General features: G+C 50.2%; 8 protein-coding genes, 4 long non-coding RNA genes and 1 pseudogene across 12 annotated transcripts; 7 read left to right on the plus strand and 6 right to left on the minus strand.

The window, feature by feature from the left end:
• Positions 1-9,250: 9,250 nt before the first annotated feature.
• LOC128136617 (adenylate cyclase type 10-like) lies at positions 9,251-27,623 on the minus strand (the record flags this gene model as incomplete). Its single annotated transcript, XM_052776540.1, has 23 exons — positions 9,251-9,460; positions 10,142-10,320; positions 10,478-10,585; positions 10,972-11,186; positions 11,982-12,320; positions 13,018-13,272; positions 14,892-15,017; positions 15,889-16,025; positions 16,649-16,932; positions 17,381-17,467; positions 17,997-18,189; positions 18,898-19,051; positions 20,480-20,532; positions 21,444-21,633; positions 21,937-22,013; positions 22,651-22,772; positions 22,887-23,078; positions 23,665-23,753; positions 24,071-24,164; positions 24,602-24,807; positions 25,530-25,673; positions 26,321-26,359; positions 27,497-27,623. Coding segments are annotated over 23 exons (3,588 nt in total), but the record flags the coding sequence as incomplete, so codon positions are not given.
• Positions 27,624-30,200: 2,577 nt separating this feature from the next.
• LOC128137681 (uncharacterized) lies at positions 30,201-31,606 on the minus strand. The gene is made up of 3 exons (XR_008233789.1): positions 31,499-31,606; positions 30,849-30,979; positions 30,201-30,281 (listed from the first exon to the last, which is right to left on the minus strand). It is a non-coding gene; the product is annotated as an uncharacterized LOC128137681 (long non-coding RNA).
• A 21,842-nt stretch (positions 31,607-53,448) lies between these two features.
• Positions 53,449-54,370, minus strand: LOC128136618 (olfactory receptor 2A2-like). The gene is given in 1 exon segment (XM_052776542.1): positions 53,449-54,370. A coding segment is annotated over 1 exon segment (654 nt). The 5' UTR covers positions 54,103-54,370.
• Positions 54,371-64,111: 9,741 nt separating this feature from the next.
• On the minus strand, positions 64,112-65,425 carry LOC128137678 (uncharacterized). The gene is made up of 3 exons (XR_008233786.1): positions 65,336-65,425; positions 64,711-64,815; positions 64,112-64,440 (listed from the first exon to the last, which is right to left on the minus strand). It is a non-coding gene; the product is annotated as an uncharacterized LOC128137678 (long non-coding RNA).
• A 449-nt stretch (positions 65,426-65,874) lies between these two features.
• On the minus strand, positions 65,875-114,940 carry LOC128136619 (electroneutral sodium bicarbonate exchanger 1-like). The gene is made up of 9 exons (XM_052776543.1): positions 114,811-114,940; positions 80,561-81,129; positions 69,934-70,095; positions 69,108-69,221; positions 68,608-68,769; positions 67,753-68,004; positions 66,876-66,944; positions 66,160-66,333; positions 65,875-66,060 (listed from the first exon to the last, which is right to left on the minus strand). The coding sequence occupies exons 1-9, from the start codon at positions 114,938-114,940 to the stop codon at positions 65,875-65,877; spliced, it is 1,818 nt and encodes a 605-aa protein (XP_052632503.1).
• A 2,839-nt stretch (positions 114,941-117,779) lies between these two features.
• On the plus strand, positions 117,780-121,168 carry LOC128136620 (T-cell activation Rho GTPase-activating protein-like). The gene is made up of 6 exons (XM_052776544.1): positions 117,780-117,929; positions 118,162-118,323; positions 118,408-118,517; positions 118,864-119,059; positions 119,287-119,404; positions 121,155-121,168. The coding sequence occupies exons 1-6, from the start codon at positions 117,780-117,782 to the stop codon at positions 121,166-121,168; spliced, it is 750 nt and encodes a 249-aa protein (XP_052632504.1).
• A 666-nt stretch (positions 121,169-121,834) lies between these two features.
• Positions 121,835-128,296, plus strand: LOC128136621 (electroneutral sodium bicarbonate exchanger 1-like). The gene is made up of 11 exons (XM_052776545.1): positions 121,835-121,891; positions 122,360-122,692; positions 123,404-123,517; positions 123,856-124,017; positions 124,628-124,879; positions 125,674-125,742; positions 126,285-126,458; positions 126,558-126,695; positions 127,176-127,276; positions 127,797-127,901; positions 128,172-128,296. The coding sequence occupies exons 1-10, from the start codon at positions 121,835-121,837 to the stop codon at positions 127,882-127,884; spliced, it is 1,488 nt and encodes a 495-aa protein (XP_052632505.1). The 3' UTR covers positions 127,885-127,901; positions 128,172-128,296.
• Positions 128,297-132,062: 3,766 nt separating this feature from the next.
• On the plus strand, positions 132,063-132,984 carry LOC128136622 (olfactory receptor 2A2-like; annotated as a pseudogene).
• A 16,335-nt stretch (positions 132,985-149,319) lies between these two features.
• LOC128136623 (uncharacterized) lies at positions 149,320-159,894 on the minus strand. Its single transcript, XM_052776546.1, is given in 8 exon segments — positions 149,320-149,364; positions 149,367-149,526; positions 149,705-149,849; positions 150,250-150,322; positions 154,331-154,388; positions 156,766-156,872; positions 158,862-158,893; positions 159,837-159,894. Coding segments are annotated over 8 exon segments (678 nt in total).
• A 15,594-nt stretch (positions 159,895-175,488) lies between these two features.
• LOC128137682 (uncharacterized) lies at positions 175,489-176,894 on the plus strand. The gene is made up of 3 exons (XR_008233790.1): positions 175,489-175,596; positions 176,116-176,246; positions 176,814-176,894. It is a non-coding gene; the product is annotated as an uncharacterized LOC128137682 (long non-coding RNA).
• A 2,576-nt stretch (positions 176,895-179,470) lies between these two features.
• On the plus strand, positions 179,471-197,256 carry LOC128136624 (adenylate cyclase type 10-like; the record flags this gene model as incomplete). The annotated part of the gene is made up of 23 exons (XM_052776547.1): positions 179,471-179,597; positions 180,735-180,773; positions 181,421-181,564; positions 182,287-182,492; positions 182,930-183,023; positions 183,341-183,429; positions 184,016-184,207; positions 184,322-184,443; positions 185,081-185,157; positions 185,461-185,650; positions 186,562-186,614; positions 188,043-188,196; positions 188,905-189,097; positions 189,627-189,713; positions 190,160-190,443; positions 191,067-191,203; positions 192,075-192,200; positions 193,236-193,490; positions 194,188-194,526; positions 195,321-195,535; positions 195,922-196,029; positions 196,187-196,365; positions 197,047-197,256. Coding segments are annotated over 23 exons (3,588 nt in total), but the record flags the coding sequence as incomplete, so codon positions are not given.
• Positions 197,257-236,804: 39,548 nt separating this feature from the next.
• Positions 236,805-237,371, plus strand: LOC128137683 (uncharacterized). The gene is made up of 3 exons (XR_008233791.1): positions 236,805-236,904; positions 237,166-237,225; positions 237,313-237,371. It is a non-coding gene; the product is annotated as an uncharacterized LOC128137683 (long non-coding RNA).
• A 17,766-nt stretch (positions 237,372-255,137) lies between these two features.
• LOC128137675 (uncharacterized) lies at positions 255,138-256,507 on the plus strand (the record flags this gene model as incomplete). Its single annotated transcript, XM_052778805.1, has 1 exon — positions 255,138-256,507. A coding segment is annotated over one exon (1,308 nt), but the record flags the coding sequence as incomplete, so codon positions are not given.
• Positions 256,508-283,053: the final 26,546 nt, after the last annotated feature.

Consider the following 283,053-nt stretch of genomic DNA (forward strand, 5'->3'; position numbering starts at 1 on the left):
AGCAGCTGCAAAAATAAACCAAGCGCAATTGCGAGGGGGTCCTCTTACCCCATAAACTAAGCGCAATTGCGAGGGGGTGCGCCTGCCCTTCTCCTGCCTCTTATATACCAGTCATCGACAGGTCCGTCCTGGCTCCCGACACTGGATGCAGCGGTCACCCCGGATTTGCTCGATCTACCCCCAAGATCGCTAGCGGCCGCTCTATCGGTCAGCAAATCCCCCCTTGTTACCGTCCAGGGTACCCTCCTCCCATACGGGGACTACGCTGCACACCAGACGTCTCTGCGCGATTTACCAGCTGCCCCGGCCCGTACAATTTACAGGCTCCCTCTGAGACACATACCGTTTGGTCCGCAGCTTCAGGAGGTTGTTGTCTGCTCCCGCGGTGAGCGGCTGGCAGCGGAGGCTCCTCCGAGGAAAGCGCTCGGGGCGCGCCGAGGGGCGTCCGCTCCGCAGTCGGTCCCGCAGCCGAGCAGAGAGTCTCCTGGCTGGCTCGCCAAACTGACGTGCGGAAAACAGACTCCACAGTCGGTGAGATTGTAAAGTAGGTATGTTCATTCAGCGCTGGGCAGCGCGGGGGGTAGTCCCACCAAAGTCGTGCGCGCCTGACTCGGCAACTTACTTCAAATTTAAACAGTCAAGTGTTACATATACATAGAGTTTTGCAATGCGCCTATACATAGGCATGATCTATCCCCGCTTCCTATTAAAATTAGTTCCAAGAAGTCACAAGGCCGGTCTTGGCTGCTTCTTGGGGTCGACTGCTGCTTCTTATCAGGGCCTATCTCCTGCCCCAGCCAGCCTCAACAATGCAAACGTTAAGCATCACTTCTCATCCCCTTGGGCCATGTCTACCTCTATTGAAATTTCTTTAACTTCATTATAAGCTAGATAATTATTAAACAGTTCTTATCTACATCCATATATCTACTGTTGAAAATATTTTGATAAAGAAATTAAAATCTAATTATATAAGAGAGTTTGGTTTGATTAAGAATTAGAAAATTGTGAAGCATAGGTAGGGGAGTGTTAAGTTTGAAATGTAGTCATAGGAACTTAGGAACTTTAGAAAATGTACTATGTGTGACTATAAGAATTCAAGTATTGTCTAAAATCAGTTAACCACAGAAACTTTGGCAAAGATTTGTTGGTTTGTAGTGTTTTGTTTTAGGAAACTAGGGAAACCGTTATGGACGCCAGTTTGCTGCCTGGAAACCCCTTACCCTTCCCACCTCGATCTAATTATCGAGGATTCCAATCAGTAGAGTTAAGTGAGATTAACCAACGATTGTTTTAACATAAGACTATTAATAAGATGGTGTGACTGAAGGACCAATTATTAGAAAGGTTAAATTTAAGAATAGACATAGTATGCATTTTTATGTAAACTAATATAGATGATGGTGAGAATCGTACTGCGCAGAATCACCGAAGAGAGGTCAAGAAGCGGACAAGTGAGGAAGACTATGGAAGACCACCAGAGACCAGAGACCTTCACTGCGCTTGCGTAAAGGACATTTACATATGTTAATAGTTTCCCGGAAAACTAATGATTATGTATAACATTTCTCAGAAATCTAGTGAATATGTATAACAGGTGTGCATTTAACCTGCATAGTTAAACCAGACAGATGCACACGATAGGTGGAGCGATCCCCCGTGTGCCCAGCGCTGCAAGAAAGGAGTGCCTGCTTCTTAACTTCTCATTGCTGTTAAGGAGTTTTATTCCGGATTTCGGCAACAGTTTTGGCGACCCAGATGGGACCTTGCGAGTGAGACTGGACGAGATCGAGTGGTGATCGAACTCCAGCCGGCACCGAGGGATTCTCGGGGGGGAACCATCGCTCTCGACTCACAAAGCTCCTCGCAACATTCCCTGGAGAAAGGGTAAGGCACTTCTTCTTTGAAATTTGTTTGGATAGCCTGCCCGTAAGGCGCGGCAAAAGCTTCGCAGGGTTGGGGCTCAGAGGGTACCCGTTTGTGTAGAAGCCTAGGCGTCTGCCCGTAAGTCATAAGCGAAAGCTATTGCTGGGTTGGACATTTGTGTATTTGGGACAATTGTCATTTGCATTTGTTTGGTGTTTGGTGTTTGGTATTTGATACTTGATACTTGATATTTGGCATTTGATATTTGGTTATTAATATTTGGAACTTTGATATTTGATATTTGGTGCATTTGGTATTTGATATATAAGTATAATGGCATTAGCCAAATTATTTAAGAGTAAGAGTATGGGAAATATAACCACTGATGAAAAGATACCAAAAACATCACCATTGGGATGTTTATTGGCACACTGGAGTGAATTACATGATGATTTACGTAAAAGTCAAATGGTTGAATATTGTAATCATTGGTGGCCTTTGTATGTTTTGGAAGATCAGGAAAAATGACCAACAAGTGGAACTTTAAGTTATAATCCTATATTATAGTTAATGTTATTTTGTAGGAGAGAGGGTAAATGGAGTGAATTGCCATATGTGGATCTGTTCTTTTATTTGAGGCAGAGAACGGATTGGCAAAAAGAATGCAAGTTAATTAGTCGAGACAATTTGGTGATGACATTAACTTCAGAAAATAAGAAAGCTAAGAGTTGTTGTTCAGCTTGTGATATTGGAAGGAGGTGCATTAGATGTACGGTACCAAAAGAAGATGAAATGGAACTAGAATTAGAAATAGCCCCACCAAGGGAGGAGCAGGATCTCTCTCCCTCACATTCACGGGAGAGGAGTATTGAGTCAGGGAGAATAATTTATTGGATAGTACTGAAAAACAGATGGTAATAAAAACTGGAAAAGCACAAGCAGAGGCAGCACTTATGAATGAAAGGCTCTCTGGAACTTTGGAACAGAGTTTTCCTTCGGGAGATCCCCAGTGGGATCCAAATGACCCTGTACACAGGAGAAGGTTAACTCGATATCAAAAATAGGTATTGTATGGAGTAAAGCATGCAATGCCGAAAGCTTTGAATTGGTCTAAATTATATGAGATAAAGCAAGATAAAAATGAATCTCCCTCTGTGTTTTTGGAAAAATTGAAGGAAACTGCTAGAAAATATACTGATTTGAAATTGGAAACAGAGGCAGAACAACAACAATTGGCTTCGATTTTTTATGGGGCAGTCAGCACCTGATATAAGGCAAAACCTCCAAAAATTGGAGGGAGAGGATTCAAGAAATTTAAATAAAATGTTAGAAACAGCATGGAAAGTCTATAATAATCGAGAGAAGGAAGAAAAGCAAAGCGAAGAAAAGAAAAAAAAAGATCAGAGACAGTAGATTAATAGCTGTCTTAACAGGGAATGCAGCAAGAGGAAGAGGATGAGCTCGGGGAAGAGGAGGTTTTAGAAACTTTGGTAACCGGGAACCTAATGCACCTCTAGGAATGAATCAGTGTGCATATTGTAAGGAGGATGGCCATTGGAAAAAGGATTGCCCTAAATTGCAAACAAGTCAGCAAGAGGCTGCAAAAATGATGACTTTAAATGAATGAAGGGGGCCGGAGGGGAACCCAGCTGAACCTCTGGTTACAATTAAGCTGGGAAATGATAAAGTTGAATTTTTAGTTGATACGGGAGCAGTATATTCTGTTTTGAATACTTATAAAGGGAAATTGGGAAATAAAATAGCTTAACATAATTGGAGCGACTGGGAAACAGGAAAATAGACCATTCTTTCAACCCCTTGATTTAAAATTTGGAAATAAGGCAATTATTACACATGAACTTTTGTATGTGCCAGGATGTCCAATACCCTTGTTGGGTCGAGATTTGTTACCCAAATTAAATGCACAGATAGCTTTTGCGGGAGGAGAAATTCTTTTAAAAATACTAGAATCAAAGACAGGAGAAATATTGATGATACAGGAGAAGGTTAAGATTCAGGAGATGCCACAAGAAGTTGATGATGCTGTGAACCCTACAGTTTGGAACACAGAGATACTTGGAGAATCTAAAATGACACAGCCTGTAAAGGTAGAACTGAAGAAAAATTGTGAAGCCAGTGAGATTAAAGCAGTATCCAGTTAAACCTGAGGCTAGATTGGGAATCAAGAAATTAATTGATAAATTTTGGGAATATGGAATTTGAGAGGAGTGTGAATCTGAATATAATACTCCAATTTTACCAGTGAAAAAGCCATCAGGAGAATATAGATTAGTACAGGATCTGAGGGCGATAAATCAGATAGTGAAAGATATACATCCTGTAGTGGCCAATCCATATACACTTTTAACAGCTCTAGGGGAGAATCACCAGTGGTTTACAGTGCTTGCTTTGAAGGATGCTTTCTTTTGTATACCCGTGGAAGAAGGAAGTTGAAAATTATTTGCTTTCGAGTGAGAAAAGCCAAAAAGAGGATGAAAAACACAATTGACATGGACAAGATTGCCGCAAGGATTCAAGAACAGTCCAACAATTTTTGGGAGCCAATTAGCAAAAGAACTTGAGATGTGGAAACGAGATGGTCCCAAACCTGGACATTTGCTCCTACAGTATGTAGACGATATATTGATAGTGACAGAAGAGAGATCAGCGTGTATAAAGGTAACAATTGATCTTTTAAACTTTTGGGGGCTAAGCGGATACAAAGTCTCTAGAACTAAGACCCAGCTAGCAAAACAGACTGTGATATATCTGGGTTTTGAAATCTCACAAGGGCAAAGACAGTTGGGAACAGACCGCAAAGAAGCAATTTGTAGTATCCCGGAGCCGAGAAATACCCACGAATTGAGAACCTTTTTAGGAATGACTGGGTGGTGTCGGCTATGGATAATGAACTATGGTCTGTTGGCTAAACCATTATATGAAGCTCTTAAAGGTCCACCATTTGAATGAGGTCCAGATCAGCAGAGAGCTTTCAAGAATCTAAAACAGGCCCTGATGACAGCACCAGCCCTGGGACTTCCGCATCTGACTAAAGACTTCCCGTTATTTGTACATGAGAAACAACACATTGCACTGGGAGTGCTGACTCAGAAGATGGGAAGTTGGAAGCGACCGGTTGGATATTTTTCCAAACAATTGGACTTTGTAAGGGCTGGCCTGCTTGTTTGAGAGCAGTAGCAGCCACTGTGATGATAATACAGGAGGCTCGAAAATTGACTTTGAGAAGAATGATGGTGGTATATGTGCCACATATGGTGATATCAGTGCTGGAGCAAAAGGGGGCCATTGCCTATCCCCGAGCAGAATGATGAAATATCAGGTAATTTTAATGGAACAAGATAATGTGATTTTGAAAACCACTAACTTAACTAATCCTGTAGTTTTTCTGAGTTCTATACAGGAAGAAGGACAACTGGAACATGATTGCCCGACTACCATTGAGTATGTATATTCCAGTCGAGAGGATCTGAAGGATGTACCTATGGACAATCCGGACTGGGAATTGTACACAGATGGTAGCAGTTTCGTCGAAAATGGAATCCGCTATGCAGGCTACGCGGTGACAACTGAAAAATCAGTTATAGAAGCCAATGCTTTGCCAAGCACAACTTCAGCTCAGAAGGCGGAATTAGTGGCTTTGACAAGGGCTCTAGAATTGAGTGAAGAAAAGAAAGTGAATATCTGGACTGATTCGAAATATGCATTTGGTGTGGTCCATGTCCATGGGATTTTATGGAAGGAGAGAGGATTATTATCCTCTCAGGGGTCCAACATTAAATATAAAGAGGAGATTTTGCATTTATTACAAGCAGTTCGGAAACCAACTGCAGTAGCAATCATGCACTGTAAAGCACATCAATCAGGGAATACAAAAGAGATTGTAGGGAACAGATTAGCAGATAAATCAGCTAGGGAAGCAGCCAAAAGGAATGCCTTACAAATGGCATTAATTCCTACAAAAATTATTGCATTACCAAAGGAAAAACCTAAGTATTCAGAGGAGGGTGAGAAATTGGGGAGATTATTAAATGCAAGGAAGATCTGAAAGGATGGTGGGTGACATCAAAGGTCAAGTAGTAATCCCACCATTTGTAATGAGGGAAACAGTACAGACAAAACATAAGGAATGTCATTGGGGGGCAGAAGCATTAGTAACTCTTTTGAAAAGGCAAGTGGTATCAATAAAAATGCTAGAAATAGCTAAAATGACAACTGCGAAATGTGAGATATGTTTAAAAAAAAAAAAACAAAAAAACAACAAACCAATGCAGTTGTAAAGAAGAAGGTTCAAATGGGAATATTGAAATCAGGAATGGAACCAGGGGATTATTGGCAAATAGATTTTTCAGAGTTACCTCGACAAAATGGGTATCGATACATTCTGGTGGGGGTTGATACTTTTACAGGATGGCCAGAAGCCTTTCCCTGTCGGACCAATCAAGCAAAGGAGGTCATTAAATGGTTATTACAAGAAATTATCCCGACATTTGGAGTACCAATTGGAATCTCTTCTGATAGAGGTTCCCATTTTGTTGCAGAAGTGGTCCAGGGTGTTAGTAGAATTTTGAGAATTACATGGGACTTACATACACCTTGGAGACCACAATCTAGTGGGAAGGTGGAAAGAATGAATCAAACATTAAAAAGACAAATTAGTAAAATATGTCAGGAAACTAATTTGAAATGGCCTCAGGCACTCCCACTGGCCCTTAATACTAGTTAAAATGAATATGGAGTATATGGTCATCTGTTTGGCTGGAGTAACTTCTAGGAAGGCCATGTTGGGGAGATAATAGTAACGATAGAAACAACACCACCAACAATAATAATACATTTTAATTATTATTCATGTAATACATAAAAATTACAAGAAGATTTACAAATACTTCTCTTTCTTTTGCTATCTTCATGGGTTATTTTGGAGGGAGTTGTCCTATATTGCCGGCATAAGCAAACTGAATATTAAGGGCCTCTGAATACTTAGGTTTTTCCTTTGGTAATGCAATCAGCTGAAGCATGATTTTCCTGAGGCTGTGGACATCCTGAGGTGTGCCTGTGTCTTCCTAATGAGCACTTCTGGTGCCAGCTTTAGGACCTGCAGGTGACACCTGCAAGTCCTTGTCTTAGGTACTTAAGTGTTGATTTTGTGGGCATGGGGCCCTGAAAATCAGGTTCGGACCCTCAAAATTTGAGTTTAGAGACAAGGTTGTGGACCCTGAAATGAGGCTCTGGAGCTTCTAAATAAAGCTTTGGACCACCAAAATGAGGATTTCTTAACAAAAATAAGAGTTGGGACCCTAAAATGAGTATTTGGACACTCAAAATGAGGCTTTGGGACTGAAAAATGTGTGTTCGGGCCTTATAAACGAAGCTTTGAACTCTACAAAGTGGCTGTCAGTCCTAAAAATGAAGGTTTGAAACCTAAAAATGAGGCATACTACCCTAAAAGAGAGATTAAAACCCTAAAAATGAGTCCCTGGGCCCAAAAAGCGAGGCTTTGGACCATAAGAAGGAGGTTTTCAACCCTGGAATCGAAGTTTTGGACTCTAAAACTGAGGCTTTGGGCCCTAAAAGAGGGGTTTGGAGCCTAAAAATGAGGGCTTGGAAACTCAGGATGCAGCTTGGACCCTCAAAGCAACGGGCTGGATCATACAAATGAGCTTGAAGCCTTGGAGCTTGAAAAGGCGGCTTTGGAAACTAAGAAGGAGACTTTGCCAACTGCAGCAGAGCCTTCAGACCACCAAAATGAGGCTTTGGAAGCCAAATCTAAGACTTCCGTGGATCCTTAACGTGGTGACCCCCAAGCCTGGGACCTCCCAAACCCGGGCCTTCCAAACCCCAGCGACCCCCAACCAAGGAACCCCCAAAACCAGGATGCCCAAACATGGGAGCCCCCAAATCTGGCAACCCCCCCAACCCTGCAACTCCCCCAACCCAGCATCCCCAAACACTGGGGACCCCCAAACCCCAGGCACTCCCCCAAGCTTGAGACCCCCAAACCTGGGACCCCCAGACCCCTGGAGCCCCCAGATCCCAGAGCCCCCAAGCCCTGGGGATCCCTCAACCCTGGAAACCCCCAAATCTGGGACCCTCAAACCCTGGGGACCCCAAACCTGGGACCCCTGTGAGGGACTGAAAAAGTTAACGTCTCAAACATTGTGGTGGGGCAAGTTCTGCGGGGACATAACAAGGAACTCTGCCCAGCAAGGAACCACAGGTGAAAAGCAGCCCATCAGCACCCCAACAGGAGGGGGAGGAGAGGGCATGCTGGAGGGTGCACAGCTCCCTGTTCTGCTACGCTGCTCTTGATGTGCTGAGCAGGGCAGCTCACCATGCATGGCAAAAGGTCACATCTGCAGGCAAGGGGAAGTTACTCCCCAAACAACCCCCAAGCCCACAGACCTGTTTCCCAAAGGCTACCTAATTAGTGTAAGGAGTTTGAGTGCCCGCCCAAAGGAGGGGCAAGGATGACAAAAGGACACACAAACTGAAGCCCCAGGTGTGCAAGCCCACTGCAACGGGACCCCTCAGCTGCCTGGACCCCTCGGCTGACTGAACCAATGCTGGACCCAGGACTGGTGAAATCTTCTTCTCTCTCCCTCTCCCGCCCCCTCTCCTTTTCCATAATGCCTACATCTTATCCCTTTAGGCATAAACGGTTGACCAGGTCTGGGACTAAGAGTGCATCCAGCCGCCCCTAGGCTCCTCTCTGAGAAGGAGCCTAGAAAGCAAGGGGGTCTGCTCTGAACCTCGTGACTCAACGGGAGGGCTCTCCTCATTGTCTTCCCCGAACTGATTCCCAAATGAGCAAGGCCTGTAGTGTATGTTTGGTGATGTACGGTTATCACATGTTAGTTTACCAACATAGTTTCATGCCAATTTTTGTTGGGAGCATGCGAATTCTTGCGGTGAGCATGCCAATTCTTGTTGTGAGCGAATAAAAGTTGAGTTTTGTGAGTTAAAGGATTCCTGGTGTTGTTTCACCTTAATCCTGACCTGGGAATCGGCAAACCTGAGTCATTGTCCTGAGAAATTGGGATGCGACACCCCCAAACCCTGGGAAGCCCTCCCCTTTAGCGGGGGAAAGACAGGGAGCAGCAGTAGCCAGCTGACCGTACGTAGGTGGTGAGGAGCAAGAACAACAGAGAGGGCTAGGGTTTGAGAGGTCTCTGGTTTTAATGTGACCTCAAATCAGAAGCGTCTTCCATCAGGAGTCTGCACCAGGGCCTGCGAGAGAGCTGTAGCCATCGCTGATGGAGCCGCAGTAGCCATCAACAGAAATGATAAGACAGTGTATCACTCCGTGCCTCAGAAAGAAAGAAAGGCCCGCCAGCAAAGGTCATAATAACGGAGCTGCTAATGAGGTAACTTCATTGCCACCCTTCTGTTGTAAGTCTATCTGTGGCAGGAGTCTGCTGCTTGGTAGGAGTCCACTGCCCTGTCCGTGTTGGCCTTCATGCGCGCTGCCAGGAGGGAGAACGTCTGTCCGCTGGAAGTGCCCTCCAGGCTGAAGAGGTGCTCCAGTAAGGAAAGACAGCAGCTCTGCCGCAGCAGCCAGGCTAGCCTCTTCCTCCTGCCACACGAGAGAAACTGCTTGGCCCGGAGGCTCTAGCTGTGCAGTGCTAAATGGGACAGGGCCGGGGGAAAGCAGGGCGGCGGACAAGCCAGGTGCACCTCCTCGGAGGAAAGGGAGCTGACGGAGGGGCGGCTGCTGGAGCGGAAGGGGGCAAACAACGAAGCGGTGTCAGGGGAAGCTGACCGCCTGAGAGGGCGTGTTGGCACTGCAGTGCCAGGGGGGCCAAGCAAAGCTGGGAACCGGCAGGAAAAGGGGTATCACCCTCTGAGCTTCCTCATCCTCACACCTCACCTCCACCTACTGCTCCTTCCCCACGTCCTGGTCCTGCCTCCAGACCCCCTGCCCCTCTTCAGCCTCTACTCCCCGTTTACAGCTCTCTGTTGCCAGCCACCACCAACCCCCTGCCACAGCCGCCACGTGCCGGCAGACGCACCCCCAGCTGCAAGCTGCTTTTGACCCAAGGGCATGCTTTGTTCCCGTGACTGCGCAAGGAGGGAGGGAGTGTGGGGCTCTGGCGTCCCCCGGTCTACCCGCACGTGGCTCCTTACTGCCTCGGTCCTGCTAAGGCCTATGTGTCAGCTTCAGGGTGGCCTCAAGCCTAGGCAGGTTGGGCCGGGATGCCTGGGACCAGGTGGGAAATGGCTCTTCCTCCCCTGGCTTCTCAGTTCTGCTTCTTACCGGGCCTCCTGCGGAAGGGAGGATGCTCTTCTGGCAACACAAGTGGCACACGGCAACTTTTCCACCTGAGACCTGACAAAGGTTCCAGTGGAGGTCTGGGGGAATTGTCTTCCGAGCAGGCTCAAAGCCTTCCTGAGCAGTTTCTCTGCCAGCTTCATGTGCCCCATATGCCAGCAGACCTGCAGAGGAAAAGGGAAACATCCCGATATGGACTAGTTGCCCAGGAGACTGCAGGAACCTCCAAGTGGCTGGAGATGCCAGGGATATCCCCTGCAACCGGGGAAGGCATCCAGCTCCGTCCCCCAGGAGATCCCTCCAGACCTGCCCGTCTCTTACCTCCCCTTTGAGGCTGAAGAAGGTGGCCTCTTCAAAGCAGGCGATCACATTTGCTTTCTTCTCCAGCGAGTTCCTCAGGACCTCCGCTTCGTTCAGCTTCATGAGGGCCTTTGCGCAAGCACACAGAGAGCAGGTGAGCGTGGGTGCAGAGCCCATGGCCAGCCTTGTCCTCCCTCATCATTGCCTCTGGCATCTGTCTTAGGAGGGCCTGTTTCTCCCCCTGGTGATGCCCGCCCAAACACAGTCACACTGTCTCAGAGCACAGACAGGCACCAGTGATCCTTCAGACTGCCTCCCTGCTAATGCCCCTTGTGCTATGGGCACAGTGCCTTGTGTCTCTTGCCACAGAAGAGGCAAACCAGAGGAAAAAGTCAGGGTCTGACCCCAGCATTTCCTTTCCGAGGTCCCGCGAAGGCACGCCCTAGTGCAACGGCCAGGCAGGCAGGCAGGCAGGACTCTGTGCACAGTGGGTGCTGGCAAGCAGGGCAACTCACCATGTAGCTGTTGGAGACATGCAGGTAGGCAGCCGCAGACTCCAGAAGGTAGTAGAAGGCTCTGGCAGCATCGCCCATCGCCACGTAGTGGCGAGCCAAAGGCACAAGCACCGATTCCACGATGGCTTTGCATTCACAGGAGCATGTACCGCTGTGCTTCCTGTTGGTCTTGCTGGGCAGCTCAGCTGTCTGTTCGCTCTTTGCCAGAAACCATCCTGCCACACTAGTCAGAGGACGGTTCCCAGGAGAAGAAGAGAGCAAAGAATACACGGGCATCACCTGTACTGCTCTTTCTCCCCACAGAGACGGCATCAGAAGCCCTTTGTTCAAAGCAGAGCACGAGGCCATGGGCACGTATGACCCGTACAGGTGCTTTGTAGGTAGGGAGAAAGAGACAAGCTTGGGCTTTCTGTCACCTCTTCCCACAGGCAAACCACTCGAGTCCCCGGGGCAGGTTTTCCCCTGCAGATTTTGCAGTGCTACTCTGTAGGAACCGGAAAGCAAGGGCTGCTCCAGTGTAGTGTGATGATGGCTCTGAGCCCACGGGCTTCCTCAAGCACTCCCTCATCTCCATGGCCATCTCCTCCCAGCTCCCACCCCACAGAAAGCCTCTTCCCTAAGCTGCAGTCACAACCGGCAGCCAAATGGCGGCGCTTCCTTTGTCTCCTCTGGACACCCTGAGCTCACTGCCTTCCAAAATCATCAAAACCGTGTCTGCTCACCCAAAATCCTCCTCCAGGAAAGCCTGCTGCTGCTGCAGAGCACCTGCAGCATCAGGAAAGAAAACGGGGTTAGACACCTCCTCACATACCACAGGGGAAGAGCTACTCTCCCTCTCCCAGCAGGCTCGCAAGGATCCTTGCAAGGGTCCCGACACACTGCCGAAAGTCTGCAGTGGCCATCCTCACCTCCTGGGCTCGTCCCTAGCAGATGTCCTCCCACCCCATCCCCAGCACAGCCCCCCTGGGGTCCTGGAGGGCCCAGGCTGCGGAGCATGGTGCACAGCATACCCTCAGGGCCGTGGGTCCTATCCCTCTTCAGCTGTTCTCCTGCCAGCACCAAGGCCTCCCAGCTGTGAGGGTCGCCCTGCTCAGCAGGGCCCTGACTGCTCCCTCCCTCCCGGGTGCTGGTGACGGTGAAGCGGTGGAAGGCAACAAAGTCCCCTTGGCCGCAGCTCTTGCATTTGTGCGCGTGCCGCTCCAGGAAGGCGGCGCACTTGCGGTGCAAGGCGACCCGCTGTCTCTCGGGCCACAGCTCGTAGGCAGCCTCCCGCAGCAGTGGGACACGGAAGACCAGCACGCCAGACTGCCGCTCCGTGGTCTTCTTGCTCGGAGAGGGTCTCTCCACACCTGCAGGGCAAAGGGCCTTTGCATCAGCCTGAGCTGGGGCCAGGCCTCAGGGCCGTCCCAGCCGGGGCATGAAAGTCGTGCCTTGGTGAGCATCCTTAGCAGCAAACCGGCGCTGCTGCACACCGAGCCTTGCAGGACGAGGCGAAAGGGCCCGCCTTGCCTTGCTGATGCTAGCACAGCCCTGGGGACACAGCGCTCAGCTGTGCTCCAGACAGGAGCTGGGGATGTTGCCGCCAGCCGAAGCAAGCCCCGGCCAGTGCTTTCTCTCCGCTCTTGGCAAGGCAGTCCCCAGCCTCCTGAGCTTCCCCTGCTGCACCACAGGGGAATCAAAGCTGAACAAAAGCCTCTCAAAGGCCCTGGGGCACTTTGGAGGGCATCTTTGATCTGGATGCCGCAGGCAACTGGGAGAGGATATCGGTGATTCCAGATGCCCTCCCGTGCCTGCGCTACGAGCAGCACTTGAAGGCAGAGGAGCAGAGGCACTTGGGACGGCTGGTGGGAACTTCCCTCCAGCGCAAAGCTAGTCTTCTTTGAGATTGACTTGTAAGATCTTTGAACAAGCCATCCCGAACCCCCATGCCTGCCTGAGCTCCACCCAGCCATTACTGGGGCAGAGGGGGGAAGTGCACCATGCCCTGGGGAGCCCCACCAGGACACAGCTGGGAGCTCCCTTGGCCTCTTTACTGCTACCACTTACCACTCCCTGCCTGCCGAGAGGTGCCTGGCCCCTTGGTAGGATCTCGGACATCTTCTGGCACCTCTGTGGTTTTCAGCCACTTAAGGATGCTGTCGCTCACCAGCATGTCCAACAAGCAATTCGTCTTGTGCCTCATGCCGTCAGGAAGGATGTGCGACAGCAGCTGGGTGGTAAACACTGGCCCGATGACAGCTGCAAACTTCAAAACCATCTGCTTCAGTGGCTTTATCCGGTCCAGCTGGGCCAGCACAATCTCTGTCAAAAAGAAGCAACACCTCTTTCTCTCTTGCCTGTTTCCCATGCTGAGGCTGGAGAGGCTGGAAAGTCTCAACACATGAAACGGGGTCGACTTTGGCCTCTTCTCCTCGGCACCGCACCTGCTGGGCAATTGCAACCCAGGGCAGGCGTCTTCAAAATGGCTCCGCACCTGTTGGAATCGCAGGCCACAAGGCCTGGGGAAGAGCGAGACGCTCCAACAAACACTCGCCCACCTGGGGTGAGGAGGGCAGGATCCAGCAGGTACATGCATCCATGATGCGCCCTACCGCAGCTGGAGTAGGCTTTTGCCCAACAGCGCACACAGAAAACAGAGAACCTTCCCCAGCGCAGAGGTGGACGCATGTCCTGGTTTCAGCTGGGATAGAGTTAACTGTCTTCCTAGTAGCTGGTACAGTGCTATGTTTTGAGTTCAGAGCGAAGAATGTTGATAACACTGATGTTTTCAGTTGTTGCTCAGTAGTGTTTAGACTAATGTCAAGGATTTTTCAGCTTCTCATGCCCAGCCAGTGAGAAAGCTGGAGGGGCACAAGAAGTTGGCACAGGACACAGCCAGGGCACCTGACCCAAACTGGCCAACGGTGTATTCCATACCATGTGACGTCCCATCCAGTACAGAAACGGGGAAGGGGGGGGGCAGGGATTCGCCGCTCGGGGGACTGGCTGGGTGTCGGTCGGCGGGTGGTGAGCAATTGCACTGCGTATCATTTGTACATTCCAATCCTTTCATTATTGCTGTTGTCATTTTATTAGTGTTATCATTATCATTATTAGTTTCTTCTTTTCTGTTCTATTAAACCGTTCTTATCTCAACCCACGGGTTTTGCTTCTTCTCCCGATTTTCTCCCCCATCCCACTGGGTGGGGGGGAGTGAGTGAGCGGCTGCGTGGTGTTTAGTTGCTGGCTGGGGTTAAACCACGACAACGCAGAACTCCCCACAGTGGCTCTCTTAACTTGGCCAGACAATACTATGCCTTTCGTTTGGTTTTCATTGTTTTGGGGGACAGGACGGGACGGGACAAAACAACTTAACAGCAGGAACGCTTTAGCATGACGTTTCTTCAAGGGTCATACAAATGGCTACGGCTAGAGAGGAGGGACAGTCGTTGACGGCTCCCCCATCCAGCTCCCCTGGCTATGGGGGGATTTCCGTGCCAATCCACAGAAAAAAACCAATGGATTTGGTTTGGATTAAGTGCCTCGAGAGCACCGTTAGCTGGGGAGCTTAAGAAGAAAATAGCGAGGGCAAAGCCGCGATCACAGCTGAGTCAGCGGCAAGTCAAAGACTTTTCCCAGCAAAGCATTTGTTTCTGTGAGAAAAGGGAGCCATCCTAGTGTTGCACCAATAGCCTTTTCTCTCCTACCTGCTGCTGGAAAGCAGCCAGCAGGCTCACAGCTGGTCCACGCCCAGGAGGGGAAAATGGCTGCCCGCAACCCCAGGCCTGTTTCTGGTTGCACTGGAGCCACCTTCCCAGCAGAGCCCCCAAGCTGAGAGGGTGACTCTGCAGCACACAAACGCCCAGCCTCCCTCTAGCCAATGCCCCGCCAAGGGGCCCCAGCACAGCCGCGAGCCGGCAGAGCGGCTCTCGGTCCCTCACCTTTCAAGGTGGTGGGCAGCACCGTGTTCTCCGGGTTCACGTCTGGTCTGATGATGCAGACCCTGCCATCATTCCCCGCGCTGGAGCTCGAGGTTGCTGCGAGGGGTGAAGCCTCAACTGCAGAAGCTGGGTGGAGCAAGAGAACACGAATAAGGCAATGTGCAAAGTAACTTGCGGCTTGCAAATGTTTCAAAATTCGCCTGAGAGGGGACAAGTCCCACTTGACGTGGCCCAGTGCAAGCGCAGGGACCTGCATGTGCTGAACGTGGTCATTAAGCACAGCAAAACAGTTCCCACTGCAAGCATTTCTTTGCATAGCCCTCCCAGGACAGACAGGTGTTCTGCCTTCAGACCAGCTTTCCCAAACAGCCCCTCAGTCAAAGCTTCTGGAGTGCCTAGGGGGCAACTGAATGCCCCGCGACAGAAAGCAGCAGCATTGCTGCCTTCGACAGGGCTACCTCCACAGCCAGGGAAATTGCCAGGGATCATGCAAAATGCAGCATCAGCCCTGGCTGTTCCCAAGGCCACAGCACTCCGGCTGGCATGGCGTGCTCGGTGGCATTGCCACCGTTTTCTTCCGTTACCAGTACCCTTGTGGGGATTTATGGTTTTGAATTCAAGTTTCCCAGGCCCGTCCCTCGCCTCAAGCTGGGGTTTGTTCTCAAGTGAGCTGGCGTTGGGCCAGGGTAAATTCCGTGCCCATTAGAACGCCTAAGAAACACTAGAAACACGTGTGCTCTGGAACCATTTCCCCTGTTGTTTTAGCCCCCCAGCCCCCGCCCCAAGAATTTAGGCCCCTCCAAGCCACCAGAACTCGCTAGCCCCTGCTTTGGCTGTCCCAACAGCAAGGCACGCAGGAGCCCACGCCTCCGCCAGACCACGTTCTGCACCGCTGCAAGATCTGACTCTGCCCAGACCCGCGGGGGAATGATGGGGCAAGACTGTGCTGCGGAGAATGCGCCACAGCAACTCGCTAGTCAGCAGCAAAGGTGCTTACTGATCAGGCTCTCCCAGTTGTCCTCTGCTTTTTCAGCCCGCCTCCGGGTGCGGAGCAAGAGCATGTCGTTGCAAAGAAGGCAGCCCAGCAGCTCCTTGCAGTAATACGGGATCCCCGAGCTTCTTTGGATCAGGAACCTGGACAGGAGCAGACGCGGCAGTGACCACCACAAGGGGAGTAAGGTGAAACACGGTTCAGGTGGGCGGCGAGTCACTTGGGCAATACAGGGTAGCCAGCATCTTTGTCACAGCTGCACCTCGCCTTTGAATGGGACAGTCCTCTGCTGGCTTAGGCTTTTGGGCCCCCCTGAAGCTCCAGCCTTCGCTCAAGTCCATGGGAAAAGAATCGTGGACAACGGCCAAAGCGCAGAGCAGCGAGCCCTGCCTTTCCTCTCCTCAGGAGCCTAGATCCTCTCTGGCAGCAGGGCAGGCCTCTGCCCCAGGGCATCTCCCCCACAGCCCGGCCACCTAGACCAAGGCCTTTTCACAGCCCAGCCACGCCTGGGCTCAGGACTCTTCCTCCCTTCCTCTCTGTGCAGCCGCGAAGGGCTGACACCTCCCACGCTCTGTGTCTCGGCAGTGGCCCACTCTCAGCTCGCGCCTGCCAGGACAAGGCATAACAAGCAACCCAGCTCCTAGAGTACTCCCTAGAGTCGGTGATGCTTCTAGTGGCCCTGCGCTCCCTTTCCTGGGGGCTGATTCCCGTCCGTGGTCTGCATAGGTTCAAGCCCTCAGGAAGAGCTCCCCCGCCTCGAACTTACCTCGCTAGATCCCTGGAGATGCTGTCCACTCTAAGGTTCTGGCAGACTGTCTGCACCACAGCTGAAGGTTTCAGCTCATCCAGACGAAGATAGGTGATTTTCTGGGACGTTGTGTTGTCTGCTGCAGCTTTGCAAAAGCCCTCTGTTCTTGCGTAGCCCGGCGCTAAGCTCATGACCATGAAGTAGGAGACATTTCGGAGCACGGGTGACATGATACTCCAGGAGGCAGGGTCGATGAAATGGGCATTGTCGATGACGAATATGCCAAATTCTCCTCCAATGGTCTGAAAAAAAGCAGGATGTTCTGAGGGCAATCCAGTGGAATCCCAAGTATCTTGCAGGGGAGGAGATTGAGCCTCTGTCTCTTGAGAGGATGCTCGGAAGTCTCTCCCCAGCCACTTCCCTGCTCAGAAGCTTACTGACTCTTAATTTCTTTGAGATTTTAAGGTCACACCTAACACCACCTGACCTGCAGAAGGAGGCAGCTTGGGCAAGGGAATGCAGAAGCCATTGCTCCTTGTCCAGGGTACACTTGACAAGAGGAAAGTTATGGGGTGTGTTTGTGGGGCTGCGGGGGGGGGGGGGGGGGGGGCGTTCCTCAGGCCCTGAAGGGCGATGGCCCGGGCGTGTGGTCCTCCCACCCGCTCACACTGCTGTGGTGCAGAGCCCGCAGCCAGCAGGCTTGTTTTCCTTCTCTGACCCAGGAGGAAGAAAGGAAGGAGAAATGCTCACCTTCTCTAGCACTTTTGCCCAAGTCGAGTGCAACTCCTTTTTTCTTTCAATTCCACGCATCTCGCGAACCTTGTCCGAAACGGGAAACTGGCCAGAAAAGCAGAGTCAGGGAGGAGCATCGCTCTGGGGCTAGGCACACGAACCCACCAAGCAAGACCGCAGAGCAAACTGCCTCTGCTGGCCTCAGCACCTTACCTCTCCCCAGCACAGGTGCAAGGAGCCACAGTGGGGACTTCACCTGGAGCCTAAAGCAGAGGCCCTCTGCTGAGGGTCGCTGGCAGAGCTGGGGCTTGGGGGTGGGCTGAAGAGCTGGTTCTCTGGCTGTAGGACACTTGGGCTGGCTGGAGCAGACCACTCGCCCAGCACCAGCCTCTCTCCAGTGCCACTTCCAAGGTGCTGAACAAGGCACCGGGCACCACCAGACGCAGCGTGGGACATGAACTCACCCCAGAAAGGGAGCCCCCCAGGGCCCAGGAATGGGAAACCTGTGCTATGACCCCCACGATTCCCAACCCTGAGCTAAGGCACTCCCAGCAGCGCGCCCACACAACATCAGACCCAGAAAAGCTCACGAGAAGGCCTTCTCCAGGGGGCCAGAGAGGCCTCTTGCTCTCACCTCGACAAGGAAAATGTCATTGAGGAGGCAAAAGCTGCTCTCTTCAATTGTCCCGCGGAGCACTGTCTGCAGCGTGCGCTGCCTGGCACCGCAGTGTTCACAGTCCTGGAGGCCCAGGGCCCTGGCCATCAGCGTACGGATGGCACAGAAGGACTGCCTCACGTTGACCTCTAGCAGTTCCATGGCAACTACCCTGCCGTGCAAAAGCAAAGGGGACTGAGATCCCCAACAGCCCAAGCCTTCTAAGACAAAAGGGGTGCAGATGCCCTTGCGGGGGGGGGCTCGTCAGCCACTCGTCTCAAAGTGCTTCCCAGAGGAGGCCAAGCTTTTCGCTCCTCATACGAGAAAGGGCACAGAGGGGCAGTTGCTGCCAAGCCACCGGGAGAGCCGGGTCCAGACTCTTGCGTCTCCCCAGCGCCGGCCCAGGTCTCGCTACGTCCCCCTGCAGAGGAACTCATGGGGCTAAGGGGCAAGGATGGAGCAAGTGGCGGGTTTGCCTTTGGGCTCCAGACCTTAGCAGCCTGCTTCCCAGACCACAGGAAGGCTTTTCTGCCCCAGTGCTCCTTCTGGGAAACAGGCAGAGGGCAAGCAGGGCTTCCGAGACAGGCCACCCTGCTGTCTGTTGGGTCTGGAGGCAGATGAAAAGCATTGGGCTTGGGCTCTTTCTTTCTATCTGTGCCTGGCCCAGAAGTGAAGGAGGAAAGGGCATGGCTCAAGAAGCCACCTCCAACTCCCCAGAGATGTAGAGGCGGGAGCAGAGCATGCAGGTGCTCCTAGGGAGGCTTTCTCGAGAGGCTGCAGTCCAAGGGCCAGGCGCACCGGCAGAGGGGACGGAATGTTCTATGCCTGCCAGGTGATGGGCAGGGGCAGCGTCCCAAAGCTAGAGGTCAAAAACCTGTACCTGTGGCCAGCAGCCTGGCCTAAATAGGCCAGTTCGGTAAGTAAGTGGCTCTTTCCGGAGCCCATCGTGCCCTCAAATGCCAGGATGTGCCTTTGTCCTAAGTCCTCATAGGCTTTCAAGCAGCTGCCAAAGAGGTCAATCTCCTTCTCCCGACCTGTGAAGACAAACAAGAAAACCAGCTGCTGGGTGTGCTGAAAAGCAGAGAGATGTCACTTTGGCTGGCACCCTCCACCGCAGTTCCCTGTCCCGCCACCACTTCCACCAGCCTGCCTACAGCCAGGCCTCCTTCCTGCCCTCTCATCCCAGCTTTTTTACCTCTGCCTTCCTCAGAGCGGGAGGGGGCCCGCCTGCCCCACAGCGCAGCTCCTATGCCTTCTTCCCCGTCCCACCACCCTCTGCCCTCCCACAGGCACAGAGGTTCAGCTGGCCCCATGCAACTCCCCGCAGTGATCCAGCACAAGACTGGAAGAGATGATGCGAGTCGCTGCAGCATCTCCTTGCTGTAGCATGAGCCACAGGGCACTTCCTGGTAGCCGAGGCAGCATCTTCAGTGTCTTTTGGCTGGGCTAGAGTGAATTTTCTTCAGTGATAGCTCCTACGGTGCTCTGGTTTGGATTTGTGACCAGACACGGCTGTTGCTAACACAACGCTGTTTCGGTTATTGCTGAAGAGTGCTTGCACAGCGTCAAGGCCTTTACCATTTCTGACGCCGCCCCGCCAGCGAGCAGGCTGGGGGCGCACAAGAAGCTGGGAGGGGGCACAGCCACGACAGCTGACCCCAACTGCCCAAAGGCCTATTCCATACCATATGATGCGGTGCTTGGCAAGAAGAGCTGGGGGAAAGAGGGAGGAAGGGGGGACGTTTGGAGTTAAGGCGTTTGTCTTCCCAAGTCACCGTTACGCATGATGCAGCCCCGCTTTCCTGGAAATGGCTAGACACCTGCCTGCCGATGGGAAGCAGGGAACGAATGCCTGATTCGGCCTTGCATGCTTGCACAGCTTTTGCTTTACCTATTAAGCTGTGTGTGTCTCAGCCCAGCACTGTTCTCACTTTTACCCTTCCGATTCTCTTCCCCATCCCACTGGGGGGAGCGAGTGGCTCTGTGGGGCTGAGCTGCCTCCCGGGGTTAACCTGTAACAGGGCCCAAAACCTCCAGCAAGACACCGAGTGATTAAAGGCACCCCGTGTGTCCTGACGTTTCCATGTCTACGCCCAGATGATGCCAAGAAAGGATCTCTGAGGAGTACAAGGGGGAGAACCCACCACCGGAACTCTCCGTCAGTCTGGCAGAAGGCAATCTCTTTCCTGATCCCAAAGACATAGCCCCCAGGTGTGAGCAGCTCCGTAGCTGAAAGGTACCTTCGTACCAGGTCTGGAGCACGGCAAGGCAGCACCAGGCGCCTCACCCTGCTTTCCACCCCAAAGAGATCAACCAAGTAGGGGCCAAGAGAGGCCGCACTTCCTTAGGGCCGCTGCAGGCAACACCATCCCCGGCAAAAGCTTCTCCCTTCCCAGCATGGCACTAAAAGTTACCGAGGGGAAGAAACTGGGCTTCAGAAGAGCAAGGCATTCTCCACCTACCCAGTAAGGGGGCGTACTCTGACCTCTTCTTGGCAAGACCCATGCCAAATATGCTAGAAGCAGGGGAAAAGAAAACACAGGTCAATTAGCTGGTGAGAAGCCAGGGGACACAGAGAAGCAGCCTGGCGTAGAGGGGCAGGATGTGCTCCTCGTGCACCTGCTTTTCTTCCGAGCAGCATGTTTTCCCCTGTATGCACCCCCACCCATAGTTCAAGCTGCACGCTAGGACAGCTTCAAGCATAAAGAAGCCCAACGGCCATGGCAGGACAGGAGAACGTATCAAGAGTCCACCACCAGAGGCCAAACCAAGAGACATCGGAGACATGTGAAAGGAGCCAGGGCGTGCTGTTGGCTAGCACACGCTGGCAAAGAGAAACAAGTGTCTTGCAAAGGAGGACTTGTGTCACTCAACGGGTTGGGATGCCAAGCACCTTAGCACCTTTGGCTCAAGTCCTCCTGTAGTTTCCAAGAGATGGCAATGTTAACATTCAAACCGTCATCCAAAGAGAAGGTCAAATCCTGGCCCAGAGGAAGAGCTGACATTTCAGCAGGAAGACATGAGGAAGAGTGTCCCCATGGTCCACATTTCCCCATGGGAAACAGGCTGGCCCAAAGCTTCCTGCTCGGAAGCAGCCGGGACAAAAACCTCCTTGGGTCAGCGTTACCAGGGCACGTGGTGGAGCAAGCACAGTTGAAAGCCATTTGGACAGAGCCTGCAAGGCCAGGTTGTGTCTGCCAAGACAGGCAAACCTTCCCCATCCCTGTGGCTTCGCTCCTGCTCTCTTAGCAGCAGGAGACAGCAGGGGAGAGAGGCAAAAAGCCTCCCGCGCCAGGGCTTCTCACCGTCTCAGCCACAGGCAAGGGAGACCAGCTTGGTCTCTCTCTGCCTAATTCCTCTTTGCTGGCCAAGGCTGCACCCTTGATGCCACAATCCCCTCATCCAGCCCTCTCAGAGGTCACTCACCTCTTCTTGGTGATCCCCACATATTGATAGACAGTGCCAGGACGACTGAGGCCTTTCATCTTTCTCTCCGGCAGCTCCTTGAAGTAGTAAGGGGGCAGCCGAGAGGAGGCGTAGGTCACTGCATCACAGGACACCAGCCCAGGGTAGTGCACCATCATCCGGGCTGCCAAATTCACCTTGTGGCCAAGGACTGCCAGAGAGAGAGAGAGCGCGCGTGCGTTGACATCTCCGTGCGACCTGCCCCGTGGCGCCCTTCCAGGCCAATGGCTGCCTCACCTCCAGCACAGGCCAACCCCACAGCGGGATCAGCAGAACCCAGGGGAACAAACGGCCACAGAGCCCATTCTCCTGCCACGGGCCAGGACCCGCACTGCCTGGGCCGCTCCTGACCGGCTGCTGGGAAAGCCCTCTCCCAGCCCGCCTTCCTCTTCCAGAGTGCTATGCTTAAGCAGGCCCACGCCAGCCTCCCGCGCCTCAGACGCACGCCTCCTACCTGTGTATTCATGCCTCAGAGGGTGGCCGGTGACTCCGCAGAACACCGTCCCACTGGTAACTGCAACAGACACCGCCCTGGCACACAGGGAAACAGCGCAGCTTCAGCAGCGCCCCAGGCGCAGTCCTGCCCGCCCAGATTCATCCCTTCCCGCACCTCCCCTCGGCGCTAGCCTGGGTCACCCGCCATCCTGTCCGGCCAGCGTGGGTCTTGGGGACGTGGAGAGCTCAGGGGCGCAACATACCCACGTTGCAAGGGACAAAGGACAGGGGTAGAGCGCACGTGGGATGTTTTGGACGCTTCCCCTGAGGCCACATTCCCTGAGCTGCAACCTGCAGAAGGCCACAGCCCTCTCGTGAGCAAAGAGGGAGGGAAGAAGGCACCCATGATGTCACTGCCTGCGATGGCAGCAACCTGAGATCAGGTGGCTGGACCCCATCCCGTTCGTGGGCCAGTCGCCCAGAAGGGCCTGCCTCTGGCACCAAGGAGCCTCTCGCCCTTGCAAGGGCTCGTTCCAGCACGGTGGCTAGCAGGGTGTGCTTGGAGGGACTCCGCCTGGCTGCCGAGGGCTAAGCCCGGGGCTCGCCTGCCACCTCTCAGGGCACTGGCCTCCTTCCTCCCAGGGACGAGGCAGAGCAAGCTAGAAGACGCGTCTCTTTCTGGGAAGCCCCCTTGCACCATCCCAGGCAGCATGCACCCCCACCACACGCTCACTTTGTTTCCATGAGCATGGTGGAGCAGGAATTGAAGATCTGAATAGCACTCTGCAAGGCATGAATGCTCTCGTAGGGCAGCTTTTCTCCGCCGAGGCCAAACACACAGAGGAACGTGCAGCCCTGCCAAGGACAGATGCAGCACATCTTGCTACAGTGCCTAAGAGGGAGCCTCTCCCTCTTGCTCACCGCCCACCCTCTCAGGGTGGGGGGAAGCGATTGCTCCCACACACTCACTTTATCAAACAGGACGATTTTGTTGATTTCGCCTTTGTGAGGACAGAGGATTTCCAGCATCATCCTGCTGGCATCGTGGACGACGGTGTGGACGGCCGCTGCGTTGATACCTGCAGTCAACTGCAGTTGGACGAAGAGGCTGGTGACTGGCCGTAGCTCAGAGAAGAGGTCCAGCGGCACTCTGTCATCAAGCTGGAAGACAAGAGCACGATGGCTTCACCAGCCTGCTCTCCCGGGGGCTTACTCCCCATACCAGATACCGAGGGAGAGCAGGCATACTGGCAATAGCAGGTACTACCCGAGGAAGGGCTAAATCCTCCTCTCGGTGCAAATGGCGGGCAGGCTGCCCAGCCTGTGGCAGGCGGATACCGAATCGTTAACGCAAATGACAAAGGAGAGAAAGTCGCTCCGGTAACACCCCATCCTGGGACAGGTATGGACATGAGGGGCGACCCGCAGGGATGCTCTGGGGACTTCCTTTATCCCACTGTCACTGTCAACCTCCCCTTTATCCCACTGTCACGACCGCAGCACATCCAGAACCGTACCCACAGAAAAGACAGACAGACAGAAGTCTGCCTCCCACCACCCGTATCTCTCTGAGAACAACACACGCAATGGTGCAGCACCAGTGCCCCCTGGCTCAGTTTCCCCGCGTTGTCGTCTCAGGGTGCGTTTTCTTCTGTTTGTCTGTTCTCGTGAGAACTCCATCTCTGCAATGCACCACTTCTTCTGCCCTCCAAAAATGCAGCCCCCAGCAGTGGTGGCCTGGACGTACCTTCCTGAGAGCAGCTTCTGATATGTACTTGCTAAGCATGTCGTGCGCATTAGGGCCGCTGGGCAGGGGAAGAGCGGGCCTCATGGCACCTGAGGAGAGAAAAAGCAGGTGGTTGCTGGGAGGATGGGACTACGAGGTGTCGGAAAGCAGGGGCTGGCACTGGAAATGGGGGAGAAAGAGTCTTCTGCGTTTGCTCATGTTGCCACCTCCAGATGCTCACGGCAGTGCTGTCCCCTGGAGGGAGAAGGCAGCAGCAGCCACTGCCCCAGCTGATGCACAGGAGGGCCAAAAGCATGAGTGCTAACCGAAAGGAGGAAGAGGGCGGGGGTGGTTCCTCTCTGGCCCCTGAAGCAGCCAGGCCCCACCTTTCCAGGCAATCCGCGAACTAGGTGAAGTTGGCACTCACCTTCCCCTTCCAAGCGGCGGCTCCTTGGGTGTTGCACAAGCTCGCGTAAAGCGTCTTGGCATTCTGACCAAGACATCCGATCCATGCCTGTAACCTGAAGACACACGGCGTGAAGGCACTGCCACTGGCCTCCCCAGGAGTCCCAGGGGACAAAGCCCGCCCTCCACCGTCACTGCCCAGAAAAGGGGAGAACAAGCCCACCTGGCTGGATGGGACAGCAGTGCTTCCTCAGAAGCACCGGAGCTGGGCAGGCATCATCCAAGCATCCCCCAGCTGTCAACCACAGCGCCATGACCCACAGAGGACATTGCTGGTGGGGCCAAAACCCTCCCAGTGCCTCCCGATCCCTCAAACCAAGCAAGCCCAGCCCACCGTTACCCCTGAGATGGAAGGACAAGAGCTTCAGCTGCCTACCCACTTCCACAGCCCCAACTCTCTCCACATCCAGCTCCTCAGCCTTCTGACACCTCCCTCCTTCATGTCCAGGTCTGGGTCCTCAAAATGGCTCTACAGGCCATCCCATCCACCTACCTTCACAGCTCTTTTGCCTGCAAGGCGCCTGGTCCTGAGCCGGTGCTGCTCACAGAGCTCCCAGGAGGTGGCCGAGAGGATTACTTCACCTGCATTCGCAAGCTCTTCGGCCTCACGAACTTCATCCAGGGCCTGGCCACAGATCAAGAAGTACTGCCGCCTCCTGTCTCCGACTAGCAGGAAGTCCATGGGCCCTGCAGAGATCCCTGGTGAGAGAGAGAGGGAGAAGCAGCACTGACACAGGGAAGATTTGGAGCTCTACAGCCCCCAGCATCTCAGCTGTTCAGAACCTAATCTGAAGCCCAGTGGGGAGGGCATTATGGAAGGGGAGGGCATCCTCCATCCTCCTCAGGGGCATACTGACACAGGTCCCTGAAACGGGTGTCTAGAAAGAGGCAGTGTGTTGAGAGTGCCGGCTGTCTTAGCCAGCTGCCTGCCCAGAAGCCCAGCAGCCTGCCCAGAAGCCCAGCAAACCAGGCGGGCTTGGTCACTGCCTGCTCCACCAACATGCAGGCAGGTTGTAGCTGTCTGCTTGAGAACACACGACAGCCTGCCAAAGCCCTTCCCAGAGCCATGTGCAAAGCAGCTCCCCTTTGCTCTTTGTGAGAGGCAGGGGAGAATCCAGCAGGGCAAAGGATGCAGAGCTGCCCCCACCTGAAAAAATGGAAAGATAACTACCTCCCACAGACATCTGTGCTAAATCAGACATTCAAGGACCCTCATACTTGATCTGACGCCCGCTTTGCCTTTAAGCTTCCTCTGCAGCTGCAAACGCACGCAAACCCAGCAGGCCTGGTCTCCCATCCCCGCCCAGACTACGGCTGGCCCCTTAAATGCTCGCAGGAGATGCTTTCCTTTGGCACTAGCCCCAGTACGGATCCCCCCATTCCCTGCCAGCGAGAAGCACCCCGTGCCACAGCGCCCGTACCTATCTTCAGTCGGACCTTCTGACCCACGTGCGTGTCACGATTCCCATACTTCCTCTGGATCTGCCGGCTACATTGCAGCACCAGGCTGATGGTCTTAGCCAGCTCCTGGGATGGTGCTCTCCACAGCACCAGCACAGCATCCCCTGGGGAAAGTGAGGGAAAGGTAAAGGCTCTGCTGAGACCTGACTCTCCCCGACCTACACTCAGCAGCAGGGACAGCAGAAACCGGCCGACGTGCTGAGGAAGATGGGCCCGTGGGAGGGCATCGTCCTGGAGGGCCAAACCCTGGGCACCGGCACACCGCTCCTCTCCCGGGCCAGCCACGGCGGCCGACAGCCGGCAGCGGTGGCACCCCCTGCCCCGAGCGCTCCTCTGCAGCTGCAGCACACCAGGGCCGCCTCCTCCCCTCGCAGCCTGGCAGCCCGAGCTCCGCCACCACCAGGGCCTCCCTGCCCCTCACCACCCCCCCGACACACACCTTTGGCTGTGCTTTCTAGGGGGTCTCCTCCTCTCAGTGCTTCCTTGCCCCCACCCCCAGCCCAGGGTCCTACCAGCAGGGGCAGAATGAGGGAGGCCACAGCCCTTGCCAAAGCCAAACCGGAGGCAGGCAGGCCCAGGGAGAAAGAGAAGCCTGGAGAAAGGGCACTGCACGGGGGGGGCGTGAGTGGCCAGGAAGCTGGCTCAAGGTGCTGCACAGAGCCTCTTGAGAAGGAGAGCACAGCAAACGGCCGCCACAGCGCTTAAATGCCGCAGGTCAGCACACGTGGGCATCCTCGTCCTGCGTACATACCAGCAAACTTAAAGATGTCTCCTCCAAAAATCAGCATCTCTGCGGACAGAGAGAAGGAAAGGAAGAGTCACGTGGGCACCTTCTTCCAGAAGCCACAGAGCAAGCCCCTCTACCCCGAGAGGAGCACCCAGGTGAGGGTGCACCGTGGGGCACAGCTCAGGAAAGCACCGCTCTGGCCTGCCTCCCAGGCTCACAGGGGCCACAGCCCTGGTACGTGCACAGCAGGCAGGGAGGCAGGGCTGCGAGCTGCCACCAGATCTCAGAAAGGTGGAGGCTGGAAGGGACCTCTGGGGTCCATCTGGTCCAACCCTGCTGCTCAAGCAGGGCTGCACAGAGCCAGCTGCCCAGGACGGTGGCTAGATCATTTTTTCAGAGCTCTAACGAGGGAGACTCCACAAGCTGCCTGGGCAACCTGTGCCAGCGCTCAGTCACCCTCACACTCTAAAAGTCTTTCCTGACGTACAGAGGGAACGGCCTGTGTTTCAGTGCATGCCTGGGGCGTGGCCTCTGCTCCTCACACTGGGCAGCACTGGAAAGAGCCTGGCTCTGTCCTCATTGCACCCTCCCTTCAGGTTTTAGACACATTACTAAGATCACCCCCCAAGCCTTCTCTTCTCTAGGCTAAACAGTCCCAGCTCTCTCAGCCTTTCCTCGTAGGAGAGATGCTCCAGACCCTTCATCATCTTTGAGGACTCTCTTGCTTTGCTCTACAGGTGCTGCCAAAGAGGTGGCCACAATGTGCTCACGGTCAGCTTAGAAGGGTCAAGATGTCCCCCGTGAAAAGGGGCTCGTGAGGGTGTCACAGACACACACACACACACACACACACAGACACACACACGTATATCAGCGCCAGCATCCTCAGGTCACTCGCGTGCTGGCGCTTGCTGGATGCCCCCAGCCTGCTCTGGGCACTAATGCATCACCGAGCCGGGTGTTCATGCCAGAAGCACAGAGGAAGCTGCTGAGAAAGCGGGTGCCTCCTCGGCCACAGTGGGGAGCAGAAAGGACCTGTGCCGGTCTTGATTCACCAGGACACCCTGGCTGTTCCTGCAGGCCACAGAAAGCCCCAGCCCTTGCAAGGAGGCAGGACCAGGCTGCCCAGCATGTCCACCTCCACCCTCCATGAGCAGCCTCACGGCCCGCTGCCAGACAGTCCCGCGGCACGGCTCTTACCCTCCAAAATGTCACACAGGTAGTCATTGAGGGTTTGCGCCAGCTCATCAGTGCCTCTGTCTGGGCCGCTCCTCTGGATGAATTTCTCTGACAAAGCAGTGAAACCTGTAACAGGGACACCCAGAAGTCAGGAAATGCCCACGTGGGCCAAAGGACCCGGCAGCCAGTTCCATGCTGCCCGGCCCGAGAACCTGTAGGTCACACCTTCCCACGCGCTGGCTCAGTGCTGGCGGGTGGCAGCGGTTGACTGCCCAACATAACCCGTCCCCCTCTCTTTGGGCATCCCAGCAGAAGACCTCAGCAGTGACAAGACGGCCACTCTGTCTGAGGAGCCGGGGCAGGGCTCCAAAGGGCCTAGTGTGGCCCAAAAAGGCTCCTGTCCGTGGTTGCTCCTCCCTGCTCCCCCCACCTGAAATATCCACAAAGAGCAGCACTCCGTGGACAGTCTGAATGGGATTGTCACTCCTGAGACAGTCCTCAACAATGAGACTGGGGAGGAAAGCTGCTGCTTTCTCCAGCTGTGAGTGGTAATGGTTCCTCTCCCAGGCAGAAGCCATCATCAGCGCCCTGTGGCACACGGGGTACCTCAGGAGAAGATGGCCGTGCCCAGCTGGGAGGACGAGGACCTCACCACACAGTGCGACTTGCACACTGAGCCCAGGGCCTCTGTGCGCGACAACTGGCCCTCCGCCCTCACGGCGGTGGTCACAATCACCCGGCAGTGACCTCCTCCGTAGGTCATCACTTACTTACCCATCCTCTGTCCTCAAGCAACACAATCAGCTAGCAGCGACATCCTCTGTATGTCATCGCCTGCTGAGCAGCTGCCGCCGTGGCCCAGTCTCCCTCCTTGACGCTGAGCCGCTGACTCGGAGGCAGCCAGCGCCACCCCACTTCTTGGAGGACAGTGCCGAAGGGAGGCTTGCGCAGCGACCCGTTGCTGAATTTGCAGCGACCTAACTAAGGCCTTGCACCCTAAGAATGGGTCTTTGGAGGCTCCAAATGAGGCTTCGTACCCTAAAGGAGGAGTTTGGCCCCTAAAATGAGGCTTCGGGCCCTCCGGATGAGCATTTGGACCCTCCAAATTGCAGACTGGATCCCAAAAAGGAGGCTTTGGAAGCTACAAAATGAGGCTTGGGGCTCTAAAAGTGGGGGTTGTACTGTAAAAGGGGGGGGTGGACCTTAAAAATGGGTATTTGGACCCTTGAAATGTGGCTTCAGGACCCTAAAGATAAAGGGCTGGATTGTAAAAATGATTCTTTGGACCTTGAAAATGAGGCATTGGGCCCTGAAAATCAGGTTCGGACCCTCAAAATTTGAGTTTAGAGGCAAGGTTGTGGATCCCGAAATGAGGCTCTGGAGCTTCTAAATAAAGCTTTGGACCACCAAAATGAGGATTTCTTAACAAAAATAAGAGTTGGGACCCTAAAATGAGTATTTGGACACTCAAAATGAGGCTTTGGGACTGAAAAATGTGTATTCGGGCCTTATAAACGAAGCTTTGAACTCTACAAAGTGGCTGTCAGTCCTAAAAATGAAGGTTTGAAACCTAAAAATGAGGCATACTACCCTAAAAGAGAGATTAAAACCCTAAAAATGAGTCCCTGGGCCCAAAAAGCGAGGCTTTGAACCATAAGAAGGAGGTTTTCAACCCTGGAATCGAAGTTTTGGACTCTAAAACTGAGGCTTTGGGCCCTAAAAGAGGGGTTTGGAGCCTAAACATGAGGGCTTGGAAACTCAGGATGCAGCTTGGACCCTCAAAGCAACCGGCTGGATCCTAAAAGTAATGCTGCTCTATAAAAATGAGATACCTGCTCCTGTGCATGTGGCACCCCTGGTCCTGGTCCTGGCCCTGCTCCCTCCCTTGCCCCAGCTGCCCCTGGCCCACCTCTCACCTGTTTCTCCTGAGGCCGCTCAGCCTCTGCCCTCTCCGGCAGAGGAATTTGGCCACAGGTGACATCACAAGCATCTGCACAAGCCAGGTTCCTGGGCCTGCCCTGTCGGCAGTGACATAAACACCACCACAAGATCCTAAAAATGAAACTGTGGCTTCTTAAAAAAAGGCCATGGGTAATGAAAGACAGGTTTGGACCCTCCAAAGGAGGATTTCAGCCCTCAAAAGCAGGCTTTGTCACTGCAAAGAATGGGGGAGATGCTACAAATACGCTTTGGACCCTGACAACAAGGTGAACCTATTGGTTCCTCTGTGGCCCCCCGAAATGAAGCTTTGATGCCAAATACAGGGCTTTGAGCACTACATTTGAGGCTCAGAGCTGTGAAAGACGGGTTTGGACTCTCTGAATGAGGGTCAAGGCCTTAAGAATGGGACTTTGGTCCCTAGAAATGGTGCTTTAGAAATGAAAATGAGGCTTTGAACCCTGAAATTAGGTTTGGGGCCCTCCAAGGATGCTTTGGTACCAAAACCTAAGGCTTTGCACCCTAAAAATGGGTCTTTGGATGCTCAAAATGAGGCTTTGGGCCCTTAAAATTGCAGACCAAATCCTAAAAATGAGCCTATGGTCCATGAAAAGGAGGATTTCGTCCCTAAAAAAGAGGCTTTGGAAGCTAAAAATGAGGCTTTGGGCCTGAAATGAAGCCTTTGGACTCTCCAAACAGGGCTTGGCACCTTCATAATCAGACTTGAAGAAATCGTTACTCACAGCATTTAGTCCTCATCACGACCATCACTCTTCTGAGCAACAGAGGGGAAAGCTCTGGATGACAAAGGATATCAGGATGCGCTCCAGAAAGAAAAGATCAGTGCAAGAAGATCCCCATCACCTAACTGCAAAGGAATAATTCTAGCTCAGTGAAATGGGGACCCAAAATGAAACACACGGAACAGCATCCATCATTGAAACTCTTTCAGTGTCAGTTTTAACTGCTGCAGATCTGCAGGCAGACAAACTTACTGTCACAGGGCCCCAAAAGGAGTACTAATTAGCAAACAGAAACTCTACCCATAGCCCATATCTATCTAGCCTTTAAAGGTAAAACAGCTCAGCCTACAGCTCTGAAGGTATAGACCAGTCCACACTTACATCCTGGGTCTACCTGCTCCACGATCTGTCTAGAAACTGAAATCACAATCACCTTTGAAAGAGGAGGGAACCTGGGGGGAAGGGGGTTGAAAGGAAGACATTGGTGGAAAAAAGGAAAAGCGTAGGCACGCAATTCAAAATGGAAGGAGCCAAGTTATCCCAAAGACCAGCTCAGGCCGACTCGCTTTTGCTGGCAAAAAGCTGTGCAGCTTGGAGGAAAAAAAGCAGACTTTGGTGCTGGGATGCACACAGAGTTCAGATCTGAAACAGCAGAAAAACCTTGTCAGGGCTCCTTTCCACCGTCCTCCTACCTGGGTGCATGCTGCAACCTCCTTGTTTCCCTGAAGTCCTCCCAGACTAACAGGGACGTGGCATCTGTCCAGTCCACGTGCCACGACGAAGAAGCAGTTCTGATCGTGGAGCGGGTAGCAGATAACTGCATCTGCAGAAGCAAAGGGGCAGCCACGCCTCAGCTTCCGAGATGCCCAAAGCTGCCCCAGGAGCCCTCGGTGCCCCAGCATTTGCTTGGCCCTGAAGCCCCAGGCACAGAAGGGAAGGACAGTGGTCAGCCCCTGTGGGGAGAGGGACGGGGCTCCGTCCTTCCTTCTGGCCGCAGGAGGATGCCCTGGGCCACGCCAGGACAGGGTGTCTCTCCTCCTCAGCCCCAGGGGAAGGCGAGGCCTGAGGAAGGCCCCGGGTGCTGGGCTCAGCACGGGCGGTGTGACCGGGGCCAGAGCCCTGTCTCCTGCCGGGTGCCGGCCTGGCCGAGGCCAGCGGCTCCCGTCACGCAGCTCCTCCCGCCCGGGGCTGTGGCTGGAGCCCAGACAGAGCCGCCTTTTGGGAAAGACTTGCCGATCCAGAGCGAATCCAGAGCAGATCCCCTCCTGTCCTCTCACGTCCCCTCCCTGAGGGGGCCCAGACCCCACGAGCAGACCGAGGGAGGGCAGACCTGCGCACACACCTTGCGCTGCTGAGAGAACAGCTCCAGGTGAAATGGCCCCTCTTGCAGGCCGTCTCTCCGCAGGCCCAGTGTCCCGGCTGGCTGAGGAGCAGCTGCCCTGGCGGGGGGCAGCTGGCGCAGGGCAGCTCTGTGAGGAGAGGCCCGGGCTGCCCCTGCCCGCCCGGCAACAGCTGCGCCATTGGCCACGGCTGAGCCAATCAGCGGAGCCGGTGTTGGCCTGTCAGTCACTGCCGACCTGGGGCGGGGCCGGAGGGGGCAGAGGCGGAGTGGCCTGAGGAGAAATGGGGGAGAGACGGGGTGGGGCAGCCGGGGCGAGGGGGGGACCAGGGCCAAGGCCAAGGCCAGGCCCAGGGCAGGGGCAGGGGCAGGGGCAGGTGGTCTCGCCGTGTGGACGGGCCCGGGGGAGACCTGGAGACCTCATCACCCGTGGGCCCTGCCGTGGCCCAGCTCACCAGCCCTGGGCCCGAGTGCTCAGCCCCAGGAACAACCCCAGCACCAGGGTCAGAGCAGCTCCTGCTGCTGCCCCGAGGGTCGCCAGCCCCGAGCCAGCGTGCAGGTATCTGAGCTGGGATGAGGTGGAAGTGGCGCGCGCAACAAACTTTACAACTCGGAGAGTGAGTTCTAAAGCAGGCGTGTTTCTTTCAGCGCTGGGTACACGGGGGATCGCTCCACCTATCGTGCACGCCGTAAAGCTCGTTAGTGAAGTTTAAAGACATGTGTGATATAAATATTCATCATATTTCCAGGAAACCTTATTCATTACATTTCCGAGAAATAATTAACGTATGCAAATGCCCTTCGCGCAGTCGCAGTTGTTGCCTTGGGTGGTCGTCGGGTGTTCTTCGGGGGTCTTATCATCCTCTTCCTTGCTTAAGCGTTCTTTACCCTTTTCAATATTTCCATATTAAACTTCTGTTTTTCCTTTGTTCTTCTTGTATCTTTCATGCCAAGTAATCTTTGACCTCCAAAAGTGCTGTTCTCATGCCAACAAACCACCCCTTATCTTCTTACTTGCATGCTTAGTTTCCCTCGTCCTTGAGTCCATATGTCTGTTTTCCTGCGTTCTCACAAATCTATCTACACATCCTTTAATTACTTTTGAGTTACAGGATGTCTTATCTCGTTAAAGGAAACCATACATTCTGCTTATACCTACTTATTGCTTACAAACTACAAAATATAATTGACATCTGGAATATCTCTCAACTACCATCTATCAGAAGAGACTGGAAAACAATTCATGGAGAGGAGGCGATGGAAGAAGGTACAGTGTATGTGGCACCTGGGATTAACTGGCACCCTCTGTTTCCTATCTGGGTCAGTACTGTACTTGCAGATGTGTTGTCCCACAAGCGGGGGTCGGTACCCGGTGTGCAGTAAGCCAATCTTACAGGCAGAGCCGAGAAATTTGTTTCTTTCATGTCTGCGCAGAGATGGGTGCTGGGGGGTAAATCCACAAAGCTGGCACACCACACCAAAGAAGAACAATGTATTTATTCTGTTACAGGATTAGTAAAAAAACACCTAAATTTACATTCATTGGTTAGTAGTCGCCATCTCATCTACTGTTGGCCAGTTATATTTAAATTAGCCTCACTTGCTATGTAAACTAGCACGCATCCTCCTTGCAAGTGGCGGGGGGGCAAGTTCTTCCAGCCTTGAATTGAGTCGGTGGTTGTGATCTCCCCCTGCTGCCTTTACTTTTCCCCTAGCTCATGGTTCTTTGGCGATCATCCCGTGCCTTCTGGAGCAGGATGTTTCCTTTTTGTCAGTGTTTAGTTCCTTCTTCAAGGGTACAGTCCTTAGCAAAGCATGCGTAATTTATACAAAATAATCAGGCTTGCATAGTGAAGCTATGGAGTAATTGTCCTCCTTAAAGGCCAATGTATCATGTTTAACCCTGAACTGAGCAGTATCACCATGGCTAGGCCGTAACTCAAACGCATGACCGCACATGGACTGAGCCCCAGTTGCGAGCAGAAATTGGTGTTACTAATCCTGAGTGACAGAGGGCTGTTGCTGCTCTCTCTTCCCTGGTGTGAGCCGAGTGCGTGACTGCCCTGCCTGCTCCTGCCTCGGTGCTTTGGGAACTGGGGTGAAAAGGAAAGAGAGACTGGTGTAGTTACGGGATCTCTTGAGGTGTGCTGGGTTTGCTTTGCTAATCACTTGTGTAACGTTTCCTGGGCTATTCGCTAGATATGTGCATAGAGAGGCAAATTAAGCCATGAACTGGCTTTCCAATTAAAGGTTTCCTCTTACAATAAAACATGCTTCCATTTTCTCATGGGTAACAGCCTGAAAGATAGAAGCTGAAGCAGCATGTGCCTCTTGTGCAAATAGGTGACAACAGATGGTTGTATTCAGTTGATCCTTAGTTCCTGTGTAGGAAAATTGGCCATTAATTTAATCTTTGTGTATAGGCAGGGCCTTGCTAATGTCACTAGGTAGGCGGCAAGTAGGTGGATGTCCGGTTTTCCGCATCTTTGTGACTGATCTTTGTTGCTTCTTTTGATGAGGAAAGTCTTGCTGTGTATTCCCAAGGAATGAAAGAATTTCAAAGAACTGATGAAGAAAGAGCTGCCAATCAAGATGGGAGTGTTAGGTTTCAAATTTTCTCAACTGTGTTCTACCCAAAAGCCTGGTCTTAAACAATCAAAATGAGCTGGACCACTGGGTATTTGTCATCCCTGTGCAATTCTGTATCGCTACGGACTTTACCAGCCATGGTGGTGGACTCCGGACCTGTCCTGTAGTGAGGTCAAAGAGGGTATTCAGAAAAAAAAAGGGTACTTTTCCAAAAGGCTTACAAGACAGAAGGCAACAGCTGCTGTAGACAGGTGGGAATACACAGGAACGGGCAGTCTCACTCAGAATGAGGAACAGTGATGTGGGTACAGCTGTAGTGTAACAGTTTTCATGGCCTTGAGCAGCACAGCAGGAGTTTTCAGGCAGCATGGCCAGGGTAGGGGTGTGTGAACAGCTCCTCCCAAGCGTGGAGATGGGCAGGGGAGAGGACAGTGCTGTTCGTGTTGGCGCGCAGCAGGGGACAGTTGGTGGAGGCTGCTCTCAGGACATATAATTAAGAGCTGTCATCTTGGTACTCAGTGGGAAATAACACGTTCCCAAAATAACAAGACATGACTTTCTGAAGTAGCCATTTTTCTAGGAGCTGCATCAGAGCTAAGGCAGATGAGAGAGTCTTGCCTGCTATTAGTCACTGAAGCTGATGACAAGTCACCCAGCAGTTTTGGCAAGGACAGAACAAGATCGATACGTATGTGGCTGTGTGCTAATTGCCTTCAGGTTTTGCAGGTTGTAGGTTTGGCAGGACCAATTGTGTCGTTAACGTGATGGTAACAGCAAAACCTGTAGGCATCTGTGTGGGGTATTTTGGATTTTATACGATTTGCAAGAGTACTTGAACAGTTTAATGTTATGCTGAGGTACGGTAGCTATAGTGCGATCAGAAGAAAGTGGAGGGAAGGAAGATGAGGATGGCAAAGATGCTCAAAAGCGTTAGAATCTTTGACAGCGGAAACGTGTCGTTAACAGTTTATATGAACAGTTTTCCTTCAATGTACTGTTCTTTTCCAAGATTTACAGAGGACGTTTTGCTATTCCCATATCAGAACTCAGTGATTTTCCATTAAAGCTCTCCACTGAGATATAAAAAAATAATAAAAAAAAAGACCAATGTGTCCTGGAAAGAAGAGTAATTACCCAGACTCGATAGTCTTACTCTTGTGGTTTTCCATTCTCCTTAAGCAGCAGGTGTGTGCTTTTTTGCTTGTGCTGGGGTATGATTAAAAAAAAAAAAAAAAAGAAAACCCCTTGAAACTTCCTCTGAAATTAGAGGTGGGTGCGACACATCACCTCCTCTGCCTTTTCCGCGATCCTGCATCATCTTAAAATTGTTTGTATCATTATTCTAAATACTTTGCTTTCACTAGAGCCAAGACGACCTAAGATTTTTGTTTTCTGGCCGGTCATCTCCTGTCAGGCAGAGATATCCATGTAGACATGCTTGGTCACAGAGGCCTTGCTGCAAAAGGACTAAAGGGTAGGTGCATGGTTAGTGATGGTTCTCCCTTATCAACAGTGAACGATGCTTTAGAGGGGTTTCAGATTGGTGGTAATTGCAGAATAATTGTATGATTATTACTGCGCTAGTCTGAGGGTATAAGAGAAGGAAAGATTTGGGAGGGAGCGGATACTTTTTATTAGCCATTAGATTTTTTCCAGCATGGTGTTTGTTGGTCACTGACAAGATGATCAAGGAGGTGGTGGCTGAGATTCTGTAGTGGAAATTCTTTTGTTCTGGAATTGAAGCCAAAATCGCCCTCTGACAGTCTTTGACTACTTAATCTGGAAGTATATGCTTTCTTTTCTCAAAGCTGAAGAGAATTGAGTTAGAGGGAGAGCCTGTGTGGAAGTCTGAATAGTTTGGGGTCAGAGGCCAGCTGGGCCCTCGAAGGTGGGGGCTGTTTCTGCCCCCGGCTTGGCACTCACAGCTGGGAAGAGGATTTCCTAAATCCTGCTGGAAGGAGCCAGATGTGGCCAGCCCTGGCACAGCCTCAGGGTCTGCTGCCAGCCTGCCTTGAAATCTGCTCTTCCCAGCAGGACGCTGCCCAGGAGGAACTTTGAGTGTTGCTGTTCTCCTTCAGGAGGCATGGTACGCACCAAGCACACCCAGAGTTGCGCCAGTGCCAGGAGAACACTTGGAGCACAGCTGGGGGTTTCCTGGGTAGCAGCTGCAGACTCCTCCTTGGTAGTGGCCTGAAACCAAGAAATGTAACTTAACAGCACTTTGATGATACTGTTAAGCAGGTATTCTTTATTAGCAGCGCTGGGCAGCGCTGGGGATTGGTCCACCACAAGTGCTCCAACGAAACGATGGTTTCAAACAAGTTATATGTACAAAGTTGTTACATAGCCACGTTATCTTCCTGGCAATCTTTTACATAAACCCGCCTAGTCTAAAAAAATGATGTCATCATGTTACAGTCTTTCATTTCGTGGACTTTGCTGCCATCTAGTGTCCCCTTTAAAAATCGCAGCCTCTCTGGTGGTCCTTGACTTCATCTAGTGGTCGTATCATCTTCTTCATCATTTGTCCTTTAGTTGAAGTTTTCTTGTTGGCAGCTCCCAATGCATGCATTAGTCATTATTGCTTACATGAAGGTTTTACTTCTCTTTGTTCTGCTTATGGTTGACTTATCTGTTTGCACATCTGTGGGTTTTGGTTCCCCATATCATGAGAACATAATTATTCATTGTATAACTTCTACACAGTTTTTTGATCAATTACAAAACCTAATTACTTTTTTCATTAAAGTATAATCTAAACAATCTACTTTTAGATTAACTAAAACAACACTTCCCTGTCAGTTGCCTGAAACCAGGTTTCTTCATGCAGGCATTCTTGTGTACGCACTTAAAATCTGGCAGGTGAGCATGTTGAAGCTACAGCGTGCCGTTTGGTGACTGCAGGTAACAGTGAGTTCATAGGAGACCCTAAATTCAGACGGTGTGGGCTGCTCTTTTCCTGCCTTCTTTCACCGAGCGTGAAAGCGGTCACTTCCGAGTGGCTACTGCCCTTGGACAGGCTGAGCATCGGCCTGAGAGAGTAACGGGAGCTGTAAAAAGTGCTCCTGTTTCACTGCCGTGTGTGGATTTCGTGCTTCAGGGGGAAAAGAGGCTGGCTTTACTGATGGTATTTTGAAACTTTGTTTAAAGCGTTCAACTGAGAAGCTCTAGAGCCTTTGTAGTGGTTTAACCCCAGCAGGCAGCTAAGCCCCGCACGGCCGCTCGCTCGCTGCCCCGCAGTGGGAGGAGGGAGAGAATCGGAAGGGTGAATCAACTCGCAGGTTGGGATAAAGGCGGTTTAATCAGTCAAGCAAAAGCTGTGCATGCAAGCAAAGCAAAATCAGGACTTCATTCACTGCTTCTCGTTGTCTGGCAGGTGTTTTATTTGCAGGAAAGCAGGGCTCCATCACACCTAACAGTTACTTGGGCATGTCCCCCCTTCCTTCTTCTTCCCCCAGTTATATTGCTGAGCGTGACATCCTATGGTCTGGAATATCCCTTGGGTCAGTTGGGGTCAGCTGTCCCAGCCTCGTGCCCCCCCAGGTTCTTGTGCCCCCCCAGCCAACTCCCTGGTGGGGTGGTGTGAGGAGCAGAAAAGGCCTTGACGCTGTGTAAGCGCTGCTTTCAGCACAAATCCAAAACGTAGCCCTGTGCAAGCTACTGTGGGGAAAATTAACTCTCTCCCAGTCAAAACCAGCATAGCCATGAAGCTCTGTACTCAAAGTATGTACTTACTTCTTGGGCTGTCTGCTGTTAGCAGTGTGCCTTTCGCTGGCCTGGCAATCTGGCGCTCGAGTGTGAATGTGGAAAGAGTCTTTGGAAACTCTCACTGGCAGTAGTTGTTTGTTGTGCTCTTGGGATTTTTTCTTTCACAAGGTTCCCCTTGCGCTGCCACTCCTCTTTCAGATGTGTTTGTGACAAACCTGTCCTGTTGTTTTGAAACAAGAGCGTGCCTCTGCTGCAGGCAGAGGGGCTGAGCAGGACTTTTAGGATAACTGCTGTTCTCAGTTTCTAGAAGGCACTGTAGTGGCAAGCCTGAGAAACAAGAGTGAAGGGAGAGTGTTTTAGTTTGTGGTACTGCTGGCATGCAAGGCAGAGAAAGGAAAGCAGCCTTTGGGTGTGCAGGGGACAATGAATAGGAGGGTTGTGGGAGGTACCAGTTGTGTGGTAAGCCTCAAATGGGAAGTTTGAGTTAGCAGCCAGCAAAGTAACTAAAGCACAGGGTGCTGAGCAGTCTGGTCAGCTGGGGAAGATGTAAAACAAGTGAAGAGGATGGTCCTTTAGAAGTGAAACAGAGACTTTCCCTGAGGGTATTGCCCTGGAGGAATCTGCTTGTGTCTGCTAGTCAGGCACACAGAGATGATGGGCAAGTGCTTTTGTGAGTGGGCAAAACCTTGACCAGCTCACTCGAGGAGCTCTGGAGCTTTTAGTTTGAGAGGGGACTTGGAATCCCGGAGGCTGCGATCTGATCTGTAACAATTCCAGAAGTTTGAGCTGCTCTGAAAAAGGAGCTGGAGCTGCTTAGGTTTAAGGGTTGTATTTTTAAGCAGGTGCTTATAGATTGGGTGCTGCTGAAGGAGTGTTCTGTAGGGCTCAAACTTGGTCTGAAACTTTATGAGTTGTTGCTGTCTTAGCCTCTGATAAAAAATTAATAATGATAGTATTCATAAGTATTAATAAAAACCCCCAAAGCAGTGGCTCAGCATAATCTGGCTCCCTGTGTACATCGTTCAAGGCTGTGATCGTCATCAGACTGCAGTTCAAGGTTGATGCCCTCAGAGGCTTTTGGAAAGTGTTCTAAACTGTTGAGGTTAAGTCTCTTTTCAGGTGGTGGCACCCATGCAGAAACTAGGACTGAGATCTTTTTGAGCCAGGAAGTATCCCTGCGTCAGAGAAACAGAACAGCGTCGTGGCATCCCGAAACCCCTGTTTTCATGCCAGTGAGGTTGCAGCAGGGCTAAAATGCCACAGGCAACGACTCAAGCCTCTGCCTAGAGAGTGGTTTTAGGAGTGTGAGTGAATTTGCTTTTGCAATGAGATGTGCACAGGCACTGCCAAGGCCTGGGTTTACTCTGGAAGTGACTGTTGTTAGCTGCAGAAGAATTGCAGAGGCTGTGCTAGGAACACCACGCCAATTAGGCTGTCTCCAGACCTGAAGCTGCATTAAATCTCGTGCCACACTAGTCTCCTTTTTCCTTTGGAGAAGTAGGCTGAGTCTTTGAAATTCTGCCGCATGACTTTATTTTGGGATGAATTGAAACGCAGTTGTTTCTTTAGCTTTGCTTATTAGCATTCTGCTGGAATAGTGTCAAATCCAGGAGGATTAACCTTCCTCCTTGTTTTGTTCTCTGTGTTGACTTTGGAGAGGAAGGTGTGTTGTCTGTCTTGTGGTGTCATGTGGTGTTCAGAAGATGCTTGAAATGTTGCTCTTGTCTGTGACCAAGCTCTTTCCCTCAGTGTAATCCCTTTGGTCGGCACTGCCAGTAGTGTGCGTACATTTCTGAACAGCCTGCAGGTGTTTGATCTCCTGATGGTAGAGAGCGCACTGCATTTGTTTGAGTTTGGCAGCCTGTCATCGCCCCTTGCTTTCTTCCATTCTTTCCACCCTCTTCAGCGCAGCGCAGCGGAGCGGAGCGGCAGGTCTCGGCCCAGGGGCCGCGCCACCCCCAGCCCTTTCCGAAGCGAAGGAAAAAGGAAAGGAAAGGGGAAAGGGAAAGGGAAAGGGAAAGGGAAAGGGAAAGGGAAAGGGAAGGAAAAGGAAAGGAAAGGGAAAGGGAAAGGGAAGGAAAAGGAAAGGGAAAGGGAGAGGGAAAGGGAAAGGGAAAGGGAAAGGGAAAGGGAAAGTAAAGGAAAAGGAAAGGACAGGGAAAAGGAAAGGAAAGGAAAAAGGAAAGAAAAAGGACAGGGAAAAGGAAAGGAAAAGGAAAGGACAGGAAAAGGAAAAGGAAAGGACAGGGAAAAGGAAAGGAAAGCAAAGGAAAGGAAAGGAAAGGAAAGGAAAGGAAAGGAAAGGAAAGGAAAGGAAAGGGGAAAGGAAAGGAAAGGGGAAAGGAAAGGAAAAAGGAAAGGAGGCGAGGCCAGGCTGGGGGCGGCAGGTGAACCCCCTCCTCGCCTTCCCAGGTGCCTGAGGCTCCGGAGGTGGAAGGCCAGTCCAGGAAGGCTGTGGAGCTCGGACCAGCTACGCCAGAGGTGTTGCCACGGTCAGAAAGGCCTACCCCCTACCCTACGACCGCCTCCCCGAGGAAGCAAAGACGGCTTAGGGGTGTGGGTGACTCCCTTCCGAGGGGAACAGAGGGTCCGAGATGCCGGACAGAGCCTCCTCTTAGGGAAGCCTGCTGCCTCCCCGGGGCCCGGGTTCAGGGCAGCACTGGGAAACTTCCTAGCCTGGGACGGCCCACGGGCTATTGCCCACTACTGCTCTTCCGCCTGGGTGGCGACGAAGCTGCAACGCGTGGTCCGAGGGCGATCGAAAGAGACTTTGGGGCCTTGGGATGGTTGGGAGGGGAATCTGGAACACGGGTTATTTTTCCCTCTCTCCTTCCAGTTGCGGGCAGCGACACTGGAAGAAAGAGACGGACCCGGTCTGTTAATACGTGGGTCGTGGCTGGTGTCCCCGCCAGACTTTTGGGTTTTTCGATAATGGGGTGGCCGGCACGGCCCCAGGCCTGCTGGTGTCAGATGGGATTCGCCTTTCTCAAAGGGAGAAGGGGGTCTTGGCTCACGAGCTAGCGGGCCTCCTTGGCAGAGCTTTAACCTACACTCGAAGGGATGTTACAGAGGCACGCACAATCAAATCCCACAGGTGTTAAAGCTCAGCTTTATTCTTTAGTAAAAAGTTAGTTAGAACTCCGGTAACATTTTGTAAACCACAGGCTCAATGATGTAAGGGGAATTAATACCACACAGCCGACTTCTTAAGAATTCTTAAGATTTAAAATGATGACTCAAAATGCGCGTATCACTCACCTAAAAGATGAGGGCTCTCTACCTCGAGGAGTTACCTCGGGCGGCGTCCCGACCCAAGGGGGAGTCCCTGACTGCAGATCCGCTGCTTTCGGGAGGACTGATTCCAAAATGTCCTCTGGCGGGACCCTCTTTATACCCTTGTCGAATCTGATCTGCGGTCATTTTACTCCCCATTGGCCAAAAGGTCACTTCAGTATACCTGGCGCTTCTCGATTGGTAAGTTCAATTTTCAGCCTGCGGCCTCTAGGGTTTGGGGTTTTTTCTCTCTTCTCCCTGTTTGGAGTTTTGTTTCCTGGAGGGGGTGTGTGTTTGTGTGTGTACTGCCACAAGGGGGAGAGGGATACTATCAGGCTCGCCCTTGACAAGCTGTGGGGCGACATGCCAAGGTTAGGGGGACGGGGGTGCTAGCGAGGACCCTCGGCCTGTTGCTCCAAGACGTGAGGGGTACACTGGAACACACTTGTGAAGTCTTAAGAGAGATGAGCCAGGGGCTCCTGAGGTAATGGGAGCCAAGAGGGAAACAACAGAGAAATCATAGAATGGTTTGGGTTGGAAGGGACCTTTAAAGGTCATCTCGTCCAACCCCCCCCTGCAATGAGCAGGGACATCTTCAACTAGATCAGGTTGCTCAGAGCCCCGTCCAACCTGGCCTTGAATGTTTCCAGGGATAGGGCATCTAGCTACCACCTCTCTGGGCAGCCTGTGCCAGTGTCTCACCACCGTCACTGTAAAAAAATGTCTGCCTTAGAGCTAGCCTAAATCTACCCTCTTTTAGTGTAAAAGCATTCCCTCTTGTCCTGTCGCTACAGGTGCTGCTGCAAAGTCTGTCCCCATCTTTCAAAGAAGCCCCCTTTCAAGTACTGAAGGGCTGCAGTAAGGTCTCCCTGGAGCCTTCTCTTCTCCAGGATAAACAACCCCAGCTCTCTCAGCCTTTCCTCACAGGAGAGGTGCTCCTCCCTCTGATCATTTTTTGTAGCCCTCCTCTGGACCCACTCCACCAGGACCATGTCTTTCTTTTGCCGGGGACTCCAAAGCTGGATGCAGTATGCCAGGTGGGGGTCTCACCAGAGCAGAGGAGAGGGGCTGGATCCCCTCCCTCGACCTGCCAGCCATGCTTCTTTTGATGTGGCCCAGGATACGGTTGGCGTTCTGGATTGCAATGGCACATTGTCAGCTCATGTCCAGCTCTTCATCCACCAAGTCGTGCATGGGGCTGCTCTCAATCACTTCAAACCCCAGCCTGTACTGATACCGGAGATTGCACCAAACTGGGTGCAGTACCATGCCCCTGGCCTTGTTGAACTTGATAAGATACACATAGGCCCACTTCTGCAGCCTGTCCGGAGAGGTGGGTGGATCCTGGAGGGCAGAGCTTCCTCAAAAGGACAAAAGTCCTGTTGGGTAGCTGCTTGGAGGAGTCTGTCTGTGACCCGAGATCTTCGGTACTTAAAGCAGATGCCAAAAGACTCTGAGAGATACCTGGGAGGAGTCTTGGGTGGATCCCAGAGAAGAGAGCTTCCTCCAAAGGACAAAAAACATCTTGGGTAGCTGCCTTGGAGAAGTCTGGGGCTGATACCTGGGATCTCAGGACCCTAAAAGAGATGTCAAAAGACTCTGGGAGTTACTGGGAGGAGTCACAGGGGGATCCTGGATGGGACAGCTTCCTCCAAAAAAGAAAAAAACCTCAAGGGTGGCTTCCTTGGAGGAGTCTGGGGCTGAGACCTGAGATCTTAGGTACATAAAGCAGAGGTCAAAAAACTCTGGGAAGTACCTGGGAAGAGTCTTGGGTCAATCCCAGAGAAAAGAGCTTCCTGCAAAGGAGAAAAATCATCTTGCGTAGCTTCCTTCGAGGAGCCTGGGGCTGCTACCTGGGATCAGAGGTCCCTGTCAGAAAAGGACAAAAGACTCTGGGAGTTACTGGCAGGAGTCACAGGTGGATCATGTAGGGAAGAGCTTCCTCCAAAAAAGGAAAAAACTCAAGGGTAGCTTCCTTGGAGGAGTCTGGGACTGAGACCTGAGATCTTAGGTACGTAAAGCAGATGTCAAAAGACACTGGGAGATGCCTGGGAGGAGTCTCGGGTGGATCCTGGAGGAAAGAGCTTCCTCCAAAGGAGAAAAATCATCTTGCGTAGCTTCCTTGGAGTCTGGGGCTGCTACCCGGGATCTCAGGTCCCTAAAAGGGAGGTCAAATGCCTCTGGGAGTTACTGGGAGGAGTCACAGGGGGATCCTGGAGGGCAGGATCTTCCTCCAAAAATTTAAAAATCTAAAGGGTAGGTTCCTTGGAGGAGTCTGGGGCTGCTACCTGAGATCTTAGGTATGTAAAGCAGAGGTTAAAAGACTCTGGGAGACGCCTGGGAGGAGTCTTGGGTTAATCCCGGAGGAGAAAGCTTCCTGCAAATGAGAAAAACCATCTTGGGTAGATTCCTTGGAAGAGTCTGGGGCTGCCACCTGGGACTGGAAGTCGCTATAAGAAAAGGCCAAAAGACTCTGGGAGTTACTGGCAGGAGTCACAGGTGAATCACGCGGGGAGAGCTTCCTCCAAAAAAGAAAAACTTTAAGGTTAGCTTCCTTGGAGGAGTCTGGGGCTGCTACCTGAGAGCTGCGATATGTAAAGCAGAGGTCAAAAGACTCTGGGAGATGCCTGGGAGGAGTCTTGGGTTGATCCCGGAGAAGAGAGCTTCCTGCAAAGGAGAAAAATCATCTTGCGCAGTTTCCTTGGAGAATTCTGGGGCTGCTATCCGGGACCTCAGTTTCCCTAAAAGGGAGGTCAAAAAGCTCTTGGGAATTCCTGGGGGGAGTCACAGGTGGATCCTGGAGGGCAGAGCTTCCTCCAAAAAACAAACAACCTCAAGGGTAGCTTCCTTGGAGGAGTCTGGGGCTGAGACCTGAGATCTTAGGTACATAAAGCAGAGGTCAAAAAACTCTGGGAAGTACCTGGGAAGAGTCTTGGGTCAATCCCAGAGAAAAGAGCTTCCTGCAAAGGAGAAAAATCATCTTGGGTACCTTCCTCGGAGGAGTCTGGGGCTGATACCTGAGATCTTACATTCGTAAACTAGAGGTCAAAACACTCTGGGAGACGCCTGGGAGGAAACCTGGATCGATCCCGGAGGAGAGAGCTTCCTGCAAAAGAGAAAAATCATCTTGGGTGGCTTCCCTGGAGGAGTCTGGGGCTGCTACCTGAGATGTTAGGTACGTAAAGCAGAGGCCAAAAGACTCTGGGAGATGCCTGGGAGGAGTCTCAGGTGGTTGTCGGAGTTGAGAGATTTCTCTAAAGGAAAAAAAAATGTCTCGAGCTACTTACTTGGAGGAGTCTGGGGCAGGTAGCTGGGATCTCCGGTCCTGAACGCAGAGGTCAAAACACTCTGGGAGACACCTGGGAGGAGCCTTGGGTCGATCCTGGAGGAGAGAGCTTCCTGCAAAGGAGAAAAATCATCTTGGGTAGCGGCCTTGACAAAATCTGGGGCTGGGCATCCCCTGGGAGGCATGACCAGCCTGTGGGACCAGGAGGCAGGTGTTGCTCACGTGCTCAGGGAATAGCCGATCGCCAGCTCTGGGGTCAGGAAGGAATTTTCCCCCAGGGCAGATTGGCACTGGGCCCCGGGGCTTTTTTGCCTTCCTCTGCAGCACTGAGCACGGCCCCTCGCCAGGGCTCCTTTGGGCCGTTGTGGCTAGGTGCCCGCTGCTCGTGCTCCACGAAGGTGGCCCTCGTGCCCCGCATCCGGGGGGAGGAAGCTTTCTGACTCCCACGGCGGGCTCCAAGGGATGCTCCCGGGGGGTTGCTTCTTGTCCTCTGTAGCACTGAGCACAGCCCCTTGTCAGGGCTCCTCTGGGCCCTTTCGCCTAGGTCCTTGCCTGCTGCTCTTGCACCCCCGAGGCACCGCTCGTGCCCTGGCTCTCTCGGGCTCTCTTGCCCAGCGCAAGTCTGGAGCGGGAGCGAGCTCTGCTCTTCCCTTAGCTCCATTTCCCCAGGGGTTCTGGCTTGGGCAAAACAGCCTGTGCTTGGAAGGGCTCCAGGCTTGCTGCCCCATCAGGAGCTGCCACTTTTCACCTCTCCCTGCATGCAAATCAAGCGCAGGGCCGGCACGAGAGCGCCTTTCATGCATCGTTGGCCAAGAAGCACAGCGGCGGAGCAAGTAGCCGAACGCAAAAATACGCTTTTCACCTCTACCTGTCGTACTTTGGAAAATACCCCACGGTACCACACACCTCCTCCTCCTGCTCCTCCTGCTCCTCCTGCTCCTCCTGCTCCTCCTCCTCCTCCTTCTTCTTCTTCTTCTTCTTCTTCTTCTTTGGCGTGTGGTCGGTCCTGATCCTCATTCTTCACGGTCTCACTCTTCAGGATACAGGGACTGCTTGGCCTGTATTCCTGCTGCTACTTTCTGTAGCTCTCTGACTTGCCTTTGCCAGGCTGCAAAGAATGTCTTCTCAAGCTCAACTGAAGAATGCATCAGCCTGCTCTTGGCTACACGGGCACACCGTGTTAATGCTTGTGAGCATCGGCTCCGAAGCAGACTCAGAAAAATAAAAGTAATACCCTGTTTCCACTTGTAACCTTTGTGTCATGTGTCCTTCAAAGTGTTCCGGGAGCTGAAAGGCCCCTGGCGTTTCAGGCAAATAACACTCTCATCGGTATTTGACTCATGGTGAGCACAGGGAACAGAGTAGAGTAGAATGGAATAGAACAGAACAGAGCAGAATAGAATAGAATAGAATAGTTCAGCTGGAAGGAACCTACAACGACCACCTAGTCCAACTACCCCACCATTTCAGGGCTGACCAAAAGTTCCAAGCATGGTATTAAGGGCATTGACCAAATGCCTCTTCAACACTGACAGGCATGGGGCATCCACCACCTCTCCAGGAAGCCTGTTTCAGGGTGTGACCACCCTCTTGGCAAAGAAATGTCTCCTCACGTCAAGTCCAAACCTCCCCTGACAGTGCAGCAGCAAATGTCCCTTGGTGCGCTGGTAAGGGAATGGTGAGGAAACCATGCGTGCTCTCTGCATCTCTGCAGAGTTCCTGCAGAGGGAACCAAACCCCCGTCTTTCACCTCTGGCATCACCACAACCAAAGGAATGTCTGTGGCATAAATGCCCTTATTTACATAGTCTGAAAGTACAGATCAATTTTGGCACTGAGACAAGGGGAGTCAAAAGAATCTCAGTAGACATCATAAAGGGGGATGAGAGATGATGTTTAGCACTTAGGAGACAAGGGGAGTCAAAAGAATCTCAGTAGACTATTTAATAAAGGGGGATGAGAGATGATGTTTAGCGCTTACGTTGTTGAAATTAGCTGAGGCAGAGACAGTCTTTGATAAGAAGAGCTGGTCCCAAGGACCAGCCAATGAGGTAGAGACAGTTCCTCATAAGAAGCAGGAGCAGGCCCCAAGAGCCAGCTAAGACTGGTCTTGCGGCTTGGGTGAATACCAAGAAACCACTGAGCCTGCGCAAGAAAAAAGGTTACCAGCGGTGACGAAGAGGAGTCATCTATCTTCATCTCTGCGACCACCAGACGACCACCATAAAGAGGCACTGCGCGAGCGCAGTTGAGAGGAGACTATGGAAATGACCTCTCGGAGCTGATTTTAATATGAAGTGGGGATAGGTCATGCACATGTATAGGTGTATTGTGAATATGTAACACTTGACTGTATAAACTTGAGACAAACTGCCGAGTCGGGTGCGCACGACTTTGGTGGGACTACCCCCCGTGCTGCCCAGCGCTGAATGAACATACCTACTTTACAATCTCACTCACTGTGGACTCTGTTTCCGCACGTCAGCACCAACGTACAAAATGGCAAGGAGAATACCTCTCTTAATCTCTCAGTACTCAAAATACTAAAGCCTAAAGGAAAAGGAGACTTGCCAGGGTTTGAGGCAAGATCCGAACATCTTCCCACAAACCGAGGTAGGCAAAGAACTCTCGGAAAGCTTCGAGTCACAAAGGAGCTCTGAAGCTTTTACCCCGTGGCTGAAGCGCGTTTTGTATCCCATATAAACACAGCCAACGGGTGCGTTTAATAGAGAGGCTGCGCAGCTTGGTTTCAGTGGGACAAGGGGATGTGACGGCGACAGCAGCAATGGGCTATTTTGACAGTTTGGAAGAGCTGCCGTTTGCCTGGCTGGGCTTTGGTCACGGATCCAAATGGTCCAGGTCTGAATACCACCGACCTTTCCTTCCACCACACTGGGCTCACCACCGCGCACTTGTTTCTCAAAGCCTGGCTTACTTCCATGGCGGGCTGTTGGCACCCACCATCCCGGCCTAGGGCTCTCATTACACTTTGGCTTGCCTCCAGGCTGCAGCTGCCAAAATCACCCCTCCTTTCTCCCCAGGAAAAGGGCTTGTGTCCAGCCACATCAAGTCCCCGCTCCTCCTGGCTGCAGGGCCGCATAGGCTTTAGCTCTGGCGCAGAGAGGGGACGGCTAATAGGGGCGGTCTCTGCGCTGCACGCTTGGTTTCTGCCATGGCCCGAGAGAAGAGGAACAGCACCAGGCTTGGCCTTGGGAGCCGAGTGGCAGAGCAGGCGTCAGGGACACCCAGCAGCTGGGCCCAGGGCATGGCCACCAAGGGCAGGGAGAGACCCCCGGGCCTCCTGGGCACAGCCACAGCCTGTGGAATGATTGCTGGAGGTGACTTGTCGGTATGACACACGCCCCCCGCCGCCCCTCACGGGAAGGTGAACCTCCAGGGTGCAACGCAGTGGACACGGAAAGGATCGGTTCCACGGTAGCTCCCTAAGCAGCATAGCCTAAGCAAATCAACTGACATAGTTTCATCTTCTCTACCTTTCAGAAAATATATTTTACCATCTCAAAGAGGAAATGAGTTGAGAAGAGCCTGCACTACTTTCAAATGTCTGCACATTGCTGTGAAACTGTGCAAAAGTATAGCACTGAATACATAGTCTTTATCGATATTATTATTATCGACATATGGTGAAGAGGCAAGCAAATTCAGCTTTCGCTTCCAGTGTTACCAGTGCGACTATAAACTCAGAGAACCCCCTGGTAGTTCTGCAGTATCTTCTTCTCCTTTAGTCCCAACGATGCAAACCCAGTTTTGTCTTCAGGAAGAAGTTCATGAAGATCCAAAGTCAATTCACTCAAACAGTAATTGTCCTGAGTGATTCATTAAATAACTTGACTCAAGAAAAATTATCCAGGTCTTTATAACATAGGTAACCTAAAACTGTACCCAAGAAAAGAAGAAATAATGCAATCTGAGGAAAAAGGAAGGAGGTTATATCTTTATAATCTATCAGCTATATCAAGCTGACAGAGGCAGGCACGCCCTTGAGTTAATCTCCTCCCGAGAGTCACAGTTGCACCGGGCTAAGTATTCACAAGCACAGTCATAGCAGAACATTTTCCAATAAAGATTACTTGCTGTTGACGCGGAAGTCACGGACACTGCGCACAATCAATATGATCAAGCAGCTGCCACTTTATTGCCAAGATAGCTCGGTTTATATGTTCGTTCTAGTTACTGTTCACGCATAAGCAAATTAGAGATTGGTTAGCATGAGCTGTCCACGCGCCTAGTTACACCTAATGATTGCTTATATCAACACTGTACACGCGCATAAACATAAGGCATAATTGGTTGTATTAACTAAAACATGCGAAACTTGTCTCAGTCTAATTGGTCAAGATAAGCTGCCGAATTGAGGTTCTTTGTGCCAAGTTCCCTTTATCGTGGAATGCGCACCTGTGTTCTTCTAACTGGCATCTTTCTTTTTTTGTCTTCTGGTTTATTCTGTTCAAGGCCTTCTAAAGGTGTCTGGAATGCTCTTACTACCATTAGCTAAATATGTGTCCACAAGCCTGCTGCCTACAAAGGCGTCCTTGAAGCCTGCTGCCTACAAAACATCCTTGGCTCACAAATTGATCAATTCTATCGAGTCTGGATTGTTCACCATGTGCCCATTACTTTCCAAGTATCCCACAAATCCCTCTTTTTGTTTTTGAACAATCCAGACTTTAGCCATTGCATTCTGTACCATCCTTCCTAAACAACTGAGTATACAAGGGATAATTAATAACAAGACTACCAATACTAACAAAACAATTCCCAACATTTTTAACAGATCTCTTATCCATCCCATAATTCCCCAGTGGGTAAACAGCCTGTCTAACCATCCCAAACCATCACTAACCTGCAGTTTTTGAACTTGGTCCTTCATCATTTGTATAGCTTTATGGATCCATTCAGAGTGATCAGATAAATTCATACAACACATTCCATCTAAATCTTCACAACCGTGACCATGTGCTAGCAACAGAAAATCAATAGCAGCTCGATTCTGCAACATTGCATGCCGTCTTGCACCGCAAACTCAGCCCAGCAATCGGTAGGTGCCAGCTTTACATGGGCGTCCCCATAGAGGCAACGATGGCCTTGCCGTACACCAGCCCGATGCTCTTCGGAAAATCCCGGTATTTATACATTTGCAGAGGAACGTATTTCAGCACACGTGGCCAGCGGGTGCCAAAATCCGCCTTGGTTGCAACATGGGGAGCCTATGACGCATGCGCTCGCTGGCCAGGCGCGCTGCACGAGTCATAGCCATCCTGTCTACTGGTTCATGGGTTTTGTGATGCGGTTGCAATGCACCGAGAATCTTGACCTGTCATGTTGGCCAAGGTGACCTACAAGATCTATGAACACAATTAATTAAACACAGTAAAAGCAACATTATACCTAATAAAATATGCAAGAATAAAAGAAACCCCGATTTTTAACAAAGATACAAACCAACTCCTAAGTCCCCATCCTGCAGCTAAATGCTCTAAGCCAAAATGACAGCTTTCTTAATTGCGTTAAAGCTCTTGCAGCTCCTTCTTGCCTCTGCAGTTCTGTTATCTTGTTTATTAATTGCTCCACTGTCCAAGTTCCTCGTGTCCATTGTTTTTCTGGTGGTTCAAAGTCCTTTCATACTGCAGCTGTCACGTACTCCGGCCCACTCATGCTAACTGCGGCCTACTTATGCTAACTCCAAATAATCAGGCTCAAAGAAATGTCCCCCATTTTCCATGAAATCTCCCACAATTCCCCCTTTTTGTTTTTGTGCAAGCCAAGTTACATGAAATGCTTTTGCAATCATACGTTCAACTATTTTTATAATATATGGTACAATCATTACAACTGCTAATACTACAATTAGAATAATTAAGCCATGCATAAGCAAATCTTTCAACCATCTCGTAATTCTTAAACTTGTTAGTCATCTACTTAACCCTGTGTTAGTTATCGTGAGTCTTTTACTGGGAATCATATTGATATCGGGTGTCAGTAACGTAAGTTGTCCGAGGCTACATGGCCTCCCGTTAAGTTTCGATGGAATTCTCCCTCACGCTCTATCCCCACAAATTAAAAACATCTCCGTAGGTAAAGCAGCTGGAATAGAAAAAAAGCGTGATATTCTGGAATAGATATAGTTACACCAAGCTGTAGCATTTCTATATACAGGCAAAATAGCATTTACATTCTGACCCTTTCGAGTGGTGTTATAGGTGTAATTAAACATCACACAGGCATTCACGATGACTGATCCTAACAACTCTAACTCTTGAGGTTCTTGCATTACTTGAGGCAGGTGTGCATACACCCCATCCCAATTATCGACACAGGATTGTGGGTTAGTACAAAGGGAAAATTCAGGCATTGGATCTGGCCAGGTATCTAGAGGTAACCCCACCAAAGAGGTAGAAAAAGGGTTTTCAGGGGTAGTGACAGAAAGACATATAGCTTCTTGATGCATTATGTTTGCCAAAGTTACCCATATGTTCTGTTTTGGTTGTTGGATCATCCATTCTTCACTTATGTGTGTCACCCATAACAGGCCAAATGCAGTGAGGAGGAGGAAAGTGGGGGGGGAGGGGGGAAGGGGGTGCATCAAAGGATACGGTTGGCGGGTTTTCTCGCTTCACAGCAGCCTCCTGCTTCTGTAGGGTTTCCTTTAAGCATATGGTTAGGGAGGCTTGGGAACTGTCAGATAGCTGATTAATATCGGCAGTCCCAGGGAGTGGAGCAGAAGTCAAGGGCACAGGAGCAGGCGGACAAGCTCCAAAAGTCTCTCTCGCTGCATTATGTTTTTCTCTCCGCGTTTTTCCTTCGCTTGCGGTGGGAGAGAGAGCAGCAAAAGCAGCCGCAGCCGCTTTACGATCTGCTTTCATTAATTCCCATAAAGTTGTAAGACCTTTAACTTTAGACCCGTCACTAATTTCATGCCATAGGGAGGTTCCGATAGCTTCCCAGGTACTAAGCTCAAAAGCTGTACCCACACTAATTAAAAGGTTTCTGTTCAACGTTTTAAAAGCTAACTCTTGACTGAGTTGTAGAACTTCTATGGCAAATTGTGCCTGCCATCCTGAACTGGCATAAGGACCTGCCCCCAACAACATTTGAGCTTGCACTCCAAACAAAGGATCCCCGTTCTGTCGTGGGATAGCGGCTGCATTTTCACAGGTTGCTTGCCAGTTTTGATAAAATTGAATCTGCTGGGATGGAAGCAGTAACATTTGCACAATCATTTTAGCATCATATGGTGTCAATAAATGTGCAGACAATACATGTTGAATAACAGATTGACTGTATGGTGATTTTAACCCATATTGAGTGACTGCTGCCTTAGCTTCCTTTAAAACTTTCCAGTCTAACGTTTCCCAAACAGAACCCCCATGCGCCCCTGCCACAACTGGAAACGCAGATGGAATAATTTCACCTTCAATTAAAGCATCTCTGATTACCCCCTTCCATCTTTTTGCCGGATCTCCCACCCCACCCCCTGTTAATAAGGTCGCCGGAGGTGGCTGTGGCAAAGGAGCCACGGCACCGATCTCACCCGATATGTCCTGGGAAACACAAGGATTCATTGGAGGTGGTTGCGGGAACGACGAAAATCCTGCGTTGAAGGGTGGTGGAGGTGCAGGAAAAGTTGAAGATGCCGGCTCGGACTTCACCGATGGCTCCAGGCGGGCTTCAAGAGCCTCCAGCCTTTGTAACAGTTCCTTTAGTTGTGGATCCCCCGAACCTATTGCCCGTTCCTCCTTTCCCTCGAGCGGGGATGGGGGAGTGGATGGTGGCAGTGGTGGATACAGGGATGAGGCAACTGGTTTAGGTGATGAAGGACGAGAATTAGAGACTAAGTTGTTTTCCGTCTCTTCTGCTGGTGGCGGTGGAAATTCTGCCAGGCTGTCGGCTTTTTCCAAGGGCTGATCTCTGGGCTCTGGATCTGCTACCGCAGATTTCCTGACTGCACTAGCCCCTGCGCCGGATACACGGGTTGGAACAACGGCTGGAATTTGTGGTGGCACAAAGGTGAAGCTCGCCGGGGATGGCATCCCTTGTGGCCCTTCGGGCTGCAGTGCGGCAAAAGCGGAAGCTGCTGCCAAACGTTCAGCTTTCATATCTTTTAAAGTTTCTATAATTAACTTCCACACGGTGGAATATCTGCTCGCCTCTTTTGAACCCGAACTTATGTTATGCCATAATTCTTGCCCTATCTTTTCCCAAGTAGGAATGGCAAAAGCATCTCCAAAAGTAGGGAGTAAGCTTTTTTCTCTCGCCCATAGTAGCAGGGCTTTCAGGGTAGACGAGTCATAACTTAATCCTCTCGTAGAGAGCATATGTTGGAGGAGCTTAACCACTACTGCCTCTTCCTTGGACATAGTGGACCCCATCTCCTCCCCGGCCGCTCGCCTGATCAGGACGAGATTCCCACGACGGTACCGTTTTTTGTTTTTTTTTTTTCCCCGAGTGCCGGGGCAGCACTCGCCTACAGCCGGCTTCCGCACCCTCTCTCCGTCGGTTCCTGTCATAGAATTCAACACCGATCCGAGGGTCCCTGTTCGGGCGCCACTTGTTGACGCGGAAGTCACGGACACTGCACACAATCAATATGATCAAGCAGCTGCCACTTTATTGCCAAGATAGCTCGGTTTATATGTTCATTCTAGTTACTGTTCACGCATAAGCAAATTAGAGATTGGTTAGCATGAGCTGTCCACGCGCCTAGTTACACCTAATGATTGCTTATATCAACACTGTACACGCGCATAAACATAAGGCATAATTGGCTGTATTAACTAAAACATGTGAAACTTGTCTCAGTCTAATTGGTCAAGATAAGCTGCCGAATTGAGGTTCTTTGTGCCAAGTTCCCTTTATCGTGGAATGCGCACCTCTGTTCTTCTAATTGGCATCTTTCTTTTTTTGTCTTCTGGTTTATTCTGTTCAAGGCCTTCTAAAGGCGTCTGGAATGCTCTTACTACCGTTAGCTAAATAAGTGTCCACAAGCAAAGCGTCCTTGAAGCCTGCTGCCTACAAAACATCCTTGGCGCACAAATTGATCAATTCTATCGAGTCTGGATTGTTCACTATGTGCCCATTACTTTCCAAGTATCCCACAGACACCCACCACGGTCGGGTGGGAGCCACAGGTGGAGAAGGTTCTGTGCCATCCTGGCGCAGAGCGGATGCGCAGAATGGTGGCCAGGATGTCCAGGGAGGAAATCAGGGTTAAGGCTAAAGGGCAGAGGAAGAAGCACACACAAACAGCAAAGATCAGGACTTTATCGGCAGTAGTGGCAGTGCAGGCCAGCTTTAAGACAGCAAGAATTTCACAGGAGAAGTGGACAACCTCGCAGGGGCCACAGAAAGGCAGGTGTAAAGCCAGAGAGGCTTGCAGTGTACCAAATACGAACGCCAAAGCCCACAAAACTGTGGCAAGGGTGAGGCACAGCCTCCAGATCGTGATGAGGGCATAGCGGAGGGGACGGCAGATTGCCACGTAGCGAACAGAAGACATCACGGCCAGCAGCACGCACTCTGTAAGTGCAAAGATTAAATAAAGATGGATCTGCGCCCCACACCCAGCAAAGGAGATGGTTCTGCCTTGTCCAAGGAGGCTCCTTAGCATATGGGGGATATTGCTGGAGGCCTAGCAGATGTCCACGATGGAGAGGTGGCAGAGGAAGAAGTACATGGGGCTGTGGAGGCAGTAGTCCAGGCAGATAAGCAGAAAGACAAGTGCGTTTCCCATCAGAGTGGCAGAGCAGAGGGCAGAGAAAAGGCCAAAGAGGCAGCGCTGCAGGGCTGGGGTGCTGCAGAACCCCAGGAGGATGAATTCTGTGACAGTCGTTTCATTCTGCACGCTGTGCTGGAGGTGAGGCAGCACAAACTGCCACCGCGGAGATCTGGAAGGGAAGGAGCAAGGAAAAGGAAAGAAAAAGGAGAGTTTTCCTAAGAATGCTGTGTCCTTTACTCTTTACGCTGCAGCTCCCTTCTCCCTGTTTTTCCCTCTGACTCCAGTGAAAGGTGCGTACTACCCTCACCATGCCGAGCGACGTTGTGTTGGGTCTGGCTGAGATGGAGTTAATACTCCCCATAGCAGCCCTCATAGCACTGTGCTCTGCATCAGTAGCTAGAAAGGTGTTGATAACACACCAGTGTTTTGGCTACTGCTGAGCAGTGCTGGCACAGCATCAAGGCTGTCTCTCCAACATTTTTGCCCCCCCCTCAACGGCAGGCTGGGGCAGGGCGAGATCTCGGGAGGGGACATAACCAGGACAGCTGACCTAAACTAACCAAACAGATATTCCATACCATATGACGTCAGCTCAGATATAAAAGCTAAGTAAAGGGAGACGGAAGGGGGGCATTTTTTGTCTTCAGGAGCAACCACTACGCGTACTGAAGCCCTGCTTCCCAGGAAGTGGCTAGACATCGCCTGCTGATGGGAAGTAGAGAATAATATCATTTGTTTTTCTTTGCTTTCGCGCGCGACCTTGGCTTTCAGTTTATTAAACTGTCCTTATCTTGACCCACGAGCCTTCGGTTATATTTTCTTCCCCCTGTCCAGTTAAGAAGGGGGAGGGATAGAGCGGCTTTGGTGGGCACCTGGCATCCAGCCAGGGTCAATCCACTACAGTCCTTTTTGGCGCCCAACGTGGGGCAAGACAACGGCAGTTTTGCATTAAACGTGCCATAGCTAGTTATTAAGTGGCAAGCTCCTGTGCAGGTCACGGAGCTTGTTGCCTGCTTGCTTATCTCTACCTTGCTGAGTTTGGGAACGTGGTAACGCAAATAATGGCTGTGTGCTTTGCCCTGGCGCTGATGGCTTTGTTGTGCTGCGGGAGCTATCTTGTGGGGAGAATGAAGGAACTCGGGAACATGCTAATACAAATAATATCTATGTGCTTTGTCCTGGCACTGATGGCTTTGCTGTGTTGTGGGAGCTATCTTGTGGAGGAGATGAGGGAACACATCTCCCTCTCCCTACCGGGCATTGATGTGAATGGTTTTATTATGCAGGCTCCTGAGGTCCTTGTTCACCCTTATGTGAGTTGTTCAGTACTAATAATTAATACTGGTGGTATATTATGGGTATTGTGGAATCTGGTCTCGTCCTGGTATAAGAGAAGACAAGTTTTGGGTGAGGCAATACTGAAATGTGCCCTCAAGCGACCGGTCCCTGGGTGGCAGGGTATATGGAAGGATTTGGGCAGATTCCTAGGACGGTTATCACCTCCCATAATCTGGGACTTTACACCTGAACAGGCAAGTAACCCTGGCAAACTGACGCGCCACCTGATAGAAGGGTGCCTTGCCTATCCCAATGAAAACCAGCAGCTTCTCGCACTGTACTGGGGCCTGGCCTATGCCTACCGAGCCATAGTTCAACACTCTCAGAGGACCACGGTTGAGGCAGGGACCCAGACTGCATCTGAGGACACCATGCTCGAGGCAGGGACCCAAACAACAACAACAACAACTACAGTAATTGCCCCAATAGTGAAAAAGAAACAGTGGACGAGGAGATCAACAGGTCCATACCATCGATTAGTGAGGGAAGAAGAAGAAGAAGAGGAAAGGCTTAATCTAGAAGCTGGTCCTTCGATAAAGAAATTGGAGGAAGGAGTGAGGGAACTTAGACAGGGAGCGGAAACTACCCGGTCCCCGACGTCCTCAGAACTTCGGGACTTGCGGAAAGACTACAGCCGCCAGCCAGGTGAGCGGATTGCTGCCTGGCTGCTCCGATGCTGGGATAACGGGGCCGACAGTCAGCAACTGGAAGGCAAGGAAGCCCAACAGCTGGGATCCCTCGCTAGAAACCGGGGAATTGAAAGAGGAATTGGAAAAGAGGCAGCAATTTGCAGTCTCTGGAGCCGGCTCCTCTCAAGTGTGAGGGCAAGATATCCATTCAAGGAAGATCTTGTGAATTCCTCAGAAAAGTGGACTACCGCAGATGAAGGCATCCAGTACCTGAGAGAGTTAGCAGTGGTGGAAGTCATCTACAGTGATCTAGATGATGAGGAAGTCTCAAAAGATCCAGAGGGTGTCCTGTGCACACGGGCCATGTGGAGAAAGGTGATTCAAGGTGCCCCAGCGTCATATTCTAACAGCTTGGCAGCAATGTATTGCCCAGATATGGAAACACCAACTGTGGAGAAAGTGTCGTCTTGGCTCCAAAACTTTGAAGAAAATCTCTGTGTCTCCTCATCCCTACAGGACAGTGCCTTGGCTCTTAGGGACGCTCCAAGAAATCAGTCCTCTCCTGCCCCGGTCAGAGGGAAAGGGAGCCCAAGGCGTATGCCACGTGGTACACTCTGGTTCTTCCTGCGTGACCAAGGGGAGGACATGAGGAAGTGGGACGGTGAACCCACCTTTAAGCTGGAAGCCCGCGTACGTGAACAGAGAGGGAAGACAGCTGTTAAGAAGGGGTCACCCAAGAAGAAGGCTGTCAGTGTCGTTGCTGTAGAGGCCCAAGAAAGCAATCAGCGATCCTCCAGGCATAGAAGAACTGAAACGACCTCCCTTGACTCTGGTGAGGGGACTTCTGGTCTGGCACCGCAAGGGTCAGACAGTGAATACTCTGATGAGGAACAGCAATAGAGGGTCCCTGCCTTCGGCCAGGAGGAGGAAAGGGATGACCGGATATACTGGACTGTGTGGATTCGATGGCCTGGCACATCAGACCCACAGAAGTATAAGGCTTTGGTAGACACTGGTGCACAGTGTACGCTGGTACCATCAGTGTATAGGGGCACAGAACCCATCTGGATCTCTGGAGTGACAGGGGGATGCCAGGAATTGACTGTATTGGAGGCTGAAGTGAGCTTGACAGGGGACAAGTGGGAAAAGCACCCCATTGTGACTGGCCCAGAGGCTCCTTGTATCCTTGGCATAGACTACCTCAAGAGAGGGTACTTCAAGGACCCAAAGGGGTACCGATGGGCTTTTGGTGTAGCCACTGTAAACGCAGAGAAGATCAAACAGCTATCTACCCTGCCTGGCCTCTCGGAAGATCCCTTCATTGTGGGACTGTTGCAAGTTGAAGAACAGCAGGTGCCAATCGCTACCAGGACGGTGCACCGCCGGCAATATCGGACAAACAGAGACTCCCTGGCTCCCATCCATGAGCTGATCCATCAACTAGAGAGACAAGGAGTCATCAGCAAGACTCATTCACCTTTTAATAGTCCTATATGGCCAGTGCGAAAGTCTGATGGAGGGTGGAGGTTAACAGTAGATTATCGCGGCCTGAATGAAGTGACACCGCCACTGAGTGCTGCTGTACCAGACATGTTAGAGCTCCAGTATGAACTGCCATCAAAGGCAGCCACGTGGTATGCTACAATTGATATTGCCAATGCGTTTTTCTCCATTCCTTTGGCAGCAGAGTGCAGGCCACAGTTTGCTTTCACATGGAGAGGTGTCCAATACACCTGGAATCGACTGCCCCAGGGGTGGAAGCACAGCCCTACCATTTGTCACGGACTAATCCAAACAGCACTGGAACAAGGCGATGCCCCTGAACATTTACAATACATAGATGACATCATCGTGTGGGGCAACGAGGCAGAAGAAGTGTTTGAGAAGGGAAAAAGAATAATTCAGATTCTTCTGAAAGCTGGTTTTGCCATAAAGAAAAGCAAGGTCAAGGGACCTGCACAGGAGATTCAGTTCTTGGGAATAAAATGGCAGGATGGACGCCGTCATGTCCCTATGGATGTGGTTAACAAGATAGCAACTATGTCTCCACCAGCTAACAAGAAAGAAACACAAGCTTTCCTAGGCCTTGTGGGGTTCTGGAGAATGCATATTCCAGGTTATAGTCAGCTTGTGAGCCCTCTCTATCGAGTAACGCGGAAAAAGAACTATTTTGAATGGGGCCCTGAACAACAACAAGCCTTTGAGCATATCAGACAGGAAATAGCTCGTGCGGTAGCTCTTGGGCCTGTCCGGACAGGACCAGATGTACAAAATGTGCTCTACAGTGCAGCTGGGGAGCATGGTCTCACCTGGAGCCTCTGGCAGAAAACACCAGGAGAAACCCAAGGTCGACCATTAGGGTTTTGGAGCCGGGGGTACCGAGGATCAGAAGCCCACTACACCCCGACTGAAAAAGAGATACTAGCAGCATATGAGGGGGTTCGAGCCGCTTCAGAAGTTGTTGGTACAGAAGCATATCTTCTCTTGGCACCACGATTGCCCGTGCTACACTGGATGTTCAAAGGAAACATCCCCTCTACACATCATGCAACCAGTGCTACATGGAGTAAGTGGATAGCATTGATCACGCAACGGGCTCGACTGGGGAAATCTAACCGCCCAGGAATTCTGGAAGAGATCATGGACTGGCCAGAAGGCAGAGATTTTGGAGCATCGCCTGAGGAGGTGGCTCGTGCCCAAGAGGCACCACCATATAATGAGTTTTCAGAAGATGAAAGGTGTTATGCTTTGTTTACTGATGGATCCTGTCGTGTGGTAGGGAACCATCGGAAGTGGAAAGCTGCTGTGTGGAGTCCCACACGACAAGTCGTTGAGGCCACTGAAGGAGAAGGTGAGTCAAGTCAGTTTGCAGAAGTGAAAGCCATCCAACTAGCCCTAGACATTGCTGAACGAGAAAAGTGGCCAGTACTCTACCTCTATACTGACTCCTGGATGGTGGCTAATGCCCTGTGGGGGTGGCTACAGCAGTGGAAGAAGACCAATTGGCAACGCAGGGGTAAACCCATCTGGGCAGCAGCATTGTGGCAGGACACTGCTGCCCGTGTAGAACACATGACTTTAAAGGTACGTCAGGTAGACGCTCACATGCCCAAAAGCCGTGCCACTGAAGAACATCGAAATAATGAACAGGTAGACAAGGCTGCCAAAATAGAAGTAGCTCAGGTGGACCTGGACTGGGAGCGTAAGGGTGAGCTATTTGTAGCTCGCTGGGCCCATGAGACATCGGGACGTCTAGGGAGAGATGCAACATATAGGTGGGCTCGTGATCGAGGGGTGGACCTGACCATGGAGGCCATCACACAGGTCACTCATGAATGTGAAACATGTGCTGCAATCAAACGAGCCACCAGAGTAAAGTCTCCCTGGAACAGAGGGCGGTGGCTGGGCTTTCGATATGGCGAGGCCTGGCAAATTGACTACATTGGACCACTGCCACGAACACGCCAAGGCAAGCGCTACATACTCACGATGGTGGAAGCAACTACTGGTTGGCTAGAAACATATCCTGTAAACCATGCCACTGCCCGAAACACCGTCTTAGGCCTCGAAAGGCAAATTTTATGGCGACATGGTACCCCGGAAAGAATTGAATCAGACAATGGGACTCATTTCCAAAATAACCTCATAAGCTCCTGGGCAAAGAAACACGGCATCGAGTGGGTGTACCACATACCCTATCACCCACAAGCATCTGGAAAAATTGAGAGATATAATGGACTGTTGAAGACTATGTTGAGAGCGCTAGGCAATGGGACATGGAAGCATTGGGATACAAATTTAGCAGAAGCCACTTGGCTAGTTAACACCAGAGGGTCTGCTAACCGTCCTGGTCCTGCCCAAACAAAACCCTTACATACTGTGGGAGGAGATAAGGTCCCCGTAGTGCACATGGGGAAGTGGCTGGGGAAGGCAGTGTGGATTTCTCCTCCCATGGGAAAAGGCAAACCCATTCGTGGGATTGTCTTTGCTCAGGGACCTGGGTGTACTTGGTGGGCAATGCGGAAGGATGGGGAGACCCAGTGTGTGCCTCAAGGACATTTAACCTTGAGGGAAAAATAATCTGTGATGTGAGTTGTATGTTGTAGGAAGTAATGTAGCAGGAATGACCTGAACTGCAGAGGAGTGAACTTCGTAAGGAACCAGACAAGTGCATCGGTGACCCAAACCAAGCCGGTGTTGGTGCCCAACGATCGAACATACTGCTTTTCCTGTCCTGACCACTCATCTTGATGGATGGGGCCCAAGTCATAACCTGTGTGTGAACATCTGGAGGAGTGGAAGAAGCCCATGGAATATCTATCTGTTAAAGGACAGGGGATAGTAATTAATAAGAATGTATAAATCTGTATGTTGGGTATAAAAGTGGTTTAAGTATGTAGTTTCAGTTGTAAGTGTTGGTAAGAAGGGATTTCAGTAATGAGAATTAAATACAACGGCATGGTTAGAAGATATCTGTATTAAATTATGTGGGACCTGAGCATGATGCAAATGGTATGGAATAAGGGGTGGAGATTGTATTGGGTCTGGCTGAGATGGAGTTAATACTCCCCATAGCAGCCCTCATAGCACTGTGCTCTGCATCAGTAGCTAGAAAGGTGTTGATAACACACCAGTGTTTTGGCTACTGCTGAGCAGTGCTGGCACAGCATCAAGGCTGTCTCTCCAACATTTTTGCCCCCCCCTCAACGGCAGGCTGGGGCAGGGCGAGATCTCGGGAGGGGACATAACCAGGACAGCTGACCTAAACTAACCAAACAGATATTCCATACCATATGACGTCAGCTCAGATATAAAAGCTAAGTAAAGGGAGACGGAAGGGGGGCATCTTTTGTCTTCAGGAGCAACCACTACGCGTACTGAAGCCCTGCTTCCCAGGAAGTGGCTAGACATCGCCTGCTGATGGGAAGTAGAGAATAATATCATTTGTTTTTCTTTGCTTTCGCGCGCGACCTTGGCTTTCAGTTTATTAAACTGTCCTTATCTTGACCCACGAGCCTTTGGTTATATTTTCTTCCCCCTGTCCAGTTAAGAAGGGGGAGGGATAGAGCGGCTTTGGTGGGCACCTGGCATCCAGCCAGGGTCAACCCACTACAGACGTACATCTGAATTGCAAGCTCCAAGCTCTCTGCAAACTTTGAGCAGTTTGACCAATCTCGCACAACTTTGCTGCCTAGCTTGCCCTCGAAGTCTTTTTTTTCCTGGCTTGGTTTTGGGGTTTTTTTGCAGGGGGTGGGGAGGGGCAGGGGGTGGTTTTGCTGTTGGAGAAAATAAGATGATGAAGATTGCAGGTGTCGATTAAGGTGAAGTCAGAACAACTTCAAAGCAGCTATTTTAAATTAAGTCCATATTAAAAGGAATGCACAGTTCACAGAATAATTCCAGTTTTACCATTAAACCAACCAGCATTTCCAATCCACTGCTGTGTCCTCTTTACCTTAGTGAAATGCATTCCTACTGAATCCTGCAGTTGCTTGATCCAACTCCCCTTCCCAGCAGGGAGGCTACTGCAGGTCCGGGAAGGTCAGGCAGAACGTCCCCTCGGTTCCTGCTGCGCGGCCGCTCGCCGTTACCAGTTTTGCAGGGTGCTGGTCAAGGTCCCTGGGCATCCCCTGGCACTTGTCTCCACGCGGCTCTCTGGTCTCCAAGATCTTCCGCCACTTCCAGGATATTTCCTCCAGCCAGGATCTTCACCTTTTCCTTCCTGGGTCCCCTTCTTCTTTTCGAGATCCCTTCTTCTTTCTGGGAACCCTTCTTTTTGCCACCACCTCTTCTTTCTGGAACCCCACGTCCCCAGTTTTCCCAATCTAAGTTGTCTATGTGAGCAGTACAATGCCTGATCAGCCTCCTAATTAAGGGTTCTGTCTCCTAGCTCTTTATTAACTGTAGGATTCGGGACATGCCACTTTTGCTTATTCCAGGTGTTACCCAAATGTACAACCAGCCCACGCTGGTTGCGTGTAGCAAGAAGCAGGCTTCTGCTTGACGGCTCAGAATTCAGTTTCAGACATTCACACGCACAGACCTTGCCACACACGTGCACCCAGTCACGTGTTGCCTGGGAACATTCACAGTTTCAGCCAGTTTTTTGTCTACGGCCGGGCTTCAGAGGCAGGGCATGGCCACAGAAGCGCATTCCCCCCGTCAGCCTGTGAGGTGAGCAAGGGAGAGTCAATACTTGTCTGGTGAGCCTCATACCCAGACAACGTGGTCCATCCCTGTCCTGGGACAGCCCTGGGAAAAGCCACAGCAGGGTGCTCCCTTGCCTCTGCCTAGGTCACTGGGGTTCCCCTGCCTGCCATTGCTCCTTGGTCCTCCTCTGTGTTTGTGGAGATGAGCCTTGAACCACACAACCTAACACCTACAACACCGGGAAAAAGAGAGGCAGCAGAGGGTCCAACGGGGAAGGTCGCTGATGTAAAATGCTCTTTGTGAGAGGCAGCACACCTAGCTCACCTCCTTGCTCCTGAGCTGCTCTATCGGAAGCACTGCGTGCAGGACGCTCTGTTCAACAGGCTGTGTCTGTATCTGACTGCCTTGTCCTTGCTACAGCACCGTGTGCTGGGGGAACGCCACGGAGAGCAAGGAGGACGCTTTTTCCCCAGGAGCAACGGAGGGTGCTCAGCTGAGTGCTGCTGCAGGGGCCAAAGTGGGGCGGGCAGGCAGGCAGGGAGGGGAACGCAGGAACGAGGGAGCTGGCAGTAACCGGGCAGTCTGGGAGATGCCCGAGAGGCTCAAGAACCCTGTAAGCACAGGACGAGCTTAGAGGAGGTTCAACGTGAGGCCCTGTAACCACAGGTTAACCATCCCCTCCAGATCTGGACCTTCTCTGGTTCCCGAGTTACCCTGCAGTTTAACAGCCTGGCGCAGAGATCCTGACTGGGAGATCACTGTACCTCCCGCAGTTAGGGATCCACCTAACAGTTAACCTGAGCGGGTGCAGGTCTGTGCTGCGCTGTACGCACAGCATGGCCTTCAGGCTGCGTCCCTACACGTGTCCCTTGGCCGCAGGATAAACGGAGCTGGTTGACTGTAACAGAGGAGCCTCCAGGCAGCTCCTGCTTGGTACCAGCGATTACGCCGCCTGCGCGGCCCTGCCGTTATCTGAAGCGCAGCAAGAAGTCCGCGTGTGAACATCCTTCATGAATAGAGTTGTTTTCTTCTAAGAAAAGTTGTATAACACCGTGAATGACCAAAAAGGAGGAACTTCTCCACAGGCAGGATCTGTACAGTGTGCCAAGGGAAAATCCACCTGGGGTCTGCCCAATGCTGCATGAACGCAGGGTTCCCAGCATCTGAAGGGACCTCAGATTTACTTGCTACCTATATGCCTCTTCTTGCTGCCTGTATGCCTTCTTCCTGGCTACGCCGCCTCCCAAGATCTTGCCCACCCCCAGCCTACTGGGGAGGGGGGGAATGTTAGAGAGACGGCCTTGATGCTGTGCCAGCACTGCTCAGCCATGGCCAAAACACTGCTGGGTTATCAACAGCTTTCTAGCTACCAGTACAGAGCACAGCACTACGAGGGCTGCTAGGGGGTAAAGGAACTCCAACTCAGCCAGACCCAATACAGAAGGAAAGTGGAGGAACGACAGAGGGGGCAGCCCAGGGACACAGAGCCCCAGGTCTCATCTGGCCGCTCCTGTGACCCTACGGTGTATTCAAAATCAAATACCTGAAGTGCTCCCTTAGATGCAGTTTACAGCCAGGGGACAAGAAGGTGGCAGTTCTGCATTTTGCAGCTCCCAGGCTGATGGCAGAGCCAAAGCGAAAAAAAAAAAATCCAAACCAACCAAGAGAGGTAAAACTGGAGCGCAGGGAGCAAATGCTTTTCTTTCACCTTAGGCCAGCTGCTCGGACGCTCTCTATGCTGCCCTGCCACAGAGGGCATCCCTCTCGTACCAGTAAGAGACATAAGAGCGAATTAAAGCCAGGACCCCAAACCAGACCAAAAACCTGGTCGTGATGAAGAAGAAAGTGGAGAAGGCATCAAATATAACAGAAGATGATTTTGGACATTCCCAGTTTACATTTGGAAAAAAGAAAAAAAAAGAAGAGGAGGAATTAGGTATTAAAAGAAGAGCACTGAAGGATAAAGCGGTAGCAGTCCCTCTACCACTGCAAACCCACACCCCCACACGCACGTACGCACACAGACTTAGCACCACCGAACTCCCATTGACTGTGACGTTCACCTCAGCTTGCTGGTTTAGGGATACTGAATGCCTGAAGCACACCAAGGATAACTGAAAACATCTGCATGGCTTTAATGGGAATCCTCCAACTGAAACAAAGCGCCTTCTCCCTCTGTCTGCGTTGGCACATCCCCGAGTCACGCTCTCACTCCTCTCCTTCAAAGTCAAGATTCCTAAATGTGAAAAGCGGGAGTGGGGAAGGGCGAAGGGAAGAGAAAAAGAGGCAGAGCATCATCAGTGGAAGACCTGCCAGCTGCTGCTGATTCCGCCCTGTTCGGGGGACCACCCCAGCAGAGAGGAGCTGGTTTGCATGCCACGGTCCTCACTGCCTGTTCCCAGGGACAGGCCGTTTGCTCAGCCTTGCCGGCCAAAGCACGGGAAAAGCGTAGGCGTGCGCCGTCGCTTGCAGAGGAGCACGGTCACGTTCATGTGCAATCCTTTACCTTTTTCCTCCCTGGATTCAAAGGGTTTCTGTCTTCAAAGTGAGAGCCTTCCATACGGGCGTTTGTGACATTTCATCCAGGATAATAATCTCAGAAGGATCAGTCCTGCAATAAATATTTTACATAGCAATCCGTGATTATGGGAACTGATGCCACCAAGGGCATTAGCATCAGCAAGAGGAACAGCGGGGCCCCGAGAGTCAAAGCTCCGCATAAGCGTGGGAGGTTTTGCTGGATGAGGAGTTTTGGGAGGCAAGCCGGGGAGCTGCAGAGCAACAGCTCTGTGCAAAGGCTCTTGCTGGGGTTTAGCCCCGGTCTGGGTTCCTAAGCCACTGCTGCTACAGATCACGCCTGCAATTCCTCATGTTTAAGTACGAGGATCTCCAGCTACCGTAAAGGCACTGATGATGCAAGGTTTGGGGGTCAAACGCGAGCGCTGCAGCCACTCTGCTTGGGGTCAGAGCCCTGCGATCACCTCCTGCAGCCCTGCCCCCAAATTTGGTTTTCCCACCAAGCTGCCTGCTGGTTTCTGTGGGATGCCCCACAAAGAGGCAAGTGGAGAAAACTGTGCCAAACCCCTTCAAGCTAATCTTGCCGGGGGTCCTGGCGCTCCGTGGGGCTTTACCTGTCACTGCGTTGCTTTGCGATATCCAAGTCACTGGTCTTCCCCACGCTCAGCTGAACTGAACTTGCAGCAGCAGCAGCTTCCAGCGCCTTCTGGGACTCCTGACATAAAAAGGGACAAATCATGTTCTCTGTCTTTGGTCAAAGTGGAGATAAGCTGAAGGCCCAGCACAAACTTAGCAGTCTGCCCTCCCCTTCTGCCCCTTGGCAGCTATAGGTATTAGTGCAGCAGGGTAAAAACCGTTCACTCCAAAGATTTCGGGGCAGGGGGATTGTGTGTTCAAAACACCATTATGAGCAAATCTTGCCAGCAGCAGCAGCAGCAGCATCACCATCTAATAATAATAATAATAATAACGATAATGACCTTTGTGAAAAACGACTCGTTTTAAAAATTACACCTGTATTCAAGTGTTCAGCTCACTGCTAATGGAGGAAACAAAGGTTACAACGTGGGATCCAGGCTATTGGGATCTATTTCGATCGAGTGCTGATCTTCCCCCAACGTTTCCAGACAAGCTGTAACAGAAACAGGCAGTCTCACAGCCCGAGGGAGATGTCCAGCCCCGAGGACCCAGCAAGCCTTACCTCTCCTTCTTCTCCGGCTTCATTTCTGCCATCGTTCAACTTCTTCTTCCTTTCTGGCATAAGGTCATCCAGAAAGCTGAGCTCTCGCTTTGAGAAGCAGAAATCCATCGCTTTCCGGACAAAGACGAGAGCCAAAACCTTCACGAATCAGAGGGAAGGTGCGGTGAGCTCAGAGACGATGCTACCTCTCACTCCAACGCTGCAAACACCCCGCTGCCGAGCGGCAGCAGCTCTTACCATCAGGGGAAAGATGATGGCGGCACGGGACACCTTGATGGTCCAGAGCAGGACGAGGCAGATCAGCTGGATCGCCGTGAAGAAATGCACCTTTCGCAAGGGCACGTGCCGCAGGTAGATGAAATCCGGCTGGTGTTTCGCCGGCATCCAAAACAGCTTCAAGCGATCAAAGAACTGCAAAATAAAAGGGAAAGCTTGCCACCTTGGGACTGCGGCAAGTTTCTGGCCCCCTCGAGACGGGGAGGCAGTTTGCAGCATCTCGCTTGCCGTCAGAAATCCTGGATCCCACCACGTTCCTCCTGGGAGCAGCACCCATTTTCCCTTCGCTCCATCTATCAACCGGCTTGCCCCTGAGAGCTGCCCACCAAACGGCAACTATTCCACCTCATTCCATTATTAGCATTTCTTGGCCCACTGAATCCCCCAGCGAGGATTTCCACCAGTGGCAGAAACTGCCTTCCCTTTGCACTGAATTCCCCCGCTTTCACGTAACCAAACACTGACCTGCCCTAAACCCTGAAACAGAGCGCGCTGAACTTGCCTGGTCCTCCCAGCCCTATATACCTCCTGTGCCTCCACCGATCTTTTTCTTACACAAAAGAGTTTCATTGCTTGCTCTGGGAGAAGTTTCTCCCATGCCACTGCTTACTTCCCTGCTGCTACGGAGACAAAATACCAGGGAGCCGACATGCTGCACGCTGTAAAAGAGTCCATACCTGAATTCCTCTGAGCGACGACACACCCATGTAGAGAAAGACGCCATAAAGCACAGGCATTGGTATAAACTGGGGGAAAAAGAAAAAAAAAAAAAGAAAAAAGAATGCAATCGTTTCTTTTTCTGTGTTGCATTTTCAGTATTACCACCCTCTTCCAAAGGCACTGCCTAAAATTGCTTGAAGCTTTCCAGTTTCCATTCAGGGTTAGAGATGGGTCAGATTTTAACCATTAAAGATTTTGTGCGCACGAGTGAGCTAAGGCTCTGCTTTAGGCTGAACTTTGGAGTTACCTCTCATCAGAATAATCCTATTTTCCAGAAAGGTTGGAGGAAAATAGGCCATTTCACCCGTGCTACCCTATGCCGCATTCTGTGGTGGTAGAAAACCACTTCTGCCTGTTCTTGGGGCAACAGGCAAAGGCCACATGCCTCCTTTTAGCCTAGAGATGAGATTACTTTGTGGGAGAAACATGCAAGGAAGCCCACGGGGATGACTTGAGTGTGTTTAGCTCCTGGGAACGGCTGTTGCGGGGCATTTGGGGAGCAAATTGCAACCAGTAAAGGGCTGCCTGTTTGAAAGAGAGCAGATGTGCTGGTCTGAATACGCTCAACTGTAACCCATAAACATGGGTGGGCCTGAAAGACACCCCAAAATTAAAGCAGTTGCGTTGCTCGCTCGCCTCGAGCACACCAAACGGGGGCCTGAAGGGCTGCAAAGTGTAACCGAGGCTGGTTCCCACCGTGGGTCAAGCCCCAAGGGTTGGGATCACCTCCTCCTCCGCTCCACAACTAACTCCTCAGGCCTGCAGAGAGGGGACTGTTTTTCTGTAACCTCCAACAAGCTCGCGGTTGTTGGGTGGGTTGCATTTTCCTCTCACCTTTAACACGGAAGTGAAGAAGACGGAGCAGCCCATGAGCACAAAGATCAGCAAGCCGGTGACTCTCTGCTCTCGTATCCCCAGAAACTTGGGTTGTTCTCCTGGAGCTGAGCAGTCAGACTCTACTTTGAGGCTATTCACGTGGGTGATGGACAGCACGGTCGCAGCCACAAACCAGGGCAGCCCCATCACAGAGCACACCCCGAGCATCACGGCCACCACGAAAAGGTCCAGGTGGTACCCGCATCCTTTCTGCAGGCAGGAAAACAAGAAACAGAGCATCCCATAGCACAAGAGCAAGGACAACGTCGCAAGTCAGACTCAAACCCTGCTCGAGCACAAGGCAACTTCTTCAGAATTTAAAACAAGAAATGGAAACAACTAAGGGTGTATGCAGGCTTTGCACAAGCACCTGGCATGACAATCTGGCAGGAGTTCAGACACAATGGATATGGGGAGCTTGTGCGATACATACTTCTCCAAAAAAAAACAAACCACCCAACCCAAAACCACCAAACCATTTTTTTTCACTCACAAAGAAAATTCTACCACTTGCAAGGAAGGTGTGACTCTGAGTTATCCCTGGCAGCGCATCAAAACAATTCATTCCCCGCAGCTGCTGCTGCCCACAAAAGCGCGCTTCTATATTGCTCCAAGATTAATTTGCTCCTCCAAAAGGTTGCTCATCTGAACTGCCCTGTCACTTGCTCCCTGCATCATCATTAAGCCAGGAAAGCATCCTGCCACGCAATGTCCCAGACCAATGCCTTCAGAAAGCATTGGGATTAAGAGCTTCTCCCCAGACCTGCAGCCCAGAAGGGGCTGGGGCTGGGGTCATCTCTTGCAGCCCCTTACCTTCAGCTTGTGCTCCTTCCTGTTCACAATAACGGCACTGATCTGCTGGTCCATGAATATCAAGATGGTGCAGAGCAGAGCTGGGACGAGCGCAGCCAACACCATCCACCAAGGGTTGGGTCCTATGGGGTTGATGAACCACCCACGGTCGTCTCTGGTAGGCTGCAACAAAGCCCACACATCAGCATCGTCTCCCAGCCCAGGCACTCCGCTGGCTTTCATTTTCCCCTACGTCCCTGTGTCAGAGCACCTCCCAGCCCTGCCTTCATGTCACCCTCTCCCGTGGGCTTCAGCAGTGCCAGTGTCCTCTTTGCAAGCACCTCTAGATACTTCTCCTCTAGGTATCTAGTTTGGGGGCCATCTTCTCGTTTCCAGAAGGAAGCAAGGCACTTGGAGGTGGAAGAGGAGATGGTCACACCACCAGCATCTCCTCCAGACTCAGCCTTGCCCTGCCCCGGCATCACCTTGTGGCACCCCCACGTGCCGAAACACCCCATTACCTTGAACGCGTGGGGGACGTGGAGCTTCGGCGATGGGATCCCAACCACGAAGTCAAGCAGCACCATGATGACGATGGTGAGGAAAACAGCAAAGTCGCTCACTGTGGACCGTACCTGGGGCAAGAAACCAGAGGTGAGAGGGGCATGGCAAACAGGGCCGTAACTGGAGATGCAAGAGTTGCAGACATCCACAACGTTACGGCTGGTTAACCAAATCCCACCACCCCTCTGAGCACATGCAGCCTAATCCCTTGCTTAGATACTGTTGCTGTGTTTGTCCCTGTGAGATCTGGTGTCAGACAATAAAAAAAGGTTAATTAGGCGGACAAGGGTTGGTTTAAGTCAAAACCTAAAAATAATAATAACATTAAAAATAAGAAAACAGATGTCTGCCACTACAACTACACTCACAGCTACAGTGGCAACAAGGCACTGAGGCATCCTTCATTCCTCAAAAGGAAGCTGCTCATTTGAATCTACTTTCCGCTCGAGCGCATAATGCACAGAAGGTAGGGGAAAAAAAAATAAACCACAACCCCAAACCCCCAAACTTTGGGAAACCTGACTTCCTACTACCTGAGGGGAAAAAAAAAATTAAACCCAAAAACCATCAGTCTGGGGCAGGTCGCGAGGCAGGTGGGAAATGCTACGATGATCTTGCACTCATGGAAATGAGTGCGGGACATCCAAGCTCTTGGAGAGCTTGGCCTGCAAGGCCAACGTTTCCCAGCTTGACCAAGGCGTGGCAAATACTGCTTAGTGCTCCAGGAAAGCCATTTTGGGAAACGAGTGTGGAGATGGACGCTGGCCACCATCTTCTACCTACTCTGGTTGGAAAGTAGCGGCTGGTTTTAAACTTCTTCAAGAAGCTTGACAGGGCAAAAGTGGCGAAGAAGAGGATGCAGCACCAGAAGAACACGTCAGGCGTGTAGGGGCCGTCGCGTCCACAGGCAGGTCCTTGAAACTCCCCATGCAAATACCGACATTCCTGGAGAAACAGAGCGTCAGGACACAAAGGCAGTGCACGGGCGGCAGGGAAACCTCGCACAGCTAAGGGGTTTGGAGGATCTTGGTCCAAGATCCACGACCCTGTAACTGCTCCTGCCAATGGAGATTTGTATTTAATGAGCAGCAGCAGCTGAACAAGTGACACCTCGAACTACACAGCGGAGAAATGAGATGTGAGGGGACACCATACCACACACCCTCGGCACATCCTCTGCCTGCCGTTCGAGCAATCGTGGCTAAAGAAGACACCAGAGGGGAGGGAAACACTGGAAACTCTTGGGGATAGAGAGAGAGGGAACAGGGAAGGAGGGCTAAAGACAACCATGGTAGGAAAGGAGGAGAAGAGACAGATCGTCCCTTCCCAGGGGAGGGCTCGCAGAACCTGGCCAAGAGGGGATGAAGGCCACCATAAGAGCCTGCCGTCCTAGGCCTGGGCTCTGCTTCCAGCAACAACAGCCTGAGAGGCTGCTCAGACATGCAAATTTATGCATGTACCTACAGACAGCACTGAATGAGAAAGCAAGGCCTGGGGGGGGCATTTCCCCTCTGCTCAGGGCTGCTGAGGCCAGCCTGTGTGCTCCATCCAGACCGGACTCCCCAGGACAAGACTGGGACTCACTGGGGTGAGCCCAGCCAAGGGCCACAAAGATGATGAAGGGACTGGAACACTCTTCATATGCGGAAAGGCTGGGAGAGCTGGGACCGTTCAGCCTGGAGAAGGCTCAGGGGGCTCTTACCAATGTACACCTGATGGGAGGGAATGAAGAAGAGGGAGCCGGGCTCTCCTCAGCAGCGCCTTCCGGCAGGACAAGAGGCAAAGGGCACAAACCGCAAAACATGAAATTAAAGCTGAACACAAGAAAAAACTTTCTGACTGCAACTGTGGTCAAGCACTGCAACCGGTTGCCCACAGAAGTTGTGGTGTCTCCACCCTTGGAGCCCACTCAAAACCTGAGGGGACACGTCCTGGGCAACCTGCTCTGGGTGACCCTGCTTGAGCAGGAGGCGTTGGACTCGATGATATCAAAGGTCCCCAAAACCTCAATGCTTCTGTGAAAGCCACAGACAGAGATCTCTGCCTCAAGCCGAGAGGCAGCAGTCATCAGCCGACTCAGAGGAACAGGCTGGGAGGCAGCTAGAAAACTGTTCCCAGTTCCTCCCTTGTCATCCCTGCCTCAGCTGTGCAAGCCAGTGCACCGCTTTGTCGAGCTGCCCAGTTCTCATCCCGCTGTGATTCTGCAGGTAACGTTAACACAAAGGAGTTAGACGGGAAGAGCTCTAGTTAACGGCATGGGAACCTGAAAGCACAGGAGAACTTTTCTCCAAACGTGGGCAATGCTGCTTAGATTCTGTCACCTAGGGAAGAGAAGGAAGAAGACAAATGGGCCAAAGGGCTACACAGGAATGAAATATGAGGAAGGTGCAAGAGACATCAAAAACATTGATATGTGCCCCGGAAGGCTATTTTGTAGTCAACTGACCTGCCCATACCCGACTGTGGGCATGAGGCCTCCGCTCTGACTTCCACTCTTCTCCTCTTCACCGTTTCTTCCACTGCAGCACTTTCTGACACTTCTTTTCTTCTCTTGACCTTCAAAACATTGCAAACTTGGTATTGATAAAATTTGATTTTGACTTTTCTATTTTAGAACAAAAGTCAGACTTAATATACATCCGTATTTCGCAACATTGTCCAGGCTTATACAACAAAAAAAACAAAAAATGACTCAGGAATAAAAGATTAGCTGCCTTATTCAAACAGAAGGTAAGCACTGAGAGGCCATCCAGAGAATTATGCTCAACAGTTTTAAACAAGAACTACTGCTTCCCACGACATCCTATTTGCTCCAGTTTTTGAGGAGGGCCTAGGAACGTAATGCTAGCAGAGAGAGCGGGATTTTCTCTGGGGGAATTTGGACAGGACACCTTCACTAATTCACTCCGTCTTCAGACACTTACCTGTATTGAAAACAAACCCACCCTGAGATCTCACTAAACAACAACTTCCCAAAGAAGCTTAACTTTGTTGTTTTCGACACATACGGCACTTAGGAAACTACATAATTATTCAGCAATATTGACCTCATACAGACTCTCACAGTGAAGAAACCATTTGACAGCTCAGCTCAGACTTGCCAAAAACACATTTAACTGAAGCCAGCACGGCTCTCACGTCCTCAGGCAGGACTTCATTCAAAGTCCGCTGGAATTGACAGGAAGGTTTCCCTCAACTTGGATGGTTTGAGGTGAGAATTCACTCCCACCTTACACTGCCTGCCTGACACCCTGAAACAGGACAACTATAGCATTGCCTAGATATATATTCTGCTTCTCCAGACTACTTGGAATATCACTTTTCAAAAAAAAAAACCCAACACACAAAACAAAACCACACACGCAACTTACAAGCTCATCCCTGCCCTTGTTTACTTCTTTACCTGTAACAGAGGTATTATAAAATCTGGTGAATATTTGGTGACTGGACTTTCTTTAACCAACTTTAAAGTACAGTTTTGCATTGCACCTTACTTCCTGAGAACAAGATAAACGACTTAGAAACAATGCTGGACTTGCATATGATATCTTGAAACTGAAGAACTGCAAATACAGCTCTTTCAGAATTCCTGGCTGTGAATAACACATGCCAGGGGGATGGGGACAATTGCTTTGGACTACTTGTCCATTTGATAAAGGAGACCAGAATATCTACTAAGCGCTCACAAGAAAGACCAGCAGCAGCCTTTCCCAGGGACCAATAATCAAAACAGGAAACAGTAAGAAAAAACACTCAGTTTTCACAACAGAGCAGGTTCAATGCAGAGTCCCACAGAGGTCGCAGCTGGGGCCTGAGGCTGGTCAGGGAATTCATAGAAAACCTGCAAAATGAGACACTAGGGAGGTGACAACAGTTGCTAATTATACAAAAGACATTAGCACCATTATTACTATCATTATTTAGAAAAACAAATGCATTCTTTCTTTAGGAAAATAGAAACAAAGAGTGTGAAGTTCAACATCAACAAATATAGTCGAGCACAAGGAAGAAAAACACGTGTTCCATATATATATGTGCTGGCTCCAGCCTAGCTACTGACATTCAAGAATGAAGGTTGGGAGGCACTGGGCATTGCTTCATAAAAATACTAGCTGAAGAGTCAGCAGTGGGTGAAAAGGCAAAGACAAATTCCAGACATTTTCAAAAAGCAATATAGGACGAAAGAGAACACACTGCTATGCTCTATTTCAAATCCATGGTACAGCCATACCGCACGCAGTTTTGCTCCCTCTAATTCAAAAACACAGTAGAGGAAGGGAAAGGGAAAAGCAAGACATAGATCGTAGATGTTTCCAGACATTATCCAAACATAACCATAGTGACTTACCACAAGATATGTTTTGCTGAAAAGAGCTGAGTTCTAGATACATAGTGCAAATGTAGGGATAAGGAACAAAGTAGACATTCTCATGTTTGAATCTCATCTTCGATACTCTCTCCCATTTACTCAAATCCGAGAACAACGATAAGACTTAAGAACATAGCACCAACATTTCAAAGGAGCAGGAGTCCTCTTGTAAAGCTTCAAACGTCATACCACACTGAACGTATATGCAGAAGGGAGCACCTACAATCTGTCCGTATGAACTTTCTGAAAAAACACTAGCAACACATTACAAGAAACACTCATCCAGGTGACACTCTCCCATCAGTCGCTTGTATTAATAGCATTGTGTTTCCTTAACTGTATCTGGCTTCAGTCCTGACATCTTCCCGCAAGAAACAACATGCCAGGCTCTCCCAACCCTGGGAATAAAACCTCATCAGCTTTCCTAACTAAAAAGTAATTCTTTTAAAAATTATTTTTAAAACTGAGATAGGACTAGGATTCACAGGAGTAGCGTCATTACATTCACTTCACAGTTCAAAATGGGAGGGCAACAGATAATTGACATGACAAACGCCACAGTTACAGACGTTCCTTCCTGGGGGGGCAGTTCGCACACCTAGGAGCTCATGCATGCAAGAATGGGTGACACCAGGCAGCAGTCTCTTTACACGCCTCTGATCTCGGGAAGAAACAGGTAACATGAATACTTTTACTCCATTTGCTAGCAGAAACTAACATCCTGAGGACTGGAGATGGAGCTCAAGATTTGCCTAGATGAAACGCTGACACAATCAGTTCCTTTAAGGGATGAAATTGTTCGTTTGAGTTTGGCTTCAAGGACTCCCACAGCTGGTGATTAACTAAGAGGTATGCTACAGCGAGGAGCCCGACACACAGATTGCAGGACAACTCATCACGCCAGGCCTCTGAGCTTGCAGTTCTCCTCAGGGCCCGGTGCTGGCTGAGCAGCTGGATGGACTTCCCAGTTCCAGAAATACAAGCTCGTGAATCAAACCCTCCTCAAGCACGCAGGCAAAACTGGCTGCGCTTTAGTGAAGCAAACCAACAACGAGGCTTCGTTTGTTTGGGTGCCTCCTGTCTGACGATGCTCTGGGCTACTTTCTCTTCCTGGCACTAACAGGAATAAGTTGCTCTCATACATACCAGCTTCTGACAGAGAAAGAGGATGATCTCGTTCTTGCCTGCTAGTACCAGGGGTGGCAATAACGCAGTCTGCCGAGACTGGAAGGGAATGCCTTGGAGGCGGAAACACGTGGGTGTTCATTACTCCTGGGCACTCGGAATCACGGGAGGCGATGCCAAAGGGCCTGATCTGATTCACAAACTGACACACCTTAGGACTGAAAAGGCTTCTCCTTCAACTAACTTACTTTTCTCTTCGACAACAGCCTCAGGAGAGTAACTTCTTCTTAACCCTTTACGCTACAGCAACTACAATATTTAATCCTAATGTACCTTACAAGAAAACTACTGCGGTCTTCTCTACTAGTGGGCCAACGCTGCTGCGCCTGTAAGGGGTGCTTTACGTTTTATTAACCTTTTGAAACAACGCACTAGCTTTCCTTGCAATCGCATTACGTGGGCTTCCTGGGACTTTATATATACACATTCGTTTTCTCTGGCTAAATCAGATTTGGAACGCAGGGGCGTTCATCTGAAAACACTGCAAAACGTTCTTTTTACATACATCGGTTCTCTGGTGAAGGTAACAACTGAGGAGGATCTTCAGCTAATGTAAAACTGCAAAGCTCAAAGGAGTCGTACTCCAGCTAAACATCTGCGCACTACTAGGCAGGAATGTCGAATTAAGCAATGCCCAACAGATACAAGTCATTGGATCTTTTCTTTTACAAGTAGGAAAGAAAGCATACACAGAAAGATAGTGAAGTCATCTGTAGAAAATGGATGTAAATCATCAAGATTTCCAAGGATTACTCGAATCGCTTCTTGGAGAGGCCAAAACAAGAAAGGAAGGAAGAATATTAACAAGATAGCCACAATTCCACTGTCAAGTACAGTTCTCAGGCTTGGGAAAAAATTAACATTACAGTTTGCAGGAATCGTGGAAGAGCGGGTTCCAGATATTTTGCTTTTCCTCCTCCCCTTCTTGCCGCCGCTCCCTCCCATCACCTTAGAGCACACTGCCCTAACAGATTCACAGAAATTGAAGTGAATCAATGTCTTAACCCTCAATTAACACACAAGCATTACTATGGAAACTGGAGGTGTGCTTTTAAATTTAAGAAGCCTCCTCCTTGCCAGCACAACACATGCGGTATTGACCTGTTTCAAAAATAAACTTATTCCCCTTTTTCTGAATATTGACCCAATTCAGTTACAAAGGAACTGTAATTCAGCCCCAACAAACTCCTGCTTTATAAATGGGAAACTTTTTCTAGTAATACCTTTCAGTATTTTCAAAATTGAAAAAGAAAAAAAAATTAACCAATAATTTTCTCTATCAGTTAAAATCAGCACATTTTCTTCAATAATATTTACAATGCTACTACTGTACTCTGAAGATTTATTTAAACTTAAGTAACAGGAGCATTTTTAAGCAGGCAGTATATCGGTCTCATTTCCTCGGGAATGGCAGGGGCTTTCTACTGTCTCAGGAAGAAGACGACAACAACAGAACTCATCAGCTGTCACCAAGCTTGGCCACAAAGTAATGGCATCATTAAAAGAACATCCACTGGCTCCCGCAGCTCCACAGCTATGAGGAAAGCATGTGAAATTGAGCATTAGATTAGCCGCTGTCAAGCTAGCTCACCAGTACTGCCACAGCTCCTGAAAAACTAGGAGGGTCTGACAGCTAGTCAAGCCTGAGAAGTTCAAAGCAGCGGTCAGGTCTGGGGCTGAGAGCGAAACCACGGGAAAGTGCTACTGCAGAACGAATCTGAACAGGAAACAGAAAGGCACGGCGTGCAACTAGCTCAACAAATAGGAGTTTTCATTTGTCCAATTTCAACAGTCAGTAGCTTCTTTGAAGTATTTCTGATAAAAGCATTACTCGCTTACGCTAATGCTGCCTGTTGATGACATTTTTTGTTTACGCCATTTTTTTCACCCTTGTACTCTCCAGAGAAGTTCCCCATTACTCCCACTTGAAATACTGCATTTGACAAAGCATCCTCCGTCCCATAACAAACAAAAGATTTGCTCAGCCTAACATTCAGCTAAGGTCCCGTGGACCTGCTTCATCTCCTACCTCTAACTCCTTGACAGCACTTTCAGTGGTGTCGAGATCCGGAGCGCTGTGAAACAAACAGAGAGAGTTAGTCCCACCCCAACCAAAAAGCAACGGAACTACATTCCTTGTAAGAGTTTAAACAACAACAAAACATCATTCCCATTGCACTGAGAAAATACTTAGCAGGCAGATGAATTCCCAATTTATTGTTCTTAAAAAGCATCCATTATTCCACAAGGACTGTTTCTTTTCAATTTTCTGCCCATTTGTATTTTGTGCGTCTGAGGATACAAAGGATGAGAGATCAGATCTTTTCAGTCGATCCTCAGTAACCTTTAGGACTGGGGTTTTTGACAAGGTGCCCTCAAACCAGCACCTCTCTCTTCCAGCCTATCCCAATGCCATTCTGCTCAAGGGACTAAAAGAAGGAACCGGCAGGACGTGTCTCTTAATCCCCTCCACAGTGCAAACCTGCAGAGGAACGGGCCTTCACAGCATTGGAGCTAGGCCCTGTGATGCTGGGAGCTGTGTACTGCCTGCATCAAACTGCGTTCCCAACTATTAACTACATGTTTTGTAAGTCAGCTTCTCAAAAGTTGTTTGCTGCTAGGTATTGGCCAACAATAAAATGCACAGGGAGAGAGAAGGTCTCAAAGGAAATCTGAACCCATGAAGAAGTAAACAAATGTTGCACAAATGTCACTTGGAAATAAGGAAATACGGTGGAGTGTAAGGAATTACGGCATGCAAGTATTCTCTGGTATATGGTCTGGCAGGCAGCCATTCTCATATCCTCCACATTCAGGGGCCCCAGCCAGAACTCGGTCAGAGATGAGAACTTTCCTTCCTCTTCAGAAAGGCCCTCTCCTTGCTTAATATGGCACAAGTTAATGAAAGGAATTGCACAGCGCACCACAGCAGAAGGACAGATATCACCCACCCAAGACATATGCTGTAGTCATGAAGTCTTCATGAATCAGCAGGGACACAAAAGTACGATTCAGGAAGGGACGCTGAAGCGGCGATGAGGAGAAGAGGGTGGAAAGAATGGAAGAAAGCAAGGGGCGATGACAGGCTGCCAAACTCAAACAAATGCAGTGCGCTCTCTACCATCAGGAGATCAAACACCTGCAGGCTGTTCAGAAACGTACGCACACTACTGGCAGTGCCGTCCAAAGGGATTACGCTGAGGGAAAGAGCTTGGTCGCAGACAAGAGCAACATTTCAAGCATCTTCTGAACACCACACGACACCACAAGACAGACAACACACCTTCCTCTCCAAAATCAACACAGAGAACAAAACAAGGAGGAAGGTGAACCCTCCTGGATCTCACACTATTCCAGCAGAATGCTAATAAACAAAGCTAAAGAAACAACTGCGTTTCAATTCATCCCAAAATAAAGTCATGCGGCAGAATTTCAAAGACCCAGCCCACTCTTCCAAAGGAAAAAGGAGACTAGTGTGGCACGAGATTTAATGTAGCTTCAGGTCTGGAGACAGCCTAATTCGCGTGGTGTTCCTAGCACAGTCTCTTCAATTCTTCTGCAGCTAACAACAGTCACTTCCAGAGTAAACCCAGGCCCTGGCAATGCCTGTGCACATCTCATTGCAAAAGCAAATTCACTCACACTCCTAAAACCACTCTCTAGGCAGAGGCTTGAGTCATTGCCTATGGCATTTTAGCACTGCTGCAACCTCACTGGCATGAAAACAGGGGTTTCGGGATGCCACGACGCTGTTCTGTTTCTCTGACGCAGGGATACTTCCTGGCTCAAAAGGATCTCAGTCCTAGTTTCTGCATGGGTGCCACCACCTGAAAAGAGACTTAACCTCAACAGTTTAGAACACTTTCCAAAAGCCTCTGAGGGCATCAACCTTGAACTGCTGTCTGATGACGATCACAGCCTTGGAACAATGTACACAGGGAGCCAGATTATGCTGAGCCACTGCTTTTTTATTAATACTTATGAATACTATCATTATTAACTTTTTATCAGAAGCTGAGATAGCAACAACTCATAAAGTTTCAGACCAAGTTTGAGCCCTACAGAACACTCCTTCAGCAGGACCCAATCTATAAGCAACTCCTTAAATATACAACCCTTAAACCTAAGCAGCTCCAGCTCCTTTTTCAGAGCAGCTCAAACTTCTGGAATTGTTACAGATCAGATCGCAGCCTCCGGGATTCCAAGTCCCCTCTCAAACTAAAAGCTCCAGAGCTCCTCCAGTGAGCTGGTCAAGGTTTTGCCCACTCACAAAAGCACTTGCCCATCATCTCTGTCTGCCTGACTAGCAGACACAAGCAGATTCCTCCAGGGCAATACCCTCAGGGAAAGTCTCTTTTTCACTTCTAAAGGACCATCCTCTTCACTTGTTTTACATCTTTCCCAGCTGACCAGACTGCTCAGCACCCTGTGCTTTAGTTACTTTGCTGGCTGCTAACTCAAACTTCCCATTTGAGGCTTACCACACAACTGGTACCTCCCACAAACCTCCTTTTCACTGTCCCCTGCACACCCAAAGGCCGCTTTCCTTTCTCTGCCTTGCATGCCAGCAGTACCACAGACTAAAACACTCTCCCTTCACTCTCGTTTCTCAGGCTTGCCACTACAGTGCCTTCTAGAAACTGAGAGCAGCAGTTATCCTAAAAGTCCTGCTCAGCCCCTCTGCCTGCAGCAGAGCCACGCTCTTGTTTCAAAGCAACAGGACAGGTTTGTCACAAACACATCGAAAGAGGAGTGGCAGCGCAAGGGGAACCTTGAGAGAGAAAAAATCCCAAGAGCACAACAAACAACTACTGCCAGGGAGAGTTTCCAAAGACTCTTTCCACATCCACACTTGAGCGCCAGATTGCCAGGCCAGCGAAAGGCACACTGCTAACAGCAGACAGCCCAAGAAATAAGTACATACTTTGAGTACAGAGCTCCATGGCTGTGCTGGTTTTGACTGGGAGAGAGTTAATTTTCCCCACAGTAGCTTGCATGGGGCTACGTTTTGGATTTGTGCTGAAAGCAGTGCTTACACAGCATCAAGGCCTTTTCTGCTCCTCACACCGCCCCACCAGGGAGTCGGCTGGGGGTGCACAAGAACCTGGGGGGGCACGAGGCTGGGACGGCTGACCCCAACTGACCCAAGGGATATTCCAGACCATAGGATGTCACGCTCAGCAATATAACTGGGGGAAGAAGAAGGAAGGGGGGACATGCCCAAGTAACTGTTAGGCGTGATGGAGCCCTGCTTTCCTGCAAATAAAACACCTGCCAGACAACGGGAAGCAGTGAATGAATTCCTGATTTTGCTTTGCTCGCGTGCACAGCTTTTGCTTGACTGATTAAACCGCCTTTATCCCAACCTGCGAGTTGATTCACCCTTCCGATTCTCTCCCTCCTCCCACTGCGGGGCAGCGAGCGAGCGGCCGTGCGGGGCTTAGCTGCCGGCTGGGCTTAAACCACTACAAAGGCTCTAGAGCTTCTCAGGTGAACGCTTTAAACAAAATTTCAAAATACCATCAGTAAAGCCAGCCTCTTTTCCCACTGAAGCACGAAATCCACCCACGGCAGTGAAACAGGAGCACTTTTTACAGCTCCTGTTACTCTCTCAGGCCGATGCTCAGCCTGTCCAAGGGCAGCAGCCACTCGGAAGGGACCGCTTTCACGCTCGGTGAAAGAAGGCAGGAAAAGAGCAGCCCCCACCGTCTGAATTCAGGGTCTCCTATGAACTCACTGCTACCTGCAGTCACCAAACTGCAGGCTGTAGCTTCAACGTGCTCACCTGCCAGATTTTAAGTGCGTACACAGGCCTGCCTGCAGGAAGAAACCCGGTTTCAGGCAACCGACAGGGACCTGCTTTCGAGGACGTCCTCCTTTCTCCCAGCCCGGGGAAGGAAGCAGGAGAGCCAACGGGACGGGACTGCTCTGGAAATGCCGCTGCCGACCTCCCTGAAGCCTGACAGGCCTCTTGCCCCGGGGGCTGCCAAGAACGCCCGGGCAGGACTGTGTCGCAGCCCGCCACCGACGCCGGGCTGTGAGGGACACCCCCGGCGGCTGCGGCTCCCTGCGGGGACAGCCGGCAGAAACTCCTTTCTCTCCACAGCCGCACGTCTCCGCGGTGCCCGCCGGCCTCCGCCAGACAGCCACCAGCGGCAGGCAGTCCCCTGCTGCCCCCGCAGCCCCGGGGGCGGCAGGGAGGGGCCGGGGCTGGCCGGGCCTGCGGGGGGAAGGCCGGGACCCGGCGCCCCGGCCTGCCGCGAGGGGAGATGCCGCCACCGCCGCCGCCGCCGCCTCAGCCCCGCTGCCGGCCTGCGAGGCCCCCGGGCAGCCCCGGCGCTGGCGACCGCCGGGCAGCCCACCGCTCCACGGACGGGGAGGAGCCCCCGCCACGGCCACCGGCCCCGCCGCGCCCGCCGCCCACCCTTGCCTCAGGCGGGGCCGGGCCGCGGCTGCGGCTGGAGCGGAGCCGAGCCCAGCCGAGCCCAAACGAGATGAGCCGAACCGAGCCGAGGGGAGGCGAGCGCAGCCGAAACGACATGAGCCGAGGGGAGCCGAGCCCAAACGAGACGAGCCGAACCGAGCCGAGCGGAGCCGAGCCCAGCCGAAACGAGCGGAGCCGAACGGAGCCGAGCCGAGCCCAGCCGAAGGGAGCCGAGCCGAGATGAGCCGAGCCCGGCCCGGGCGCCCCCTCCCTCTGCTCCAGCTCCCCGCGCTGCTCTGCACTGGCTGCTGCTGCTGCTGCTGCGCTGCAGAGGCAGCTGCATTTTGGGGCTTGGAGCGCTTTGGGTTCCAGCGTGAGCCCGAAGCATCAGAGGAGTTGGCCTGTACCTCGTGGCAGGTCTTGCAGCTGCTTTCAGGGGGGTCTGGGCTCTGCCCAGGCCTCTCGAGTCAACGTTAACTCTGGTGCCTAATGACAGTATGCTGGCAGTGCCCCTGGTAGCTCAGCCCTTTCTCTCCCAAATTGTGATGATGTCAGCAGGTTTGCCTTTTCTTGGTCTAGGCACCCTTCACGCAAAGATTCCCAGAGATTTTTTCATCCCTCCCCTACACACACAGTGGGATACCTGGAGGGCCACAGAAATGCAACAGCAGCAGCGTTAGGCTCTTCTGGGGTTTGGGGGAGGAAACACCCTCATAGATAGCTGTCGGGAGCCTGTCTGGCAGCCACCTTTTACATCTCAGACACAACCGAAAAGCTCCGATGGTCAGTGACCTAGCCGAGCGATGATCAAAACAGAAGGCACTTTTTCTCCCACGAAAGCCTAACAGCGACGTTTGTAAGAAAAACAATGTCCCCGTTCGTTCTCTTGTGCCAAACACAAAAATGGATTTTGGTGTAAAAGAAGAGGCTCCTAAGGAACTAAATAAAAACCTAAACACAGAACGTGGGGGGCAGGACAGTCAGCATTTCCCTTTGCCCTGTAAAGTACATCCTTTCCATTAAAATGAGGAGTTCCTCTTTGTTGAACCAGGAGGCAGTCAGTGCTCACCGGCTTCTGACAGCAGCCCTGCCTGGGGAACCCGGCTCAGACAAGCGCTTGCACCGCTTTGGTGCTGCTCGGGAGCATCTGGACTCCTCCTGCCTCTCAGGAAATGCCTGGATCAGAAATGAGCTCAGCCCTTCTACTCTGCCTGGGGAGCTGCCCGCTGGAAACTGGAGCGGCATTTTTCCAGGAGGAATCCTCTTTTCTGATTGCTTTTCCTCGCAGCTCGCGTACCTGGGCATCTAGGGTCGAGGTAGGTTTTCCATCCCACTTCCTCATGTCCTCTTCACGGTCACGCAGGTAAAACCACAGGGTACACCATGGCATGTACCTTCTATCTCCTCTCTCGTGAGCAGAGGAACGCTTACTCCTCATAGCTGCGACGCGGGCCCATACAGGCGGGGAGAAGGACATAGCCTCTTTGAATTGCTGGAACTCCCGGGACAGTTCCTCTACAGCCGAGACCCGGGCCCATCGGGAGGAAGAGAGACTTCCTTGGTATTGCCAGAGTTAACCAGCCACTTCATCCACTGTTTGTCCCTCGCCTTCTTTCCGGGACATCACTGCCAATGAGTTGGCATATGACGCTGGTGCACGTCGTAGAAACTTCCACCACATGGGTTGTGTGCATTGCACTGCATCTGGATCTGTGGGTGACTGCTTGTTATCCGGATCATTATAAATCACCTCCAGCACGGCTAATTCCCTCACGTACTGGATACCTTTCTCCGTGGTGGTCCACTTGCCCGGGTGACACGTAACATCTTCCTTGAAGGGGTATTTTTCCTTCACGCCTGACGGAAGTTCCCTCCAGAGGCTGAGGGCTCGTGTCTTTTTCCCAATCGCCTTGTCAATGGCCCCTTCCCTAGACAGGGATCCCACCTGCTTGCCTTCCCTACCCTCTAATTCCAAGCAACAACACCACTAATTTCTTCAGAACTTAATTCCCCCTTTAAGGTGTTTAAAACTGAAAAGGTGGCTCCAGTGTCAACTAAAAATTCAATTTTCTGTTCTCCCAGGTTAGCTGTAACCAGACGTTCTGCTGGGAGACTCCCCTCTGGTCCCCGTCAGATACTTTCACTCAACTTTCCCAAGAAAGGGGGAACTTGCTGAGACTGTGCAGTCAAAATTGGGATCACTTGTGACCTCGTAGGTCTCAGGGGACATTCCTCTTTCCAGTGTCCTTCTTGTTTACAGTATGCACACTGATTCAGTCCCAGGGACTGCTTGAATCCCACTGGTGACCCCAATCCAGTTCTTCTCCCTCGTCCCGTTCTTCAACCACATCCCCTTCCTCGAGGAATAACTCCTCTGCCTCGTCCCATACCAGCTCCTACTTCCAGAGCAGCTACTAACCTTGCATTCATTTCACTCTGTAATTCATCTCTATTGCCATATGCCACCCAAGCAACTTCTAATAATTTTCCCCAATCTCGAGAATCTGCTCCTTGTAATTTTCTGTAATTTCCTTCTGAGATCATCAGAGGATTGTCCTATAAATAAAGGAGCCAATTGAGCTTTTCCTTCTTCAGACTCAGGATCCATACTAGTATATTTCCTAGCAGCATCTTTTAATCTGCTTAGAAATTCAGTGGGAGACTCTACATTAATTGCTATAGAGGCAGCAGTAATTCTTGTAACCTTGTACCTTTCAACAGCCTGTAAAAAGGGAATAAAATGTCCATATTTCAGTGCTAACTGCTATCATCTGCAGCCACAAACAGAAAGAAACAGCACATGCTAAAAATAAAAGAAGAAAAGTTAAATAATCCTGCAAAAGAAAATACCCTGTTCCTCATACCATGATCCAGGGATTTTGTAACTTAGTGAGAATCCACGGGACTGTTTCACATTTACAACCAGTACTTTTATATTTACAACTTTACGACTCAAAGGATCCATTTGAGTCGAAGGGCTGCTTTTGCGACCACTGACCCATTGAAGTTCTTGCTGGCTGTCCTTGAAGTCTTTATTCTTGTCCTTGTTCTTTGATCTTGAAGCTTAAGGCAGTTTCAATCACATGTGGTCAGTTTCAGCATTGTTCTCATCTAGTGTACAGGAACACCTAGTCATAAGAGCAAAGAACTGCAAAACTTATGAATAATTACTAGTTAATCACTTGACTACACTTTTGTCATTATCTCCCCAGTTACCCTTTGTCTATTGTTTCAACCATAATGTTAATGTATGATCATTTACCAAATCTCCCTTATACAGTCATCTAGCAGCAAACCAGTTTTCATAGAAGGTACAAAATATTAAAACCATAAAAGTTTGAAGAAACCACATGAAACGTATGGACATATGCTATCAAGTTCAGTTATACATATTCGATTTCCAAAGTTCTTCCCCCAAACTATTACTGGGAGTCGCTTATCTCGCGGTTTCTATTGGGTTAAAGTTTCCCCGCTTCGAATTAAAGGTACAGTGTTCTTTTGTTCTACAAGGGGGGGGTGAGTAAGTCTTTTGGTGTGGGATTGAGTCGGTGGTCTGATCTCCCCCTGCCGCCTTTACCTTTCCTCCAGTTGTCGAAGATTTTGGCTGACTTCATGCCTATTAGCAATTTTTCAACTTTTCTGCGCCTCCTGGGGTAGGATGTTCCCTTCTTATCATTATCAGTCTTTTCGTTCTCCTTCAGGGGCCCAGTCGTTAGCAAGGCATGCCTTGTATATACAAAGGATATCTGATTTCACAAGACCTCTGGGGTCTTCTTAAGGAAATCACTCCTTAAGTACCTCGCTTCTCAAGTACATCTTTTCTCAAGTACGCCGTTACTACTTTGGAATCCAGTGAGATTAATGCTTGCTGCACCTCTGTCGAGAGAAGCCCCTTGACTGAAATACCCCCATTTCAGTCCTTGGCTGCTCTTCTTGGGTCTGCTAACTCACTGTTTCGGGTTTGTGTGGCGGGGTTTGTGTGTTGCGGGGGAGGGTCCGCAGGGCCGGCTCCTGGGAGAAGCTGCTCGAAGCTCCCCCGGCTGGGAGCCGGACCCGCCGCTGGCCCAGGCCGAGCCCCTCCGCGACGGCGGTAGCGCCTGTGGGAGAACAGCTTTCAGAAGGGGAACGCCCAGTGAGTCGGGGGAGTGGGCTGTGAGAGGAACCCCTCTGCGGGTACCGAGGTCAGGGAAGGAGGAGGAGCGGGGGAGGACGCGGTGAGGCGGCAGGCTGTCCCCCCCAGCCCATGGAGGGGAGCGGGGGAGCGGAGGGCGCCCAAGATGGCCGCGCCTCCGTGGCTGAGGCAGTCTGTGACTGAAGGACTGCGCCCTGTCTGTGGAAGGGACCCGCGCTGGAGCAGTGGGTGAAGGGCTGCCTCCCGCGGGAAGGACCCACGCTGGAGCAGTGGGTGAAGGGCTGCCTCCCGCGGGAAGGACCCACGCTGGAGCAGTGGGTGAAGGGCTGCCTCCCGCGGGAGGGACGGACCCCACGGCGGAGCAGGGGCCGAGCGCGGAGTCCTCCTCCCCCTGAGGAGGAAGGAGCGGCAGAGACCAGGGGTGAGGAACCGACCCCAGCCCCCGTCCCCTGCTCCCCTGGGGAGAGAGAACCGGGAGTGGGGCTGAGGCGGGAGGGCGGGGGGGAAGCTGCTCTCGGGTTGGGGTTTACTTCCCAATAGCCTTGGTTTGGTTTGAGTGGTAGCAAATTAAATTGATTTTGTTCCTTCCCCAAGTTGAGCCCGTCTTTCGCCCGTGACCATAAGTGGGGAGTGACCCCTCCCTGTCCTTGTCTCGACCCACGAGCCTGCCTTTATATTTTCTCCCCCTCCCACGGGGGGCGGGGGGTGGGTGAGGAGTGAGCGAGAGCGGCTGCGTGGTGCTTTGTTAGGGGCTGGGCTGAGAGCACGACCCTCACCCCTGCATGCTCTGTAATACTTGAAAGTTAGAATGTGACACAGGTGTTCAGTGTGGTAGGATCACTGGGATTTTTGGAAGTGCCTAATTTATTCAGAAGCCATCCGGAAATTTTGGAATCTGTGAAACAGAGACAGTTCATCAAATTTAAGTAAGGCACGTATTCTGTTCTTCAAAGGTGGGGAGGAGATCTGACTGAAGGATGCTAATTGTACTTTGTCAGTGGAGCTAGACTTACAGATGAGGATGGGTTCTCTGAATGACATGCAAGAGGCACCTGGTGACACTTGTAAATAAATGTAAAAAGATCATCCATAGAAGTATTTTGGCATTTGAATGTCTGCTGGGAAAAGTTGAAATTTCAACAGGAAAGAAGTATGTTTTTTTGATACTAGTCCTTCAGTGGTATCTCAAATCTGTAATTTAAGCACTAAAAAACTCAACGATTAACATTGTATTGATTTGGTGCTTTGTTTTTTAGTTAGTTCTTTGTCTTAAAATACAGCCCCATCAATACATGCTAAGCTCTAAGTTAATGTGGAGAGGATGGTTTTTATGGAGATGTGAAACTCCCTGTTCTGTAACCAAATCTTTTTATGGGAAGCATTGTGGTCTTGGACTTGGAATGACCTGAAAGTTAGTGCTTATTTCCACTTGGAGCTTTATTTCGGGTTTTCAGGCTTAATCCCAAACTGGTGGTGATGCAAAGGTAAAAAGATCACAGGGCATCTTTGTTTTGCAGACTGCTGAGAGGCTGGACAGTAGGCCTATGAATGTATTTTGCTGACTGTCTGGTTTTGCAGGGTCTAAATGACAAAACTGCTTGTGGAACACCATTCTCGGTGGGCTGAGCGGCAACCTCAAGGAAAGGCCAAAGCCAACCATTGTCAGTGACCCTAGACCTCCTGAAGAAATCTTAGTGGATGAACTACCACCAGTGGACAGTCCTGAGGCATTGGTGAAAACATCTTTCAGGTCTGACAGATACGAGTTTACTTTGTTTATCCTTGAGAGGATATCTTTTTAAGACTAAGTCTGCAGTGTGGGTTTGGTGGGAGAAATCAGTCCCGAAGGATTCCGCAATGCTGCGTATCCGTACTGAGCAACAGTGAAAAAAGAGGTCCATAGATAATCCTGGCTGGACTTGTCCTTTACTTCTCCAACCTCATGAGCCTTCCTAAAAGATGATGAACTAGACAGATATAAAGTCTGTAACTAGTCAAAATGGTCGGCAAAGACAGCTCATTATAGGAAGATGTCTTTGAAGGTTGGCACTGTTTCTTCTGAAAGTGGTTTGGTGATGAAGACTTGCACTTGAGGTCAGATGATGTGCTTTATTGATGCCAGAGAGAGCTAACCCTTTTTCTGTTGCTGTGATGTCTTGAGAACTGTCTAGCATGAATTTATTTTACCAAGGAGAAGGATTCTGGCCAGGGGCTTGCAAGCAAGCGATGGCTGCTGTTGTAAAGTGTGTGATAGATCTCTTGCTGGGTTTTTCTACCTCTTATTGAATCATGTGGACGTACAGTTGTCCGATGTTTCTTGGAGGCATGTTTTCTGAAAATGATTTTTCTCAAAGTGAGGTGAACTAGAGAAGCTGTGTGATCTTTGACCAAAATGTGAAAATGGGCGTGCCCAGCAAAAGCGGAGTGAGTGGCAGAATTTATTTTTTCCAAGTGTTCTTCGAGCCTTTTTTCGGTTGTTCTTGAAAACCTATGCTCTACTTTTCTTTTATAGTAAACCCACATGTGTGCAAGCATAAAATGGTTTTTGCTTTGGATAAATTTCTCTTGACTACAGTGATTTTGATTATACCTCAGTCTGTCAAACTTATGTCGGTCTTCATATAATCGTTATTTTGAAGGCACTGAAGTTTAAGTCATGATATTAGGTGGTAATTTCAGATACCTTGTTTATCCTGCTTGACATTTAAAACCACGTTACCATAAAGTGAGTTTGTCAGTCTATATAAATGAATCCTGTAATTCCACGGGGCATTTTCATTCTTTAATATTTCCATTGAAATGATTCAGGACAAGTGTTTCAGAACCTGGATCCTCCTTTTATGGTGAGCCGTGGTATTTAATGGCTTTTAAACACTTTGTGTCTCTGCTATTTAAAATGTATAATTTCAAGAGGTCTAACTCTTTTTCAGCTTTCACTTCTCATACCAAATTCTGGGTATCTGCAATCCTTAGGGTGCCGTCGTCAAGATAATGTCAACCTTTTTATATGCCAAAATAATGTCACCGCATTTCAAATGGCATGATTTGATCACGTGAGTAGGGGTGACTCTTGGAAGAAGTGAGCTTGTATATAGCGTGAAGGGTTGGAAAATGTAATTAAGCAAAATAGTTTTGCTAATGCAGTTTAAATGGCTTTATAAACATTACAGAACCTTTGTTTTTCACCAGTAGAGCAATTACTGTATAATGTGGCATTTTTGGAGGCTTCTATAGATGGGAATCCAAAGAAATTGCTGTTACAAAGTAAATGTTAATTGCCTAGTTTCATAAAGAAAGGAAGCCCCGTGTGCGCTTGAGCTGTGCAGGGGAGTGGAAGAGAAGAGAGTACATTGCAATTACTGTCTAAAGACACGAGAAGATAAAAACACTGCGGTGTTTTTATTGAGTTGGGGACCTTGTTGATATTATGGTGCAAAGTGGGGCTTAGGAGGCAGTAGCATCTTTTGTATGATGGGCTGCATGTTTGATTCATCAAGGTCTTCTGTGGGTCGTGATCTTCAAGTGCTTCTGTGACAGAGTTTGCCTGGTGTGTCTGAGGGTAAGTGATTGCCTGGCAAGCATGGGCTTTCCTTGTTTCTTGTTGACTAGACGCTAGTGGAAGATCTTGCTACCCTGTTGCCGTTTGGGGACTGAAATGTGCTTTCCGAGTTGTCCAGTTCAGCCTGTCTTAATTGGGAATCTGGTGGCTGAATCTCAGGGGGTGCGTGGGGCCATGTTGGGCTTGAGGAACTGATTTTAGAGAGAGAAAAACCAGGCCTTGCTTTTGAACGTGACTGCTACAGACTGTAAAATGCAGCGACTCCCTTACTAGTTCTGATTCGCTGCTGTTGGAGCAGTGTATGGCGCAACTATCCCTTTCATGCCCAGCTAGAAAGAGAATGCCTCTCCAGTGTCAATGAGTCACGCTTGCTTGTGATTGCATATCTTTTTATGTGAATACATATAAGCAGCATGAAATCCCAGCTGCCACCTCTTTTATTAGATCTTGTTTTCTACTGTGCAGTACTTATTGTTCTGTAGCTTAGAAAATTAGGAAGAGATCTATGTTTGATTTTGTTCCGCTTCTAGATACGAGCCTGAAACGCATTTAAACATGGAAGGAGGAATGTGACTATTTCAATCATTTTGGTTGTACTTTTCCTGCGGTAATAATCCATCTTTAAGATATAAAGCAAAACCCAAATGAAACCAACCCCCTCTCTATACCCCGCATAAGTCTGGTGCGTGATCCCTCCCTAATGAAAAAGTGTTCTGATGGATCTTGTTTGTCTTACACAATTATTTTACTATCTCTTTTCTGAAGATACCAAGAACCAGCACCAGATTGGTCTAAACAAGGCTGATTACCTTTCTAAAGAGAGAATTGAAGGAGTTTGTAGTATCATCTTGTTTGGAATATTGCAGTGAGCGAGCAGTTGTAAGTAATTCTGTGTCTTGACTAGTTATACTACTCCAGTGCTTAAAATATAGATTTAAAATCCATTCTCACTGGCATTTAGCCTATTTGTCTAGTAAAGGCAGGGGAGGCCCCAATTTGAATTACATTTGAAAATACAGTGGAATATGGAGAATGGTGGATTATCCCCTTTTGACAAGGAAAAAAAGTATAATGAGACACATAGAAGTGATTAGCTTCTTGGCCCACACTTTATGCAACAAACCCGATATATCCACTGTCTTTCTTTGCATAACTATGCAAGTTCATGATTACAGGATCTGTGATCCCTTTCTTTTTGAATAGCTGTGCGTGGATCAGCATCCATGTATGTACAGTCGTTGGCAGTGGCTGTGGACTGATGCCACTGTGGAATATTAGGTGGTGGGCGTACGGCCTTGCCAGGGCTGGGTGATCTGGCTATTGGCTGGAGATGTCAGCGGTTGCTGACACTGAAGCCTGTAACTCAGAAACTCTCTTCCCAGACCTGCTTTTTGGTCTGCTTGGTCCCTGTAAAGAGTAGTGGTGCTATTGGTAAGAATTAACAGTGGTAATTACTGAGCTCTTCGGGAGACTGTGTGGTAACTTTACAGCCTGCTTTAGCTTCCGTGTGCTGCTCCCTGGCAGCGCTACCCAAGCAGGCATTTTGATAATGCTGGGCTGGCAGCCAGCAGGGGGAGCAGAGAAACCAGAGACAGTTTGGGTGCTGTTCTCCCAATACCACCTAGAAGTTTGTGGAAGTGCTTTATATTGGAGGATAGGAGAGAAACTGCTGCATTTGTCCCCAGACTGCTGCCTGGAGTGAAGCAAGTCACCAGGGTGGCAGTGCTCCAGCTGAAAACTTGATGTGTCCAAGATGTCATCATTTCTGCTAGACTTGTTTGGTTTTGATGTACGGGAGAGACGGGCTGTTATTTTGAGCCCGGAGAGCTGGGACACTGGATTGGGGTATATGACTGTGGTGGTGCTTATGGGATGTAATGGCTGTGCTGGATCTTGTGGCAGGAGAGATCCCATGGTACAAGGTGACGGTGACATCCAGGGAGGAGTGGAGATGCTCATCTGAGACAAAATGTTCAGTGCAACCTGCCATCCTGGTCCAGGGCCTGTGTGACAGTTGAAGTTGGTCTGGAATCGTGGAGTAGTCCAGCTGGCTCTGTCTAGCACGCGGGGGCCTGGGGCAGCAGTGCTTCCAAAGTGATCAGTCAGGGTAGCAGGCAGCTGAACAGTCAGCAGGTGAGGCAAAGACCCTCTGTCCTGTACCAGACAAGCCTTACTGGATACCTATGTAGCTATACTGAACTAGGAAGTGATATATGTCATCTGTTACTGAGGCCATATGCCCTGGGAACCAGAAAGGCAGATTCAGTTCCTTCAAGGTCAGAGTGTTTTTAAGCTCAAGGCTTGCATGGGTTCTTAATTGCTGTCACCTTTCAAAATACTTTTAGCTTGAGACTGGTAACACCCCTGCTTACCTTAATAGCTGCTTTCTCTGTGTCAGCTGCAAAGTTTCTTTATCTTTCCAAGGACGGTTTGCTTTGCTTTCCTTATCTGCTTCTGTTCTGCTTTGGGAGTCTTAAATCGCACCGACAGCTAACCTTCCTGTATTTCGGGTTCAGTTGTGAGTGATGTAAACTGTTGCTCGTGCCAGCTACTGGCCATTTGATCGACAGGATAGAGGTGATACTGCAGCGCTCCAAATGCAAAAACTTCAGTCCCAGCACTGTGTGCTGGGAGTCAGCCCACGAGCCTCAGTTGTGTGGGTCAAGGTGGCATCGGTGGGAATAAGGGGTATGAGCCAGCCTTCCCCCTACCTTGCCTGAGTCCTAGCAAGAGCCCATCTCCAGTCACCCGGTGGAGAGGGACCTACAGGACTCCTTTAGCACCTCTCACGTTTTGACACTCTCTGGGCAGCCCCAAAGCTTGGCTGTAGCGACCTAAGCTAGTATGTGAGGTCTGAAAATCAGAGAGGGAGGCGATGCTATGTGGGAGAGCTGTGACCATGACCGCAGAAGAACAGGAGTTGAGGGCTAGTCGTGGGGTAGAATAAAGCCCGCCTTCCCTCCTGGCTCTCAGTATTTGTTTATTGCCTTTTTTATTTGGATTTTCTTCTTGTTTTTTTAAAGAACACACAAAAATGAGAGATGAATCTCACTTGCCCTAACTTGTTAAAAAAAAAAAACCACAAGACATTTTCTCATTGTTTTTTGTACCCATCTACTGCAGATTCAGGTCTCGCTAAACATTAAAATGTAAGCAGTCTCTCTGAAAACCACCCTTCTCAACATCTTTTTCAATCCAGACTTGTTATAAGGCACTTTACTTGCATTAAACTTAAATTCATCGACGTTGTATTCAAACCTGTTGCTTCTTCCTGTTATTTATTGGTAGTCATTGTGACGAATAAGAAGGGAAAAGTGTTCTGTTCGTTAAGGAACTGGCTCCCATATCATTTGTCTCTCTTGTCTCTTCTTTTAATTGTGCCTCCCTTCTAGGTGCATGTCATGCTTTGTGAGAGCTATGCACTATTTTCTTGGTAGATGGAGATTTATGAGTCAGAGGGGGAATGATCAGAGGAGAAAGATTTCTCCCAGTTCCTGTTCAAAGGCTGCATTCTCTCTCTCTTTGCATATATCCACAGGGGTCCAGGAGGAAGGTGTTTTTTCAGGCAGTTGCAAGAGAAATGGACTTCTCTGTCTTTTGGTTTGGGGTTTTTTTTGGTGTCACAGTTGTCTTGTTTGTCATAGGATAGATGTCTTATTGATGACAAGCAAAGCCAGAGATTCTGTCCCTGTCAATATCAGACACGTGAAAAGACCCAAGTTGAGAAATTCAGATGGATTGTGGGTGTCCTAGCAGAGCTGTGCCTCTGAAAGGCAGGGAAGAAATCCGCTTCCAAAATGGCAATGAGAGTTTGAGCTGAAGCTCCATGGCTAAACAAAGTCGTGGTAGTAAAGAAGTCCTGCTTTGAGGACTGCCCAATGCCTGTCCTTGACCACCCTTCTCTGCCTGACGTATGTCATGTGAATCTTGTACCATTATAAACTCTGAGCATTTGTTTTGCAGCTGTGCAAGGCTTCCAGTTCCATCTTTGTAAGCATGCAGATCACCCCCAGTCCTTGACATGGACTAGAGTACCCCCACCACACACAGAGGGCGAATGTATTTTTAGATCCAGATGTGGTATAGCTCTACAACCATGTGAGTCTCAAATGTCCGTGTGGCACTCCTGTGGGTATACAAGGCTGTTCCAGGGGCTGTGCTTAGTTGCTTGGCTTACTGAAGTTGCTAGCCCAGTCTTCCTTGCAGGTTTTCAGAAGAAACTGTATATGGGCAGGGAGTTGTATATAGGAAAAGACACTAATTTAAGGATAGCCTTTATTCTGATAAGGAAGTGTTTCATAATGCGCTATTTAGTTGTCTCCACCATGATTGATTAAAAGCCTCTACATACTAATATCAAACTGGGATGCCTTGCAATTCCTGTTGACATAATTTTTAGCCTGGTTTCCTAAGGAAAACTGGCTATCCTTTTCCGAAGGAAATTGCTGTATATCTCTCAGTCAGCCTTCCCGTTAAGTTCTTTAGCATAGCTGAACTTGATCAGTAGCTTAACAGAATGGTAGACATCTCAAAGGTATTGTTGTGGTTTAACCCCAGCCAGCAACTAAGCACCACGCAGCCGCTCACTCACTGCCCCCCCCCCCCCAGTGGGATGGGGGAGAAAATTGGGAAAAGAAGTAAAACTCGTGGGTTGAGATAAGAACGGTTTAGTAGAACAGAAAGGAAGAAACTAATAATGACAATGATAACACTAATAAAATGACAATGATAACACTAATAAAATGACAACAGCAATAATAAAAGGATTGGAGTGTACAAATGATGCGCAGTGCAATTGCTCACCACCCGCCGACCGACACCCAGCTAGTCCCCGAGCAGCGATCCCCCGCCCCCACTCCCCAGTTCCTCTACTAGATGGGACGTCCCATGGTATGGAATACCCCGTTGGCCAGTTTGGGTCAGGTGCCCTGGCTGTGTCCTGTGCCAACTTCTTGTGCCCCTCCAGCTTTCTCGCTGGCTGGGCATGAGAAGCTGAAAAATCCTTGACTTGAGTCTAAACACTACTTTGCAACAACTGAAAACATCAGTGTTGTCAACATTCTTTGCATACTGAACTCAAAACATAGCACTGTACCAGCTACTAGGAAGACAGTTAACTCTATCCCGGCTGAAACCAGGACAGGTCTTTAGTTCCTCTCTGCTTTGTGAAAACTGACGGTAGGATAAGAAAGGGTGCCAGGGAAGGAATGGATAGGAGAGAGAGAAGCTGACTTCCCAGAGTTGCTGTCTGGCTGACCAGTGCTGACATACTCTCTATCTAATCAGCACATCTGTAGCTGTGAACGAGGCGCCATACGTGACCACACAAGCAGGCAGGGCGATATTTGGAGGAAAAGCCCAAGGAGAGCAGAGCAGCAGGAGACACAGCAGGTCACAGAATGTGTTGCTGTGGGGAAGGTAGGAAAGATGTAAAGCACAAGTGCCTAAGAAACCAGTCACAGCTTGTGCTGCAGCTTTGAGTACTCTAAGTGATGCTAATGAAAGGTATTCTTGTCACTACTGTTATGCTATAAATCGTGTCTAATCACCCTGGTGGAGTGGACCACATATCTTTTTCGGGTAGATTAAGTGAATTCTGTGCCATGATGGCATGACCCCCTGGCCTCTTGGCATGTGGTGGCACCCAGCGTGGTCTTTCTGTGCACATGCAGAGGTCGAGGGTTTCCTGATGTGAACTGACTGTCATGGCGTGTCACCTAATGGGGAGGAGCAGCTGGGTTTTCAGGCAAAATAGCATTGGAAAGGGGCTGGTGGCCACCTGGCCTACTCCTCCAGCCTGCAGCTTGCCCTTGAAGGGCATTTGGGAGGAGGGGAATGCGGGCTCTGGAAGAGATTTATTGTCCTTGGCAGTCTGTGCATGTCCATGTCCTGTGGTCCCTAAGTTGCTCATCCTGTTATTGAATTAAGGCTGTCGTGGTGTCTATTTGATTCCCAATGAGGAAATGGGATAGTGGCTTTCTTACTCTTGGCAGTCAGAGAGAGTGTGATGAGCTGAGCTAAGTGTCTTTGATGAATTGCTGAAGCTTTGAGTTCTTTAATTTGCATAAGCAAGAAGCATTAAAAAGGCACTCAAAAGGAAATTCCTATACAGTTTCATCTGCTTTTAAATGGCTGGCTGATGGCAATGAAGTTAAGTGGTACGTTGTACTGTGATGCTTTCCTAAAGGATGTGGTAAAACATTCTCCAGATCCAACCCAATCAGGGACGGATTTGGTTTGGTTTTGAGACCACAAAACCTGCAAGTAAGAGTTGAGGAATATTTTTAAGTGAATAACAACAATAGCAATCATGCAGTTACCCCAAATAATCTTAAGGCTGATGGATAAGAGCTTAATCTTTGCTAACGTCCTGCATTTCTTAATGTGAAGAGCTTTGAAGGAGGAGGAAAAAGGGATACTTAGCTCCAGTTAATTGAGTATGACGATCAGATCTGGAGAGAAAACTGTGTTCCGGCTTGGGAAAACACTAGCCATTTATGCATTGAAATATCAATTTGAGATTTGTTTTTTTCATGAAACCCAAGAGAGAATCTATGCTAAACATTTACCTGGGACACATTGGAAATCCCCAAACCTGTTGCAGGTGTCATGCGTCCAATGGATTGAATTGTTGATTCCCACAAGAATGCTATGACTACCAGGCTATGGGTTGCTTGGAGTCCCCTGTTTGCACCCCCTGCTCTGTGTATCTCTCTTTTGACCCTGTGCTTTCTGATGAAGGTTTTGTCTGGTTTGCCTCCCCATGCAGAATGATTTTTGGTAACTGCTGTATTTTGCTGGAAATTCTTTTGCCAGAAATTCTAAAGCCCAGCCTACCAGTGCCTTTGCAGATAGATAGCAAGGTCTAGGTAAGCTGCTGTGAACTGTCAACACCCCTTACCCACCTAACTTGCTAATGGCTGTTCTTCATCTGGTTTTTGCATGTTAGGCTGCCAGCTGGCAATTTCTAGAAACTGTTTTATGTAATAGAAAGGTCTTATTTGGAAATTATCACACTATCCATCTGAGTACTCAGCACATGCTGATGTCAGAGCCGCTGTGTCTGTAGTTTGCAGATTGGGACATTTCTTTTTAGTTGTAATAATTTTTGGATCTGAATCTACTGAAGTGTTCACAGCAAGACTGCTAAAGCTATCATGTGTTACTTGGTTTCCATGTGAACGTTAGAAATTGATCTAAACTTTATAAATTGACTCCGGTGGTTTTGAAAGCAGGCCTATAGTTTAAATTTGCTGTCAGTGCTGCTCTTACTCTGGCAAAGAGCAATCTTGTATCTTCTTTTGGTGGAAAGGCCTTCATTCTGAGGTGTGGCAATTGACGCTGGAATGTGGGCTTTGGGTCCCCCTTTGTGCCCAGGGCTTCCTTCTGTTATGTCTGTACCTTTGATCTGTCTCTTCTTTCATGTGAGCACTTGCAGTTCCTTGTCAGAGGAAATTTTCTCTCAGCTCAGCTGGGAAAGGGCTAGACCTGAAGTTGTGTTTCTTTTAAATGAGAGCTACTGAAGAGCATTTATTGTGAAAAGGAAAACTGTCAGAAGCTTCTTTTCCTTCCTCTTGAATGATGTGCGCAAGCAGCATTTAGATCAGCATGAGCATCTGTAGTTGGAGTTTCTAAGATGAAGGTAACATTTCTCTTTCCAGTACTTGGAACCTCAAGACTGATTTTTGTCATGTAATTGTCACCAATAGTATCTGCTCCTGAATCAAAAAGATGCTTGTTATCCTACCGGCTGCTTGTAGTAGTTACAATTAAGTCTGCCCTAATTCCAAACAGTATTACTCATAATAAAGTAATACTCAGATTCATTCTGAAGATGTTGAGAAAATTGGATTCCTCATGTGGCACTGTACCTCCTTGTGAGAGTTTCTTCACTTCCTTAATACAGTTGCTTATAATATAATTACCTGCAATGTCTGCAGTACTTGAGTAAAAGAATTAGAGAGTGTAGTAGTGTAAATGGAGTGGGCCAAAATTGGTGTAAATTGGCATAAAACTCAGTTGACTTCTGTGGAGTTATACTGATTTACTGCAGGTGAGTGTGTGGCTTGGTATTTCAGAACAGTGCTCGTGCACTGAAGTGTGCCTCTTTGTTGATTAATGTTACAAATCTGATAAACTTGGCAGAGTGGTTTTGCTGAATCATGAGCGATGCTGCTGAACAATGTGTTAATCCAAGTGGCCTGGGCTAGATACAGCAAATTCCCATCTGCGGAATGCACACTGGCTTTCACAAAAACTCCATGAAGCTTGCAGACTTGGAATCAGTATGGCCTTTAACTGTTGACCTTTTTTCTCCACTGCTTTAATGCTGATTCTAATGTAGCCAAGGCACTTTGTGAGCGCCTGAGGATGGTGTTGGCAAGCCATGAGCTGACATGTAGGTTCTCTTTGTGTTGCTTGGGCTTTGCATGTTTGCTCATTGCATTAGTTCTCAGAAAAAAAAAAATGTGCTTAGTGCTTTTCTGCTTTATAATTAATTATATAATATAAATAATTGTGTTATCCTGATATATCAGCTCTTCTGCTAGCAAAACTGTCTAAATTTCTTACAAAAATTGCTGGTTGGTGTCAACAGAATACAGGCTCCTTAGTTTTGTGCTGCAGCAGAATATCAGCCGTATTGGTCTCTTTTTTCCAAACTCATTTCATTTTTTTCTGAATTGAAGTGAGGTTGAACTCAGATTTGTCATCTTCTATATGTCATTCTTTTTGAAGCAGTTGTACAGTAATGAATGAAAATTTTATATTAGCAGAAATTGATTCAATGTATTTTACACAGATTGATTTCTGCCCCGGTCGCCCGTGTCCCAGCATGGCTGTGTTATGGCCTATACAACTGTGGTTTGTGCTGTTCAACATTAATGACCTGGATGATGGGGCACAGTGCACCCTCAGCAAGTTTGTAGATGAACCCCCGCCCCCCCCCCCCAAAAGAGGGGGTGTGGTTGGTAGACCTGGTGGGTGTGTTGCCATCCAGAGGGACCTCCGCAGGCTGGAGAACTGGGCTGACAGGAACCTCATGCAGTTCAGCAAGGGGAAGCACAAAGTCCTGCTCCGCGGCAGGGAAAAACCCCATGCCCCAGTATGTGCTGGGGGCTGACTGACTGGAAAGCAGCTTTGCTGAGAAGAAGGTTGGGGTCCTGGTGGACAACAACTTAGACCATGAGCCAGCAATGTGACCTTGGAGCAAAGGCGGCGGCCAACAGCATCCTGGGTGGCATTAGGAAGAGCGTCACCGGCAGGTCCATCTTCCGCTCTGCTCAGCACTGGTGAGGCCACATGTGTAGTGCTGGGTCCAGTTCTGGATTCCGCAGTGCAAGAGAGACAGGGGCATGCTGGAAAGAGTCCAGCAAAGGACCATGAAGAAGATGAAGAGACTGGAGCATCTGACATAGAAGGGGAGGCCAGGAGAGCTGGGACTGTTCAGCCTGGAGGCGAGAAGGTTTGGGGGAAGCTTATCAATATAAATACCTGACGGAAGGAAGCACACAAGATGGGGCCAGGCTCTTCTCAGTAGTGCCCAGTGACAGGACAAGAGGCAGAGGGCAAACATGGAAATTCAGGAAATACCATTCAAACATAAGAAAAAGCTTTTTTTGTGTTAAATGGTTTTTGGGTTGGATTTTTTTTTTTTGTTTTGGGTTTTTTTTTTACTGTGAGGGGTAGTCAGACACCGGCAGAGGTTGTCCAGAGAAGTTGTGGAATCTCCATCCTTGGAGATATTCAGAACATGATGGGACAGAGTCCTGGGCAACCTGCTGTAGCTGACGCTGCTTTGAGCAAGGGGGTTGGACTAGATGATCTCCAGAGGCCCCCTCCAGCCTCAGCATTTCTGTGATTCTGTAGTGGGAACAGCAAAGCTGAATTATCACCCTGTGAGTAAAATCCTAGCATCTGATCTGCATTGCGGATCTGTTGTCTGCATTGCAGATTTTTGTTGCATTGTCTGCACACGTCTGCTGGGTGGAACTCCCTCTAACATCAGTACGAAGTAGAGGTCTGCAGTGCAGATTGACAGCTGGGATTTTTCTCTGGAGCGTTTCCCCATCTGTGTTTGAGACAAACCAGGATAACATATTTTAACTTTTTTCCTCTGTAAACCGAGTGTTTGGTGAGTTGAGTGTTCCATAGAGAAGTTCATTAAAAGGCAAGCTTCATCTCCCAGTCCTCGAAAGAAAGTGGCACTGAGTTCACAGCTCAGATGATAGGAAAGAAGAAACTCATGTGACAAGATACTAATACAGGTCTGCAAATGTAATTTAAATTTGTCTGAAGAAGTTTCCTCTAAGAAGGGAGGGGAAGTGCAAATGACAGAGACAACTTCCATAGAGAAGTAGTGAAAACTTTTTTATCAGTTCCTTGTGAGTTGGGTAATGGTCTTAGTGAGATTATCTGTAGCCTTCGAAAGCATTAGTTCATTTCCAGGGTCAGCCAAATGCTTTGATCTATTTTGAATCGAAGCCTGGTAACAGAGGTTGCTGCTTGTTGCTTCTGCAGAAGCATTTCTGGGGGTCCTGCTGAGCTTTCTCTAGGTCTTAAAAAATACTGCTTAAATATTGATCTTGGCAGAGATACTAGGCTAAGGTGTCATCTATTTTTAACCAGTACTCTCTACTAACGTTGATGTCAACAGAGAACTTCTAGTGTATTTCCTCCAGCCCTGAGATAAGAGGAAGCGATAGGGAAAGCAAATAAGCCCGTTCTCTCATTAATCTTTCAATTGCTGAATTTGTGTGTCTATTGATGTGCAAAATGTGATTATACTTTTCCTTTGTCTTGTCAAAGGTAAAGTCATCTTAATGACACTCCTCTGTCCACAGACACTTTATGGGGAACTCCCTGTTAAATACTTTCAGTAGCTGGCTTCTAAAATTCTCTATTTTTGTTTGGTTTTGTTGGCCCAGGCATGGCCTCAGACGTGAGACCAGATTCTCTGCCAGTTTTATCCGTGCAGTTTTATCAGAGTACCTGCCTTTAGCAGGGCTGTACCAGTATATGCCTAAGGCAACTAAGATGTCACAAGCTGAATGGCATTAGCTAATTGGGTGCAATTCAGATGGAGAGCAAGGTAATCAATCAACCAGTTCTCTGTTCTCCTCTGAGTGCCTTCATACTTCTGTGGGAATTTCAAGGAATCTGGTGATAGAAACAAAGCACCAAAAGCTAACTTGACTCAGAATTTCAGATGGGTAGCATGAACAGCGACCATCTGTGTCTTTTTTTTTTTTGAACAGGAGGTATTTTCTGGAGAGGAGGTGAAAGAAACAGGCTTGCTATGTGACCACATTGAGATAAACACTGGCTTTGTTGAACTCTGAGACAAAATGCTGGCTTTTGAGGGCCAAGTATGTGCAATTTTCAGAGTAAGTCTCCACGGCTGTAGCTGTGGCTAGACAACTGCATCCATGTTCATGCTGTTTGACATCACTGGTGCAGAAAGGCTGAGTGCTGCGAGGGATACTTGCTATTCCATAGCACCTGACTACGGTCTGCCTAGTCTTGGCGAGCATTTGTGCCATACTTGACTTCTCTGTAACCATGCGGACCCCAGGGCCACCTCACTGTTACCTTTGTAAGTGGCTCTGCCCCATGTCCTCCTTGGCTGTTCTCCAGTGACCACGGAGGGATTCTTTTTCAGTGGGATGTTACTAGGAAGACAGGAAAGGCAGGAGGGGTTCAGCTGTTTTGTGAGGGACTTAGGACAGCCAGAGCTGCAGCTAGAGAGCTGAGGTGACCTGCGGTGACCTCCTCGTGGTCGTGGATAAGCAGCTGGTTCACATGCAGGGGTCTAGCTCCTGTGCCAGTTTTATGTTGTGTGTGGGATTTTGTGTGATTTTTTTGTTGTTGTTGTTTTTGGGTTTGGTTTTTTTTGTGATTCTTATTGAACCAAGGCCTGTCACCTCAGGCTGTATCTGGCAGAGTGACACCAGCATCCCTGGGTAGGACTGGATTTGCAGGACTGGGCTGTGGGCTAAATGAGCTGGCAGAAAGTCTGGAGTAGTGCCAGGTCTGGGATGAGCTGCCCAGTCCAGGAGGAGAGGGTGGTGGTCATCATCCTCTGTCTGCACTGAACTCGCATTACCTTGTGGCTTTCCTCGCTTGGCACCAGCCTGTTCAATGTCAGCATTGGAGCGTGCAGGTGTGTGAAACTACAGCCATCTGGCTTGCCCTCAACTTGGCAATGAAACTAACAGTCGCTTTCTGACAGAAGGCCATCCTTGGCTGGGCTGGGCATGTCCAGGGGTTCCCTGTTGCGTAGCATCTACTGGAGGATATTGTCCATTTGTGCCATAAGCATTCCATTTATGCTAGTGTCACTGATCAAGTCTACGATTTCTGTGTGTTTTAGGGCTTTTGCGTGGCCCAAACTTGTAAGCAGTCGAGTCCCAGGTGTTAGTTTAGTCTTGTGAAGCCCAGTGGCAGTTACCTGATCAGAAACCTCCTTGCTTGGTGCCAGTGTTGAGATGACATCATGACTGGTTACGGTGTGGCATCATTGCATCTAGTTTTCTGGGTCACACTGGCTATGGCATCGTGCTGACCTGGCCATGTAACTACTTTGGGCTATGTTTTGGGCTATGCCTCTTCTCCAGGTGTACATTGACTAGGGATGCTTCAGGTGGCTTGCGTCCAGAAGATGCACCCAAACTACATAGGAGTGCCGACTGGAAAGTGCATCAAAAGCTCACTATTTTCAAAGCGTTACTGCTTGTTGAACAAAGGCTGGTGCCTTGCTGTAGCCTAGGCAGTGTGGACATATGGCCAACTTAGCCTGCAAAGTGTCTTTGAGAAGATAGTCTCAATAGCACCAATGGAGAGTTTAGAGAGGATCGCTGAGTTCATTTTATACCTATTTCCTGAAATTTCTTCTCAGCTTTATTCTTCTTGGTCATATATTCTTAAAATGAAACTCTTCTTTACGGGAAAAAAAAAAAAAAAAAAAAAATCTGGCTCTGTAGTTTCCAGGCAGCATGGATTATAAAATGAAATAACCCAACTGTATATTTAGAAGCATGCAAGTAAATGTCTCGTAGCTAAACTTAATATAAAGGTACAGCTAATTGGAAGTAGTATGTTAACACAGAGAATAATGGTGTACTTATTTCCCATTTCACAAGGTAGAAAATAGACTTCAGTTAAATGAAATTGCAATGAAAATCATAATGATTTTGTTGTATTTCTGAGGAAGAAAGTAAACCTTGGAAATTTCTCAGGTGATTTTGGAACTTTCTTCTATTGTGGGTGTTCTTTCAACTTTAAAACATTTTCCTCAGAATTTTTTGATGCCTGTAAAAATAGTACTAATGTAGGAGACTAGCAATATTAGATAAACAATTGCCAATTAAATCAATCTCACTGTTAAAACACAATATGAGAATGTACACTGCAAAGCAGCATGAAAAAAATGCGTAGAAAAATGGTAATGCATGATTTTCAGAATAATGCGCTTTGTGGTTTTTACATCCCTGTTTAGTGGTTTGTCATAGTCCTTTACCAAACAGTCATGTAAGGAACCAGCTTTGCAAAGGACCTTCCTTGCAACACTCTCCTTGGGATACCTAGTTTGTGACAGCAAAAATGGGAATGCCATGGAAAGAAGAACGAGGAATGAGAGTAGATGGATGGTTTTCCGTGTGTGTGCATGTGTAGGTAGGGAGAGCCCTGGACCATTTCATGAATGTCAGACCAGGATCCTGCTGGGAGATGCTGGTGGTCCTGCAGGATAACTCAGCCCCGGGTTGTCTTCCTTCTTCAAGTGCTCTGTCTGTGAGAAGCCTGAAAAAGGCGGCATATGTTGGAAAAGCAGGGTGTGTGGTACCAAGTGCCTGCTTTTTTTTACCCTGATAGGAGAGGAGGAATTGTGGCCTGTCACAGGCTGCAAGCCTGCTTTCCTCTGTAGTGTCAGCAAGTGGGAATTTTGCTCCTTCCAGGGCAACATGGTAGGTTGAGACCTCTGAACACACTGCAACAACTCAGCCAGGTGGGAAGCCTGAAACCATAGTGAGGGACAAAACTTAGCTGCTAGAAGAAGCATTAGAAACTGGCAGTGAAATTTGTCATGAACAGGTCCAGTGAGGAACCCGCTATGTTGTGCCCATCTCTGAGGAGATGCAAAATCCACAGCTGAATACTAAGCAAAAAGGGGGAAAAAAGTAGGAAGAAGAAAAAACCAAGCAGCATCGTTTGGAGGAAAGCACGAATTTTTCACTCTCATGTAGAATACAGGAAGTTGATTTCAAAAGTTTTGTTGTTGTCATTACCTTTTTGATACGAGTAGTTCATGCTGCTACAGGAGAATCACAATTAAAACTGATGACGGTGTGAGGGTAGCGTCCATGGTAGGAGGCAGTGCATTCCCCTCTGTCTGTGTTGGCTTGCAGAGCCTCGCTCCTCACTGAGGGAGGTGGGCTGCCACACTGCTCTGAGCAGGAGGCGGGTGATTTTGATGCTGAAGGTCATGCCCAGCTCCTCTTTCATGTGCCACAGGTCTGTGACTAGCTGATGAGTGTAGCTGCCCGTTATGTATATGCAACAGGAGATAAGAGGGCTGTTTTTCTGTGGCTCTACAAAAGCTGTGGACAAGAGGACCCAATGACAGAGGGGTGATAGCTCTGATAAGCCAGACCTCTACGCAGTGTCAAATGTTAGTGTTTATCTGACCAGTGGGTAACTGGAAGCGTTGTCAAATGGCAGATAAAACCCTAAAAACGTGCACTGTGACCATCCTTTTATCATTCGTCGCAAGTAACCGTGGGGCTAGGGATCCAAGAAGTCGGTTTTTGTTTTGCCGTTGTTCAGTTCAAGAGTGAAATCAGGAATAACTTTAAGTGAGAGTTAAATGGACTCCAAGCCTGTAGATGAAACTAAATACAGGGGCGGAGACTCTGACCTTGTCTATCCACAAAAATAGCAGTGATTTAGAGATCAGTTTATGAACTTATTACTTGCATCTATTTAATTTAATTCAGTAACTGATGTGTGCAGCATTCCCTTCCGAGCACACCTGGGTAGAGGAAGATGTTACCATGCCAGTTCAGGCACTCATGCAGCAGCAGGAAATCATGAATAGAATAGCTGTTGTTTTCTTCCTTCACTTCCTCTGGATGAACATCTGAAGTAAGGCAGAGGGGCATCTTTCCACACTGTCATTCTCTGTATTTCTTTTTCTTCAGCCTGTTTCCATTGTACTTTAATTTTGTGCAGAAGTGATGGCTTGCCCATGACACCTGACTGATGGTTGTTCTCTCATTTGGCCCTCGTCATGGCAGAAGCAGGCATACTGTGATTGCTTTACTCACCACGTTAGGCTATCAACCAGCATTTGTTGATCACTTATGCGCTTGCAGATTTGAAGTTGTCATTCTTTCCATTTGCCACAGTTCTCTTTTCTGTTTTCGTTTTTTTTTTTTTTTTTTTTTTTTAAAGCTTCTGGCACAGGACACAGCCCTCGCTATACTTTAAGTAATCCTCTCTGCACCCTTCCCCAAATTCATCATGGCTATTATTCAAGAAAGCAAAGAAGGGTTCAACGAACAACACTGAAACAGGAAGAATTAAGTCCTGTCAGTTTATATTTCATGGATGGCATTTTTTTAAATTCCTAATTAAATACCACAACCTTTTCTCATTTCAATTGTTGGCAATAGTTTTGCTGTAGCCCAGTGTAAATTTACTGTTCTCAGGCAAGAGAGGAGCCCTGTTGGTGGGAGAATTGTGCGGGTGGTCTAACACATGGAGCTTCCAGCTCGCCTTCCTGTTATTCAGATGCCAGAGTCTGTGATCAGTTGTATACAGCAAGTTGCCTATATTTGTGTTTCACATTTTGGTGGCACTTGCAAGATACCTACTGCTATGTATGAGTCTTGTATTTTGCCACTAGTATGAGATTGCTGCTGAGCTGATTCATCCTTGTGGAGAGTGAAGTCATATATGTAAAAAGTAAATTATTTGGCATGTGCTTGACTTACTACCCTGACTTTTTAGGATGTTGTGAGTCAAATTCAGAGTGTTTGTCCTCATCTTCAGTGATCTGGATTGGCTGTAGTTCAAGCTGCAAAGGAAGGCTGTGGTCAGCAGCCTTCTGGACAGTGGAGCTTTTTCTACAAGCGTACCAGTCTGTATAGAAAATGGAAATAACTTTAGCTTTCAAGATTTTTCTGCATTTCAATGGAAACTTACAATTCTGAACAAATCCTGCGTGCAAAGGTGGCTGGGTTAAAATCAAAGAGTGACTCCTAGGCAAACAAGAACAAGGGGAAGTTTGACAGAAAGTGGTCCAAATTCATGCAAGCATTTGGACGAGTTAGCACAATTTTTTTTTTATAAACTTGAGGAGATCTTCTTGGCCTCGTTAAGGTATCTTTCAAGGTTGTTAGTTCCTGCAACAGAGAGGTTTCCGTAGTCATCCTGAGACCTTTCAAGCATGGGATGTTTGGCTGAGCAATATTAATTGAGGAGTGAGGAGTTTTTGGAGTCTGTTATTAATAGATGAGCGATCCAGGAGAATTTAATATTTTATGAGGTTTGGGGGGAAAAAAAAGATATAAAAGAGGTACAGGAGGGGAAAATATTCCTCAGGTGAATCATTCTGTTTTACATCAATGGTTCTCATTCCACCTCCCAAAATGTGAGTTAAATATTCAGAACAAGTAATTGTGAAGTAATGGACAAAACCTGACATACACCTGCTGCATCCTTTCTACCTCTTAAATGAACAGTAAATGATGCAGCTGCTTTGCCTCACTGGGTGTATTTAGCTACAGAAATGGGGAGATGGCAATAGAGAGCTGTGATGAGGCTGTGGTAGGTTTCTGTTTTTAACAAAGGCTGCCAAATGTCAATGTGTAATTTATGATCATTTCAATAAAGACTGCTTTTAGATTGAATACAGAGGGGAAACAGGCATGTTGTGAGTGGCAGATTTATGCCCAAAGTCCTCTACTCTTAAGAATATAAGTGAAATTCGAGAACAAGTAATTCTTAAACCATATTTTACTCTGTCCACTGTAAGTTAGGAGTAAGTCGGTGCATATCAGACTGATAAAGGAGAAGTCAGATGCTGTTATCTGATTTTACTGAATGAACCTAGTCTATAGCGTCTCTCTTGGTTCTTCTCCTAGAGACAATATAGTGCTCTCTTTTTCTCATCTGCATGGAGATGCTGTTGCATTTTTTTTTTTTTCCTTGATGGCAATTTTGTTGGCCAGTTGACAGCTTAAGAAAATTTCTTCTCTAAGCAAATTACCTGCAGTTTGCCAAGGGCAGGACTGAGGTTTGTGTGGGAAACCATCTTAGTTGTTGTTCATTGCTGATTTTGTTTGGTGTCAGAGGTCTTTGCTGTGCTGGCGGTTTCAATTTCAGGACAGAGTGACAATTAGAGCATTCAAAAATTTCCTCCTCCTTTTGAGGTTCTTTGCATGTTGATGCAGCTCCCCAAACGTTTTCCAGAGGCAGCCAGCCATATAATTTGCTGGAAAAGCAGTAAGGTAACCTTCCAGGTGCTTTCTACATTGCTTGTCTTGTACTTTATCATGCATGAACACAGCTAATGTTGATGAATGATAAAACCGTGTAGCATGGAGGCAGCAGTGTTTTGGGATTCCCATATTCCCCAGTGGATATCTGCAAGTGCTGCAAAAGAAAGAAACAACATGAAGAAAATGTAGGATGTGACTGATGCGCAGTTATCCCATGTGGTGCCGAGCAGAGACAGTCTGTGGCTTCTGTGTCCAGAGGGACTGTTTATTAAGGAGAAAATGTACAAATTTTTTGTGTATCCTTCAAGTGGCTTGGATTACACAGCTTTGCATGCTCACAGCAGCATAATTCTTCTGGGAATGTCCACCCAAGGAGAACCGATGTGGATGTGCAGAGCTCTGAGGTGTCCTGGGAGTTGTGGAGTGGCAGGACTGCAAGGCAGCAGGAGCATTTCTTTGCTCCGACATGATGCAGAGGCTGCATGCAGAAATATAATAGCAAATTATAGATCTTTGTGAGTCCCAAGCAGTCCTTTTAGGCAATAGTGGGGTGGAGGAAGAGATCTCCATAGCCATACCTGGTCTATGGATTTTCCATGTGGGCAATGAAAGGATGTGCCTTGGCATTTTTTAAATCAGCATTTTCTACTTGTGTGTTTCTCCATTCAGCCTGAATTTGCCTGAATTAAAGCATCTTTTTAACTTCCCTGGTAATGGAAAAGAGTCTACACTGGCACATACTGCATCGTAACCACCTGAGGAACATTGTGCTTGGTGAAAGACCTGTGATGTAAATGAGCATCAGACTGGTGGATTTACAGGCGAGGGATGTTTTGGAGTTGCACTTACAACTGGACTGCTGTAAAAGTTAGAGATGTTTTAAAACTAAAAAAGTGTTTTTAAAACCTGAAATCAGTTGTTTGTTTTGAGTGGGCCCATGTTTAGAGATGGAAATATTGAGTACAGTGTAAAACAGTTGGCATTACAGAAATGAAGGATCTCGCCCAACTGGCTTACAAGTGGTGGAGATGTAAGGATAAAAAGGAAACAAATTGCAAATTAACCTATTAACACTTTGTTGTACATGTGACATAGACAAATCGCTGATCTACCTGTGCTGATTCCCATTTCTCTATTATTCATGTACAAAACCTCGCACTCTCCAGAATGTGTGAAAGATGGTCAGCCTTTCAAGCCATATCACTGTGTAATCTTTGTATTAATCACAGAGCAATAACTTGAAATAACACTCAGGGTAGGTGAAAACAGCATTGGACTCTAGTCTTTCTGTTGTCATCTTCACCTCTGGAAAGAAACTAAAACTATAAGGTGTGTTGCAGTGAAGCTTACAACTTGCAGTTGAGTGAGTAGGTGTATACTTGTTTTCTCATGTTGAGATATGTTTCTTCAGCTATGAAATAAATAACTGATCATTTGAAATGAATGCATGCATATGTATTTTATAATCTGAGATATGTAGTTACAGGACAGTAAGTTCCATGCTGGTGGATAGCAGTATAACAATAATATACAGCAGGTTTTTCCAATAGCTCAGGTAACTTTATGACTAGAAAACTTGCTTCCAACAATTACAAACTGAGATTCAGAAGAAAAAAAGCCATCAGTACAGTGTGAAGTATTTTCAATGCTAAACTGTGTGCATGTGTTTTTCCTTTGGAGGCAGGGCTACAAACCATACAAGAACACACAAGCATACTTGAAGAGCTGTTGACATTTACTACTTTCTGGTAATTTCTTCTGGAAAAACAACCACCCACCCCATCAAGCCAAAACACACCCTAAGGGTGTGACAAATACACTTGTATTTGTCAAGTATGTACAATTGGACTGTTAAGTACTCAGCTCAAAGGAGTCCTCTTAGCTGCAGATGTTTTGAAAACAGTTAATAAAAGTGGCAGTTCTTGCTCTGGAGAAGAGTACTGTCCGGTTTCAGAAGGCAAATCCTGTTCCGCTTTCTCCCTTCTCACCCAGTAAATTCACTGTATCACGTGAATCTTACTCCTGTGTTTGTCTACGCTGTGGATAGAGGATGCAGCATCCATGCTGGATGCACCAAAGGAGACTGTTTTAGCCACCTCGTTAGCCTTTGCACAGGCATTGTCTCACAAATGCCAGATTCTGTATGTGCGGGTACCTGTGGGAATCATATGTATACCTAAGGGTTGACCAGCTGATGTTGCCAATGAGATGATATTCAAAGCAAGCTGTGATGAAAATAGCCCTACTAAGATAAGTTGCTTTAAATGAGTATGCGTATATGAACGAATGAATACTGATAAGCAATGCAGGTAATTAAGAAAGTGTATAAGACAGGTCTCTGCGTATATAGAATGTCTGGCACAGGATGCACGTTAGGCACCTATACATCAGGTAATTTTAGCAGAGCTTGAACTAAAGCAGACTATTTTTATTTTCTTTGAAACACTGAGCTTTATTTTTGTTAATATATCTGCCAAGGTTTTGATTAATTTTAGAAGTTCTGATCTCTAACTTGCCTAGTTTTTCAAGCTAAAGAGAACAAGCTTAATCTATGAATATTTACCTTCTGCAACCTGGTAATACTTTCTACATCAGCTTTTATGGTATGCAATTTAATTATGGAACAGCTGCATAACATCTAAGTGTACTAAGGCGAGGTGTGTGGTACTGTGGGGTATTTTCCAAAGCATGACAGGTAGAGGTGAAAAGCGTATTTTTGCGTTCGGAAACTTGCTCCGCCGCTGTGCTTCTTGGCCAACGATGCATGAAAGGCGCTCTCGTGCCGGCCCTGCGCTTGATTTGCATGCAGGGAGAGGTGAAAAGTGGCAGCTCCTGATGGGGCAGCAAGCCTGGAGCCCTTCCAAGCACAGGCTGTTTTGCCCAAGCCAGAACCCCTGGGGAAATGGAGCTAAGGGAAGAGCAGAGCTCGCTCCCGCTCCAGACTTGCGCTGGGCAAGAGAGCCCGAGAGAGCCAGGGCACGAGCGGTGCCTCGGAGGTGCAAGAGCAGCAGGCAAGGACCTAGGCGAAAGGGCCCAGAGGAGCCCTGACAAGGGGCTGTGCTCAGTGCTACAGAGGACAAGAAGCAACCCCCCGGGAGCATCCCTTGGAGCGCGCCGTGGGAGTCAGAAAGCTTCCTCCCCCCGGATGCGGGGCACGAGGGCCACCTTCGTGGAGCACGAGCAGCGGGCACCTAGCCACAACGGCCCAAAGGAGCCCTGGCGAGGGGCCGTGCTCAGTGCTGCAGAGGAAGGCAAAAAACCCCCGGGGACACTTGCTAGCCCACCGTGGGGGAAAAAAAAGCCTTCCTCCCCCCAGCTGCAGGGCACGAGAGGCCATCTTCGTGGTGCACGAGCAGCAGGCAGCAACCTAGCCGCAACGGACCGGAGGAGCCCTGACAAGTGGTCCTGCTCAGTGCTGCAGAGGAAGGCAAAAAACCCCCGGGGCCCAGTGCCAATCTGCCCCGGGGGAAAATTCCTTCCTGACCCCAGAGCTGGCGATCGGCTATTCCCTGAGCACGTGAGCAAGACCTGCCTCCTGGTCCCACAGGCTGGTCACGCCTCCCAGAAGATGCCCGAGCCCTGTTCTCCCTCAACCTGGAGCCATCTCAGGGGCTTCCGAGAGTGGCCAAATGCCCGCGGCCTGATGGACCTTGGGGGCAAGAATCCTTCCCGCGCCTTCGGGCCGCCAGCGGGTGCTCCAAGGCACTGGGACCCCGGCAACATCTCTGCATCCCACTTCTTACGGCTGCTGCCACTGGTTCCGCGGGGAGTGAGGACGGCGAGCTCTGCAGTGCTCCTCAAGAAGGCATTCCCTTGGTCTTGCCACAGCTATCCATCCAAAAAAGCCTGATGGCCTCAGGCACCTCCAGGGCTTGGTGGTTCTTCTCGTCTCCAGCAGCCTGGTGCAGCCGCCAGTCGTCCTCCCTCAGCCCCCGGCAAGTAATTCCAGCGGCTCCTCGCGGACTTCGTCTGGGCTGTCTCTGGGCCGCCTGCCAGGCAGACTGGCAGTGGGACAGGGGAGGCTGCCCCTTTTATACTGCCCCGGGGCATTGTGACTGCTGCGTTGCCGGGTGGTGGCACTGCGGCACGGGGGTGAGGGGGCCCCCGTGCGCAGCCCTGCCCGCCGCCCCTCGGCCCAGCATCCTTCGGAGGAAGGCCTTTGGGGCGCCGGCCCCGGGGGCTGTGTTGCGTTACCGAGTCAAGAAGTTTGGCAGAAAATAACCCCCCTTGCGTTCCAGCTTGTCCTTAGATGTCAGAGGGGCTGGGGACGGCTAGGTTTAATTTCTTTCTGAGTGATGTCCAATTTGACGCTCTAAGTGCGGTCGCGTTCAATGTGCTGAACTATCACGATGACGGATGCACTTAACAGCCTACTGCACTCTCGGCTTAGCCGCGTTCAACGCACGAGAATGACCAGACTTGGGGAGTTTGGTTGCGCTAACGAACTATCACGACTAGATGAATGAGCAGCGCAGCTTATTAAAGCAACAGTACAGGTTCTTTTGGATTGCCCGTGATAAACAGACTGTCTGCAAAGCACGTGCAGGTGGCAATACAGTCGACTACAAGCGCATTAAATGAGGAAAGAAAAGAGCTCTGAAGAATTCTAAGTTTCCCGGGGAAGCACTCGCTACAGCCAAGTGTTCGAATCTCACGCAAGAGGCGTCCCTGTGGCGGGGGGAGAGAGGCTCAGCCCGTCGAGTGATCCCAGAAGTCAGCGGTGTCCTCCTGACTTGTCTATGATGGTGTCTTCCCTAACATTTCTCCTCTCTTAAGCCCTTTTATATTTTCTGATTTTTTCGGTGGAGCTTGAGTGACTCTAGTCATACGTACCTTTCCTTTGATTGGTATAAAGTTCTCCTGCTTTGCTTTTAAAGGTGTACGCTAGAGAAAATTCAGAGCGCGTGCTCAGTGGGGGGGTGGTGGCACCTTGGAGGTGGGTACCTTTGGGGATGGAGGTGTGTTTTGGTGTTGTAATGAGCAAAGTTCACCCAAAGGGCTTGCTGTTGCCTGTCAGTACCCCAGAAGTGGGCACGTGTGATATAAACCAGAAGCGTAGGGCATTAGCTCGACAGAACCCCCGTTCTTTTACCTCCTTGCTCCAGTGGATTCAATGCAGGGACCAACCGTTCTCGTTCCTATCGTTCCGGTTGCCTACCCCTGCGATCACAGAGCCTGGCCGCGGCGCCTCGGCTCCGCTCCGCCCTCCGTGTTACTTTTCAGAGTCAGCACACCAAGCTCCCCTGGTGTTGCTGACATCTAAAGTTGCAGGTTATGTCGCTTAGGGAACTACCGTGGAACCGATTCTTTACGTGTCCACTGCGTTGCACCCTGGAGGTTCACCTTCCCGTGAGGGGTGGCGGGGGGCGTGTGTCATACTGACAAGTCACCTGCAGCAATCATTCCACAGGCTGTGGCTGTGCCCAGGAGGCCCGGGGGTCTCTCCCTGCCCTTGGTGGCCATGCCCTGGGCCCAGCTGCTGGGTGTCCCTGACGCCTGCTCTGCCACTCGGCTCCCAAGGCCAAGCCTGGTGCTGTTCCTCTTCTCTCGGGCCATGGCAGAAACCAAGCGTGCAGCGCAGAGACCGCCCCTATTAGCCGTCCCCTCTCTGCGCCAGAGCTAAAGCCTATGCGGCCCCGCAGCCAGGAGGAGCGGGGACTTGATGTGGCTGGACACAAGCCCTTTTCCTGGGGAGAAAGGGGGGGTGATTTTGGCAGCTGCAGCCTGGAGGCAAGCCAAAGTGTAGCCAGAGCCCTAGGCTGGGATGGTGGGTGCCAACAGCCCGCCACGGAAGTAAGCCAGGCTTTGAGAAACAAGTGCGCGGCGGTGAGCCTGGTGTGGTGGAAGGAAAGGTTGGTGGTATTCAGACCTGGACCATTTGGATCCGTGACCAAAGCCCAGCCAGGCAAACGGCAGCTCTTCCAAACTGTCAAAATAGCCCATTGCTGCTGTCGCCGTCACATCCCCTTGTCCCACTGAAACCAAGCTGCGCAGCCTCTCTATTAAACGCACCCATTGGCCGTGTTTATATGGGATGCAAAACGCGCTTCAGCCACGGGGTAAAAGCTTCAGAGCTCCTTTGTGACTTGAAGCTTTCCGAGAGTTCTTTGCCTACCTCGGTTTGTGGGAAGATGTTCGGATCTTGCCTCAAGCCCTGGCAAGTCTCCTTTTCCTTTAGGATTTAGTATTTTGAGTACTGAGAGATTGAGAGGGGTACTCTCCTTGCCATTTTGTGCGTTGGTGCCAAAATTGATCTGTACCTTCAGACTATGTAAATAAGGGCATTTATGCCACAGACATTCCTTTGGTTGTGGTGATGCCAGAGGTGAAAGACGGGGGTTTGGTTCCCTCTGCAGGAACTCTGCAGAAATGCAGAGAGCACGCATGGTTTCCTCACCATTCCTTACCAGCGCACCAAGGGACATTTGCTGCTGCACTGTCAGGGGAGGTTTGGACTTGACGTGAGGAGACATTTCTTTGCCAAGAGGGTGGTCACACCCTGAAACAGGCTTCCTGGAGAGGTGGTGGATGCCCCATGCCTGTCAGTGTTGAAGAGGCATTTGGACAATGCCCTTAATACCATGCTTGAACTTTTGGTCAGCCATGAAGCGGTCAGGCAGGAAGAGTAGTAGGGACTTGTAGGTCCCTTCCAGCTGAACTATGCTACTCTCATTCAGAATGTGAACAGAGAAAAAGAAACAGTTTCTCCCGCTTTGTTGGAATTTGACAGAAGGTAATTTAAAGGTGCCTTGTCCAAAGTTGCACGGCAGTTTAGCAATTGCATTTCAAAATGGTGTTTTGGCAGTTGAAGAAATTACACTGCCAATAGAGCTGTTCAGGAAAAAAAAGGAGGACTTTTACGGTGGATGTGTGAAGGGCTCTACAAAAACATCTTTAAAGAGTCTATGGATGTTTCCCATGGAAAGCACTGATTTTGTTTGAAAGCTAAGGCTCTTTCAGCTTGGGCATCTTCTAGTTTTACAGCAAAACCTTATTATTTCTCAGAGGAAACAGGGACTTGTACAAATTGAGTTGAATCCTCAGCTTCCTATTTAAAAATGTCTTTAAGGGAAATGTACCATCAGGCCACAACTGTGCAATGGCATTAGTCCCGAAGTTAATCCCAATGGCATTAGTCCCTAAATTAATCCCAGATGCATACCAGTTCACAAGGAAGCCATCTACTTGGTTGTCTGATTTATGAAATCTCACCTGGCATGTAAGGCTCACATTGAAGCCCATCCTACCATCACCTTTAACACACTTGTTTTACCCATGCTTTTAGGCTTCATAAAATGAGCTTCCGTAAGTGTTAGCAACTCCAAGTCAGCACCAATTCTTTTGATAAAAATAACCTGCTACGATTGTCTGAGCAATCATAGTTAAATTATACCACCACTTCCATACAGTTCTGTAACAATATTCGTCTAGTGGTTCTGATACAACAGAGCTTCTTTATCTAATAGTTAATGTTAACACACTTCGATAAGTAAGAAACTCATAGATCGATATACTTTTCCAGGGGAAAATATTTTAAAGACTGTACATTAGTATAAATAAAAAGGCAAAACCCCTCAAAGTCTGGAGGAAGATGCAAAAGTGCTTCTTTACAAGAGGGTTTTCGTCCACTCTTAAGTCAACTCAAGGGAAGATCTGAATAAAGCCATGGTGCCTTCTCCCACCCTACTCTGACCGTTCACCGAGATCCAGTGCTTAGCGCTGTTCCCAAACAGTTTCCACTGAGACTGGATGAACCGTCAGATGCTACCATTATTTACAAAGTTAAGCTCCCAGTCTCTCCTGCCATTTCCACATCCACTTCTTCCCTTTCTGATAAGGCATGAATCATCATCAGAAATCACTCTCCAGTCCATTAACAAACTAAACATTGCACAGACTCATAGAAGTACGCGGGTGACTATTGTTACATCTGCCTCCATATTAGAGGGATCAGCACTGCAAAAATACCTGCAGTTAGCAAATATTCATGTTGCATTTATGAGCATTTTCATTGCCTACAAAAACAGGCATTGTAGCAGTCAAGATGGAATACGCCTTTCTCGCGTACCTTTTCTTTTTTGAACGTGGTGAATTCAATCTGCTGATCAATAGCCCACTGAGTTCAATAGACACCTTGGATTTTTATCCTTCGGCTCAAGAGCTAGACGCAACCTTCTGTCGTTGGTGTTAGCACAATTAATGCAGATAATCTGCTATCTTCTACCTCATAATCTAGGCTACGTACTGTCTAACGATCCGTGTGAGAGTACAGCCGGATCCAATGTTACACACAACATCAGCACTGTGAAGAGCTGTGACATTCCAATGAAAAGCGAGACATTTTGAACACCTTTTAATAGCTTGCAGGAATACCAAGGGGAAGCACTGTTTAAATAATACCAAAACCAATATGGATTTTCCCCCTAAATTTCTAAACCTACTGTGACAAGCGATGGCCTATCAAAGTGCATATCTGCACCCCCTGCGCTGTACCACGCGGGACCTGTTCACATTCCCTGGTCTGGGAGATGGGGCAGAGTGGACCCTCAGGCAGCTTGCAGGTGGCACACAACCGGGAGGAGAGGCTCACGCGCCGGAGGGTCCTGCTGTCAATGAGGGGCATCTCGACAGGCTGGAGAAAGGGGCTGACAGGAACCTCGTGTAGTTCAACAAGGGGAAGAGCAGAGTCCTGGAGACCTGGGGACGAACAAGCCCTTGCACCAGTAACTGCTGGGGGACACCCAGCTGGAAAGCAGCTGTGCAGACACCTGGGGTCATGGTGGACGCCAAGCCGAGCGATTTAGAGCCAGAAAAGTGCCCTTGGGGCGAAGGCGGCTAACTGCATCCTGGGCATCCCTGCAGCAGGGAAAGCATTGGCAACAGGCGGAGGTAGGTGGTCCTTCCCCTCTGCTGTGTCCATCCAGCCCTGGGCTCCCCAGTGCCAGGCAGAGCCGGCCATACTGGAGAGAACTCTCGCCCCAGTGCCCCTCCCACTTTCCGTTGGGCTCGGAATGTTGGTCAGTTGGAGCCCACAGCCACCAGAGACAGCAGCACGGAGCTGTGCTGGCACGGGGGAGCGCTGGGAGGAGGCAGGATCTGACCGAGCCGGCACCGGCACCTCGCTTCCCATCCCCGCTGTCGCCGACTGGCCCGTGTCCTCGGTCCACAGCGAGGGTCCTCCTCTCCCGGGCAGGATGGGCCAGGCCAACTGCTGCTGCGGCTCCAGGTGGGCTCTCCCTGTGCCTCGGGGACACGCGGGCACGGCCGGGACCCACAGCGGCGGCCTTTCTCATGCCCGCCACTCTCTGCTCTGCAGGGAGGCTCTCACCGACGCCGAGCCGGTGCTGAGCGTGGACGTGCAGCTGACCCGGGGCCGCAAGAGGAGCGAGAGACGCCTTCTCCTCCTCCAGGAGGAAGTGGTGATTGCCAAGTTGCAGTAAGACCCTCAGAGCCCAGCTGCCTTTCCCCCATCCCTGGCCCTGGCACCAGGGCAGGGACACCCCGGCACCAGCCCCCGGCCCCGGGACCTTGGTGCTGGATGCACCCATCGATGTCCGTCCCAAGGGCAGGTGGGGGACGGGGCTCTGCCCGGGGGGACCCCCAGGAGGCCACCTCCAGCTCACCGGTGGCCTGCCTCTCCTCTCTGCAGACGTGGCACCACCCTGCGCCCACAGCTCCGCCTGGCCCTGGACCAGCTGTGGGTGCTGAGCGGCGGAAAGGAGGCAGCGGGGGAGGAAAAAGAGGAGGAGGAAGGCAGCGCTGAGGACAGGACCTCCATCATCCTCATCTGGCCCACCGGCTCCTGCGTTGCCGCTTTCGGGTGAGTCATGGTGCCACGTCCCGTGGCCGGGCAGGAGAGGTTCCCAACCATGCCCACGCCATCCTGTGAACGGCCTCTGCCCTGCGTGCAGGGAGCGGGAAGCACGCCGGCAGGGAGGGATGGGGGCATTGCCAGGTCCTGCATCCCCTGGTGCCCTTTGGGTCCCCAGAAGAGAAGGGCAAAAGCAGCTGCTCTGGCAGGACACGGGGAGCCAGGGCTTGGGCAGCGTCTCTGTCCTGCCCCGCGGGGCTTCGTCCTGCCCCTGTGTCCTTCCCCACAGGGCAGGGCTGCGCAGGCGCCCGCCTCTGCCCACGGGCTGGGGGGCAGCGGGGCCTGACGCTGGTTCTCCTCTCTTTCTGCAGCTCCCAGGCACTGAAGGAGCTGTGGGTGGGCACACTGCTGGGGTAAGCTGGGGGGGATGCTCCAAGCGCAGCCAGACGGGGGGAACACGGCTCCCCAGCTGGGGAGAGGTGCCCTCGCGGCTGCGGGCAGCTCTCGGGCAGAGCTGCGTCACAGGAGAGAAGGGGCAGCTTGGGACTCAGCCAGCTCTCTCCCTGTCCCTTCCCGGTGCACAGGACACCAGGAGGAGCAAAGAGAGCCCGCGTGACCCGTCTCCCCTCCCTCAGACCCCTGGAGAAGGAGCTGAGCCGCCGCCACGCTGTGAGTGTCTCTCCGGTCTGGGCTCTGTCCCCGAGCCCTGGTCCTCCAGCCGAGTGGCAAAGGCATCGCTGCTCACCTTCCTCCGCTCCTTCTCTCTTGCCCAGGGGAGGACGTTCAGCGCCAGGAGCCTGGAGAGGCTGGTGGAGGGCCAGGCAGAGGTGAGAATGGCTGCCTTTCACCCGCCTCTGGCTGTGCCAGCGTCTGCAGCCAGCGGGGTGAGCTTGTGCGGCAGGGATGGAGGGAAGAGTGGTGCCACGGTGCCACTCGGGGAGCGTAGAGGGTTGGGGAGCCACCGGGAATGCCGGCACATCCTCGCTGGCGGCACTGGAGGGAAGCCTGCCGTGTGGGGCAGAGAGCCCGGGAGGGCAGAGGGTCCCAGCTCTGCCGCGCTCAGGCTGCTGGTGCTGGGCGGCAGCTCGCCGGTGGCCCTTTCTGCTGCGGGGCTGCTCTCTAAGCGCAGCCTGCTTCTTGCAGGATCATCCCAAGCAAGGGCCACCGACAGCCCCATCTATCAAAGCGGGGGGACTTTGCCGCTCACCAGGTGAGTTCTGGAAAGAAACGCATTGTCCTGCAAACGGTTGAGCTGTGCTCACTTGTCCCTTGAGTGTCACCACGCAGGTGCGGCACCCCAAGGGAGGACGTCACCTGGACGAGCAAGGACCCCCGCTGGGCAGCAGCCGCTGGACGTGGTTCTGTGGGGATCCAGAGCCTCTCCTGCTGCCCACAGCTTGGAGGAGGGCAGGGCGAGGGCTGGAACAGGTTGTCGCGGTGGCACGCCGGCTCTCAGGAGCCTCCGAGCTGGAGCCGCTGAGCTGGAGCTGTGGTTCCAGCTGCTGGCTCCCTGCCCATCCTGCCGCACCGCTCAGCACCGTGCTGCAGGCAGGGCAGGCTGCGGGAGTGCTGGCCCGGCTGTCTCCGTTGACGCGCTCTTGCTCCGTTTTCCTTTTCAGAAGGAGGGAACAGCAGCAGCAGCAGGAGGAGGATGGGGCTGCCCTGGCCCTTTGCTCTGCGGAGGACCCCGGCCGCTGCCCAGGCGCCAGGGCAGGCGGGCTCCGGCTGCGGCAGGGTGCTCTTTGGACGGCCCCTGGCAGCCCTCTGCGGGGAGGATGGCTCCCTGCCCCAGCCCATCCAGGTAAGCCAGCCTGGGCAGGGGGTCCCCAGCCCTCCCTCCAGCTGCTCCAGAGGGGAGGTGGGTGTCCCCAGGAGCTCCGGGGATGGGGGATTGGGCCCTTCACCCCCAGAAGACGCTTCTGGTGCCAGCCCCTTTGGGGGGGGCAAGGAGCAGGGTCTGGGGCAGTGCTTTGGTCACTGCTGTTGGAAGGCAGCTTCTCAGCCAAGCAACTGTCCTCCTGCCCCTCCTGCAGGAGATGCTGGCTGCCCTGCACAAGGAAGGACCGTCGACGGAAGGGGTATTCCGAAGAGCTGCCAGCGGGACAGAGTTTTGTGAGCTGCGGGAGGCCCTGGACCACGGTGCGCATGTCGACCTGGGCAGCCAGCCTGCGCTGCTGCTGGCCGTCATCTTGAAGGTGAGCGCTTCTGACCTGCAGCTGGAAGAGCTCCTGCCTGGCCTGGAGTGTTCAGAGGCTCACCTGGAGCCCCTGGCATTGCAGGACTTCCTCCGAAGCATCCCCGCCAAGCTCCTGGTGACAGACCTCTACGAGGACTGGATGGCAGCGATGCAGAAGAGCAGCAAGGAGGAGAAGGTTGAAGAGCTGAAAGCGTAAGCGTGGGCAGCAGCCTGCCTGTTGAGGAGGGACTGGTAGAGGCCTGGGACTTGCCTGAAAAGGGACGGTCTCCTTAAAAAGCTGGGTCTTCTGACAGCTTGCTTTTGCTGGGGTGGGCTTAGATTGCGGGGGAAAGGGCATGGACAGGGAGCCTGCCCTTGCCTGGGCTCGGGTGAAATGAGGAGCTGGGAAGCAACGCCGTGCTTCCTTCCTGAAGCGCAGGAGCACTGACCGCTGGCTCAGAGCACCTGGAAAGCTGCGCAACCCACCTGCGTTGGGCAAGCTTCGGGGACGGCTGTGGGCAACATCGGCTCCGTTAACGTTGAGTTCCTGTTCCCTCAGGGTGGCCGAGAAGTTGCCTGGAGCCAATCTCCTCCTCCTCAAGCGGCTGCTGGCCCTCCTCCAGCACATCGGCCACAACGCCTCCAGCAGCAGAATGACCGCCAGCAACCTGGCCATCTGCCTTGGGCCAAATCTGCTGAGCCCACCTAACGAGGACCTGCTCCCCCTCGAGGCCATGCTGGCCGTGACCGAGAAGGTGCGCTGGACTGAGCGGCCGGCTGCAGCCTTGCCGGCCCATGCGAGCTTGGCTGCTCAGAGGTCCCTGGCTGCCTCCTCTCTTGAGCAAATGCTGGTGGGGTGGCTGCCTGCAAGAGCAGCCCCACAACCACAGCCACCTGTGCAGAGGCAAGGGTCGGGAGCAGGAAAGGCTGCGTGATACATTTTCAGGCACCTGGGTTGAGACCGAGGGTTTGATGTGTGCAGGTGAACGTGCTGGTGGCGTTTCTCATTGAAAACTGCGGTGACATCTTTGTGGAGGAGATGGCTGGCCGCTCCTGTCCATCAGCCGGGGAGTTGCCAGCACCCATGGACGGAGCCACAGGTACGAGGAGGAACTGAGGGCTGTCACAGCCTGGGGCTTGGGGTACCAGAAACCTCAACGTTGAGAAGACAGCTGGTGTAGGGCTTTGGGTGGGTTTTGCTTTAGGTGTGCTTTACTTCCAAGGAGTCCCGCTGCATTTGTTTTTCTAAATAATGATAGTAATAATGGTACTAATGTCTTTTGTATAATTCGCAACTGTTGTCACCTCCCTAGTGTCTCATTTTCCAGGTTTTCTATGAATTCCCTGACCAGCCTCAGGCCCCAGCTGTGACCTCTGTGGGACTCTGCATTGAACCTGCTCTGTTGTGAAAACTGAGTGTTTTTTCTTACTGTTTCCTGTTCTGATTATTGGTCCCTGGGAAAGGCTGCTGCTGGTCTTTCTTGTGAGCGTTTAGTAGATATTCTGGTCTCCTTTATCAAATGGACAAGTAGTCCAAAGCAATTGTCCCCATCCCCCTGGCATGTGTTATTCACAGCCAGGAATTCTGAAAGAGCTGTATTTGCAGTTCTTCAGTTTCAAGATATCATATGCAAGTCCAGCATTGTTTCTAAGTCGTTTATCTTGTTCTCAGGAAGTGAGGTGCAATGCAAAACTGTACTTTAAAGTTGGTTAAAGAAAGTCCAGTCACCAAATATTCACCAGATTTTATAATACCTCTGTTACAGGTAAAGAAGTAAACAAGGGCAGTGATGAGCTTGTAAGTTGCGTGTGTGGTTTTGTTTTGTGTGTTGGGTTTTTTTTTTTGAAAAGTGATATTCCAAGTAGTCTGGAGAAGCAGAATATATATCTAGGCAATGCTATAGTTGTCCTGTTTCAGGGTGTCAGGCAGGCAGTGTCAGGTGGGAGTGAATTCTCACCTAGAACCCTCCAAGTTGAGGGAAACCTTCCTGTCAATTCCAGTGGACTTTGAATGAAGTCCTGCCTGAGGACGCGAGAGCCGTGCTGGCTTCAGTTAAATGTGTTTTTGGCAAGTCTGAGCTGAGGTGTCAAATGGTTTCTTCACTGTGAGAGTCTGTATGAGGTCAATATTGCCGAATAATTAAGTAGTTTCCTAAGTGCCGTATGTGTCGAAAACAACAAAGTTAAGCTTCTTTGGGAAGTTGTTGTTTAGTGAGATCTCAGGGTGGGTTTGTTTTCAATACAGGTAAGTGTCTGAAGATGGAGTGAATTAGTGAAGGTGTCCTGTCCAAATTCCCCCAGAGAAAATCCCGCTCTCTCTGCTAGCATTACGTTCCTAGGCCCTCCTCAAAAACTGGAGCAAATAGGATGTCCTGGGAAGCAGTAGTTCTTGTTTAAAACTGTTGAGCATAATTCTCTGGATGGCCTCTCAGTGCTTACCTTCTGTTTGAATAAGGCAGCTAATCTTTTATTCCTGAGTCATTTTTTGTTTTTTTTTTGTTGTATAAGCCTGGACAATGTTGCGAAATACGGATGTATATTAAGTCTGACTTTTGTTCTAAAATAGAAAAGTCAAAATCAAATTTTATCAATACCAAGTTTGCAATGTTTTGAAGGTCAAGAGAAGAAAAGAAGTGTCAGAAAGTGCTGCAGTGGAAGAAACGCTGAAGAGGAGAAGAGTGGAAGTCAGAGCGGAGGCCTCATGCCCACAGTCGGGTATGGGCAGGTCAGTTGACTACAGAATAGTCTTCCGGGGCACATATCAATGTTTTTGATGTCTCTTGCACCTTCCTCATATTTCATTCCTGTGTAGCCCTTTGGCCCATTTGTCTTCTTCCTTCTCTTCCATAGGTGACAGAATCTAAGCAGCATTGCCCACGTTTGGAGAAAAGTTCTCCTGTGCTTTCAGGTTCCCATGCCGTTAACTAGAGCTCTTCCCGTCTAACTCCTTTGTGTTAACGTTACCTGCAGAATCACAGCGGGATGAGAACTGGGCAGCTCGACAAAGCGGTGCACTGGCTTGCACAGCTGAGGCAGGGATGACAAGGGAGGAACTGGGAACAGTTTTCTAGCTGCCTCCCAGCCTGTTCCTCTGAGTCGGCTGATGACTGCTGCCTCTCGGCTTGAGGCAGAGATCTCTGTCTGTGGCTTTCACAGAAGCATTGAGGTTTTGGGGACCTTTGATATCATCGAGTCCAACGCCTCCTGCTCAAGCAGGGTCACCCAGAGCAGGTTGCCCAGGACGTGTCCCCTCAGGTTTTGAGTGGGCTCCAAGGGTGGAGACACCACAACTTCTGTGGGCAACCGGTTGCAGTGCTTGACCACAGTTGCAGTCAGAAAGTTTTTTCTTGTGTTCAGCTTTAATTTCATGTTTTGCGGTTTGTGCCCTTTGCCTCTTGTCCTGCCAGAAGGCGCTGCTGAGGAGAGCCCGGCTCCCTCTTCTTCCTTCCCTCCCATCAGGTGTACATTGGTAAGAGCCCCCTGAGCCTTCTCCAGGCTGAACGGTCCCAGCTCTCCCAGCCTTTCCACATATGAAGAGTGTTCCAGTCCCTTCATCATCTTTGTGGCCCTTTGCTGGGCTCACCCCAGTGAGTCCCAGTCTTGTCCTGGGCAGTCCGGTCTGGACGGAGCACACAGGCTGGCCTCAGCAGCCCTGAGCAGAGGGGAAATGCCCCCCCCAGGCCTTGCTTTCTCATTCAGTGCTGTCTGTAGGTACATGCATAAATTTGCATGTCTGAGCAGCCTCTCAGGCTGTTGTTGCTGGAAGCAGAGCCCGGGCCTAGGACGGCAGGCTCTTATGGTGGCCTTCATCCCCTCTTGGCCAGGTTCTGCGAGCCCTCCCCTGGGAAGGGACGATCTGTCTCTTCTCCTCCTTTCCTACCATGGTTGTCTTTAGCCCTCCTTCCCTGTTCCCTCTCTCTCTATCCCCAAGAGTTTCCAGTGTTTCCCTCCCCTCTGGTGTCTTCTTTAGCCACGATTGCTCGAACGGCAGGCAGAGGATGTGCCGAGGGTGTGTGGTATGGTGTCCCCTCACATCTCATTTCTCCGCTGTGTAGTTCGAGGTGTCACTTGTTCAGCTGCTGCTGCTCATTAAATACAAATCTCCATTGGCAGGAGCAGTTACAGGGTCGTGGATCTTGGACCAAGATCCTCAAAACCCCCTAGCTGTGCGAGGTTTCCGTGCCGCCCGTGCACTGCCTTTGTGTCCTGACGCTCTGTTTCTCCAGGAATGTCGGTATTTGCATGGGGAGTTTCAAGGACCTGCCTGTGGACGCGACGGCCCCTACACGCCTGACGTGTTCTTCTGGTGCTGCATCCTCTTCTTCGCCACCTTTGCCCTGTCAAGCTTCTTGAAGAAGTTTAAAACCAGCCGCTACTTTCCAACCAGAGTAGGTAGAAGATGGTGGCCAGCGTCCATCTCCACACTCGTTTCCCAAAATGGCTTTCCTGGAGTACTAAGCAGTATTTGCCACCCCTTGGTCAAGCTGGGAAACGTTGGCCTTGCAGGCCAAGCTCTCCAAGAGCTTGGATGTCCCGCACTCATTTCCATGAGTGCAAGATCATCGTAGCATTTCCCACCTGCCTCGCGACCTGCCCGAGACTGATGGTTTTTGGGTTTAATTTTTTTTTTCCCCTCAGGTAGTAGGAAGTCAGGTTTCCCAAAGTTTTGGGGTTTGGGGTTGTGGGGTTTTTTTTTTTCCCTACCTTCTGTGCATTATGCGCTCGAGCGGAAAGTAGATTCAAATGAGCAGCTTCCTTTTGAGGAATGAAGGATGCCTCAGTGCCTTGTTGCCACTGTAGCTGTGAGTGTAGTTGTAGTGGCAGACATCTGTTTTCTTATTTTTAATATTATTATTATTTTTAGGTTTTGACTTAAACCAACCCTTGTCCGCCTAATTAACCTTTTTTTATTGTCTGACACCAGATCTCACAGGGACAAACACAGCAACAGTATCTAAGCAAGGGATTAGGCTGCATGTGCTCAGAGGGGTGGTGGGATTTGGTTAACCAGCCGTAACGTTGTGGATGTCTGCAACTCTTGCATCTCCAGTTACGGCCCTGTTTGCCATGCCCCTCTCACCTCTGGTTTCTTGCCCCAGGTACGGTCCACAGTGAGCGACTTTGCTGTTTTCCTCACCATCGTCATCATGGTGCTGCTTGACTTCGTGGTTGGGATCCCATCGCCGAAGCTCCACGTCCCCCACGCGTTCAAGGTAATGGGGTGTTTCGGCACGTGGGGGTGCCACAAGGTGATGCCGGGGCAGGGCAAGGCTGAGTCTGGAGGAGATGCTGGTGGTGTGACCATCTCCTCTTCCACCTCCAAGTGCCTTGCTTCCTTCTGGAAACGAGAAGATGGCCCCCAAACTAGATACCTAGAGGAGAAGTATCTAGAGGTGCTTGCAAAGAGGACACTGGCACTGCTGAAGCCCACGGGAGAGGGTGACATGAAGGCAGGGCTGGGAGGTGCTCTGACACAGGGACGTAGGGGAAAATGAAAGCCAGCGGAGTGCCTGGGCTGGGAGACGATGCTGATGTGTGGGCTTTGTTGCAGCCTACCAGAGACGACCGTGGGTGGTTCATCAACCCCATAGGACCCAACCCTTGGTGGACGGTGTTGGCTGCGCTCGTCCCAGCTCTGCTCTGCACCATCTTGATATTCATGGACCAGCAGATCAGTGCCGTTATTGTGAACAGGAAGGAGCACAAGCTGAAGGTAAGGGGCTGCAAGAGATGACCCCAGCCCCAGCCCCTTCTGGGCTGCAGGTCTGGGGAGAAGCTCTTAATCCCAATGCTTTCTGAAGGCATTGGTCTGGGACATTGCGTGGCAGGATGCTCTCCTGGCTTAATGATGATGCAGGGAGCAAGTGACAGGGCAGTTCAGATGAGCAACCTTTTGGAGGAGCAAATTAATCTTGGAGCAATATAGAAGCGCGCTTTTGTTTTAAAATGGCAGCAGCAGCTGCGGGGAATGAATTGTTTTGATGCGCTGCCAGGGATAACTCAGAGTCACACCTTCCTTGCAAGTGGTAGAATTTTCTTTGTGAGTGAAAAAAAATGGTTTGGTGGTTTTGGGTTGGGTGTTTTTTTTTTTTTTGGAGAAGTATGTATCGCACAAGCTCCCCATATCCATTGTGTCTGAACTCCTGCCAGATTGTCATGCCAGGTGCTTGTGCAAAGCCTGCATACACCCTTAGTTGTTTCCATTTCTTGTTTTAAATTCTGAAGAAGTTGCCTTGTGCTCGAGCAGGGTTTGAGTCTGACTTGCGACGTTGTCCTTGCTCTTGTGCTATGGGATGCTCTGTTTCTTGTTTTCCTGCCTGCAGAAAGGATGCGGGTACCACCTGGACCTTTTCATGGTGGCCGTGATGCTCGGGGTGTGCTCTGTGATGGGGCTGCCCTGGTTTGTGGCTGCGACCGTGCTGTCCATCACCCACGTGAATAGCCTCAAAGTAGAGTCTGACTGCTCAGCTCCAGGAGAACAACCCAAGTTTCTGGGGATACGAGAGCAGAGAGTCACCGGCTTGCTGATCTTTGTGCTCATGGGCTGCTCCGTCTTCTTCACTTCCGTGTTAAAGGTGAGAGGAAAATGCAACCCACCCAACAACCATGAGCTTGTTGGAGGTTACAGAAAAACAGTCCCCTCTCTGCAGGCCTGAGGAGTTAGTTGTGGAGCGGAGGAGGAGGTGATCCCAACCCTTGGGGCTTGACCCACGGTGGGAACCAGCCTCGGTTACGCTTTGCAGCCCTTCAGGCCCCCGTTTGGTGTGCTCGAGGCGAGCGAGCAATGCAACTGCTTTAATTTTGGGGTGTCTTTCAGGCCCACCCATGTTTATGGGTTACAGTTGAGCGTATTCAGACCAGCACATCTGCTCTCTTTCAAACAGGCAGCCCTTTACTGGTTGCAATTTGCTCCCCAAATGCCCCGCAACAGCCGTTCCCAGGAGCTAAACACACTCAAGTCATCCCCGTGGGCTTCCTTGCATGTTTCTCCCACAAAGTAATCTCGTCTCTAGGCTAAAAGGAGGCATGTGGCCTTTGCCTGTTGCCCCAAGAACAGGCAGAAGTGGTTTTCTACCACCACAGAATGCGGCATAGGGTAGCACGGGTGAAATGGCCTATTTTCCTCCAACCTTTCTGGAAAATAGGATTATTCTGATGAGAGGTAACTCCAAAGTTCAGCCTAAAGCAGAGCCTTAGCTCACTCGTGCGCACAAAATCTTTAATGGTTAAAATCTGACCCATCTCTAACCCTGAATGGAAACTGGAAAGCTTCAAGCAATTTTAGGCAGTGCCTTTGGAAGAGGGTGGTAATACTGAAAATGCAACACAGAAAAAGAAACGATTGCATTCTTTTTTCTTTTTCCCCCAGTTTATACCAATGCCTGTGCTTTATGGCGTCTTTCTCTACATGGGTGTGTCGTCGCTCAGAGGAATTCAGGTATGGACTCTTTTACAGCGTGCAGCATGTCGGCTCCCTGGTATTTTGTCTCCGTAGCAGCAGGGAAAAAAGCAGTGGCATGGGAGAAACTTCTCCCAGAGCAAGCAATGAAACTCTTTTGTGTAAGAAAAAGATCGGTGGAGGCACAGGAGGTATATAGGGCTGGGAGGACCAGGCAAGTTCAGCGCGCTCTGTTTCAGGGTTTAGGGCAGGTCAGTGTTTGGTTACGTGAAAGCGGGGGAATTCAGTGCAAAGGGAAGGCAGTTTCTACCACTGGTGGAAATCCTCGCTGGGGGATTCAGTGGGCCAAGAAATGCTAATAATGGAATGAGGTGGAATAGTTGCCATTTGGTGGGCAGCTCTCAGGGGCAAGCCGGTTGATAGATGGAGCGAAGGGAAAATGGGTGCTGCTCCCAGGAGGAACGTGGTGGGATCCAGGATTTCTGACGGCAAGCGAGATGCTGCAAACTGCCTCCACGTCTCGAGGGGGCCAGAAACTTTCTGCAGTCCCAAGGTGGCAAGCTTTCCCTTTTATTTTGCAGTTCTTTGATCGCTTGAAGCTGTTTTGGATGCCGGCGAAACACCAGCCGGATTTCATCTACCTGCGGCACGTGCCCTTGCGAAAGGTGCATTTCTTCACGGCGATCCAGCTGATCTGCCTCGTCCTGCTCTGGACCATCAAGGTGTCCCGTGCCGCCATCATCTTTCCCCTGATGGTAAGAGCTGCTGCCGCTCGGCAGCGGGGTGTTTGCAGCGTTGGAGTGAGAGGTAGCATCGTCTCTGAGCTCACCGCGTCTTCCCTCTGATTCGTGAAGGTTTTGGCTCTCGTCTTTGTCCGGAAAGCGATGGATTTCTGCTTCTCAAAGCGAGAGCTCGGCTTTCTGGATGACCTTATGCCAGAAAGGAAGAAGAAGTTGGACGATGGCAGAAATGAAGCCGGAGAAGAAGGAGAGGTAAGGCTTGCTGGGTCCTCGGGGCTGGACATCTCCCTCGGGCTGTGAGACTGCCTGTTTCTGTTACAGCTTGTCTGGAAACGTTGGGGGAAGATCAGCACTCGATCGAAATAGATCCCAATAGCCTGGATCCCGCGTTGTAACCTTTGTTTCCTCCATTAGCAGTGAGCTGAACACTTGAATACAGGTGTAATTTTTAAAACGAGTCATTTTCCCCAAAGGTCATTATCGTTATTATTATTATTATTAGATGGTGATGCTGCTGCTGCTGCTGGCAAGATTTGCTCATAATGGTGTTTTGAACACACAATCCCCCTGCCCCGAAATCTTTGGAGTGAACGGTTTTTACCCTGCTGCACTAATACCTATAGCTGCCAAGGGGCAGAAGGGGAGGGCAGACTGCTAAGTTTGTGCTGGGCCTTCAGCTTATCTCCACTTTGACCAAAGACAGAGAACATGATTTGTCCCTTTTTATGTCAGGAGTCCCAGAAGGCGCTGGAAGCTGCTGCTGCTGCAAGTTCAGTTCAGCTGAGCGTGGGGAAGACCAGTGACGTGGATATCGCAAAGCAACGCAGTGACAAGTAAAGCCCCACGGAGCGCCAGGACCCCCAGCAAGATGAGGTTGAAGGTGTTTGGCACAGTTTTCTCCACTTGCCTCTTTGTGGGGCATCCCACAGAAACCAGCAGGCAGCTTGGTGGGAAAACCAAATTTGGGGGCAGGGCTGCAGGAGGTGATCGCAGGGCTCTGACCCCAAGCAGAGTGGCTGCAGCGCTCGCATTTGACCCCCAAACCTTGCATCATCAGTGCCTTTACGGTAGCTGGAGATCCTCGTACTTAAACATGAGGAGTTGCAGGCGTGATCTGTAGCAGCAGTGGCTTAGGAACCCAGACCGGGGCTAAACCCCAGCAAGAGCCTTTGCACAGAGCTGTTGCTCTGCAGCTCCCCGGCTTGCCTCCCAAAACTCCTCATCCAGCAAAACCTCCCACGCTTATGCGGAGCTTTGACTCTCGGGGCCCCGCTGTTCCTCTTGCTGATGCTAATGCCCTTGGTGGCATCAGTTCCCATAATCACGGATTGCTATGTAAAATATTTATTGCAGGACTGATCCTTCTGAGATGATTATCCTGGATGAAATGTCACAAACGCCCGTATGGAAGGCTCTCACTTTGAAGACAGAAACCCTTTGAATCCAGGGAGGAAAAAGGTAAAGGATTGCACATGAACGTGACCGTGCTCCTCTGCAAGCGACGGCGCACGCCTACGCTTTTCCCGTGCTTTGGCCGGCAAGGCTGAGCAAACGGCCTGTCCCTGGGAACAGGCAGTGAGGACCGTGGCATGCAAACCAGCTCCTCTCTGCTGGGGTGGTCCCCCGAACAGGGCGGAATCAGCAGCAGCTGGCAGGTCTTCCACTGATGATGCTCTGCCTCTTTTTCTCTTCCCTTCGCCCTTCCCCACTCCCGCTTTTCACATTTAGGAATCTTGACTTTGAAGGAGAGGAGTGAGAGCGTGACTCGGGGATGTGCCAACGCAGACAGAGGGAGAAAGCGCTTTGTTTCAGTTGGAGGATTCCCATTAAAGCCATGCAGATGTTTTCAGTTATCCTTGGTGTGCTTCAGGCATTCAGTATCCCTAAACCAGCAAGCTGAGGTGAACGTCACAGTCAATGGGAGTTCGGTGGTGCTAAGTCTGTGTGCGTACGTGCGTGTGGGGGTGTGGGTTTGCAGTGGTAGAGGGACTGCTACCGCTTTATCCTTCAGTGCTCTTCTTTTAATACCTAATTCCTCCTCTTTTTTTTTTTTCTTTTTTCCAAATGTAAACTGGGAATGTCCAAAATCATCTTCTGTTATATTTGATGCCTTCTCCACTTTCTTCTTCATCACGACCAGGTTTTTGGTCTGGTTTGGGGTCCTGGCTTTAATTCGCTCTTATGTCTCTTACTGGTACGAGAGGGATGCCCTCTGTGGCAGGGCAGCATAGAGAGCGTCCGAGCAGCTGGCCTAAGGTGAAAGAAAAGCATTTGCTCCCTGCGCTCCAGTTTTACCTCTCTTGGTTGGTTTGGATTTTTTTTTTTTCGCTTTGGCTCTGCCATCAGCCTGGGAGCTGCAAAATGCAGAACTGCCACCTTCTTGTCCCCTGGCTGTAAACTGCATCTAAGGGAGCACTTCAGGTATTTGATTTTGAATACACCGTAGGGTCACAGGAGCGGCCAGATGAGACCTGGGGCTCTGTGTCCCTGGGCTGCCCCCTCTGTCGTTCCTCCACTTTCCTTCTGTATTGGGTCTGGCTGAGTTGGAGTTCCTTTACCCCCTAGCAGCCCTCGTAGTGCTGTGCTCTGTACTGGTAGCTAGAAAGCTGTTGATAACCCAGCAGTGTTTTGGCCATGGCTGAGCAGTGCTGGCACAGCATCAAGGCCGTCTCTCTAACATTCCCCCCCTCCCCAGTAGGCTGGGGGTGGGCAAGATCTTGGGAGGCGGCGTAGCCAGGAAGAAGGCATACAGGCAGCAAGAAGAGGCATATAGGTAGCAAGTAAATCTGAGGTCCCTTCAGATGCTGGGAACCCTGCCTTCATGCAGCATTGGGCAGACCCCAGGTGGATTTTCCCTTGGCACACTGTACAGATCCTGCCTGTGGAGAAGTTCCTCCTTTTTGGTCATTCACGGTGTTATACAACTTTTCTTAGAAGAAAACAACTCTATTCATGAAGGATGTTCACACGCGGACTTCTTGCTGCGCTTCAGATAACGGCAGGGCCGCGCAGGTGGCGTAAGCGCTGGTACCAAGCAGGAGCTGCCTGGAGGCTCCTCTGTTACAGTCAACCAGCTCCGTTTATCCTGCAGCCAAGGGACACGTGTAGGGACACAGCCTGAAGGCCATGCTGTGCGTACAGCGCAGCACAGACCTGCACCCGCTCAGGTTAACTGTTAGGTGGATCCCTAACTGCGGGAGGTACAGTGATCTCCCAGTCAGGATCTCTGCGCCAGGCTGTTAAACTGCAGGGTAACTCGGGAACCAGAGAAGGTCCAGATCTGGAGGGGATGGTTAACCTGTGGTTACAGGGCCTCACGTTGAACCTCCTCTAAGCTCGTCCTGTGCTTACAGGGTTCTTGAGCCTCTCGGGCATCTCCCAGACTGCCCGGTTACTCCCAGCTCCCTCGTTCCTGCGTTCCCCTCCCTGCCTGCCTGCCCGCCCCACTTTGGCCCCTGCAGCAGCACTCAGCTGAGCACCCTCCGTTGCTCCTGGGGAAAAAGCGTCCTCCTTGCTCTCCGTGGCGTTCCCCCAGCACACGGTGCTGTAGCAAGGACAAGGCAGTCAGATACAGACACAGCCTGTTGAACAGAGCGTCCTGCACGCAGTGCTTCCGATAGAGCAGCTCAGGAGCAAGGAGGTGAGCTAGGTGTGCTGCCTCTCACAAAGAGCATTTTACATCAGCGACCTTCCCCGTTGGACCCTCTGCTGCCTCTCTTTTTCCCGGTGTTGTAGGTGTTAGGTTGTGTGGTTCAAGGCTCGTCTCCACAAACACAGAGGAGGACCAAGGAGCAATGGCAGGCAGGGGAACCCCAGTGACCTAGGCAGAGGCAAGGGAGCACCCTGCTGTGGCTTTTCCCAGGGCTGTCCCAGGACAGGGATGGACCACGTTGTCTGGGTATGAGGCTCACCAGACAAGTATTGACTCTCCCTTGCTCACCTCACAGGCTGACGGGGGGAATGCGCTTCTGTGGCCATGCCCTGCCTCTGAAGCCCGGCCGTAGACAAAAAACTGGCTGAAACTGTGAATGTTCCCAGGCAACACGTGACTGGGTGCACGTGTGTGGCAAGGTCTGTGCGTGTGAATGTCTGAAACTGAATTCTGAGCCATCAAGCAGAAGCCTGCTTCTTGCTACACGCAACCAGCGTGGGCTGGTTGTACATTTGGGTAACACCTGGAATAAGCAAAAGTGGCATGTCCCGAATCCTACAGTTAATAAAGAGCTAGGAGACAGAACCCTTAATTAGGAGGCTGATCAGGCATTGTACTGCTCACATAGACAACTTAGATTGGGAAAACTGGGGACGTGGGGTTCCAGAAAGAAGAGGTGGTGGCAAAAAGAAGGGTTCCCAGAAAGAAGAAGGGATCTCGAAAAGAAGAAGGGGACCCAGGAAGGAAAAGGTGAAGATCCTGGCTGGAGGAAATATCCTGGAAGTGGCGGAAGATCTTGGAGACCAGAGAGCCGCGTGGAGACAAGTGCCAGGGGATGCCCAGGGACCTTGACCAGCACCCTGCAAAACTGGTAACGGCGAGCGGCCGCGCAGCAGGAACCGAGGGGACGTTCTGCCTGACCTTCCCGGACCTGCAGTAGCCTCCCTGCTGGGAAGGGGAGTTGGATCAAGCAACTGCAGGATTCAGTAGGAATGCATTTCACTAAGGTAAAGAGGACACAGCAGTGGATTGGAAATGCTGGTTGGTTTAATGGTAAAACTGGAATTATTCTGTGAACTGTGCATTCCTTTTAATATGGACTTAATTTAAAATAGCTGCTTTGAAGTTGTTCTGACTTCACCTTAATCGACACCTGCAATCTTCATCATCTTATTTTCTCCAACAGCAAAACCACCCCCTGCCCCTCCCCACCCCCTGCAAAAAAACCCCAAAACCAAGCCAGGAAAAAAAAGACTTCGAGGGCAAGCTAGGCAGCAAAGTTGTGCGAGATTGGTCAAACTGCTCAAAGTTTGCAGAGAGCTTGGAGCTTGCAATTCAGATGTACGTCTGTAGTGGGTTGACCCTGGCTGGATGCCAGGTGCCCACCAAAGCCGCTCTATCCCTCCCCCTTCTTAACTGGACAGGGGGAAGAAAATATAACCAAAGGCTCGTGGGTCAAGATAAGGACAGTTTAATAAACTGAAAGCCAAGGTCGCGCGCGAAAGCAAAGAAAAACAAATGATATTATTCTCTACTTCCCATCAGCAGGCGATGTCTAGCCACTTCCTGGGAAGCAGGGCTTCAGTACGCGTAGTGGTTGCTCCTGAAGACAAAAAATGCCCCCCTTCCGTCTCCCTTTACTTAGCTTTTATGTCTGAGCTGACGTCATATGGTATGGAATATCTGTTTGGTTAGTTTAGGTCAGCTGTCCTGGTTATGTCCCCTCCCGAGATCTCGCCCTGCCCCAGCCTGCCGTTGAGGGGGGGGCAAAAATGTTGGAGAGACAGCCTTGATGCTGTGCCAGCACTGCTCAGCAGTAGCCAAAACACTGGTGTGTTATCAACACCTTTCTAGCTACTGATGCAGAGCACAGTGCTATGAGGGCTGCTATGGGGAGTATTAACTCCATCTCAGCCAGACCCAACACAACGTCGCTCGGCATGGTGAGGGTAGTACGCACCTTTCACTGGAGTCAGAGGGAAAAACAGGGAGAAGGGAGCTGCAGCGTAAAGAGTAAAGGACACAGCATTCTTAGGAAAACTCTCCTTTTTCTTTCCTTTTCCTTGCTCCTTCCCTTCCAGATCTCCGCGGTGGCAGTTTGTGCTGCCTCACCTCCAGCACAGCGTGCAGAATGAAACGACTGTCACAGAATTCATCCTCCTGGGGTTCTGCAGCACCCCAGCCCTGCAGCGCTGCCTCTTTGGCCTTTTCTCTGCCCTCTGCTCTGCCACTCTGATGGGAAACGCACTTGTCTTTCTGCTTATCTGCCTGGACTACTGCCTCCACAGCCCCATGTACTTCTTCCTCTGCCACCTCTCCATCGTGGACATCTGCTAGGCCTCCAGCAATATCCCCCATATGCTAAGGAGCCTCCTTGGACAAGGCAGAACCATCTCCTTTGCTGGGTGTGGGGCGCAGATCCATCTTTATTTAATCTTTGCACTTACAGAGTGCGTGCTGCTGGCCGTGATGTCTTCTGTTCGCTACGTGGCAATCTGCCGTCCCCTCCGCTATGCCCTCATCACGATCTGGAGGCTGTGCCTCACCCTTGCCACAGTTTTGTGGGCTTTGGCGTTCGTATTTGGTACACTGCAAGCCTCTCTGGCTTTACACCTGCCTTTCTGTGGCCCCTGCGAGGTTGTCCACTTCTCCTGTGAAATTCTTGCTGTCTTAAAGCTGGCCTGCACTGCCGCTAGTGCCGATAAAGTCCTGATCTTTGCTGTTTGTGTGTGCTTCTTCCTCTGCCCTTTAGCCTTAACCCTGATTTCCTCCCTGGACATCCTGGCCACCGTTCTGCGCATCCGCTCTGCGCCAGGATGGCACAGAACCTTCTCCACCTGTGGCTCCCACCCGACCGTGGTGGGTGTCTGTGGGATACTTGGAAAGTAATGGGCACATAGTGAACAATCCAGACTCGATAGAATTGATCAATTTGTGAGCCAAGGATGTTTTGTAGGCAGCAGGCTTCAAGGACGCTTTGCTTGTGGACACTTATTTAGCTAACGGTAGTAAGAGCATTCCAGACGCCTTTAGAAGGCCTTGAACAGAATAAACCAGAAGACAAAAAAAGAAAGATGCCAATTAGAAGAACAGAGGTGCGCATTCCACGATAAAGGGAACTTGGCACAAAGAACCTCAATTCGGCAGCTTATCTTGACCAATTAGACTGAGACAAGTTTCACATGTTTTAGTTAATACAACCAATTATGCCTTATGTTTATGCGCGTGTACAGTGTTGATATAAGCAATCATTAGGTGTAACTAGGCGCGTGGACAGCTCATGCTAACCAATCTCTAATTTGCTTATGCGTGAACAGTAACTAGAATGAACATATAAACCGAGCTATCTTGGCAATAAAGTGGCAGCTGCTTGATCATATTGATTGTGTGCAGTGTCCGTGACTTCCGCGTCAACAAGTGGCGCCCGAACAGGGACCCTCGGATCGGTGTTGAATTCTATGACAGGAACCGACGGAGAGAGGGTGCGGAAGCCGGCTGTAGGCGAGTGCTGCCCCGGCACTCGGGAAAAAAAAAAAACAAAAAACGGTACCGTCGTGGGAATCTCGTCCTGATCAGGCGAGCGGCCGGGGAGGAGATGGGGTCCACTATGTCCAAGGAAGAGGCAGTAGTGGTTAAGCTCCTCCAACATATGCTCTCTACGAGAGGATTAAGTTATGACTCGTCTACCCTGAAAGCCCTGCTACTATGGGCGAGAGAAAAAAGCTTACTCCCTACTTTTGGAGATGCTTTTGCCATTCCTACTTGGGAAAAGATAGGGCAAGAATTATGGCATAACATAAGTTCGGGTTCAAAAGAGGCGAGCAGATATTCCACCGTGTGGAAGTTAATTATAGAAACTTTAAAAGATATGAAAGCTGAACGTTCGGCAGCAGCTTCCGCTTTTGCCGCACTGCAGCCCGAAGGGCCACAAGGGATGCCATCCCCGGCGAGCTTCACCTTTGTGCCACCACAAATTCCAGCCGTTGTTCCAACCCGTGTATCCGGCGCAGGGGCTAGTGCAGTCAGGAAATCTGCGGTAGCAGATCCAGAGCCCAGAGATCAGCCCTTGGAAAAAGCCGACAGCCTGGCAGAATTTCCACCGCCACCAGCAGAAGAGACGGAAAACAACTTAGTCTCTAATTCTCGTCCTTCATCACCTAAACCAGTTGCCTCATCCCTGTATCCACCACTGCCACCATCCACTCCCCCATCCCCGCTCGAGGGAAAGGAGGAACGGGCAATAGGTTCGGGGGATCCACAACTAAAGGAACTGTTACAAAGGCTGGAGGCTCTCGAAGCCCGCCTGGAGCCATCGGTGAAGTCCGAGCCGGCATCTTCAACTTTTCCTGCACCTCCACCACCCTTCAACGCAGGATTTTCGTCGTTCCCGCAACCACCTCCAATGAATCCTTGTGTTTCCCAGGACATATCGGGTGAGATCGGTGCCGTGGCTCCTTTGCCACAGCCACCTCCGGCGACCTTATTAACAGGGGGTGGGGTGGGAGATCCGGCAAAAAGATGGAAGGGGGTAATCAGAGATGCTTTAATTGAAGGTGAAATTATTCCATCTGCGTTTCCAGTTGTGGCAGGGGCGCATGGGGGTTCTGTTTGGGAAACGTTAGACTGGAAAGTTTTAAAGGAAGCTAAGGCAGCAGTCACTCAATATGGGTTAAAATCACCATACAGTCAATCTGTTATTCAACATGTATTGTCTGCACATTTATTGACACCATATGATGCTAAAATGATTGTGCAAATGTTACTGCTTCCATCCCAGCAGATTCAATTTTATCAAAACTGGCAAGCAACCTGTGAAAATGCAGCCGCTATCCCACGACAGAACGGGGATCCTTTGTTTGGAGTGCAAGCTCAAATGTTGTTGGGGGCAGGTCCTTATGCCAGTTCAGGATGGCAGGCACAATTTGCCATAGAAGTTCTACAACTCAGTCAAGAGTTAGCTTTTAAAACGTTGAACAGAAACCTTTTAATTAGTGTGGGTACAGCTTTTGAGCTTAGTACCTGGGAAGCTATCGGAACCTCCCTATGGCATGAAATTAGTGACGGGTCTAAAGTTAAAGGTCTTACAACTTTATGGGAATTAATGAAAGCAGATCGTAAAGCGGCTGCGGCTGCTTTTGCTGCTCTCTCTCCCACCGCAAGCGAAGGAAAAACGCGGAGAGAAAAACATAATGCAGCGAGAGAGACTTTTGGAGCTTGTCCGCCTGCTCCTGTGCCCTTGACTTCTGCTCCACTCCCTGGGACTGCCGATATTAATCAGCTATCTGACAGTTCCCAAGCCTCCCTAACCATATGCTTAAAGGAAACCCTACAGAAGCAGGAGGCTGCTGTGAAGCGAGAAAACCCGCCAACCGTATCCTTTGATGCACCCCCTTCCCCCCTCCCCCCCCACTTTCCTCCTCCTCACTGCATTTGGCCTGTTATGGGTGACACACATAAGTGAAGCATGGATGATCCAACAACCAAAACAGAACGTATGGGTAACTTTGGCAAACATAATGCATCAAGAAGCTATATGTCTTTCTGTCACTACCCCTGAAAACCCTTTTTCTACCTCTTTGGTGGGGTTACCTCTAGATACCTGGCCAGATCCAATGCCTGAATTTTCCCTTTGTACTAACCCACAATCCTGTGTCGATAATTGGGATGGGGTGTATGCACACCTGCCTCAAGTAATGCAAGAACCTCAAGAGTTAGAGTTGTTAGGATCAGTCATCGTGAATGCCTGTGTGATGTTTAATTACACCTATAACACCACTCGAAAGGGTCAGAATGTAAATGCTATTTTGCCTGTATATAGAAATGCTACAGCTTGGTGTAACTATATCTATTCCAGAATATCACGCTTTTTTTCTATTCCAGCTGCTTTACCTACGGAGATGTTTTTAATTTGTGGGGATAGAGCGTGAGGGAGAATTCCATCGAAACTTAACGGGAGGCCATGTAGCCTCGGACAACTTACGTTACTGACACCCGATATCAATATGATTCCCAGTAAAAGACTCACGATAACTAACACAGGGTTAAGTAGATGACTAACAAGTTTAAGAATTACGAGATGGTTGAAAGATTTGCTTATGCATGGCTTAATTATTCTAATTGTAGTATTAGCAGTTGTAATGATTGTACCATATATTATAAAAATAGTTGAACGTATGATTGCAAAAGCATTTCATGTAACTTGGCTTGCACAAAAACAAAAAGGGGGAATTGTGGGAGATTTCATGGAAAATGGGGGACATTTCTTTGAGCCTGATTATTTGGAGTTAGCATAAGTAGGCCGCAGTTAGCATGAGTGGGCCGGAGTACGTGACAGCTGCAGTATGAAAGGACTTTGAACCACCAGAAAAACAATGGACACGAGGAACTTGGACAGTGGAGCAATTAATAAACAAGATAACAGAACTGCAGAGGCAAGAAGGAGCTGCAAGAGCTTTAACGCAATTAAGAAAGCTGTCATTTTGGCTTAGAGCATTTAGCTGCAGGATGGGGACTTAGGAGTTGGTTTGTATCTTTGTTAAAAATCGGGGTTTCTTTTATTCTTGCATATTTTATTAGGTATAATGTTGCTTTTACTGTGTTTAATTAATTGTGTTCATAGATCTTGTAGGTCACCTTGGCCAACATGACAGGTCAAGATTCTCGGTGCATTGCAACCGCATCACAAAACCCATGAACCAGTAGACAGGATGGCTATGACTCGTGCAGCGCGCCTGGCCAGCGAGCGCATGCGTCATAGGCTCCCCATGTTGCAACCAAGGCGGATTTTGGCACCCGCTGGCCACGTGTGCTGAAATACGTTCCTCTGCAAATGTATAAATACCGGGATTTTCCGAAGAGCATCGGGCTGGTGTACGGCAAGGCCATCGTTGCCTCTATGGGGACGCCCATGTAAAGCTGGCACCTACCGATTGCTGGGCTGAGTTTGCGGTGCAAGACGGCATGCAATGTTGCAGAATCGAGCTGCTATTGATTTTCTGTTGCTAGCACATGGTCACGGTTGTGAAGATTTAGATGGAATGTGTTGTATGAATTTATCTGATCACTCTGAATGGATCCATAAAGCTATACAAATGATGAAGGACCAAGTTCAAAAACTGCAGGTTAGTGATGGTTTGGGATGGTTAGACAGGCTGTTTACCCACTGGGGAATTATGGGATGGATAAGAGATCTGTTAAAAATGTTGGGAATTGTTTTGTTAGTATTGGTAGTCTTGTTATTAATTATCCCTTGTATACTCAGTTGTTTAGGAAGGATGGTACAGAATGCAATGGCTAAAGTCTGGATTGTTCAAAAACAAAAAGAGGGATTTGTGGGATACTTGGAAAGTAATGGGCACATGGTGAACAATCCAGACTCGATAGAATTGATCAATTTGTGAGCCAAGGATGTTTTGTAGGCAGCAGGCTTCAAGGACGCCTTTGTAGGCAGCAGGCTTGTGGACACATATTTAGCTAATGGTAGTAAGAGCATTCCAGACACCTTTAGAAGGCCTTGAACAGAATAAACCAGAAGACAAAAAAAGAAAGATGCCAGTTAGAAGAACACAGGTGCGCATTCCACGATAAAGGGAACTTGGCACAAAGAACCTCAATTCGGCAGCTTATCTTGACCAATTAGACTGAGACAAGTTTCGCATGTTTTAGTTAATACAACCAATTATGCCTTATGTTTATGCGCGTGTACAGTGTTGATATAACCAATCATTAGGTGTAACTAGGCGCGTGGACAGCTCATGCTAACCAATCTCTAATTTGCTTATGCGTGAACAGTAACTAGAACGAACATATAAACCGAGCTATCTTGGCAATAAAGTGGCAGCTGCTTGATCATATTGATTGTGCGCAGTGTCCGTGACTTCCGCGTCAACAGCAAGTAATCTTTATTGGAAAATGTTCTGCTATGACTGTGCTTGTGAATACTTAGCCCGGTGCAACTGTGACTCTCGGGAGGAGATTAACTCAAGGGCGTGCCTGCCTCTGTCAGCTTGATATAGCTGATAGATTATAAAGATATAACCTCCTTCCTTTTTCCTCAGATTGCATTATTTCTTCTTTTCTTGGGTACAGTTTTAGGTTACCTATGTTATAAAGACCTGGATAATTTTTCTTGAGTCAAGTTATTTAATGAATCACTCAGGACAATTACTGTTTGAGTGAATTGACTTTGGATCTTCATGAACTTCTTCCTGAAGACAAAACTGGGTTTGCATCGTTGGGACTAAAGGAGAAGAAGATACTGCAGAACTACCAGGGGGTTCTCTGAGTTTATAGTCGCACTGGTAACACTGGAAGCGAAAGCTGAATTTGCTTGCCTCTTCACCATATGTCGATAATAATAATATCGATAAAGACTATGTATTCAGTGCTATACTTTTGCACAGTTTCACAGCAATGTGCAGACATTTGAAAGTAGTGCAGGCTCTTCTCAACTCATTTCCTCTTTGAGATGGTAAAATATATTTTCTGAAAGGTAGAGAAGATGAAACTATGTCAGTTGATTTGCTTAGGCTATGCTGCTTAGGGAGCTACCGTGGAACCGATCCTTTCCGTGTCCACTGCGTTGCACCCTGGAGGTTCACCTTCCCGTGAGGGGCGGCGGGGGGCGTGTGTCATACCGACAAGTCACCTCCAGCAATCATTCCACAGGCTGTGGCTGTGCCCAGGAGGCCCGGGGGTCTCTCCCTGCCCTTGGTGGCCATGCCCTGGGCCCAGCTGCTGGGTGTCCCTGACGCCTGCTCTGCCACTCGGCTCCCAAGGCCAAGCCTGGTGCTGTTCCTCTTCTCTCGGGCCATGGCAGAAACCAAGCGTGCAGCGCAGAGACCGCCCCTATTAGCCGTCCCCTCTCTGCGCCAGAGCTAAAGCCTATGCGGCCCCGCAGCCAGGAGGAGCGGGGACTTGATGTGGCTGGACACAACCCCTTTTCCTGGGGAGAAAGGGGGGGTGATTTTGGCAGCTGCAGCCTGGAGGCAAGCCAAAGTGTACCCAGAGCCCTAGGCTGGGATGGTGGGTGCCAACAGCCCGCCACGGAAGTAAGCCAGGCTTTGAGAAACAAGTGCGTGGCGGTGAGCCTGGTGTGGTGGAAGGAAAGGTTGGTAGTATTCAGACCTGGACCATTTGGATCCGTGACCAAAGCCCAGCCAGGCAAACGGCAGCTCTTCCAAACTGTCAAAATAGCCCATTGCTGCTGTCGCCGTCACATCCCCTTGTCCCACTGAAACCAAGCTGCGCAGCCTCTCTATTAAACGCACCCGTTGGCCGTGTTTATACGGGATACAAAACGCGCTTCAGCCACGGGGTAAAAGCTTCAGAGCTCCTTTGTGACTTGAAGCTTTCCGAGAGTTCTTTGCCTACCTCGGTTTGTGGGAAGATGTTCGGATCTTACCTCAAACCCTGGCAAGTCTCCTTTTCCTTTAGGATTTAGTATTTTGAGTACTGAGAGACTGAGAGGGGTACTCTCCTTGCCATTTTGTGCGTTGGTGCCAAAATTGATCTGTACCTTCAGACTATGTAAATAAGGGCATTTATGCCACAGACATTCCTTTGGTTGTGGTGATGCCAGAGGTGAAAGACAGGGGTTTGGTTCCCTCTGCAGGAACTCTGCAGAGATGCAGAGAGCACGCATGGTTTCCTCACCATTCCCTTACCAGCGCACCAAGGGACATTTGCTGCTGCACTGTCAGGGGAGGTTTGGACTTGACGTGAGGAGACATTTCTTTCCCAAGAGGGTGGTCACACCCTGAAACAGGCTTCCTGGAGAGGTGGTGGATGCCCCATGCCTGTCAGTGTTGAAGAGGCATTTGGTCAATGCCCTTAATACCATGCTTGGAACTTTTGGTCAGCCCTGAAATGGTGGGGTAGTTGGACTAGGTGATCGTTGTAGGTTCCTTCCAGCTGAACTATTCTATTCTATTCTGCTCTGTTCTGTTCTATTCCATTCTACTCTACTCTGTTCCCTGTGCTCACCATGAGTCAAATACCGATGAGAGTGTTACTGGCCTGAAACGCCAGGGGCCTTTCAGCTCCCAGAACACTTTGAAGGACACATGACACAAAGGTTACGAGTGGAAACAGGGTATTACTTTTATTTTTCTGAGTCTGCTTCGGAGCCGATGCTCACAAGCATTAACACGGTGTGCCCGTGTAGCCAGGAGCAGGCTGATGCATTCTTCAGTTGAGCTTGAGAAGACATTCTTTGCAGCCTGGCAAAGGCAAGTCAGAGAGCTACAGAAAGTAGCAGCAGGAATACAGGCCAAGCAGTCCCTGTATCCTGAAGAGTGAGACCGTGAAGAATGAGGATCAGGACCGACCACACGCCAAAGAAGAAGAAGAAGAAGAAGAAGAAGAAGAAGGAGGAGGAGGAGCAGGAGGAGCAGGAGGAGCAGGAGGAGGAGGTGTGTGGTACCGTGGGGTATTTTCCAAAGTATGACAGGTAGAGGTGAAAAGCGTATTTTTGCGTTCGGCTACTTGCTCCGCCGCTGTGCTTCTTGGCCAACGATGCATGAAAGGCGCTCTCGTGCCGGCCCTGCGCTTGATTTGCATGCAGGGAGAGGTGAAAAGTGGCAGCTCCTGATGGGGCAGCAAGCCTGGAGCCCTTCCAAGCACAGGCTGTTTTGCCCAAGCCAGAACCCCTGGGGAAATGGAGCTAAGGGAAGAGCAGAGCTCGCTCCCGCTCCAGACTTGCGCTGGGCAAGAGAGCCCGAGAGAGCCAGGGCACGAGCGGTGCCTCGGGGGTGCAAGAGCAGCAGGCAAGGACCTAGGCGAAAGGGCCCAGAGGAGCCCTGACAAGGGGCTGTGCTCAGTGCTACAGAGGACAAGAAGCAACCCCCCGGGAGCATCCCTTGGAGCGCGCCGTGGGAGTCAGAAAGCTTCCTCCCCCCGGATGCGGGGCACGAGGGCCACCTTCGTGGAGCACGAGCAGCAGGCACCTAGCCACAACGGCCCAAAGGAGCCCTGGCGAGGGGCCGTGCTCAGTGCTGCAGAGGAAGGCAAAAAACCCCCGGGGACACTTGCTAGCCCACCGTGGGGGAAAAAAAGCCTTCCTCCCCCCAGCTGCAGGGCACGAGAGGCCATCTTCGTGGTGTACGAGCAGCAGGCAGCAACCTAGCCGCAACGGACCGGAGGAGCCCTGACAAGTGGTCCTGCTCAGTGCTGCAGAGGAAGGCAAAAAACCCCCGGGGCCCAGTGCCAATCTGCCCCGGGGGAAAATTCCTTCCTGACCCCAGAGCTGGCGATCGGCTATTCCCTGAGCACGTGAGCAAGACCTGCCTCCTGGTCCCACAGGCTGGTCATGCCTCCCAGGGGATGCCCAGCCCCAGATTTCGTCAAGGCCGCTACCCAAGACGATTTTTCTCCTTTGCAGGAAGCTCTCTCCTCCGGGATCGACCCAAGGCTCCTCCCAGGTGTCTCCCAGAGTGTTTTGACCTCTGCGTTCAGGACCGGAGATCCCAGCTACCTGCCCCAGACTCCTCCAAGTAAGTAGCTCGATACATTTTTTTTTCCTTTAGAGAAATCTCTACTCCGACAGCCACCTGAGACTCTTCCCAGGCATCTCCCAGAGTCTTTTGGCCTCTGCTTTCCGTACCTAACATCTCAGGTAGCAGCCCCAGACTCCTCCAGGGAAGCCACCCAAGATGATTTTTCTCTTTTGCAGGAAGCTCTCTCCTCCGGGATCGATCCAGGTTTCCTCCCAGGCGTCTCCCAGAGTGTTTTGACCTCTAGTTTACGAACGTAAGATCTCAGGTATCAGCCCCAGACTCCTCCAAGGAAGGTACCCGGGAGGTTTTTTTCTTTTTTGGAGGATGGTCTCCCCTCCAGCATTCCCCTGTGACTAATCCCAGTAACTCCCAGAGTCTTTTGACCCTTTCTTATAGGGACCTCAGATCCCATGTAGCAGCCCCAGACTCCTCCAAGACAGCTACCCAAGATGATTTTTCTATTTTTGCGGAAGCTCTCCCCTCCAGGATCCCCCTGTGACTCCTTCCAGGCATCTCCCAGAGTCTTTTGGCCTTTTCTTGTAGGGACCTGAGATTCCAGGTAGCAGCCCCAGACTCCTCCAAGGAAGCTACCCTTCAGGTTTTTTCCTTTGGGGAGGAAGCTCTCCCCTACGGGATCCGCCTGTAACTCCTCCCAGTAGCTCCCAGAGGCATTTGACCTCCCTTTTAGGGACCTGAGATCCTGGGTAGCAGCCCCAGACTCCAAGGAAGCTACGCAAGATGATTTTTCTCCTTTGGAGGAAGCTCTTTCCTCCAGGATCCACCCGAGACTCCTCCCAGGCATCTCCCAGTGTCTTTTGACATCTGCTTTACGTACCTAAGATCTCAGGTCTCAGTCCCAGACTCCTCCAAGGAAGCTACCCTTGAGTTTTTTCCTTTTTTGGAGGAAGCTCTTCCCTACATGATCCACCTGTGACTCCTGCCAGTAACTCCCAGAGGCTTTTGGCCTTTTCTTACAGGGACCTCCGATCCCAGGTAGCAGCCCCAGACTCCTCGAAGGAGGCTATGCAAGATGATTTTTCTCCTTTGCAGGAAGCTCTTTTCTCTGGGATTGACCCAAGACTCTTCCCAGGTACTTCCCAGAGTTTTTTGACCTCTGCTTTATGTACCTAAGATCTCAGGTCTCAGTCCCAGACTCCTCCAAGGAAGCCACCCTTGAGGTTTTTTTCTTTTTTGGAAGAAGCTGTCCCATCCAGGATCCCCCTGTGACTCCTCCCAGTAACTCCCAGAGTCTTTTGACATCTCTTTTAGGGTCCTGAGATCCCAGGTATCAGCCCCAGACTTCTCCAAGGCAGCTACCCAAGATGTTTTTTGTCCTTTGGAGGAAGCTCTCTTCTCCGGGATCGACCCAAGACTCCTCCCAGGTGTCTCTCAGAGTCTTTTGGCATCTGCTTTAAGTACCGAAGATCTCGGGTCACAGCCAGACTCCTCCAAGGCAGCTACCCAACATGATTTTTGTCCTTTTGAGGAAGCTCTGACCTCCAGGATCCACCCACCTCTCCGGACAGGCTGCAGAAGTGGGCCTATGTGTATCTTATCAAGTTCAACAAGGCCAGGGGCATGGTACTGCACCCAGTTTGGTGCAATCTCCGGTATCAGTACAGGCTGGGGTTTGAAGTGATTGAGAGCAGCCCCATGCACGACTTGGTGGATGAAGAGCTGGACATGAGCTGACAATGTGCCATTGCAATCCAGAACACCAACCGTATCCTGGGCCACATCAAAAGAAGCATGGCTGGCAGGTCGAGGGAGGGGATCCAGCCCCTCTCCTCTGCTCTGGTGAGACCCCCACCTGGCATACTGCATCCAGCTTCGGAGTCCCCGGCAAAAGAAAGACATGGTCCTGGTGGAGTGGGTCCAGAGGAGGGCCACAAAAATGATCAGAGGGAGGAGCACCTCTCCTGTGAGGAAAGGCTGAGAGAGCTGGGGTTGTTTATCCTGGAGAAGAGAAGGCTCCAGGGAGACCTTACTGCAGCCCTTCAGTACTTGAAAGGGGGCTTCTTTGAAAGATGGGGACAGACTTTGCAGCAGCACCTGTAGCGACAGGACAAGAGGGAATGCTTTTACACTAAAAGAGGGTAGATTTAGGCTAGCTCTAAGGGAGACATTTTTTACAGTGACGGTGGTGAGACACTGGCACAGGCTGCCCAGAGAGGTGGTAGCTAGATGCCCTATCCCTGGAAACATTCAAGGCCAGGTTGGACGGGGCTCTGAGCAACCTGATCTAGTTGAAGATGTCCCTGCTCATTGCAGGGGGGGGGTTGGACGAGATGACCTTTAAAGGTCCCTTCCAACCCAAACCATTCTATGATTTCTCTGTTGTTTCCCTCTTGGCTCCCATTACCTCAGGAGCCCCTGGCTCATCTCTCTTAAGACTTCACAAGTGTGTTCCAGTGTACCCCTCACGTCTTGGAGCAACAGGCCGAGGGTCCTCGCTAGCACCCCGTCCTCCTAACCTTGGCATGTCGCCCCACAGCTTGTCAAGGGCGAGCCTGATAGTATCCCTCTCCCCCTTGTGGCAGTACACACACAAACACACACCCCCTCCAGGAAACAAAACTCCAAACAGGGAGAAGAGAGAAAAAACCCCAAACCCTAGAGGCCGCAGGTTGAAAATTGAACTTACCAATCGAGAAGCGCCAGGTATACTGAAGTGACCTTTTGGCCAATGGGGAGTAAAATGACCGCAGATCAGATTCGACAAGGGTATAAAGAGGGTCCCGCCAGAGGACATTTTGGAATCAGTCCTCCCGAGAGCAGCGGATCTGCAGTCAGGGACTCCCCCTTGGGTCGGGACGCCGCCCGAGGTAACTCCTCGAGGTAGAGAGCCCTCATCTTTTAGGTGAGTGATACGCGCATTTTGAGTCATCATTTTAAATCTTAAGAATTCTTAAGAAGTCGGTTGTGTAGTATTAATTCCCCTTACATCATTGAGCCTGTGGTTTACAAAATGTTACCGGAGTTCTAACTAACTTTTTACTAAAGAATAAAGCTGAGCTTTAACACCTGTGGGATTTGATTGTGCGTGCCTCTGTAACATCCCTTCGAGTGTAGGTTAAAGCTCTGCCAAGGAGGCCCGCTAGCTCGTGAGCCAAGACCCCCTTCTCCCTTTGAGAAAGGCGAATCCCATCTGACACCAGCAGGCCTGGGGCCATGCCGGCCACCCCATTATCGAAAAACCCAAAAGTCTGGCGGGGACACCAGCCACGACCCACGTATTAACGGACCAGGTCCGTCTCTTTCTTCCAGTGTCGCTGCCCGCAACTGGAAGGAGAGAGGGAAAAATAACCCGTGTTCCAGATTCCCCTCCCAACCATCCCAAGGCCCCAAAGTCTCTTTCGATCGCCCTCGGACCACGCGTTGCAGCTTCGTCGCCACCCAGGCGGAAGAGCAGTAGTGGGCAATAGCCCGTGGGCCGTCCCAGGCTAGGAAGTTTCCCAGTGCTGCCCTGAACCCGGGCCCCGGGGAGGCAGCAGGCTTCCCTAAGAGGAGGCTCTGTCCGGCATCTCGGACCCTCTGTTCCCCTCAGAAGGGAGTCACCCACACCCCTAAGCCGTCTTTGCTTCCTCGGGGAGGCGGTCGTAGGGTAGGGGGTAGGCCTTTCTGACCGTGGCAACACCTCTGGCGTAGCTAGTCCGAGCTCCACAGCCTTCCTGGACTGGCCTTCCACCTCCGGAGCCTCAGGCACCTGGGAAGGTGAGGAGGGGGTTCACCTGCCGCCCCCAGCCTGGCCTCGCCTCCTTTCCTTTTTCCTTTCCTTTCCCCTTTCCTTTCCTTTCCTTTCCTTTTCCCTGTCCTTTCCTTTCCTTTCCTTTTCCTTTCCTTTTCCTTTCCTTTTCCCTGTCCTTTTTCTTTCCTTTTTCCTTTCCTTTCCCTTTCCCTTTCCCTTTCCTTTCCTTTTCCTTCCCTTTCCCTTTCCCTTTCCCTTTCCCTTTCCCTTTCCCTTTCCTTTTCCTTTCCTTTCCCCTTTCCTTTCCTTTTTCCTTCGCTTCGGAAAGGGCTGGGGGTGGCGCGGCCCCTGGGCCGAGACCTGCCGCTCCGCTCCGCTGCGGGCCGGGCCGGCTCCGGGGCAGCTCGCCTCGGCGACCGACTGCCGGTTGCAGTGACAGCCGGGCAGCGGCCCCAGGCTGCTCCAAGGAAGCTCCCGGAGACGAGGGTTCTCCTCTGGAGGAAGCTCTCTCCGCCGGGAGCCACCCGCCACTCCGTCCGTCCTCGGGTCCCCCTTGTCCCGGCAGGCTGCGCTGGGGCCCGGGAAGGGCCTCGGGAGAGCCCCGGGGCTGCGCTGGGGCCGGGGCCGGGGCCGGGGCCGGGGCCGGCTCTGTCCTGGCGGCGACCCCCCCTGCGGCGGGGGCACGGGAGGACCCCCTTTGGTCCGCCCCGGGACCCGGGACGGACTGACAGCGCTGCCCTCACAGCGGGGGGGGGACGGACTGACTGACAGCGGCGGGGCGGGGGTGTCGCCCCCCCTCCAGGCGCTGGGGGACGGCATCGCATCCCCCTCGGCCGCCCCTTCCTTCCCCAGGCAGAAGAAACGGCGGGGGGGGCAGGGCGGCAGACAAAAGGGGGTCCCTCGCCTCCCCTGCGACACACGGCCATGGGGGCTTCCTCCCCTGAACCGCTCCGCTCTGCCACAGATTGCCGCCAGGTCCCCGCTAGCAAGTGGGCCCGGGGTTCAAAAAGCAAGTGTCCGTGTGTGTGTGTGCAGGGGGGGGCGTGGGGGCTGTGTATCTAGCTCGCTAGCTCTCTCTCTCTCGAGCTAGTGCAACTGTAATTGCCAACAAGCGGTAACAGCAACTATCGATCCCAGGAGCACCTGGTGTCTATACAGTATTTTGATACAAACTTATCATCTCCAAGAAAGTAAATCGCAAAAAAAGCAAAGCCAGCAGCAGGACAAGCAGCGCCGGGGCAGAGGAGATTCCCCCTTTTGGGGAGGGAGTGGGTAAGTAGCACAAAAACGCCCGGCGGGAGGAGGAAAAACGGAGAAGCCTTTTCCAGTTCCGACTTCCCTCACCCACGAGCTCTCCGGCCTGATCACGCTGACTTCAGCAGCTAGGAGCATCAAGGTCCACAGTCACCAGTGCCGACAACACGGCACCGGTGCCACGAGCCCAGGTACCGCTGGAAGTGATGTCAGATGCAGAAAACCCTGTGGTAGATTAGAAAGTCCTGTTCTAAATTTAGTCAGTTAGCCAAGATCAGCCTGATCTTTTCCAGTCTTCCTGTTTAATGATGCCTCACCTGGAGCACCAATGCTGATCCTTTCTGTCCTTCCTCATGGATGGTGCGTCCCTCTTGGCAGGAAAATGAACCACTGACCCGATACAGAGCGACTGAGCGGTCAAAGCGAGGAGGGGATACCTCCTCAAAGGACCACCGAAGACCAGCCGAGACCCACGCACGTGCGGAGAAGGCACCTGATGCGTCAGGGTTACGTCCTGCTACGCGTATGCATCAGATAGTTTGAATATGTATTAGGTAGGAGTAGTTTGATAAATTAGATGCAACTGTTACTGTATAAAAGGGACACAGCTGATGAATCTGGCGTGCTTGATTTGTGCAAAGTCCACGGAGCACCCTGCGCAGAACAAAACATTATCTCTCCCGCCTGTGTGAGATTGTTCTCTTGCACACCGTGTACCGAATCCGCTTTTAGGACAACAGAAGCAAGCGTGCGGCTTTTTCCAGCCTTTATGGGATGCCAAGGGGAAGAGAGGGAAGAGCTTGCTTGTTTCTGCTTGTTCTTTTTTAAGTACCTTTCCCTTTCCTTTAAGAAAGCGGCCACTGCTTTAAAGAACAAGGTGCTTTCTCCAAGTTAAAAGAATGCCTATCATCCCAGTTAAAATAAAAACCATTTTTGTTTAGATTTCATTAACCCATGTTCTTTATCATCTAAAACGATTTTTCCAAAATGGATGCACATTTTGCCCATAATTCTGTAATGGCATTTTCCGGACTGAGACATCAAAATGTCTTTGTGTGTAGGTTGTAGCCTCAGCCAGCCCAGCTCTTGCAGGGTAAAGGCCCTTTCTTATGCAGCTGCATCTAAGATCAGGGAAGTGGGACATCCTCCTCCTGACAGAACCAGTGCTAAAGAAGACCAACTCACGGATAGCTTCCCTTATTTATGGCTTGTTCTCCGTCTGGTCAACTCTCTATCCATTCCCTGGTCCTCACCGCTGTTCGTCTCATTGTACAGCCCCCCAGCAGAAGGGACCGAACCCTGGTGCACTCAGCCTGTACCACGGTTTGTGGGACAGGCCTAAGGAGAACGGCATAAATGGAACCAGTTTCTCAACCCCATTTCTTCTTGGAGGGAAAGCATTCTTTCACTGCTGACGGGAGTCCGGGAATGAATACAGAGGCGTATAGGGTGGATAATCCATGCACCACGGTGGCAACAAGCCAAACAGACCCCGTGTTGCCTTATCTGACTCATTTAGAGCATCGCCTCATTCTGCCAGACACATTACCCCGTCAGACGGCCACACGTCGCTACTGCTGCAGTAACCACCAGTAACACAGTGTTATGCGTTAGACCAGCATTGTGCATGTACGTGCTGACGGTGCCTCAGCTCAGGAGAGGGCTGAAGAATGACGGTTTATTGCAAATGCGCTAGCGTGATGGCAAAAAGCTGCCTGAGCATGCCCTAGGCACATCTGAAATCTTAACTCCCAGCCTCATCCCACTACGTATCAAAGGCATAAATAATGACACACCTTGTAGCAGAGTGGTAAAATCTAATCCAAAACATTTTCACCAATTTTGACCTTTTTAATGCTGTGAAGCATAGGGCAGCAGTCCATCCAATACTAGAAACCTCTACTTCTTCTTCTTGGAGGGAAGGAGTGTTTTCTGCCAGGGTAAGACTGATTAAAATAACACACAGTTCCAAGCTTGTTTTATTAGAGTCTCATACAATGATTTTCAAATGTAAAATTCCCGATTTATGACACTCAAGGACCAACACCTTAAAGCTTGTTGCTCTTTTTCCAAAACCTCTAGGTTGTGAAGAAAAAGACATTCGAACCCAACATCTTCAGTACGTTAATTTGAAAACGTACACAAAGTCGAATTTCATTTTAAAGCATTTAATAGCGGAGACAAGCAATGCGTAAAGCTGAATTACAAAAGAAACAATACAACCTGACATTCATGCTACAAGTTTACCTTTCCACAACCATGAGTACTTCCAGGTCAGTTCTTTCCAACAAAGAGATGCTGTAGTGGCGAGAAGATTATGCTGGGGAAACAACAACAACAAAAAACCCCCACGTTGTACCTAAAATACTTCTCTGAGAATTGTAACAACAAGGTAATTTCTGTCCACCAGAAAGACACAACCCCAGCACAAAATAATACAGAGGAAGACCAAAAAAGTAGAGGAAACATAAAGAACAACCTGTGCCGTAACGGTCTAGTCTCAATAGTTAAGGGGACTGGCATACATTATGATTAACAAGGCGTTTTATTCCTTCCAAAACTAACCCACCTATCAAACAGTTACTGCCGACGTTCAACACGTGCTGTGCAGTGAACAGACCACTCTTGCGGCACACAGCTTCGACAGCTTTAGAGCACTCCTTCAGTCAGCAATGCCCAGCAACTGTTGGCGGGGCTCCTTTCATGTCGGTTTGAAATGGTGTCTTTGGGACACCAAAGTTACAAAGGCCACAGTTGCTAAGCGGCCAAATAAAGGCCATACTTGCCTTAAGGGGACTGAAGGTCCCTCCCAGGAAGGCCTCGCGAGAAGGGGCAGTGTGTAAAAGTCCTTTAGAAACTGGGCTGGAGATGGCACTCCTCAGCTGATAAAAGCCACAGCCTATGAGGGCTGTGACTGAGGTCAGCAACCCTCCCCTGAGGAGTTTTTTCCCCAAAGACAGCTCAGAAGAGGACCATTTCCTGGGAATGTTGCACCTTACCACAAGACAAAAGGACATCCCTGAATGCTCCTTTGCCTTGGCAGACTTTGGTTTAACCACAGAAAAGAGGTACCCATTCTTCAAGAGAACGGAGAATCACCTGAACTGCCAGAATCAGGCACAGGCTCGGACAGAGCCAGGACTGCACCTGCTCGTAGCTGCAGTAGTCGTACCTTCTCCAGAACCTGGAGAGACCTCTTCCTTCTGACTCCACGTTTCCTTTGTTCACCATTTGGTCCAGTTGCTGCAGTAGCTGCACCGCACCCTCAGCCTGACCGGTTCCTGTTCTTTGTTCAAGGTTAGATCCCACAGGTGCCCCTGTAAGAAACAGCAGCAAGAACAAAAACACAAGCTCGCTCTCTCCACACTCCCTGCAGACCCAACGGCAGACCCTGAAACCGAGAGGTGGGTCCAGGCTCTGACTGACGTCACGCCTGGGAGCTTTCAAAGCAATCACAGTGCAGACTGGTTTGGAGGTAGGCTCCCATCTCACAGCCCAGCTCTGAAAGAGCTACGGAGCCTGGCTCTATGGGTGGGAATTGCTTACAGCCAAAATCATTGCTGACCTACTGCTCTTCGGTGGTTCTAATTCCTAGTCTCACGTGCCGGAAAATACCAAACACCACTTTTAAAGGAAAACTAATGCCAATGTCATCCTTGCAGCTTTTGATATTGTATGACCAATTCGAATGAAACAAGCCAGGAATTCCTTACTTACACAAACTCACTCGGTTACAGCCCACAGTAAGGGATGCTGGACTAAACTCACGCTCATCTTCTTTGGAGGAATTCTGAAAGGAAAAGGAACCCAAGAACTTTCACACCATTGTTGAAAATATTTTGATAAAGAAATTAAAATCTAATTATATAAAAGAGTTTGGTTTAATTAAGAAGTAAAAAATTGTGAAGCATAGGTATGGGAGTGTTAAGTTTGAAATGTAGTCATAGGAACTTAGGAAGTTTAGAAAATGTACTATGTGTGACTGTAAGAATTCAAGTATTGTCTAAAATCAGTTAACCACAGAAACTTTGGCAAAGATTTGTTGGTTTGTAGTGTTTTGTTTTAGGAAACTAGGGAAACCGTTATGGACGCCAGTTTGCTGCCTGGAAACCCCTTACCCTTCCCACCTCGATCTAATTATCGAGGATTCCAATCAGTAGAGTTAAGTGAGATTAACCAATGATTGTTTTAACATAAGACTATTAATAAGATGGTGTGACTGAAGGACCAATTATTAGAAAGGTTAAATTTAAGAATAGACATAGTATGCATTTTTATGTAAACTAATATAGATGATGGTGAGAATCGTACTGCGCAGAATCACCGAAGAGAGGTCAAGAAGCGGACAAGTGAGGAAGACTATGGAAGACCACCAGAGGGCTTCTGAAGACCACCAGAGACCTTCACTGCGCTTGCGTAAAGGACATTTACATATGTTAATAGTTTCCCGGAAAACTAATGATTATGTATAACATTTCTCGGAAATGTAGTGAATATGTATAACAGGTGTGCATTTAACCTGCATAGTTAAACCAGACAGATGCACACGATAGGTGGAGCGATCCCCCGTGTGCCCAACGCTGCAATAAAGGAGTGCCTGCTTCTTAACTTCTCATTGCTGTTAAGGAGTTTTATTCCGGATTTCGGCAACACCATGTAAAATTCTGTTCTACAGATCTTTGTTTCTTTGCTTGCTTGCTTGAAGAACTAAAAGGCAAGGTCTACTCTCTTGTTCTGTGACTTTATTTTCTTTCCTGCTACTATGAGGACTTTCTTCACCAATATCTTTCTACCCCTCCCTCCTCAGGACATTCCCAGGCCTAACATAAAGCTGGAATTCATGGACTAGACTTTAATAGAGCAGATAGACAGTAAAAGAGGAACAGCAGCTATGGCACAGACAGAGATTTTAAAAAACATCGACAGAGGTGCTGTGGGGAATAACAGCTGCTGGACAATACAGGCCCCTAGACATCAGCCCTGCTAAGACACACTCATAGGAAGCAGAGTAACAGGGCAGGGACAAAAGTGAAAAGTGCCAGAAGCAAGAGGTGAGCCAGGAATACCCATTCGCAAGGCTATCAGCAATACAAAGGACCACAAACAACAAAACCACCAGGTAAGCTTCTTTAGGAGAAAGTAGAACAACTTTGTCACAGAGATAAGAGAAGAGAAGAATAGATCCCTCCCTGATGGTGCTTCTCTTGCACTAAGCTCAGGTTCATGTGAAATTCCAAACTTCAGATGGCCAGAGATCTTTGCAGTTTAGTCTCGGAGCATTAACTAAGGTAGCAAAATTATCTGCAGTGACAGGCTGAGCGTCTCCCCGTTCTTTCTTCCTTGGACTTCTACTGGTGCTCCTGCTAAGCAGAAAGATGCACAGGCTCAACTCCAATCATCCTGACCAGACAGCCTCCTGTCAAAATCGCAGGCCTGGAAGGCATTTGGGTGAGAGCTGAAAATGCAATCTATTCAACAGCCATGTGACTGCGGCACTTCCATGCTCCTCCTTCTGAATCGACTGCCGATGCTGTAAAGTCAGTCCTACGTGTACTAAGCAGACAGATTTCCTTCATGTTTTAACGAGACCCTTCCCTTTTCGAGATGCACTCTAGAACACCAGCTGGATTTGGATCCAAAGTCATACACTGCTCATAAACTGAACAAGAGCCCTGGAGGAATGACCAGAAGAATCCTGAGAAAGTACAGGCACTACTGAGATGGCTTTTTCTAAACCCGATCTTTCTTCTCATCCTGAATACCAGAAGAAAACAAATGGAAAGCAAACCAAATGGAAGGCATGTCACAGAAGCACCTGGCTCTGATCTCCTAAAAAAGCACACGAGGGAGAGGTCATCTGCTCAGGATTCCATGCGGTGCTCCTGACATCTGGTCTGGTATTCATAAAGACACCAGTTTGTGTCTGGAGCTCCCTCCCAGCGTAACAGTGCCCTGACTAGTGCAAATTGCAGGTACGAGTCATGGTGGCACAAGCATCTCTTCTGGAGAAGGTTCTTCTCACCTGAACTGGTATTTACCAAGTTGATGATTCACTCATCCTAGTTCCAGTTTACCTGGAAAGAGCTCAGGACATGTCCTCCCACATCAGTTAACACAGTAGGAGGTTACGGTGACGTCTGCCACCTACCACATCATTTCTCAGGGTCCAACATGCTAACCTGGAGCTCCAGCTTCCGAGGACCCTAATGTTTGGGAAATTCAGCCACTGTACAAGGAGCGGAGGCATTCTGGGGACAGCGATTATAGCAAAGCGGGGAATAAAAAAAAGCATCTTTCAGAGGATGACCTTATCCCACCAACAGAGTGTTTGGAGCACCTGAGGAAAGAAGCCAGAAAGGGCACGTGTAGAGAGACCTGTCACTAATCCTGCAAAGGTGAGCCGAGGGGAATAAAAAGGGATACAGGGTTTAGAGACAAATCAGCCTGCTTGTTTTAGAGAAGTTCTTCTGTACTGAAGGCTCCTGAGGAGTTACCAGGCAGTCTCCTTCCTATCTTGAAAATCCAAGAAACCTGCCAAAAACCCCTCTTCTGAAAGAAAGTTTTGGGCTTACAACAAGGTGAGGGCTGTTTCAATACAGGAGTTTACCTGTGCAGGCTGAAGGTAACCATGCAACTAGCAGCACCTGAAATTGCAGGCCACTGTATATGCAGGGGATCCCTGCAGGGCAATTACGCTGAGATTGGCCCTCTGAAACCAGTCCTACAGCAGCAAGCAGGCAGTATGCCCCGGCCAGCAGGCAGCAAGCCCACAGACGATATTTGCGTAAAGGCTCAGCCAGTTGTGGAGAGGTCCAAAAGGTTTCTGAAATGGGGGCAGCACATCATCCTGCAGAAACACGCAGAAATCTGGGCATCTGATGCAACTGTTCACCTCCCAAGGAATGGTGGGAGAAGCAGCTGTTCCTTTTATACCACCAGGCAACTTCCTTTCCGGACAACCCCAAGAGGAATAAGTTTGCCTCCTCGGAAAAGACTCTCTCCAAAGAGCTGGAGAGGGAAGGCGGCCAGGAAGGCAATAGCATGGCAGGGGTTTGAACTAAATGCAGAACGGCTATCAGGATCCAGAAAATGGATGTAATGCACTGGGAGGATGGGCAACAGCCAGGAGGAGGAGAACAGGGGGGGTGAGGGAAGACCCTCCTACCTAAAGGGTGTGCCTAACAGCAGCTCTGTCAGAGCAGCCTTTTAGCTTGTGGGCTAAAAGAAAAAGAATCTCACCCTCCTGACAAGGTCTCTGGAGAACAGTGGGTTTAGAAAGCAACTGCCAATCCCTCTGGAACAATCCTGTCGTAAATCTGCCTTCTGATGACATAGCAAGAAAAGGCATGACACCGTTTCAAGAAGAGGGAGATGCCTGCAAAGCCATCTGCACAGAGAAAAGAAACTGGTGAGGAGTGGCAAGTACTCGCACTGAAGCCAGTGTCAAGGTGTCAGCACCCACTCTTGGCCCTTCATGGAGTTCTGCACAAAGGAGCATGTGAGGTAAAAGAGGACTGGAGTCTCTTGAAGACAAGGCAGGGCATCCTTCAGGTTCAGCTCCGAGAGGCTAAGCTCACCCCTAGAGTTTGTAGCTTCACAGTCAGAAAAGCCTGTGTTGGCTCCCGGTCAAACTCATCCCGTGGCTAAGTTTGATGAGCAGGAATCACAAATGCCTCCATGCAGGTGATGCAGGTGAAAAGGGAAAAAAAGTTACCTGAAGGCATTTTTATGCTTGCCACTTTAAGAATCTAGGACTAAACAGATGCTATTGTCTCTTTCTGAATATTCTGTAGCTTACCGTTTCAAATCCATGCTTTGCTTTACTCGTATGGCAAACACGCCCGGCTCCAGTTCGAAAAATAAGTCAAACAGGTAAGAACTGAGTTTACCAGAAGTCACAAAAAGGAAGCAATCTTGTAAATGGCTGCTCAAGTATTGTATTTCATTAGAAAGCAGGGGTTTAGCACCTCCCTCTAAGCCAACAAGATAGATACCCTTAATCTGTATTTGTACTCATGTTTCAAAGTCTCATTTAAAAAATGAAAATCGGCACTCACTCCAGTATTAGGCTTTCTGCTTTTCTAGTAAGCCCAACAAGCAGTTAAAGAGAAAAACAGCGTGACGTGACAGGGAAAGGGGGATGAGCAGCGAGGTGACAAAATTGCAAATCCTACAAGATTACTAACACAAAGAGAAGGGCAGGTAGCAAAGAACCGTAGAAAGATCTTACAAGACTCGGTCGTGGAGCAATAAAAAGGCAGAGAGGTACAAAGTGATACACGTGGGGAAAACCGGTCCTGGCTTCACACACAAAATAGTGCTCTTGGAGCTGATCAGCATCACCTGGAGATTCCGATAGCTCAACACTCAATAGCACTCCAAGAAAACCCAAATCCAAATGCCCCAGGAGGACTTACGAGCAAAAGAGCTTCCCAAAAAGAAAAAAAAGATCAAGAAGTGGTCTGACTACAGCAGGCAAACTCCTTCCCAGGGTGGGGGAATGCTCAGACTGAATGCTCAGCTCTTCAGTCTAACAGAGTAACCAGAAAAAAATGACAGAAGGCTTGAAGTTGATGCCTGACCGGTTTAATCTTGAAATCAAGAATACACTGTAGAATTATTAACTGTTTTAATCTTTTCTGGAATAGCCTAACTGCTGGGGCAAGACACAGGACTAAGAGAGAACTGCCAGACTGGACCATGAAATAGCCCTTTCTGGCCTTGTATTTTATGCATCTACAACTCACGCCTTGGCTAAAAGAGATTAGAAAGCATTCTGGATCCTGGTCTCATTCTTCACTCATGTCCAGCAGTTTTATTGTGACTAGAAACTGATGGAGGGGGTGGGGTGGGGAATGAAAGGACTACATCTGTATGAGCAGGAAAAGAACTGGCTTCAGACTTCTCCCATTATAACCTCTGCATGAAATACATTTGGGAATTGGGTAGAATAGAAGGCAACAAGGGAGATGATTTGACATGGTCTGTACGTCGCCATGGAAGGGGAAAGGTGAGCATAAACACTTCCGACCACAACGCTGGATCTGGGACTCTCTGCCACATACTTGTGAATGTTAAGTACAGACACGAATCGTCTGTTTTTAAAAGCTACACTCCATGAAAGAAAGAAGCCTGCCAGACTATAACTAACAATGGGCCTGCCTCTGAAAGGTAATCAAGAACTAAGCTTGAAGTTAGCTACCACAAGCCAGCATTGCACCCTCGCACTGAAGGCGGCCAACAACACCCTGAGCTGCGTTAGGAAGAGTTTTGCCAGCAGCTCGAGGGAGGTGATCCTTCCCCTCTGCTCAGGGCTGCTGAGGCCAGTCTGTGTGCTCTGTCCACACTGGGCTCCCCAGGACGAGACTGGGACTCACTGGGGTGAGCCCAGCAAAGGGCCACAAAGATGATGAAGGGACTGGAGCACTCTTCATATGCGGAGAGGCTGGGACTCTTCAGCCTGGAGAAGGCTCAGGGGGCTCTTACCAATGTACACCTGATGGGAAGGAATGAAGAAGAGGGAGCCGGGCTCTCCTCAGCAGCGCCTTCTGGCAGGACAAGAGGCAAAGGGCACAAACTGCAAAACATGAAATTAAAGCTGAACACAAGAAAAAACTTTCTGACTGCAACTGTGGTCGAGCACTGCAATCGGTTGCCCACAGAAGTTGTGGCGTCTCCACCCTTGGAGCCCACTCAAAACCTGAGGGGACACGTCCTGGGCAACCTGCTCTGGGTGACCCTGCTTGAGCAGGAGGCGTTGGACTCGATGATATCAAAGGTCCCGAAAACCACAATGCTTCTGCGCAAGCCACAGACAGAGATCTCTGCCTCAAGCCGAGAGGCAGCAGTCATCAGCCGACGCAGAGGAACAGGCTGGGAGGCAGCTAGAAAACTGTTCCCAGTTCCTCCCTTGTCATCCCTGCCTCAGCTGTGCAAGCCAGTGCACTGCTTTGTCGAGCTGCCCAGTTCTCATCCCGCTGTGATTCTACAGGTAACGTTAACACAAAGGAGTTAAACGGGAAGAGCTCTAGTTAACGGCATGGGAACCTGAAAGCACGGGAGAACTTTTCTCCAAACATGGGCAAAGCTGCTTAGATTCTGTCACCTAGGGAAGAGAAGGAAGAAGACAAATGGGCCAAAGGGTTACACAGGAATGAAATACGAGGAAGGCGCAAGAGACATCAAAAACATTGATATGTGCCCTGGAAGGCTACTTTGTAGTCAACTGACCTGCCCATACCCGACTGTGGGCGTGAGGCCTCTGCTCTGACTTCCACTCTTCTCCTCTTCACCATTTCTTCCACTGCAGCACTTCCTGACACTTCTTTTCTTCTCTTGACCTTCAAAACATTGCAAACGTGGTATTGATAAAATTTGATTTTGACTTTTTCTGGCAGGTTGACCCTGGCTGAATGCCAGGTGCCCACCAAAGCCGTTCTATCACTCCCCCCCGCCCCTCAGCTGGACAGGGGAGAGAAAATACAACAAAAGGGCTCGTGGGTTGAGATAAGGACAGGAGAGATCACTCACCAATTACCATCACGGGCAAAACAGACTCAGTTTGGGGAAAATTAACTGAATTTATTACCAATCAACCAGAGTAGGGTAATAAGAAATAAAACCAAATCTCAAAACACCTTCCCTGCACCCCTCCCTTCTTCCCGGGCACAACTTCACTCCCGGATTCTCTACCTAACCCCCCCAGCGGCGCAGGGGGACTTTGGAATGGGGTTTACGGTCAGTTCATCACACGTCATTTCTGCCGCTTCATCCTCTTCAGCGGCAGGACTCATCACACTCTTCCCCTGCTCCAGCGTGGGGTCCCTCCCACGGGAGACAGTCCTCCATGAACTTTTCCAACGTGGGTCCTTCCCACGGGCCGCAGTTCTTCACGAACTGCTCCAGCATGGGTCCCTTCCACAGCATGCAGTCCTTCAGGAGCACACTGATCCAGCGTGGGCCCCCCACGGGGTCACAAGTCCTGCCAGAAAACCTGCTCCGTGGGCTCCTCTCTCCACAGATCCGCAGGTACTGCCAGGAGCCTGCTCCAGCGCGGGGTTCCCACGGGGTCACAGCCTCCTTCGGGAACCCACCTGCTCCGGCGTGGGGTCCTCCACAGGCTGCAGGTGGAGATCTGCTCCACCGTGGACCTCCATGGGCTGCAGGGGGACAGCCTGCCTCACCATGGTCTTCACCACGGGCTGCAGGGGAATCTCTGCTCCGGCGCCTGGAGCATCTCCTCCCCCTCCTTCTGCACTGACCTGGGGGTCTGCAGGGTTGTTTCTCTTACGTGTTCTCACTCCTCTCTCCAGCTGCCATTTCTGTATGTCCCAGCAACTTTTTTTTTCCTTCTTAAATATGTTATCACAGAGGTGTTACCACTGTCGCTGATTGGCTCGGCCTTGGCCGGCGGCGGGTCCGTCTTAGAGCCGGCTGGTATGGGCTCTGTCGGACATAGGGGAAGCTTCCAGCAGCTTCTCACAGAAGCCACCCCTGTAACTCCCCCCCCCGCTGCTACCAAAACCTTGCCACACAAAGCCAATACAATTTTCTATTCTAGAACAAAAGTCAGACTTAATATACATCCGTATTTCGCAACATTGTCCAGGCTTACACAACAAAACCCAAAAAATTATTCAGGAATAAAAGATTAGCTGCCTTATTCAAACAGAAGGTAAGCACTGAGAGGCCATCCAGAGAATTATGCTCAACAGTTTTAAACAAGAACTACTGCTTCCCAGGACATCCTATTTGCTCCATTTTTAGAGGAGGGCCTAGGAACGTAATTAGCAGGAACGTAATGCTAGCAGAGAGAGCGGGATTTTCTCTGGGGGAATTTGGACAGGACACCTTCACTAATTCACTCCATCTTCAGACACTTACCTGTATTGAAAACAAACCCACCCTGAGCTCTCACTAAACAACAACTTTCCAAAGAAGCTTAACTTTGTTGTTTTCGACACGTACAGCACTTAGGAAACTACTTAATTATTCAGCAATATTGACCTCATACAGACTCTCACAGTGAAGAAACCTTTTGACAGCTCAGCTCAGACTTGCCAAAAACACATTTAACTGAAGCCAGCACGGCTCTCACGTCCTCAGGCAGGACTTCATTCAAAGTCCGCTGGAATTGACAGGAAGGTTTCCCTCAACTTGGATGGTTCTAGGTGAGAATTCACTCCCACCTGACACTGCCTGACTGACACCCTGAAACAGGAGAACTATAGCATTGCCTAGATATATATTCTGCTTCTCCAGACTACTTGGAATATCACTTTTTAAAAAAAAAAAACAACACACAAAACAAAACCACACACGCAACTTACAAGCTCATCACTGCCCTTGTTTACTTCTTTACCTGTAACAGAGGTATTATAAAATCTGGTGAATATTTGGTGACTGGACTTTCTTTAACCAACTTTAAAGGACATTTTTGCATTGTACCTCACTTCCTGAGAACAAGATAAACGACTTAGAAACAATGCTGGACTTCCATATGATATCTTGAAACTGAAGAACTGCAAATACAGCTCTTTCAGAATTCCTGGCTGTGAATAACACATGCCAATGGGATGGGGACAATTGCTTTGGACTACTTGTCCATTTGAGAAAGGAGATCTGAATATCTACTAAGCGCTCACAAGAAAGACCAGCAGCAGCTTCTCCCAGGGACCAATAATCAGAACAGGAAACAGTAAGAAAAAACACTCAGTTTTCACAACAGAGGAGGTTCAACGCAGAGTCCCACAGAGGTCTCAGCTGGGGCCTGAGGCTGGTCAGGGAATTCATAGAAAACCTGGAAAATGAGACACTAGGGAGGTGACAACAGTTGCTAATTATACAAAAGACATTAGTACCGTTATTACTATCATTATTTAGAAAAACAAATGCATTCTTTCTTTAGGAAAATAGAAACAAAGAGTGTGAAGTTCAACGTCAACAAATGTAGTCAAGCACAAGGAAGAAAAACACGTGTTCCATATGTATGTACTGGCTCCAGCCTAGCTACTGACATTCAAGAATGAAGGCTGGGAGCCACTGGGCATTGCTTCATAAAAATACTAGCTGAAGAGTCAGCAGTGGGTGAAAAGGCAAAGAGAAATTCTAGACATTTTCAAAAAGCAATACAGGACAAAAGAGAACACATTGCTATGCTCTATTTCAAATCCATGGTACAGCCATACTGCACGCAGTTTTGCTCCCTCTAATTCAAAGACACAGTGGAGGAAGGGAAAGGGAAAAGCAAGACATAGATCGTAGATGTTTCCAGACATTATCCAAACATAACCATAGTGACTCACCACAAGATAGGTTTTGCTGAAAAGAGCTGAGTTCTAGATACATAGTGCAAGGTCCCATGGACCTGCTTCATCTCCTACCTCTAACTCCTTGACAGCACTTTCAGTGGTGTCGAGATCCGGAGCGCTGTGAAACAAACAGAGAGAGTTAGTCCCACCCCAACCAAAAAGCAACGGAGCTACATTCCTTGTAAGAGTTTAAACAACAACAAAACATCATTCCCATTGCACAGAGAAAATACTTAGCAGGCAAATGAATTCCCAGTTTATTGTTCTTAAAAAACATCCATTCTTCCACAAGGACTGTTCCTTTGCAATTTTCTGCCCGTTTGTATTTTGTGCGTCTGAGGAAACAAAGGATCAGAGATCAGATCTTTTCAGTCGATCCTCAGTAACCTTTAGGATTGGGGTTTTTGACAAGGTGCCCTCAAACCAGCACCTTTCTCTTCCAGTCTATTGCAATGCCATTCTGCTCAAGGGACTAAAAGAAGGAACCGGCAGGACGTGTCTCTTAATCCCCTCCACAGCGCAAACCTGCAGAGGAACGGGCCTTCACGGCATTGGGGCTAGGCCCTGTGATGCTGGGAGCTGTGTACTGCCTGCATCAAACTGTGTTCCCAACTAGTAACTACATCTTTTGTAAGCCAGCTTCTCAAAAGTTGTTTGCTGCTAGGTATCAGCCAACAATAAAATGCACAGGGAGAGAGAACGTCTCAAAGAAAAGCTGAACCCATGAAGAAGTAAACAAATGTCGCACAAATGTCACTTGGAAATAAGGAAATACGGTGGAGTGTAAGGAATTACGGCATGCAAGTATTCTCTGGTATATGGTCTGGCAGGCAGCCATTCTCATATCCTCCACATTCAGGGGCCCCAGCCAGAACTCGGTCAGAGATGAGAACTTTCCTTCCTCTTCAGAAAGGCCCTCTCCTTGCTTAACATGGAACAAGTTAATGAAAGGAATTACACAGCGCGCCACAGCAGAAGGACAGATATCACCCACCCAAGACTTACGCTGTGGTCATGAAGTCTTCATGAATCAGCAGGGACACAAAAGTACGATTCAGGAAGGGATGCTGAAGCGGCAATGAGGAGAAGAGGGTGGAAAGAATGGAAGAAAGCAAGGGGCGATGACAGGCTGCCAAACTCAAACAAATGCAGTGCTCGCTCTACCATCAGGAGATCAAACACCTGCAGGCTGTTCAGAAACGTATGCACACTACTGGCAGTGCTGTCCAAAGGGATTACACTGTGGGAAAGAGCTTGGTCACAGACAAGAGCAACATTTCAAGCATCTTCTGAACACCACACGACACCACAAGACAGACAACACACCTTCCTCTCCAAAATCAACACAGAGAACAAAACAAGGAGGAAGGTTAATCCTCCTGGATCTGACACTATTCCAGCAGAATGCTAATAAGCAAAGCTAAAGAAACAACTGCGTTTCAATTCATCCCAAAATAAACTCATGCGGCAGAATTTCAAAGACCCAGCCCACTTCTCCAAAGGAAAAAGGAGACTAGTGTGGCACGAGATTTAATGTAGCTTCAGGTCTGGAGACAGCCTAATTGGCGTGGTGTCCATAGCACAGTCTCTTCAATTCTTCTGCAGCTAACAACAGTCACTTCCAGAGTAAACCCAGGCCTTGGCAGTGCCTGTACACATCTGATTGCAAAAGCAAATTCACTCACACTCCTAAAACCACTCTCTAGGCAGAGGCTTGAGTCGTTGCCTATGGCATTTTAGCCCTGCTGCAACCTCACTGGCATGAAAACAGGGGTTTCGGGATGCCACGACACAGTTCTGTTTCTCTGATGCAGGGATACTTCCTGGCTCAAAAAGATCTCAGTCCTAGTTTCTGCATGGGTGCCACCACCTGAAAAGAGACTTAACCTCAATAGTTTAGAACACTTTCCAAAAGCCTCTGAGGGCATCAACCTTGAACTGCTGTCTGATGACGATCACAGCCTTGGAACAATGTACACAGGGAGCCAGATTATGCTGAGCCACTGCTTTTTTATTAATACTTATGAATACTATCATTATTAATTTTTTATCAGAGGCTAAGGCAGCAACAACTCATAAAGTTTCAGACCAAGTTTGAGCCCTACAGAACACTCCTTCAGCAGGACCCAATCTATAAGCACCTGCTTAAAAATACAACCCTTAAACCTAAGCAGCTCCAGCTCCTTTTTCAGAGCAGCTCAAACTTCTGGAATTGTTACAGATCGCAGCCTCCGGGATTCCAAGTCCCCTCTCAAACTAAAAGCTCCAGAGCTCCTCCAGTGAGCTGGTCAAGGTTTTGCCCACTCACAAAAGCACTTGCCCATCATCTCTGTCTGCCTGACTAGCAGACACAAGCAGATTCGTCCAGGGCAATACCCTCAGGGAAAGTCTCTGTTTCACTTCTAAAGGACCATCCTCTTCACTTGTTTTACATCTTCCCCAGCTGACCAGACTGCTCAGCAACCTGTGCTTTAGTTACTTTGCTGGCTGCTAACTCAAACTTCCCATTTGAGGCTTACCACACAACTGTTACCTCCCACAACCCTCCTATTCACTGTCCCCTGCACACCCAAAGGCCGCTTTCCTTTCTCTGCCTTGCATGCCAGCAGTACCACAGACTAAAACACTCTCCCTTCACTCTCGTTTCTCAGGCTTGCCACTACAGTGCCTTCTAGAAACTGAGAGCAGCAGTTATCCTAAAATTCCTGCTCAGCCCCTCTGCCTGCGGCAGAGGCACGCTCTTGTTTCAAAACAACAGGACAGGTTTGTCACAAACACATCTGAAAGAGGAGTGGCAGCGCAAGGGGAACCTTGTGAAAGAAATAAATCCCAAGAGCACAACAAACAACTACTGCCAGGGAGAGTTTCCAAAGACTCTTTCCACATCCACACTTGAGAGCCAGATTGCCAGGCCAGCGAAAGGCACACTGCTAACAGCAGACAGCCCAAGAAATAAGTACATACTTTGAGTACAGAGCTCCACGGCTGTGCTGGTTTTGACTGGGAGAGTTAATTTTCCCCACAGTAGCTTGCACGGCGCTACGTCTTGGATTTGTGCTGAAAGCAGCGCTTACACAGCGTCAAGGCCTTTTCTGCTCCTCACCCCACCCCACCAGGGAGTCGGCTGGGGGTGCACAAGAACCTGGGGGGGCACGAGGCTGGGACAGCTGACCCCAACTGACCCAAGGGATATTCCAGACCATAGGATGTCACGCTCAGCAATATAACTGGGGGAAGAAGAAGGAAGGGGGGACATGCCCAAGTAACTGTTAGGTGTGATGGAGCCCTGCTTTCCTGCAAATAAAACACCTGCCAGACAACGAGAAGCAGTGAATGAAGTCCTGATTTTGCTTTGCTTGCGTGCACAGCTTTTGCTTGACTGATTAAACCGCCTTTATCCCAACCTGCGAGTTGATTCACCCTTCCGATTCTCTCCCTCCTCCTGTTGCCGAAATCCGGAATAAAACTCCTTAACAGCAATGAGAAGTTAAGAAGCAGGCACTCCTTTATTGCAGCGCTGGGCACACGGGGGATCGCTCCACCTATCGTGTGCACCTGTCTTGTCTAACGATACAGTTAAATACACACCTGTTATACATATTCATTAAGTTTCTGGGAAATGTTATACATAATCATCAACTTTCCAGTAAATCATTAGCATATGTATATGTCTCTTCACGCAGGTGCAGCAAAGGTCTCTGGTGGTCTTCAGAAGCCCTCTGGTGGTCTTTCATAGTCTTCCTCACTTGTCCGCTTCTTGACCTCCTTTAGCTGATTCTGCGCAGTATGATTCTCATCACTATCTATATTAGTTTGCATAAAAATGTATACTATGTTCTCTTTTGAAATCCAACCTTTTCAATGATTGGTCTTTCAGTTTGTTATCAAAATGGGAAAGGTAGGGAGTTTTCAAGAAGCGAATCTTCTTGGCTTCTTGAAAGAAAATACAAGCCAACAATAATCAGCTAAAAGTACAGTACTGCACATTCTTTAAGTTCTTTATCTACTATGGTTACACCCCACAACTCTATATTCCTAATATTTCAGTTGTAATCAGATTTGACTTCTTTTAAAATGTAACATTTCCCCCCTTTGAAAGTTTTGAAAATCACTTCAATACTTTCACTATAATTCTACTGATCAGTTACTATATATTGGAGGAGGTTCTGGGTTTCTTTGTTCATTTTGTTGTTTTGCAACAGCTTGGACGATCATGTGATTAAAAGAAGTTTCACGAGTCAAACGTGTTAGCCGATTCATCATTCTCCAAGTTAGGATATATAATATTGCTGACAGAGTCAAACTGATCAAAACCAATATCAAAAAAACCACGATGGGGTGACACAACTTGTTCAGGATGCCTGTAGCAGTAGGTGACCATCCGAAAAGTGTGTCCCACCATTTATGTTCTACATCTTTTTGCACTCTTTCAAAAATTCGGTGTATTTCTTTCACATTGTTATGAACAGTTATTAAGGGGGTTTTTTTTGTCCATTTTCCCTAATTTTTTCTAAAATCTCAACTAGATCCTTGTGTTGTAGTAACTGTTTTACCAAAGCGAGATTCATTCCGATGGGTATAGGTAGTAATTCATGAATCAACATGTAGTTAGATTGCAAAAGTTGGTGAGACGTGACCGGGGCCGAATAGGAAAAGTCACATCTTACAATCTTAGTAAAATTGTATGTCACTGACCATTCTTTCAAATTTTTCCTTGCATTTAATAATCTTCCCAATTTCTCATCCTCTTCTGAATATTTAGGTTTTTTCCTTTGGTATTACAATAGTTTTTGTAAGAATTAATGCCATTTGTAAGGTATTCCTTTTGGCTGTTTCCTTAGCTGATTTATCTGTTAATCTGTTCCCTACAATCTCTTTTATATTCCCTGATTGATGTGTTTTACAGTGCATGATTGTTACTGCAGTTGGTTTCCGAACTGCTTGTAGTAAATGTAAAATCTCCTCTTTATATTTAATGTTGGACCCCTGAGAGGATAATAGTCCTCTTTCCTTCCATAAAATCCCATGGACATGGACCACGCCAAATGCATATTTCGAATCAGTCCAAATATTCACTTTCTTTTCTTCACTCAATTCTAGAGCCCTTGTCAAAGCCACTAGTTCAGCCTTCTGAGCTGAAGCTGTGTTTGGTAAAGCATTGGCTTCTATAACTGATTTTTCAGTTGTTACCGTATATCCTGCATAGCGGATTCCATTTTCAACAAAGCTGCTACCATCTGTGTACAATTCCCAGTCTGGATTGTCCATAGGTACATCCTTCAGATCCTCTTGACTGGAATATACATACTCAATGGTAGTCAGGCAATCATGTTCCAGTTGTCCTTCTTCCTGTATAGAACTTAAAAAGACTGCAGGATTAGTCAAATTAGTGGTTTTCAAAAGTACATCATCTTGCTCCATCAAAATTACCTGATATTTCATCATTCTGCTTGGGGAGAGCCAATGGCCCCCCTTTTGCTCTAACACTGATATCACCATATGTGGTACATATACCACCATCGTCCTTCCCAAAGTCAATTTTCGAGCCTCCTGTATTATCATCACAGTGGCTGCTACTGCTCTCAAACAAGCAGGTCAGCCTTTACTTACAAAGTCTAATTGTTTGGAAAAGTATCCAACCGGTCACTTCCAACTTCCCATCTTCTGAGTCAGCACTCCCAGTGCAAGGTGTTGTTTCTCATGTACAAATAACTGGAAGTCTTTAGTCAGATCCGGAAGTCCCAGGGCTGGTGCTGTCATCAGGGCCTGTTTGAGATTCTTGAAAGCTCTCTGCTGATCTGGACCCCATTCAAATGGTGGACCTTTAAGAGCTTCATATAAAGGTTTAGCCAACAGACCATAGTTCATTATCCATAGCCGACACCACCCAGCCATTCCTAAGAAGGTTCTCAATTCGTGGGTATTCCTCGGCTCCGGGATACTGCAAATTGCTTCTTTGCGGTCTGTTCCCAACTGTCTTTGCCCTTGTGAGATTTCAAAACCCAGATATATCACAGTCTGTTTTGCTATCTGGGCCTTAGTTCTAGAGACTTTGTATCCGCTTAACCCCAAAAAGTTTAAAAGATCAATTGTTACCTTTATACACGCTGGTCTCTCCTCTGTTGCTATCAATATGTCGTCTACATACTGTAGGAGCAAATGTCCAGGTTTGGGACCATCTCGTTTCCACATCTCAAGTTCTTTTGCTAATTGGCTCCCAAATATTGTTGGACTGTTCTTGAATCCTTGCGGCAATCTTGTCCATGTCAATTGTGTTTTTCGTCCTGTTTTTGGATTTTCCCACTCGAAAGCAAATAATTTTCGACTTCCTTCTTCCAGGGGTATACAAAAGAAAGCATCTTTTAAATCAAGCACTGTAAACCACTGGTGATTCTCCCCTAGAGCTGTTAAAAGTGTATATGGATTGGCCACTACAGGATATATGTCTTTCACTATCTGATTTATCGCCCTCAGATCCTGTACTAATCTATATTCTCCTGATGGCTTTTTCACTGGTAAAATTGGAGTATTATATTCAGATTCACACTCCTCTAAGATTCCATATTCCAAAAATTTATCAATTAATTTCTTGATTCCCAATCTAGCTTCAGGTTTAACTGGATACTGTTTTAATCTCACTGGTTTCACATTTTCCTTCAGTTCTACTTTTACAGGCTGTGCCATTTTAGATTTTCCAGGTATCTCTGTGTTCCAAACTGTAGGGATCACAGCATCATCAACTTCTTGTGGCATCTCCTGAATCTTAACCTTCTCCTGTATCATCAGTATTTCCCCTGTCTTTGATTCTGGTATTTTTAAAAGAATTTCTCCTCCCTCAAAAGCTATCTGTGCATTCAATTTGGATAACAAATCTCGACCCAACAGGGGTATCGGACATTCTGGTACATACAAAAATTCATGTGTAATTGCTTTATTTCCAAATTTTAAATCAAGGGGTTGAAAGAATGGTCTATTTTCCTGTTTCCCAGTCGCTCCAATTATGTTCGCTGTTTTGTTTCCCAATTTTCCTTTATAAGTATTCAAAACAGAATATACTGCTCCCGTATCAACTAAAAATTCAACTTTATCATTTCCCAGCTTAATTGTAACCAGAGGTTCAGCTGGGTTCCCCTCCGGTCCCCTTCATTCATTTAAAGTCATCATTTTTGCAGCCTCTTGCTGACTTATTTGCCTTTTAGGGCAATCCCTTTTCCAATGTCCATCCTCCTTACAATATGCACACTGATTTATTCCTAGAGGTGCATTAGGTTCCCGGTTACCAAAGTTTCTAAAACCTCCTCTTCCCCGAGCTCGTCCTCTTCCTCTTGCTGCATTCCCTGTTAAGACAGCTATTAATCTACTGTCTCTAATCTTTTCTTTCTTTTCTTTTCTTTGCTCTTCTTCTTTCTCTCGATTATTATAGACTTTCCATGCTGCCTCTAACATTTTATTTAAATTTCTTGAATCCTCTCCCTCCAATTTTTGGAGTTTCCGCCTTATATCAGGCGCCGACTGTCCCATAAAAATCGAAGCCAATTGTTGTTGTTCTGCTTCTGTTTCCAATTTCAAATCAGTATATTTTCTAGCGGTTTCCTTCAATCTTTCTAAAAACACAGAGGGAGATTCATTTTTATCTTGCTTTATCTCATATAATTTAGACCAATTCAAAGCTTTCGGCATTGCATGTTTTACTCCATACAATACCCATTTTTGATATCGAGTTAACCTTCTCCTGTGTACAGTGTCATTTGGATCCCACTGGGGATCCCCTGAAGGAAAACTCTGTTCCAAAGTCCCAGAAAGCGTTTCATTCAGAAGTGCTGCCTCTGCTTGTGCTTTTCCAGTTTTTAATACCATCTGTTTCTCAGTACTATCCAATAAATTATCCAATATTACTTGTAAATCATTCCAATCGGGATCCTGAGTTCTAATAATTGTTTCTACAACCCTTCCTACTCTCTCCGGATCTTCTCTATAAACTCCTGCTGCCTGTTTCCATGCCATCAAATCCATAATAGAAAACGGCACCTTGACATATACTGGCCCATGCTGTCCCACTCCCTGTCTCAAGGGAGCCAACAATTGAGTTTGCTGACGAGTTCTCCGAGACACTGGGGTATGAACTACTACTTCTGGTGTCTCATCAGCTTCTTCCCTCATTCTAGTACTGTCCGGTTCTATTATTCTCTCTGACTCAATACTCCTCTCTCGTGGATGTGAGGGAGAGAGATCCTGTTCCTCCCTTGGTGGGGCTATTTCTAATTCTAGTCCCATTTCATCCTCCTTTGGCACCGTACATCTAATGCACTTCCTTCCAACATCACAAGCTGAACAACAGCTCTTAACTTTCTTATTTTCTGAAGTCAATGTCATCACCAAATTGTCTCGACTTATTAACTTGCATTCTTTTTGCCAATCCGTTCTCTGCCTCAAATAAAAGAACAGATCCACATATGGCACTTCACTCCATTTACCCTCTCTCCGACAAAATAACATTAACTGTAATATAGTATTATAACTTAAAGTTCCATTTGTTGGCCATTTTTCTTGATCTTCCAAAACATACAAAGGCCACCAATGATTGCAATATTCAATCATTTGACTTTTACGTAAATCATCATGTAATTCACTCCAATGTGCCAATAAACATCCCAATGGTGATGTTTTTGGTATCTTTTCATCAGTGGTTATATTTCCCATACTCTTTCTTACTCTTAAATAATTTGGCTAATGCCATTATGCTTATATATCAATTACCAAATACATCAAATATCAATTATCAAAGTTCCAAATATTAATAACCAAATATCAAATATCAAATACCAAATACCAAATACCAAATACCAAATATCAAATATCAAATATCAAATACCAAGTATCAAATACCAAATAAATACAAATGACAATTGTCTCAGATACACAGATGTCCAACCCAGCAATAGCTTTCGCTTATGACTTACGGGTAGACTTATCCCAGATACACAGATGTCCAACCCAGCAATAGCTTTCGCTTATGACTTACGGGCAGACGCCTAGGCTTCTCCACAGACGGGTACCCTCTGAGCCCCAACCCTGCGAAGCTTTCGCCGCGCCTTACGGGCAGGCTATCCGAACAGATTCCAGAGAAGAAGTGCCTTACCCTTTCTCCAGGGAACGTTGCGAGGAGCTTTGCGAGTCGAGAGCGATGGTTCCCCCCCGAGAATCCCTCGGTGCCGGCTGGAGTTCGATCACCACTCGATCTCGTCCAGTCTCACTCGCAAGGTCCCATCTGGGTCGCCAAAACTGTTGCCGAAATCCGGAATAAAACTCCTTAACAGCAATGAGAAGTTAAGAAGCAGGCACTCCTTTATTGCAGCGCTGGGCACACGGGGGATCGCTCCACCTATCGTGTGCACCTGTCTTGTCTAACGATACAGTTAAATACACACCTGTTATACATATTCATTAAGTTTCTGGGAAATGTTATACATAATCATCAACTTTCCAGTAAATCATTAGCATATGTATATGTCTCTTCACGCAGGTGCAGCAAAGGTCTCTGGTGGTCTTCAGAAGCCCTCTGGTGGTCTTTCATAGTCTTCCTCACTTGTCCGCTTCTTGACCTCCTTTAGCTGATTCTGCGCAGTATGATTCTCATCACTATCTATATTAGTTTGCATAAAAATGTATACTATGTTCTCTTTTGAAATCCAACCTTTTCAATGATTGGTCTTTCAGTTTGTTATCAAAATGGGAAAGGTAGGAAGTTTTCAAGAAGCGAATCTTCTTGGCTTCTTGAAAGAAAATACAAGCCAACAATAATCAGCTAAAAGTACAGTACTGCACATTCTTTAAGTTCTTTATCTACTATGGTTACACCCCACAACTCTATATTCCTAATATTTCAGTTGTAATCAGATTTGACTTCTTTTAAAATGTAACACTCCCACTGCGGGGCAGCGAGCGAGCGGCCGTGCGGGGCTTAGCTGCCTGCTGGGGTTAAACCACTACAAAGGCTCTAGAGCTTCTCAGTTGAACGCTTTAAACAAAGTTTCAAAATACCATCAGTAAAGCCAGCCTCTTTTCCCCCTGAAGCATGAAATCCACACACGGCATTTAAACAGGAGCACTTTTTACAGCTCCCGTTACTCTCTCAGGCCGATGCTCAGCCTGTCCAAGGGCAGTAGCCACTCGGAAGGGACCGCTTTCACGCTCGGTGAAAGAAGGCAGGAAAAGAGCAGCCCCCACCGTCTGAATTTAGGGTCTCCTATGAACTCACTGTTACCTGCAGTCACCAAACGGCACGCTGTAGCTTCAACATGCTCACCTGCCAGATTTTAAGTGCGTACACAAGAATGCCTGCATGAAGAAACCTGGTTTCAGGCAACCGACAGGGAAGTGTTGTTTTAGTTAATCTAAAAGTAGATTGTTTAGATTATACTTTAATGAAAAAAGTAATTAGGTTTTGTAATTGATCAAAAAACTGTGTAGAAGTTATACAATGAATAATTATGTTCTCATGATATGGGGAACCAAAACCCACAGATGTGCAAACAGATAAGTCAGCCATAAGCAGAACAAAGAGAAGTAAAACCTTCATGTAAGCAATAATGACTAATGCATGCATCGGGAGCTGCCAACAAGAAAACTTCAACTAAAGGACAAATGATGAAGAAGATGATACGACCACTAGATGAAGTCAAGGACCACCAGAGAGGCTGCGATGTTTAAAGGGGACACTAGATGGCAGCAAAGTCCACGAAATGAAAGACTGTAACATGATGACATCATTATTTTAGACTAGGCGGGTTTATGTAAAGATTGCCAGGAAGATAACGTGGCTATGTAACAACTTTGTACATATAACTTGTTTGAAACCATCGTTTCGTTGGAGCACTTGTGGTGGACCAATCCCCAGCGCTGCCCAGCGCTGCTAATAAAGAATACCTGCTTAACAGTATCATCAAAGTGCTGTTAAGTTACATTTCTTGGTTTCAGGCCACTACCAAGGAGGAGTCTGCAGCTGCTACCCAGGAAACCCCCAGCTGTGCTCCAAGTGTTCTCCTGGCACAGGCGCAACTCTGGGTGTGCTTGGTGCGTACCATGCCTCCTGAAGGAGAACAGCAACACTCAAAGTTCCTCCTGGGCAGCGTCCTGCTGGGAAGAGCAGATTTCAAGGCAGGCTGGCAGCAGACCCTGAGGCTGTGCCAGGGCTGGCCACATCTGGCTCCTTCCAGCAGGATTTAGGAAATCCTCTTCCCAGCTGTGAGTGCCAAGCCGGGGGCAGAAACAGCCCCCACCTTCGAGGGCCCAGCTGGCCTCTGACCCCAAACTATTCAGACTTCCACACAGCCTCTCCCTCTAACTCAATTCTCTTCAGGTTTGAGAAAAGAAAGCATATACTTCCAGATTAAGTAGTCAAAGACTGTCAGAGGGCGATTTTGGCTTCAATTCCAGAACAAAAGAATTTCCACTACAGAATCTCAGCCACCACCTCCTTGATCATCTTGTCAGTGACCAACAAACACCATGCTGGAAAAAATCTAATGGCTAATAAAAAGTATCCGCTCCCTCCCAAATCTTTCCTTCTCTTATACCCTCAGACTAGCGCAGTAATAATCATACAATTATTCTGCAATTACCACCAATCTGAAACCCCTCTAAAGCATCGTTCACTGTTGATAAGGGAGAACCATCACTAACCATGCACCTACCCTTTAGTCCTTTTGCAGCAAGGCCTCTGTGACCAAGCACGTCTACATGGATATCTCTGCCTGACAGGAGATGACCGGCCAGAAAACAAAAATCTTAGGTCGTCTTGGCTCTAGTGAAAGCAAAGTATTTAGAATAATGATACAAACAATTTTAAGATGATGCAGGATCGCGGAAAAGGCAGAGGAGGTGATGTGTCGCACCCACCTCTAATTTCAGAGGAAGTTTCAAAGGGTTTTTTGTTTGTTTTTTTTTTTTTATCATACCCCAGCACAAGCAAAAAAGCACACACCTGCTGCTTAAGGAGAATGGAAAACCACAAGAGTAAGACTATCGAGTCTGGGTAATTACTCTTCTTTCCAGGACACATTGGTCTTTTTTTTTTTTATTTTTTTATATCTCAGTGGAGAGCTTTAATGGAAAATCACTGAGTTCTGATATGGGAATAGCAAAACGTCCTCTGTAAATCTTGGAAAAGAACAGTACATTGAAGGAAAACTGTTCATATAAACTGTTAATGACACGTTTCCGCTGTCAAAGATTCTAACGCTTTTGAGCATCTTTGCCATCCTCATCTTCCTTCCCTCCCCTTTCTTCTGATCGCACTATAGCTACCGTACCTCAGCATAACATTAAACTGTTCAAGTACTCTTGCAAATCGTATAAAATCCAAAATACCCCACACAGATGCCTACAGGTTTTGCTGTTACCATCACGTTAACGACACAATTGGTCCTGCCAAACCTACAACCTGCAAAACCTGAAGGCAATTAGCACACAGCCACATACGTATCGATCTTGTTCTGTCCTTGCCAAAACTGCTGGGTGACTTGTCATCAGCTTCAGTGACTAATAGCAGGCAAGACTCTCTCATCTGCCTTAGCTCTGATGCAGCTCCTAGAAAAATGGCTACTGCAGAAAGTCATGTCTTGTTATTTTGGGAACGTGTTATTTCCCACTGAGTACCAAGATGACAGCTCTTAATTATATGTCCTGAGAGCAGCCTCCACCAACTGTCCCCTGCTGCGCGCCAACACGAACAGCACTGTCCTCTCCCCTGCCCATCTCCACGCTTGGGAGGAGCTGTTCACACACCCCTACCCTGGCCATGCTGCCTGAAAATTCCTGCTGTGCTGCTCAAGGCCATGAAACCTGTTACACTACAGCTGTACCCACATCACTGTTCCTCATTCTGAGTGAGACTGCCCGTTCCTGTGTATTCCCACCTGTCTACAGCAGCTGTTGCCTTCTGTCTTGTAAGCCTTTTGGAAAAGTACCCTTTTTTTTTCTGAATACCCTCTTTGACCTCACTACAGGACAGGTCCGGAGTCCACCACCATGGCTGGTAAAGTCCGTAGCGATACAGAATTGCACAGGGATGACAAATACCCAGTGGTCCAGCTCATTTTGATTGTTTAAGACCAGGCTTTTGGGTAGAACACAGTTGAGAAAATTTGAAACCTAACACTCCCATCTTGATTGGCAGCTCTTTCTTCATCAGTTCTTTGAAATTCTTTCATTCCTTGGGAATACACAGCAAGACTTTCCTCATCAAAAGAAGCAACAAAGATCAGTCACAAAGATGCGGAAAACCGGACATCCACCTACTTGCCGCCTACCTAGTGACATTAGCAAGGCCCTGCCTATACACAAAGATTAAATTAATGGCCAATTTTCCTACACAGGAACTAAGGATCAACTGAATACAACCATCTGTTGTCACCTATTTGCACAAGAGGCACATGCTGCTTCAGCTTCTATCTTTCAGGCTGTTACCCATGAGAAAATGGAAGCATGTTTTATTGTAAGAGGAAACCTTTAATTGGAAAGCCAGTTCATGGCTTAATTTGCCTCTCTATGCACATATCTAGCGAATAGCCCAGGAAACGTTACACAAGTGATTAGCAAAGCAAACCCAGCACACCTCAAGAGATCCCGTAACTACACCAGTCTCTCTTTCCTTTTCACCCCAGTTCCCAAAGCACCGAGGCAGGAGCAGGCAGGGCAGTCACGCACTCGGCTCACACCAGGGAAGAGAGAGCAGCAACAGCCCTCTGTCACTCAGGATTAGTAACACCAATTTCTGCTCGCAACTGGGGCTCAGTCCATGTGCGGTCATGCGTTTGAGTTACGGCCTAGCCATGGTGATACTGCTCAGTTCAGGGTTAAACATGATACATTGGCCTTTAAGGAGGACAATTACTCCATAGCTTCACTATGCAAGCCTGATTATTTTGTATAAATTACGCATGCTTTGCTAAGGACTGTACCCTTGAAGAAGGAACTAAACACTGACAAAAAGGAAACATCCTGCTCCAGAAGGCACGGGATGATCGCCAAAGAACCATGAGCTAGGGGAAAAGTAAAGGCAGCAGGGGGAGATCACAACCACCGACTCAATTCAAGGCTGGAAGAACTTGCCCCCCCGCCACTTGCAAGGAGGATGCGTGCTAGTTTACATAGCAAGTGAGGCTAATTTAAATATAACTGGCCAACAGTAGATGAGATGGCGACTACTAACCAATGAATGTAAATTTAGGTGTTTTTTTACTAATCCTGTAACAGAATAAATACATTGTTCTTCTTTGGTGTGGTGTGCCAGCTTTGTGGATTTACCCCCCAGCACCCATCTCTGCGCAGACATGAAAGAAACAAATTTCTCGGCTCTGCCTGTAAGATTGGCTTACTGCACACCGGGTACCGACCCCCGCTTGTGGGACAACACATCTGCAAGTACAGTACTGACCCAGATAGGAAACAGAGGGTGCCAGTTAATCCCAGGTGCCACATACACTGTACCTTCTTCCATCGCCTCCTCTCCATGAATTGTTTTCCAGTCTCTTCTGATAGATGGTAGTTGAGAGATATTCCAGATGTCAATTATATTTTGTAGTTTGTAAGCAATAAGTAGGTATAAGCAGAATGTATGGTTTCCTTTAACGAGATAAGACATCCTGTAACTCAAAAGTAATTAAAGGATGTGTAGATAGATTTGTGAGAACGCAGGAAAACAGACATATGGACTCAAGGACGAGGGAAACTAAGCATGCAAGTAAGAAGATAAGGGGTGGTTTGTTGGCATGAGAACAGCACTTTTGGAGGTCAAAGATTACTTGGCATGAAAGATACAAGAAGAACAAAGGAAAAACAGAAGTTTAATATGGAAATATTGAAAAGGGTAAAGAACGCTTAAGCAAGGAAGAGGATGATAAGACCCCCGAAGAACACCCGACGACCACCCAAGGCAACAACTGCGACTGCGCGAAGGGCATTTGCATACGTTAATTATTTCTCGGAAATGTAATGAATAAGGTTTCCTGGAAATATGATGAATATTTATATCACACATGTCTTTAAACTTCACTAACGAGCTTTACGGCGTGCACGATAGGTGGAGCGATCCCCCGTGTACCCAGCGCTGAAAGAAACACGCCTGCTTTAGAACTCACTCTCCGAGTTGTAAAGTTTGTTGCGCGCGCCACTTCCACCTCATCCCAGCTCAGATACCTGCACGCTGGCTCGGGGCTGGCGACCCTCGGGGCAGCAGCAGGAGCTGCTCTGACCCTGGTGCTGGGGTTGTTCCTGGGGCTGAGCACTCGGGCCCAGGGCTGGTGAGCTGGGCCACGGCAGGGCCCACGGGTGATGAGGTCTCCAGGTCTCCCCCGGGCCCGTCCACACGGCGAGACCACCTGCCCCTGCCCCTGCCCCTGCCCTGGGCCTGGCCTTGGCCTTGGCCCTGGTCCCCCCCTCGCCCCGGCTGCCCCACCCCGTCTCTCCCCCATTTCTCCTCAGGCCACTCCGCCTCTGCCCCCTCCGGCCCCGCCCCAGGTCGGCAGTGACTGACAGGCCAACACCGGCTCCGCTGATTGGCTCAGCCGTGGCCAATGGCGCAGCTGTTGCCGGGCGGGCAGGGGCAGCCCGGGCCTCTCCTCACAGAGCTGCCCTGCGCCAGCTGCCCCCCGCCAGGGCAGCTGCTCCTCAGCCAGCCGGGACACTGGGCCTGCGGAGAGACGGCCTGCAAGAGGGGCCATTTCACCTGGAGCTGTTCTCTCAGCAGCGCAAGGTGTGTGCGCAGGTCTGCCCTCCCTCGGTCTGCTCGTGGGGTCTGGGCCCCCTCAGGGAGGGGACGTGAGAGGACAGGAGGGGATCTGCTCTGGATTCGCTCTGGATCGGCAAGTCTTTCCCAAAAGGCGGCTCTGTCTGGGCTCCAGCCACAGCCCCGGGCGGGAGGAGCTGCGTGACGGGAGCCGCTGGCCTCGGCCAGGCCGGCACCCGGCAGGAGACAGGGCTCTGGCCCCGGTCACACCGCCCGTGCTGAGCCCAGCACCCGGGGCCTTCCTCAGGCCTCGCCTTCCCCTGGGGCTGAGGAGGAGAGACACCCTGTCCTGGCGTGGCCCAGGGCATCCTCCTGCGGCCAGAAGGAAGGACGGAGCCCCGTCCCTCTCCCCACAGGGGCTGACCACTGTCCTTCCCTTCTGTGCCTGGGGCTTCAGGGCCAAGCAAATGCTGGGGCACCGAGGGCTCCTGGGGCAGCTTTGGGCATCTCGGAAGCTGAGGCGTGGCTGCCCCTTTGCTTCTGCAGATGCAGTTATCTGCTACCCGCTCCACGATCAGAACTGCTTCTTCGTCGTGGCACGTGGACTGGACAGATGCCACGTCCCTGTTAGTCTGGGAGGACTTCAGGGAAACAAGGAGGTTGCAGCATGCACCCAGGTAGGAGGACGGTGGAAAGGAGCCCTGACAAGGTTTTTCTGCTGTTTCAGATCTGAACTCTGTGTGCATCCCAGCACCAAAGTCTGCTTTTTTTCCTCCAAGCTGCACAGCTTTTTGCCAGCAAAAGCGAGTCGGCCTGAGCTGGTCTTTGGGATAACTTGGCTCCTTCCATTTTGAATTGCGTGCCTACGCTTTTCCTTTTTTCCACCAATGTCTTCCTTTCAACCCTCTTCCCCCCAGGTTCCCTCCTCTTTCAAAGGTGATTGTGATTTCAGTTTCTAGACAGATCGTGGAGCAGGTAGACCCAGGATGTAAGTGTGGACTGGTCTATACCTTCAGAGCTGTAGGCTGAGCTGTTTTACCTTTAAAGGCTAGATAGATATGGGCTATGGGTAGAGTTTCTGTTTGCTAATTAGTACTCCTTTTGGGGCCCTGTGACAGTAAGTTTGTCTGCCTGCAGATCTGCAGCAGTTAAAACTGACACTGAAAGAGTTTCAATGATGGATGCTGTTCCGTGTGTTTCATTTTGGGTCCCCATTTCACTGAGCTAGAATTATTCCTTTGCAGTTAGGTGATGGGGATCTTCTTGCACTGATCTTTTCTTTCTGGAGCGCATCCTGATATCCTTTGTCATCCAGAGCTTTCCCCTCTGTTGCTCAGAAGAGTGATGGTCGTGATGAGGACTAAATGCTGTGAGTAACGATTTCTTCAAGTCTGATTATGAAGGTGCCAAGCCCTGTTTGGAGAGTCCAAAGGCTTCATTTCAGGCCCAAAGCCTCATTTTTAGCTTCCAAAGCCTCTTTTTTAGGGACGAAATCCTCCTTTTCATGGACCATAGGCTCATTTTTAGGATTTGGTCTGCAATTTTAAGGGCCCAAAGCCTCATTTTGAGCATCCAAAGACCCATTTTTAGGGTGCAAAGCCTTAGGTTTTGGTACCAAAGCATCCTTGGAGGGCCCCAAACCTAATTTCAGGGTTCAAAGCCTCATTTTCATTTCTAAAGCACCATTTCTAGGGACCAAAGTCCCATTCTTAAGGCCTTGACCCTCATTCAGAGAGTCCAAACCCGTCTTTCACAGCTCTGAGCCTCAAATGTAGTGCTCAAAGCCCTGTATTTGGCATCAAAGCTTCATTTCGGGGGGCCACAGAGGAACCAATAGGTTCACCTTGTTGTCAGGGTCCAAAGCGTATTTGTAGCATCTCCCCCATTCTTTGCAGTGACAAAGCCTGCTTTTGAGGGCTGAAATCCTCCTTTGGAGGGTCCAAACCTGTCTTTCATTACCCATGGCCTTTTTTTAAGAAGCCACAGTTTCATTTTTAGGATCTTGTGGTGGTGTTTATGTCACTGCCAACAGGGCAGGCCCAGGAACCTGGCTTGTGCAGATGCTTGTGATGTCACCTGTGGCCAAATTCCTCTGCCGGAGAGGGCAGAGGCTGAGCGGCCTCAGGAGAAACAGGTGAGAGGTGGGCCAGGGGCAGCTGGGGCAAGGGAGGGAGCAGGGCCAGGACCAGGACCAGGGGTGCCACATGCACAGGAGCAGGTATCTCATTTTTATAGAGCAGCATTACTTTTAGGATCCAGCCGGTTGCTTTGAGGGTCCAAGCTGCATCCTGAGTTTCCAAGCCCTCATTTTTAGGCTCCAAACCCCTCTTTTAGGGCCCAAAGCCTCAGTTTTAGAGTCCAAAACTTCGATTCCAGGGTTGAAAACCTCCTTCTTATGGTTCAAAGCCTCGCTTTTTGGGCCCAGGGACTCATTTTTAGGGTTTTAATCTCTCTTTTAGGGTAGTATGCCTCATTTTTAGGTTTCAAACCTTCATTTTTAGGACTGACAGCCACTTTGTAGAGTTCAAAGCTTCGTTTATAAGGCCCGAACACACATTTTTCAGTCCCAAAGCCTCATTTTGAGTGTCCAAATACTCATTTTAGGGTCCCAACTCTTATTTTTGTTAAGAAATCCTCATTTTGGTGGTCCAAAGCTTTATTTAGAAGCTCCAGAGCCTCATTTCGGGGTCCACAACCTTGCCTCTAAACTCAAATTTTGAGGGTCCGAACCTGATTTTCAGGGCCCAATGCCTCATTTTCAAGGTCCAAAGAATCATTTTTACAATCCAGCCCTTTATCTTTAGGGTCCTGAAGCCACATTTCAAGGGTCCAAATACCCATTTTTAAGGTCCACCCCCCCCTTTTACAGTACAACCCCCACTTTTAGAGCCCCAAGCCTCATTTTGTAGCTTCCAAAGCCTCCTTTTTGGGATCCAGTCTGCAATTTGGAGGGTCCAAATGCTCATCCGGAGGGCCCGAAGCCTCATTTTAGGGGCCAAACTCCTCCTTTAGGGTACGAAGCCTCATTTGGAGCCTCCAAAGACCCATTCTTAGGGTGCAAGGCCTTAGTTAGGTCGCTGCAAATTCAGCAACGGGTCGCTGCGCAAGCCTCCCTTCGGCACTGTCCTCCAAGAAGTGGGATGGCGCTGGCTGCCTCCGAGTCAGCGGCTCAGCGTCAAGGAGGGAGACTGGGCCACGGCGGCAGCTGCTCAGCAGGCGATGACATACAGAGGATGTCGCTGCTAGCTGATTGTGTTGCTTGAGGACAGAGGATGGGTAAGTAAGTGATGACCTACGGAGGAGGTCACTGCCGGGTGATTGTGACCACCGCCGTGAGGGCGGAGGGCCAGTTGTCGCGCACAGAGGCCCCGGGCTCAGTGTGCAAGTCGCACTGTGTGGTGAGGTCCTCGTCCTCCCAGCTGGGCACGGCCATCTTCTCCTGAGGTACCCCGTGTGCCACAGGGCGCTGATGATGGCTTCTGCCTGGGAGAGGAACCATTACCACTCACAGCTGGAGAAAGCAGCAGCTTTCCTCCCCAGTCTCATTGTTGAGGACTGTCTCAGGAGTGACAATCCCATTCAGACTGTCCACGGAGTGCTGCTCTTTGCGGATATTTCAGGTGGGGGGAGCAGGGAGGAGCAACCACGGACAGGAGCCTTTTTGGGCCACACTAGGCCCTTTGGAGCCCTGCCCCGGCTCCTCAGACAGAGTGGCCGTCTTGTCACTGCTGAGGTCTTCTGCTGGGATGCCCAAAGAGAGGGGGACGGGTTATGTTGGGCGGTCAACCGCTGCCACCGCCAGCACTGAGCCAGCGCGTGGGAAGGTGTGACCTACAGGTTCTCGGGCCGGGCAGCATGGAACTGGCTGCCGGGTCCTTTGGCCCACGTGGGCATTTCCTGACTTCTGGGTGTCCCTGTTACAGGTTTCACTGCTTTGTCAGAGAAATTCATCCAGAGGAGCGGCCCAGACAGAGGCACTGATGAGCTGGCGCAAACCCTCAATGACTACCTGTGTGACATTTTGGAGGGTAAGAGCCGTGCCGCGGGACTGTCTGGCAGCGGGCCGTGAGGCTGCTCATGGAGGGTGGAGGTGGACATGCTGGGCAGCCTGGTCCTGCCTCCTTGCAAGGGCTGGGGCTTTCTGTGGCCTGCAGGAACAGCCAGGGTGTCCTGGTGAATCAAGACCGGCACAGGTCCTTTCTGCTCCCCACTGTGGCCGAGGAGGCACCCGCTTTCTCAGCAGCTTCCTCTGTGCTTCTGGCATGAACACCCGGCTCGGTGATGCATTAGTGCCCAGAGCAGGCTGGGGGCATCCAGCAAGCGCCAGCACGCGAGTGACCTGAGGATGCTGGCGCTGATATACGTGTGTGTGTCTGTGTGTGTGTGTGTGTGTGTGTGTCTGTGACACCCTCACGAGCCCCTTTTCACGGGGGACATCTTGACCCTTCTAAGCTGACCGTGAGCACATTGTGGCCACCTCTTTGGCAGCACCTGTAGAGCAAAGCAAGAGAGTCCTCAAAGATGATGAAGGGTCTGGAGCATCTCTCCTACGAGGAAAGGCTGAGAGAGCTGGGACTGTTTAGCCTAGAGAAGAGAAGGCTTGGGGGGTGATCTTAGTAATGTGTCTAAAACCTGAAGGGAGGGTGCAATGAGGACAGAGCCAGGCTCTTTCCAGTGCTGCCCAGTGTGAGGAGCAGAGGCCACGCCCCAGGCATGCACTGAAACACAGGCCGTTCCCTCTGTACGTCAGGAAAGACTTTTAGAGTGTGAGGGTGACTGAGCGCTGGCACAGGTTGCCCAGGCAGCTTGTGGAGTCTCCCTCGTTAGAGCTCTGAAAAAATGATCTAGCCACCGTCCTGGGCAGCTGGCTCTGTGCAGCCCTGCTTGAGCAGCAGGGTTGGACCAGATGGACCCCAGAGGTCCCTTCCAGCCTCCACCTTTCTGAGATCTGGTGGCAGCTCGCAGCCCTGCCTCCCTGCCTGCTGTGCACGTACCAGGGCTGTGGCCCCTGTGAGCCTGGGAGGCAGGCCAGAGCGGTGCTTTCCTGAGCTGTGCCCCACGGTGCACCCTCACCTGGGTGCTCCTCTCGGGGTAGAGGGGCTTGCTCTGTGGCTTCTGGAAGAAGGTGCCCACGTGACTCTTCCTTTCCTTCTCTCTGTCCGCAGAGATGCTGATTTTTGGAGGAGACATCTTTAAGTTTGCTGGTATGTACGCAGGACGACGATGCCCACGTGTGCTGACCTGCGGCATTTAAGCGCTGTGGCGGCCGTTTGCTGTGCTCTCCTTCTCAAGAGGCTCTGTGCAGCACCTTGAGCCAGCTTCCTGGCCACTCACGCCCCCCCCGTGCAGTGCCCTTTCTCCAGGCTTCTCTTTCTCCCTGGGCCTGCCTGCCTCCGGTTTGGCTTTGGCAAGGGCTGTGGCCTCCCTCATTCTGCCCCTGCTGGTAGGACCCTGGGCTGGGGGTGGGGGCAAGGAAGCACTGAGAGGAGGAGACCCCCTAGAAAGCACAGCCAAAGGTGTGTGTCGGGGGGGTGGTGAGGGGCAGGGAGGCCCTGGTGGTGGCGGAGCTCGGGCTGCCAGGCTGCGAGGGGAGGAGGCGGCCCTGGTGTGCTGCAGCTGCAGAGGAGCGCTCGGGGCAGGGGGTGCCACCGCTGCCGGCTGTCGGCCGCCGTGGCTGGCCCGGGAGAGGAGCGGTGTGCCGGTGCCCAGGGTTTGGCCCTCCAGGACGATGCCCTCCCACGGGCCCATCTTCCTCAGCACGTCGGCCGGTTTCTGCTGTCCCTGCCGCTGAGCGTAGGTCGGGGAGAGTCAGGTCTCAGCAGAGCCTTTACCTTTCCCTCACTTTCCCCAGGGGATGCTGTGCTGGTGCTGTGGAGAGCACCATCCCAGGAGCTGGCTAAGACCATCAGCCTGGTGCTGCAATGTAGCCGGCAGATCCAGAGGAAGTATGGGAATCGTGACACGCACGTGGGTCAGAAGGTCCGACTGAAGATAGGTACGGGCGCTGTGGCACGGGGTGCTTCTCGCTGGCAGGGAATGGGGGGATCCGTACTGGGGCTAGTGCCAAAGGAAAGCATCTCCTGCGAGCATTTAAGGGGCCAGCCGTAGTCTGGGCGGGGATGGGAGACCAGGCCTGCTGGGTTTGCGTGCGTTTGCAGCTGCAGAGGAAGCTTAAAGGCAAAGCGGGCGTCAGATCAAGTATGAGGGTCCTTGAATGTCTGATTTAGCACAGATGTCTGTGGGAGGTAGTTATCTTTCCATTTTTTCAGGTGGGGGCAGCTCTGCATCCTTTGCCCTGCTGGATTCTCCCCTGCCTCTCACAAAGAGCAAAGGGGAGCTGCTTTGCACATGGCTCTGGGAAGGGCTTTGGCAGGCTGTCGTGTGTTCTCAAGCAGACAGCTACAACCTGCCTGCATGTTGGTGGAGCAGGCAGTGACCAAGCCCGCCTGGTTTGCTGGGCTTCTGGGCAGGCTGCTGGGCTTCTGGGCAGGCAGCTGGCTAAGACAGCCGGCACTCTCAACACACTGCCTCTTTCTAGACACCCGTTTCAGGGACCTGTGTCAGTATGCCCCTGAGGAGGATGGAGGATGCCCTCCCCTTCCATAATGCCCTCCCCACTGGGCTTCAGATTAGGTTCTGAACAGCTGAGATGCTGGGGGCTGTAGAGCTCCAAATCTTCCCTGTGTCAGTGCTGCTTCTCCCTCTCTCTCTCACCAGGGATCTCTGCAGGGCCCATGGACTTCCTGCTAGTCGGAGACAGGAGGCGGCAGTACTTCTTGATCTGTGGCCAGGCCCTGGATGAAGTTCGTGAGGCCGAAGAGCTTGCGAATGCAGGTGAAGTAATCCTCTCGGCCACCTCCTGGGAGCTCTGTGAGCAGCACCGGCTCAGGACCAGGCGCCTTGCAGGCAAAAGAGCTGTGAAGGTAGGTGGATGGGATGGCCTGTAGAGCCATTTTGAGGACCCAGACCTGGACATGAAGGAGGGAGGTGTCAGAAGGCTGAGGAGCTGGATGTGGAGAGAGTTGGGGCTGTGGAAGTGGGTAGGCAGCTGAAGCTCTTGTCCTTCCATCTCAGGGGTAACGGTGGGCTGGGCTTGCTTGGTTTGAGGGGTCGGGAGGCACTGGGAGGGTTTTGGCCCCACCAGCAATGTCCTCTGTGGGTCATGGCGCTGTGGTTGACAGCTGGGGGATGCTTGGATGATGCCTGCCCAGCTCCGGTGCTTCTGAGGAAGCACTGCTGTCCCATCCAGCCAGGTGGGCTTGTTCTCCCCTTTGCTGGGCAGTGACGGTGGAGGGCGGGCTTTGTCCCCTGGGACTCCTGGGGAGGCCAGTGGCAGTGCCTTCACGCCGTGTGTCTTCAGGTTACAGGCATGGATCGGATGTCTTGGTCAGAATGCCAAGACGCTTTACGCGAGCTTGTGCAACACCCAAGGAGCCGCCGCTTGGAAGGGGAAGGTGAGTGCCAACTTCACCTAGTTCGCGGATTGCCTGGAAAGGTGGGGCCTGGCTGCTTCAGGGGCCAGAGAGGAACCACCCCCGCCCTCTTCCTCCTTTCGGTTAGCACTCATGCTTTTGGCCCTCCTGTGCATCAGCTGGGGCAGTGGCTGCTGCTGCCTTCTCCCTCCAGGGGACAGCACTGCCGTGAGCATCTGGAGGTGGCAACATGAGCAAACGCAGAAGACTCTTTCTCCCCCATTTCCAGTGCCAGCCCCTGCTTTCCGACACCTCGTAGTCCCATCCTCCCAGCAACCACCTGCTTTTTCTCTCCTCAGGTGCCATGAGGCCCGCTCTTCCCCTGCCCAGCGGCCCTAATGCGCACGACATGCTTAGCAAGTACATATCAGAAGCTGCTCTCAGGAAGGTACGTCCAGGCCGCCACTGCTGGGGGCTGCGTTTTTGGAGGGCAGAAGAAGTGGTGCATTGCAGAGATGGAGTTCTCACGAGAACAGACAAACAGAAGAAAACGCACCCTGAGACGACAACGCGGGGAAACTGAGCCAGGGGGCACTGGTGCTGCACCATTGCGTGTGTTGTTCTCAGAGAGATACGGGTGGTGGGAGGCAGACTTCTGTCTGTCTGTCTTTTCTGTGGGTACGGTTCTGGATGTGCTGCGGTCGTGACAGTGGGATAAAGGGGAGGTTGACAGTGACAGTGGGATAAAGGAAGTCCCCAGAGCATCCCTGCGGGTCGCCCCTCATGTCCATACCTGTCCCAGGATGGGGTGTTACCGGAGCAACTTTCTCTCCTTTGTCATTTGCGTTAACGATTCGGTATCCGCCTGCCACAGGCTGGGCAGCCTGCCCGCCATTTGCACCGAGAGGAGGATTTAGCCCTTCCTCGGGTAGTACCTGCTATTGCCAGTATGCCTGCTCTCCCTCGGTATCTGGTATGGGGAGTAAGCCCCCGGGAGAGCAGGCTGGTGAAGCCATCGTGCTCTTGTCTTCCAGCTTGATGACAGAGTGCCGCTGGACCTCTTCTCTGAGCTACGGCCAGTCACCAGCCTCTTCGTCCAACTGCAGTTGACTGCAGGTATCAACGCAGCGGCTGTCCACACCGTCGTCCACGATGCCAGCAGGATGATGCTGGAAATCCTCTGTCCTCACAAAGGCGAAATCAACAAAATCGTCCTGTTTGATAAAGTGAGTGTGTGGGAGCAATCGCTTCCCCCCACCCTGAGAGGGTGGGCGGTGAGCAAGAGGGAGAGGCTCCCTCTTAGGCACTGTAGCAAGATGTGCTGCATCTGTCCTTGGCAGGGCTGCACGTTCCTCTGTGTGTTTGGCCTCGGCGGAGAAAAGCTGCCCTACGAGAGCATTCATGCCTTGCAGAGTGCTATTCAGATCTTCAATTCCTGCTCCACCATGCTCATGGAAACAAAGTGAGCGTGTGGTGGGGGTGCATGCTGCCTGGGATGGTGCAAGGGGGCTTCCCAGAAAGAGACACGTCTTCTAGCTTGCTCTGCCTCGTCCCTGGGAGGAAGGAGGCCAGTGCCCTGAGAGGTGGCAGGCGAGCCCCGGGCTTAGCCCTCGGCAGCCAGGCGGAGTCCCTCCAAGCACACCCTGCTAGCCACCGTGCTGGAACGAGCCCTTGCAAGGGCGAGAGGCTCCTTGGTGCCAGAGGCAGGCCCTTCTGGGCGACTGGCCCACGAACGGGATGGGGTCCAGCCACCTGATCTCAGGTTGCTGCCATCGCAGGCAGTGACATCATGGGTGCCTTCTTCCCTCCCTCTTTGCTCACGAGAGGGCTGTGGCCTTCTGCAGGTTGCAGCTCAGGGAATGTGGCCTCAGGGGAAGCGTCCAAAACATCCCACGTGCGCTCTACCCCTGTCCTTTGTCCCTTGCAACGTGGGTATGTTGCGCCCCTGAGCTCTCCACGTCCCCAAGACCCACGCTGGCCGGACAGGATGGCGGGTGGCCCAGGCTAGCGCCGAGGGGAGGTGCGGGAAGGGATGAATCTGGGCGGGCAGGACTGCGCCTGGGGCGCTGCTGAAGCTGCGCTGTTTCCCTGTGTGCCAGGGCGGTGTCTGTTGCAGTTACCAGTGGGACGGTGTTCTGCGGAGTCACCGGCCACCCTCTGAGGCATGAATACACAGGTAGGAGGCGTGCGTCTGAGGCGCGGGAGGCTGGCGTGGGCCTGCTTAAGCATAGCACTCTGGAAGAGGAAGGCGGGCTGGGAGAGGGCTTTCCCAGCAGCCGGTCAGGAGCGGCCCAGGCAGTGTGGGTCCTGGCCCGTGGCAGGAGAATGGGCTCTGTGGCCGTTTGTTCCCCTGGGTTCTGCTGATCCCGCTGTGGGGTTGGCCTGTGCTGGAGGTGAGGCAGCCATTGGCCTGGAAGGGCGCCACGGGGCAGGTCGCACGGAGATGTCAACGCACGCGCGCTCTCTCTCTCTCTGGCAGTCCTTGGCCACAAGGTGAATTTGGCAGCCCGGATGATGGTGCACTACCCTGGGCTGGTGTCCTGTGATGCAGTGACCTACGCCTCCTCTCGGCTGCCCCCTTACTACTTCAAGGAGCTGCCGGAGAGAAAGATGAAAGGCCTCAGTCGTCCTGGCACTGTCTATCAATATGTGGGGATCACCAAGAAGAGGTGAGTGACCTCTGAGAGGGCTGGATGAGGGGATTGTGGCATCAAGGGTGCAGCCTTGGCCAGCAGAGAGGAATTAGGCAGAGAGAGACCAAGCTGGTCTCCCTTGCCTGTGGCTGAGACGGTGAGAAGCCCTGGCGCGGGAGGCTTTTTGCCTCTCTCCCCTGCTGTCTCCTGCTGCTAAGAGAGCGGGAGTGAAGCCACAGGGATGGGGAAGGTTTGCCTGTCTTGGCAGACACAACCTGGCCTTGCAGGCTCTGTCCAAATGGCTTTCAACTGTGCTTGCTCCACCACGTGCCCTGGTAATGCTGACCCAAGGAGGTTTTTGTCCCGTCTGCTTCCGAGCAGGAAGCTTTGGGCCAGCCTGTTTCCCATGGGGAAGTGTTGACCATGGGGACACTCTTCCTCATGTCTTCCTGCTGAAATGTCAGCTCTTCCTCTGGGCCAGGATTTGACCTTCTCTTTGGATGACGGTTTGAATGTTAACATTGCCATCTCTTGGAAACTACAGGAGGACTTGAGCCAAAGGTGCTAAGGTGCTTGGCATCCCAACCCGTTGAGTGACACAAGTCCTCCTTTGCAAGACACTTGTTTCTCTTTGCCAGCGTGTGCTAGCCAACAGCACGCCCTGGCTCCTTTCACATGTCTCCGATGTCTCTTGGTTTGGCCTCTGGTGGTGGACTCTTGATACGTTCTCCTGTCCTGCCATGGCCGTTGGGCTTCTTTATGCTTGAAGCTGTCCTAGCGTGCAGCTTGAACTATGGGTGGGGGTGCATACAGGGGAAAACATGCTGCTCGGAAGAAAAGCAGGTGCACGAGGAGCACATCCTGCCCCTCTACGCCAGGCTGCTTCTCTGTGTCCCCTGGCTTCTCACCAGCTAATTGACCTGTGTTTTCTTTTCCCCTGCTTCTAGCATATTTGGCATGGGTCTTGCCAAGAAGAGGTCAGAGTACGCCCCCTTACTGGGTAGGTGGAGAATGCCTTGCTCTTCTGAAGCCCAGTTTCTTCCCCTCGGTAACTTTTAGTGCCATGCTGGGAAGGGAGAAGCTTTTGCCGGGGATGGTGTTGCCTGCAGCGGCCCTAAGGAAGTGCGGCCTCTCTTGGCCCCTACTTGGTTGATCTCTTTGGGGTGGAAAGCAGGGTGAGGCGCCTGGTGCTGCCTTGCCGTGCTCCAGACCTGGTACGAAGGTACCTTTCAGCTACGGAGCTGCTCACACCTGGGGGCTATGTCTTTGGGATCAGGAAAGAGATTGCCTTCTGCCAGACTGACGGAGAGTTCCAGTGGTGGGTTCTCCCCCTTGTACTCCTCAGAGATCCTTTCTTGGCATCATCTGGGCGTAGACATGGAAACGTCAGGACACACGGGGTGCCTTTAATCACTCGGTGTCTTGCTGGAGGTTTTGGGCCCTGTTACAGGTTAACCCCGGGAGGCAGCTCAGCCCCACAGAGCCACTCGCTCCCCCCAGTGGGATGGGGAAGAGAATCGGAAGGGTAAAAGTGAGAACAGTGCTGGGCTGAGACACACACAGCTTAATAGGTAAAGCAAAAGCTGTGCAAGCATGCAAGGCCGAATCAGGCATTCGTTCCCTGCTTCCCATCGGCAGGCAGGTGTCTAGCCATTTCCAGGAAAGCGGGGCTGCATCGTGCGTAACGGTGACTTGGGAAGACAAACGCCTTAACTCCAAACGTCCCCCCTTCCTCCCTCTTTCCCCCAGCTCTTCTTGCCAAGCACCGCATCATATGGTATGGAATAGGCCTTTGGGCAGTTGGGGTCAGCTGTCGTGGCTGTGCCCCCTCCCAGCTTCTTGTGCGCCCCCAGCCTGCTCGCTGGCGGGGCGGCGTCAGAAATGGTAAAGGCCTTGACGCTGTGCAAGCACTCTTCAGCAATAACCGAAACAGCGTTGTGTTAGCAACAGCCGTGTCTGGTCACAAATCCAAACCAGAGCACCGTAGGAGCTATCACTGAAGAAAATTCACTCTAGCCCAGCCAAAAGACACTGAAGATGCTGCCTCGGCTACCAGGAAGTGCCCTGTGGCTCATGCTACAGCAAGGAGATGCTGCAGCGACTCGCATCATCTCTTCCAGTCTTGTGCTGGATCACTGCGGGGAGTTGCATGGGGCCAGCTGAACCTCTGTGCCTGTGGGAGGGCAGAGGGTGGTGGGACGGGGAAGAAGGCATAGGAGCTGCGCTGTGGGGCAGGCGGGCCCCCTCCCGCTCTGAGGAAGGCAGAGGTAAAAAAGCTGGGATGAGAGGGCAGGAAGGAGGCCTGGCTGTAGGCAGGCTGGTGGAAGTGGTGGCGGGACAGGGAACTGCGGTGGCGGGTGCCAGCCAAAGTGACATCTCTCTGCTTTTCAGCACACCCAGCAGCTGGTTTTCTTGTTTGTCTTCACAGGTCGGGAGAAGGAGATTGACCTCTTTGGCAGCTGCTTGAAAGCCTATGAGGACTTAGGACAAAGGCACATCCTGGCATTTGAGGGCACGATGGGCTCCGGAAAGAGCCACTTACTTACCGAACTGGCCTATTTAGGCCAGGCTGCTGGCCACAGGTACAGGTTTTTGACCTCTAGCTTTGGGACGCTGCCCCTGCCCATCACCTGGCAGGCATAGAACATTCCGTCCCCTCTGCCGGTGCGCCTGGCCCTTGGACTGCAGCCTCTCGAGAAAGCCTCCCTAGGAGCACCTGCATGCTCTGCTCCCGCCTCTACATCTCTGGGGAGTTGGAGGTGGCTTCTTGAGCCATGCCCTTTCCTCCTTCACTTCTGGGCCAGGCACAGATAGAAAGAAAGAGCCCAAGCCCAATGCTTTTCATCTGCCTCCAGACCCAACAGACAGCAGGGTGGCCTGTCTCGGAAGCCCTGCTTGCCCTCTGCCTGTTTCCCAGAAGGAGCACTGGGGCAGAAAAGCCTTCCTGTGGTCTGGGAAGCAGGCTGCTAAGGTCTGGAGCCCAAAGGCAAACCCGCCACTTGCTCCATCCTTGCCCCTTAGCCCCATGAGTTCCTCTGCAGGGGGACGTAGCGAGACCTGGGCCGGCGCTGGGGAGACGCAAGAGTCTGGACCCGGCTCTCCCGGTGGCTTGGCAGCAACTGCCCCTCTGTGCCCTTTCTCGTATGAGGAGCGAAAAGCTTGGCCTCCTCTGGGAAGCACTTTGAGACGAGTGGCTGACGAGCCCCCCCCCCCAAGGGCATCTGCACCCCTTTTGTCTTAGAAGGCTTGGGCTGTTGGGGATCTCAGTCCCCTTTGCTTTTGCACGGCAGGGTAGTTGCCATGGAACTGCTAGAGGTCAACGTGAGGCAGTCCTTCTGTGCCATCCGTACGCTGATGGCCAGGGCCCTGGGCCTCCAGGACTGTGAACACTGCGGTGCCAGGCAGCGCACGCTGCAGGCAGTGCTCCGCGGGACAATTGAAGAGAGCAGCTTTTGCCTCCTCAATGACATTTTCCTTGTCGAGGTGAGAGCAAGAGGCCTCTCTGGCCCCCTGGAGAAGGCCTTCTCGTGAGCTTTTCTGGGTCTGATGTTGTGTGGGCGCGCTGCTGGGAGTGCCTTAGCTCAGGGTTGGGAATCGTGGGGGTCATAGCACAGGTTTCCCATTCCTGGGCCCTGGGGGGCTCCCTTTCTGGGGTGAGTTCATGTCCCACGCTGCGTCTGGTGGTGCCCGGTGCCTTGTTCAGCACCTTGGAAGTGGCACTGGAGAGAGGCTGGTGCTGGGCGAGTGGTCTGCTCCAGCCAGCCCAAGTGTCCTACAGCCAGAGAACCAGCTCTTCAGCCCACCCCCAAGCCCCAGCTCTGCCAGCGACCCTCAGCAGAGGGCCTCTGCTTTAGGCTCCAGGTGAAGTCCCCACTGTGGCTCCTTGCACCTGTGCTGGGGAGAGGTAAGGTGCTGAGGCCAGCAGAGGCAGTTTGCTCTGCGGTCTTGCTTGGTGGGTTCGTGTGCCTAGCCCCAGAGCGATGCTCCTCCCTGACTCTGCTTTTCTGGCCAGTTTCCCGTTTCGGACAAGGTTCGCGAGATGCGTGGAATTGAAAGAAAAAAGGAGTTGCACTCGACTTGGGCAAAAGTGCTAGAGAAGGTGAGCATTTCTCCTTCCTTTCTTCCTCCTGGGTCAGAGAAGGAAAACAAGCCTGCTGGCTGCGGGCTCTGCACCACAGCAGTGTGAGCGGGTGGGAGGACCACACGCCCGGGCCATCGCCCTTCAGGGCCTGAGGAACGCCCCCCCCCCCCCCCCCCGCAGCCCCACAAACACACCCCATAACTTTCCTCTTGTCAAGTGTACCCTGGACAAGGAGCAATGGCTTCTGCATTCCCTTGCCCAAGCTGCCTCCTTCTGCAGGTCAGGTGGTGTTAGGTGTGACCTTAAAATCTCAAAGAAATTAAGAGTCAGTAAGCTTCTGAGCAGGGAAGTGGCTGGGGAGAGACTTCCGAGCATCCTCTCAAGAGACAGAGGCTCAATCTCCTCCCCTGCAAGATACTTGGGATTCCACTGGATTGCCCTCAGAACATCCTGCTTTTTTTCAGACCATTGGAGGAGAATTTGGCATATTCGTCATCGACAATGCCCATTTCATCGACCCTGCCTCCTGGAGTATCATGTCACCCGTGCTCCGAAATGTCTCCTACTTCATGGTCATGAGCTTAGCGCCGGGCTACGCAAGAACAGAGGGCTTTTGCAAAGCTGCAGCAGACAACACAACGTCCCAGAAAATCACCTATCTTCGTCTGGATGAGCTGAAACCTTCAGCTGTGGTGCAGACAGTCTGCCAGAACCTTAGAGTGGACAGCATCTCCAGGGATCTAGCGAGGTAAGTTCGAGGCGGGGGAGCTCTTCCTGAGGGCTTGAACCTATGCAGACCACGGACGGGAATCAGCCCCCAGGAAAGGGAGCGCAGGGCCACTAGAAGCATCACCGACTCTAGGGAGTACTCTAGGAGCTGGGTTGCTTGTTATGCCTTGTCCTGGCAGGCGCGAGCTGAGAGTGGGCCACTGCCGAGACACAGAGCGTGGGAGGTGTCAGCCCTTCGCGGCTGCACAGAGAGGAAGGGAGGAAGAGTCCTGAGCCCAGGCGTGGCTGGGCTGTGAAAAGGCCTTGGTCTAGGTGGCCGGGCTGTGGGGGAGATGCCCTGGGGCAGAGGCCTGCCCTGCTGCCAGAGAGGATCTAGGCTCCTGAGGAGAGGAAAGGCAGGGCTCGCTGCTCTGCGCTTTGGCCGTTGTCCACGATTCTTTTCCCATGGACTTGAGCGAAGGCTGGAGCTTCAGGGGGGCCCAAAAGCCTAAGCCAGCAGAGGACTGTCCCATTCAAAGGCGAGGTGCAGCTGTGACAAAGATGCTGGCTACCCTGTATTGCCCAAGTGACTCGCCGCCCACCTGAACCGTGTTTCACCTTACTCCCCTTGTGGTGGTCACTGCCGCGTCTGCTCCTGTCCAGGTTCCTGATCCAAAGAAGCTCGGGGATCCCGTATTACTGCAAGGAGCTGCTGGGCTGCCTTCTTTGCAACGACATGCTCTTGCTCCGCACCCGGAGGCGGGCTGAAAAAGCAGAGGACAACTGGGAGAGCCTGATCAGTAAGCACCTTTGCTGCTGACTAGCGAGTTGCTGTGGCGCATTCTCCGCAGCACAGTCTTGCCCCATCATTCCCCCGCGGGTCTGGGCAGAGTCAGATCTTGCAGCGGTGCAGAACGTGGTCTGGCGGAGGCGTGGGCTCCTGCGTGCCTTGCTGTTGGGACAGCCAAAGCAGGGGCTAGCGAGTTCTGGTGGCTTGGAGGGGCCTAAATTCTTGGGGCGGGGGCTGGGGGGCTAAAACAACAGGGGAAATGGTTCCAGAGCACATGTGTTTCTAGTGTTTCTTAGGCGTTCTAATGGGCACGGAATTTACCCTGGCCCAACGCCAGCTCACTTGAGAACAAACCCCAGCTTGAGGCGAGGGACGGGCCCGGGAAACTTGAATTCAAAACCATAAATCCCCACAAGGGTGCTGGTAACGGAAGAAAACGGTGGCAATGCCACCGAGCACGCCATGCCAGCCGGAGTGCTGTGGCCTTGGGAACAGCCAGGGCTGATGCTGCATTTTGCATGATCCCTGGCAATTTCCCTGGCTGTGGAGGTAGCCCTGTCGAAGGCAGCAATGCTGCTGCTTTCTGTCGCGGGGCATTCAGTTGCCCCCTAGGCACTCCAGAAGCTTTGACTGAGGGGCTGTTTGGGAAAGCTGGTCTGAAGGCAGAACACCTGTCTGTCCTGGGAGGGCTATGCAAAGAAATGCTTGCAGTGGGAACTGTTTTGCTGTGCTTAATGACCACGTTCAGCACATGCAGGTCCCTGCGCTTGCACTGGGCCACGTCAAGTGGGACTTGTCCCCTCTCAGGCAAATTTTGAAACATTTGCAAGCCGCAAGTTACTTTGCACATTGCCTTATTCGTGTTCTCTTGCTCCACCCAGCTTCTGCAGTTGAGGCTTCACCCCTCGCAGCAACCTCGAGCTCCAGCGCGGGGAATGATGGCAGGGTCTGCATCATCAGACCAGACGTGAACCCGGAGAACACGGTGCTGCCCACCACCTTGAAAGGTGAGGGACCGAGAGCCGCTCTGCCGGCTCGCGGCTGTGCTGGGGCCCCTTGGCGGGGCATTGGCTAGAGGGAGGCTGGGCGTTTGTGTGCTGCAGAGTCACCCTCTCAGCTTGGGGGCTCTGCTGGGAAGGTGGCTCCAGTGCAACCAGAAACAGGCCTGGGGTTGCGGGCAGCCATTTTCCCCTCCTGGGCGTGGACCAGCTGTGAGCCTGCTGGCTGCTTTCCAGCAGCAGGTAGGAGAGAAAAGGCTATTGGTGCAACACTAGGATGGCTCCCTTTTCTCACAGAAACAAATGCTTTGCTGGGAAAAGTCTTTGACTTGCCGCTGACTCAGCTGTGATCGCGGCTTTGCCCTCGCTATTCTCTTCTTAAGCTCCCCAGCTAACGGTGCTCTCGAGGCACTTAATCCAAACCAAATCCATTGGTTTTTTTCTGTGGATTGGCACGGAAATCCCCCCATAGCCAGGGGAGCTGGATGGGGGAGCTGTCAACGACTGTCCCTCCTCTCTAGCCGTAGCCATTTGTATGACCCTTGAAGAAACGTCATGCTAAAGCGTTCCTGCTATTAAGTTGTTTTGTCCCGTCCCGTCCTGTCCCCCAAAACAATGAAAACCAAACGAAAGGCATAGTATTGTCTGGCCAAGTTAAGAGAGCCACTGTGGGGAGTTCTGCGTCCACCTCTGCGCTGGGGAAGGTTCTCTGTTTTCTGTGTGCGCTGTTGGGCAAAAGCCTACTCCAGCTGCGGTAGGGCGCATCATGGATGCATGTACCTGCTGGATCCTGCCCTCCTCACCCCAGGTGGGCGAGTGTTTGTTTGAGCGTCTCGCTCTTCCCCAGGCCTTGTGGCCTGCGATTCCAACAGGTGCGGAGCCATTTTGAAGACGCCTGCCCTGGGTTGCAATTGCCCAGCAGGTGCGGCGCCGAGGAGAAGAGGCCAAAGTCGACCCCGTTTCATGTGTTGAGACTTTCCAGCCTCTCCAGCCTCAGCATGGGAAACAGGCAAGAGAGAAAGAGGTGTTGCTTCTTTTTGACAGAGATTGTGCTGGCCCAGCTGGACCGGATAAAGCCACTGAAGCAGATGGTTTTGAAGTTTGCAGCTGTCATCGGGCCAGTGTTTACCACCCAGCTGCTGTCGCACATCCTTCCTGACGGCATGAGGCACAAGACGAATTGCTTGTTGGACATGCTGGTGAGCGACAGCATCCTTAAGTGGCTGAAAACCACAGAGGTGCCAGAAGATGTCCGAGATCCTACCAAGGGGCCAGGCACCTCTCGGCAGGCAGGGAGTGGTAAGTGGTAGCAGTAAAGAGGCCAAAGGAGCTCCCAGCTGTGTCCTGGTGGGGCTCCCCAGGGCATGGTGCACTTCCCCCCTCTGCCCCAGTAATGGCTGGGTGGAGCTCAGGCAGGCATGGGGGTTCGGGATGGCTTGTTCAAAGATCTTACAAGTCAATCTCAAAGAAGACTAGCTTTGCGCTGGAGGGAAGTTCCCACCAGCCGTCCCAAGTGCCTCTGCTCCTCTGCCTTCAAGTGCTGCTCGTAGCGCAGGCACGGGAGGGCATCTGGAATCACCGATATCCTCTCCCAGTTGCCTGCGGCATCCAGATCAAAGATGCCCTCCAAAGTGCCCCAGGGCCTTTGAGAGGCTTTTGTTCAGCTTTGATTCCCCTGTGGTGCAGCAGGGGAAGCTCAGGAGGCTGGGGACTGCCTTGCCAAGAGCGGAGAGAAAGCACTGGCCGGGGCTTGCTTCGGCTGGCGGCAACATCCCCAGCTCCTGTCTGGAGCACAGCTGAGCGCTGTGTCCCCAGGGCTGTGCTAGCATCAGCAAGGCAAGGCGGGCCCTTTCGCCTCGTCCTGCAAGGCTCGGTGTGCAGCAGCGCCGGTTTGCTGCTAAGGATGCTCACCAAGGCACGACTTTCATGCCCCGGCTGGGACGGCCCTGAGGCCTGGCCCCAGCTCAGGCTGATGCAAAGGCCCTTTGCCCTGCAGGTGTGGAGAGACCCTCTCCGAGCAAGAAGACCACGGAGCGGCAGTCTGGCGTGCTGGTCTTCCGTGTCCCACTGCTGCGGGAGGCTGCCTACGAGCTGTGGCCCGAGAGACAGCGGGTCGCCTTGCACCGCAAGTGCGCCGCCTTCCTGGAGCGGCACGCGCACAAATGCAAGAGCTGCGGCCAAGGGGACTTTGTTGCCTTCCACCGCTTCACCGTCACCAGCACCCGGGAGGGAGGGAGCAGTCAGGGCCCTGCTGAGCAGGGCGACCCTCACAGCTGGGAGGCCTTGGTGCTGGCAGGAGAACAGCTGAAGAGGGATAGGACCCACGGCCCTGAGGGTATGCTGTGCACCATGCTCCGCAGCCTGGGCCCTCCAGGACCCCAGGGGGGCTGTGCTGGGGATGGGGTGGGAGGACATCTGCTAGGGACGAGCCCAGGAGGTGAGGATGGCCACTGCAGACTTTCGGCAGTGTGTCGGGACCCTTGCAAGGATCCTTGCGAGCCCGCTGGGAGAGGGAGAGTAGCTCTTCCCCTGTGGTATGTGAGGAGGTGTCTAACCCCCTGTTTTCTTTCCTGATGCTGCAGGTGCTCTGCAGCAGCAGCAGGCTTTCCTGGAGGAGGATTTTGGGTGAGCAGACACGGTTTTGATGATTTTGGAAGGCAGTGAGCTCAGGGTGTCCAGAGGAGACAAAGGAAGCGCTGCCATTTGGCTGCCGGTTGTGACTGCAGCTTAGGGAAGAGGCTTTCTGTGGGGTGGGAGCTGGGAGGAGATGGCCATGGAGATGAGGGAGTGCTTGAGGAAGCCCGTGGGCTCAGAGCCATCATCACACTACACTGGAGCAGCCCTTGCTTTCCGGTTCCTACAGAGTAGCACTGCAAAATCTGCAGGGGAAAACCTGCCCCGGGGACTCGAGTGGTTTGCCTGTGGGAAGAGGTGACAGAAAGCCCAAGCTTGTCTCTTTCTCCCTACCTACAAAGCACCTGTACGGGTCATACGTGCCCATGGCCTCGTGCTCTGCTTTGAACAAAGGGCTTCTGATGCCGTCTCTGTGGGGAGAAAGAGCAGTACAGGTGATGCCCGTGTATTCTTTGCTCTCTTCTTCTCCTGGGAACCGTCTGACTAGTGTGGCAGGATGGTTTCTGGCAAAGAGCGAACAGACAGCTGAGCTGCCCAGCAAGACCAACAGGAAGCACAGCGGTACATGCTCCTGTGAATGCAAAGCCATCGTGGAATCGGTGCTTGTGCCTTTGGCTCGCCACTACGTGGCGATGGGCGATGCTGCCAGAGCCTTCTACTACCTTCTGGAGTCTGCGGCTGCCTACCTGCATGTCTCCAACAGCTACATGGTGAGTTGCCCTGCTTGCCAGCACCCACTGTGCACAGAGTCCTGCCTGCCTGCCTGCCTGGCCGTTGCACTAGGGCGTGCCTTCGCGGGACCTCGGAAAGGAAATGCTGGGGTCAGACCCTGACTTTTTCCTCTGGTTTGCCTCTTCTGTGGCAAGAGACACAAGGCACTGTGCCCATAGCACGAGGGGCATTAGCAGGGAGGCAGTCTGAAGGATCACTGGTGCCTGTCTGTGCTCTGAGACAGTGTGACTGTGTTTGGGCGGGCATCACCAGGGGGAGAAACAGGCCCTCCTAAGACAGATGCCAGAGGCAATGATGAGGGAGGACAAGGCTGGCCATGGGCTCTGCACCCACGCTCACCTGCTCTCTGTGTGCTTGCGCAAAGGCCCTCATGAAGCTGAACGAAGCGGAGGTCCTGAGGAACTCGCTGGAGAAGAAAGCAAATGTGATCGCCTGCTTTGAAGAGGCCACCTTCTTCAGCCTCAAAGGGGAGGTAAGAGACGGGCAGGTCTGGAGGGATCTCCTGGGGGACGGAGCTGGATGCCTTCCCCGGTTGCAGGGGATATCCCTGGCATCTCCAGCCACTTGGAGGTTCCTGCAGTCTCCTGGGCAACTAGTCCATATCGGGATGTTTCCCTTTTCCTCTGCAGGTCTGCTGGCATATGGGGCACATGAAGCTGGCAGAGAAACTGCTCAGGAAGGCTTTGAGCCTGCTCGGAAGACAATTCCCCCAGACCTCCACTGGAACCTTTGTCAGGTCTCAGGTGGAAAAGTTGCCGTGTGCCACTTGTGTTGCCAGAAGAGCATCCTCCCTTCCGCAGGAGGCCCGGTAAGAAGCAGAACTGAGAAGCCAGGGGAGGAAGAGCCATTTCCCACCTGGTCCCAGGCATCCCGGCCCAACCTGCCTAGGCTTGAGGCCACCCTGAAGCTGACACATAGGCCTTAGCAGGACCGAGGCAGTAAGGAGCCACGTGCGGGTAGACCGGGGGACGCCAGAGCCCCACACTCCCTCCCTCCTTGCGCAGTCACGGGAACAAAGCATGCCCTTGGGTCAAAAGCAGCTTGCAGCTGGGGGTGCGTCTGCCGGCACGTGGCGGCTGTGGCAGGGGGTTGGTGGTGGCTGGCAACAGAGAGCTGTAAACGGGGAGTAGAGGCTGAAGAGGGGCAGGGGGTCTGGAGGCAGGACCAGGACGTGGGGAAGGAGCAGTAGGTGGAGGTGAGGTGTGAGGATGAGGAAGCTCAGAGGGTGATACCCCTTTTCCTGCCGGTTCCCAGCTTTGCTTGGCCCCCCTGGCACTGCAGTGCCAACACGCCCTCTCAGGCGGTCAGCTTCCCCTGACACCGCTTCGTTGTTTGCCCCCTTCCGCTCCAGCAGCCGCCCCTCCGTCAGCTCCCTTTCCTCCGAGGAGGTGCACCTGGCTTGTCCGCCGCCCTGCTTTCCCCCGGCCCTGTCCCATTTAGCACTGCACAGCTAGAGCCTCCGGGCCAAGCAGTTTCTCTCGTGTGGCAGGAGGAAGAGGCTAGCCTGGCTGCTGCGGCAGAGCTGCTGTCTTTCCTTACTGGAGCACCTCTTCAGCCTGGAGGGCACTTCCAGCGGACAGACGTTCTCCCTCCTGGCAGCGCGCATGAAGGCCAACACGGACAGGGCAGTGGACTCCTACCAAGCAGCAGACTCCTGCCACAGATAGACTTACAACAGAAGGGTGGCAATGAAGTTACCTCATTAGCAGCTCCGTTATTATGACCTTTGCTGGCGGGCCTTTCTTTCTTTCTGAGGCACGGAGTGATACACTGTCTTATCATTTCTGTTGATGGCTACTGCGGCTCCATCAGCGATGGCTACAGCTCTCTCGCAGGCCCTGGTGCAGACTCCTGATGGAAGACGCTTCTGATTTGAGGTCACATTAAAACCAGAGACCTCTCAAACCCTAGCCCTCTCTGTTGTTCTTGCTCCTCACCACCTACGTACGGTCAGCTGGCTACTGCTGCTCCCTGTCTTTCCCCCGCTAAAGGGGAGGGCTTCCCAGGGTTTGGGGGTGTCGCGTCCCAATTTCTCAGGACAATGACTCAGGTTTGCCGATTCCCAGGTCAGGATTAAGGTGAAACAACACCAGGAATCCTTTAACTCACAAAACTCAACTTTTATTCGCTCACAACAAGAATTGGCATGCTCACCGCAAGAATTCGCATGCTCCCAACAAAAATTGGCATGAAACTATGTTGGTAAACTAACATGTGATAACCGTACATCACCAAACATACACTACAGGCCTTGCTCATTTGGGAATCAGTTCGGGGAAGACAATGAGGAGAGCCCTCCTGTTGAGTCACGAGGTTCAGAGCAGACCCCCTTGCTTTCTAGGCTCCTTCTCAGAGAGGAGCCTAGGGGCGGCTGGATGCACTCTTAGTCCCAGACCTGGTCAACCGTTTATGCCTAAAGGGATAAGATGTAGGCATTATGGAAAAGGAGAGGGGGCGGGAGAGGGAGAGAGAAGAAGATTTCACCAGTCCTGGGTCCAGCATTGGTTCAGTCAGCCGAGGGGTCCAGTCAGCTGAGGGGTCCCGTTGCAGTGGGCTTGCACACCTGGGGCTTCAGTTTGTGTGTCCTTTTGTCATCCTTGCCCCTCCTTTGGGCGGGCACTCAAACTCCTTACACTAATTAGGTAGCCTTTGGGAAACAGGTCTGTGGGCTTGGGGGTTGTTTGGGGAGTAACTTCCCCTTGCCTGCAGATGTGACCTTTTGCCATGCATGGTGAGCTGCCCTGCTCAGCACATCAAGAGCAGCGTATCAGAACAGGGAGCTGTGCACCCTCCAGCATGCCCTCTCCTCCCCCTCCTGTTGGGGTGCTGATGGGCTGCTTTTCACCTGTGGTTCCTTGCTGGGCAGAGTTCCTTGTTATGTCCCCGCAGAACTTGCCCCACCACAATGTTTGAGACGTTAACTTTTTCAGTCCCTCACAGGGATCCCAGGTTTGGGGTCCCCAGGGTTTGAGGGTCCCAGATTTGGGGGTTTCCAGGGTTGAGGGATCCCCAGGGCTTGGGGGCTCTGGGATCTGGGGGCTCCAGGGGTCTGGGGGTCCCAGGTTTGGGGGTCTCAAGCTTGGGGGAGTGCCTGGGGTTTGGGGGTCCCCAGTGTTTGGGGATGCTGGGTTGGGGGAGTTGCAGGGTTGGGGGGGTTGCCAGATTTGGGGGCTCCCATGTTTGGGCATCCTGGTTTTGGGGGTTCCTTGGTTGGGGGTCGCTGGGGTTTGGAAGGCCCGGGTTTGGGAGGTCCCAGGCTTGGGGGTCACCACGTTAAGGATCCACGGAAGTCTTAGATTTGGCTTCCAAAGCCTCATTTTGGTGGTCTGAAGGCTCTGCTGCAGTTGGCAAAGTCTCCTTCTTAGTTTCCAAAGCCGCCTTTTCAAGCTCCAAGGCCTCATTTGTATGATCCAGCCCGTTGCTTTGAGGGTCCAAGCTGCATCCTGAGTTTCCAAGCCCTCATTTTTAGGCTCCAAACCCCTCTTTTAGGGCCCAAAGCCTCAGTTTTAGAGTCCAAAACTTCGATTCCAGGGTTGAAAACCTCCTTCTTATGGTCCAAAGCCTCGCTTTTTGGGCCCAGGGACTCATTTTTAGGGTTTTAATCTCTCTTTTAGGGTAGTATGCCTCATTTTTAGGTTTCAAACCTTCATTTTTAGGACTGAAAGCCACTTTGTAGAGTTCAAAGCTTCGTTTATAAGGCCCGAACACACATTTTTCAGTCCCAAAGCCTCATTTTGAGTGTCCAAATACTCATTTTAGGGTCCCAACTCTTATTTTTGTTAAGAAATCCTCATTTTGGTGGTCCAAAGCTTTATTTAGAAGCTCCAGAGCCTCATTTCGGGGTCCACAACCTTGTCTCTAAACTCAAATTTTGAGGGTCCGAACCTGATTTTCAGGGCCCCATGCCCACAAAATCAACACTTAAGTACCTAAGACAAGGACTTGCAGGTGTCACCTGCAGGTCCTAAAGCTGGCACCAGAAGTGCTCATTAGGAAGACACAGGCACACCTCAGGATGTCCACAGCCTCAGGAAAATCATGCTTCAGCTGATTGCATTACCAAAGGAAAAACCTAAGTATTCAGAGGCCCTTAATATTCAGTTTGCTTATGCCGGCAATATAGGACAACTCCCTCCAAAATAACCCATGAAGATAGCAAAAGAAAGAGAAGTATTTGTAAATCTTCTTGTAATTTTTATGTATTACATGAATAATAATTAAAATGTATTATTATTGTTGGTGGTGTTGTTTCTATCGTTACTATTATCTCCCCAACATGGCCTTCCTAGAAGTTACTCCAGCCAAACAGATGACCATATACTCCATATTCATTTTAACTAGTATTAAGGGCCAGTGGGAGTGCCTGAGGCCATTTCAAATTAGTTTCCTGACATATTTTACTAATTTGTCTTTTTAATGTTTGATTCATTCTTTCCACCTTCCCACTAGATTGTGGTCTCCAAGGTGTATGTAAGTCCCATGTAATTCTCAAAATTCTACTAACACCCTGGACCACTTCTGCAACAAAATGGGAACCTCTATCAGAAGAGATTCCAATTGGTACTCCAAATGTCGGGATAATTTCTTGTAATAACCATTTAATGACCTCCTTTGCTTGATTGGTGCGACAGGGAAAGGCTTCTGGCCATCCTGTAAAAGTATCAACCCCCACCAGAATGTATCGATACCCATTTTGTCGAGGTAACTCTGAAAAATCTATTTGCCAATAATCCCCTGGTTCCATTCCTGATTTCAATATTCCCATTTGAACCTTCTTCTTTACAACTGGATTGGTTTGTTGTTTTTTTGTTTTTTTTTTTTAAACATATCTCACATTTCGCAGTTGTCATTTTAGCTATTTCTAGCATTTTTATTGATACCACTTGCCTTTTCAAAAGAGTTACTAATGCTTCTGCCCCCCAATGACATTCCTTATGTTTTGTCTGTACTGTTTCCCTCATTACAAATGGTGGGATTACTACTTGACCTTTGATGTCACCCACCATCCTTTCAGATCTTCCTTGCATTTAATAATCTCCCCAATTTCTCACCCTCCTCTGAATACTTAGGTTTTTCCTTTGGTAATGCAATAATTTTTGTAGGAATTAATGCCATTTGTAAGGCATTCCTTTTGGCTGCTTCCCTAGCTGATTTATCTGCTAATCTGTTCCCTACAATCTCTTTTGTATTCCCTGATTGATGTGCTTTACAGTGCATGATTGCTACTGCAGTTGGTTTCCGAACTGCTTGTAATAAATGCAAAATCTCCTCTTTATATTTAATGTTGGACCCCTGAGAGGATAATAATCCTCTCTCCTTCCATAAAATCCCATGGACATGGACCACACCAAATGCATATTTCGAATCAGTCCAGATATTCACTTTCTTTTCTTCACTCAATTCTAGAGCCCTTGTCAAAGCCACTAATTCCGCCTTCTGAGCTGAAGTTGTGCTTGGCAAAGCATTGGCTTCTCTAACTGATTTTTCAGTTGTCACCGCATAGCCTGCATAGCGGATTCCATTTTCGACGAAACTGCTACCATCTGTGTACAATTCCCAGTCCGGATTGTCCATAGGTACATCCTTCAGATCCTCTCGACTGGAATATACATACTCAATGGTAGTCGGGCAATCATGTTCCAGTTGTCCTTCTTCCTGTATAGAACTCAGAAAAACTACAGGATTAGTTAAGTTAGTGGTTTTCAAAATCACATTATCTTGTTCCATTAAAATTACCTGATATTTCATCATTCTGCTCGGGGATAGGCAATGGCCCCCTTTTGCTCCAGCACTGATATCACCATATGTGGCACATATACCACCATCATTCTTCTCAAAGTCAATTTTCGAGCCTCCTGTATTATCATCACAGTGGCTGCTACTGCTCTCAAACAAGCAGGCCAGCCCTTACAAAGTCCAATTGTTTGGAAAAATATCCAACCGGTCGCTTCCAACTTCCCATCTTCTGAGTCAGCACTCCCAGTGCAATGTGTTGTTTCTCATGTACAAATAACTGGAAGTCTTTAGTCAGATGCGGAAGTCCCAGGGCTGGTGCTGTCATCAGGGCCTGTTTTAGATTCTTGAAAGCTCTCTGCTGATCTGGACCTCATTCAAATGGTGGACCTTTAAGAGCTTCATATAATGGTTTAGCCAACAGACCATAGTTCATTATCCATAGCCGACACCACCCAGTCATTCCTAAAAAGGTTCTCAATTCGTGGGTATTTCTCGGCTCCGGGATACTACAAATTGCTTCTTTGCGGTCTGTTCCCAACTGTCTTTGCCCTTGTGAGATTTCAAAACCCAGATATATCACAGTCTGTTTTGCTAGCTGGGTCTTAGTTCTAGAGACTTTGTATCCGCTTAGCCCCCAAAAGTTTAAAAGATCAATTGTTACCTTTATACACGCTGATCTCTCTTCTGTCACTATCAATATATCGTCTACATACTGTAGGAGCAAATGTCCAGGTTTGGGACCATCTCGTTTCCACATCTCAAGTTCTTTTGCTAATTGGCTCCCAAAAATTGTTGGACTGTTCTTGAATCCTTGCGGCAATCTTGTCCATGTCAATTGTGTTTTTCATCCTCTTTTTGGCTTTTCTCACTCGAAAGCAAATAATTTTCAACTTCCTTCTTCCATGGGTATACAAAAGAAAGCATCCTTCAAAGCAAGCACTGTAAACCACTGGTGATTCTCCCCTAGAGCTGTTAAAAGTGTATATGGATTGGCCACTACAGGATGTATATCTTTCACTATCTGATTTATCGCCCTCAGATCCTGTACTAATCTATATTCTCCTGATGGCTTTTTCACTGGTAAAATTGGAGTATTATATTCAGATTCACACTCCTCTCAAATTCCATATTCCAAAAATTTATCAATTAATTTCTTGATTCCCAATCTAGCCTCAGGTTTAACTGGATACTGCTTTAATCTCACTGGCTTCACAATTTTTCTTCAGTTCTACCTTTACAGGCTGTGTCATTTTAGATTCTCCAAGTATCTCTGTGTTCCAAACTGTAGGGTTCACAGCATCATCAATTTCTTGTGGCATCTCCTGAATCTTAACCTTCTCCTGTATCATCAATATTTCTCCTGTCTTTGATTCTAGTATTTTTAAAAGAATTTCTCCTCCCGCAAAAGCTATCTGTGCATTTAATTTGGGTAACAAATCTCGACCCAACAAGGGTATTGGACATCCTGGCACATACAAAAGTTCATGTGTAATAATTGCCTTATTTCCAAATTTTAAATCAAGGGGTTGAAAGAATGGTCTATTTTCCTGTTTCCCAGTCGCTCCAATTATGTTAAGCTATTTTATTTCCCAATTTCCCTTTATAAGTATTCAAAACAGAATATACTGCTCCCGTATCAACTAAAAATTCAACTTTATCATTTCCCAGCTTAATTGTAACCAGAGGTTCAGCTGGGTTCCCCTCCGGCCCCCTTCATTCATTTAAAGTCATCATTTTTGCAGCCTCTTGCTGACTTGTTTGCAATTTAGGGCAATCCTTTTTCCAATGGCCATCCTCCTTACAATATGCACACTGATTCATTCCTAGAGGTGCATTAGGTTCCCGGTTACCAAAGTTTCTAAAACCTCCTCTTCCCCGAGCTCATCCTCTTCCTCTTGCTGCATTCCCTGTTAAGACAGCTATTAATCTACTGTCTCTGATCTTTTTTTTTCTTTTCTTCGCTTTGCTTTTCTTCCTTCTCTCGATTATTATAGACTTTCCATGCTGTTTCTAACATTTTATTTAAATTTCTTGAATCCTCTCCCTCCAATTTTTGGAGTTTTTGCCTTATATCAGGTGCTGACTGCCCCATAAAAAATCGAAGCCAATTGTTGTTGTTCTGCCTCTGTTTCCAATTTCAAATCAGTATATTTTCTAGCAGTTTCCTTCAATTTTTCCAAAAACACAGAGGGAGATTCATTTTTATCTTGCTTTATCTCATATAATTTAGACCAATTCAAAGCTTTCGGCATTGCATGCTTTACTCCATACAATACCTATTTTTGATATCGAGTTAACCTTCTCCTGTGTACAGGGTCATTTGGATCCCACTGGGGATCTCCCGAAGGAAAACTCTGTTCCAAAGTTCCAGAGAGCCTTTCATTCATAAGTGCTGCCTCTGCTTGTGCTTTTCCAGTTTTTATTACCATCTGTTTTTCAGTACTATCCAATAAATTATTCTCCCTGACTCAATACTCCTCTCCCGTGAATGTGAGGGAGAGAGATCCTGCTCCTCCCTTGGTGGGGCTATTTCTAATTCTAGTTCCATTTCATCTTCTTTTGGTACCGTACATCTAATGCACCTCCTTCCAATATCACAAGCTGAACAACAACTCTTAGCTTTCTTATTTTCTGAAGTTAATGTCATCACCAAATTGTCTCGACTAATTAACTTGCATTCTTTTTGCCAATCCGTTCTCTGCCTCAAATAAAAGAACAGATCCACATATGGCAATTCACTCCATTTACCCTCTCTCCTACAAAATAACATTAACTATAATATAGGATTATAACTTAAAGTTCCACTTGTTGGTCATTTTTCCTGATCTTCCAAAACATACAAAGGCCACCAATGATTACAATATTCAACCATTTGACTTTTACGTAAATCATCATGTAATTCACTCCAGTGTGCCAATAAACATCCCAATGGTGATGTTTTTGGTATCTTTTCATCAGTGGTTATATTTCCCATACTCTTACTCTTAAATAATTTGGCTAATGCCATTATACTTATATATCAAATACCAAATGCACCAAATATCAAATATCAAAGTTCCAAATATTAATAACCAAATATCAAATGCCAAATATCAAGTATCAAGTATCAAATACCAAACACCAAACAAATGCAAATGACAATTGTCCCAAATACACAAATGTCCAACCCAGCAATAGCTTTCGCTTATGACTTACGGGCAGACGCCTAGGCTTCTACACAAACGGGTACCCTCTGAGCCCCAACCCTGCGAAGCTTTTGCCGCGCCTTACGGGCAGGCTATCCAAACAAATTTCAAAGAAGAAGTGCCTTACCCTTTCTCCAGGGAACGTTGCGAGGAGCTTTGTGAGTCGAGAGCGATGGTTCCCCCCCGAGAATCCCTCGGTGCCGGCTGGAGTTCGATCACCACTCGATCTCGTCCAGTCTCACTCGCAAGGTCCCATCTGGGTCGCCAAAACTGTTGCCGAAATCCGGAATAAAACTCCTTAACAGCAATGAGAAGTTAAGAAGCAGGCACTCCTTTCTTGCAGCGCTGGGCACACGGGGGATCGCTCCACCTATCGTGTGCATCTGTCTGGTTTAACTATGCAGGTTAAATGCACACCTGTTATACATATTCACTACATTTCTGAGAAATGTTATACATAATCATTAGTTTTCCGGGAAACTATTAACATATGTAAATGTCCTTTACGCAAGCGCAGTGAAGGTCTCTGGTCTCTGGTGGTCTTCCATAGTCTTCCTCACTTGTCCGCTTCTTGACCTCTCTTCGGTGATTCTGCGCAGTACGATTCTCACCATCATCTATATTAGTTTACATAAAAATGCATACTATGTCTATTCTTAAATTTAACCTTTCTAATAATTGGTCCTTCAGTCACACCATCTTATTAATAGTCTTATGTTAAAACAATCGTTGGTTAATCTCACTTAACTCTACTGATTGGAATCCTCGATAATTAGATCGAGGTGGGAAGGGTAAGGGGTTTCCAGGCAGCAAACTGGCGTCCATAACGGTTTCCCTAGTTTCCTAAAACAAAACACTACAAACCAACAAATCTTTGCCAAAGTTTCTGTGGTTAACTGATTTTAGACAATACTTGAATTCTTATAGTCACACATAGTACATTTTCTAAAGTTCCTAAGTTCCTATGACTACATTTCAAACTTAACACTCCCCTACCTATGCTTCACAATTTTCTAATTCTTAATCAAACCAAACTCTCTTATATAATTAGATTTTAATTTCTTTATCAAAATATTTTCAACAGTAGATATATGGATGTAGATAAGAACTGTTTAATAATTATCTAGCTTATAATGAAGTTAAAGAAATTTCAATAGAGGTAGACATGGCCCAAGGGGATGAGAAGTGATGCTTAACGTTTGCATTGTTGAGGCTGGCTGGGGCAGGAGATAGGCCCTGATAAGAAGCAGCAGTCGACCCCAAGAAGCAGCCAAGACCGGCCTTGTGACTTCTTGGAACTAATTTTAATAGGAAGCGGGGATAGATCATGCCTATGTATAGGCGCATTGCAAAACTCTATGTATATGTAACACTTGACTGTTTAAATTTGAAGTAAGTTGCCGAGTCAGGCGCGCACGACTTTGGTGGGACTACCCCCCGCGCTGCCCAGCGCTGAATGAACATACCTACTTTACAATCTCACCGACTGTGGAGTCTGTTTTCCGCACGTCAGTTTGGCGAGCCAGCCAGGAGACTCTCTGCTCGGCTGCGGGACCGACTGCGGAGCGGACGCCCCTCGGCGCGCCCCGAGCGCTTTCCTCGGAGGAGCCTCCGCTGCCAGCCGCTCACCGCGGGAGCAGACAACAACCTCCTGAAGCCGCGGACCAAACGGTATGTGTCTCAGAGGGAGCCTGTAAATTGTACGGGCCGGGGCAGCTGGTAAATCGCGCAGAGACGTCTGGTGTGCAGCGTAGTCCCCGTATGGGAGGAGGGTACCCTGGACGGTAACAAGGGGGGATTTGCTGACCGATAGAGCGGCCGCTAGCGATCTTGGGGGTAGATCGAGCAAATCCGGGGTGACCGCTGCATCCAGTGTCGGGAGCCAGGACGGACCTGTCGATGACTGGTATATAAGAGGCAGGAGAAGGGCAGGCGCACCCCCTCGCAATTGCGCTTAGTTTATGGGGTAAGAGGACCCCCTCGCAATTGCGCTTGGTTTATTTTTGCAGCTGCTGAAAGGTTGTCAACCGGAGCGATGATTGTATGATGTGAATGTTTGGAAATTTAGGTTAAAGATTTTGTGTGGGTGTGTGGAAATGATATGTTGAAATTTATAGGTGTATGTATGTTTGTTAATGTGTGAATGTCTTTACGTATTAATAGGGGTGATTCCCTGCTTTGTATGTGGGCTTGTAACTGCACTATATAGTAATTAGCATCCGGCTTGGGTTTTGTTGAAGTGTAACTCTTGTGGGAGAAGGTGGTACTGTAGCAGACGGAAAACAGACTGCCTTGAGTGTTTTCCCCAAATTCCACACTTTTATGATTGGGAAAGAGTTCACTAAGAATCCAAAATAGTGAGATTGGTGTGTAAAGGAAAATTTAATTCCAGAAATTTGGGACATGTGGGAGGGAAACTGGGGGAAGACTATAAAGAAGTGTAAGGAACGATTTGCATAGAAGCTTATTAAAAGGAGAAGCCACAATCAAACTTAAGAATCATTAGGAAGAGTATTAAAATGGGAAACAATCAAGGAGGAGTATTGAGGAAGAGTCCTCTGGGTTGTGTAATTGCCCACTGGAAAGATATTGTTGGGACCGGAGGTACGGAAAGTAAAAAGAACCTTATTAAATATTGCAATCAATGGTGGCCGTTGTATAAGTTAGAAGGTGATGCTAAGTGGCCACTTAATGGGTCAACAGATTATAATACTCTATTACAACTAATGCTGTTTTTAAGGAGAGAAGGAAAATGGGATGAGGTTTCATACGCAGACATGTTTCTCACCCTCCAAAACCACCCGGAGTGGCAAAGGGACTGTGGAATGGTACCCCCACAGGACCCCATGGTGCTTGCACTTGAGCGAGAGAACAACAAGGAGCGTAGAGGTAAACTGAGGCGATGTTGTTCGGCATGTAGTATTGGACAAAGATGTACAAAGACAAATAAAATCCATCAGGCACCAGAACAAGATCTAACTGATTTGTTTAAGCCTCCCCCTCGACCACAGGAACAGGATGCAGACTCGGATAGAACTCCGACCCCCCCGGACAGCCCTGTATCTTCCCGTACTAGGAAGAAAACTACCTCAACAGCTTTACAAGTACCTCTCCGAGAGGCGGTGGGGCCAGATGGTGGGACGATGTTAATCAAAGTACCCTTTTCTACTGCTGACCTAGGGGAATGGAAAAAGGTTGCAAAACATTATAGGAGAGATCCGATAGGTGTAACTAAGCATTTCCAATTTATTGTAAAACAGCATAACCCTGATTGGAAGGATATACAGCTATTATTGGAATATATGACTGAGACGGAGAAACAGCTAATTTTAAAAACAGCAGGGAACAGTGCTGAAGATCATTATAAGATTACAGGAGGGGACATTAAGGAATATTTCCTTCTCCAAGACCCAAAGTGGGATGTTAATAGATCTGCATATATGGAAAGATTGCAGGGGTATCAGGAGTGGATTACAAAAGGAACAGAGAGAGCAATCCCCAAAACTATAAACTGGTCAGCTTTATATGCAATTAAACAGAGTCCTTCCGAGTCTCCATCTGAATTCCTGGATCGATTGAGGGATGTAATGCACCGCAGCACACCGCTGGATCCTGGGTCAGAGGTAGGAATACAACAATTAGTCTCCCTGTTTGGGGGGCAATCTACAGGGGATATAAGGCGCAAACTTCAGAAATTATGGCCTACAGAGAGTAGGAATTTAGAAATATTGTTGGATGAAGCATGGAGAGTATTTAGTGACAGAGAGGAAGGATATAGTCAAGGGCAAAGGAAATTAATGGCTGTTATCCAGGAAGAAAGAGGAAGAGGGCCTAGACGAGACTTGCCCCGACTGGGCAAGGATCAATGCGCTTTGTGTAAGAAATTCGGTCATTGGAAAAAGGAATGCCCAAGGAAGACGGAGGATCAGAGGGCTCAAACAGGAGGAACGGTAGCCCATGTGAAGGGAGATTGACGGGAACCTGGGGAATCTACCCTAGCGGATCCACTGGTTATAATTAAGCTAGGGAAAACACAGCAAGAGGTAGAATTTTTGGTAGATATAGGAGCAACATACTCGGTTCTGAATCAAGCTTTGATGCCCCTGGGAGATAATTATGTCATGGTGAAAGGAGCGACTGGCCAAAGTGAAAAGGCATATTTTTGTAAACCTTTAGAATATAAATTAGGAAAACAGTGGGGCATTCATAAATTTTTATATATGCCCAACTCCCCAAAGGCACTTTTGGGAAGGGACTTGTTGGAACAATTGGGAGCAAAAATTGTATTCAAAAAGGGAGAAATTACTCTGGAGGTAAAAGATCAGCAATATATTCAAATATTGAGCCTAACCTTAACCAGTCTCCCCCTAGAAGGAAGCATTAACGAGGACACCTTAAACCAAGTGTACCTGGGGGTATGGGCTACCGATGCACCTGGAAGAGCGAAAAGTGCTCCACCTGTTGAAGTTAGGATCAAGGAAGGCCAAAAGCCAGTAAGAATTAAACAATATCCCCTACAGAAGGAAGACAGAGAAGGAATCTGGGTGGTGATAGAAAAATTTTTGCAGTTGGGATTATTAAAAGAGTGTGAGTCTGAATTCAATACCCCTATATTACCTGTTCGGAAGCCCGATGGGTCATAGCGGGTGGTCCAAGACTTACAGGCGGTGAATAAGATAACTGAAGATCTTTACCCGGTAGTGGTGAACCCATATACCCTGTTGACTGTATTAACATCTGAATTGACTTAGTTTACTGTTTTAGATTTGAAGGATGCTTTCTTTTGCCTCCCTCTCCATGAAGCCAGCCAAAAATTATTTGCATTTGAATGGGAAAACCCCAAGAGTGGTCGAAAGACCCAGCTCACTTGGACAGTGTTGCCACAAGGATTTAAGAATAGTCCTACCATTTTTGGCAATCAGCTTGCAAAAGACTTAGAATCCTGGGAAGCCCCGTCTGAGGAAGGGAAGCTGTTGCAGTATGTGGATGATATCCTGATCGCCACCAAAACAGAGAAAGACTGTATGACATGGACAGTGAGTCTGTTGAATTTCCTGGGACTCCAGGGGTACCAGGTATCCAAGAAAAAGGCACAGGTAATGCAACGCAAAGTGAATTATTTGGGCTATGAAATTAGTGCGGGACAAAGAACTTTGGGACAGGCCCGTAAAGAGGCAATATGCCAAACTCGGAGACCTCAGACAGTAAAAGAGTTACGGACTTTTCTTGGAATGATGGGGTGGTGCCGATTGTGGATCTATAATTATGGATTGCTTGTTAAACCACTGTATGCATTGACAGCCACTGAGCAGAAACACCTTGAGTGGGACAAGGAGACCGAACGAGCCTTTGAGCTACTGAAAAAGGCTTTGATGTCGGCCCCGGCCTTAGGACTCCCAGATGTGAGTAAGCCGTTTCTTCTTTACTCCCACGAGAAGCAGGGCATTGCCCTGGGAATATTAGCACAAAACCTGGGTCCGTATCGACGGGCAGTTGCCTACCTTTCTAAGCAGTTAGACACGACTGCAAAAGGTTGGCCTGGATGCCTGCGGGCGGTTGTGGCTGTGATATTGAATATACAGGAAGCCCGAAAGTTTACTCTGGGCCAGAAAATGACTGTTTTGGTGTCTCACACAGTATCAGCAGTACTGGAAGCGAAAGGTGGACACTGGCTCTCTCCGCAAAGATTCCTGAGATATCCAGCTATATTGGTAGAGCAGGATGATGTGGAGATTGTAGTCACTAACATTGTCAACCCAGCTTCTTTTCTCAGCGGGAACACAGGAGAACCGGTACATCATGACTGTTTGGAAACCATCGAAGCAACATACGCAAGCCGCCCAGACCTGAAAGACAGCCCCATGGAAAACGGGGAAACTTGGTTCACAGACGGAAGCAGTTACGTCCTAAATGGTAATCGACATGTGGGATACGCCGTCACCACCAGCCAAGAGGTAATAGAATCAGGGGCTTTGCCTATGAACACCTCTGTACAGAAGGCAGAAATAATTGCTCTAACCAGCGCCCTGGAATTGGCCCAAGGCAAAGTTGTGAACATTTATACAGACTCAAAATATGCCTTTGGAGTTGTACACGCACATGGAGCAGTTTGGAAGGAGAGAGGACTATTGAGTTCTCAAGGGAAAAATATCAAACACGCAGAAGAAATTCTGAAGTTACTGGAAGCTGTCCAGCTCCCTAAGAAAGTAGCAATTATGCATATTAAGGCACACCAGAAAGTGAGCTCAGATTTGGAAAGAGGGAATGAGCTGGCGGACAGGGAGGCAGAACAAGTGGCCAAAACAAAGGTAAAAACAGAAGGGGCCTTAATTCCTGATAGGCAGATTTCCCTAGAAGGTAAGCCAGAATACACCAAGGAAGATCAGAAGCTCATTACAGATTTAGAAGGGTCATATAATGAAGAGGGGTGGGCTCATACCCCACAAGTAAAGCTAATCGTTCCCTCTTGCTTATTATGGCATTTGATACGGGAGGAACATAGGAAAAGACGTTGGGGAACAGAGGCTCTGTATAATCATTTGATAAGAGAAATTGTGGCTAGAAATTTATACCCCACGGTGAGACAGGTGACTCAACAGTGTGACCTTTGCCTCCAGACTAATCCTAAAAATACCCCAAAGCTGGAAATGGGCCAGATTGGAAAAGGCAATGGGCCTGGACAACAATGGCAAATTGATTTTACAGAACTTCCAAGAAAAGGGGGGTATCAATATTTATTGGTATTAACGGATACCTTTTCAGGTTGGCCAGAAGCATTCCCAACAAGAACGGCTAAAGCTCGGGAGGTAACTAAAATACTGGTGCAAGAGATAATACCACGTTTTGGGGTTCCAGCAACCATATCCTCTGACAGAGGACCACATTTTGTCTCAAAAATAGTACAACAAATTAGCCGCTATTTGGGTATAGATTGGCAGCTTCATACTCCATATCACCCCCAGTCGAGTGGTCAAGTGGAAAAAATGAACCACTTAATCAAACAGCAAATTGTGAAATTAGGACAAGAAGCAAATTTGACATGGCCTCAGTCTCTCCCTTTAGCCCTTCTGCGTATACGAACAAGACCAAGGGTGAGGGAAGGACTGAGCCCCTTTGAAATTCTGTACGGACAACCCTATGGGATACAGAGAGGGGTGTCTGTACAAGCGGGGGATGAAATTATGACTTCTTACATGGTAGCATTAGGTAAACAACTCAATAAAATCAGGAAGCATGTGGGAGGGACTCGAGGGAGAGGTTTGGATGGGCCTGTACATAATATACAACCAGGAGATTATGTGTATATGAAGTCTGTTACAGAAAAAACTCTGGAGCCGCAGTGGGAAGCACCATTTCAAGTATTACTTACCTCCTTCACCGCGATTAGGATCAAGGAACAGGGCGCCTGGATCCATCACACTAGGGTGAAGAAGGCACCCAAAGGACAATGGACTTCACAAGAAAAGGGACCTTTGAGGCTCAAATTTGCAAGACATTGATTGTCATGCTCCTGAGTTGGACCTTGCCTAAGGGGCAGGCTTGGGATCGAAATACTTATTTAAATATGACAGAGAGTATCTCGAAAGTACTAAATTTATCAGATTGTTGGGTATGTAATCCCCTTCCTCAGGGGAACATGGAACTCCCCTTTTTAGGAGTCCCAACCACAAATTGGACATGTCTTATTAAGGACGGGCCAGACAGGAATGGATTATGCCTTTATGGAAAGGGAAATACCCAGCGGGGACCCAGCTTTGATCTGGAGGTCCCTGACCCTAAAGAGGTCTTAATTACTGGCCGTTGCTTAAATATTACTGAAAATATTTGGGGAGACTCTTACAGTGAATGGAAAAAGAATCAGTTACGACGAAATCTCGAGACCAACAAATACTTTGAGAGGATGCTAGATAGGGAAACAATGTATTAGAAGTACTAGGATTAGATATAGTAAAAGAATTTACTATTTTCTAGAAAAGGGGGGACTGAGACAAGGGGAGTCAAAAGAATCTCAGTAGACATAATAAAGGGGGATGAGAGATGATGTTTAGCGCTTACATTGTTGAAATTAGCTGAGGCAAAGACAGTCTTTGATAAGAAGAGCTGGTCCCAAGGACCAGCCAATGAGGTAGAGACAGGTCCTGATAAGAAGCAGGAGCAGGCCCCAAGAGCCAGCTAAGACTGGTCTTGCGGCTTGGGTGAATACCAAGAAATCACTGAGCCTGCGCAAGAAAAAAGGTTACTAGCCGTGACGAAGAGGAGTCATCTATCTTCATCTCTGCGACCACCAGACGACCACCATAAAGAGGCACTGCGCAAGCGCAGTTGAGAGGAGACTATGGCAATGACCTCTCGGAGCTAATTTTAATAAGAAGCGGGGATAGGTCATGCATATGTATAGGCATATTGTGAATATGTAACACTTGACTGTATAAACTTGAGACAAACTGCCGAGTCGGGCGCACACGACTTTGGTGGCACTACCCCCTGTGCTGCCCAGCGCTGAATGAACATACCTACTTTACAATCTCACTGATTGTGGAGTCTGTTTTCTGCACGTCAATACCACCTCCTAGCATGTTCTGCTAACCTCCCAAACACTGGCTGGAGCACCAAACTGCTCTCACGTGGAAGCATAGAAATCCAACCATAGGTTGTCCCATAGGCACGCAATGGTGAACGTCCTATGTCTCCTCTGTCCACAGGCCCGAGGATGGGAAGCCACAAGTGCTGTTCACTTACCCAAGCCTAAAGAGCTTTAGGATCTCTACTGCCTTTGGGGAAACACAAGCCTGAGAAAGATTTGCTCCATACCTAATCACCACTGAAACACTGAATCGAAAGGGAGACGAGGAGAATGGAAGACGCAGCAGGTCTGCCAAGCAAAGAAACCGAGGAAGTTTCTCCATGCACAGAAGCACAGCTGGAGACATAACTCCTGCTGGCACGCGGATTGAACTTCATCCCTTTGGGTCCCTTTGGGAATACCAAGCACCCGGATTGTTCTGGAGGATGCAGCATTTTACAAAGGGGACCCTCAGAAAGAATCAGAGAGGGGTAGCTTTATTGCCTGGGAAAGTGCCCTGACACACACCTGCTTCCCAGATAGCGTAGGACAATTAAAATCTAGTAACTCACTAGTAAGCGGGGGCTAATTTCTGGCCCATCATGATTCTAACAACAGCCAACAAATCCCTCCGCTAGTTTTATTCAGACTGTATTTATGACAGTTCTTTTGCTCTACACTTTCAGGGGAAGCAGATTACACAGCTTGCCTCTTTGATGTGGAGGGCCGGGTTTCAAAAGAATACTACAAGCCCAAAAGAGCACAGCATAGTCCAGCTTATACATAAAATAAATATTACATCACAAGCCATACTGCACGATTCTACCAGAGAAAATGGTCTTTATGTAGGTGCATGGGAAGTGGGCCTTCTGCTCAAAAAAAAAAAAAAAAAAAAAAAAAAAGAAAATCCTGATTTAAAAAGTTGATATACTAAAACAGTCACACGACATCCTTTTTGATTCGCCTCTAAATCCACACGTAGATTTTATTCCTTCACTGGCATCTGAAATCGTACTGCTTGAGGCACTTTTCATGTAAAACCAAGAAAGCTCAACTCAGAAGGCAAAGACCCTTCTTAATGGAACTGAGTAGCTGTGACTACAATACACCTTCCCCCTCATTTAACCATAACAGCATAGTAAACACAGTTTTTAAATTCCAAGTGGAGAGATTCCAACTTTGAAGACTACAAGACATTCTCCTTTTAGCACAAAATAATGACTTTCTTTTCACTTCTCTGCCAGCCTTACCCTCACGTTTCTTGGTTTTCATGCTGCAGCACAGGAAGCCCAGCTGCACAAAGACTTCCACTGCTCACACCAGTGTGCAAAGCATTGAGGAACCTTGGCTCAGTCTTGGCAGTACAGGAGCAATCCATCTCAAGTGCACTACACATTTGGCATTTGGGGGTATCACAGAGAGAGAGTCAATTATTGCCTTTCCTCCCAGTAACAACAGCAACAGAAAAAAGAAACCCTCCTCGCTTCCACGTCTCTTCTTTGCAGGCTAGAGAGTTCCAGCAGCGACTACCTATTTTACCCAACCTACAAGGCAACTTTTGAACGATTTTCAAAGCTGGCCCAAAAACCACATCATAAATAATCATCAGTGTAAAGAAAGACCAGAGGTCCCTGCACTACTAGAGATATGCAGGAACACTTATTTACTAGAACCCTTTGTAAAAACAAAATGTTTGTGATGGCATCTGAACTACAAATTTCTTTTTAGGCAGAAAGACCTAGTGAATGGGAATATCCTGCAACACTTTGATTGCTTGTTAGCACTTGCCTGGTTTCATGACTATGCTAATTATTTTATGAATATGTATGTATAACTTGCATATAAATTGTGTAACTGACTTGACGCGGTGCGCATATTAGGAGGAGCAAATTATCAGGTATTTATTTTGCTGTTGGTGCCAAGGCCACAGTTGTGCGAGGCATTACACAAGCAGATGAAATCCTTGCCCAAAAGAGATTGCAAACCACCTGTGTCTTAACACACTCACTGCATTTCAAGCCTTCCACCTGTGACAACATCCTCTCAGGGGGCACACTTGCCTGCTCTAATCAAACACTCACTCAGCAGAGGTAATACTGAACTGATACAAAAACTGGGCCCAACCTCTACATTCATGGCTGGGATACAAGACTCCTATCACAGAGCTCACTCTTCAGTCCCACCTGAGGTATGTACCTTAAATTGCATTTCCCACTGGTCAAATACTCTTCCTCAGAGCTCTCTTTAAACTGAGGGCTCGCGGTAAGGGAGAGAAGAGAGTTCCTTACCTCTTGTGCAGTCAGGGCATGTTCCCCTGCTAAAAGCAGCATACTCAGGCCTCCCATTTGTGTCGGATCTGTTAAAAGAGTAAAACCAAGCCTAAGGAAAACTTTAGGTTCTTCTGCAGAGGTTTAACTAGAATCTTGGCAACTTTATTTGGGACATGAAAGGTATTTGCACTACAGTACCATGTGCAGTAAAGGAAACCGGTCTTGCTGTTTGATTCCAACACTGCATCCTCCAACAAAAAGAGGCTGCTATGTTTGAGGAACGTGGATGGAAACTTCACCTGCCATCCCAATGTTACGCTGTGGCATTTTTGTCACTTTTTGTCACTTTCCTCGGGCTTGGTAAATCTTTTGCAGAGTCTGAAGCAAAGGCCCATAGCTTTTTCCTGTTTGTATCAGCGGATGTCTGGGATTTCACAGGTCGGTTTGTTGTGGGGCACCACTTGTACCCTGGATTTGCCTTCATAAATGCGTCCTTGTACTAGAAAAGAAAAGGAAAATTGCCAGTCATGGCATTATACTATCCACAAGGCAATAGAGTGCACTGCTTGTAAGAGGATTTAACACAGTAAGTAATCCTTAAATATCTTGATTTTTTAACAGTTTAGTCACGTGCTTAGAGTCTGACTGCCAAAACAATCTAACAAGAAGAACTATTAAGACAAGAAGAGCTGTATTTAAAAGAGCGGGGTTTCTCTTTCCTCTCCTGAGGGTTTACCACCCAGAGCAGGCTGAAGTTCTGATCCTGCATACTGCTCCCCAGTGCTTGTATGCTCACTCTGGGAAAGAAAGACAGCTATTCCAATTCTTTTGCAGGTACAATCTTTGTTTACTTTCTAGTTTGAATGAAATGAAAACAGGTGTTTAGCAATAAATGCAACATGATGCTCCTTACCTTGCACTCCTTTTTCTCTAATAGAACTGTATCTTAGAATATTTGAGTATATTCTTTCCCAAACCAGGCACTGAAAATAAACCACTACCAGTATCGCCTCACTTTCAGGAACTTCTGATACATCATCCCAGTGGTCCTCCCAAAAGGTACCAGGCTGCATGAAATAAAGTGGGAACACTTAAAACTGTCTTTGGCCTGGAGCACACGGCACACATCTCAGTTGTTTGCTATATTCTTGCTATGAGGCAGCAAAATGAACAAAGCCAGGCTCCACACAGGGCGGTAGTGGGAAAAGGTCTGGATCCCACACAGTTTGTGCGGTAGGGGGAAGGATGGGAACCTATTTTATTCTCAAGATGCAACAGTGATGTTTTCTAAATACCTTGCTGACCAGACCAAAACAAGATGTTTGAACATTAACAGCAATAAAAAGAGCACATTTCAGTATTTTAAATGTGTTGCTGTGCAAGGTGGAGAATGGACCAACCAGAGGAACATGCCACATTGTCCTGGTTTCAGCTGGGGTAGAGTTAATTGTCTTCCTAGTAGCTGGTATGGTGCTATGGTTTGAGTTCAGTATGCGAAGAATGCTGATAACACTGATGTTTTCAGCTGTTGCTAAGTAGTGTTTAGACTAAAGTCAAGGATTTTTCAGCTTCTCATGCCCAGCCAGCGAGAAAGGTGGAGGGGCACAAGCAGCTGGCACAGGGCACAGCCAGGGCAGCTGACCCAAACTGGCCAACGGGGTATTCCATACCATGCAACACCACATCTAGTATAGAAACTGGGGGGAGTGGGGGCAGGGGATCGCCGCTCGGGGACTAGCTGGGTGTCGGTCAGCGGGTGGTGAGCAATTGCACTGCGCATCGTTTGTACATTCCAATCCTTTTATTATTGCTGTTGTCATTTTATTAGTGTTATCATTATCAGTATTAGTTTCTTCTTTTCTGTTCTATTAAACCGTTCTTATCTCAACCCACGAGTTTTACTTCTTTTCCCGATTTTCTCCCCCATCCCACCGGGTGGGGGGGGGGGAGTGAGTGAGCGGCTGTGTGGTGCTTAGTTGCTGGCTGGGGTTAAACCACGACACACATGTTCCAGCTGCAGATGTTTGCCTAACAACTGACGGGGAGCACAGCACTGGCTGCTGTGGGAGTCCTTGCATTGGCAAAGACGCATGCACGATCCTAACCAGGAGACTACTGCATATTGTGGTTAACAGGAGAAGAGGTAACGGGAGAAGGCACGGCCCTGGCGCTGTGCAATGCTGCAAATAGAGCTTTGTCTTCAAGCCTGGGTTGTGCGGCATATATCCCTTGTTCACAGGATAACCTCAGGCAGCTAATTGTAACAAAGGAGCCTGTAGACAGCTCCTGCTCCTGGCAATTACACGTCCTTGTCTCTATCACAAAGTGAAGCAACAGGTTCTCAAGTGAACATCCTTTTGTTTGACAGCAGAAATGATGAATGGTATTATTTTGTTCTAAGAAAATCCTGGAAGAGCTCAAAAGATCAAGTTGCCATTGGAACCTCTCCACAGGGGGGAACTGCACCACGTGCCGTGGCCTGATTGGAGGTCCCTCTGACCACACCACTTGCGGTTCCCAGCATCTGAAGGACATAAGATTATCTAAACCATTCTCTTCTTCCTTCTGGTGTTAGCTTCAGTAAATGGAATTCTAATCAATACATTACATAGTCTGAGGGCCTTTCTTACAGGGATCACAAAGAAAACTATGTCCAGTGCACTACTGTTTCAAACCCCAAAGAAGGCTTCCCAGTGTACTGTTTAGGGCTTAGAGTTTATTATCTAAGGATTTAGACCTTTCCATTTAACGGGAAGTCATCCAGCCTGAGCCCCAAAGTGATAAACCGTAAACATTGGAACCCAAATGGTCATTGGGGATTTGAAGTTTATGGATGAGGTTAGATTTGAAATCCCGTGCCCTGATCAGTAAATGAGGAAACTGCAAACCCTGACTGGTAAATAACAAGCCCCACAAAATCAAGTAATAAACCATGGCTCCTGAGTGAGAAACCCTCAAGAACAAACTCTAAACTATAAACTGGAACTGAAAAATCCTGAACCTTCAGTTTTTAACACAGTTGAAAACACATTGAAGAGCATCCATCTACGGATCCAAAGCTACAGCACTAATTCAGTACTGAGGCACGATCAACACCCACTGCAAGGTCCTGGGCTCCCTTTCCCACCAGATCTGTCTGCGTTCCTCATCCTTAACCACACAGGGGTCTTATTCTCTCCCTGATCCCCTGGGAGCCTACCCAGTGCTCCGCTCCCTGACCTGGACCCACCTCTAGCACATACCCATGCCTACATCTTGGTGTTCTGATTTTGGCCAGCACTTGAGCTTACCAACTTCCTGGCACCCTGTCTCAAAGCCATTCATCCCTACACTGGTCCCCTGCCCTGGTAAGCAAGGTCAGACTTTTTTCTTCTGCTCAGAAGAAATGACTGTCCAGCGTTACATGGCCAACTCATCTGTGAAGAACACACACATGCAAGGCACGTCCCAAGACACCCAGCTGTACAAAAAGGACTGCTGAAATGTTGCGCCTCACTAAGAGTGTCACTGAAACTTTTCTAATGCGACAATGGTTATGTAGAGATACTACATATAACACGTTAAACAAAAGGCCATCCCAACAGAGCACTTGGAACAAAAAGTGGCCTCATCGCGCCAAACTGTGTCAGCATTAGAACCTTACTGCCTCACCTTTCTCTGCACTCCTATAGCAGCATTAGGTGGCTCAGTAGAGGTTCTTTTTGTACACACTGAAAGTTCCTGGCCCTCGCTTTCCCTTTGCAGCCAATTCACAGGTTGAACAGCACTGGGGATCTGTGCTTGCCTCAGCACTGAAACATCTTGTTATTCACATTCTCTGCACAGCCTATTTCCAAAATTGAAAACGTCCAGCTAGGTCTCCCACAAGGAAGGTTCCAGACAAGAGAAGGCAAGAGGGGCTTAGGAGGAAGAGGTACCACAAGACAAAGGTCAGCAAGAGGAGGAGGAGGAGGCAACAGTGGGGGAAACAAGTGGAGGCACTAGGAGGCCACAGCAGGACACAGGAGGTAAAGGAGGAGGAGGCAAAAGGAGGTAGCAGGAAAAGGAGGAGGAGGAGGCAACAAGAGGCAACAGAAAGCGAAAAAGGAGGAGACCACAGGATGCCAGATGGGGTAACAGGAGGCAGGCGGAGGATGAGGCAATAGAGAGCCACAGGAGAAGGAAAAAAGAGGAGGCAAGAGGAGGACATAGTAGGACACAAGAGACAAAAGAAGGAGGAGGCAACAGGAGGCAAGAAAAAGAGAGAAAGGAGGAGACAATAGGATGCAACACTAACAAAGAGAGGAGTAGGCAACAGGATGCTCTAGGTGGCAACAGGAGGAGGAGGAGGCAACAGGAAGCAACAGTGGGAGGGGGAATAGTGGAGGCAAGAGGAGGACACAGCAGGACACAGGACGTAGAGGAGGAGGAGGCAACAAGAATCAATAGGAGAAGGAGGAGGAGGCAACAGGATGCCACAGGAAGCAACAGGAGGCAATAGAAGTAAGAAAAAGATGAGGCAACAAGGGACACAGGAGGACACCAGACGTAAACCAGGAGGAGGTAAAAGGAAGCAAAAGAGGAGAAGGCAATGGTATGCCATAAGCTGCATGAAGAGGAAACAGGATAAAACAGGTAATGGAGGAGGAGAAAGAGGTGGAGGAGGATGAGGAGGATGTAGGAATCAGTGGAGGCAACAGGAGAAATAGGAAGCAATGTGAGGAGGGGGGAGGCGACTGGAGGCAACAGCAGGCAACAGGAAAAGGCGTCTTCCTCCTTCTCGGGACTCCTCTTGCCTTTTATTGCCTCCTCCTCCACTTGCTTCAGTCTTCTGCTCTTGTCTCCTGCTGCCTCCTCTTTCCTTCTCCTTCTCCTCTTCCTCCTCCTTTGGCCTCCTTTTGCCTCATCATCCTCTTGCCTCCTCTTACCTCCTCTTGCCTCTTCCTCCTCCTCCTGTTTACTCTCTTCGCCTCCTAGTGCCGAATCTGGCTCATGTTGCCTCCTGTTGCATTGTTCCCCATTTGTTTCTCCTCCCCCTCCTCTTTCTTCCTCTTGCCTCTTGTTGCCTCCTCTTGCCTCCTCCTCCACCTCCTGCCATTGGTTCCTCTTGCCTCCCGTTCATTCCTCCACCTCACCCTGCTTTTGCCTCCCCCTCTTCTTCCTCGTATTATTGCCTCCTGTTGCATCTTGCTGCCTCCTGTTGCATCCTCCTCCTCCTCTTGCCTCCTGTCTCCACGTCCTCTTGCCTTCTGCCGCCTTTCCTTGCCTGCTCTTCCCTCATTCTCCTGGGACCTCCTCTTGCCTCCTGGAGGAGAAGGGAACATGAGGGGGAGGCCGAGGACAAAACAGGTAGCAAGAGGAGGCAAGAGGAGAAAAGAGGAAGAGGGGAAGGAGGAGGAGGACACACCAAGGGTCAAAAGAAGGCAGCCAAAGGAGAAGGAGGAGGAGGAAGCAAGAGGACACAAGAGGAGGATGAGGAAGTGAAGGCAACAGGAGGCAGCAGAAGGCAACAGTTGAGAAGAGGAGGCCTACGAGATGGAGAAAAAGACAGAGGAAATAGGAGGCAAGAGAAGGCAAGAGGGGCTTAGGAGGAAGAGGTACCGGGAGACAAAGGTCAGCAAGAGGAGAAGGAGGAGGCGACAGGAGGCAACAGTGGGGGGAAATATGTGGAGGCAAGAGGAGGCCACAGCACGACACAGGAGGTAAAGGAGGAGGAGGCAACAGGAGGCAGCAGGAAAGGAGGAGGAGGCAACAGAGAGAGAAAAAGGAGGGGACAACACGATGCCAGATGAAGGAAGAGGAGGCAAGCGGAGGAGGAGGCAATAGGAGGCCACGGGAGAAGGAAAAAAGCAGAGGGAAGAACAGGACAGAGTAGGACATGGGGCTGCCAAGGGAAGGTGAGGGCCACCAACAGCTTTCAGTCCTGGCACCTTGCATGTGGGAGACCGAGGTGGTGGGTGTCCATTTTGGACCCGGGCTCTGGCTGGGCTGAGGGAGTAGATGAGGGTGACGGTTAGGTGGTAGAGCGAGCGCAGAGCCCCTTCCCCCTCCGCTGCCTCCCTGTGACAGAGTAAGGCTTCCCACGCGCTGCTGGTTAAGACACAGAAAGGCTTTCCCTGTGCTGACTCATCACGACACAGAAAAGCTTCCCCTCTCCTACCTCGGTACGTCACAGGAACCCTTACCCTGTGTTGCCTCAGTAGGACACAGAAAGGCTGTCCCTGCACTGGGGCTGGAAAACACAGAAATGCTTCTGCCACGCTGCCTCGGTGTGAGACAGAAAGGCTTCCCCCACAATGATTCGGCTGTCTTGGAGAGGTCCAGAGGAGCCACTGGGCATGGACCTACTTCTAACATTGACAAAATGTCTCAGGTAGCTACCCTGGAGGTGTCTGGGGCTGCTACTTGGCACTTCACTTGTCTCTCGAGGAAGCCTAAAAACTCTTTGAGAAGTCCCGGGGAGATACAGGGCACGGATATGCCTCCAACTTAAACAACGCTCCTCGGGTGGCTACCTTAGAAGAGTCTGGGGCTGCTACCTGGAAACTCACCTGTCTCCAGAAGAAACCAAAATGCTCCTGGAGTTGCCTGGGAGGAGCACTGGGCAGCCAGAAGGCATGGACCTGCCTCTAACGTGGACAAAATGCCTTGGGCAACAACCTTGGAGGAGTCTAGAGCTGCTACCTGGGAATTCCTCCTCCACAAGAGGCCAAGACACCCCTGGAGATAACTGGAAGGAGTAATGGGGAGCTACTAGGCATGCACTTGAGTCCTACATGAAGAAACCTTGTCAGGCTGAAAGGAAGCTGCTGAATCTTGGATCATGTAATTAAGTTTCTCTTAATCACCCCCAAGACCCCTTGACCTATGTATTAACACTAATCAATAACCTACTGTTTAAAAGTAGATTGTTTAGATTATACTTTAATGAAAAAAGTAATTAGGTTTTGTAATTGATCAAAAAACTGTGTAGAAGTTATACAATGAATAATTATGTTCTCATGATATGGGGAACCAAAACCCACAGATGTGCAAACAGATAAGTCAACCATAAGCAGAACAGAGAGAAGTAAAACCTTCATGTAAGCAATAATGACTAATGCATGCATCGGGAGCTGCCAACAAGAAAACGTCAACTAAAGGACAAATGATGAAGAAGATGATACGACCACTAGATGAAGTCAAGGACCACCAGAGAGGCTGCGATGTTTAAAGGGGACACTAGATGGCAGCAAAGACCACGAAATGAAAGACTGTAACATGATGACATCATTTTTTTAGACTAGGCGGGTTTATGTAAAAGATTGCCAGGAAGATAACGTGGCTATGTAACAACTTTGTACATATAACTTGTTTGAAACCACCGTTTCGTTGGAGCACTTGTGGTGGACCAATCCCCAGCGCTGCCCAGCGCTGCTAATAAAGAATACCTGCTTAACAGTATCATCAAAGTGCTGTTAAGTTACATTTCTTGGTTTCAGGCCACTACCAAGGAGGAGTCTGCAGCTGCTACCCAGGAAACCCCCAGCTGTGCTCCAAGTGTTCTCCTGGCACAGGCGCAACTCTGGGTGTGCTTGGTGCGTACCATGCCTCCTGAAGGAGAACAGCAACACTCAAAGTTCCTCCTGGGCAGCGTCCTGCTGGGAAGAGCAGATTTCAAGGCAGGCTGGCAGCAGACCCTGAGGCTGTGCCAGGGCTGGCCACATCTGGCTCCTTCCAGCAGGATTTAGGAAATCCTCTTCCCAGCTGTGAGTGCCAAGCCGGGGGCAGAAACAGCCCCCACCTTCGAGGGCCCAGCTGGCCTCTGACCCCAAACTATTCAGACTTCCACACAGGCTCTCCCTCTAACTCAATTCTCTTCAGCTTTGAGAAAAGAAAGCATATACTTCCAGATTAAGTAGTCAAAGACTGTCAGAGGGCGATTTTGGCTTCAATTCCAGAACAAAAGAATTTCCACTACAGAACCTCAGCCACCACCTCCTTGATCATCTTGTCAGTGACCAACAAACACCATGCTGGAAAAAATCTAATGGCTAATAAAAAGTATCCTCTCCCTCCCAAATCATTCCTTCTCTTATACCCTCAGACTAGCGCAGTAATAATCATACAATTATTCTGTAATTACCACCAATCTGAAACCCCTCTAAAGCATCGTTCACTGTTGATAAGGGAGAACCATCACTAACCATGCACCTACCCTTTAGTCCTTTTGCAGCAAGGCCTCTGTGACCAAGCACGTCTACATGGATATCTCTGCCTGACAGGAGATGACCGGCCAGAAAACAAAAATCTTAGGTCGTCTTGGCTCTAGTGAAAGCAAAGTATTTAGAATAATGATACAAACAATTTTAAGATGATGCAGGATCACGGAAAAGGCAGAGGAGGTGATGTGTCGCACCCACCTCTAATTTCAGAGGAAGTTTCAAAGGGTTTTCTTTTTTTTTTTTTTATCATACCCCAGCACAAGCAAAAAAGCACACACCTGCTGCTTAAGGAGAATGGAAAACCACAAGAGTAAGACTATCGAGTCTGGGTAATTACTCTTCTTTCCAGGACACATTGGTCTTTTTTTTTTTTTATTTTTTTATATCTCAGTGGAGAGCTTTAATGGAAAATCACTGAGTTCTGATATGGGAATAGCAAAACGTCCTCTGTAAATCTTGGAAAAGAACAGTACATTGAAGGAAAACTGTTCATATAAACTGTTAATGACACGTTTCCGCTGTCAAAGATTCTAACGCTTTTGAGCATCTTTGCCATCCTCATCTTCCTTCCCTCCCCTTTCTTCTGATCGCACTATAGCTACCGTACCTCAGCATAACATTAAACTGTTCAAGGACTCTTGCAAATCGTATAAAATCCAAAATACCACACACAGATGCCTACAGGTTTTGCTATTACCATCACGTTAACGACACAATTGGTCCTGCCAAACCTACTGTCGTGGTTTCAGCCCAGCCGGTAACAAAGGACCACGCAGCCGCTAGCTCACTCCTCCCGCCCCCCTCCGGTGGGATAGGGAGGAGACGGAGGAGAGAAAAGAAAAAAAACCTGGAACCTCGAGGGTTGAGATAAGGGCAGTTTACTGGGACAACGCAAAAGAAAAGTTACAACAACAACAACGGTACTAATGAAAGAATATACAAAAAGAGTGATGCACAGTGCAACTGCTCACCACCCGGAACCCGATGCTCCGCCACTGAAAGTCCCGAGCCCTCCCCCCGCCCCGCTCCCCATTTATATACTGAGCATGATGGCACATGCTATGGAATAGCTCCTTGGCTAGTTGAGGTCGGCTGCCCCGGCTATGCCCCCCCCACCTCCCAGGTTCCTGTAAAAATTAACTCTATCCCAGCTGAACCCAGGACATTATCCACCCCTTATTCTATACCATCTACATCATCCCCAGATCTTACATTTTCCAATCAACTACTATCACTTTCCTTGTCTTATATATATATATGTATATGGACACCTCCCCCCACACACACACACACACAAATAGTATTCCCTTAGTCGATGGGCTATCCCTCCAATGTGTCCATCAATTTTATTTAGTCCATGACTTTGGGGCTCCATCTGTTGTAACAGTTCTTCAGGATAAGAGAGATGGTGTGAGGTGTTAGGTTGTTGTATGCTGCCTCTGGAACTTGTGGCTGGTACATTTGGTGCAACCCACACCCTTGGCCTGCAGGTCGAAGAGGCTGATCTTGAGGAAATTGCTGGGCACCAGTTCAAGTTCTATCACTGTTGTACTTGGCTCAGTTTCAAAGTCCATCCTTCAGTCATTTGGGTAATTCTTACAGTAATACCCTTGATATGGCATATAGACACTATAGATACAATGACATACATTGGCAGGTTATTTAGCAGTTAAATATCACACAGCCTAATTCACTGGCTATTCTCTCCCAAAATCAAATCTCCCTGAGGTACACATCGAACTTCCCCATCCTTCTGCATCACCCACCAGGTGTACCCAGGTCCCTGAGCAAAAACAACCCCTTGGATGGGTTTGTCTCTGCTTGAGGGGGGACTAACCCAGACTGCCTTTCCTAACATACTTCTCATGCGCACTACAGGGACTTTATCCCCTTCTACAGTATGTGGAAGTCTTGGTTGGGCAGGGCCAGCCCGATTGGCAGATCCTCTAGTATTAACTAACCAGGTGGCTTTTGTTAAATGTGTATCCCAGTGTTTGAAAGTTCCACCCCCCATTGCTCTCAATGTAGTTTTCAGCAGTCCATTGTATCGTTCGATTTTTCCGGAGGCTGGTGCGTGATAAGGGATGTGATATACCCACTCAATACCATGCTCTTTGGCCCAGGCGTCTGTGAGGTTGTTTCGGAAGTGAGTCCCGTTGTCCGACTCGATTCTTTCTGGGGTGCCGTGTCGCCATAAAACTTTCTCTTCAAGGCCCAGGATAGTGTTCTGGGCAGTGGCGTGGGACACAGGATACGTTTCCAGCCGTCCAGTGGTTGCTTCCACCATTGTAAGCACATGGCACTTGCCTTGGCAGGTTCGTGGGAGTGTGATATAGTCAATCTGCCAGGCCTCCCACTGTTTATATTTCAGCCATCGCCCTCCACACGACAGGGGTTTTAACCGCTTGGCTTGCTTAATTGCAGCACGTTTCACATTCATGGATAACCTGCGCGATAGTGTCCATGGTCAAGTCCACCCCTCGATCACGAGCCCATCTATATGTTGCATCTCTTCCCTGATGGCCCGAGGTATCATGGGCCCACTGAGCCATAAATAGCTCACCCCTATGTTGCCAGTCCAGGTCCACCTGAGACACTTCAATCTTGGCGGCCTGATCTGCCTGCTGGTTGTTTTGATGTTCTTCAGTGGCCCGACTCTTGGGTACATGAGCATCTACGTGACGTACTTTTACCACTAGCTTCTCTATCCGAACAGCAATATCTTGCCACAGTGCGGCCGCCCAGAGGGGTTTACCTCTGCGCTGCCAGTTGCTCTTCTTCCATTGCTGTAGCCACCCCCATAGGGCATTCGCCACCATCCATGAGTCAGTATAGAGATAGAGCACTGGCCACTTCTCTCTTTCAGCAATGTCTAATGCTAGCTGGATGGCTTTCACCTCTGCAAACTGAATTGATTCACTTTCTCCTTCAGCAGTTTCTGCGACTTGTCGTGTAGGACTCCATACAGCAGCCTTCCACCTCCGATGTTTTCCCACAATGCGGCAGGACCCATCAGTGACCAGGGCATATTGCCTCTCATTTTCTGGCAGTTTATTATACAGCTGGGCCTCTTCAGCCCGTGTCACCTCCTCCTCTGGCGACATTCCAAAATCTTTGCCTTCTGGCCAGTCCATGATCACTTCCACAATTCCTGGGCGACTGCGGTTTCCTATGTGAGCTCGTTGTGTGATCAGTGCGGCGCACTTACTCCACGTGGCATCAGTTGCATGATGTGTAGAGGAGACTTTCCCTTTGAACGTCCAGCCCAGCACTGGCAGTCGGGGTGCTAAGAGGAGCTGTGTTTCAGTACCAACCACTTCTGAGGCAGCTCAAACTCCTTCATATGCTGCCAATATCTCTTTTTCAGTTGGAGTATAGCGAGCCTCGGATCCTCTGTATCCCCGACTCCAAAACCCCAGGGGTCGGCCTTAGGTCTCCCCATGTGCTTTCTGCCAGAGGCTCCAGGTAGGGCCATTCTCCCCAGCTCCAGTGTAGAGCACATTTTTAACATCTTGTCCTGCCCGGACTGGCCCAAGGGCTACTGCATGAACAATCTCCCACTTAATTTGTTCAAAGGCTTGTCGTTGCTCAGGCCCCCATTTAAAATCGTTCTTCCGGGTAACTTGGTAGAGAGGACTTACTATTTGACTGTAATTTGGAATGTGCTTTCTCCAAAAGCCCCCGACACCTAAGAAAGCCTGTGTTTCCTTTTTATTAGTCGGTGGGGACATAGCTGCTATTTTGTTGATCACATCCATAGGGATCTGACGACGCCCATCTTGCCATTTTACTCCTAAGAACTGGATCTCCTGTGCAGGTCCCTTGACCTTACTTTCTTTTATGGCAAAACCAGCCTTCAAAAGGATTTGGATTATTTTCTTCCCTTTCTCAAAAACTTCTTCTGCCGTGTTGCCCCATACGATGATGCCATCAATGTACTGCAGGTGCTCTGGAGCTTCACCTTTTTCCAGTGCAGCCTGGATCAGTCCATGGCAAATAGTGGGGCTGTGTTTCCACCCCTGGGGCATTCGATTCCAGGTGTACTGGATGCCCCTCCAAATGAAAGCAAACTGTGGCCTGCACTCCGCTGCCAAAGGAATGGAGAAAAATGCATTGGCAATGTCAATTGTGGCATACCACTTAGCTGCCTTTGATTCCAGTTCGTATTGAAGCTCTAACATATCTGGCACAGCAGCGCTCAGCGGTGGCGTGACTTCATTCAGCCCACTATAATCTACTGTTAGTCTCCATTCCCCATTAGATTTCCGCACGGGCCATATGGGACTATTAAAGGGTGAGTGAGTCTTGCTGATCACTCCTTGGCTCTCCAATTGGCAAATCAGCTTATGGATGGGGATCAGGGAGTCTCGGTTGGTGCGATATTGCCGCCAGTGCACCGTCGTGGTAGCAATTGGCACCTGTTGTTCTTCAACCTTCAGCAACTCCACAACCGAAGGGTCTTGAGAGAGACCAGGCAGGGTAGACAGCTGTTCAATCTCCTCCGTCTCCAATGCAGCTATACCAAAGGCCCAACGGTACCCTTTTGGGTCCTTGAAATACCCCCTCCTGAGATAATCTATGCCAAGGATGCACGGGGCCTCTGGGCCAGTTGCAATGGGGTGTTTATGCCACTCATTCCCGGTTAGACTCATTTCAGCTTCCAATACGGTTAGCTCTTGGGATCCCCCTGTCACACCAGAGATACAGATGGGTTCTGCCCCTTTACAACTTGATGGCATTAGGGTGCATTGTGCACCAGTGTCTACTAGAGCCTTATATTCCTGTGGGTCTGATGTGCCAGGCCATCGATTCCACACTGTCCGGTAGACTCGGTTGTCCCTTTCCTCCACCTGGCTGGAGGCAGGGCCCCTCTAATCCTGGTTAGAATATCCGTTACTCACTTTTCGCACACGTGAATCAGAAGTCCCTTCAAGAGGATCAGAAATGGGATCAGCCCATCTACTGCGTCTGGGGGACTGCTCACGGGAAACTGGAGCAGCAGTTTTCCAAGAAGAATCCTCTTTTCTGGTTGCTTTTTCTCGCAACTCCTGCACCCGTGCATCCAGGACTGAGGTAGGTTTTCCATCCCACTTCCTCATGTCCTCTCCATGGTCACACAGGTAAAACCACAGGTTAGCCCGTCGTGTGTACTTTCTCTCTCCTCTCTCTTGGGCAGAGGAATGCTTACTCCTAATAGCTGCAATGCGGGCCTGTACAGGTGGGGAGGAGGACATATCCACTTTGAATTGCTGGAACTCTCGGGACAATTCCTCTACAGCCGAGACACAGGCCCGTAGGGAGGAAGAGAGACTTCCTTCGTATTGCCGGAGTTGGACAGCCAATTCGTCCACCGTTTGTCCATAGCCTTCTTTCCAGGACGTTACTGCCAATGAGTTGGCATAGGTTGGTGGTGTGCTTCGTAGAAACTTCCGCCACATCGGTTGTGTGCATTGGACTTCATCTGGATCTGTGGGTGGCTGCGCATTTTCTGGATCATTATAAATCACCTCCAGCACGGCTAATTCCCTCAGGTACTGGATACCTCTCTCCATGGTGGTCCACTTGCCTTGGTGACATGTAACTTCATCCTTGAAGGGGTATCTTTCCTTTACACCTAACAGAAGTCGCCTCCAGAGGCTGAGGACTTGTGTTTTTCTCCCAATCGCCTTGTCGATGCCCCCTTCCCTAGACAGAGATCCCAACTGCTTGGCTTCCTTACCCTCTAATTCCACACTACTAGCCCCACTACCCCAGCATCGGAGCAGCCAGGTAACAATGTGCTCACCTGGGTGGCGGCTAAAATCTTTTCGCATGTCACGCAACTCACTCAGGGATAGAGATCGGGTAATTATTTCAGGTTCTGCCTCTTCCTCCTGTTCTCGCGATGACCCTGGTTCATCTTCACCTCTCACTAAGCGAACTGATTTCTTTGTGTGTTTCTTTTTCTGTACAGGGGCGACTGATACTGGCACAGGTTGGTTCTCTGGTTTAGCTGCAGTACCTGTCACCGGGGTTGGGGTAGCCACGCTGCCTGTTGTCGGCGTTGGGGTAGCCACGGTGCCTGTTGCCCTGTTTTCCATCTTTTCCCCCTGAGGGTGCTGCCTAATATCAAGCAGTGTTTGGTAGATACTGGCCAGGGCCCAGCACAGTGCAGTGAGTTGTGTGTCTCTGGAATAGCCACAGCATTCTCCTTTCAAATATTCTACCACTTCATGAGGGTTCTGTAGTTGTTCGGGAGTGAACTTCCAAGCCACTGGAGGTGAGAAGTTCTCTAGATACCTGCCCGTATCCTCCCACATGCCGTGCCACCCATGAATATCCAGCTTTGGGGCAGATCTCTGGATGGTACTCTTAAAGAGCCTTTTTGTAGCCCTAAACAAGACCTGAAACACATTCAGGAGGCATAGCACTAACAGCACACTGGCTTGCACATCCCAAGGATATTCAAAATTCTCAAAAGCTGTTGTAATTAGTCGGAAGGAGAGAAGGGAGGTGAATGGACGGGGGGAAGTATCCCCCCCTGACTTCCCCATGGATTGGGTGTAATTACCAATAAAATCCGATAGAAGGTGCCCGAAGTATGGAAATGATATCACTGCCTCATACAGATACCAGCTTAACCTCATGACCAGTGATGTAATCATTTCACAAGTCGACATTGCCCAGTACAGCAAAATGATAATCCCAATCACTCTCCCAGAGGTGAGAAACGTAACTATGTATTGCCTGTAGAGCATATAGCAACTTACAAAATGCCACCACGTAAACAAATGAACCAACATTGTGACTAACATCTATTTATCTAATATAAGAAATGCGTATGACAAATTTGTTTCAACACGCTCTGGCCAGATCCGTTGTTATCTCAACCCTTCGTGCCCCACGTTGGGCGCCAAAAAGGACTGTGGTGGTTTCAGCCCAGCCAGTAACAAAGGACCACGCAGCCGCTCGCTCACTCCTCCTGCCCCCCTCCGGTGGGATAGGGAGGAGAATCAGAGGAGAGAAAAGGGGAAAAAAAAAAATGGAACCTCGAGGGTTGAGATAAGGGCAGTTTACTGGGACAACACAAAAAAAAAGAGAAGTTACAACATCAACAACGGTACTAATAAAAGAATATAGAAAAGGAGTGATGCACAGTGCAACTGCTCACCACCCAGAACCCGACACTCCGCCACTTCCCCCACCGAAAGTCGAGAGAGAGCTCCCCCCCGGCCCCGCTCCCCATTTATATACTGAGCATGATGTCACATGCTATGGAATAGCTCTTTGGCTAGTTCAGGTCAGCTGCCCTGGCTGTGCCCCCCCCACCTCCCAGGTTCCTGTAAAAATTAACTCTATCCCAGCTGAACCCAGGACAGATGTCCCAGACAAAGCCCTGTCCAGCAGCATGTCCTGAATTAAAGCAATAAAGTTGAGTGCATTAATGAAGATTTGAGCTACCCGATGAAGGCAGGATCCTTGGAAGAACTGTCAACTGAAATGAATAGGGTTATATTATTATTATATAATTTTTGTTATTATGCTTCTAGGAATTACACGTAAATCTTTTATACTCAAAGGTGACATTTAATGAGTGTATCTTACTTGACAAAATTCCTTTACAGGATGATGTTTGATTAACATATTTTTGTCTAATAAGAATAGTACAGCTAATCTCCGTGTTAATTTGAATAAGGCTGTTGTTTTTGAACAGTAGTTTCTTTGTATTTTGGTTTAGAAGTTACGACCTTTTCTTGCATTGCTTCTCATAAGCACCTCTAAACGGATGTTTAGATACATTATTTGAGCAATTTTCGTCTTGTGGTACCTTTACCTACTTATTGTCATGCTGTTAGGTGATTGGGGATTATTTTTTAGGAACTATTTCTGTCACTTAGCAGCCCTCAGTGTCTTCAAAAACCTTTGTTTATTTAGCTCCTAAGTAATTTTCTTCTTCAGAATGGTAGTACAAATTACAGATATAGCAGTGTTGATAGCATCACTGATACAAGGTACTTGTTGTGTATGTAGCCCACAACACAAAAGAATACAGAATACAAAAGCCCAGAATACAAAAGTTGGGAGGAAGGAGTGGCTGAGTGGGACTCCTATGGCTGGCAATTCCTGTAAGCCTGGAACTCCCTGTTGTTGCTGTTTAGGGGGGGTCTGCCTTCAGTGCAGCAAAACTGAAGACCAACCCAGGTGAATCCTGATGTAGTAGGTGGAAACTGCTGGGTTTGGCTTGGGAGGAGGGACTGTGACCTGAACACAGCTCCCCAGGGCATGATGCCCTTCCCCCCACCGTGCCCTGGTGATGGGGGGGTGGGTGTTTTGATGACTCAAAATGCACGTATCACTTCCAAAAAGGCAAGGAACTCAATCCAGTGTTGACCAGGGATATGGTCAGAGATACGACCAGAGATCCAAGGCAGGGCAGGGGCTCGGCTTTGCTTTCCCACCCTCATCCCTTCGTGCCCATCCCGTGGGCCTGGCCACGTCCAATGCCACAGGCTGCTCTGCACACAGCAGGCTGTCTGCCCCCGGGTCTCTCCCGGACACCGTGAGGCACCGCGGGAGTCCTCCCTTGGCGCTGGGAGTTCAGACCACTCTCCTGGGCGTGGGAAGCACAGCAGAATCACTGCCACAACTCTCTGTCCTCCTTGCAGACCCTGCGAGCCATGGACACCATGCTGGAGACGATGGTGCGCAGCTGTTCTGCCACCAGAGTCAGCGAGGAGCTGCAGAGTATCTTTCAGGTCTGGCATGTGAAAGGGGGGGCTTCACAGGGGCTGTTCCTCACCCTGGGGAGAAGGGGGTGTCCACTCTTGAGTGCATGGTCCTCACCCCAGTGCCATGCAGAGAGAGCACGCTGCAGGGAGGCTGCCCACCTCCCTTGGTAACCAGGGGCTGCCCAGCAGGCTCTTCTGGAGCACAGTGCCTGCAGAGGGTGGCATCTGCCTTCCTGCCCGGCCACAAGGTTGGCCCGGGGGATTTGTCCCAAGCCTGCGAGGGACCCTAGGGGCAGGAACCCCGCTACAGGCTTTGCTCGAGATCCCAGGCAGCCTTGACGGACTGTGAGAGTCCAGCCCGGGAGCCGAGCAGTGCTGCTTCTGCTGGAGGCCATGTCTGCTCCCAGGGCACACCAGCAGCTTCTCTCTTCCCAGATGCTGCTGAACTTCACCAACTCTGAGAGAGCAGCTGTGCGGGAGAGGGCCGTGGGGAGGATTACGGTTCTGAGCCTTTTGCTGTCCAAGAATCCCACACTGAAGGTGAGGAGCCAGGCCCCCTCCAGCCAGGCCATCTCCCCCTCCCTGCACACCAGAGCAGCCTGCAGCTCTGCCCACGCGGGGCTGCTGCCCAGCTAGCTGCTTTGGGAGCCGCGGCCGGCACGGCCCTGCAAAGCCCTGACTCACCGGGGATCCGGCCCTGGGCGCACTCTTGGGTTCAGGGCTTTGGCACCAGCTGCCTGCCCTCAACCCTTCTGCTGTTCTGCCTCCCTCGCCCAGGCTTGGCACCGCTTTGGACAAGACCCGTACGGCCCTCTCTGCTATGGAGACGTCCAGATCCCAATGCTGGGACAGCTGCTGGGACGTCTCCTCCTTTTCCGCTCTTCCAAGGAACAAATAAGCTGTGCTGCTTCTGATGCTGTTTATTTGCTCCATGTATTCATGCATAAACAAAAAAGTAAGGGGAGTTGTGGTGGGCTTCGTCCCTCTGCACGCAGACATCTGCTTCTCTTCCTGACCTCCTTTGCCCCTCACAGCTGCTCCCCGTAGCATCCCAGCTGTCGTTTTGCTGCCAGCCAGCACTGCCGGCCATCTCTCGCCAGGGCCGCTCGCACTTGCCCAGCGAAGCAGCACCGTCAGGGCACTCGGTGTGACGCGTCTTCGCTCCCTTCCTTCCTCCCATAGTCCTTTGCAAAATACTTCACATCTTCTGAGAGGGCAGACATCATCCTTGTGGCCATCGAGGCGATGAGAGACTCCAGCATCCGTGAGAAGGAGGTGGCAAGAAAAGTGCTGCACGAGGTCATGAGAGACCCTGACTTCTGGCTGGCGGATGTAAGTGGCCTGTGGCCGCACTGCCCTGCCCTTCAGCCCTGTCAGGCCTTGTTCCTCCCTCCATCCCTCCCTCCCAAACCCAGCTGTCTCGGGCACCGCAAGCCACCGGAAGGCAGCAGAGAGGGATGGGAAGGGCAGCGGAGGAAATGGCTGCACTCCAGTGCCAGCACCATCCTCACCTGTGTCCTCCCCTCCAGGTGCCAAAGATCACGAGCTGCATCCACAGAAACCTGGGATGCATCAACATGGAGTCAGCCCGGCAGAGCGTGGAGTCACTACTTCTCCTGATGAGCGACTGCTACCCCATCCAAGTGGTCACGAGCCTGCTGAAGTTCTCTCCGTCAGCAGACAGGTACTGGCCCTGACAGCCCTGAGGGCTTCTTCCCCATGGGGAGAGGGGCCCGGAGACTCTCTGGCTGCCAGACCCAAGGAATACTGCAGGACACCCCGAGGAGCAGGGCCCTCCATCCCACCACGCCTTCCAGCCCTGGTGGGTCGGCCAGGCCCGCAGCAGCCAAAGCTGGCCAAGCCAGCCCAGAGCCCTGCCACCACGCTCCTCCCAGCCCCACGGGGAACACCGCCTCAGCCTTCTGCTGCTGGCCCAGGGCATCCCAGCCGAGGGGTAGGGTCTGCCTTATGCGGGGCTGACCCAGGCCATGCTGCTGTGGCCGAGGCAGCCCTGCTGACAGAGCGCTCTGGCTTGCAGCACCGGCACGGCCGTGTGGGAGGCGATGTTGTCCACGCCCCGGACTTTGGAGGTGGTCTTCAAGGAGCAACTCGGCAAACTCCAGGGCATGGAATCGCACAGCCCGGTCACCTCGGCCGCGGAGGACGCCTGCACCCCTCCCTTGGCTGTGAGTTACCGGAAAGGGTCTTGATCACCTTCAACGAGCCCTGCAGGCTCTGCCAGGATCTCACAGCTGTGTTGTTTCAGCCAATGGCCTCCAGTGAGATCCAGTCAGAGGATTCTGGTGATGAGTCCCACATTGAGAGCTACCAGGGGCATCCAAGCCTGCGGACGGTCTCCCTGTTGCTCGAAAGCCTCATCAGGCTGTCGGAGAGACCTGACTTGGTGAGCAGGGCATCATAAAGGGGAGCCATGTTGGCAGCCAGGCGCTGGGGCAGCGGGTAAGGCTGTCGCTTGGCCTTGGCTGGGAGTCGGGTGGTGGGGTGACTGCTCCAAATGCCCTCCCTGCCATGGTGGGGCCTGGTGGCTGCCTGGGGAGCTTTCCAGGCACAGAGGGTTACCAAGCCATCTGTCCCTTCGGGCCTGTGGCAAAAGGGGGTGGCTGAGCAGGGGGCAGGGAGCCTTTGCTTTCCTGCCCTCCCTGACCTAGCCCTGCTCTCCCGCGTCCCCAGCAGTGTGCCCACGGCCACCACCTACCAGGAGGCTGCCACAGAGACTCCTGTGCCGCCACCTGCCAGGAAGCCAGACAGGAGGCTGGAGCTCAGCAACCAGAGCATTCTCGCCAGGGTGGTCACGGACCGTTTCACAAAGAGGAAACTCTGTCTTTCATACAGGCAGGAAAAATACAGGTCCTCCAGCCACACATCGCCGAGGTGTTCCACAACGGCAACACAGATATCAAGATGAAGGTCCTGATGGTCTTCAGAAACGTGATGGGTCACCTGAAGAGGACGGAGGCCAGCGCCATGGCTCTGCAGCTGGCGGAGGAGCTCCTACCCCTCTTTGATGACGTAAGGCTGATGTGGGAGCCTGAACCCTGCAGATGGGCACCCTGCAATGACAGCTGCCCTTCAGCCCAGCCCTGCGAGCAGCACTCACGGCAGGGACTTCTCTCCTTTCTCCCTCGGGCTCTTGTGGGATGGCTTCTGGGTTCTGCAGCCCAGCGCGGCTTCCCCCGACAGGCTGATGACCCCGGGCGACCTGAGTCCCCTGTGCTGGGGCCCAGCCTGGCCCCTGTGCAAAGCACCTGTGGGCCAAGAGCTGCTCTCAGAGCCCCGAGGGCTCCCCAGCTGCGCTGCCAGGCAGGACCACAGATTGCCACAGCTCCTGCGCGCAGAGCCCTCCCCCAGAGCATCTCCCCACACACCTGCCCTCGGGCTAATGCTCACAGTAAGCAGGCAGTGGCTGTTTCTCAAGTCCCCCTCCCCTTCTCCCTACCAGGAGTCCAGCCAGATGAGAGAGCTCTCCATCAGCCTCTTCCGAGATGTGATGCAGACTGTGGTGGGGAATGACAAGAGGAGGATGAAGAAGAAAGTGCGAAGGGGCCTTCTCCCGCTCTTCTTTCACATGTGTGATGAGACCGACAGCGTGGCCAAGGTAGAGATTCCAAAGCTGGCCGGCGACACAGGGAAAGGCGTGCTGACCCCCCGGGCACCAGGGCCAAGAGCTGCTGGCACGCGGACTCTGGGAGCGTGTGTCATCTCGGGGTCCGACTGACCGAGTCGCTGAGGGCAGGGCAGGGCTCCCCTCCGTCCCTGCACCGCTTCCACCGCTGCCCTCCTCATCCCCCAGTGCCTCTTGCTGCAGAGGCAGAAGGGGAGGTGGGATCCACTCCCAGCCACGCTCCCTCCACTCAGCCCTCCTCCTAAGGCTGTCCCTTAGGCAGGGTCCCTGCAGAACCAGCGTGAGCAGGGGCAGAGAAGCTGGCATGGACATTTCCCTGCTCCGGCAGGGCTCAGCAGCAGCCCGTGGCCCGAGGCATGAATACGCACGTCCCTACAGGCTTCCCTGCTGTCCCTGCAGGTGTCAGAGGCCAGAGGTTTTCAGCCTCGATCCCTGTCCCCCAGGGCTGTGCCCAGGACACCCCCAGATGTTTGGGCCAGGGCATGTCCCAGCTTCCCAAGGGCAGGATCACCCCAGGAGCAAAGCCCAGAGGAGGGGGACGCCAGCTCTCCTTCCCCAGACCGTGGTGCCATCTCCCAGCTTCTGCTGCTCTCCAGGTCTCTGGGGAAGCCCTCATCACCACCGCAGAGCTCCTCAAGTGGAAAGAGCTCAAACACCTGGTGCAGACACAGCAGACATGGAGGATTGGAGAGTGCTTGGTGAGGACAAGCCCCAGGGCCTGGGGACCCTGGCCCGTCTGCGCCTTGCAGTGGGACGGAGGGGGTCTCAGCACCCCTTGGACCCCTCTGCCTGTGGCGCTCTCTCAAACTCACTCCCGCAGAGCTCCTGGCTGGGAGACGGGAATGGCTGGGGGGGGACGGGGAACGAGGGCTGCCGGGAGGAGGGACTGCTCCGGCCAACTGGGGAGGCTCTGTGACATGCCGGTACCCTTGTGCCCTCTCGCTCTCTCTCTCCAGCTGGTGCAGGACAGGAGCAGGGCGGAAGAATACTTGAGCCAGAGCCTGCCATACCTGGGGGACGCTCAGGCCACCTTGCGAGAGGTGGCCGTGAGGTTCATCGGTGAGCCACAGCCCCCGGGGTCCCTCTTTTGGCAGAGCCCCAGCTGCCCCGCGCGGGGCCTTGGCCTCCTTCTCCCACCCCTGCCCACGCAGGTGGGCTTGGTGGCCGCCTTGCGCAGTCCCACCCCCCTCGGCTACTGGTCTTCCCTGGGCTCAGCCCTGGCGAGGGGGAGGAGGGCGTGCAAGCCCAGGCGGCAGGGCTGGGGCTGTGCTGCTGGGAGCATGCTGGGGAGCGGGAGGTCTGATGACGCTCTGTGCCTAGGGCTTGCTGCGCGGCCCCTGAGGGACCAAAGCAGGGAGAAGCTGGCTGAGATCTGCAGGGGTGAGTAGGGAGCATGGTCTGGAGGGGACGCCCGGGCGTCTCTGCAGACACGGGGGGTCATCTCAGCTCTGTTTCTTTCGGTTGCAGCTCTTCAGCCCATGCAAGAAGACAGCGAACCCGCCATCTGTTCCCTGGCACTTCAGACCGCCCTCATCCTGAACTCTCCAAGGGTGCAGCGGACACGGGGACGCAGCCTGTGAGCATTGTGCTGCGGGTGCTGCTGAGCCAGGCAGAGGTGCAGCTTTCCTCGGGAAAGCAGCTGTATTTTAATAAAGCTGGAACAACAAGCCCAAACCCACAGTGTCCGTCAGCTGTGTCGCGTGCTGAGCAGACAGAGTCATCCCTGGCCTGTCCCGCTGCCTGCAGGACAGCTCGCCCCTCGGCACGCCCTGGCCCCAGGCTTGTTTTACAAGTTTACCCCTTGACGGGTCTTTCCCCAGAAGAAGCCACCTTTGTTCACCCCCTGGGGAAGTCTTTTCCTTAGGGAGGCAGAGGGCAAAGGGGAAATGGCAGCCCCCGAAGGAATCGGGATTGCCCGGAGAGCTGCCTGACGCCCACGCTTGCCAGCAGCCCTCCAGAAGTTCTCCTTCGCTTCAGTCCCAGAGTCCTTCCCCACGCACAGCACCCTGGGGTATAGCTGGTATAGTGCTGTAGGTTGTATTTAGCATTACAATAACATTGATAAAACAGTGATGTTTTAGTTGTCACGAGGCAGTGTTTATACTAAGTCAAGGATGTTTCAGCTTCTCATACTGCCCTGCCAGTGGAGGCTAGGAGTCCACACAGCTGGGACAGCTGACCCAAACGAGCCAAAAGGGTATTCCATAGCATATGATGTCCTGCCCAGTATATAAACGAGGGAAGCTGGCCAGGGGATGCCGCAGCTCAGGGATTGGCTGGGCACCTGTAGAGAAATTCCATGTGCGGACGGACAACAGCACACCAATGTGATGATCAAAGTCGCCGGTTTATTGAGCATAGCAGATCATTCTTATACAATTCTCTAAGTTCCTCAAAAGCTCTGATTGGTTGCTGCGTGCAAGCATACAGTGTCCACGCGCATAAACATAAAACATAATTGGTTATACTACTCTGTACACGCGCATAAACATAAGGCATAATTGGTTATACTACTCTGTACACGCACATAAACATAAGGCATAATTGGTTATATCAATCAAAACATGTGAAACTTGTCTCAATCTAATTGGTCAAGATAAACTGCCTAATTGAGGTTGTTTGTGCCAAGTTCCCTTTATCATGGAATGTGCACCTGTGTTCTTCTAATTGGTAACTTTCTTTTTTTGTCTCCTTGTTTACCCTGTTCAAGGCCTTCTAAAGGCATCTGGAATGCTCTCGTGTACTCTACTTTCAGACCCAGTCACTAAGTTCCATATAATTGACTCCTACAGGCACCAGTCGGTGGGTGGTGAGCAAATGTTTATTCATTAATGCGTGTAAGTCCTGGGAGTGAGTCTGCTCCGGGGCTTGGTGCCCGTACGCTCACCCTTCCCCTGGGACAACTTGGCAGTCGTTACTGCGGCAGCAGATACAGAGAACGAAAATACAGCGATGGGGAGCGAGAGAAAGAAACTGCGGTAGGTTGACCCTGGCTGGGTGCCAGGTGCCCACCAAAGCCGCTCTATCGCTCCCCCTCCTCAGTTGGACAGGGGAGAGAAAAACATAACAAAAGGCTCACGGGTCAAGATAAGGACAGCTTAATAAAGTGAAAGCAAAGGTCGCGCGCAAAAGCAAAGAAAAACAAATGATGTTATTCTCTAGTTCCCATCAGCAGGCGATGTCTGACCGCCTCCTGGGAAGCAGGGCTTCGGTATGCGTAGCGGTCACTCCAAAAGACGAAAACACCCCCCTTCCGTCTCCCTTTACTTAGCTTTTATATCTAAGCTGACGTCCTATGGCATGGAACATCTGTTTGATTGGTTTAGGTCAGCTATCCTGGCTACGTCCCCTCCCGAGATCTTGCCCAGCCCCGGCCCGCCGTTGACGGGAGCAGAAATGTTGGAGAGACAGCCTCGATGCTGTGCCAGCGCTGCTCAGCAGTAGACAAAACACTGGAGTGTTATCGACACCTTTCTAGGTACCGATGCAGAGCACAGCACTACAAGGGCTGCTATGGGGAGAATTAACTCCATCTCAGCCAGACCCAATACAGGAACAGAAAGGGAAAAATAAAATGAGGGAGAAAGGCTGAGGAGCAGAGAAAGAAAGGTACAGGGCGATGCAAAGGTGTTTTGCTGAATACAATGACCTTGCTATTTCTCGACCCAATTATTTACTAACAGGTGGTAGATAAAAGTTCTGTATGTTACAAAACGTAGGAGAAATTGGTTTTGGATGGCCTTGCAGTTTCTGAAGAAGATTAGGACTTTAGCCCTCTCCGATAACTTAGCTTAGAAGTATCCATATGGATTACATCAAAGGGTAAGCATAGATAACAGAAGCGCTAAGGAGCACTCTTTAGGATAAATTGTATCAAATATGCAGAAGATCGCACTGTGCAGAATCATCCGAGAAGGGTCAAACGGCAGACAAGCAAGGAGAACTACTGAAGACCGCCAGAGGACTCCTGAAGACCACCAGAGACCTCGAGTACGCCTGCGCGAAGGACGTTTACATATGATGATAATGAGTTCCCAGAAAACTAATGAATATGTAAAACTTTTCTCAGAAATCTGCTGAATACATATATAGAACCTGTATATAAACTATGCAATTAGCCTGACCAGGTACACACAATAGGAGGAGAAATGCCCTGTATGCCCAGCGCTGCAATAAAGGATACCTGCTGAATAGTCTTTTGACTATTGAGTCCCGATTTCGGCTTTTCACGGCTTCAAGGGAAAAGGACAGCGAGATGGAGAAATCGATAAAAGAGGGATGAGGAGCCCTGCAGGGACGTGGCAGAAGAAACACAGGGTCGGGGAGCATCACACGGCCCAGCTCACCTTCTCCCTCGGCGCAGTCGCAGCCCGGCAGTGCTTGACAACTGCTCTGCTCCTCCCTCGGCCTCTCTGCAGGCAGCCACCCCGTTAGAGGGAGGGGCTGTCACCATCATCCCCACTGCCTGCACCTGGGGCTCCTCCAGCCCTGGCCCACAGCTGGAGCCCAGCAGGACCACCAGGGGGGCATCCCCCGACCCCCACAATGCATCACCTCCTCCCCTGGACTCCCTCACAGCCCCTCGCTCCCTGCAGAGGGAGTGCAAAGGAGACGGCGAGTGTTTATTCAGTCATGCATGTAGTAAGTTCTGGGAGTGCATCTGCTCTGGGGCTCGAGGCCATCGCTGCTCCCCCTGCCCCTGGGACACCTTACAGTCGGTTGGTTGGCTCCTGGGGTGATGAGCTGGTGGGCAGAGGTGGAGGCTGCCAAAAACGATCAGGGTGCAGCACGCTAGAAGAGAGGAGAAAAGTGGCAGCCTCCTGGAGAGTGGGGGCTGTACTCAGAAAGCATGAGGCGGAGAACGGGACAGCGAGAGAAGGACGGGGACAGGGAGCCCGACAGGGATGGAGAAAGACACAGCAGGGAGAGCAGGAAGAGAGAGCGGGACAGCAACTGACAAGGAAGGATGGGGAGCAGGATGGAGATGCAGGAAAAACCTGGTATAGGCAGCATGACAGAGAGGGAAGAAAAAAGAACAAGGGCAGGGAGTTGGACTGAAAGATGCAGAAACACAAAAAAGGGACAAGGAACAGGGCACAGAAGGAAGAATGAAACGACAGAGAGTCAGGACAAATGATGGATGGAAGGGGCAAGGGCATGGGAAACAAACTGCATAGCTACACATAGCTACACAAACTGTACAAGCTACAGGGCAGAGAGGGAAGAATTAAGAAGGGGTGACAGTGAGGAATTAAGGAATAGGGACAGAGAGCTTGCCAGAGAGAGGTGGAGAAAGGCAAAAGACCGCACAGATGACAGGGCAGAGAGGGAGGAATTAAAAAACCAGGGACAGGGAGCTGGACAGAAAGAGAGGCAGAAATAAAATGGGAAAAAGCAACAGGCCACAGGGCAGAGAGAGAGGAATTGATAAATAGGGACAGGGGACCAGACAGAGCATGATAGAGAACAGAAAAGAAAGCAGTGGGCTACAGGGAAGAGAGAGGAAATAAAGAACAGGGAATGGGAGACAAAGAGAAAGCGGGGGCAGAAAGCAATGGCCTAAAAGACGTATAGGGAGGAAGTAAAAACTAGTAGCAGGGAGCCAGACAAGAGAGATGGAGTAAGACAGACAAATAGTGTGGGGCTTCGAGACAGAGACTGTGGAATTAAAACGGAGGGAGGGAGCCCAACAGAGAGAAGGGGGGGGTGGATCCAGACAGGCTATGGGGGCCAGAGGGAGGAATTAAGAACTGGGGACAAGGAGCCAGACAGAGAGAGATAGAAATCGCGGGGAATAGCTCTGGGCGCAGGAAGGAGTAGGAATTAATAAATAGGGACAGGGAGCTGGACAGAGAGGGTTGGAGAAAGGCAAAAATATCGGCATGGTACAGGGCAGAAAGGAAGAATTTAAAAATGGGGGCAGTGAGACTGACGTAGAGAGACTGAGAAAAGAAAAAAGCGACGAGCTATGCGGAAGAGAGGGAGGAATTAAAAAACAGGGCCGAATTAAAAAACAGGGCCGGGAAGCAAGAAAGAGCAAGGTGGAGAGCAAGGTGGAGAAAGGCGAGGGGGAACCCGAGGGTCAGCAGGACAGAGCGGGAGGAATTAAAAGTGAGGGACTGGGAAAGGAGAGTCAACGAAAGAAACAGAATCACAACGTGCTGCAGAACCGAGAAGGAAGAAACTGAACAACAGGGACGGGGAGCCAGAGAAAGAAAGAGTAGCAATGGGCTACAGGACAGAGAGGGAGGAATGAAAAAATAGAGATCAGGGGGTGGGCAGAGAGAGATGGAGAAAGAGAAAATAGCCAGGGGCAACAGGGCAGAGAGAGGGGAGGGAGGAAGGAAAAAACAGGGATCCAGAGCCAAACACAGAGAGAGACACCACAAGAAAGTTATAGCGTCGGGCTACAGGGAGGAGAGCGGAATGAAAAGATAGGGACAGGGGGCCAGATGCAGGGTGACACACACGGGAAGTATAGCAACAGCCTGAGGGTGGAGAGGGAGGAATTAAAACAGTGACAGGGAGCCAGAGGTGGTGGTGGTGGTGGTGACACAAATAAGGGGCAGGGGGAAGAAAGATGGGCTGCAGGGAAGAGAAGGAGGAATTAAAAAATTGGTATCCAGAGCTGGACAGAGAGATGGAGAAAGAAAAAAATTGAAAAATAGGGAGAGGGAGCCAGCTAGAGAGACAGAGAAAGGAAAAAATGCGGTGGGCTCCAAGACAGTGAGGGAGGAATTTCAAAAAGGAAGGGACCAGGAGCCATGCAGAGAGAGACAGAGAAAGTGAAGTTAGCAATGGGCCGCAGGGCAGCAAGGGAAGAATTAAAAAGTAGGGACGGGGAGCTGGACAAGAGAGAGGTGAGGAAAGATCAATAACAACGTTGTGCTACAAGGCCGAGAGGGAGAAACTGAAAAATAGGGACCGAGAGCCAGAAAAAGGAGAGACAGAGAAAGAACAAATCACAGTAGGCCACAGGACAGAGGAGGAGGAATTTAAAGAGTGATGTGTAGAGGGCAGAGGAGGAGGAATTTAAAGAGTGATGTGTAGAGGGCAGAGAAGGAGGAATTTAAAAAAAAAAAAAAAAAAAGGACAGGGACAGGGAGCTGGACAGAGAGACACAGAGAAAGAAAAAACAGCAATGGTCCACAAGACAGACAGGGAGGAATTAAAAAATCCTGGCAGGGAGCCAGAGAGGGAAAGACAGCAGAAGAAATGACAATTGCAATGCGGCACAGGGCAAAGAAAGAGAAAATTGAAAAACAGGGCCTGGGAACTGGAGAGAGGCAGAGAAAAAAAAAGCTGCTCTAGCAGCAAAACGCGCCAGCATGCATGCGCGGCTCCCGAGCTGCAGTACCCACCTTTGGTCGCCAGGAGGCAGAATCCCCATAACGATCCTCCTCTGAGCGTCAGCTGGATGAGAGATGACTGACAGCCCAGCCCAGTATAGACCAGCCAAAGGTGGTAACTACTTACTGGGGGTACAGGGCTCACATTTCCCTGCCCTTTTCCCACTCGCAGCCCGGGCAGTCATCTTCATTGCCTCCGTACCAAAAAGAACCCGAGTGGCTGGAGCGTTTCCATCCTCTGCATTTGACTGCTTTAAAAGTCTGGGGGTCGCTTCTGTCCATGCCCCCCACCCCATTACCTGCAGAGGAGAAGCAGCACAGGGAACCTGCGAACAGGGGGGGCGGGGGGGTTGCCCTGGACCAAGCCCCAGGGACTGCTGTATCCATCTCTATGTGACATCGGGGTTGTGGGAGTGACAGCAGCCAGTCAACAGATGCTGGCGAGAGATTTTAAAACAATAAGGCAACACAGGTGACAGCCTGAAGGCAGGCCACGAGAGACCCAAAGCTGCTTCGTGCCAGAGGGGCAGCTCTGTTCAGCAGGAAACAGCGCATCCCAGCGGCCCAGATGCAAGCGGCCCATCTGCAAGTGAGCGATACCCTGGTGATCCTGGGGCTCTGTTGGGTTGGGCGCACCTTTCCTCACCTCTGTGCTGTCAGAACTCTGCTCTCCTAATCCTACACACACACAATTGTTGATCCTGTGATATCCTGTTGATAACACGCTGATGTTTTTAGTTGTTTCTAAGCCGTGTTTATACTAAGTCAAGGACTTTCCAGCTTCTCATACTGCCCTGCCAGCAGAGGCTGGGGGTGCACAAGAAGAGTAGCTGAGCTAAAGCAGGGTTCCAGGTAAACAGGTCAGCTCAAAATACACCACCTCCTTTAAAAGTTAGAGCAAATTGAACTCTTAAAATCAGCATTAAGACTGATACGATTTTGAACAACTTCTTAGCATAAAAGTAAACACTCCTGCTGGTGTTGGAAAACGCCTCCTCCCTTCCTTACGGCACTGCTGCAGGGAGATAACCCTGGGAGGCTGTGGGACGAGGTCGTACGCAATCAGAATCTACACTTACAGATCCACCACAACAGCTACAGCCCTTGCGCTGCTGCTGCTGTACATCTTGCTTGTTTGGGGAATAAAGCTGAAAGTGAAGTGGAAAACTGCAAAGAGCAAAATGAAAAATAAAGGATAAATCTCAATAATTCACTATAAAGGATAAATCTCAATAATTCACTTTATACTAAAAAGGTGTGCCCATGTTTATATACATCCAATAAAAATACATTATTGAAGCAGTAACTCACCAAAACCACCTCAGGACTCACTGTCACTAGTTACAAGGCTGCTAATGCTTCTTGGGAAAACCTGGAAAACACATGGAAGCGACACCAGTTTGTCCTGTTTTGTCCACATCTCTTCTTGGACCTTGATTGCTTTTAGTACAGATGCTGGTTATCTCAGTAAGGTTTTCGAGTACTACTATAAGACATTTTAAAAAACTCATTGGCTGCAAATGCATAAAGCTTTTATCGTGAAAACAAAGCCTGTTTCTTCTGAACAGCTGAACTCTTACGAACAGTTTTTTCCCTCTTTTAGTACAAAATTATTTTCACGGTATCATTTACTAGTAAGTGCACAGAAGCAGAAGATTATATGCTTTCAGGAAGAGAAAATAAACGGAGGGAAGTAAACTTTGCATAGGCGTAACATGCTCCAGAACAGACCTTAGTTTTACTATTTGTATTAAAATATTTCACAGAAAAAATGTAGAAGGAGAGTTGGCACATTCTTAATGTTAACTTTAGTCCATACTACAAGTACCTTCAGAAAAACGCAGACACACATCATAGGTGTACCTTGTACTCACAGACCACTATAGAATCTTTCCATGTGTCTTGTCCTTTCATGGCAGAAGAAAGGGCAACCGCAGTGAAATGGTGGCAGCTGACATCCACCTGAGAGAGGAAAAAACCCTTTAGCATAAAACTAGGTAAAAATCCCAAACTGCCTTTTTTTGTGAAGGTTTGTGAAGACTGTATGACTGAGCGGAGGAAAAAGTATTTTGCATCATCTTCGGTACAGTTGTTGACACAGGCCACTAGAGCTTTTGCGTTTTTTTGACAACTGTGCCTTTTTTTTTTTTTTTTTTTTGGCTCATTGGCAGCTTTAGTTTCACTAAAACTCACTTTCCTAGATACACGCAGATGACAGACATAGATACCTACATACATTTTCTCAAGCCTTAGTATAGCCAAGACTTCATCACCCTATACGTCTCAAGTTGAGTATTTTTGCTAAAGAGCACAGCAACATATCTGTCTTTGTGAACTGCCTCGTTGCAAAAAACGAATGATTTTTTCCAGGCCGTTGCTCCAAACGGTCAAGATCTTTTAAAACTGCAGTTGTGCCACCAAACCCGCTCAGGGTCCCTCCTAGCTTTTGACTGCCCTGAGATTTAACAGGCACACGCTCCATTCCATCTTCCAACAGCAAAAATACGTTAACGCTCTCGGACCCAGAGCACAACCCTACAGATGTCCACACACACACACCTTGCCGTTTTGATGAGGAGCCACTGAGCATCCCTGCGAGCACAGCTGCACACGCCACATCGGTTTCACCTACGCCGTGAGTTACCGGTTTCAGTGAATGTAGTTTCTGATGCTTTAAACCGAAAACCGTATCTCGACACTTCACCACAGCAGAAATGACCCATACCTAGAATGCTACAAAAATGCAGTAACACAAATTGCAAACCCACAGCAGCAACAGCTTCAGAAATATTTAGACCAGGAACAAGGGAGAAAAATAAAACAGCTTCATCTCACGCACAGGGGAGCGGCAGGCAGAGAAAAGGGTCGGCATTCCGAGCCCTTACAGAAAACAGGCATTCTCCTTCCATTCCTCAGCCTGTCCGTTAGGTCTAAATACCGCAACGCTACTGTGGCAATATCGAGAGTAGGGAACAACAGCCCTGCCACTGGACTAGCCATTGACCCATGCTATTTACGCAGCAGGACGCATACACAGAGGGACATGTTTTGCCACACACAACCAGGAACTTCCTCAAAATTTATGTTTACCAAAAAAAGCCATTTGGAACATATTGCCAAACAACATTTGGCAATAAAGCTTTGATGCGTTTGACACACACAAATTTTTGGTAACTTGCTATTTGCTTCCTGTTGTTGTTGTTGTTCCTTCAGAAATTCTACTTGCAGCCAACTTATTCACTACTGGTTCAAGCATTTGCCTTCCTGCTATTACCAGCACATTTACAGAGGCAAGGAACTTAATTGCTCTTCTACAATTATCCAAATGACAACTACAGCCATGAAAGAGAAGGAGAGGTCAGGCAGCAGAAGAGCTCTGCAGGCTGGCACCAGTCAATGTTGCACTCTCTAAAAACAAACAACAACAAAACAAAACTGTGACCCTATTTTTTTTTTTTCTTTCAGAGCTCATCCCTGTCTCAGCATTTTGTCTTGTCAGAGCACGAAATGCAGGTGATCTGTACCCTGACGGCATTCGTGTGTGAGGAACACCTGTTCAGAAATAGTCCAGATCTGTAGAGACTGGTGTCATTTTTATGGTTTTAATCATCATAACTCAAATTTTATATACTCACGCATTTGTGAGGAAACAATTAACTTTTAGACATTGCTTCTCCTTTTTGGGGGAAAAAAAAAGTGTTAGAGACTGAAAAAAAATTATGATTCAGAGCTCCCAACCACGAGGGAGTGGTGGAGAAATCGGTGAAAGCGAAGACCAACAGCAGCAACATTAAGTGAAAGTTGGCTTTAATTCCGATCACGTACTTAAGCGACTCTCCAAGTCTATGCCTCAGTCCTATGAATGACTAGTCCTTTTTTGGAAAGACAAACTCTTTTACTTAAAAGTCCTAGACTGAAGACTCCGCTGAACAGAATGGGGACTGTGCCACGGGACAACATGCCATCAACACTCTAATGAGAAAAAAAATCAAATAAAAATCAAGTTTAAGTACCAGTTTCCATCAGGTTTCATTCATTACATGTCTACTGGCATCTAGGTGCTCAAAATGAACTATAGGGACACCACATATTCCTAAAAATTCAGTTATACCTAAAAAAATAAAAGGCTATTTCCAACTTGCCCATAAAATCAGCATGAACAAAGAGAAGAGAAACACTTGGCCCTAAAGAAGCTAACAGGCAGCTCTGAGTTTATCGTAGATGAAAGTTTGTTCTTTCACCTGAAACAAAAACATATCAAGGGACCAATTCAGGAACAGGGCACGATCTGTTAACAGCAATTTTTCATCAGCTTTTCTGCACTAGCAGCAAATTTGCCTTTTCTGGGTGTTTGATGTGGAGTATCTGTAGTGCCCTCGAACTCGCAAATGTTTCTCCCCACTCCCCCAGCCCAATACGTGCGATTACCTGAGCAGCAAGCAGAATTAACCATGCAGGATTTTCTTCGTGTGACACGGAAGGTGACACTGGGAAAAGAGGAGGCAAAAAGTGAACCTGCTTGTCACACCCAGCCAACAGTGAAAAGACAGGGGAGCATTCTGCTGGAAGGGCTCTGCGCCCCAGGAGCTCCGACCAGCCGGTTTCTCTCCCCTTTGCCCGGTACCGAGGGGACGACGACACCTCGCCTGCACCCCCTCGCAGGGGGGGCTGCCCCAGGAGAGCCGGGGGACCCCCACCTCACTTCTGCCCTCGGGAACGGACCGGGCGAGACCCTCCACGCAGAGAGAGGAGCGTGGCGTGGATCACATCCCCAAAGCAAGAGGCCGGGCTCTCCGCTGGCAGAAGGACAACTCCCCTCCCTGCTGCTCGGAGCTGCTTGCTACGGACAGCCCTGCCTGTGCCTGGCCGCTCTTCTGCCATGCTGGGAGCGCAGTCCAGCCGACGGACGCTCCAGCGAAAAGACAGTCCAGCTAATTGCAGCTCCTGCTCATTACAGCCACAGGTAATTTTGCCTCTGGCTAATGCACGCTCCAGACAGCAGACACCCCGCCTCGTTCCAGCTCCTGCTTGCTACAGTTCTGGCTAATTGAAGCCCCAGCTCCGCACTGAAGCTCCAGTTGTTTTCAGCTTCTTCTTCTTACAAGCTCCAGCTATGTGCAACAGTCTGAGCTTTCGATAAGGTTGTGAATCAATTGGTGTCAAAACTTGAGCATTAGGATTAAACATCATAGTTATACGCTGTATAAATATTCATTAGTTTGTGCGATTAACTACTTAACAACTATTCTAAGCAGAGTAGAAAGAAGAGCTGGACTCAAAGAGGGCACGTGGGGTCTGAAAAGCGCCTTTCCCCCCAGAGACCATCACAGATGTTGAGTTCAGCCTGCTGCATGCTTGCCTCCTGAACTTCGGGGTCCAACACCACCAGACCCCCATCTCTGGGGAAGGTCCATGCACCCTGTCCACCCCCTGCTTTCCCCCGCAGCCCCCAACACCCTCCCACCTGCCTGCCTCTCACCCGTCTACAAAACCAGCCAAGCCGGCCTCTGCTTTTGGCCCCCAAACCAGCTGACTCGGTGCCCATTTAGAAACCAAAAAACCCAGCTGCTGAGCCTGTTCTCAAGGCCCAAAAATGCAGGGCTGGACCTCTGCTTCTGAGTCAAAAGCTGCGCAGCTCAGTCTGTTTCCGAGCTGCAAAATCAGCCGTGTGAGCCTGTTTAGAAGCCCCAGAACAGAAAACTCGTTCTCCGTTTCTGACCCTGCAGTGCCCATGGGCAATGCTGAGTGTAGCCACCCCACAGCCCTGCACCCCCGGGGCCCCACAAGCAGTTTTGGGGAGTGCTGGGGAACTGCGGAGGGCCCGTCCCCATGCCTCTGAGGGGCAGCCCCAGCACTGGCAGGGCGTTGCTTCATTATTGCCATTTCAGGCTTTATTTCCCTGGCATCACCAGCACGGCACGGCCAGGCCCGCACCCCAAACCACCAGCCAAAGCACCCCCGCGGGTAGCCAGGCCCAGCTACCCAGAAAACAATAAAACCAAAGAGGGAACAAGACAGAGAATGCGGGGAAAGGCAAGGAGAAGGACAGAGAAACAGAGAGAGCGCGAGAGGGATAGGGAGCAGGACAGAGAGATGGAGCAAGAAAGGAAAAAAGGACGGGAGGCAGAACCAAGGGAAAGAGAGACAAGGATGGGGAGCAGGACAAAGGGATGGAAGAGAAAAAAAAGAGCGATGGGCTGCAGGACGGAGATGAAGGAATTAAACAGACACAAGGAGCATGACAGAAGGACAGAGAGAGAAAAAAGGGACAAAGAGCAGGCCAGCATTGGAGGGGAATAAACCAACTGCAATGGGCAGTGGGAGAGAGATACAGAAAAAGAAAAAAATACTGAGGAACAGAAAAAAGAAAGAAGAGACAGCTAGCTGGACAGGGGGACACAGTTAGAAAGGACGGGAGATGGAATGGGACAGAGAAAGACAGACAGAAAAGGTAGTGAAAGAAAGCAAGGCAGAGGGACAGCAAGGCAGGAGGGAAGGGACAGGGGTCTGGACAGAGATGGAGAAATAAGCAGCAGGGACAGAGGAAAAGAGACAGAGGGACAGGGAACATGGCAAAGAAAGAAAAATCAGGACAGCGGCAGGACGCAGATAAAAAACTGGGACGGTCCTCAGGACAGAGAGCAATATGAATACGAGCAGGGAGCGGGACAAAGGGATGCAGCGAGAAACGACGGGACAGGAAGCAAGACAGAGCGACAGACAAGAACAACGACAACAAGAGAGAGAGAGAGAAAGACAGGGACTGTGAGAAGCACAGGGGGCTGGAGAATTTAGAAAGAGAGGTATTAGGAGCCCTGCAGAGAGAGGGAGGATGAGTGAAAAAAGGGGCAGGAAGCAGCACAAAGGGTCAGAGAGAGTAAGAGATGAACAGGAAGGAGGACGGGGACAGTGAGATCCAGAATAAAAAAAATAAGCAGCAACAGCGAGCAAGACAAAGGGATAGAGAGAGAAAGTAGGAAGAAGAGAGATAGGAAGGCAGAGACACAGAGCAGCACATACAGGCGCAGAGAGGAAAAGAACACCAGGGAACAGGCCAGAGAAATTGGAGGCGGGGGGGGGGAAGAGACAGATGCAGATCAGGACGAGGAGATGGAAAAGGAAAAAACAGCGACTGGCTGCAGGACAAAGACACAGGGTGGGGGGGGGAAAGAGGGAGAGGGAGCAGGACAAGAACGCAGAGAGAAAAAGAAAAGGGGGCAGTCGAACAAGAGAGAGAAAGGGAGAGAGGAAGAGGGAGCAGGACAAGAGAATAGACAGAAGAGGAGAGGTACAGGGAAGCAAAAAAACCCCCAAAACCCAAAACCCAAACATCACAGCAGCAGGGGAAAGAGAGGGGGCCAGGAGAGGGAGAGGGAGGGACCGGGACGCACGAGAGGAGCGACAGGGCCCCGAGGGCCCAGGACTCGCCACAGCTCTCACTCTTGGAGCTGCCAGGAGACCTTACCAGCTCAGATGCTTCTTTCTCCTTCTCTCCTCCCTTCCTCTTCTGTAGCTCCAGTCGCTTGGCTGTCCTCCACGTAATGGAACACACGAGTGTCTCACAGCTCTTATGAGACGAGGCTTCCTAGACACGTAGCCTCGCTCGCTCGCTCGCTCCCTCCCTACGTGGCCGTACCGCGCTGTTGGTCATGCATACCGACCCTGGTGGTCTGACCTGCTGTGGACTACAAAGAGGGATCCTTCCTCACCCAGAGAGGCAGGGTCTTCTCTTGCCTGCAGCGGGAGGCAGCTGCTGGCCAGATGGCCCTCCATTTCTTCTTTAACTTTCTCTAGCCTCTCCAGCTTCAGCAGCTCCTGTCCACAGCCAGGAAGCGCTGCTCCGCCTGTCCCTCTGTGCTCCCACGCCGCCAGGACAGGGAGGCCGAGCAAAGACAGCCCACGCAAGCCTGAGGCCGCTGCAGTCAACGGCATCCCCAGGGGACGAACGGACAACCGCACCCACAGCGTGGCCTCTGGGAGAGGGAAAGAGGCAGCAGTGGCCGTTATTACCGCAGCTCGACCCTTCCGCAGGGGCTTCCGCAGACGCCGCTCGTTCCCCGCGCCGCTGCTAACGGCACCCCCGTTAAGGGAGACTCCAGACCACCGCAGGGCCAGCTTGCTGCCCTCACGACAGGGCTCGGGGGCTGCCGGGGGCTACAGGACAGGCTTCAGGGGAGGGGCTGGAGCTGGGGGCAGCCGCGCGGGCCGAGCGGGGCCGGGGGAGGCTCCGGGGGAGCTCTGGCGACTCGGGCAGGCGCCCGCTGGCCGCGCCTGAGGGGTGCCCGCCTCCGTCCCCTCTTCCCTTCTACCGGCTCTCTCTCGGGGAACTCCCCGGCGCTGCCCTGGCCCGGCTCGCCTCCGGCGGACCGGCAGCCTGCCGCGGCGGCCGCTTCGCAGCTTCCCGTCCCGCCACCCCCGGGCGGCCAGCGGGCAGGAGGCACCCCCCGCCCCCGCCCCCGCCCCCGCCCCCGCCCCCGCCGGAGGGGATCGCTCGCCTCACCGGCGGTCCTTGCGCTCACCCGCTGCCGCCGAGACCCGCGCCCCGCGCGACGCCACGCTGCTCCCGGGCACCGCGCACGCGCCGGCCGCCGACGGCGCGCCGGAAGGGCCAGAGCCGGCGCGCGAACGCAGGGCTGCCCCAGGCGCAGGACGGCGCGCTGTGGCGCATGCGCTCTGGAGGCGCGTACGCACGGCCGGTCGGGGAGCGGGCGCAGCGGGAAGCCCGAAGAAAACGACGCGAAACCGGCAACAAAACTACACCTCGCGCCGCGCAGCAGGGGCCGCGGCGGCAGCGAGGGCTACGCCGCGCCGCACGGGCCCGAGAGCAACGCTGCTGCCCGGCCGCCGAGTCCGCGAAAACGACAGCTCCCGGCATGCCCCGGGAGGCACCGTGGCGGACCGGCAGCTCCGTGCCCCAAAGACTACAGCTCCCGGCATGCAGCGGGAGGCAACCGTCCCTGCGTTCTGACCCGGCGGGACACCGCTCCCGTTTCCGTTTCCGTTTCCGTTTCCGCCCACCCGCCCGCCGGCGCAGCCGCAGTCCCCGCCGAGCCCCCAGCGCCGCCCGGGCAGCTCCCGCGCGCTCCCGCCGCCCGGCTTCGGCTCCAGAAAGTCCCCGCCGCCGGCTCCGGCGCGGCACGGCGCGGCGCGGCACCCCCCCGCCCGGCTCTGTCTCCGGGCACGGCGCGGCCCCGCTGCCGCTCCGTGCGTCCGACACGGACCCCGCCGTCCTCCTCGGGGCTTTCCCCGGCTCGGATCTGGGGCTCGGCAGGGCTTTCGCACCTCTTGGGTGCTGTTTCTTGGTGCCCCCTGCTCTCCCGCCCCCTCCCACACAGGCACGGAGCGGCTCTGGAGAAGGAGCTTGTAATTGAAAAGACGAGAGAAAAGGTCCCCTCCAAGCTGGGCTGACCCCTCCCTACCCCCCCTCCCCGGCCCCCCCTTCAGCAAATACCCCCACTGCCCCCATCTCCATCCCTCGCATCCCTGTCTAATCCCCGCCCCCCCCCTCACACCCCCACGTTGGCTGCCAGAGCCCTGCGCTTGCTGGGTGGCATTGGCAAGGAGCTCTGCGCCTGCCTCTTCCTCGGCTTGGCTGCCACGGCAGGCGGGCATGGTGGCAGGTCCAGCCCCGCATCCTGCCACGGCTCCTGGGGCTCCATCCCGCCGCTGCTGTTGAATGTTTTGAGGCTCAGCGTGGCGTTGCTGAGCTCGGGGGTGCAGTAGTCAGGGGGGAGCAGCTCCTCAGGCAGCGAGAGCGAGCTGAAGTCGCGGTCGGGGGTGGCTGCGCCGGTGCCGCCGGTGTCCCCAGGCGTGGGGCTGCTGCTGGGAGCGTGCTGGTTGACCGCCAGCCTGTCCAGGGAGCAATCAAAGAGCATGAGGGCCTCTTGGAGAGCCACTTTCTCAGCCACGGCAAGGTCATCTGCAGGCTCCCCAAGGGCTCGGCTGGGGAGGAGCGTCGCTCCCCGGGGGGACGTCGCTGCCCGGGGCTGCCCCCGCAGGGGTGGCCGTGCTGGAGATGTTGGTCTTCGCCAACTGCCCCTCGGTGTGCTGGTAGCCGGGGATGGCTGTCAGCAGCACCGGAGGGGCGGGGGCCACCCCGCTCCTCTGATTTTCGTAGGGTGCGAGGTATTGTGGTTGGCCCTGGGGGGTCCCTGGGTCTGCCCAGGCCAGGGGGGCCCCGCAGCCCCCGGGACCCCCCAGGGCAGCACCCGGCAGAGAAGCGGCGCCTTGGCCGAGCGTGGCGGTGGCCGGTGGAGGCGGGTCGGTGGTTGCCCGCTGGATGCGGAAGACCCGGGGGTCGAAGAGGCAGCCACATGGAGCCCTCTGCAGACCTGTGTGGGTGAGGGGGAGCCGTGCTGGGCCGGGGGGACTCTCCAGGGGCACCCGCCGAGCCGGCCCCGATGGCCGACATCCCCCAGCTCTGGGCCAGGGGCGTGGGGAGCTTGTGGCTGGGGCGATCCCCACGGGGTGAGCTGCTGTGCCGGTGGGACGAGGTTGCAAATCGGGGAGGAGACGCGCATCTAGGAGGTGAAACGGGAGAGGTGGCCCCAAATATTTGGGGAATTCTCTGCAGATCGGCTTTACTGGGCACGCGCCGCCCGGGCGAGGGCAAGGATGCTCACCGGGGCTTGCTGAACCCCCACGCGAAAAGCGCCGGGGGGACGGGTGTGATGGGGATGGCGAAGGTGCCAGAGCAGACTGGGGTGCCGTACCTGGTGGTGGTGCCTGGGGGGCCTGGGGTGCCCAGGCTGCAGGGAAGGGCTGCTCCCACGCGGGCAGGCGGCACAGGTTGGCTGAGCCTAAGAGAGAGAGACAGGAGCGATGGCCGGCGATCACCTCCGCTGTTGCCCCGCAGGAGCGTCCCTGGGCTGCAGGGGTTGGGGTCGGTCCCTGCCTCGAGGGTAGAAGGTTTTGGGGAGCACGAATGGCTGAAAAAGCTGGGGCGCCGGGGGGCCCCAGGGCCCAGGCAGTGGGAGCTGCATTGGTGGCCACGCCATGGTCCCTTCTGGCTGTTGGCTGCTAAGGACTCTTTGGCGTCTCCCCGGAAGGAATGCGGGGGCTCCCTGTGTTCCGCCCCACCCCCAAGAGCCTCCCCAGCTCCTCCTGGGGAGGGAAAGGGTTAAGGGAGGCTGGGGTGCCCCCGGGGCCTACAGGCGGCTCTCAGGGTCTGCGGGTGCAAATCCTCTTGGCTTTCAACAGTATTTTTCCGGTGGGGGAAGAAGAACAGGTTGATTCAGCCGAGCCAAGTGGGGACCAAGCTGCAGCCACAGCCTCCTTGCGCCAGATGGCAAATGCATTTGCGACTATTGCCCGTGCTTCCGTTCGCTGCGTTGACCGGAGTGACGCAGAAATAGGAAAAAGGACCTCGAGGGCGCGAAGGAAGGTCACGCGGTGTCGCTCGGCGGCACGCTTTCCCCCAGCCCTCGCTCCAGTAGTGCTGTCAGGTCTTTTAGTCTCCTGATGGGAAAAGCAGCAGCTCTGGATCCCCCCCGGAGGGGGCGGCGCTTTCCCTGGGTGCGTGACGCCCAGGAGGAGACAGCACCCGCCGCCGCCTGCTCCCAGAAAAGGACTGGATTCTGCACAACATCCGATGATGAGATGCTGGGGCTGTTTGTGCTCTACGGGACCCCAGGGACCGGGTGAGTACATCCCCTCCTTGTACTTGGAGGATTTGGCACTAGCAAGGACACCCTGGTAGGAACACGGGCCTCTCGCTCCCGCTGTGTGAACAGTGTGTGGCCTGGGGGAGTCGGGACGACTGCCGTGAACCGGAGGCCAAAGATCTCTCCTGGCCTGTATCCTGTTAATTAAAGAGATTGCGCTCTGTTCGTGAGGCACCTCTGGCTGCAAGATTGTGCAAGGCCATCCGCTGCGTAACTTGTGGCAGGGACCGGTGCTGGGGGCGTGAAAGCAACCACGCTTCTAAAACCATAAAACTCCATTTTATTTCAGAGCGCAGCTGAGCCAGCCCGCTCCTCAACACTCTGCCGTCTGCACCGCTGTGGCTGGGACCGGGCAGTGCTGCACATCCCAAAGGCCACCAAGTCACACCCGTGTCCCTGCTGCTTTGCCGGGAGCTTCTGCGATGCGAGCGATGTTTTGGGGGCTGATCTCTTGGACTGCAGCTACTCCATGCCTGACCGGCAGCTGGTCAGGAGGGTTGCGTCCCAGGTGGAATTCCACCTCTCTGACGAGAACCTGGCCAAGGATGCTTTCCTCCTGAAACATGTCCAGAGGAACAAGGTGGGCTTTGTCAGCATCAAACTGCTGACGTCCTTGAAGAAGGTAGGCAGCCCGTTGCGTTGGCCAGCCGGGGTGGGAGTTTCTTCGACCGGCTTTTCGGTATCATGGGTCCCCATCCCTGAGTCCCTGCTGAGCATCCACCCCAGCAAACTGCTGCTGGCCTGGGAGCTGCTGCTCCTGGAGCAGGACATGCTGCTGCTGCTCCAGAAGAATTTCCTCAAGACCATCACGAGGATGTTCAGCCCCTTCGGCACCATCGCCTCCATCCGCATCCTGCGGCCAGGCCGCAAGCTGCCCTCAGGTGTGCGGAAATACACGTCAGACTTCCCCGAGCTGCTGAGCAAGCACTGCGCGCTGGTGGAGTACAAGAGCCTGGGGAGCGCTTCAGCCTTGAGGAGCCTTGAGGACCTCGGCCGCCAGAGCGGTCCGCGTGGCGAGAGCATCAGGGTGGTCCGGCTCTGCGGGAAGGGCTCCAAGAAGACACCCGGGGCCGAGAGGGAGGTGGCGGAGGAGCTGGTGGACCAGCCGGGTTGGAAAGCGCAGGCGGTGGCCGCGACCTTCCCCGACAGCCTCGGGGACTCCCTGCTCTGCAGCTCCCCGGAGCTGAACGGTGCCCAGGCGTTGCCACCCCTCCTCCTGCACAAGGACCCCTCGGCACCCTCCCGGCCCGGCAGCAACTTCAAGCCCAGCAATTTCGGCAACGGCTTCAATGGATTGCTCCTCGCCAGCAAAGTCTTCCCTCCACTGGGGACAGGCTTGGGCACAGGCAGCTGCTACGGCCTCTGCTCCAGCACTGAGAGCACCCGTGGCTGCGGCTGGGGGAGTGGGGTGGGTGCCTGGGCACCCTGGCCCAGCAGCCCCTCTCCAGATGCCAAACCTCTTGCCGGCAATCCTCCGGCAGCGACGTGGGTGCCTGAGCCCCTCGGCCTGCGGGATGCGGTGCTTTGCCTGCCCCACTGTTGTCCCAAAAGTGGGGTCGTTTACCCGGTGTGCAAAATGCCAATATAGACACAGAGCAGAGGTATTTTATTCCAATTCATGTTTACGCAAAGATGGGGGCTAGGTGGTAATCTGCAACGCTAGCACCCCTCCTGCCTAAACGGGCAAGCAATTTGTACAGTTCAGTTAAACATATTCGATTTCCAAAGTTCTTCCCCAAACTATTACTGGGAGTTGCTTATCTAGCACAGTTTCTATTGGGCTAAAGTTTCCCTGCTTGGAATTAAAGGTACAGTGTTCTTTTCTTCTACAGCGCATGCTCAAGGAGAGAGTGGGGGGGAAGTCTTTTTGGTGTGGAATTGAGTTGGTGGTCATGATCTCCCCCTGCCACCTTTACTTTTCCTCCAGTTTTCAAAGATTTTTCTGACTTCATGCCTATTAGCAATTATTCAACTTTTCGGCGCCTCCTGGGGTAGGATGTTCCCTTCTTATCAGTCTTTTAGTTCTTCTTCAGGGGCACAGTTGTTAGCAAGGCATGCATTGGTTATACAAAGGGGATCTTGTTTCACAAGACCTTTGTGGCCTTTTTCATGTGGCTTAAGTACATAATTTCTTAAGTACATCATTTCCCCCCTTTGAGACTATGAGATCTCTTCATATGAGTCTCATGAGTCTCACTACTTCATTTTATCGTTCTATATGCTCTAGCCGTGGCTTGTAAAACCAGTCTCTTGACAGAACTTAAAACAACACAAAGTATGAGTGTAGTAACGACAACAGTGATCGAAGTTTAAATTAGGTTTGCCAGCCATCCAGTAAGGGAGGATCCTGTTCCATGTAATATTTTATTTAACCACCCTATTTCCATTGTTGTTCTTTTTCTTTCTTAGAAAAACTTTTTTCTAAGTCCGAAGGTAATAGTCCCCAATTTAAAGGATTGTCTGCCAACTCAGATGGAGGGAGACAAGCGGTTACGCTAACATTCTGGATTTGCCCAAAGGACTGGATAAGCTGTAAAACCAAATTCTCTTGACCTACTACTGCTAGTACCAAATGGGATATTATAATATTCAGGTTCTTCATTCTCTCAAAGTTCAATGGTCTCAGATTAGCTGAAATTTGAGTTTCCCAGTCTGTGGCTGTCCGCTTTTCCTGATCTGGTTCTGGTGCTCTTTTCACTGGCGTGTAATGAATCCAGGAGTCCATTCCTTCTACTTTGGCTGCAGTATAGGTTTTCAGTAACATGGTGTAAGGTCCTTTCCGCCTTTATCCAACAGGAGAGAGACCTTCTGATTTAGATACCTGTGTAGTGAAGATAAAGCATGCGAAAGGGAAATCAAATACTCTTTAACATCAGCCTGCCCTTTTATATGCATTTGGTCTCCTGTGATGTTAGAAAGATTCATGGGATATGCTTTCCCATAAACAACCTTAAAAGGACTTACTTTCTCTTTGACCCTAGGAGTTACTCGAATTCGTAAAAGAGCTATAGGTAAAATTTCTACCCATTTAAGGTGTGTTTTCTTGACACAGTTTAGCAAGTTGCCTTTTAAGAGTTTGATTCATTCTTTCTAGCTTCCCACTTGATTGTGGCCTCCAAGGGGTGTGTAATTCCCACTTAATCTGTAAAAATTTAGAAAGCCCTTGCATGACTTCTGCAATAAAATGAGGCCCATTATCAGAGGAGATTCCTTCTGGAATACCAAATCGGGGTATTATTTCCTTCAATAAGAGTCTAATTACCTCTCTAGCTCTTTGTTGGTACGGCAAGGGAAAGCCTCTGGCCAGCCAGAAAAGGTATCTACCAATATCAATAAATATTTGTATTGGTTATACCTAGGTAGCTCTGAACAATCTATTTGCCAGTATTCCCCAGGAGTTATTCCTTGTTTCGCAATTCCTCCTATAACCTTTTTCCCAATTTTTGGATTATTAGCACAGCAGATGGTACACTTTTTTTACTACCATGTCTGCTACCCTTTGTATCTTTGGTCCAAAAATATTTCTTTTTGCAGTTATTGTCAATGCGTCTTCTCCTGTATGCATCTCCTGATGTAATCTCTTGAGCAAAATTTCCATCATTCTTTCAGGAATCAATAATGGCGTTAGCGGTGTTATCCACCAACCTTGTCCATTTTTGGAGCAGTCTATCTGTTCTGCTAATTAATCTTCCTTCTCAGTATATTTTGGTGGTGGTAATTCTAAACGAGGCCCTGGAATTAAAGCCTCTTCAAATTTTGGCTCCTTTAGAGCTGCCTTCTTAGCAAGACAATCGGCCTTCCAATTTCCTTTTATAGTTTCACTATTTCCTTTTTGGTGGGCTTTGCAATGCTTTATTGCTACCACCATCGGCTTTTGAATGCTCTGTAATAGTTCTTGTATTTGTGCAGCATGCTTGATTTCAGTTCCTTGTGTTGATAGTAGTCCTCTCTCTTTCCAGATGGCTCCATGGGCATGTACAACTCCAAAAGCATACTTAGAATCTGTCCAAATATTAACCTTTCTCCCTTCACTCAGTGCCAATGCTCAAGTTAAGGCTAGTAGTTCTGCCTTTTGGGCTGATGTTTTGGGAGATAAGGCTCGTGCCTCTACTATGCCATCTAAGGTCGTCACAGCGTATCCTGACAGTCTCTTCCCATCGCGAACAAAACTACTGCCGTCAGTATATAACTCCCAGTCTGGATTTTCTAACAGAGCGTCTTTAAGATCCCGACGGCTAGCATATATTTCCTCTACAGTTTGTAAGCAATCGTGTTCTGGTGAACTCTCCGCTCAATCAGTGGAGAGCAACACTGCAGGATTTGTAACTGCAGTGGTCTTGAGATCGATGTCATCTTGTTCTAGTCGTACCACTTGGTATTTCAGCATACGGCTGAGGGACAACCAATGCCCCCCTTTTTGTTCCAAAACTGTGACTACCGTATGTGGTACATACACAGTAATTTCCCGAGATTCCGCTGCAATTAAGATGTCATCTCCATATTGTAATACAGTTCCCTGTCCATTTTCTTTTCTCCAAATCTCTAATTCATTCACCAGCTGATTTCCAAAAATAGTTGGGCTATTCTTGAAGCCTTGTGGTAGAACTGTCCAAGTATATTGTGTCTTTCGCCCTGTTTCAGGATTTTCCCACTCAAAAGCAAACAGCTTTGTTCACTGGTGAGGGTAGTTAGTAACGTATACAGGTTTGCAACTACTGGATGTGTATCTTGTACTCTCTGATTTATTGCTCTAAGATCCTGGACTAAATGGTAATCTTTTCCGTTAGCTTTCTTTACTGGTAAGACAGGTGTATTATATTTTGACTCACATTCTGTTAGCAACTTATATTTTAAGAATTTTTGAACTATTGGTACCAAGCCAGTTCTCGCTTCTAATTTTAAAGGGTATTGTTTAATTCTTACTGGTGACGATCCTGGTTTTAGATCAATTCTTACTGGTTCCGCTCTCTTAGACCTTCTTGGAACTTCTCCTGCCCAAATGATGGGGATCACTGCATCTTCTGTTTCTCGAGGTACCTTGTCCCTTTTGGGATTTGTATCCTGTAACAACAAGCCTACGGCTTCGACATATTTAGATTCTGGGATTAAAATTGCAACTTCCCCATCCTTGAATCTGATTTCAGCTTCTACCTTTTCAAGTAAATCTCTACCCAGTAAAGTTTTCAGAGAATTTGGCAAATATAAAATCTGGTGAGTAACCCATTGTTTTCCAAGTTTAAATTTCAGGGATTTGAAAAATGGCCAGGTCTCACGAGTCCCTGTCGCACCAATGACATTTATGCTTTTGTTACTTAAATTTCCTTCTAGTGTATTGAAGACCGAATACGTAGCCCCAGTGTTGACTAAAAATTCTGTTTCCTCATCTCCCAGCTTTGCTTTAACCAGCTTAGGTTCTGCTGGGAGAGGTTCCTCCGGTCCCCATAAGTCCTCTCCCCCTGCTTACTTCAAAGGCTTCTCTCAGCACAGCCACAAGTACACTTGATTCCTCTTTCCTTTAACATGCCTCTTCCTTAACCCTTTCCTCTTCTTGACCGCTGTAGCCAAACGCACTACCTCATCCATTAACTTCCCTGGTCATTCAGGGACATGTTTAGAAAAATATTTTTCTTGCTGCACATATCCCAGATTTCCACAATAGTAACATTTTCTTCTAGTGTTCCTTCACATTCTCCTTCTCTTTTTCTAGGTCTTAGTTCAGACCCTGTACCTGATCATCTTTCTTCCTAATCCTTATCTCACTTGTAAATTCCTTGCAAAAGCAACTGCCAATAAATCAGCCTCTTGTTGCTTTGCTCCTCTTCTTTTTTTTCTCTTTCTTTTTTTTTTTTTTGTTTTGTTTCTGCTGTCGGGGGCCATTTGACCCACAAGGACACTAATTGCAAGTGCATCATTAAAATTCTGTTAGCAGAGCTTGTCTGAGTCCCCCAAAATCACTGGGACGCTCATCAGGTCTCTGCCTGCATTCTTGCACTTTTAGTCCAGTTTACCAATTTACCCCTAGTTCTCCACATGCCCTAATGGCTTCTATTAAATTTCAGAGCCCTGTCTGACAAACGGCTCAGTCTCCTACCCTGTTATAGTCCCAGTTTCGATTTTTTGGGTTTGTTTTTTTCCCCCCCCCTAGACTGTTGTGCTAGTTCTGCTCAGGGAAATTTAACATTCACCCTTCTCCTTTTCTTATAGGGACATCAGATCCCAGGAAGCAGCTGCAGCCTCTTCCAAGGAAGCTATCCTTGAGATTTTTTTTCTTTTTTGGAGGAAGCTCTCCCCTCCGGGATCCACCTGTGACTCCTCCCAGCAACTCCCAGAGTCTTTTGCTGTCTCTTTTAGGGACTTGAGATCCCGGGTAGCAGCCCCAGACTCATCCAAGGAAGCTATCCAAGGTGATTTTTCTCTTCTGCAGGAAGCTCTCTCCTCCAGGATCGATCCAGGACTCCTCCCCGGCATCTCCCAGAGTCTTTTGACATCTGCTTTACGTAACTATCTCACATATCAGACCCAGACTCCTCCAAGGAAGCTACCCTTGAGGTTTTTTCTTTTTCAGAGGAAGCTCTCCCCTCTGGGATCCACCTGTGACTCCTCCCAGCAACCACGAGAGGCTTTTAACCTCCCTTTTAGGCACCTGAGATCGTGGGTAGCAGCCCCAGACTTCTCCAAGGCACCTACCCAAGATGATTTTTCTCCTTTGGAGGAAGCTCTTTCCTCCAGGGTCCACCTGAGGCTCCCCCGAGGCATCTCCCAGAGTCTTTTGGCCTTTTCTTGTAGGGACCTCAGATCCCAGGTAGCAGCCCTGGATTCTCCAAGGCAGGTACCCAAGATGATTTTTCTCTTTTGCAGGAAACTGTCTCCTCCGGGATCAACCCAAGCCTCCTCCCAGTTATCTCTCAGAGTCTTCTGACCTCTGCTTTTTGTACCGGAGATCGCAGCTACCTGCCTCAGGCTCCTCCAAGTATGTTACTCGACATATTTTTTTCTCCTTTAGATAAATCTCTCAACTCTGCCAGCCACCTGAGACTCCTCCCAGGCATCTCCCAGTCTTTTGACCTCTGCTTTACATACCTAACATCTCAGGTAGCAGCACAGATTTCTCCAAGGAAGCTACCCAAGATGATTTTTCTCCTTTGTTGGAAGCTCTCCACTCCACAATCCATCTGAGACTCCTCCCAGGCATCTCCCAAAGTCTTTTGACCTCTGCTTTTGGGACCAGAGATCCCAGGTAGCAGCCCCAGACTCCTCCAAGTAAGTTACTCCAGGTATTTTTTTCTCCTTTAGATACAGCTCAACTCCAGCAGCTGCCTGAGCCTCCTCCCAGTCATCTCCCAGAGGCTTTTGTCCTCTGCTTTACCTACCTAAGATCTCAGGTATCAGCCCCAGACTCCTCCAGGGAAGCTACCCTTGAGGTTTTTTTCTTTTTTGGAGGAAGCTCTCCCCTCCGGGATCCACCTGTGACTCCCAGGCATCTCCCAGAGACCTCTGCTTTCAGTACCGGAGATCGCAGATCAGATTCGACAAGGGTATAAAGAGGGTCCCGCCGGAGGACATTTTGGAATCAGTCCTCCCGAGAGCAGCGGATCTGCAGTCAGGGACTCCCCCTTGGGTCGGGACGCCGCCCGAGGTAACTCCTCGAGGTAGAGAGCCCTCATCTTTTAGGTGAGTGATACGCGCATTTTGAGTCATCATTTTAAATCTTAAGAATTCTTAAGAAGTCGGTTGTGTAGTATTAATTCCCCTTACATCATTGAGCCTGTGGTTTACAAAATGTTACCGGAGTTCTAACTAACTTTTTACTAAAGAATAAAGCTGAGCTTTAACACCTGTGGGATTTGATTGTGCGTGCCTCTGTAACATCCCTTCGAGTGTAGGTTAAAGCTCTGCCAAGGAGGCCCGCTAGCTCGTGAGCCAAGACCCCCTTCTCCCTTTGAGAAAGGCGAATCCCATCTGACACCAGCAGGCCTGGGGCCATGCTGGCCACCCCATTATCGAAAAACCCAAAAGTCTGGCGGGGACACCAGCCACGACCCACGTATTAACAGACCGGGTCCATCTCTTTCTTCCAGTGTTGCTGCCCGCAACTGGAAGGAGAGAGGGAAAAATAACCCATGTTCCAGATTCCCCTCCCAACCATCCCAAGGCCCCAAAGTCTCTTTCGATCGCCCTCGGACCACGCGTTGCAGCTTCGTCGCCACCCAGGCGGAAGAGCAGTAGTGGGCAATAGCCCGTGGGCCGTCCCAGGCTAGGAAGTTTCCCAGTGCTGCCCTGAACCCGGGCCCCGGGGAGGCAGCAGGCTTCCCTAAGAGGAGGCTCTGTCCGGCATCTCGGACCCTCTGTTCCCCTCAGAAGGGAGTCACCCACACCCCTAAGCCGTCTTTGCTTCCTCGGGGAGGCGGTCGTAGGGTAGGGGGTAGGCCTTTCTGACCGTGGCAACACCTCTGGCGTAGCTAGTCCGAGCTCCACAGCCTTCCTGGACTGGCCTTCCACCTCCGGAGCCTCAGGCACCTGGGAAGGTGAGGAGGGGGTTCACCTGCCGCCCCCAGCCTGGCCTCGCCTCCTTTCCTTTTTCCTTTCCTTTCCCCTTTCCTTTCCTTTCCTTTCCTTTTCCCTGTCCTTTCCTTTTCCTTTTCCCTGTCCTTTCCTTTTCCTTTCCTTTTCCTTTCCTTTTCCTTTCCTTTTCCCTGTCCTTTTTCTTTCCTTTTTCCTTTCCTTTCCTTTTCCCTGTCCTTTCCTTTTCCTTTACTTTTCCTTTCCTTTCCTTTCCCTTTCCCTTTCCCTTTCCTTTCCTTTTCCTTCCCTTTCCCTTTCCCTTTCCCTTTCCTTTTCCTTTCCTTTCCCCTTTCCTTTCCTTTTTCCTTCGCTTCGGAAAGGGCTGGGGGTGGCGCGGCCCCTGGGCCGAGACCTGCCGCTCCGCTCCGCTCCGCTCCGCTGCGGGCCGGGCCGGCTCCGGGGCAGCTCGCCTCGGCGCCCGACTGCCGGTTGCAGTGACAGCCGGGCAGCGGCCCCAGGCTGCTCCAAGGAAGCTCCCGGAGACGAGGGTTCTCCTCTGGAGGAAGCTCTCTCCGCCGGGAGCCACCCGCCACTCCGTCCGTCCTCGGGTCCCCCTTGTCCCGGCAGGCTGCGCTGGGGCCCGGGAAGGGCCTCGGGAGAGCCCCGGGGCTGCGCTGGGGCCGGGGCCGGGGCCGGGGCCGGGGCCGGGGCCGGGGCCGGCTCTGTCCTGGCGGCGACCCCCCCTGCGGCGGGGGCACGGGAGGACCCCCTTTGGTCCGCCCCGGGACGGACTGACAGCGCTGCCCTCACAGCGGGGGGGGGACGGACTGACTGACAGCGGCGGGGCGGGGGTGTCGCCCCCCCTCCAGGCGCTGGGGGACGGCATCGCATCCCCCTCGGCCGCCCCTTCCTTCCCCAGGCAGAAGAAACGGACGGACACACGGCCATGGGGGCTTCCTCCCCTGAACCGCTCCGCTCTGCCACAGGTTGCCGCCAGGTCCCCGCTAGCAAGTGGGCCCGGGGTTCAAAAAGCAAGTGCCCGTGTGTGTGTGTGCAGGGGGGGGCGTGGGGGCTGTGTATCTAGCTCGCTAGCTCTCTCTCTCTCGAGCTAGTGCAACTGTAATTGCCAACAAGCGGTAACAGCAACTATCGATCCCAGGAGCACCTGGTGTCTATGCAGTATTTTGATACAAACTTATCATCTCCAAGAAAGTAAATCGCAAAAAAAGCAAAGCCAGCAGCAGGACAAGCTGCACCGGGGCAGAGGAGATTCCCCCTTTTGGGGAGGGAGTGGGTAAGTAGCACAAAAACGCCCTGCGGGAGGAGGAAAAACGGAGAAGCCTTTTCCAGTTCCGACTTCCCTCACCCACGAGCTCTCCGGCCTGATCACACTGACTTCAGCAGCTAGGAGCATCAAGGTCCACAGTCACCAGTGCCGACAACACGGCACCGGTGCCACGAGCCCAGGTACCGCTGGAAGTGATGTCAGGTACAGAAAACCCTGTGGTAGATTGGAAAGTCCTGTTCTAAATTTAGTCAGTTAGCCAAGATCAGCCTGATCTTTTCCAGTCTTCCTGTTTAACGATGCCTCACCTGGAGCACCAATGCTGATCCTTTCTGTCCTTCCTCATGGATGGTGCGTCCCTCTTGGCAGGAAAATGAACCACTGACCCGATACAGAGCGACTGAGCGGTCAAAGCGAGGAGGGGATACCTCCTCAAAAGACCACCGAAGACCAGCCGAGATGCCCGCGCCTGCGGAGAAGGCATCATCTGATGCGTCAGGGTTACGTCCTGCTACGCACATGCATCAGATAGTTTGAATATGTATTAGGTAGGAGTAGTTTGATAAATTAGATGCAATTGTTACTGTATAAAAGGGACACAACTGATGAATCTGGCAAAGTCTCTTGCACTCTTGTGCAAAGTCCACGGAGCACCCTGCGCAGAACAAAACAGTATCTCTCCCGCCTGTGTGAGATTGTTCTCTTGCACACCGTGTACCGAATCCGTTTTTAGGACAACAGAAGCAAGCGTGTGGCTTTTTCCAGCGTTTATGGGATGCCAAGGGGAAGAGAGGGAAGAGCTTGCTTGTTTCTGCTTGTTCTTTTTTAAGTACCTTTCCTTTAAGAAAGCGGCCACTGCTTTAAAGAACAAGGTGCTTTCTCAAAGTTAAAAGAATGCCTATCATCCCAGTTAAAATAAAAACCATTTTTGTTTAGATTTCATTAACCCATGTTCTTTATCATCTAAAACGATTTTTCCAAAATGGATGCACATCTTGCCCATAATTCTGTAATGGCATTTTCCGGACTGAGACATCAAAATGTCTTTGTGTGTAGGTTGTAGCCTCAGCCAGCCCAGCTCTTGCAGGGTAAAGGCCCTTTCTTATGCAGCTGCATCTAAGATCAGGGAAGTGGGACATCCTCCTCCTGACAGAACCAGTGCTAAAGAAGACCAACTCACGGATAGCTTCCCTTATTTATGGCTTGTTCTCCGTCTGGTCAACTCTCTATCCATTCCCTGGTCCTCACCGCTGTTCGTCTCATTGTACAGCCCCCCAGCAGAAGGGACCGAACCCTGGTGCACTCAGCCTGTACCACGGTTTGTGGGACAGGCCTAAGGAGAACGGCATAAATGGAACCAGTTTCTCAACCCCATTTCTTCTTGGAGGGAAAGCATTCTTTCACTGCTGACGGGAGTCCGGGAAAGAATACAGAGGCGTATAGGGTGGATAATCCGTGCACCACGGTGGCAACAAGCCAAACAGACCCCGTGTTGCCTTATCTGACTCATTTAGAGCATCGCCTCACTCTGCCAGACACATTACCCCGTCAGACGGCCACACGTCGCTACTGCTGCAGTAACCAGCAGTAACACAGTGTTATGCGTTAGACCAGCATTGTGCATGTACGTGCTGACGGTGCCTCAGCTCAGGAGAGGGCTGAAGAATGATGGTTTATTGCAAATGCGCTAGCGTGATGGCAAAAAGCTGCCTGAGCATGCCCTAGGCACATCTGAAATCTTAACTCCCAGCCTCATCCCACTACGTATCAACGGCATAATGACACAACTTGTAGCAGAGTGGTAAAATCTAATCCAAAACATTTTCACCAATTTTGACCTTTTTAATGCTGTGAAGCATAGGGCAGCAGTCCATCCAATACTAGAAACCTCTACTTCTTCTTCTTGGAGGGAAGGAGTGTTTTCTGCCAGGGTAAGACTGATTAAAATAACACACAGTTCCAAGCTTGTTTTACTAGAGTCTCATACAATGATTTTCAAATGTAAAATTCCCGATTTATGACACTCAAGGATCAACACCTTAAAGCTTGTTGCTCTTTTTCCAAAACCTCTAGGTTGTGAAGAAAAAGACATTCTAACCCAACATCTTCAGTACGTTAATTTGAAAACGTACACAAAGTCGAATTTCGTTGTAAAGCATTTAATAGCGGAGACAATCAATGCGTAAAGCTGAATTACAAAAGAAACAATACAACCTGACATTCATGCTACAAGTTTACCTTTCCACAATCATTAGTACTTCCAGGTCAGTTCTTTCCAACAAAGAGATGCTGTAGTGGCGAGAAGATTATGCTGGGGAAACAACAACAACAAAAAACCCCCACGTTGTACCTAAAATACTTCTCTGAGAATTGTAACAACAAGGTAATTTCTGTCCACCAGAAAGACACAACCCCAGCACAAAATAATACAGAGGAAGACCGAAAAAGTAGAGGAAACATAAAGAACAACCTGTGCCGTAACGGTCTAGTCTCAATAGTTAAGGGGACCGGCATACATTATGATTAACAAGGAGTTTTATTCCTTCCAAAACTAACCCACCTATCAAACAGTTACTGCCGACGTTCAACATGTGCTGTGCAGAGAACAGACCACTCTTGCGGCACACAGCTTCGACAGCTTTAGAGCGCTCCTTCAGTCAGCAATGCCCAGCAACTGTTGGCGGGGCTCCTTTCATTTAGGTTTGAAATGGTGTCTTTGGGACACCAAAGTTACAAAGGCCACAGTTGCTAAGCGGCCAAATAAAGGCCATACTTGCCTTAAGGGGACTGAAGGTCCCTCCCAGGAAGGCCTCGCGAGAAGGGGCAGTGTGTAAAAGTCCTTTAGAAACTGGGCTGGAGATGGCACTCCTCAGCTGATAAAAGCCACAGCCTATGAGGGCTGTGACTGAGGTCAGCAACCCTCCCCTGAGGAGTTTTTTCCCCAAAGACAGCTCAGAAGAGGACCATTTCCCGGGAATGTTGCACCTTACCACAAGACAAAAGGACACCCCTGAATGCTCCTTTGCCTTGGCAGACTTTGGTTTAACCACAGAAAAGAGGTACCCATTCTTCAAGAGAACGGAGAATCACCTGAACTGCCAGAATCAGGCACAGGCTCGGACAGAGCCAGGACTGCACCTGCTCGTAGCTGCAGTATTCGTACCTTCTCCAGAACCTGGAGAGACCTCTTCCTTCTGACTCCACGTTTCCTTTGTTCACCATTTGGTCCAGTTGCTGCAGTAGCTGCACCGCACCCTCAGCCTGACCGGTTCCTGTTCTTTGTTCAAGGTTAGATCCCACAGGTGCCCCTGTAAGAAACAGCAGCAAGAACAAAAACACAAGCTCGCTCTCTCCACACTCCCTGCAGACCCAACGGCAGACCCTGAAACCGAGAGGTGGGTCCAGGCTCTGACTGACGTCACGCCTGGGAGCTTTCAAAGCAATCACAGTGCAGACTGGTTTGGAGGCTCCCATCTCACAGCCCAGCTCTGAAAGAGCTACGGAGCCTGGCTCTATGGGTGGGAATTGCTTACAGCCAAAATCATTGCTGACCTACTGCTCTTCGGTGGTTCTAATTCCTAGTCTCACGTGCTGGAAAATACCAAACACCACTTTTAAAGGAAAACTAATGCCAATGTCATCCTTGCAGCTTTTGACTTTGTATGACCAATTCGAATGAAACAAGCCAGGAATTCCTTACTTACACAAACTCACTCGGTTACAGCCCACAGTAAGGGATGCTGGACTAAACTCACGCTCATCTTCTTTGGAGGAATTCTGAAAGGAAAAGGAACCCAAGAACTTTCACACCATTGTTGAAAATATTTTGATAAAGAAATTAAAATCTAATTATATAAAAGAGTTTGGTTTAATTAAGAAGTAAAAAATTGTGAAGCATAGGTATGGGAGTGTTAAGTTTGAAATGTAGTCATAGGAACTTAGGAAGTTTAGAAAATGTACTATGTGTGACTATAAGAATTCAAGTATTGTCTAAAATCAGTTAACCACAGAAACTTTGGCAAAGATTTGTTGGTTTGTAGTGTTTTGTTTTAGGAAACTAGGGAAACCGTTATGGACGCCAGTTTGCTGCCTGGAAACCCCTTACCCTTCCCACCTCGATCTAATTATCGAGGATTCCAATCAGTAGAGTTAAGTGAGATTAACCAATGATTGTTTTAACATAAGAATATTCATAAGATGGTGTGACTGAAGGACCAATTATTAGAAAGGTTAAATTTAAGAATAGACATAGTATGCATTTTTATGTAAACTAATATAGATGATGGTGAGAATCGTACTGCGCAGAATCACCGAAGAGAGGTCAAGAAGCGGACAAGTGAGGAAGACTATGGAAGACCACCAGAGGGCTTCTGAAGACCACCAGAGACCTTCACTGCGCTTGCGTAAAGGACATTTACATATGTTAATAGTTTCCCGGAAAACTAATGATTATGTATAACATTTCTCGGAAATCTAGTGAATATGTATAACAGGTGTGCATTTAACCTGCATAGTTAAACCAGACAGATGCACACGATAGGTGGAGCGATCCCCCGTGTGCCCAACGCTGCAAGAAAGGAGTGCCTGCTTCTTAACTTCTCATTGCTGTTAAGGAATTTTATTCCGGATTTCGGCAACACCATGTAAAATTCTGTTCTACGGGAGATCTTTGTTTCTTTGCTTGCTTGCTTGAAGAACTAAAAGGCAAGGTCTACTCTCTTGTTCTGTGACTTTAATTTCTTTCCTGCTACTATGAGGACTTTCTTCACCAATATCTTTCTACCCCTCCCTCCTCAGGACATTCCCAGGCCTAACATAAAGCTGGAATTCACGGACTAGACTTTAATATAGCAGATAGATAGTGAAAGAGGAACAGCAGCTATGGCACAGACAGAGATTTTAAAAAACATCGACAGAGGTGCTGTGGGGAATAACAGCCGCTGGACAATACAGGCCCCTAGACATCAGCTCTGCTAAGACACACTCATAGGAAGCAGAGTAACAGGGCAGGACAAAAGTGAAAAGTGCCAGAAGCAAGAGGTGAGCCAGGAATACCCATTCGCAAGGCTATCAGCAATACAAAGGACCACAAACAACAAAACCACCAGGTAAGCTTCTTTAGGAGAAAGTAAAACAACTTTGTCACAGAGATAAGAGAAGAGAAGAATAGATCCCTCCCTGATGGTGCTTCTCTTGCACTAAGCTCAGGTTCACGTGAAATTCCAAACTTCAGATGGCCAGAGATCTTTGCAGTTTAGTCTCAGAGCATTAACTAAGGTAGCAAAATTATCTGCAGTGACAGGCTGAGCGTCTCCCCGTTCTTTCTTCCTTGGACTTCTACTGGTGCTCCTGCTAAGCAGAAAGATGCACAGGTTCAACTCCAATCATCCTGACCAGACAGCCTCCTGTCAAAATCGCAGGCCTGGAAGGCATTTGGGTGAGAGCTGAAAATGCAATCTATTCAACAGTCATGCAACTGCGGCACTTCCATGCTCCTCCTTCTGAATCGACTGCCGATGCTGTAAAGTCAGTCCTACGTGTACTGAGCAGACAGATTTCCTTCATGTTTTAACGAGACCCTTCCCTTTTCGAGATGCACTCTAAAACACCAGCTGGATTTGGATCCAAAGTCATACACTGCTCATAAACTGAACAAGAGCCCTGCAGGAATGACCAGAAGAATCCTGAGAAAGTACAGGCACTACTGAGATGTTTTTTTCTAAACCTGATCTTTCTTCTCATCCTGAATACCAGAAGAAAACAAATGGAAAGCAAACCAAATGGAAGGCATGTCACAGAAGCACCTGGCTCTGATCTCCTAAAAAAGCACACGAGGGAGAGGTCATCTGCTCAGGATTCCATGCGGTGCTCCCGACATCTGGTCTGGTATTCATAAAGACACCAGTTTGTGTCTGGAGCTCCCTCCCAGCGTAACAGTGCCCTGAATAGTGCAAATTGCAGGTACGAGTCACGGTGGCACAAGCATCTCTTCTGGAGAAGGTTCTTCTCACCTGAACTGGTATTTACCAAGCTGATGATTCACTCATCCTAGTTCCAGTTTACCTGGAAAGAGCTCAGGACATGTCCTCCCACATCAGTTAACACAATAGGAGGTTACGGTGACGTCTGCCACCTACCACATCATTTCTCAGGGTCCAACATGCTAACCTGGAGCTCCAGCTTCCGAGGACCCTAATGTTTGGGAAATTCAGCCACTGTACAAGGAGCGGAGGCATTCTGGGGACAGCGATTATAGCAAAGCGGGGAATAAAAAAAAGCATCTTTCAGAGGATGACCTTATCCCACCAACAGAGTGTTTGGAGCACCTGAGGAAAGAAGCCAGAAAGGGCATGTGTAGAGAGACCTGTCACTAATCCTGCAAAGGTGAGCTGAGGGGAATAAAAAGGGATACAGGCTTTAGAGACAAATCAGCCTGCTTGTTTTAGAGAAGTTCTTCTGTACTGGAGGCTCCTGAGGAGTTACCAGGCAGTCTCCTTCCTATCTTGAAAATCCAAGAAACCTGCCAAAAACCCCTCTTCTGAAAGAAAGTTTTGGGCTTACAACAAGGTGAGGGCTGTTTCAATACAGGAGTTTACCTGTGCAGGCTGAAGGTAACCATGCAACTAGCAGCACCTGAAACTGCAGACCACTGTATATGCAGGGGATCCCTGCAGAGCAATTATGCTGAGATTGGCCCTTTGAAACCAGTCCTACAGCAGCAAGCAGGCAGTATGCCCTGGCCAGCAGGCAGCAAGCCCACAGACGATATTTGCGTAAAGGCTCAGCCAGTTGTGGAGAGGTCTAAAAGGTTTCTGAAATGGGGGCAGCACGTCATCACGCAGAAACACGCAGAAATCTGGGCATCTGATGCAACTGTTCACCTCCCAGGGAATGGTGGGAGAAGCAGCTGTTCCTTTTATACCACCAGGCAACTTCCTTTCCGGACAACCCCAAGAGGAATAAGTTTGCCTCCTCGGAAAAGACTCTCTCCAAAGAGCTGGAGAGGGAAGGTGGCCAGGAAGGCAATAGCATGGCAGGGGTTTGAACTAAATGCAGAACGGCTATCAGGATCCAGAAAATGGATGAAATGCACTGGGAGGATGGGCAACAGCCAGGAGGAGGAGAACAGGGGGGTGAGGGAAGACCCTCCTACCTAAAGGGTGTGCCTAACAGCAGCTCTGTCAGAGCAGCCTTTTAGCTTGTGGGCTAAAAGAGAAAGAATCTCGCCCTCCTGACAAGGTCTCTGGAGAACAGTGGGTTTAGAAGGCAACTGCCAATCCCTCTGGAACAATCCTGTCGTAAATCTGCCTTCTGATGACATAGCAAGAAAAGGCATGACACCGTTTCAAGAAGAGGGAGATGCCTGCAAAGCCATCTGCACAGAGAAAGGACACTGGTGAGGAGTGGCAAGTACTCGCACTGAAGCCAGTGTCAAGGTGTCAGCACCCACTCTTGGCCCTTCATGGAGTTCTGCACAAAGGAGCAGGTGAGGTAAAAGACAACTGGAGTCTCTTGAAGACAAGGCAGGGCAACCTTCAGGTTCAGCTCCGAGAGGCTAAGCTCACCCCTAGAGTTTGTAGCTTCACAGTCAGAAAAGCCTGTGTTGGCTCCCGGTCAAACTCATCCCGTGGCTAAGTTTGATGAGCAGGAATCACAAATGCCTCCATGCAGGTGATGCAGGTGAAAAGGGAAAAAAAGTTACCTGAAGGCATTTTTATGCTTGCCACTTTAAGAATCTAGGACTAAACAGATGCTATTGCCTCTTTCTGAATATTCTGTAGCTTACCGTTTCAAATCCATGCTTTGCTTTACTCATATGGCAAACACGCTCGGCTCCAGTTCGAAAAATAAGTCAAACAGGTAAGAACTGAGTTTACCAAAAGTCACAAAAAGGAAGCAATCTTGTAAATGGCTGCTCAAGTATTTCATTAGAAAGCAGGGGTTTAGCACCTCCCTCTAAGCCAACAAGATAGATACCCTTAATCTGTATTTGTACTCATGTTTCAAAGTCTCATTTAAAAAATGAAAATCGGCACTCACTCCAGTATTAGGCTTTCTGCTTTTCTAGTAAGCCCAACAAGCAGTTAAAGAGAAAAACAGCGTGACGTGACAGGGAAAGGGGGATGAGCAGCGAGGTGAGAAAGCTTGCAAATCCTACAAGATTACTAACACAAAGAGAAGGGCAGGTAGCAAAGAACCGTAGAAAGATCTTACAAGACTCGGTCGTGGAGCAATAAAATGGCAGAGAAGTACAAAGTGATGCACGTGGGGAAAACCGGTCCTGGCTTCACACACAAAATAGTGCTCTTGGAGCTGATCAGCATCACCTGGAGATTCCGATAGCTCAACACTCAATAGCACTCCAAGAAAACCCAAATCCAAATGCCCCAGGAGGACTTACGAGCAAAAGAGCTTCCCAAAAAGAAAAAAAAGATCAAGAAGTGGTCTGACTACAGCAGGCAAACTCCTTCCCAGGGTGGGGGAATGCTCAGACTGAATGCTCAGCTCTTCAGTCTAACAGAGTAACCAGAAAAAAATGACAGAAGGCTTGAAGTTGATGCCTGACCGGTTTAATCTTGAAATCAAGAATACACTGTAGAATTATTAACTGTTTTAATCTTTTCTGGAATAGCCTAACTGCTGGGGCAAGACACAGGACTAAGAGAGAACTGCCAGACTGGACCATGAAATAGCCCTTTCTGGCCTTGTATTTTATGAATCTACAACTCACGCCTTGGCTAAAAGAGATTAGAAAGCATTCTGGATCCTGGTCTCATTCTTCACTCACGTCCAGCAGTTTTATTGTGACTAGAAACTGATGGAGGGGGTGGGGTGGGGAATGAAAGGACTACATCTGTATGAGCAGGAAAAGAACTGGCTTCAGACTTCTCCCATTATAACCTCTGCATGAAATACATTTGGGAATTGGGTAGAATAGAAGGCAACAAGGGAGATGATTTGACATGGTCTGTACGTCGCCATGGAAGGGGAAAGGTGAGCATAAACACTTCCGACCACAACGCTGGATCTGGGACTCTCTGCCACATACTTGTGAATGTTAAGTACAGACACGAATCTTCTGTTTTTAAAAGCTACACTCCATGAAAGAAAGAAGCCTGCCAGACTATAACTAACAATGGGCCTGCCTCTGAAAGGTAATCAAGAACTAACCTTGAAGTTAGCTACCACAAGCCAGCATTGCACCCTCGCACTGAAGGCGGCCAACAACACCCTGAGCTGCGTTAGGAAGAGTTTTGCCAGCAGCTCGAGGGAGGGAGGTGATCCTTCCCCTCTGCTCAGGGCTGCTGAGGCCAGTCTGTGTGCTCTGTCCACACTGGGCTCCCCAGGACGAGACTGGGACTCACTGGGGTGAGCCCAGCAAAGGGCCACAAAGATGATGAAGGGACTGGAGCACTCTTCATATGCGGAGAGGCTGGGACTCTTCAGCCTGGAGAAGGCTCAGGGGGCTCTTACCAATGTACACCTGATGGGAGGGAAGGAAGAAGAGGGAGCCGGGCTCTCCTCAGCAGCGCCTTCTGGCAGGACAAGAGGCAAAGGGCACAAACTGCAAAACATGAAATTAAAGCTGAACACAAGAAAAAACTTTCTGACTGCAACTGTGGTCGAGCACTGCAATCGGTTGCCCGCAGAAGTTGTGGCGTCTCCACCCTTGGAGCCCACTCAAAACCTGAGGGGACACGTCCTGGGCAACCTGCTCTGGGTGACCCTGCTTGAGCAGGAGGCGTTGGACTCGATGATATCAAAGGTCCCGAAAACCACAATGCTTCTGCGAATGACACAGACAGAGATCTCTGCCTCAAGCCGAGAGGCAGCAGTCATCAGCCGACGCAGAGGAACAGGCTGGGAGGCAGCTAGAAAACTGTTCCCAGTTCCTCCCTTGTCATCCCTGCCTCAGCTGTGCAAGCCAGTGCACTGCTTTGTCGAGCTGCCCAGTTCTCATCCCGCTGTGATTCTACAGGTAACGTTAACACAAAGGAGTTAAACGGGAAGAGCTCTAGTTAACGGCATGGGAACCTGAAAGCACAGGAGAACTTTCCTCCAAACGTGGGCAAAGCTGCTTAGATTCTGTCACCTAGGGAAGAGAAGGAAGAAGACAAATGGGCCAAAGGGTTACACAGGAATGAAATATGAGGAAGGCGCAAGAGACATCAAAAACATTGATATGTGCCCTGGAAGGCTATTTTGTAGTCAACTGACCTGCCCATACCCGACTGTGGGCATGAGGCCTCCGCTCCGACTTCCACTCTTCTCCTCTTCACCATTTCTTCCACTGCAGCACTTCCTGACACTTCTTTTCTTCTCTTGACCTTCAAAACATTGCAAACGTGGTATTGATAAAATTTGATTTTGACTTTTTCTGGCAGGTTGACCCTGGCTGAATGCCAGCTGCCCACCAAAGCCATTCTATCACTCCCCCCCCACCCCTCAGCTGGACAGGGGAGAGAAAATATAACAAAAGGGCTCGTGGGTCGAGATAAGGACAGGAGAGATCACTCACCAATTACTGTCACGGGCAAAACAGACTCAGCTTGGAAAAATTAACTCAATTTATTACCAATCAACCAGAGTGGGGTAATGAGAAATAAAACCAAATCTCAAAACACCTTCCCTGCACCCCTCCCTTCTTCCCGGGCACAACTTCACTCCCGGATTCTCTACCTACCCCCCCCAGCGGCGCAGGGGGACTTTGGAATGGGATTTACGGTCAGTTCATCACACGTTATTTCTGCCGCTTCATCCTCTTCAGGGGCAGGACTCATCACACTCTTCCCCTGCTCCAGCATGGGGTCCCTCCCACAGGAGACAGTCCTCCACGAACTTCTCCAATGTGGGTCCTTCCCACAGGCCGCAGTTCTTCACGAACTGCTCCAGCATGGGTCCCTTCCACAGCATGCAGTCCTTCAGGAGCACACTGCTCCAGCATGGGTCCCCCACAGGGTCACAAGTCCTGCCAGAAAACCTGCTCCATGGGCTCCTCTCTCCACAGATCCACAGGTCTTGCCAGGAGCCTGCTCCAGCACGGGGTTCCCATGGGGTCACAGCCTCCTTCAGGCACCCATCTGCTCCGGCGTGGGGTCCTCCATAGGCTGCAGGTGGATATCTGCTCCACCGTGGACCTCCATGGGCTGCAGGGGGACAGCCTGCCTCACCATGGTCTTCACCACGGGCTGCAGGGGAATCTCTGCTCCGGCGCCTGGAGCATCTCCTCCCCCTCCTTCTTCACTGACCTTGGTGTCTGCAGGGTTGTTTCTCTTACACGTTCTCACTCCTCTCTCCGGCTGCCATTTCTGTATGTCCCAGCAACTTTTTTTTCCTTCTTAAATATGTTATCACAGAGGTGCTACCACTGTCGCTGATTGGCTCGGCCTTGGCCGGCGGCGGGTCCGTCTTAGAGCCGGCTGGTATTGGCTCTGTCGGACATAGGGGAAGCTTCCAGCAGCTTCTCACAGAAGCCACCCCTGTAACTCCCCCCCAGCTGCTACCAAAACCTTGCCACACAAAGCCAATACACTTTTCTATTCTAGAACAAAAGTCAGGCTTAATATACATCCGTATTTCGCAACATTGTCCAGGCTTATACAACAAAAAAAACAAAAAATGACTCAGGAATAAAAGATTAGCTGCCTTATTCAAACAGAAGGTAAGCACTGAGAGGCCATCCAGAGAATTATGCTCAACAGTTTTAAACAAGAACTACTGCTTCCCAGGACATCCTATGTGCTCCAGTTTTAGAGGAGGGCCTAGGAACGTAATTAGCTGGAACGTAATGCTAGCAGAGAGAGCGGGATTTTCTCTGGGGGAATTTGGGCAGGACACCTTCACTAATTCACTCCATCTTCAGACACTTACCTGTATTGAAAACAAACCCACCCTGAGCTCTCACTAAACAACAACTTCCCAAAGAAGCTTAACTTTGTTGTTTTCGACACGTACAGCACTTAGGAAACTACTTAATTATTCAGCAATATTGACCTCATACAGACTCTCACAGTGAAGAAACCATTTGACAGCTCAGCTCAGACTTGCCAAAAACACATTTAACTGAAGCCAGCACGGCTCTCGCGTCCTCAGGCAGGACTTCATTCAAAGTCCACTGGAATTGACAGGAAGGTTTCCCTCAACTTGGATGGTTCTAGGTGAGAATTCACTCCCACCTTACACTGCCTGACTGACACCCTGAAACAGGACAACTATAGCATTGCCTAGATATATATTCTGCTTCTCCAGACTACTTGGAATATCACTTTTAAAAAAAAAAAAACAACACACAAAACAAAACCACACACGCAACTTACAAGCTCATCACTGCCCTTGTTTACTTCTTTACCTGTAACAGAGGTATTATAAAATCTGGTGAATATTTGGTGACTGGACTTTCTTTAACCAACTTTAAAGGACATTTTTGCATTGTACCTCACTTCCTGAGAACAAGATAAACGACTTAGAAACAATGCTGGACTTCCATATGATATCTTGAAACTGAAGAACTGCAAATACAGCTCTTTCAGAATTCCTGGCTGTGAATAACACATGCCAGGGGGATGGGGACAATTGCTTTGGACTACTTGTCCATTTGATAAAGGAGACCAGAATATCTACTAAGCGCTCACAAGAAAGACCAGCAGCAGCTTCTCCCAGGGACCAATAATCAGAACAGGAAACAGTAAGAAAAAACACTCAGTTTTCACAACAGAGGAGGTTCAATGCAGAGTCCCACAGAGGTCTCAGCTGGGGCCTGAGGCTGTTCAGGGAATTCATAGAAAACCTGCAAAATGAGACACTAGGGAGGTGACAACAGTTGCTAATTATACAAAAGACATTATTACCATTATTACTATCATTATTTAGAAAAACAAATGCGTTCTTTCTTTAGGAAAATAGAAACAAAGAGTGTGAAGTTCAATGTCAACAAATGTAGTCAAGCACAAGGAAGAAAAACACGTGTTCCATACGTATGTACTGGCTCCAGCCTAGCTACTGACATTCAAGAATGAAGGTTGGGAGCCACTGGGCATTGCTTCATAAAAATACTAGCTGAAGAGTCAGCAGTGGGTGAAAAGGCAAAGACAAATTCCAGACATTTTCAAAAAGCAATACAGGACAAAAGAGAACACATTGCTATGCTCTCTTTCAAATCCATGGTACAGCCATACTGCACGCAGTTTTGCTCCCTCTAATTCAAAGACACAGTGGAGGAAGGGAAAGGGAAAAGCAAGACATAGATCGTAGAAGTTTCCAGACATTATCCAAACATACCCATAGTGACTTACCACAAGATACGTCTTGCTGAAAAGAGCTGAGTTCTAGATACATAGTGCAAGGTCCCATGGACCTGCTTCATCTCCTACCTCTAACTCCTTGACAGCACTTTCAGTGGTGTCGAGATCCGGAGCGCTGTGAAACAAACAGAGAGAGTTAGTCCCACCCCAACCAAAAAGCAACAGAGCTACATTCCTTGTAAGAGTTTAAACAACAACAAAACATCATTCCCATTGCACAGAGAAAATACTTAGCAGGCAAATGATTTCCCAGTTTATTGTTCTTAAAAAACATCCATTCTTCCACAACGACTGTTCCTTTGCAATTTTCTGCCCTTTTGTATTTTGTGCGTCTGAGGATACAAAGGATGAGAGATCAGATCTTTTCAGTCGATCCTCACTAACCTTTAGGATTGGGGTTTTTGACAAGGTGCCCTCAAACCAGCACCTCTCTCTTCCAGTCTATTGCAATGCCATTCTGCTCAAGGGACTAAAAGAAAGAACTGGCAGGACGTGTCTCTTAATCCCCTCCACAGTGCAAACCTGCAGAGGAACGGGCCTTCACGGCATTGGAGCTAGGCCTTGTGATGCTGGGAGCTGTGTACTGCCTGCATCAAACTGTGTTCCCAACTAGTAACTACATCTTTTGTAAGTCAGCTTCTCAAAAGTTGTTTGCTGCTAGGTATCGGCCAACAATAAAATGCACAGGGAGAGAGAAGGTCTCAAAGAAAAGCTGAACCCATGAAGAAGTAAACAAATGTCGCACAAATGTCACTTGGAAATAAGGAAATATGGTGGAGTGTAAGGAATTATGGCATGCAAGTATTCTCTGGTATATGGTCTGGCAGGCAGCCATTCTCATATCCTCCACATTCAGGGGCCCCAGCCAGAACTCGGTCAGAGATGAGAACTTTCCTTCCTCTTCAGAAAGGCCCTCTCCTTGCTTAACATGGAACAAGTTAATGAAAGGAATTACACAGCGTGCCACAGCAGAAGGACAGATATCACCCACCCAAGACTTACGCTGTGGTCATGAAGTCTTCATGAATCAGCAGGGACACAAAAGTACGATTCAGGAAGGGACGCTGAAGCGGCGATGAGGAGAAGAGGGTGGAAAGAATGGAAGAAAGCAAGGGGCGATGACAGGCTGCCAAACTCAAACAAATGCAGTGCGCTCTCTACCATCAGGAGATCAAACACCTGCAGGCTGTTCAGAAATGTACGCACACTACTGGCAGTGCCGACCAAAGGGATTACACTGAGGGAAAGAGCTTGGTCACAGACAAGAGCAACATTTCAAGCATCTTCTGAACACCACATGACACCACAAGACAGACAACACACCTTCCTCTCCAAAGTCAACACAGAGAACAAAACAAGGAGGAAGGTTAATCCTCCTGGATTTGACACTATTCCAGCAGAATGCTAATAAGCAAAGCTAAAGAAACAACTGCGTTTCAATTCATCCCAAAATAAAGTCATGCGGCAGAATTTCAAAGACTCAGCCTACTTCTCCAAAGGAAAAAGGAGACTAGTGTGGCACGAGATTTAATGCAGCTTCAGGTCTGGAGACAGCCTAATTGGCGTGGTGTTCCTAGCACAGCCTCTGCAATTCTTCTGCAGCTAACAACAGTCACTTCCAGAGTAAACCCAGGCCTTGGCAGTGCCTGTGCACATCTCATTGCAAAAGCAAATTCACTCACACTCCTAAAACCACTCTCTAGGCAGAGGCTTGAGTCGTTGCCTGTGGCATTTTAGCCCTGCTGCAACCTCACTGGCATGAAAACAGGGGTTTCGGGATGCCACGACGCTGTTCTGTTTCTCTGACGCAGGGATACTTCCTGGCTCAAAAAGATCTCAGTCCTAGTTTCTGCATGGGTGCCACCACCTGAAAAGAGACTTAACCTCAACAGTTTAGAACACTTTCCAAAAGCCTCTGAGGGCATCAACCTTGAACTGCAGTCTGATGACGATCACAGCCTTGAACGATGTACACAGGGAGCCAGATTATGCTGAGCCACTGCTTTGGGGGTTTTTATTAATACTTATGAATACTATCATTATTAATTTTTTATCAGAGGCTAAGACAGCAACAACTCATAAAGTTTCAGACCAAGTTTGAGCCCTACAGAACACTCCTTCAGCAGGACCCAATCTATAAGCACCTGCTTAAAAATACAACCCTTAAACCTAAGCAGCCCCAGCTCCTTTTTCAGAGCAGCTCAAACTTCTGGAATTCTTACAGATCGCAGCCTCTGGGATTCCAAGTCCCCTCTCAAACTAAAAGCTCCAGAGCTCCTCGAGTGAGCTGGTCAAGGTTTTGCCCACTCACAAAAGCACTTGCCCATCATCTCTGTCTGCCTGACTAGCAGACACAAGCAGACTCCTCCAGGGCAATACCCTTAGGGAAAGTCTCCGTTTCACTTCTAAAGGACCATCCTCTTCACTTGTTTTACATCTTCCCCAGCTGACCAGACTGCTCAGCACCCTGTGCTTTAGTTACTTTGCTGGCTGCTAACTCAAACTTCCCATTTGAGGCTTACCACACAACTGGTACCTCCCACAACCCTCCTATTCATTGTCCCCTGCACACCCAAAGGCCGTTTTCCTTTCTCTGCCTTGCATGCCAGCAGTACCACAGACTAAACCACTCTCCCTTCACTCTTGTTTCTCAGGCTTGCCACTACAGTGCCTTCTAGAAACTGAGAACAGCAGTGTCCTAGTTTCAGCTGGGATAGAGTGAACTGTCTTCCTAGCAGCTGCTAGGTGCTATGGTTTGAGTTCAGTATGTGAAGAATGTTGATAACACACTGATGTTTTCAGTTGTTACTCAGTAGTGTTTAGACTCAAGTCAAGGATTTTTCAGCTTCTCATGCCCAGCCAGCGAGAAAGCTGGAGAGGCACAAGAAGTTGGCACAGGACACAGCCAGGGCACCTGACCCAAACTGGCCAACGGGGTATTCCATACCATGGGACGTCCCATCTAGTAGAGGAACTGGGGAGTGGGGGCGGGGAATCGCTGCTTGGGGACTAGCTGGGTGTCGATCGGCGGGTGGTGAGCAATTGCACTGCGCATCATTTGTACATTCCAATCCTTTTATTATTGCTGTTGTCATTTTATTAGTGTTATCATTATCATTATTAGTTTCTTCCTTTCTGTTCTATTAAACCGTTCTTATCGCAACCCAGGAGTTTTATTTCTTTTCCCGATTTTCTCCCCCATCCCACTGGGTGGGGGGGGAGTGAGTGAGCGGCTGCGTGCTGCTTAGTTGCTGGCTGGGGTTAAACCACGACAAGCAGTTAACCTAAAAGTCCTGCTCAGCCCCTCTGCCTGCAGCAGAGCCACGCTCTTGTTTCAAAACAACAGGACAGGTTTGTCACAAACACATCTGAAAGAGGAGTGGCAGCGCAAGGGGAACCTTGAGAGAGAAAAAATCCCAAGAGCACAACAAACAACTACTGCCAGGGAGAGTTTCCAAAGACTCTTTCCACATCCACACTTGAGCGCCAGATTGCCAGGCCAGCGAAAGGCACACTGCTAACAGCAGACAGCCCAAGAAATAAGTACATACTTTGAGTACAGAGCGCCACGGCTGTGCTGGTTTTGACTGGGAGAGTTAATTTTCCCCACAGTAGCTTGCACGGGGCTACGTTTTGGATTTGTGCTGAAAGCAGTGCTTACACAGCATCAAGGCCTTTTCTGCTCCTCACACCGCCCCACCAGGGAGTCGGCTGGGGGTGCACAAGAACCTGGGGGGGCACGAGGTTGGGACAGCTGACCCCAACTGACCCAAGGGATATTCCAGACCATAGGATGTCACGCTCAGCAATATAACTGGGGGAAAAGGAAGGAAGGGGGGACATGCCCAAGTAACTGTTAGGTGTGCTGGAGCCCTGCTTTCCTGCAGATTAAACACCTGCCAGACAACGAGAAGCACTGAACGAATTCCTGATTTTGCTTTGCTCACATGCACAGCTTTTGCTTGACTGATTAAACCGCCTTTATCCCAACCTGCGAGTTGATTCACCCTTCCGATTCTCTCCCTCCTCCCACTGCGGGGCAGCGAGCGAGCGGCCGTGCGGGGCTTAGCTGCCGGCTGGGCTTAAACCACTACAAAGGCTCTAGAGCTTCTCAGTTGAACGCTTTAAACAAAATTTCAAAATACCGCCAGTAAAGCCAGCCTCTTTTCCCACTGAAGCACGAAATCCACCCACGGCAGTGAAACAGGAGCACTTTTTACAGCTCCCGTTACTCTCTCAGGCCGATGCTCAGCCTGTCCAAGGGCAGCAGCCACTTGGAAGGGACCGCTTTCACGCTCGGTGAAAGAAGGCAGGAAAAGAGCAGCCCCCACCGTCTGAATTCAGGGTCTCCTATGAACTCACTGCTACCTGCAGTCACCAAACTGTCACCTGTGCAGTCACGCCAGCCTGGGGAAGGAAGCAGGAGAGCCAACGGGACGGGACTGCTCTGGAAATGCCGCTGCCGACCTCCCTGAAGCCTGACAGGCCTCTTGCCCCGGGGGCTGCCAAGAACGCCCGGGCAGGACTGTGTCGCAGCCCGCCACCGACGCCGGGCTGTGAGGGACACCCCCGGCGGCTGCGGCTCCCTGCGGGGACAGCCGGCAGAAACTCCTTTCTCTCCACAGCCGCACGTCTCCGCGGTGCCCGCCGGCCTCCGCCGGACAGCCACCAGCGGCAGGCAGTCCCCTGCTGCCCCCGCAGCCCCGGGGGCGGCAGGGAGGGGCCGGGGCTGGCCGGGCCTGCGGGGGGAAGGCCGGGACCCGGCGCCCCGGCCTGCCGCGAGGGGAGATGCCGCCACCGCCGCCGCCGCCGCCTCAGCCCCGCTGCCGGCCTGCGAGGCCCCCGGGCAGCCCCGGCGCTGGCGACCGCCGGGCAGCCCACCGCTCCACGGACGGGGAGGAGCCCCCGCCACGGCCACCGGCCCCGCCGCGCCCGCCGCCCGCCCTTGCCTCAGGCGGGGCCGGGCCGCGGCTGCGGCCGGAGCGGAGCCGAGCCCAGCCGAGCCCAAACGAGATGAGCCGAACCGAGCCGAGGGGAGGCGAGCGCAGCCGAAACGACATGAGCCGAAAGGAGCCGAGCCCAGCCGAAACCAGATGAGCCGAACGGAG

The sequence above is a fragment of the Harpia harpyja genome, chromosome Z, assembly GCF_026419915.1.
Source record: "Harpia harpyja isolate bHarHar1 chromosome Z, bHarHar1 primary haplotype, whole genome shotgun sequence".
NCBI lineage: Eukaryota > Metazoa > Chordata > Aves > Accipitriformes > Accipitridae > Harpia > Harpia harpyja.

Coding starts and splice junctions, on each gene's coding strand:
- LOC128136619 (XM_052776543.1), bottom strand. CDS start 114,940: ATGCCCCTCATTGACAGCAGGACCCTCCGGCGCGTGAGCCTCTCCTCC. Junction 69,222..69,933: donor GCCGCTACTTTCCAACCAGA/GTAGGTAGAAGA, acceptor TTCTTGCCCCAG/GTACGGTCCACAGTGAGCGA. Junction 66,945..67,752: donor TCTTCACTTCCGTGTTAAAG/GTGAGAGGAAAA, acceptor TTTTTCCCCCAG/TTTATACCAATGCCTGTGCT.
- LOC128136620 (XM_052776544.1), top strand. CDS start 117,780: ATGGGGCTGCCCTGGCCCTTTGCTCTGCGGAGGACCCCGGCCGCTGCC. Junction 117,930..118,161: donor CCCTGCCCCAGCCCATCCAG/GTAAGCCAGCCT, acceptor CCCCTCCTGCAG/GAGATGCTGGCTGCCCTGCA. Junction 118,324..118,407: donor TGCTGGCCGTCATCTTGAAG/GTGAGCGCTTCT, acceptor CTGGCATTGCAG/GACTTCCTCCGAAGCATCCC.
- LOC128136621 (XM_052776545.1), top strand. CDS start 121,835: ATGAAGAGTGTTCCAGTCCCTTCATCATCTTTGTGGCCCTTTGCTGGG. Junction 125,743..126,284: donor CGTCGCTCAGAGGAATTCAG/GTATGGACTCTT, acceptor TTTATTTTGCAG/TTCTTTGATCGCTTGAAGCT. Junction 126,696..127,175: donor AAGCCGGAGAAGAAGGAGAG/GTAAGGCTTGCT, acceptor TTTTTATGTCAG/GAGTCCCAGAAGGCGCTGGA.